Source organism: Hippocampus zosterae, chromosome 14, assembly GCF_025434085.1.
Source record: "Hippocampus zosterae strain Florida chromosome 14, ASM2543408v3, whole genome shotgun sequence".
Lineage (NCBI taxonomy): Eukaryota > Metazoa > Chordata > Actinopteri > Syngnathiformes > Syngnathidae > Hippocampus > Hippocampus zosterae.
In genome coordinates this window covers 20,624,127-20,873,472 of record NC_067464.1, presented here as the reverse complement: position 1 = coordinate 20,873,472, position 249,346 = coordinate 20,624,127, and the positions used below count along the sequence as shown (strand labels likewise).

At 44.6% G+C, this 249,346-nt stretch overlaps 6 protein-coding genes, 3 long non-coding RNA genes and 3 other non-coding genes across 15 annotated transcripts; 4 read left to right on the top strand and 8 right to left on the bottom strand.

Annotated features, from left to right (window-relative positions):
• Positions 1 to 6,726: 6,726 nt before the first annotated feature.
• gnmt (glycine N-methyltransferase) lies at positions 6,727 to 27,468 on the bottom strand. Its single transcript, XM_052085847.1, has 6 exons — positions 27,118 to 27,468; positions 24,032 to 24,159; positions 15,059 to 15,175; positions 12,296 to 12,438; positions 11,063 to 11,184; positions 6,727 to 7,967 (listed from the first exon to the last, which is right to left on the bottom strand). Exons 1-6 carry the CDS (start codon positions 27,324 to 27,326, stop codon positions 7,796 to 7,798), a joined length of 891 nt encoding a protein of 296 aa, XP_051941807.1. The 5' UTR covers positions 27,327 to 27,468; the 3' UTR covers positions 6,727 to 7,795.
• LOC127614582 (uncharacterized) lies at positions 13,489 to 14,331 on the bottom strand. The gene is made up of 2 exons (XR_007966626.1): positions 14,168 to 14,331; positions 13,489 to 14,137 (listed from the first exon to the last, which is right to left on the bottom strand). It is a non-coding gene; the product is annotated as an uncharacterized LOC127614582 (long non-coding RNA).
• A 3,274-nt stretch (positions 27,469 to 30,742) lies between the features above and the next one.
• Positions 30,743 to 34,008, bottom strand: LOC127614541 (uncharacterized). The gene is made up of 2 exons (XR_007966582.1): positions 32,885 to 34,008; positions 30,743 to 30,840 (listed from the first exon to the last, which is right to left on the bottom strand). It is a non-coding gene; the product is annotated as an uncharacterized LOC127614541 (long non-coding RNA).
• A 2,614-nt stretch (positions 34,009 to 36,622) lies between these two features.
• Positions 36,623 to 38,559, bottom strand: LOC127614468 (complement component C1q receptor-like). The gene has a single exon (XM_052085799.1). The coding sequence runs from the start codon at positions 38,051 to 38,053 to the stop codon at positions 36,743 to 36,745; it is 1,311 nt and encodes a 436-aa protein (XP_051941759.1). The 5' UTR covers positions 38,054 to 38,559; the 3' UTR covers positions 36,623 to 36,742.
• Positions 38,496 to 40,821, bottom strand: LOC127614440 (complement component C1q receptor-like). Its single transcript, XM_052085760.1, has one exon. It carries the CDS (start codon positions 40,556 to 40,558, stop codon positions 38,882 to 38,884), a length of 1,677 nt encoding a protein of 558 aa, XP_051941720.1. The 5' UTR covers positions 40,559 to 40,821; the 3' UTR covers positions 38,496 to 38,881.
• A 22,155-nt stretch (positions 40,822 to 62,976) lies between these two features.
• Positions 62,977 to 64,892, bottom strand: LOC127614542 (uncharacterized). Its single transcript, XR_007966583.1, has 2 exons — positions 64,038 to 64,892; positions 62,977 to 63,812 (listed from the first exon to the last, which is right to left on the bottom strand). It is a non-coding gene; the product is annotated as an uncharacterized LOC127614542 (long non-coding RNA).
• Positions 64,893 to 76,001: 11,109 nt separating this feature from the next.
• Positions 76,002 to 94,865, top strand: zgc:136872 (uncharacterized protein LOC678524 homolog). Of its 4 annotated transcripts, none has more exons than XM_052085737.1 (22): positions 76,002 to 76,136; positions 79,217 to 79,471; positions 79,946 to 80,015; positions 80,110 to 80,228; positions 80,729 to 80,862; positions 80,948 to 81,122; positions 82,001 to 82,075; positions 82,230 to 82,315; positions 83,132 to 83,206; positions 83,273 to 83,429; positions 85,352 to 85,525; positions 89,395 to 89,406; positions 89,491 to 89,699; positions 89,782 to 89,827; positions 89,900 to 89,950; positions 91,619 to 91,676; positions 91,777 to 91,838; positions 92,921 to 92,989; positions 93,104 to 93,182; positions 93,317 to 93,433; positions 94,647 to 94,699; positions 94,769 to 94,865. In XM_052085737.1, the coding sequence occupies exons 2-22, from the start codon at positions 79,235 to 79,237 to the stop codon at positions 94,793 to 94,795; spliced, it is 2,085 nt and encodes a 694-aa protein (XP_051941697.1). In that variant the 5' UTR covers positions 76,002 to 76,136; positions 79,217 to 79,234; the 3' UTR covers positions 94,796 to 94,865. The 4 variants fall into 4 exon arrangements, with proteins under 4 accessions (XP_051941697.1, XP_051941698.1, XP_051941696.1 ...); XM_052085738.1 differs by having other exon boundaries at positions 83,273 to 83,433; positions 85,359 to 85,525; XM_052085736.1 differs by lacking the exon at positions 89,395 to 89,406 and having other exon boundaries at positions 76,003 to 76,136; positions 85,352 to 85,537.
• Positions 94,866 to 95,521: 656 nt separating this feature from the next.
• On the bottom strand, positions 95,522 to 139,955 carry tpo (thyroid peroxidase). Its single transcript, XM_052085748.1, has 10 exons — positions 139,828 to 139,955; positions 138,554 to 138,683; positions 133,514 to 133,702; positions 116,014 to 116,499; positions 110,689 to 110,947; positions 103,279 to 103,449; positions 100,509 to 100,746; positions 97,505 to 97,713; positions 96,650 to 96,823; positions 95,522 to 96,359 (listed from the first exon to the last, which is right to left on the bottom strand). The coding sequence occupies exons 1-10, from the start codon at positions 139,839 to 139,841 to the stop codon at positions 96,349 to 96,351; spliced, it is 1,881 nt and encodes a 626-aa protein (XP_051941708.1). The 5' UTR covers positions 139,842 to 139,955; the 3' UTR covers positions 95,522 to 96,348.
• Positions 125,374 to 125,446, top strand: trnav-uac (transfer RNA valine (anticodon UAC)). The gene has a single exon. It is a non-coding gene; the product is annotated as a tRNA-Val (tRNA).
• Positions 128,339 to 128,411, top strand: trnav-uac (transfer RNA valine (anticodon UAC)). Its single transcript has one exon. It is a non-coding gene; the product is annotated as a tRNA-Val (tRNA).
• Positions 130,150 to 130,222, top strand: trnav-uac (transfer RNA valine (anticodon UAC)). Its single transcript has one exon. It is a non-coding gene; the product is annotated as a tRNA-Val (tRNA).
• A 12,049-nt stretch (positions 139,956 to 152,004) lies between the features above and the next one.
• sntg2 (syntrophin, gamma 2) lies at positions 152,005 to 230,561 on the bottom strand. Its single transcript, XM_052085882.1, has 17 exons — positions 230,302 to 230,561; positions 221,472 to 221,609; positions 221,302 to 221,358; positions 221,130 to 221,187; positions 220,220 to 220,263; positions 214,105 to 214,146; positions 205,614 to 205,701; positions 201,865 to 201,944; positions 200,430 to 200,554; positions 198,172 to 198,301; positions 177,419 to 177,457; positions 175,724 to 175,828; positions 173,044 to 173,115; positions 170,510 to 170,719; positions 154,623 to 154,715; positions 152,630 to 152,740; positions 152,005 to 152,453 (listed from the first exon to the last, which is right to left on the bottom strand). The coding sequence occupies exons 1-17, from the start codon at positions 230,371 to 230,373 to the stop codon at positions 152,334 to 152,336; spliced, it is 1,584 nt and encodes a 527-aa protein (XP_051941842.1). The 5' UTR covers positions 230,374 to 230,561; the 3' UTR covers positions 152,005 to 152,333.
• Between the last annotated feature and the right edge of the window lie 18,785 nt (positions 230,562 to 249,346).

Here is a 249,346-nt window from a genome sequence, read left to right as displayed (position 1 = left end):
AAAATAAGGAAGTGGATCCCCGAAATAGCAGACACAAAAAGAGATTTTGTCAGATAACAAAAGGAGTCTTTAATAACGAACACAAAATACCTGACAGGGAGGATAACAAAAAACGCTGGTCAAAATAAGGACCAGGAATCGAATAAAGCGAACAACAGAAAACGCTTGCTGAAAACAAATGGCAAGGAAGGTCTGATTAGTCAATATAAAAATGTCATACGCAAGAGGAACAATGGCGCGTAATAACAGCCACAAGGTTAAGAGGCAACGAATAATCTGAATAGGAATTTGAGCGAGAGAGTATTGGCGCGGCGTGGAATTCTCCGGCAGTGAGTAGACTGTCAGAGCGTCCCAATAAAGGCATAGTAATCACTCATAAATGAGTAACAGGTGTGCAGGCGGTGGAGAGAAAGCCCGCCCCCTCCTGGCAAAGGAGGTCCACTTTGCTTACCAGAGGTCCAACAGTGGCAGGTGTGAAAGAAAAAGCTCCACACTGATATGCCACCTCACACATTTATACCCTTTGACCTCTGTTTTTTTGTGAACAATGTCAACCCTGCACTGTGTGCGATGTATCTGCGCTGGAGGCAGGTTGGACCTCATGTTAGTAATTTCCCAGGCCGGTGCATGCCTTCGCCGCTGTGGGAGTGATCACAGCCGACTTTGATCATGGCCAGTCAAAGTCGCCATTCTCATTCCTTTGAAAGGTAGCACACAGGCAGTCTAGCCTCCTAAGACCTGAACTCTTGCAAGGGATGCATTTTTGTCCACACATGTGGACGCCAGGTTGTAGGAGGCGAGACATGGCAGAGCACAGAAGCAATTTTGGACATGGGTTAAGTGAGCACTGGGGATCCAAAACATCTGTGCCATACAGTGGGCACTTGGAGACCACTTAACACACCTGATAATTTCTGTGCCCCTGTCACAGCTGTCATAGCCAATGGGATGATATTAAAAATGTAATAATGATAATAAAAATAGTGTCAATTGAATTGATTCCCGCTGCTGTCTTCTGCTCTACCGCTCCTGGATTGATGTAAGCAATGTTTGGCCGTTGTAGGTCTGAAGAGTTTTTCGCCTCGGCCGTGCAGCTCTCTAAAAGCTCTGCCAACTCTCTCAGCACCCAATTGTGCCTCCAATGGAAATGCCAGCGCGTCAGGGCAACATTACGACTTGAAAGGATGTGCTGGAGAGCTGTGTTGTCTTTGATGCACAGAGCGCACTTGCCCTACCTTCCGAACCATTGGGTGAGGTTCCAAGGACATAGAACGGTGTTGGACGCTGCCCTCAGGAGGAAACTGAGCCGTGAGTTCGGCAGATGTTGGTCCATGTTAAGACTATTGGTGGTATCCATCCAGCGAGTCCGAGCTCCCTGTTTCCCCTGGGACATGGATTTGATGAGGCAGTGGTCCTGCATCACTTGCGAGATCTCTTCCACGACTATGGTTTTCCTCTGCTACCTTGTGGCTTTGGACCACAACTGGAGTGGTTGGCCCCAGCCTAACTCTGCCCGGCTGACTTGGACTCTTTCCAGGGTCTCCTTGTGTGCAGCCTTCGAGATAGCTTGGTCCACTTCCTCCTGGGCCTTCCTCTTCCGCAGACCATCACCGCTGCACTCTTCACTGCTTCATCTCTGGACTGCCTCTGCTCCATTACTAGGCGAGTCTTCTCCTTCTGTATCTTGTGCTGTTGATCTTGGCGACAGATGAGGTAGATGGCTATGTAGCCTCTGTACCATCATCATGGTATATTGCAAGCCTGTCCTCTGTACATGCCCATTACATGTCCCTGCTTGTTTCCCGCGGGCACACAAATGGGTTGAGGAAAGAAAGAAGTATTTCCACTTCTTCCAGGGAAATGTTGCCGAGCCACCGTTTTTTTCTCCTGCTGCCCGTCCTCTCTTTTAAGTGTCTTTCAGACCCTTCCACCTTTTTCGGCATATGTCATGACCGTTGCTACACCGATAACAATCATTTACTTTGAACACATACATGGACTTGAATAAAATGTCGACGACGTAATATTCACCTCTTTTGTTTGAAATTAACCAAATAAGATCTGTTTGGTTATGTTGTTCTACTTCTTCCTTTCATAACTTTGCTGCTGTGAATCTGGAATTTCTCCATTGCGAGACTAATAAAGGTTTTCTTAATCTTAATCTTAATCTTAATAATAGTGTGTATAATAATAATGTTATTTATAAGCGCCTTTCAAGACACCCAAGGACACTTTACAATAACAAAAAACACAAAACAATATGGTTAAACATTAGGCGGCTCGGTCGTCGAGTGGGTAGCGTGTCGACTTCTCAGGGCAGAGGTCATTCCAGCTCCGGCTTCCCTGTGTGGAGTTTGCATGTTCTCCTTGGGCCCGCATGGGTTTTCTCCGGTTTCCTCCCACATTCCAAAAAAAATGTATGAACACTCCAAATTGTCACTGTGCCTTCCCAGCAGCATGCTTGTACCACCACTGGGAGGCTCATTGGGAGGAATGTCGGCGCGACTTGACTGTCGTCGCTGGACAGCCCCGGGGCGCTTGTGTTTTTTATGCCTGGAATGGCCAGCATTTTTCACAGCACCGATTTTTTAGCGGACATGTCTGCGCTGTTGAACAGTCTGCACTGGTGTGGTTAGATGGATGGCTTGTGGCGATGACGAGAGAAGAGTGTCGGCGTGGATGCGCGGTTGGAACTGAGAGTCGCCGCTTTGAATTGAAATGGATTTCCATGGGACAGGAGAAGTGAACCACTCTCTTTTTTTCAATGAGTTTGTTTACTTTCAAACTCAGCTTATAGCAGATGTGTGCACATTTTGAACATGACGTCTCCGATCCACTGGTGAAAGGACACTTTGATTCTCTCCTCTTTCATCTAGAACTGCTTCAAAGCACAAAGCCTATGCGGGGAAAATGGTTTAGATTGCATGAGTATCTGTGTTTTATGTTATGTGTTGTGTTATTTTGTTATTGTAAGTTAACTGTTTTGTAAAGCGCTTTGTTACAGCTGTTGTGAAAGTGCCATGTAAATAAAGCTGTATTGTATTGTATCAATTAAGTACACATTCATAGAAGTACCGGTGACACAAAACTAAAAGGATTAACACCTTTATTGCAGCATGCATTCGAATGGGATGCTGATAACAACAGAACTTCACCATGCAATTTAGAATCGGACCCGGAAGAAACGTACATTTTTCAAATCTTTGATTTGTCCTGCCTGTATTGTTCTGATTGTGTCTGTGCTTTATCTTAGGTTGCAGAAGATTGACCTGTTTCATGAAGCCCTTTTTGTGGATTGTGTGGTAAGCATTGGGCTTCCGGTCAGCCTCTTTGTGTCACAAACTTACGTGGTGATGATATGCTACATGAGATACAGTTGTGTTCATTTTACTATTAAAAATGAAAAAAAAAAAATCCCCACTTTTCTCGCACTTTTCTTTTGCCTTATCAGTCAGCGGAAGAAATAGCAACCCATCATATCATGTACACGTGGTTGCACTCGGAAATTTCTCCTGAGCCAGATCAACTGCACAAGTCCTTACATACAGTATGTCAATGTTTTCAAGACACTCAATACTGTATATACTTTTCAAATATTGTCTGAGGTTCCAAGATGACAGCAACTTTGAGGAAATATCTTATGCACACCCCATTTTCCAGTCTGTGTTTTAAAAGCACTTCAGAATAAATGTTCACTGTTTTTTCACCAATCTCTTTCAATTGCGCTCACCCTGTTTTTGTTTGATTTGGCCAATGATGTGCTGTGAAAGCGACCTTGGCCGTTAAAACCACTGTTTACTTCTTTGATTCTCAAGCAACGAAAAGTAGCCACATCTGGTAAAAATTTGTCCAATCTGTTTTGTGTATTAACTCACTTGTGTGGCTGTCTAGTACTAAAGTCTGACAGGATACCTCAGGGGCATGCGTGTCGCTAACCTCTCTTCTGCCCCCGCACCCAGCAATTTATTTATTTCAGTTTAAAACAATTAGGCATTAATACAGTGAAACTAGAAAAATCTGTCATTGTCTCATCGCATTATCCATCCATTTTCCGAACCGCTTGATCCTCACTAGGGTCGCGGGGGGTGCTGGAGCCTATCCCAGCCGTCTCCGGGCAGTAGGCGGGGGACACCCTGAATCAGTTGCCAGCCAATCACCGCATACGTATTTTGTGACTTATGACAATATTGAAGTACGTTTACAATTTCATATGGACCATGGATGAAATAGTGCGATCGTGATTTCGCAAGTGTCATGCAAACTCACTGTCAGCGGTCATTCATTCTGAATGGAGAGCTCACTCTCATTCAATGAGCTGCCTTTCCGAGTCAACGGTTTGTCGTCATCACTCTGAAGCTCTCCCGCGGCCACCCTAGGTCACGATCCCCAATAAATTTACAGTGAGGACCGCTTTACCCACATGGCCGGCTTTTTAGAACCACCCTGAGAGGGTCCTGAAAAGCGGTTCCACTGGAACCACTTGGCCCCGAAAAAGTTTAATGGAAAAGTGAACATCCAGGGTAGGCCTGAGCAAGGTGGTCTCGGTGTGGAGCTGAGCTCATGGAAAAGTGCCTTTTGAGCATTCCTGGAAAATGTCGTCTGGCTAATCAGAGTGCACCAAAAACGAATCGGCCATGCGACTGGTTACAAAGTGCGTTAGGAAACTAACTAACTCTCCGAACACACCCACTTCAGAGTAGTTCATGGGCATCAGGGGGAATTTCCGAACACGCCTAGGTTAGTTAATTAGCTGGCACTCCATCTCAGTAATGAATCGCTTTGTAATTAGAACACACACACACGCACATACAGAAATATCCAAGTCTACAATGGAGGGCGATTAGAAAAATGACCCCACAGTCCAATTCCTAACCAGCAACCACAACTCCGAAGTAACTTTGCGCAACAATTCCCCAATTGGGGAAAACATGAAGGTAGTGCGGGCATACTGTACTATTTGCGTATTTCTGTCACTTAGCAGTACACACGGATAGAGATATAACAACGTAAATACTCTACTTTCGGTCAAATTCATAGCTATACTGAATACACGTCTCTACCTCGCACCACTTGTGTGTATTATATATTTATTTTAAAAACACGAGAGAACCTCTCAAGTAAGTGAGGTTGTGAAAATCGATTTTCTTCTCAGCCCCCGCTTATTCCCGCGAGAGACAAAATCCTGCAGCCGTGAGACTTCGGGGAAGATACACAGAGCTGGGAATGTCTCCTTGCCATAGGAGGTGTTTAATTTTGAGGCTGAAACCCCACACATGGGAATTAGTTGCTGCAGACTCTCCAAAATATAATTCTAAAAGTAGGTGCAGACTTTTAAATATAATTTTGGGATTAAAAATCTGTTGTCTGTCTCTTATCTGAATGTTTACATCATCTTAAACAAAGTTGTTACTGGTGTAACCTGTTTTTTGACTATTTTGTGTGGATTTTTACAGTGCGGGTCAAAATGACCCACAACATAATCAATGTGATTTTTTTTCAACATAATATGAGGGTTAAATACATTCAGCCTATATTTGGGTCTTGGACAAAAAAGTACCGACTAAATTTGCCAGCTCTAACTTTAGTCTTGCCTGCAAAATCCAAAAAGTGTACTTTTACAAAGACAATAAAGATCAGTTGAATCCAAATTTCGAAACATGCCGTGATTACTTTGACTAGTTGGTTTGAACAAATTTGCCGCGGAGTGCTTATTATGCTATACCGCCCTCTTGTGCCCAATCTGTATTGTGCATCGTTTCTTCTTTCCTCCAGTGAACTACAGAGGATGTCCCAGAGAATAACCAATACAGTATTCTAAAAATATAAATAACACTATAAATGCATTGATAATTTTGTGAGAACTTGGACAGGGCTGTATAAGCACCACTTCACTCTTGACATGTCTCCTGACATGACGAATGTCCAGTCTGGTTCTCCATGTAGACCATAGGTATCAAACTCAAGTCCTGGAGGGCCGCTGTCCTGCATGTTTTCCAAATCTCCCTGTTGCAACACACCTGATTCACATGAACGGGTTCAATGTCAGGCCTCTGCAGAACTTGCTGATGATCTGATCATTTGAATCAGGTGTGTTGCAACAGGGAGACTTGGAAAACATGCAGGACAGCGACCCTCCAGGACCTGAGTTTGACACCTATGATGTAGACCAGGGGTGTCCAAAGTCGGTCCTCAAGGGCCGCTGTCCTGCCTGTTTTCCAGCACTCCCAGGAGCAACACACCTGATTCAAATAATCAGGATCATTCTAATGCTGCTTCACAGCTGGCTGATGAGCTGATCATCTGAATCAAGTGTGTTGCAGCTGAGAGAGCTGGAAAACAGGCAGGACGTTGGCCCTCCAGGCCCGGAGCTGGACATGCCTGATGTAGACTCTACACTCAACATTGTAGAGTGGAACAAAGGAGATGTACAGCAGCAGTCATATACTGTAATTGGGGACTATTTTAATTTTCATTCGTGTTTTGATTTTTGATCATTGTACTTTTACTTCATAACACCTTCATATGACATCATTGCTCATAAACCCCAATACACAGCCGCTAACTTCGTGAAATATTCCAATAAATATGCCTTTCTATAACTATAACATAACCTCAAACATAACTGAACAGATGGGCTCGCATAGTCAGCAGAACATACAAATGTGAAGCGGCTCTTCTACAACTTGAAAGGCAAATTAAAAAAAAAAGCACGCATACACACTGGCACAAAATGAAATATTTAATGTATTTTTATGCAACATCTAACAACTGAAAATCTTTTCAGAACCACCAACATAAGACTGTTGTGAAATGTTCTGTCGAAACGTCCCACACATTTCAACACGGACACGGATTTGCCCTGACGCCGTGAGACAAACGACTGGGGGCCAGTAGCCATGATGAGATTTTCTAGCTGTACTCTCTCATGCATTTTATTTTGCACGTTTAGGATCAACATAAGCCAAATAATTTCTCAACACGCGTTAATTTCTGTGGAAGGTGTAAATCAAAGACTGAGGAAAGTAAAAGACAAAATGAGAAAAAATCTTTGGTTGAAAGCAGGTTTGAAGACAATCGTGTGTTCAAACGTTACAGCACGTCCAAGTAATATGGAATTAAACAGCGGAGGACGCTATTTTCTGGTTCACTCATAAACTGATTCAAAAAGGAACCGTTCTATTGTCAGAAGCCAAAAGACAGTGAGAGCGGTTAACCAGTCACCACGTTTGATCATTTGGCCTTCAAGTGGCTTTGAGCTCAAAAGATCTTGCCGAATGGAAGTGCGCATGAGGTCAGGTTGGTTCTCAAAAACATTCCTGCTGGTCTGATGTCAACAACTGTGCCGGATTTCCAACTCAAAATGCAAATTGAAAAAGAGGAACAGAATACACAATTTGACCTTGCAACCAAGTTGAACTGATTAAGATAAGATACATTGCTTACCTAAAAGACAGAAAATTGTATACATGAAAGCTTTTTTTCCCTGACAAAAAAAGGGGAATGCATGAAATTAACGGTGTTTTAAGATCCAGCTGGTAAACAAAAAAGAATTACTTGTACAAAAAATAAAGAAAAAAATAGCAGACAGCTAAATTCGTCTTTTTTTGTGTGGCTAAATGGACACTAGGCAACCTTGTTAATTGAAAGCTACTCATTCGGAAATTTAATCAGAAACCTGTACTCACCAGATCAAATGTGTGAGATTAAGAATTTCAGATGAAATGGACCAGAAATTTGGGAGAATCACTGTAGTCGAACCGAAAACAAATTCCCATACTAGTCTTCTCTGCGTGGCTTATGCAGTCTTTTGGCAAACGTGGATGAAGTAGCACGGCGCATGAGTTTGACCAGGGACGTATGCCATGAAATCTCCATAGAGCTTGTGCTCCACTTTGCCGTTGAAGGCTTCGCGCAGCAATCCTTTAAAGTTCTCCAGGCGGTGAGGGTAGTAGGAGAGACGGAATTTACTGCAAACACACATTGAGCACACATTTGAAGATGGCTCTGTCAGCTTAATTACCAGGCCTTTATCAAACACTGTGACACAGGATGGGCACATATCTGTATGTACAAATGGTACACGCTCAGGGAGAGTTAAATCAAACAAAGCGTTGCTTCATACAGTTGTTTGGTCCCCCCAAATTACCAGAAGCAGTCCATTTATTTTCCGAAACTCACACTCCCACTTCCCAGTTCTCTTACTCCAAATTTATTTTGTACTTGCAGTGCTCTCCCAAACCTTCATGGCGAAAAACATCTGAGCTACCGAAACAGCAAAACCCTCTTATAAGTAGGACAATCTTCAACACACCATGCAGGCAATCTGTTATCTAGTGCTTGCTATTCAGGATCTTAGTAAATCCCGCACATCTCTTGCTTGGCTCTCGACGAAGGCGGACGCTTTTGCTTTCTGCTCCTGTCCCTCTCACCCCCACCCCCACCCTTCCCTGCTCGCCACTCAGTCCATGTGCTGTCTTTGTCTGACTTTTGCTAGCCTCCTGTCGTATTTTCATCCTAAAAACAAACATGGAATTGGTTGGCTGGTCTCTCGATGCCATTGACAACATTTTCTCGATGAGAAGAGCAGGCAGTGGGGGAGCCTACTTGCCCCTCGGGGACTTTTGCTGGTGGGTACACCCTAGATCCTTGGAGGAAGTGGAGAATGGTGTGCCTGTCAACACTGTCCCTTGAGGATGTGGATGACATCTACATTATCGGCCTCCCGATAACGGGTATGCTGCTGTTTGGCGTTAGCAGTTTCCCGATCTATCGAAAAATTCAACCGACGGGAGCGGCTCTATTGGAAGTGAAGAGGCTGCCGCTCTAAGGATGGCATAGTGCGGATGTCCAACACTCAGACTCAGACTGTGCTCAACCACAAACTGTTGCGGTTTTGGAGCGTCTTTTCAAGATGGTCAAGAACTTGGAGAAACTGGAATCCGTGCTCAAATATTGACTGAAATCACGGATTTGGCTGATCAACGCCACTAAAGAGACAGAAGCCACGGACTCAAGGCTGTCTTAAATTCTTGGGCAGCCTGCTACCAAAACAATATCTGCTATCTCGACCTTCCCCTGATGAAAGTATGCATGGAAGCAAGTCCCCCAACATCACCCCCTCCTTCATACATTCCCTTGTTTCCCCGTCTTCATTGTTTATGTCTTGTGACCTGTTGTAACTGTCATATGCTTGTGCAGGAGTTTTTTGCCTAACTCAAATTATCCTCAAAATGAGGGTATTTCGAGCGTGTTTTATTTTTTCTCCCCCTCTCCCTCCCTTGTCGTTTCTTTCTGACTTCCGGGTTGAGAGAACGCTGGCGCGTTTTGGCTGCCGCTGCTCAACCCGTATTTTTTGTTATTGTAAAGTGTCCTTGGGTGTCTTGAAAGGTGCTAATAGATAAAATGTATTATTATTATTATTATTATTATTATTATTATTATGTGTAAAGCTATTATGGTGCACATGTATACGTGCCAAATTAGTGAGAGGGGTTTCACTGTAATTAACATGTACTGATGTACTGTGTCCCGCTCTGGCCTTCCTGTGTGGAGTTTGCATGTTCTCCCCGTGCTTGCGTGGGTTTTTTCCGGGTACTCCGGTTTCCTCCCACATTCCAAAAACATGCACGCCAGGATGATTGAATGCTCTAATTTGTCCCTAGGAGTGAGTGTGATCGCAGATGGTTGTTCGTCTCTGTGTGACCTGCGATTGGCTGGCAATCGGTTCAGGGTGTCCTCCACCGACTGCCCAAAGACAGCTGGGATCGGCTCCGGCACACCCCGCAACCCTTGTGAGGATAAAGCGGATTGGAAAATGGATGGATGGATGATGTACTGTGGTTAAGCCACGGCAGAGAATTTGATGCTCTGGGGTCAGTTGGTCCTACACTCACAGTCTCACAAAAGCAGTACACAAAAGCCAAGCAGAGAGTATTTTTCATGCAGAAACACATTCAAGAGAGGTATGGGAAGTGTAATCACTCCTGTCGAATGGTCAAATTGAGGCGAGATCAGGAGGGTTTTTGCTCAGGTAATTTGTTTTATGATTGCACTAGTGAAGGAGCTGATATATAGTTACATAAATTGACAGAAAAACAAAGCTATGCCATCCAAGGAGATGGTGAGGTGGATCACCTTTGAACAAATATGTTCTCAATTGTCTGTTTTTCATTCCAAAAAAAAAATAATGAGTTGTGCTCTTTTGTGGATTTTAGAAACTGGTAAACATCGTTTGTGTTGTAACCAAGTGGTCTAATTTCTCCAAAAAGCAACTGTTCCGCACTATGTTTGAGTGAACAAAATATAACCAAATATTTTTTCAAGAGAATTGATGACAAGCAGAGTTACGAGTGTAGGCGAAACCATGCAGATAATTACGCAAGTTTGAATTCATTCGTGGTGACGTGAGGCCATTGATCAGGTCTGAAAGTAGTCAGGAAAGGCCATCGCTGGGTCGGACGAGGAGGCAGTGGACGACATGGGGCGGATGACAAGATTTTTCAACGAGTAGGCTGTATGTGGCTGGAATCCATTCAACTCCCATTTTAACTGTGCATGCACTGCACTTTTGTCATTATTTAATTGAATACAAACAGACTTCCTATATGTTGGAGTAAAATGTGATTTCAAGAAAGTAAAATTGATACGAATACGTCAGAGAAAAAGTGATTGCTTGAGCCAGGAGGGGGTGCAGCATATGTATATTTATGAATTGTGCAAACAAGGTCTCATATTTAGCCCAAGCAATGGCTGGACACGAGGCCCTCAATTTATGTCAAAGTTCTGTTCCTTTGATGGCAACGTAACCAAGAGTTGTAAATAAGTATGTCGGACCGAACCTTAGTCGATCACGAACCAACGGAAATGCAGTGGTGTCGTAAAGTAAACATAAATTTACACCAACCAAATGAAAAACAAATATGTGTTTGGTAAAGTAGCGTCCTTTCTTGTGCCGTATGATAATGAATTCTTAAGTGGCTGGGAAAACCAGTTCACTGGGTTATATTGTGACCAGTGAGTGAGTTACAGAACCTCTGGCTGTTTTCAAGCCAATGACACCTACCTGACCTCAGGCAGGCTCTGAGGAGTGGCCTGAGGAACTTGGATGGTGTAGTCCAGGGTGATCATATGCGGCTTATTGTTTACCCACAGCACAGAAGTGGAAATGTCCTGAGTTAGATCGCTCTGCAAAACACGAAACAAACAATTCCACAATGACTAGAGTACAACATAACTCAGGATTAACGCCAAGGCAAAGCAGCTTGATTTGCATGCACTCGTGATCCAAACCGCTTATCCTCATGAGGGTTGCAGACATGCTGGAGCCTATCCCAGCTGTCTTTGGACAGTTTTAATATGCCACGTTTCATCCACAATGTAACTCAATGTGCTTCACATAAATAAATAAAAATATAACACCGAAAAACATTTCACCTTTTTAAAACCTGGATCTAATAGTATTTGCACTGGGGAGGGATATCTGCAGGCAGATTATTCCCAGCAATCAGCTGGCAACCAGTTCATGGTGTCCCCCGCCTATTTGCCCAAAGACAGCTGGGATAGGCTCCAGCACGCTCAGGGCAACCTTGTGGGAGTCCAACATTCACACCGGTTGTGCGAGACAGATCCCGTAGGCGCACGGGTACCCCATACTCCCAGGGCCTGCCACAGGAGCCCCAGACAGCTTGCAGCTAGGGAGAAATGTCAGTCGAACTGAGGAGGTCTTCAAAATATTGTCCGCACTGACTCACAACGTCCCGAGTCACAGTCAGAAGCACCTCAACTAGACGATACACAGTTGTTGAGATGTTGACGCAGGATGGTGGACCAGAATTTCCACGCACATGTCCAGATGTCATTCTCCATGGCCTCAGCAAATTTCTCCCATGAGTAAGTTTTGTGTTTGACAATATTATTGCTTTATTACAGTCTCACGTACCAAAATCTACTTAAGTGCAATTGGTGGAGAACGTGACCTTTGCCAACAGCTTCTCAAAATATCCACACTGCCTCTCTTTTATTCTCAACTGTTTGCTCATATATATTGTGACCATACATATATGTACTGTATACAGGTGTATATGTATGCACACAGAACAGTATGTGGAACCTCAAAAACCAAAATAGGTTGACAATTTTTCCAGGGCAGTGGGTTGATAGATTGTGAGTCACCAAGTGCAAATGTTTCGCGGAACTCCATTTTAGTCCCGTTTGGCCACAGCGCTCACTGTGCAACATGCGTCAGAGGTTCATTGTATTCTGTAACGAATATAACCAACTGTGTTCCCCTTCATACCTTGTAGTAAACATTTTTTCCTTGCGGTGCCCGCCCAGTCTCTAGGATGTAGTCATAGTTGCGGTGGTCGATGATGAGGATTCCACCTGGTTTGACCATGCTTGCGATATTCTGGAGAGCCAACTTTTGGTCACTCTGGTCCCCTATGAGCGACACAACGCAATGTCATGACTGAAAAATCAAGAAGGAAAAAACCAACGCTGGCATTCTCCATGTGTGTAGGCAAAGGCCACAGTATTAGGTTAGATTTGTGCCACAATCACAAGTCTGTGAGAGGAAGTCTGGAACACAACGTGCTGAGTGCACAAGGTGAACCTTGTCTGCATAACCAGCGAAGATGAGCCCAAAAAGTGAAGAAGTGCGCTCACGCAATGCAGGCACCCATGAGTGTGTCGCATACATACTGTACGCTAAAGTGAAAGACATTTATTGAATAGACCAGGTGTTGGCAACCCAGAACGTTGAAAGAGCCATATTGGACCAAACAAACAAATATGTCTGGAACCGCAAAGTATTGAAAGCCTGATAGAAGCCTTACAATGAAGGCAACACATGCTGTACGTATCGATATGGGCTATATTAGCCTACTATCAAAATGACAAAGTTGGCTACTAATAGACAATGAGCCTTCATGATTAAATGTGTTTTTCCCCTGCAGTGCATCCTGTAGAGCAGGGGTGCCCAACCTCTTTTGACTGAAAATCTACTTTTCGATCAACCAACCTCCCCCGATCGACCTGTTACCGCACCCGCGCGCGTGTACGCACGCACTTACATACGCATGCCATCATGAGAAACGGCCCCTAAGATGATCGAGGCATGGTATGCAATTTCGCAGCGCGTGAACTATCGTAGCTCATGTGTACTGTTTTAACATGCTTCTCTCGGCCCTCACATTCCCATTCTTTGCCAGTAGCCTCTGTGAATTGTACATGAAATACAGCTTTTTTTTTTTTACAACAGCAACCTGCCTGACATCCCGTCCTGCTAAGAGAAACGTGTCACAGGCTATGATGCAAATCAACGTTTTCAGAAATATTGAAATGTAGTGTTCATTCAACACATTTTTACAGCATTGCAAAATGTTAAGAATGTAGAATTTATATTTCTCTCCCCCATCATTTTCCATTTTCAAACATTTTTGAAATGCCACTAGGGCGACGCTAAAGAGTCGCAGGTTGCTGACCCCAATATAAGGGGTGTTCACACGGCAAGATTTGGTCCGGTGCTACGCCGGGGCTGCCCCAGTAGAGCGTTCACAAGTGCAAATTAGCTCCGGCGTAGCACCGGAAAACCGCTTACACCGGACCAAATTTGATCCACCTCAGGGAGGTGGTTTAAAAATTTGCTCCGGAGCAAATGCTCGTTTGCGAAGCAGCACCGATGTAAATTTGCATGTGTGAACGCAACTGGGTTAAATTTGCTCCAGAGCAAATGCTTGAGAAGAGTATGTACGGCGAAAATGCGTTGCTTTTGTGTTCTGTCGGACTTCCGTCATGTGTTTGTTTAATAACGACACAAGACTTGGCTGGTAACAGCTTTCCTTTTGTAGGAGACTCGACTGTCTCTGAGTTGTTTTTTCCTTTGTTGTTTGTTCACAACCCCCCGCCCCCCATATAATTTATTTTGCGATTTCCTCTCTTGATTTTCTGTTTGGCGCATTACGTGTTTGCTTTTCTGAGTGTCATTGAAGTCATCGTTGATTTACGTTTTCGGGGGCGGTCACTCTCGAGCAGAAGGCACGGAGACCGAGAAGGAGAAGGACGTCCCTGTCCAGTAGTCGCTTGAGTTGTGTTTACAGTACGTTTTAAAAAGAACCAACACGACAGCTCATTTGTTCTGCTCACTTTCGTTTTGCTGCGCTGCAGAAACTGCCGTGTGAACGCAAGTGGGGCTGCACCGACGCTGTGTCGGTGCTGACATGCTCAGCGACTTTGTCCGTGTGAACGCTCCACACAATTTGCTGAGGTGAGAAATATATCGCAACAAAATAAATCGGTGCAGCGCAGGAGCAAATGTGTGCCGTGTGAACACCCCTATAGACTAACAGGATCAACCAACTTTGGATGGATACATGGTGTAGAAGCGAAGGAAATGCTAGCGCCGGCCTTGCATTTCACAGCCACGCAGAACAAATGTCCTTTGGCAATGAACCAACTAAAAAGTAGTCCGAAGACGGTTGGTCAACTGCGCACTCGAAGAGAGTAGCTGACTATATTGACATTTTATGAACAACGAACGTTGAAGGTTAATGCCAGTGAATCAACGACACAGCTTTGAGGTCTTGCGTCTTCCACAAATAAGCATCGAGGGTGCATTGCTGAAGGAGCATGGACGTTAACGACATGGCACATTACAATCTACACAAAAATAGTGTACATTCATACCAGATATTTTGAATGGTGCTTTTCCTCTCGATAATGGTTTTATTAATTTTATCTTTAATTCGTTTTGTTTTTCTTATGAAATGAGTTGAAAAAAACAGAATAATTTTCAACAGACAACTTTTTCATAGTTGTGTCAACCTCAAATTCAATAATCATCGATATGGACTGATATGAAATACTCATATTGCGATACACTTCAGCCATATTGTCCAGCCCTATAAAATAGAATACGTTATTCTGATTAAAATAATATAAGTCCAATTACATTCAATTATGTGTCAACAAGTGAGGATAAGTCAAGAAGATTAGAAGCTTTGTTTTCAACCAAAAGTGCGACTGAAAAAATAAACACCACAAACTGGACCACATACAGTACCTTTAAAATCTGGTAAGTGAGCGAATGAGTTGCCAAGGCAAATAACCGCGTCAAAGCCGTCTCCTCCTGGTTTCTGGATGTCTTCTGGGAGCGTAAGCCAGTTGGCTTCTTCAATCACTGCAAAATACCCACACCCCCAAAAACAGACATTATAGAAAAACAATGGTTTACCCGTACATACATTAGATACACAATATAATACAATCAAATCTATGCAAACACAGTACATATATCAATGATGTGTTCCTCAAGCCGGTCCTTGGCTCGAGGACCGAAGGTCGGTCCTTGGCCTTAGCCTCGGAGTCAAGTCCTTGGAGTCAAGTCATTGGTCCGTGGCCTCGGAGACTCTGGGTCACCGGTTCTCGGACACAACGAAGGATTTGAGCATGTAATCCCTTGTCCACAGGTATAACAGCGTATAACAGCGGGTCCAAGGACCGCGAAAATCACGAAGGAACCAAATAAATTCCATCCAGGGAAACACATATTGATTGATTGATTGATTGATTAATCTGGCGCTTTAAGAGGGTGCGGGTCTGCCACTGACAGGTGACAGTTAGCGCAACGTATAAAGAGCGGCATCACAGTGAGTTTCAATCATGGTTTGTTCCGTTCGCGAGCGGCAGTTTAAATAGCGTGTAAAGTCTTTCTGTAACAGTGGCGTCTTTTATGTAGTTTGCTCGATTCCAGTTATGTTTGCTGAATGCTTTCTCATGTTTGGAATAATGAATATTGATAATACATAGTTTAAAATCAAAGTTGATTTAATTATTTTTTGTTATTATTGTGAAGTTGAAGGTATTAAATTAGTTAATGTAGTATTAGTGGGAGTGGTAATAATAGTAGTACTCAGAGAATGTTTAGAGATCAGCCATCTCGTTACCTCTGCGTCCCGCGTCCTAGATGCATAATTAACCCACGGGACGCACAGTTCCAAACAATGTGCGTTTTTGGGACCCAAGGAAATTTCTCAGTCAAAACAAACAAACAAAAAAAAAAACTACGGCGAGCCTGAGGATTTCACAGTAACAATTAGTGATGGATCCAGCGACACCGATGCGTTGATGCATGCGCCGGGCTCACGGAGCAAACCACGTGTCGGTGCATGTGCCGCTTCATTACGTCACGTGATTGACACATGAACTGCACCGGCGCAGTTTAGACTGCATCGGCTGCGTTGACACAGTCCAGGCTGCTAATTGACACATCGGCTGCGTTGACACAGTCCAGGCTTCTTGTTGACACATCGGCTGCGTTGACACAGTCCAGGCTGCTAATTGACACGTGAACTGCACCAGTGCAGTTTAGACTGCATCTGCTGCTTGGCACAGTCCAAGCTGCGGCACTTAGTCCAGGGGGCGTCGACTTAGTGCAGGGGGTGTTGACGCAGCAAAAGCCCACACAGTGTATCCTAAGGAAGTGCGTCTGGCGACACGTTGCCAATTGCCGAAACAAGCTAGACCCCACCCTCGCTCGAATAAAAAAAAACGTTTGGGCAATACGGAAAACACACTGATTATCAGAAAAAAATGTGTCCGTCTGACTTCTAGCGTCATGCCGGCTGTCATATAATAGGCTATTATTATATGAGAAGTGTTTTATGGACGTTTGTCTCAGTGGCGGCTCGGGGGGGATAACGGGGGCCAGTGCCCCTGTAGCACTGATTCTGGCCCCCCCCTGACGCCCCCCCCTCCGAGCATAGATTACGCAGTCGCGCCGAGTCGCCGACGCGAACGGTGGAACCAAAGTGCGTGGCTTAACATTCTCATCGGACCCTTTAGTGCGCTGCACCCTTAAAAATGAGCGGGAAAATGAGAAGCAGTCTGCAGAGAAGCAAATTACCACGACACGAGTGCTGTTTTCGACACACCATTTATATTTTCCACATAAACTCACAAAACGAAAGCTCCCAACAGTAGCATTAGTTATTCTAATTCCTCTTCATTTAAACATTTAACTTTAAAAATGTGTTTCAGTCTGTTTCTCATCATGGCGTGTGTGTGTATGTGTGTGTGTGTGTGTGTGTGTGTGTGTGTGTGTGTGTGTGTGTGTGTGTGTGTGTGTGTGTGTGTGTGTGTGTGTGTGTGTGTGTGTGTGTGTGTGTGTGTGTGCGCGTGCGCCGGTAAGGGTAGATCCCGGGAGGTTAGTTGATCGAAAAGTAGATCTTCGATCCAAAAAGTTTGGGCACCCCTGTTGTAGATACAGTTAAAGCTATCCCTGAGGTAGAGCAGTTCTTCTATTTACTAGAAAAACTGTATGTGTTCACATCTGGATCAACTGTCCATCCTAAATGGCTTGCCATACAAAGAGATATGTATGAAGGTGCACCAAGAGAGCTCCAGCGTTTAAGTGGCACTCGTTGGGCATGTCGATTTATAGCTCTACATAACATCATGGATCGACTGCCTGCCCTGAAGCGACTCCTGCAAGAGATTGCCGCAGAACGTCATGGTGAAAGATCTGTTGAGGCTCGAGGTCTGCTAGCACAGATAAATTTTGAATTCACAGTGCATCTTGTTGTGCTTCGTAAAGTGTTTGGAGAAACAAAACTTCTCTCTGATATGCTGCAGTCTTCAACACTTGGCATTTCAAAAGCTGTAGATTAAGTTGAAGCATTAGTTAAGACATTGAGTGATTTCAGGCAAGAGTGTTTTTTTTGATGATGTGTGGGATGAAGTGTTGAATGTTTTTGGGCAGTGTGATCCAACACCACCAGCTGAAAAACGACCAAAAACACTCAGCTCAAAACTCAGCCAGCACTGTGTACTTACCACTCTTGGGAAGAGAGAGCCAGAAAGAGATAAGGACTGGTTTCGTATAAACCTTTTCTACCCAGTCATTGATCTTATGCTTAGTGAGGTTGAAAGATGATTTTCAAGTAAAAACTTCAAAATCATGAACAGCATTCCAGCTCTAAATCCCCAAAAAGATACGTTCCTCAAAGAGAAGGATCTGTTTTCATTTGCAGAACTGTATGATTCAAATATTGAGGACCTGGGGCATGAACTACATCAGTTCAAAAGAATCTTGGAAAGAAAAAACCAGGCTGGGATGCAGAGACTCTCGAGTACAGTGCAGCTCGTACAGTTCATTGAACCATACAAAGGCGGTTTTTTTTTTAGCTCTACAGACTCTCTAAAATCGCTGTTGCAATCTCAGTGAGCACTGCTGCTTGCGAACAGAGTTTTTCAACATTAAAGCTGGTGAAAACATACCTCAGGTCCACCATGAATGAGGATAGACTAACTCATCTTGGGATACTGAGCATTGAGTCTGGAAGGGCAAAAGCACTAAATCTTGACTCATTAGTTGATCGTTTTGCCAAAAATCATAAAAATCGCAGAATACGGTTACTGTAAGGGTAGGGCAGCTTAAGAATTGATTATTATACTGTTTTTCCATTTCTCATCACTGTAATGTTATGACTGCAATGTTTTCAAAGTTTGATTGCATAAAAACTCAAATAAGTCTTTTTTTCCCTGGATTGAATGTGCCCCCTTATCAAAACCCCTGGCCCCCTCAGTGGAACTGATCTAGAACCGCCCCTGTTTGTACTGTACGTCATACTCCAGTTGATTGAGAGGTCCCGCCTCTAAGGGGGAGTTCCAGAAAGTGACTGCGAGTGAGCACACCACATGTTTGATGACTCTGCCACGTTGCTATTAAAAGTCAAATAAAACGTAAACCTTGTCTGCTGACCATCATTACACCGGCTAGGCTAGCTTAGCTGTTGTCGTAGTTCAAAGCTTAATATGTGACGTGGGTTGGGTCGGCGCCGCAAGTACGTGCTCGCGCGCACAGCTGAGAACAGCAGACTATCGACTGCTGAGACGCGCTTCACTCGAGTGACGTTGCTACAGTACGTGCATATTATGGAGCAGCTTCCGGACAAATACAAATTGTCCGCCGCGTAGAGCCATTTTGATCTCCTTTTGGAGAATAAGGTATTCATTAAAATCTCCTTGTCTCACCAAGTGCCTCTCGGATTTTTGACATGTCTTATTCCATTGTGTGTGTGTCTTCTCCACAACAGAGGAAATAGCATGCATTAAATGCAATAGACTGGATTTTAAAACACTGGAGCATCTTATTTTTCTAAATCAGAAATTGTGAAGACAAAGCCCACAAGCATCCTCATACACATGAATTTCACATTATTGAAACACATTGAATGATACAATATTGCATGGATGTGAATGATATCGTCAAGGGTCAATGTCATCTTTATTGTCAAATATGCTTTATGTATGACATGCAGCATAGATGAAATTTTTTCCTCTCAATCCTCAGTGCATACATGCATGTAAACATGCTGTGCATTAAACACACGCAGCTAAGAAAGGATAGCAGCTACACTATATAAAAAAAGACACGTAATCTGAACAGTATAGACAATATAAACAGCATAAACAACAACATAAACAATGGCGCTTGTGGCTACACTGAGCTTTTAACTCATTCAGTACCAGTCATTGGGTAGAGTGAGGTAGTGCATTGTATATACGTCATCATCAAATCAGTTTGTTCAGTCTGTCAAGTGGGTTGGCTCCAGGGATTTTGAAGGTCAAGCAGGTGGCAGTGGTCAGCGACACAGTATCGGTACAGTATCAACACAGTGTGTCATTGTGTCGACACGCCTCATGAGGCTTCATGAACCCATCACTTGTAACAATCGTTACCGGTCGTGTGTCATTTCCGTGGCGTCATTTTAACGGTACCAAAAAATAGTTTAACTATAAAAGTCACCGCACACGAGTTGACTGTGTGATCAACGCAATTTCACTGCGCCTGTATGTGTGTTAGTGATGTGGTGTGGTGTGTGAGTGTGTGGTGTGTTACTTTTGTTTTGTTTTGTTTTCAGTGTTGGGGGGGAACGCAACAGATGACGTTATGTGCGCATGCGGGTTGCTATTTTAGTCCGCAAACTGAGGAATCACGCGGATGAAAGTTTGAGATGGCGGCGAAAAAAACTCACTACGGTCTACTAATTACGATATTTAAGAAATGAAAATGCTAGTCAGATTTTTCATATGAATCGTCCGAAGGGCGTATCACTAAACTCACCTGTGACGTATGCACAGAACGCGAGAGCGAGATACGACGCGAGGCACGATTACGAGGCAAGTTGGTCATTAGATTTATAGGCTAATCGCTGTGAAAAATATTATGAAACAGTATTGGTTATTCTATAATTTACTGGTTGTAGCATGGTAACTTTATGAATAAAACATTTGTCACAAGGTGTAGTAATGCTAATGTTAACTGTTAATGTTAACTGTAGAACTAATGATGACGTGTGTTAAATTCTTTTGTCAAATTGATCGTAGATTACACATGCATCGTCTTGGGAAGAAGATGTCAAGCCACATCAATACTTACCTGTATTAATGATTACCAGTCAATTAATCTTTGCAGTGTGAGATTGGAAAAAATACTCTGATGATGCCACATGAGTATACCAGTTTTTGATCCATTTATTTTTTGGAATAAACCTGGAGTACACAGCTACTGATGTAATGTTCATTGTTAATGCATAGTTTTCAAACATTGACCCTTGAAACATACTTTTGAGTTTCGGAATTCTTGATTATCAATATCAGTCAAAATAGAAAAATGGGTTCCCATGATGAACGTTTATGGAACCCAACATTTGTTATCGTGGTTTCCCATTGGGTAATCCGATGGAACCGAAAAACGGTTACCATAAATTTCAGAAATCCTCAGGCCTGCTCCTGAATTATTTAAGTTTTTGCAGCATTTGTTTATCATTGTATGTACACTATATGTTGTTGTTGTTATTATCATATGCAATTGAATAAGTAGACCCTTTCAGAATTCGAAATTTGGGACTCTCTCAATGCATAGTGTGACTCATACTTTTCTGATCAGCGAGTCCCTGGGACTCGCTGCTGGTAAACTGTAAAATTATCACTGAGAGATTACCGCTTTTTCTGCAGTCAGTGATTAACTTTTATGCAAAGTCATTCCTCAACTAGTGTTCCGTGCCATGTCATGCCTGTTGAGTGTTGATTTACTTCATATTAAGAAACTACTGCGCTAAAACACTAATTCATAAATGTATACCATATGATTTCTTTTTCAGTATAAATAACACTGACTGTTCTACTCTTTGAATAAAAACACTTCATTCAAGCGTTAGGGAGTGCAAAGGGTTAAGATGGAGGGGTGTTGCAAATCATGAGGACCTGCCAAGTGGTATGACAGCATTGTTTTATACATGTCCTCGGCTAGACCTCAGCTTCAAAATCAGTCCCCGGAGGCAAGTCCTTGGTCCTTGGCCTCTGAAAATGTCTCAAGTCCTTGGCCTTGGCCTCTGAGTCAAGTCCTTGGCCTCGGGTTGCCGGTCCTTGGACACAACACTGACATATATACATACATGTATATTGTGCAGTGCCGTGAAAAAGTATTTGCCCCTTTCCTGAGTCCTGTGTTCTTTGCATATTTATCACACAAAGTTTTCAGTTTATCAAAACAATTTTAATATCACAGAGAGAACCCAAGAAAATATAAAATGGTTTCTAAATGATAAATTCCTTTACCAAGGGGGGGAAATATTCAAACCTATCGGGCTCTATGTGAAAAGTAAAAAAGAAAAATTAAGGTTTTAGAGTGGCCAAGTCAGTCGCTAATGGTTTAGTGGTACGCTTGCGGGCAGTATGGGATCGGTTCCTACTCATTGTCAGTGTTCATGTGGGTGTGAATGCTCGTTTGTCTCTAACGATGCCCTGTGACTGACTGGCGAACAGTTCCGGGTGTAGTCAGCTAAGATAGGCTCCAGCAACTCCCCGCAACCCTCTTCAGGATAAGCGGTGTTCAAAATGGATGGATGGATGGATGGCCAAGTCCAGATTTGAATCAAATTGAGATGCTGTGGTGTGACCTTAAACGGGCAGTTCTGCTAGAAGACCCTCCAATTTGGCGGTGTTGAAGCAATTCTACAAAGAAAGGTTGGCCAAAATTCCTCCAGAGCGATGAGAAAGACTCATCACCAATTATCGCTTGATTTCAGTTATTTCCTGCCAAATGTGGCACAACCCATTATTAGGTTCAGGGTGTAATTACTTTCTTCACATAGGGTGTTTACACGTCTGCTATAGGCTGGCAACCAGTTCAGGTTGAACCCCCGGCCTACTGCCCGAAAACAGCTGGAATAGGTTACAGCATGCCCAGCGACACCTGTGAGGATACGCGGTTCAGAAATATGGATGAATGGATGGATATCTTAACGTAGCTTTGTGCCTTCATAAATTAAATTGGCATTCAGAAACTAAATTTTCTATTTCATTGCATTCTCTCTATGTGATATTCAAATTGAAACCTTTGTGTGTCATAAATATACCGTATTTTCACGACTATAAGGCGCCATTAAAAGTCTTAAATTTTCTCCAAAATGGACAGGACGCCTTATGGTGCGGAGCGTCCTTTATATGCGCCGAGTTCCAAAATCAGACTGCCAGCCGACACGCTGTTTATATAGAGAAAAGGCGGAAGTGACTGTGGCCAGGCATGCGGGAAAGAAGTCGGCCAATCAGGGAAGGGTGGGCGTGTATATATACATATATACAGAAGGAGAGAGAGAGAGAGAGGGAGAGAGAGGACAGGCAAGCTAGTCCGCCAATGGTGAAGGGTGGGCGTGTAAGAAGCTAAAGGGACGCCTTAAGCCAGTACCAACACTTGTATAGAGTGTGGAAATGTGCATTGTTGCAAAACAACTCCGGTTTTGGTTTCTAAGAACCCCTGAAAATAAATTCGACAAAAAGACACGCCTACGAAGCCCAGTTCAAACTTAAAGCCACCGGTTATGCTTTTGGCATGCGTGCCCATCTCACAGCAGCGGTGAAAAAACAAGTCAAGCAAATGAACTCTGAGCTTGCCGTTATTCCCGGAGGCTTGACGAAAGAACTCCAACCGCTGGACACTGGCATCAACCGGGCGTTCAAAGTAAAGTTGCGAACGGCATGGGAACAATGGATGATCGGTGGCAAACACAACTTTACAAAGAGTGCGAGGCAGCGCTTGGCGAGTTACGCCACAATATGCAACAACGAGAGGGAGCGCTGCGTTTTTGATGGATTACGGTACTTGCACAATTGTTCAATTCTTTCTACACACACACGCGCTGCCACCATGTTTCGCTCTGTTCTTTACTTTCAAATGTGGGAAAGCTTCACACGAGAGAAATGTTGACTTTGCTGTTGCTACTCCTTTCCGCTCGTCAATGCGTAGCAACTCACACTAGCATGTGATGCATTCAATGACAACTGAGATGTGCAGTCCTCTGCTTCTGATACAGAGGATGAGGACTTTGATGGATTTCTGGGTGATGATTGATTGAAAAACGTGAGAACATTGTACGATGGCTAAATAAAATACACCCGAACTCAGTTCTGCTTTCGTTGCCTTTTTAAAAACGTGTTTTTAGCTTATCTGTATGTCTTGGCATGCTACCGTATGCTTCAAGCTAACGTGTTAGAGTGGCGCATGCATGCCGTATGTTTAAGCCTGCGTATGTTTTACCACTGTAAAACTGCGGCCATTGGTACGGTGCGTCGAATAGTCGTGAAAATACGGTACAAAGAACCCAGAGATCAGGAAGCAGGCAAAAACTTTTTCAGGGCGCCATACATACAGTACTTTCATAAATACACACCTTTATTGTACAAACATTAGCGTTTGATCCTTCAACTGTCAGCATAAAGATTTGATTTGTTGGTAGTCTAATAAATTTGCTAAGCAGTGAATGAAGCACCATATGAAGTATTTGTTTCAGGTTGTTGGTGTCACGCTAGAACACAATTAAATACTGTATTCAACAAAATACATGTACATTATTGGATGTATGAGGACAGAGGACACTGCACAAAATACGCCGACGTGTAAAATGGTGACGAAAAAGACATGAACTTTTTGTTGTTTCCAAACGGAAGTTCGATGGTAGCAAAAATATCGTACCCCATTGGTCAAACGCTGCTTCTTTTCTTCTCTCCCATCTCGCCTTCAGTGCATACTTGAGCATTTTGTCGCTAGCATCCACACTCACCACATTGAAGCCCTCCTCCACCAACATAATGGAGTCCACCCTGCAAAATACAAAGCACATGTTCTGTAAACAACCTCTGTGATGGTTCCACGAACAGAATCCAGGAATCAACTATTTTATGTGATGATGAATGTGTTGATTTAAATATAATGCTGACGGGTGTTTTCGTGAAATGTTTGGTTCATTCTGGTCTGCGTGGGTCGGCAAGGCAGCAATGTCACGAGAACAGCCGTGAACCGCTTTGCGTGTTCATACCTGTCTGGTGGCGTAGAAGGAAATGTGGTTTGTTTTGTCAACAGGTTTGGTGAGTGCTAAACTTGGCTCATGAAAAACTTCTGATGCGCAGTTTCTCAACTCAACTCAACTGTACTTATAGAGTTTTTTATACTTTAAAAAAACAAATGCTGTACGCAAAGTGTTACACATGGAGCAAAAAACATATACAGAACAATAAAACAAGACACGAGAAGGCACAAAAACACTCAAACTAAAACTTAAGTCTAATGATGAGTCAAAAGTCAAAGAATAGAAGTTAGTTTTGAGACACCTTTTAAAGATGGGCAGCGGGGGGGGGCTTGTCGAATGTTCAAAGGGCGGTCATTCCAAAGAGAGGGACCAGCAACTGAAAAGGCTCAATCCCCTCTGAGCTTCCGTTTAGTTCTGGGTACCTCTAAGAAGGTCTGGTTTGATGAAAATGCAAGCAAACGCAAACATATGGACTGACAAAACAATGGACTTTCTGTTTTATTCTATTCACTCTGAATTCTCTCAATCTAATAAAAGTCAAGCCTCAAGATGGACATATATATATCCATACACATACATTATATATTTTATATACGTTTTCTTTCTTTTAAAAGATAATTTAGATTTCTCTTGTCAGAGACATATTCATTTAACAATATGTTATTTTGTATTTGTAGTTGACATGGTTTTCCAATTAAGGTTGAGATTTTTCAATTTAACCTGGAATATCTCGAGACAACCTGCACCTGACCTCAAAGCCTTTGCTGTCCATGTTGAACAAAAACAAGACAGATTGGGTAATATGCAGTGGACAACGACCTGGAAAAGTACTGCACTGCAATGATTAACAGCAACTAAGTATGACAAGGGGAATGTACTGAGAAAATCATTCCAGCAGACAAACAAATTATAAAATCCAATCCATGTTAACAGTGGTTCACTGGAAATAATATTGATCTGGGGGTGGCAAGCCTGGCTGGCAACCAGTTCACGGGTGTACCCCGCCTACTTGCCAGGAGACAGCTGGGATAGGCTCCAACGTGGCCGCAACCTTTGTGAGGATAAGCGGATTAGAAAATGGATGAATGAATGGATGGGGGGTGGGGGTGGAGAAACATTCATCTACTTTCTACAAGATAGTGCAAGTCCTCACTAGGTTGAGCTGGAGTTGATCCCAGCTGACTTTGTGTAAGAAGCGGAGTGCACCCTGGACTGGTATATGTACCTACATCTATACCCACCCATGTAACTCTGCAGATGAGTCATAGAGTGAGATGGGACAGAAAACATTCTGGGCTCCTTTAGGGGACTAAATATAGTAAAGCCAGTTCGAACACCATTCCACTCTGATCATGTTTACATCAGGATGTAACACACATGTCTGGTAAATGAGGATCATACTGAGTTCACCGTAAATATGAGAACAACTTTTGCGAGAAAGCAAATTTAACCATGTTTAATTTTGCAATGTTTTAATTTTGTAAAGACCTGCCGTGCCGACAGTGACATTCTGTCTGGTAAAAATCGTCAAAATAGTCAAACAGAAAGTAATAATGACTGTGTGACGTGTCCGTGACCGCATTGACGTTGCTCAGAAAATAAATCTATCGTAAAGAACATTATCATACACAATAAAACAATACAGGATGTTTGATATAAGGCTATATTTCAGCCCAATGTGCCCCCCGGTGCTGATGCTGACTTCGGGCCCGATTCCACCAGGGAAGCTTCATTCGACTCTGCCGGGGCTGTAAATATGCTCCAAATCTATCCAGTGTCTGTGTTTCATCTGAAGAAAGCCTTGACAGAATGTGAAAACGTGATGGGAGGCCATGGGATGAGTGATAGGAGACCTTTGGTTCCCCAAGAGCCATATCCTGCCTGTTTTAGATCTCTTGCTCTTCCAACAAACCTGATTGAAGTGACCGGTCCGTCATGGATACTGAGATAGACCATGAGAAAACTTCAACAAGACTTGAATATGGAAGGGGGCCAAAAATCGTACAACACACAACGTTTTGTGCAAATGGGGCTCCCATGGTCATGGAAAAATAGCCTAATGCAGTTGGTTTAAATTTGTATGGCTCAAACTGTGGCCTTGTCTCACCGCTGATACACTATCAAAATAGGTACACACACAACTGTGAACCAGTCAAAACTACGTGTAACCTATAGCTGTCACGGTCAGTTTATCAACCCACGAAAGTGCTTTCCTACACAAGTGTTGGTCCATTGTCACATAGAAGTGATTATACTGTATGCCACGTAGCTTAAGCCTCAAACTGCCACAGAGGCAGGAACTGAACGAACGAGTGGTGCAACTCTGCACATTCATTATTCTCCATCCTCAAATGTTGTCCTCACTTGACCGGTTCAATGGGTTGAAATGCACCCCCCCCCCCCCTCAACCCCCAAAACCCATTTTGGCAAGGTGTTTTTTTTTTCAATTACACATCTGAGTGATTGCTCAGGGAGGATGCATGTCTATTATGTATTTATATGGACAGGTTGAAAGATACTTGCACAGGAGCCTATCAAGTCGGGGTCCACTTTTTCTAAAACAAGCCAAACTTATATCCAGTCAAAACCGATGTATAACTGATATTGCAGACAATATAACCTCATATGTATTGGAAAGGTAAGCCGGCTTTGCTGACAGACAGAGGTCAAAATTGAATTGTCTTATACATGTTATTGATTCTGGTGCGTGTAGTAGCAGGCAGGTATTCCTGCCTGCTCGGTCTGACTTTACCCTGTTCCGCAGGCAACATCCAGCACTCTTCGGACACCATGTTTTTTCAACAGTGACACCACCCAGCTTTTGTACTCCTGCGTCCTGCTCTGCGTGTTTCCAATGTAGAGCTGCCAGACCTTTGCTGCTTTGCCGTCCGCGTACTGATCAGGAAGACCCTCAGCGGCCACGCCGAGTGAGCGGGTCCGAAACACACTGTCGACCGACATGCTGCCCTTTCTGCTTTGCGTCGGTGTTTTATCAGTTTAAGCACCGAGCGACTGGGTTGTCAACGTGGAGTCTAGACACATGCTAACCGATTTTGAGGTTGTTATTATTCATACGAGTAACATGGGGGCGAAAAACTTTAACCCAATGATACGCTGCTGGGAATCGACGCCTACTTTGTGATTGGCCAAAGATAGATGCGTCGGGTCCGTATTTACTTCCGGGGTATCCTCAAAACTCTTTAACCAGCGTTTAGTCGCACAGGAACATCGTGTGGGATTTTGGCTCGCACATGTTCGATAATAACATTTATTTAACGTAATTCTCCCCCCCGCCCCCATCTCATATTTGGGATTTCTGAAGCATCTCACACCCCAATATAATTTTAGACGCAAAGAATTTAAACTTTCCCGAGGAAATCTAGTTCCTTAAAACAAAGAATAGGTCAAACTATAGAACACCTGATTTCATCATGCACTGAGTCAAGTATAAAATAATAGTCAGATAAAATGTAAATGCTTGTTTTTAAATGCACGGTTTTCGTATAATTAAATATGCATTGAATTTTCATTACATTTTTATTTTTATTCCCCAGTGGTACGTTCTTCATGTTTCTTGTACATTGCAAATGTGAGATAAAGTTGGAGAAATGAACGTGATAGTTTTGGTCTGCTACCATTATTTGTTTTAATTGTTCATTTAAATCAAAACGGGTCCGCTGCAATTAACTTGACCCAGGGCAGTAAATTTCCGTTATGGTATTTCCTTTTTTATAGATTTTTTAAAAATCAATTCTTCTCAAAGGTGAACATTTACTGTGAGATGACAACGTTTAAATAAACTCATTCAGCCATGGTTGGTGCCAGGTGCCAGCCAGTTTTGCCTTGTGTCCGCTTTTTGCCCCGTTTTATCAACAATCCCCTTGAACTAATCTCACACCCCTAAGGGCCGTTCACACGGCACACATTTGCTCCGGCGCTGCAGCGATATATTTTGTTGCGATATATTTTGCACCGCAGCAAATTGTGTGGAGCGTTCACACGTACAAAGCCGCTGTGTCGGGGCTGCCCCGCTCAGTGTCGGGGCTGCCCCACTTGCGTTCACAAGGCAGTTTCTGCAGCAGAGCAAAACGACAGATAACAAACGAGCTGTCGTGTTGGTTCTTTTTAAAACGTACTGTATATACACAACTCAAGCGACTACTGGACCAGCACGTCCTTCTTCTCGGTCTCAGTTAGTGATGTGTCGTTCGCGAACGAGCCGGCTCCCAAGGCGGGCTCTTTGAAGTGAACGATGGGAGCCGGCTCCCACCTCATTGGGAGCCGGCTCCTCATTGGGAGCCGGTTGGGGAGGGTTACACGCACACACGCACACGCACACACACGCACACACACACGCACACGCGCGCACACACGCACGCACGCACGCGCGCTGCAGTTTAGAGAAGGGGGAGGGGTTAGAGAAGAGACACAGCAGCACACTGAGCAGCACGCGAACAAGACAGACGAGGAGACGAGAGAGCTCGTTAGTGAAAAAAAACAACACGATGGAAAGTGGAAAGGTGAGAAAATGGATAGGAAACGCAGTGAATTATGGACTCATTTCAATTTAATTGATAGTTCAAAGGCAGCGTGTAGACTGTGCAAGGTTAAAATATCCCATAGATCAGGTTCCACAAATAACCTGCACAGGCACATCAGAAATGTCCACCCATCAGTACAATTTGAAGAGAAAAGACAAGCAAGGGAACCAGCTATTAATGAAGGTGCTAGTGTGTCTGCAACTTTTGCTGCTGCTGCAATGTCACAACTGCCTCGATGTACAACCCAGAGCCGGCTTTCTAAAAGATGCCGGAATTCCCATCACTAGTCTCAGTGCCTTCTGCTCGAGAGTGACCGCCCAAGAAAACGTAAATGAACGATGACTTCAATGACACTCAGAAAAGCAAACACTAATGCACCAAACAGAAAATCAAGAGAGGAAATCACAAAATAAATTCTATGGGGGGTGGGGGGGGTGAACAAACAACAAAGGAACAAACAACTCCGAGACACTCCAGTCTCCTACAAAAGGAAAGATGTTACTAGCCACGTCTTGTGTCGTTATGAAACAAACACATTACAGAAGTCCGACAGAGCACGAAAGCAACGCATTCTCGACATACGTACTCTTCACAAGCATTTGCTCTGGAGCTAATTTAACCCAGTTGCGTTCACACGTGCAAATTTACACCGGTGCTGCTTCGCAAACGAGCATTTGCTCCGGAGCAAATTTGGTCCGGTATAAGCTCTTTTCCGGGGCTACGCTGGAGCTAATTTGCACGTGTGAACGCTCTACTGGGGCAGCCCCGGCGCAGCACCGGACCAAATCTTGCCGTGTGAACAGCCCTGTACTTTAGGAGTTGAGACCGGGGCTTGATGTCACACGGGTCGGTTGACAACTTGCAATTAGCTCCACTAGCGCAACTAAAAAGTGAAAAAAATACTATACTGGTCTTTTTCCTTTATGTCAGTGGTCCCTAACTTTTTTTGTGTCACGGACCAGTTGAGACAAGACATGCTGTTCGCCGACCGACAACCTTTTATTCCATAGTTTTTAAATTGCCAGTTTTAAAGCACTGGTACTGACACCTAAGATAATTATGGAGTAATTCAAAATATTTTATTAACATTAATTTCAAACTGTTCTTCAGTCTGACAAATGTAGAACAAAATAACACAGTGAACGACTAAGAAATTGACCAATTAGGAAGGAAAAACAACACTTATAATGTAAACAAATTATTTTTTAAGTTATGATGTGACATACGGCATTAGCATCATTGCTACTTGTCAGCGACTAAGTTGTTTACGTGAGCAGGTTATGCAATCCCTCCTCGCATTTTTCATGCTTTCCACTTGATCACTTGGATGGTACTTGTTCAAATTATTCAACAGGTTTTTTTGGTATTGCTTTGTTTTTGACGACATACATTATTTGTTGCAATATCTAGCGTGATATCTTATGACATAAAGTGATACAACTAACTTGATGATGGTGCACCATGTCACATGTTCACATGCTTCCAAGTCTGCACTGACACAAAATATGACATGAATGCAAAATACATACCTGAGACTTTGTCTTTCATCTGGTACACATTTTGTTTATATTTGATGTATTGATTCCAGGAAATAGCTCAAAGTGTGGAATGTGTACCATCAAGCCACGGTCTCCCCTATTTTGTACTATTTATGTACGATTTTGTGCATGTCACATCGTGTTGATAAACTCACCACAAAATAAGGTAATGCAACGATTGCTGAACAAAACATTAAATGTAGTACAAGTAAATAATTCATTGCAAATTTCACCATTGTGGGACAAATAACATCTTAATTCAATGACAGCTCAAACAATTGTTTTTGTATTTCCCCTGGGTTATGATTTCTCTTTATTTCTCAAAAATTCTTTCCACTGATCTATGGTCTTACTTTGTCACGTATGCTGGCAATGAAGTTGGTCATTGATTACAAACTGGGGTTTTGGTCTGCGTGGGTCAGCAAGGCAGCAATGTCACGAGAACAGCCGTGAACCGCTTTGACGTCTTCATACCTGTCTGGGGGGCGTAGAAGGAAATGTGGTTTGTTTTGTCAACAGGTTTGGTGAGTGCTAAACTTGGCTCATGAAATAATTCTGATGCGCAGTTTCTCAACTCAACTCAACTGTACTTATAGAGCACTTTAAAACAACCAACGCTGTACACTAAGTGTTACACATGGAAAAAAAATTATATACAGAACAGTAAAACAAGACGCGAGAAAGCACAAAAACACTCAAACTAAAACTTAAGTCTAATGATGAGTCAAAAGTCAAAGAATAGAAGTTAGTTTTGAGACACCTTTTAAAGATGGGCAGCGGGGGGGGGGCTTGTCGAATGTTCAAAGGGCGGTCATTCCAAAGAGAGGGACCAGCAACTGAAAAGGCTCAATACCCTCTGAGCTTCCGTTTAGTTCTGGGTACCTCCAAGAAGGTCTGGTTTGATGAAAATGCAAGCAAACGCAAACATATGGACTGACAAAACAATGGACTTTGTTTTATTCTATTCACTCTGAACTATCTCAGTCTAATAAAAGTCAAGCCTCAAGATGGACATATATATATCCATACACATACATTATATATTTTATATACGTTTTCTTTCTTTCAAAAGATAATTTAGATTTCTCTTGTCAGAGACGTATTCATTTAACAATATGTTATTTTGTATTTGTAGTTGACATGGTTTTCCAATTAAGGGTTGAGGTTTTTCAATTTAACCTGGAATATCTCGAGACAACCTGCACCTGACCTCAAAGCCTTTGCTGTCCATGTTGAACAACAACAAGACAGATTGGGTAATATGCAGTGGACAATGACCTGGAAAGGCACTGCACTGCAATGATTAACAGCAACTAAGTATGACAAGGGGAATGTACTGAGAAAATCATTCCAGCAGACAAACAAATTATAAAATCCAATCCATGTTAACACTGGTTCACTGGAAATAATATTCATCTGGGGGTGGCGAGCCTGGCTGGCAACCAGTTCACGGGTGTACCCCGCCTACTTGCCAGAAGACAGCTGGGATAGGCTCCAACGTGGCCGCAACCTTTGTGAGGATAAGCGGATTAGAAAATGGATGAATGAATGGATGGGGGGTGGAGAAACATTCATCTACTTTCTACAAGATAGTGCAAGTCCTCACTAGGTTGAGCTGGAGTTGATCCCAGCTGACTTTGTGTAAGAAGCGGAGTGCACCCTGGACTGCTATATGTACCTACATCTATACCTACCAATGTAACTCTGCAGATGAGTCATAGAGTGAGATGGGACAGAAAACATTCTGGGCTCCTTTAGGGGACTAAATATAGTAAAGCCAGTTCGAACACCATTCCACTCTGATCATGTTTACATCGGGATGTAACACACATGTCTGGTAAATGATGATCATACTAAGTTCACCGTAAATATGAGAACAACTTTTGCGAGAAAGCAAATTTAACCATGTTTAATTTTGCTTATGTAAAGACGTGCAGTGATACAACTAACTTGATGATGGTGCACCATGTCACATGTTCACACATCTGGATGCTTCTAAGTCTGCACTGAGACAACATATGACATGAATGCAAATACATACTTTGTCTTTCATCTGGTACACATTTTGTTTATATTTGATGTATTGATTCCAGGAAATAGCTCAAAGTGTGGAATGTGTACCATTAAGCCACAATCTCCCCTATTTTGTACTATTTATGTACGATTTTGTGCATGCCACACAGTGTTGATAAACTCACCACAAAATATGGTAATGCAATGATTGCTGAAGAAAACATTAAATATAGTACAAGTAAATAATTCATTGCAAATGTCCCCATTGTGGGACAAATAACATCTTAATTCAATGACAGCTCAAACAATTGTTTTTGTATTTCCCCTGGGTTATGATTTCTCTTTATTTCTCAACATTTCCTTCCACTGAGCTATGGTCTTACTTTGCCACGTATGCTGGCAGTGACGTTGGTCATTGATTACAAACTGGGGTTACTGTTTAAATATGGTCTTATCTGGTTTAGGTAACTGGAAAAAGGCAGTCTGGTAGTGTTCAAAGGTTCCTGTCCAATTTATTACGCAGAACAAATCACACACGCTTTCTGGGTCATCTCCATTTACCCCCGTTTTGTCTTTGTTCTTACTATGTAACCTAAATATTAATTTAAGCCTTTCACCATATTTATGGATTGTAGGCTGTATGCTTTACATTACTGGTGATTGGTGAGATGTGCTAAATTGCTAGATTTCTTTGGTCATCATTCCATAATGCTGGTAGAATACGAGTTAATAGTATTTTAAAAACAGAAGGAATTGTTTCATGAGAACTATACGACTGCATACACAATACATAGCATGTTCACATTTGTGATCTTGACACAAATGTGCAGGTAGAGGGACACTAATCTTTGTAACTTGTGAAACTTGTGAAAAACAACAGTTAGATTGCGCTCTACGATAAACAGTGACACCCAGTGGCGGTTGGCGGAGTTTTTTCCAAGGAGCTTTGTAGTGTACAGTACTGTATAGCTATAGCTAGCTTTCCATCCATTTTCTATACCACTTATCGTCATCTGGGAATGGATCCTATCCTAGGTGGGTATACCTTGGATTGGTCACCAGTCAATATAGATCGAGGCACACTGTTCTCGAGCAGTGTTTTTCAAACTTTTTTTAAGTCAAGGCACACTTCCTTTATTGAAAAAAATCTTGCGGCACACCACTAGCCGTAAATGTGAAAAACACCGCTTATTTAAATAATTAACGTGTTATATTGTTACTATAACCGTTTTTAACATCTAAGAATGGCGTTAAACAGCTTGAATTTGAATCAAATGAACACAAAGAAAAAAATATTTTATAATCTTTCATTTTTATTTTTCACCATCACCCTGCATTAATGCGTCACAAATTCGCTTGTCTGTCGGTTAAAGGCAAGTCAATTGGCTAGCTGTTGCTGCTCCCTAGCGGTATGAGATGGTACTACATGATTACTTTATGGGTGACAGACCGCACAGGCATACCAAATGGCTATTTTCCCGCGACACACCTGACAATGTCTAGTGTCACACTGGTGTGCCACGGCACAGGGTTTGAAAAACACTGTTCTAGAGCAGGGCGGCCCGGTAGTCCAGTGGTTAGCACAGTGCAGAGATACACGGTTCAATTCCAGCTCCGGCCTCCCTGTGTGGAGTTTGCATGTTCTCCCGGGCCTGTGTGTGTTTTCCCCGGGTGCTCCGGTTTCCTCCTACATTCCAAGGGGAGGCTGATTGGACGCTCTAAATTGTCCCCAGGTGTGAGTATGGGTGTGAATGGTTGTTCGTCTCTGTGTGCCCTGCGACTGGCTGGCAACAAATTCGGGGTTGCCACCGCCTACTGCCCGAAGACGGCTGGGATAGGCTCCAGCACCCCCCGGGACCCTAGTGAGGGTCAAGCGGTTTGGGAAATGAATAGTGCTTATCCCAGCTGACGGACTGCACCCTGATCTGGCTGAGAGCCAATTGTCGGGCACTGATAGACAAACATCCACCTTTGGACAATTTAGACTGCAGGGGTGGGCAATTCCAGTCCCGGAGAGCCGATATCCTCCATGTTTTCCATCCCTCCCTGTTCAATACACCTGATTCGAATGATCAGATCATCCGCAAGCTCTGCGGAAGCCTGATATTGAACCTGATCATTCGAATCAGGTGTGTTGCAACAGGGAGAGATGGAAAATGTGCAGGATTGCGTCCCTCTAGGACTGGAATTGCCCACTGCTGATTTAGAGTAGTCAATTGCTATTCACTGACTGAGCAAGTGTTGGGAATGGGGGAGGAAGCTGGAGAATACACACGGAAAGAACACTTCACACAAGAAGCTCACAGCCTGGTTTTGAACCCACAAACTCAGAAGTGTGAGGCGGATGTGCCATTATTATGATGACTATTTTTATTATTCGGGGTGGCATGGATCAGTGGTAGAATGGTTGTTTCCCAAACTAGAGGTTGGGATTTCAATCCCTGGCCATTGCAAACTTGTTTAAGTGTCCTTAAGCAAGATACTGGACCCCTAGTTTCTCCTGATGCTGCATCATCAGTAGGTATATGGGGAAACAGTGTAAAGTGCTGCGAGTACCAAAGCTAGAGAAGCGTTATCTATATATATATTGCGCATCGTCCCGCACGGGGTCTGTCCTTCCGTCTGTCCCTTTTCAAAACGTACCTACTTCACCGCGCCGCCACTGCGCCGCTCAGGCAGTGGCTCACTACAATCGCACGGGCATCTTAGCGAAAAAATGTTGTCTACCCACAAGCATTGCAATAAAATTGTTAGTTATTTAGTAGAGCTAAACATCTCTTTATTTTCGCGATAAGCAATGAAGATGAACAAAAAGTTGAACCAAGCAACAACACTTTTGTGGGCCGAAGGCCCACCTTACCAGCCTTCCGCAGGAACTAGCTGATGAGGCGCCCAGAGGGCGACGAACCACCACCTTAGCAGCCTTCCGCAGGAACTAGCTGATGAGCCGCCCGAAGGGCGGCGAACCAGCTAGTACTGTATAAGTGACATACCATATATAAGTGACAGACCATTTACCAATTATTAATGATGCAATTTTACAAGTACCAGTAGCACAAACTAGTAGCACTATGATGTTCATCATGTCTTCTAAGTTCTTCTCAAAGTAGCGTTAAAGCTTCTTTTTTTTCAAGAGAGAAATGTTGTCTTAAAATTGCGTTGGCGCAGAGCGCCGATGCGTATTTGGAACCGAGAGTCGCCGCTTGGAATTGAAATGGATTTCCATGGGACAGGAGAAGTGAACCAATCTCTTTTTTCGTCAATGGATGCTGCAGCTTCTTGGTGACTTTAAAACTTAGCTTGTAGCCGATGTGTGCACATTTTGAGCATGACGTCTCTAATCCACTGGTTAAAGGACACTTTGATTCTCTCCTCTTTCATCTCAAACTGCTTCAAACAACAAAGCGTGTGATGGAAAAGTGGTTATAACTGCATGACTGTCCGTGTTTTATGTTATGTGTTGTGTTTATTATTTTACTTTATGTTAACTGTTTTGTTAAGCGCTTTGTTACAGCTGCCGCTGTTGTGAAAGCGCTATATAAATCAGCATGTATTGTATTGTATTGTATTGTAATAGTAGTAACATAACTAGCTCCCTCAGGATGTAGCATGAAGCACGACACGGTGTCCATAAAAATACAGGGTTTATTTCCTGGCATCCTGGGGAAAAGAACTGCTCCCACGAACATGAAACATACAAATAGCATTCCAAAACAAAAAAATAAAAGACATAACCCACGAAGACAATTGATTAAATAAAGGCACACCACAAACCTCGTGGGCTCACATCCACAAAGGGCTAATCCTCAGAAACCCTGCCGGTGGCCCTTTTCTAACGTCCAGTTTACATCCAACTATGATCGCAACATCATCGTCGACTCACTTTAGCCCCGCGGAGTTTAGGAGCCGTCGTCTGAATGTGTATGGAGCGGCGGGTGCGCATGTTAACTCGTGTCGGGCGGAACCCTTTAACACTACAAAGAGTTCCGGCTTAAAACCACCGCTAGGTGACATCGGAACACCTACAGGGAACAGTTTACCGGGAATATCAAGACTGTAACAATAACTATAACGGCAGGGGTAAACATTTTTCAAAATTGCTGAAAGTTTAAAAAAAAATACAAAATTGTATGGTATTGGAGAAATGTAGTGCACTTAAAATGTGTAATTGTTACAATTTCATTTTACTTTAAGTGTACAGTTTGGTTTGCTAAATAATTTCATACTCCAGTCACGGAATAAATAAAAACTCACATGTCCCTCATCTATGTGTGTGTGAGTAAAATTAAGTAGTTTCTACTGGAGTAATTGGCATTTGATTGTGATTTTGCTCTCTGTCCTTCTGGCGCTTAATCACATAAAATCGTCCAACGCAAATAACCGCAAACACAGCCAAAGCGACTAAAATCCACAGCCAAATAAATGTGCCCGCGGAAAGAGAGGAACCTTTCATTGTGTCATTGTTTGGCTTTGCGTAACCTCTGACAGCGGGAGTGGTGATAACAAAATGTTCCTCGGCTGCTTTTACACATTTCACTTGATGTCTTAGTACATAGCCTGTTTTACAAGCACAGACAAAACTTCCAAATGTGTTTATACACTCTTGGTCACATTCGTTCATGAAGCACTCATTAATGTCTTCGCAGAATTTGTCATTGATGATGAAGCCATCAGGGCAGAAGCAAGCACTGTCAGTGTTTTGCTCACAGATGGCGGGGCATCTCTCCTGTGCACAATGGATTTTACACCGCCTGGGATCCGTGATGTCCGGTGCATATCCACGGAAACAAGAGCATTTGAAGCCATCTTTGACAGGAGTGCATTTTTGTTCACACGGACCATCTGAGCAGCCCTTTAGACTCGGAAAAAATGTTGCATCTGAAAACGTTTGCGTCTGGCAAGCATTTCTGTAGGAGGTTCTGCACAGGAATCCGTCGATTATATCGGAGCATGCCCGCTCTTTGAGCTTTTGCTCTTTTGAAAGTGAGACACAGCTAGGTGAACAGACACTTACTCCATCTTTCCAGGTGATGTGAGAGGGAACAAAGTTGCTGTGCCCTTTACCAGCGGTCCATTCATAGCCTCTCATATGAAGTGAGAGGTTGGTGCAGGCATCTGGCGGTAAATAAAGTCCAAGCCAGAAGTTTCCATTTAGTTCTTGTGTCACAATATCCAATAATCTCTTGTCTTCTGCTGACTGAAGTGTCATGAGCCCTCCTTTGCTGGCTTGACATCTTTCTTTGGCTGTTGTAAAATCCACTTTGTCTCGGTTGATAACCAAGCAGTTGCTCCCAATACAGAAAGGCCAACAAGTGCCAGCGTGCAGCATACAAAAGCTTCTGCTGATAGAGGACAGAGAAATAAGAGATAATGTCACAAGCACCTGGAGATTCAAGCAGGCCATGTCGCTGCGCTGTAGTTCATCTTCAAATGTTGGCTGGCTCACGGCAAACTCAGAGCTCTGCAGGCTACTGCGGAAGGAAAGCAAAGGCAGGAAGGAAATGAGATAAAGACTGTGTTTTTCCAATGTGAAGCACAGGGGCCATGACACATTTATGTTCAGAACCAAATAAACTGTTCTTGTCAAATCAGACATATCGTGCTACGAACACCCTCACTACTCCCTACTTCCAGAAATTGTAATATTAATATCAACTAAGTAATCATAAAGGTGTAGCCTTTACCAGCCTACTACCGCTTCTTTTCACATTCCAAAAATGTGCTTGCTTGTTTAAACACGCCAGAAGGGTTCTTTGTTTATGTGTGACCTGTGATTGGCTGGCAGCCAGTCCAGGATGTACCACTCCTCTTCCCAGACTAGTTAACTGGGATGGGCTCCAGAACAACCGTCACCCTACTGAGGACAAGTAGCATTGAAAATAGATGGATGTCTCTTGTTATTATCATAGGGCAGCTCATTAAATTATGGACGCCATAATATCGTGCAGTGTGTGTGAGTGTGTGTGCGTGTGTGTGTGTGTGTGTGTGTGTGTGTGTGTGTGAGACAACAACGAGAATAAAAAGTAAGACACAAGGGGTGTGATGGTGCCGTGTTTACAATTGAAAGAGAAGAATTACACAAACATAAATTACATAAATACATCTTCTTCCGAGCCGCTTGATCCTCACTAGGGTCGCGGGGGGTGCTGGAGCCTATCCCAGCTGTCTTCGGGCAGTAGGCGGGGGACACCCTGAATCGGTTGCCAGCCAATCACAGGGCACACAGAGACGAACAACCATCCACGCTCACACTCACACCTAGGGACAATTTAGAGTGTTCAATCAGCCTGCCACGCATGTTTTTGGAATGTGGGAGGAAACCGGAGCACTAGCCCAGTGGTTAGCACGTCGGCCTCACAGTACATAAATACATTTCAAGATATATTACACGGTCCACGCGAGGAAGACACTCCTCTCCATCAGGTCATAGGTCATCAGTCAAGATGGATTCATAGAGTTTTTCTAAACGTGGATCAAAGCCAGAGGAAACCCAACAATAACTGTCTGTTGTACTTTTTTTTGCTTCCTGTCTCGATCGACGACATCGCACAATGGCAATTGTTAATGTCACAGTGACGATGAGCAGCAAAGGAATCACTGAGCCGAGTACGCAGATGAGCACTCTGGAGTTGACCAGCATGGCAGTTGCAAACTGGGATGCGTTGCTTGGGGGCATGGACACCATGGCACCAGGCATATCCGTGGGAGTGGGCGCCCCCAAGGGGTCGTCTGTCGTCATGGATACAAACTCATCGAGGTTTACGTGTGTTTCCTGGCCCACTGATTCATTTAATGTCACTTTCGTCACATGCGGCGTGCAATTCCTTCCGGTGGCATCCAAACGAAAGCCGCCGGGGCATACGCAGACGAAACTTCCTTCAGTATTGACACATTTAAAGTGACAGCGCTCATTAGCGCATTCATCCATGTCCAAGCATGCATAGCCGTCCTCTGATAAAGTAAAGCCTTCTTTGCAGTAGCAAGAGAAAGATCCAGCAGTGTTGAAGCAGCCGTGCGCACATTGGGAGTGCACGCATTCGTCCAGATCATGACAGTTACCGTCGATCATTTCGAAGCCGTCCTGACATGCGCACGCGTAACTGCCTGGTGTGTTAATACACGCGTGTACGTTGCATAAATCTGACTGTTGGCACTCATCAATGTCAGAACAGTTGCGCTGGTTTGCTGCCAACGTGAACCCGATGGGACACGTACAACTTGGTCCCCACTTTTCCACGACGCACTCGTACTCACAGGTGTCCACGCTGCACGGGTCTTGTATCTTACATGAGAGTCCATTGTCCTCAAGAGCGTAACCTTGCTTACAGATGCATTTAACCCGATCGGAGTCCTGCTGGCACATGTGTTCACATCCACCGTTGTCGCGCGCACAGTTTCCTTGTTCTGTTTGGCAAAATGGACCCGGTAGAGTCCACTGATATTTGTCATCCCTTCGGATGCACACAGAAATGTACGGCCGCTTTTCACTGCATGTGACTTCGGCATACGTTCCAAGTGGCAAGGATTTCATCACGTTTCGGAATGGCTGCTCAGAGAAAGCAGGCGTGTAGGATATGTGCCCGGAGCCCAACAGTTGCAGAGCGTTGCACATTCCTTTAAAGTAAAACTTACACACAGAAAATGAAGGACCTTTGCAAGCTCCAGCAGTCCATTTCAGCTGATTGTCGTCGGGGGAATTATAATTAACCCACACACATCGCTCAGTGCAGGTGTCCACGGGCTCTTTTTTCCAGTTGGAGTAGTGGGAATCTTCCTCCCCAGACACCCACTTGAAGCCCCTGAGGGGCTTGTCAGCCAACACACAGTCCCCTTTGTGCAGCTTTAATCCAATCCAAAATTGTCTGCCCTTGTCCTTCTGGATCAGCGAGAGGAGAGAGTGCAGAATCTCCTCTTCTTCTTTGTCTCTCACTGTCATCAGGTACCCTCCATTGTGGAAGCAGCTCTGACTGGCCTTGTCAAAGCTCACCTTCTCCATATGGACAGTGAAGCAGGCATTGGACGTGCACATGGTTTCATGTTCAACGCCACTAAATCGTCCCAAATTGGTGATGAGAAGCAGGAGTAGAAAGATCAATGGCATAGTTGCGCTTCACAATAAGTTCACTGATAGCCTTTGAGAGTTTTCTCACGAAATGGGAGCAACATGTGGGTTGCCTGTTTGTGGCAAAGTGATGTGGCTCTGAAAGTAACAGTCATGCCGCTGTATCCTGTTTGGGACAACTAAAGGCGGAAAGAATGTTTTGCTAGCGTTAAGGGCTCTTTCTTTCTCCTTTGCTAAGCAGTTCCGTTTTGAGTTGGGAAAACAATGGTGTACTCCATTGTGTTTTGACTGGTTCTCCAGATGTCTCCGGCCCCTGTCGACTTGTTGCTTTTAAGCCGACTCCCTTAGCTGTAGTGAGTTACAATACACGAGGCACACAGGGGTCATATGACCTCAGAGATGCTGCGCCATGACCATTCGAAAGTGGGGAAGGGTGTAAGAGGAGGGGGTGGGGGGGGACTCTGACTATTGACATCCTTTCTCCACTCCACAAGCATGATGGGTATTTTCTCATGTTATATTTTGGTTTTCTTATTAAGGAAGCTCCGATCCACTGGATGGGTATCGAGTCCAATCCAGGACAAAATGATTGGATCTGTATCGGATTGTTTTTATGAGCACCGGTCGGATCCAATGTACAAGCCCAAACAATATCGTATCCTCACCTTTACTTTGCGCAATCTGCCATAGCACAGAAAAGCTGTTACCATGTGTTTTCATCACGGGAGCAGTTGTCCAGTGAACGTGGTATTTTTAGATATCAGGATCAAGCAACATCATTAGCTCCATCTACTATGAACAACTTTTAGAGTGGCTAAAAGTTCCATATAGTGTCGTATCAGCCGATCCTTGAGGCTACCATATTTGTATCGGTATCGGATATGAAAACGTGATATCGAGCGATCCCTACCTTTCTTATTTTGTTTGAATAATAATAATAATAATAATAATAATTAGCCAACAATTGCTTTACTCCCAATTTCTAAAGGTTTTAGTTCCCGATTGCAAAATGACAGTAACTTACTGCCTGCCAAATAATGAGCCAGAATTTGTTTGTACTGCTTTGCACCGTTGCGGTGTGCCTCACGTGATGTGAGTTCCCATGAAAAAATTAGAGTTTGTGTCCACCACTTCCATGTAACGGGTCCTTCTCATCATCACCTTTGGTCTACAAATACTCAGTAGAGATACCAGTCGAGGATAATTGTGACGAATTAACAAAATGTTCTCTTTCACTGAGTTTCTTGTTGACACTGTGCCTTGGTGGTCTGAATGCTGAATCAAGTTCCTGTGTTTGTTTAAACGCAGCGAACGCCCAACAACAATGGCAGGAATTCCAGTGAGACCACCAAAGCCGGCTCGGTGAAAAGAGAAACATTGTTCATGCATTGCCCTTTGTGGATATCCAGCATAATGTTCTGTCATCATTTTTTACAAGTTTCTTTTTCTTTATTGTGCACCTATTCACCCTAATCACAACATGAAGAACCCACATGACCAAAACGAAGTGCTGTCTCAAGGTTTCACTGAGAGAGAGACAGTGAATAAAATGTTGAAGGGGAGCCAGCCGGTTCCCAAGCCTGGAGGAGGTAAGATAAGATAAGATAACTTATCTTGACTTTGACTTTGAAGTCAAGATGGCGCCCGAGTAGGCAGCCTTCGGCAAGTGCTCTCATGAGCCTTGCTTTTTTTTTTTTGGTTTGTTTTGTCACTTTGTGTTTGTTGTTACGTCGTGTGGACCTGATGTGGACTTTTTTCAGCATTTTTTGGCCACGACATTCATCAAGGAGGAAAATCTTTGCTTGGTGGTTGCGCCATCTCGGCAGCATGGGTATACCAGCACTGATTTCTTGATTGGGAGGAATGTCGGCGCCATTTGACTGTCGTTGCTGGACAGTCCCAGGGCGCTTGTGCCTTGCGCCTGTTATGGGCAGCATTTTTCACAGCACCACTTTGTTCAGCGGAGAGATCGGTGCTGTTGAACGGTCTGCAGCTGGATGGATGTAAGGCTTGAAGAGCCGACGATGAGAAGAAAGGAGCGTAAGCGCGGAGCGCCGATGCGGATGTGGAACTGGGAGTCACAGCTTGGAATTGAAGTGGATTTCTTTTTCGTCAATGGACGCTACAGCTTCGTGTTTGCTTTCAGAACTTAGCTTATAGCAGATGTAACCCAGCCTTGATAAGACTGTTATTTTATTGTTAGTTCTGTAGGGTGATATTCGTTGTGATACTGCTGTTTCCGAGGGACAATGAACGCACCACAGCGCTTGGAGCGAGGACCCGTTAGCGAGAGAGACAGAACATTCTCGCACTTTCCCAGGCGGGTCGAAACGAAGAACGATAAATGAAAACTTGTCCTTGTTCCTCTACCTGTACAATATAGTAAAGTTAAATCCTGTGGCAATCTTTTTTTTCTTCCCAAGTCAAAAGAAAGGTTTAGAAGAGATAAAGTTCCTGGTGAGTGTTTTTTGTTGAATATGTCTGAGTAGCATTTCTACCATTCGATTGTAACATAGACAACCCCTCCGTGGGCCGTCACCTTACCGTGGTGCAGGGGTTTCCGTGTCCCAATGATCCTAGGAGCTAAGTTGTCTGGGGCTTTATGCCCCTGGCAGGGTCACCCATGGCAAACAGGTTCTCGGTGAGGGGCCAGACAAAGCACGGCTCATAGACCCTTATGGTGACCACAATATATGGACCAAGGTTTCCCTTGCCCGGACGTGGGTCACAGGGGCCCCACTCTGGAGCCAGGCCTGGAGGTGGGGCTCGTTGGCAAGCGCCTGGTGGCCGGGCCTACAAAAATGGGGCCCGGCCGGGCACAGCCCGAAGAGGCAATGTGGGTCCCCCTTCCCATGGGCTCACCACCCATGAGAGGGGCCAAAGGGGTCGGGTGCAATGTGAGCTGGGCGGCAGCCAAAGGCGGGGACCCTGGCGGTCCGATCCTCGGCTGCAGAAGCTAGCTCTTGGGACATGGAATGTCACCTCTCTGGCAGGGAAGGAGCCCGAGCTGGTGTGTGAGGCAGAGAATTTCCGACTGGATATAGTCGGACTTGCCTCCACACACAGCTTGGGTTCTGGTACCAGTTCTCTCGAGAGGGGTTGGACTCTCTTCCACTCTGGAGTTGCTCACGGTGAGAGGCGCAGAGCAGGTGTGGGCATACTCATTGCCCCCCGGCTCAGTGCCTGTACATTGGGGTTCACACCGGTAGACGAGAGGGTTGCCTCCCTCCGCCTTCGGGTAGGTGGACGGGTCCTGACTGTTGTTTGTGCATATGCACCAAACAGCAGCTCAGCATACCCACCCTTTTTGGAGTCCATGGAGGGTGTGCTGGAGAGTACTCCTGCTCGGGACTCCCTTGTTCTGTTGGGGGACTTCAATGCTCACGTGGGCAATGACAGTGAGACCTGGAGGGGCGTGATTGTGAGGAACAGCCCCCCTGATCAGAACTCGAGTGGTGTTTTGTTATTGGACTTCTGTGCTCGCCACGGATTGTCCATAACGAACACCTTGTTCAAACATAAGGGTGTCCATATGTGCACTTGGCACCAGGAGACCCTTGGCCGCAGTTCGATGATCGACTTTGTAGTTGTATCATCGGATTTGCAGCCGCATGTTCTGGACAGGGGCGGCCCGGTAGTCCAGTGGTTAGCACGTCGGCTTCACAGTGCAGAGGTACCGGGTTCGATTCCAGCTCCGGCCTCCCTGTGTGGAGTTTGCATGTTCTCCCCGGGCCTGCGTGGGTTTTCTCCGGGTGCTCCGGTTTCCTCCCACGTTCCAAAAACATGCGTGGCAGGCTGATTGAACACTCTAAATTGTCCCTAGGTGTGAGTGTGAGTGTGAGTGGTTGTTCGTTTCTGTGTGCCCTGCGATTGGCTGGCATCTGATTCAGGGTGTCCCCCGCCTACTGCCCGGAGACAGCTGGGATAGGCTCCAGCACCCCCCGCGACCCTAGTGAGGATCAAGCGGCTCGGAAGATGAATGAATGAATGAATGAATGAATGAATGAATGAATGAATGAATGAATGAATGAATGTTCTGGACACTTGGGTGAAGAGAGGGGCGGAGCTGTCAACTGATCACCACCTGGTGGTGAGTAGGCTCCAATGGTGGGGGTCCTGGCAGACCCAAACGTATAGTGAGGGTTTGTTGGGAGCGTCTGGCGGAATCCCCTGTCAGCAGGAGTTTCAACTCCCACCTTCGACAGAGCTTTTCCCATGTTCCGGGGGAGGCGGGGGACATTGAGCCCGAGTGGACCATGTTCCGTGCCTCTATTGTTGAGGCGGCCAATCTGAGTTGTGGCCGTAAGGTGGTTGGTGCCTGTCGTGGCGGCAACCCCCGTACTCGCTGGTGGACACCAGCAGTAAGGGATGCCGTCAAGCTGAAGGAGTCCTATCGAGCCTTTATGGCCTGTGGGACCCCAGAGGCAGCTGACGGGTATCGACTGGCCAAGCGGAACGCAGCTTCGGTGGTCGCCGAGGCAAAAACCCGAGCGTGGGAAGAGTTTGGTGAGGCCATGGAAGCCGACTTCCCGACGGCTTCGAGGAAATTCTGGTCCACCATACGACGTCTCAGGAGGGGGAAGCAGTGCACTACTAACACTGTGTACAGTGGGGATGGGACGCTGCTGACTTCGACTCGGGACGTTGTGAACCGGTGGGCAAAGTACTTCGAAGACCTCCTCAACTCCACCAACATGTCTTCCTTGGAGGAAGCAGAGCCCGGGGACTCTGAGGTGGGCTCTCCTATCTCTGTGGCTGAAGTCACCGATGTTAAAAAGCTCCTCGGTGGCAAGGCCCCAGGGGTGGATGAGATCCGCCCGAAGGCTCTGGATGTTGTGGGGCTGTCCTGGCTGACACGCCTCTGCAACATCGCGTGGTCAACAGGGAGAGTGCCTCTGGATTGGCAGACCGGGGTGGTAGTCCCTCTTTTTAAAAAGGGGGACCGGAGGGTGTGTTCCAACTATAGAGGGATCACACTCCTCAGCCTCCCTGGTAAGGTCTATTCAGGGGTGCTGGAGAGGAGGGTCCATCAGGAAGTCGAGCCTCAGATTGAGGAGGAGCAGTGTGGTTTTCGTCCCGGCCGTGGAACAGTGGACCAGCTCTACACCCTTAGCAGGGTCCTCGAGGGTATGTGGGAATTCGCCCAACCAGTCTACATGTGTTTTGTGGAATTGGAGAAGGCGTTTGACCGTGTCCCTCGGGGAGTTCTGTGGGAGGTGCTTCGAGGCTATGGGGTACCGAACCCCCTGATACGGGCTGTTCGGTCACTACACCACCGATGTCAGAGTTAGGTTCGCATTGCCGGCAGTAAGTCGGAATCGTTTCCAGTGGGGGTAAGACTCCGCCAAGGCTGCCCTTTGTCGCCGATTCTGTTCATAACCTTTATTGACAGAATTTCTAGGCGCAGCCGAAGCATTGAGGGGGTCCGTTTTGGGGGCCTCAGTATTGCGTCCCTGCTTTTTGCAGATGATGTGGTGCTGTTGGCTCCTTCAAACAGGGCTCTCCAACTCTCACTGGAGCGTTTCGCAGCCGAGTGTGAAGCGGTTGAGATGAAGATCAGCACCTCCAAATCTGAAACCATGGTCCTCAGTCGAAAAAGGTTGGAGTGCCCCCTCCGGGTAGGGGAGGAGATCTTGCCCCAAGTGGAGGAGTTCAAGTATCTTGGGGTCTTGTTCACGAGTGGGGGCAGAAGGGAGCGGGAGATCGACAGGCGGATTGGTGCAGCGTCTGCTGTGATGCGGACGTTATATCGGTCTGTCGTGGTGAAGAAGGAGCTGAGTCAAAGGGCAAAGCTCTCAATTTACCGGTCGATCTACGTTCCGACCCTCATCTATGGTCACGAGCTATGGGTCGTGACCGAAAGAACGAGATCCCGGTTACAAGCGGCCGAAATGAGTTTTCTCTGCCGGGTGTCCGGGCTTTCCCTTAGAGATAAGGTGAGAAGCTTGGTGATCCGGGAGGGGCTCAGAGTTGAGCCGCTTCTCCTCCATATCGAGAGGAGTCAGATGAGGTGGCTTTGGCATCTCATTCGGATGCCTCCTGAGCGCCTCCCCGATGAGGTGTTCCGGTCATGCCCCACCGGGAGGAGACCCCGAGGAAGACCCAGGACACGCTGGAGAGACTATGTCACCCAGCTTGCCTGGGAACGACTCGGGATCCCCCGGGGAGAGCTGGACGAAGTAGCTAGGGAGAGGGAAGTCTGGGCTTCCCTGCTAAAGCTGTTGCCCCCGCGACCCGGCCCCGGATAAGCGGTAGATGATGGATGGATGGATGGATTGTAACATAAAAAAACAGTCAGGAATGAAGTTGGTGAAAATGGAGATTGTTGTTCCGTTGATGTAAGATATAACTGTGCCGTTATAAAAGAAAGAAAAAGGGATAAACCATTGTACCGACACGTGTGCTCCATAGGAAGTATATTAGCATCAAGCTAAGCTAACGTGCTCACGGCGAATAGCGCTGTGGCCTTCTTTCGAGCCAATTTTTGAAAATCGTTATTTTCCATTGCCGATTATTGCCACGTTTAGTGAATGCCTTGCGCATTTTGTGCAGGCTGTTTGTTTTTTTTTGGACTCATAGACCATCAAAAGGTTGGACTACTAGTCTGGAGATTGGATGCCACGTGGGACGTTGGTGAAGGACATCTTGGACTTCAAAGCCACCCGCACCCTGGAGGGTGGTAGGACAGTTGAAAGGATTTCCCTCTTTTTTTGTTAAATCTGAGATCTCAGTCATTTTTTTTATGGGTCAGATCTGATTCCAAAACAACAACTGATAAGAACCGATAACAATTTAGCTTACTGTATGTTTTTTTCCTTGTTATTCTTTATGCAGTCTGTTGCAGTTTTCCATCTACTCCTATTGTAAATATTCACTCAATATTTTTTTTAATAAAAACCTCAGTCAGTTCAGGGTGTCCCCCGCCTACTGCCCGGAGACAGCTTGGATAGGCTCCAGCACCCCCCGCGACCCGAGTGAGGATCAAGCGGTTAGGAAGATGAATGAATGAATGAATGAACCTCAGTCAGTGTGTCTTCTTCCTGTTGGAGGTTTCTCCTTGACTCTAACTAGAGTCTGCTGTTGCCAATCTCACTGTGACCTTATGTAGTGCACCCTAACTCAAATAGATTTTATAAATTGACTGACAACTTAATAGAAGGGTGCCACTAGTAGCTGCACCTAGGGTGGCTACACAGACATGTGCACATTTTCAGCATGTCTCTGATCCACTGGTGAAAGGACACTTTGATCATCTCCTCTTTCATCTATAACTTCTTCAGACAACAAAGTGTATGCAGAAAAGTGGTGAAGATTGCACAACTGTCTGTGTCCTATGTGTTGTGTTATTTTTGTTAATTGACTTCAAAATGGTGCCGCGTGAGTGGCTGCCTTTCCAGCAGCTCCTATATTTTGTTGTTCTACTTCTTCCTTTCATACTTTGCTGCTGTGAATCGGGAATTTCTACATTGAGAGACTAATAAAGGTTTTCTTATAAGATAACCGTTATTTGTCCCACATTGGGGGTATCTCTCCTTCTTGCAGCACGAGTGTAACAGTCTATGGCTGAAGAAGCTATCCAGTGCTGTCAGGGCAGGCTGGAGGGAGTGGGAGAGACTGTCCATCATAGCTTTTAGCTTAGCTAGCATCCTCCTGTTGCCCACCTCCTCCAGAGTGTCCAGGGTGCAGCCCAGGACAGAACTGGCCCTCCTGACCAGTCGCTCCAGTTTCTTTTTGTCCCCAGCTGAGATGCTGCCTGACCAGCAGACAATGCCATAATGGAAGGCCGAAGCCACTACTGAGTTGTAGAAGGTCTTAAGGAGTGACCCTTGAACCCCAAAAGACCTCAGTTTCCTGAGTAGGAAGAGGCGGCTCTGTCCCTTCTTGATTAGGGCGTCCGTGTTAGTAGACCAGTCAAGTTTATTGTTGAGAAGAACACCCTGGTACGATATATACCCTCTTTATGTCTGTAGCTTGGATGCTGATTTGTGCAGTTGAGGACTGTTTCCTGCAGAAATCCACAACCAACTCCTTAGTTTTCCCGGGGTTGGTCTGGAGGTGATTCTGCTGGAACCAGTCCACGAAGTCCTTCGACAGTCCCTTGTACTTCCGATCGTCTCCCTCTGTAATGAGGCCTACAATCGCAGAATCGTCAGGGACCTTCTGAAGGTGGCAGGTTGGAGTGATGTATCTGAAGTCCGAGGTGTAGAGGGTGAAAAGAAATGGAGCCAGGACAGTCCCCTGCGGCGCCCCAATGCTACAGAGAATCCTGTCCGACCAAGATAAACCATCAAGGAGTGGAACTTGTTCGGCCTCACAGCTGTGTAAAAGAAACCACACCCTTCCAAGCATACATGAGTGCAGCGATATTGTTTTCTTTGGATTGAAGACTTCACCAACACTATCAGACTGAAATCAGATCACAACCTCTCAGGAGTGGAAATGGCTACCTTGAGACGAGCTTGCACAAATGAGCTCATGAAATCCTCTCACCACAAGAGTGCATTGTTTCTGACCAGACATCCTCTTTCTGTTGAATTAACCAAGAGTCTGACGTATGTGTGTGTGCTTCCCCCTCCCTTCCCTTTAGAACAGCGGTGTCAAACCCATTTTACATTGTGGGCCACATACGGCCTCAGTAGACGTCAAGTGGGCGGGACCATTAAAATTAAACCATACTCTGCTATAAATAACCAAAATAGTGTATTTCCTTTGTATTTGTCTAAAGAAGCAGAAGAACATTAGAAAAATATTGACATTTAATGAATCTATCTTTTACAAAACATTTCATGAAGGACCTTAGATTTCCTTTGACAAATGTGCAATTTACTTTAATCATTCACTGTTCTGCCCACAGTAAGTTTTGGGCCATTTCATTAATATTAATTGTGCTTACAATATTCATTTAGTTATTGCGGTGCATTGTGGGTAGCAGACGCCGTGTTTCATCAGACGAGTCGTTACAGAAAGCCTGACCGTGGTCGTTGGTACTGGTCCTCCTGAGTTATATTCTTATTTCGTTTCACCTTTGGAAGCAATGGCTGTAAGTCTGCTCATGTTTAGAATTATTTAGAAATGTGTTTCGGGGATCATTTTCCCTCAATTGTTGTCATTCAAACTCGCTTGCTCAAAGTACTGCTAACGACGTAGCGACGATGCTAAATCAGTGCTAACAAGCTAATTAGCGTGCGAAAGTACTCCGAAAACGCATTGTTTATCGTTGTTTGTCACACTTTGAGCTGCATTTATGTCCTTTGTTAAACACCTGACGATTTGTGTTGTATTTATGTACACAATATTAATGCATGTTTTAAATCTGTTCATTTCAGTTTCACTCTACATTTCATTGAGCCGTAGTTCGATGATCGACCTTGTGGTCATGTCATCGGATTTGCGGCCGCATGTTCTGGACACTCGGGTGAAGAGAGGGGCGGAGCTGTCAACTGATCACCACCTGGTGGTGAGTAGGCTCCGATGGTGGGGGAAGATGCCGGTCCGTCCTGGCAGACCCAAACGTATTGTGAGGGTTTGTTGGGAGCGTCTGGCAGAATCCCCTGTCAGAAGGAGCTTCAACTCCCACCTCCGACAGAGCTTTTCCCATGTTCCGGGGGGGGCGGGGGACATTGAGTCAGAGTGGACCATGTTCCGTGCCTCTATTGTTGAGGCGGCCAATCTGAGTTGTGGCCGTAAGGTGGTTGGTGCCTGTCGTGGCGCAATCCCCGTACTCGCTGGTGGACACCAGCAGTAAGGGATGCCGTCAAGCTGAAGAAGGAGTCCTATCGAACCTTTATGGCCTGTGGGACCCCAGAGGCAGCTGACGGGTATCGACTGGCCAAGCGGAACACTACTTTGGTGGTCGCCGAGGCAAAAACACGAGCATGGGAAGAGTTCGGTGAGGCCATGGAAGCCGACTTCCGGACGGCTTTGAGGAAATTCTGGTCCACCATCCGACGTCTCAGGAGGGGGAAGCAGTGCACCACTAACACTGTGTACAGTGGGGATTGGGCGCTGCTGACTTCGACTCGCGACGTTGTGAACCGGTGGGCAGAGTACTTCGAAGACCTCCTCAACTCCACCAACACGTCTTCCTTGGAGGAAGCAGAGCCCGGGGACTCTGAGGTGGGCTCTCCTATCTCTGTGGTTGAAGTCACCGATGTGGTTAAAAAGCTCCTCGGTGGCAAGGCCCCAGGGGTGGATGAAATCAGCCCGAAGGCTCTGGATGTTGTGGGGCTGTCCTGGTTGACACGCCTCTGCATGGTTGCGTGGTCAACGGGGAGAGTGCCTCTGGATTGGCAGACCGGGTTGGTAGTCCCTCTTTTTAAAAAGGGGGGACTGGAGGGTGTGTTCCAACTACAGAGGGATCACACTCCTCAGCCTCCCTGGTAAGGTCTATTCATGGGTGCTGGAGAGGAGGGTCCGTCAGGAAGTCGAGCCTCAGATTGAGGAGGAGCAGTGTGGTTTTCGTCCCGGCCGTGGAACAGTGGACCAGCTCGACACCCTTAGCAGGGTTCTCGAGGGTATGTGGGAATTCGCCCAACCAGTCTACATGTGTTTTGTGGACTTGGAGAAGGCGTTTGACCGTGTCCCTCGGGGAGTTCTGTGGGGGGTGCTTCGTGGGTATGGAGTACCGAACCCCCTGATACAGGCTGTTCGGTCACTATACCACCGATGTCAGAGTTTGGTTCGCATTGCCGGCAGTAAGTCTGAATCGTTTCCAGTGAGGGTAGGACTCCGCCAAGGCTGCCCTTTGTCACCGATTCTGTTCATAACCTTTATGGACAGAATCTCTAGGCGCAGCCGAAGCGTTGAGGGGTCCGTTTTGGGGGCCTCAGTATTGCATCCCTGCTTTTTGCAAATGATGTGGTGCTGTTGGCTCCTTCAAACAGGGCTCTCCAACTCTCACTGGAGCGTTTTGCAGCCGAGTGTGAAGAGGTTGGGATGAAAATCAGCACCTCCAAATCTGAAACCATGGTCCTCAGTCGGAAAAGGGTGGAGTGCCCCCTCCGGGTCGGGGAGGAGATCTTGCCCCAAGTGGAGGAGTTCAAGTATCTTGGGGTCTTGTTCACGAGTGGGGGTAGGAGGGAGCGGGAGATCGACAGGCGGATCGGTGCAGCGTCTGCTGTGATGCGGACGTTGTATCGGTCTGTCGTGGTGAAGAAGGAGCTGAGCCAAAGGGCGAAGCTCTCAATTTACCGGTCGATCTACGTTCCAACCCTCATCTATGGTCACGAGCTATGGGTCATGACCGAAAGAACGAGATCCCGGATACAAGCGGCCGAAATGAGTTTTCTCCGCAGGGTGTCCGGGCTCTCTCTTAGAGATAAGGTGAGAAGCTCGGTCATCCGGGAGGGGCTCATCCGGGAGGGGCTCCGAGTCGAGCCGCTTCTCCTCCACATCGAGAGGAGCCAGATGAGGTGGCTTGGGCATCTGATTCGGATGCCTCCTGAGCGCCTCCCTGGTGAGGTGTTCCGGGCATGTCCCACCGGGAGGAGACCCTGAGGAAGACCCAGGACACGCTGGAGAGACTATGTCACCCAGCTGGCCTGGGAACGCCTCGGGATCCCCCGGGGAGAGCTGGAAGAAGTAGCTAGGGATAGGGAAGTCTGGGCTTCCCTGCTAAAGCTGTTGCCCCCGCGACCCGGCCCCGGATAAGCGGTAGAAGATGGATGGATGGATGAATGGATGGATTTCATTGAGCTGTTGTCACAGTTGTTCACTGTACGCCGTCAAGAAGACCGTAATAAAGGAGCAAGACGCTCAATTTCCTGGCTCATGAATAAATGAGTTTGGCTTGCTGTTGACCTGCGTTAACATACCTGGAGTATCTAACACGTAGCGATAACAGTATATTCACATATATGCATTTCAACTGATCCCACTGATTGTACAAAGGCACGAAACTTGAACAATTAATTGAAAATTATAGTAATGGACTTTAAGATTAAAGGAGATTTATAAAGAAAGGAATTTTTTAACCATTTACACATGTGCATATAAAATCTAAATTTAATCCCTGCCTACATTTTACAAACCAAGGAGAGTGCTATTAAATATGTAAAGAATAAAGTATCTACATGTCCTTGATAGCTTCTGCTGTGTTGGGTCTGTCTCAGTGACAGACTGAGGCTGCTGTTGTCTTCTTCTCTTCTTTCAGTTTCCAGTCTTGGTGGGTCAGCTCTGTTGTTAGGACCCTGCCACTGAACGTACACTTTCGCAGGTTGTGTTGCGAACAGCCCGTTTATTCGTCTGGCCTCATTCTCTTTCGTGTACCGCTTTAAGCGGCTGGACAATGCTTGGAGCCTTTGACAGTTTCGAGTTCTTCAGGTAAGGTCATCTTGATGTACCTCTCGGGTATCGGTCTTTTCATCAAATCTCTCTGGGCCTCCGTCAATTGACTCACATCTTTCCGAGCCACCTTGATCTTAGCCTCCAACCGTCTTTTCCATGGTGGGTAACGTATCTCATGGCTTCCATGGTTGCTCTTATAGCCAAGCATCTCAAGGATCACTGACGCTGAAGCATATATCAGCTCATTAGTTTCCTTGATAGTTACGGTAGGGATCGCCCTCAGTGCTGCATTCACACTTTCCATTAGACTTTCAAGTGGTACTTCACATAGCCGTTGCTTTCAGGTCAGTTGCTGCCTCGCTCAGCATTTCATTCATTGGGCTGGCCTCCCAATCTCATCATCTGCATTCATTGGTGATTGCCTCCCAATCTCTAGTATGACCTCCTCCTCTGATCTGGCAGCCTGGGGCCCTTCACCATGGAACCTGCGTTGTACCTCATCAATCACAAGTTGTGACAGCAGTTGCCGTTTGTGGATGTTGGAAAACTGAGCTACTAGTTGTTTCGTGGTCAACCGTGACTGTGGGTTTCGAAGTAACCATTTAGCCCACATTCTCTACATGTAACCCCTCTGACTAGGGATGCTTGAGTTGTAGCTCATCATCTGCATTCATTGGGGATTGCCTCCCAATCTCTAGTATGACCTCCTCTGATCTGGCAGCCTGGGACCCTTCACCATGGAACCTGCGTTGTACCTCATCAATCTAAGTTGTGACAGCAGTTGGCGTTTGTGGATGTTGGAAAACTGAGCTACTAGTTGTTTCGTGGTCAACCGTGACTGTGGGTTTCGAAGTAACCATTTAGCCCACATTCTCTACATGTAACCCCTCTGACTAGGGATGCTTGAGTTGTAGCATTCCAACAGAGCCATGTAATCGCATCTTGCCCATCTCCGCTTTGTTTCAGTAGCCCATTTTATATATATATATCTATATCTATATATATATAGATATATATATATAAAATTTATATTTATATATTAAATATAATATATATATATTTTTTTTAAATATATTTTTTTAAGTCCGCAAACGGTCCGCAAGAAGCTGCAAAACAACAGCGAGTACTGTATACAGTACTGAACTCCATGTATATGATTTTTTTTTCATGAATATGTTTGAAAAAATGCACTGAAGCTGCGATAAACGAACCGCAAAATAGCGAGGGATGCTTGCTTCTCTTCGGCATACCCAGAAAGGTGATGTTTGTATAATCCAGGTAAGATACTTGACAATCTGTTTTCTGTTGTTGATGTTTGTTTTTTGAGGAGGGGGACTGGGGGCTCAATTGCAGATGCGTAGTATGCTCTACACTCAGGGTTGACTTCTGTTGATTATTCCTTTTTGATGTGATGAATCCAATCTTCAAACTTTTTTGCTTCTGACCGGGGATTTTGTCTCTAATCTTTATGGTGCTTTCCCATGAGCCCGGTTCCAAACTGGAAATTGGAATACGTTCAATTCAATGCTTAACGTGCATTTTCATCTAACGTTTCATGTGTTTCTGAAAATTTCTCTTCATCCATCCAAAGTGGGGTATCCAGATTTGATTTTGGCCAAGGAGTGCTTGGTAGGAGAATCTTCTCATTTATATTGCTCCTGTGCCTCACTGACTTTTTAATGACAAACATCACTTCTTTACCTTCAGGAAACTGTTGGTTTCTTGCATCGATCGGGGCTCTGACATTCCAGAATGATATCCTCAAAAAAGTAATTCCCCTTGACCAAACCTTCGATGAGGACTACTGTGGGTTGTTCCACTTCAGGGTGAATGCATATTGCTGTATACTTATTATGAATGTCACAGGTGGCGCGATGGTCAACTGGTTAGCCTGTCGACATTACAGTGCAGAGGTGTAGGGATCGATTCCAGCTCTGGCCTTCCTGTGTGGAGTCTGCATGTTCTCCCTGTGCCCACTTGGGTTTTCTCTGGGTACCCCAGTTTCCTCCCACATTCCAAATACGTGTGGCAGGTTAATGGACACTCTAAATTGTCCCGCGGTGTGTTTGGGAGTGTGAATGCATTTATGTGTGCCCTGCGATTCGCTTGGCAACCGGCTCAGGTTGTCCCCAGCCGACTGCTCAAACACAGGTGGGATAGGCTCCAGCACACCTGCGACTACCTTGTGAGGATAAGCGGATCAGAAAATGGATGTAAAATGAGTGAGCTTCAAGCTTTGGTGAAATGATTGTATATGACAAAAACAAATAGTTTCCCCATAAAGTTCACTCATCACGCTTGAAGAGCTGCAATTACTCCATAAAGTCACAGTAAAAGGTAAAAACTACCCCCTATTTGATATTGTTTTGTAATTGTTATCTACACTGACATCCATTGATAGTGAGCTAATTTTCTTTCATGTGCAATGAATTAAAAAAAACATTGAGCGTGTGGGCGGCACGGTGAGTGTTTAGCGCACCGACCTCAACAAAAGTACAGAGGTACCGGGTTCAATTCCTGCTTCGGCCTTCCTGTGTGGTTTCTCCCCGGGCCTGTGTGGGTTTACTCCCACGTTCCAAAAACATGCATGGCAGGCTGATTGAACATTCTAAATTGTCCCTCTGTGTAATTGTGAGCGTGGATAGTTGTTTGTCTCTGTGTGCCCTGCGAATGGCTGGCAACCGGTTCAGGGTGGATGAATGGATGGATGGATGAGCGTGTGATTAAATTGTAGTCTTTGAGCTTTAATTGAAGAAGGTTGGCAGAAAATTTGAATTTACCATCCATTTAGGATACACTTCCAATTGCAAATAACTGAAAATTCCATACAGTGTTTTACCTTAGATTTGACACGCAACAGTACTTTAAAAACAAGTTATATATTTTCTGTCTTCAAAACTCAGTTTTGGAGATTTGGAAAATGGGTGGATGTTGTCATCGATGACAAGCTACCAACCATTGATGGCAGACTAATCTTCGTTCATTCCAAAAACCAAAATGCGTTCTGGCCTGCTTTGTTGGAAAAAGCCTATACCAAGTACAAGACAATTTATTTGTTCCTTTGATAACAACATATCAGCATGAGTGTTATTCAAGTGCATCTGTTTAATATTTGACCCACTCTGTCAGGGTATGTGGTCCTTATGCAGACATGAGTGCTGGAACTCCTTCCGAAGCGATGACGGACTTCACAGGTGGAGTTCATATGAGTATCCAGTTGTCACAACCTCCGTCTAACCTGTGGGAGCTGATGTGCAGGCCTGGAAATGCCCAAACGCTTATGGGCTGTGGTACACAGCAAGGAGTAAGCATTAAACATTGTAGATATACAGTAGAGCAACACACTGTCCTATCAATATTGTCGTTGATTCTTATTAGTGATTTTGAGCAGGGAAGGGCAATTTAAATCGGTACTCCGAGGGGGCTCACATAGGATCACACATTACCTAGTTAGACGTATGACAAAGATGCCATTTTAAATATGGGTTAAATAGGTGCATATGAGCAAAATACAGTATGTGCTCTGAACAGATTCCATTTTACAAAATACAATTCTCAATGCAGGCGGCACAGTGGAGAACTGGTGAGCATACGACCTCACAGGGTGGAGGTGCAGGATTTGATTCCAGTTCGGGCCATCCTGTGTGGAGTTTGCAATGTTCTCCTCGTGTCTGCATGGGTTTTCTCCGGGTACTCCAGTTTCCGCCCACATTCCAAAAACATGCATGGCAGGCTGATTGAACACTCTAAATTGTCCCTAGGTGTGAGTGTGAGCGCGGATGGTTGTTCGTCTCCATGTGCCCTGCAATTGGCTGGGAACCAGTTCAGGGTGCCCCCCACCTACTGCCCGAAGAAAGCTGGAATAGGCCCCGCGGCCCTTGTGAGGATAAGCGGATTAGAAAATGGATGATGGATGGATGGATTTCTCAATGCAAATATAAAAGGTCCAGCCTCCAACGACAAAGGGTTTGAACATTCAAAAAATAACTACGACATATTGTGTGTGTTTTTTTTATGTGTGCAAATGGCTATGTGCATAAAAATTACCATTCAAAGATTGCACAAAGGTGCTGAACAGCAAAACCACATTGTGTCCATGTTTTCATTTATGAGGTGTACTCACGTTGTAGTATTGGGTAGTATAAGATCCAGTGCAAGCGCAAATCAGGAACGTGATTGCATGTGGTCGTATTTGGCCCGTGGGTTGCCAGTTGCTTCTCCCACAATAGTTATTTTGTTGCACAATAAACGCTTCCACAATTAGTCATTCATCAGTGATTTCCCTACCTTCTGTCTATTTCTCAGAATTCACCAGACAATTCTGTTTCCAAAAATTGATTGGTCCAAGGCCATGCCTACACAGTAACACTTGTCAAGCAGGTGACAGTCAAACGTTTTATGTCACAGTTTGTGTATTATTCATGAACAATTCCACTTTTTTTCCTGAACAGATGATGAGTTCTGGTAAAATTGTAAAGTTTGGACGACTATGGAACCCTTGGGGCAAGGTAGAATGGAATGGGGATTGGAGTGATCGGTAAGAAATATTGACTGCATGTTGAGGTCACGACTGCATACCATGCTTCATGTGAGGCGTAATATTGCCATTACCAAAAGGTGGACCACCATAAAAATAAATAAATAAATAAATAAATAGATAGACAGATAGATAAAAGTTAATATTGAGGAATCGCAAGATTTTAGTGACCCTACAGCCAAAAATTAAGATTTGGGAAGGTGGTGGTGGTGACGTAGTCAAATATTGCTCTTTTGTCTCCCGTCAAGTTCTAAACAAAGTACTCTTAGCTTTACATTGGAGAGGTCCATCAGTTCAGTTCATATGCATCAAGAGGTGGTGGCCCTTACACATCTGCCCCTCAATTTGCGCTGAAACTTTGAAGGTCAAATCAAAGTTGCAGAGGAAAGATGGTATGCAGCAGCCGTGCACCAACTCATGGACTTGAAAGGCATTCAAGAGGAAGCTGCCTCAATGTTTGAACTCGCAGAACTAAAGAATCGTTAATATGATATACATTTCCCAGGAGACAACAGGAAGGAGCGATGCCGCGAGCTTCATAAATGACCCGCTCCTTGCATTTCTCTCGTGCGCTTCTAACATACAAAATTACCCATGAATTTTACCTTCTGCACATAAACTCAATTTGAACTGCAGCCACTCATGAACCATGCCACCTTCTCCTAATCCCCTAATCTATCTTTGTTTGGTACAAATTACATAGAGCAGCGGTCCCCAACCTTTTTTGCCCCAGGGACCAGTTTAATGTTAGTCAATATTTGGTGTGATGGCGTTTAACCCTTGGGTCCTTCAAATGAAAAAAACCCTAAGTTACGCATTTTACAATTTTTGTAATGATGTATTTTGTGTTATACAAACATTCTTTTTTTTTTCAAACACTCAAAATGTTCAGAGTCATCTGTGCTATCCACACATATATAGTTTTTATTAGTTCTTTGGGATTTTTTATTCTTTATTTTTTGCAAAAGGAAAAGAAAAATTGTGTCTGGAGGTCCCAACTAAGCCCTACTAACAATCCCGACCGGACGTGTTCATGTAAAATGCATTGGTTTGAAGCCTCCTGCAAAAAGGCAAATTCATTTGCGATCCTCTGGCGCCACCTTAAAGTTGCACAATTCACCTCAACCCAACAATGTGGCATGCATACGTCTGTCCAAGCGAAAACAAAGCGATTGACGTAAAAATCGCGTGAAATGCATATTTACACATTAGGTTTACGATGCATTCAGAAATATGAATTATAATGAGTCTCTATGGTGCAAAATATGTAAATTGTGCAGATTACGGAATCAAAACCTTTTTTATTATTGCTGCAATGCCTGAGAATTATCAGCCGGTGACGTCATGCAATTTAGGCCATTTTAGAACCCCCCCATACGTTTCAGCTCTCTCTTGTTTTTCCGAATGCCTTTGCCTTTGATTCAAAGACATAATTTTACATTTATCGCAAGCGGTGGACTACGAGGGTAAAGGGTGTGATGGATAATTTTTCTAAACATCAAAATAAAGACGAATCATGACACGAGGAACGTCATATCTGGCCGCAACAGTCGCTCGTCGCTATGGTAACATTTAAACCTGCCTTCAAAATCAGATACAAAGTGCATGAAAAATATGAATCACTATCGCCGCATAGTATGCAGAGTGGGCTTGGTGCGTGGGAATCTCCCATAGAGATAAATCTGTATTTTATGTAGGGCTCCATATACTGTCTATTAAATGTAGATTTCTTTTTCTTGAAAGTCGTATGCTCCTCTTCTGTCTCCTGGCTGAGTCTTTTCCCCTTCCCAAAGAAATTTTCCAAAGACGTTTGCTTTTTATCATTTTGCCAACTCCTGGGTTTCATTTTAGCAGTAACCTATAATGTGACCGAGAAGAGTGACATACTGTATGCCCAAACCTTTTTGACCGAAGATCTACTTTCGATCAACCAACCTCCCGCGATAGACCCATTACCGCGCACACGCACGCACATACACACGTCATGATGAAAAACTACGGAGCCCCTAAGGGGACATGGAAGGAAAAAAAAAACTTTGTGAGATCTCGCAAAGTAATGCGAGATCTCGGAAAGTAATGCGAGATCTCGCAAAGAAAGATTGCGAGATCTTGCAATCTTTCTTTGTGAGATCTCGCAATCTTTTCATGTGCGTTGATCTACTTCCGGGTCAGCTTGGCGGATGTTGACTGTCGTGCGCGGCTAATTTAAGAGACTACACAACCTCGGAGGAGGAGAGAATCACGTGCGCGGCTCATTTGAGAGACAACACTACCTCGGGGGAGGTGAGAATCATGGAGGAGGACTTGGAACACTTGTTGCGATCAAGAAATGTCACTCAGGTGGACATTACGCACATGAAAAGAGACAAGGTGGGCATATAGCCATACACTAACATAATAAGTGTAACAAGAGCAAAATGGACACTGGCTCTGACACGGTCACTTTCCCTACTGTTAATTTTCTGTTTTGTAAATACGCTACTGTAGTGCAAACCGTTTGATTCTTTTGAGAAGTAAGAAACATTACATAAATTCTATTATTATTATTAATCGTAGTAGTAATTGGTCATGCAGACCTCCAAATACAGTGAGAACCTACCTTGGCGGGGAAAGTGAAGCTAGCATTTCTATCTACTCTACCTGTACTGTTGATGTTCTTAGTTCTTACAATAATGACTTTATGTAACACAATTTAAAAAATACATCAGTTAGTAAATGTGCTGCTGCTTCCTGATGTATTATTATTATTATATTATGTGATATTGAATACAAATTACAAATAGGGCGGCCCGGTAGTCCAGTGGTTAGCACGTCGGCTTCACAGTGCAGAGGTACCGGGTTCGATTCCAGCTCCGGCCTCCCTGTGTGGAGTTTGCATGTTCTCCCCGGGCCTGCGTGGGTTTTCTCCGGGTGCTCCGGTTTCCTCCAACATTCCAAAAACATGCGTGGCAGGCTGATTGAACACTCTAAATTGTCCCGAGTTGTGAGTGTGAGTGCGAATGGTTGTTCGTTTCTGTGTGCCCTGCGATTGGCTGGCATCTGATTCAGGGTGTCCCCCGCCTACTGCCCGGAGACAGCTGGGATAGGCTCCAGCACCCCCCGCGACCCTAGTGAGGATCAAGCGGCTCGGAAGATGAATGAATGAATGAATGAATGAATGTTCTGGACGCTTGGGTGAAGAGAGGGGCGGAGCTGTCAACTGATCACCACCTGGTGGTGAGTAGGCTCCAATGGTGGGGGTCCTGGCAGACCCAAACGTATAGTGAGGGTTTGTTGGGAGCGTCTGGCGGAATCCCCTGTCAGCAGGAGTTTCAACTCCCACCTTCGACAGAGCTTTTCCCATGTTCCGGGGGAGGCGGGGGACATTGAGCCCGAGTGGACCATGTTCCGTGCCTCTATTGTTGAGGCGGCCAATCTGAGTTGTGGCCGTAAGGTGGTTGGTGCCTGTCGTGGCGGCAACCCCCGTACTCGCTGGTGGACACCAGCAGTAAGGGATGCCGTCAAGCTGAAGGAGTCCTATCGAGCCTTTATGGCCTGTGGGACCCCAGAGGCAGCTGACGGTTATCGATTGGCCAAGCGGGCCACGGCTTCGGTGGTCGCCGAGGCAAAAACCCGAGCGTGGGAAGAGTTCGGTGAGGCCATGGAAGCCGACTTCCGGACGGCTTCGAGGAAATTCTGGTCCACCATCCGACGTCTCAGGAGGGGGAAGCAGTGCACCACTAACACTGTGTACAGTGGGGATGGGGCGCTGCTGACTTCGACTCGGGTCGTTGTGAACCGGTGGGCAGAGTACTTCGAAGACCTCCTCAACTCCACCAACACGCCTTCCTTGGAGGAAGCAGAGCCTTGGGACTCTGAGGTGGGCTCTCCTATCTCTGTGGTTGAAGTCACCGATGTGGTTAAAAAGCTCCTCGGTGGCAAGGCTCCAGGGGTGGATGAGATCCGCCCGGAGTTCCTCAAGGCTCTGGATGTTGTGGGGCTGTCCTGGTTGACACGCCTCTGCAACATCGCGTGGACAACAGGGAGAGTGCCTCTGGATTGGCAGACCGGGGTGGTAGTCCCTCTTTTTAAAAAGGGGGACCGGAGGGTGTGTTCCAACTACAGAGGGATCACACTCCTCAGCCTCCCTGGTAAGGTCTATTCAGGGGTGCTGGAGAGGAGGGTCCGTCAGGAAGTCGAGCCTCAGATTGAGGAGGAGCAGTGTGGTTTTCGTCCCGGCCGTGGAACAGTGGACCAGCTCTACACCCTTAGCAGGGTCCTCGAGGGTATGTGGGAATTCGCCCAACCAGTCTACATGTGTTTTGTGGACTTGGAGAAGGCGTTTGACCGTGTCCCTCGGGGAGTTCTGTGGGGGGTGCTTCGTGGGTATGGGGTACCGAACCCCCTGATACGGGCTGTTCGGTCACTATACCACCGATGTCAGAGTTTGGTTCGCATTGCCGGCAGTAAGTCGGAATCGTTTCCAGTGGAGGTAGGACTCCGCCAAGGCTCCCCTTTGTCGCCGATTCTGTTCATAACCTTTATGGACAGAATTTCTAGGCGCAGCCGAATCGTTGAGGGGGTCCGTTTTGGGGGCCTCAGTATTGCATCCCTGCTTTTTGCAGATGATGTGGTGCTGTTGGCTCCTTCAAACGGGGCTCTCCAACTCTCACTGGAGCGTTTCGCAGCCGAGTGTGAAGCGGTTGGGATGAAAATCAGCACCTCCAAATCTGAAACCATGGTCCTCAGTCGGAAAAGGGTGGAGTGCCCCCTCTGGGTCGGGGAGGAGATTTTACCCCAAGTGGAGGAGTTCAAGTATCTTGGGGTCTTGTTCACGAGTGGGGGTAGGAGGGAGCGGGAGATCGACAGGCGGATCGGTGCAGCGTCTGCTGTGATGCGGACGTTGTATCGGTCTGTCGTGGTGAAGAAGGAGCTGAGCCAAAAGGCGAAGCTCTCAATTTACCGGTCGATCTACGTCCCAACCCTCACCTATGGTCACGAGCTATGGGTCGTGACCGAAAGAATGAGATCTCGGATACAAGCGGTTGAAATGAGTTTTCTCCGCAGGGTGTCCGGGCTCTCCCTTAGATATAAGGTGAGAAGCTCAGTCATCCGGGAGGGGCTCAGAGTCGAGCCGCTTCTCCTCCACATCGAGAGGAGCCAGATGAGGTGGCTTGGGCATCTGATTCGGATGCCTCCTGAGCGCCTCCCCGGTGAGGTGTTCCGGTCATGTCCCACCGGGAGGAGACCCCGAGGAAGACCCAGGACACGCTGGAGAGACTATGTCACCCAGCTTGCCTGGGAACGACTCGGGATCCCCCGGGGAGAGCTGGAAGAAGTAGCTAGGGAGAGGGAAGTCTGGGCTTCCCTGCTAAAGCTGTTGCCCCCGCGACCCGGCCCCGGATAAGCGGTAGATGATGGATGGATGGATGGATGTTGAGATCGATGTTTGTAAGAATTTGTCAATGTGAATAAAATATGTTCCAAATCATTCTTAACAGTTTTTTTAAAGACAAGAAACCACCTGCTGACAAAAGTGAGGAGTGACAATTACGTAGTCATCATTTACAGGCAGGTGAAAATTCTATTGGGATGATGTACAATTATGCAGGAATACTCCTCAGCATTCACGTTGGTTAAGTATTTGTGGATAAAGTCAGCAACCAAGAAAGAATGTTTATTTACACCAATAATGCTTTGACAAACAAACATTTTATATTGTAGATCAAATTTGTTGTCCATATACAGGTAGAAAAACAACAGATAAATAATGCTTTTAATTATGATGGCTATATATTATTTGTCATCAAAGGTGTTTCAATTATCCTTTGAAGGTGAAGTGATGAAAGAAATGACAATGGTCAAATTCAGGCTTCAGTAAATGTTACTTCTCACACCAGTTGAGGAGCCGTAATATAGTTTGGTCCAAACACCAAGCAATACATAGATGGCTGTAATTTATAAAGTGTATGCAGAAAATTGGTGAAGATTGCACGGCTGTCTGTCCTATGTGTTGTGTTATTTTGACTTTAAAATGACGCCGCGAGAGTGGCTGCCTTTCCAGCAGCTCCTATATTTTGTATATTTTATATTCTTCCTTTTCATAAATTTGCTGCTATGAATTGGGAATTTCTCCATTGCGAGACTAATAAAGGTTTTCTTATCTTAAAGAGTAGCGGTGAGGGCCTCTCTGAGGTGTAAATACAAGTTTACAGCCTGAAATGGATCTTTTGGTGGCATTAGATCGGACTGGGCCATTAAAAAAACACACAATGCAAATACATCTGGATCAAAAGGCATGGTCAAACGAAAGACACACTGGCTTTTGCACAGTTGAACTTGTTCATTGTCAACTGGGGAGAGGAAGTCCCTTGTACCATAAAGTTCAGGTAACGTATACATCACGTTGGGCCGACCACTCGGGACATTCATGTTCTTTGAGGGCCCGATGAGATGGCTGTTCCAAACTAGGGCCGTGTCATCCAACTCATCCTGTTGAAAATAATATACATACAGATTAAATAAGAGTTGCACAGTCAGATCAGCTTTTATGAGCAAGAAATTTTAGCATGAAGCTGCTTTTTTGTCTCACTCCTCCTTCACCTTCACCACACAACATTATCTTCTCGGGTGTTCCTGTCCACTTTCCCATCAACTCACTCTCACATACAAAAATACATATTTAATTAATGAGTCTACCAGAATGTATGAACTCACCTGAATAAGTCTCATGCAACAAAATTGTAGGATGTTTTTGTCCAGAAATCCACCATCAAAGAAGCCATTGTCTCTGAGGTCTGTGAAGAGGGATAACCAGAACTCCATGCACTGGCTGCGAAGAAACCGCCACTAATATTCAATTCTTTGATTGGCGGTGCTGGCTCCATCCAAGTAACTGTCAAGAGTGCTGCCTGGCGGTATTGGCACCAGGAAACGCTGGAAGCCTTTAACGTGACCATTTTCAGTCCCAAGATCAGCTCAAACGATTTGAGGACAACCCCCCAAACGGTGCACAACGTCGATGTAGTAACCTCCAATCAACTTCAGGTCACTACTTGTTATGTAGGCATTGAGCCACATTATTTTCCTTGAAAAACCATCAATAGCCCCATTGATACAAATTCCAAATGGTTTCAGTTTGTCATAGGAGTCCGTGTGCCATATTAAATTTGGCCCTTTGGAGAAGTAGTTTCGCCGTCTCAGACGTCTTGCTTGCCTTAACGATACTCCTCTCGGATCCAACTCTTTCAGGAACAGATGAACGTCCTCTTTCCTGACAAGAAGTCCATATTCTCTGCACTTACTGTACATCCACCTGTAACCGTGTAGTTGTCCGGAATGCTGCAATTGGTTGCGAAAGAAGTCAACCAGGACTGCCAAGTCATTGAACGTTTTCCGACGAAAAAGTCCTCTTTGGTTCAGCACTCGCTTCAAATGTCTTTCACTTATTTGGAAACCGTACTTAACATCAAGAACAGATTTAATGTCTTTGTATTTCAAGCCAATTTCAAAGTAAAATTCTATTAAACTCACGAACGGTTGAACACGCTCCATAACTTGTCCGCGCTTACACGTACGATGACCTGGAAGCACGTACGATGACCCGGAAGCACGTCAACGACCATTAAAAATAAATAAATAAAGTTTTGCGTGATCTCGTAATGTTTCTTTGCGAGATCTCGCATTACTTTGCGAGATCTCACATTACTTTGCGAGATCTCGCAAAGTTTTTTTTTCCTTCCATGTCCCCTTAGGCGCTCCGTAAAAAACAGCCTCACAGGGGGGAGGGGGGGGGCATGCTAATTTTTTCTATACTTTTGAAGCCTGTTAACTATTGTAGCTCACGCATACCGTTTTCAAATGCTTTTCTCGGCCATCCATATTCCTATTCTTTGCCCGTGCCCTTGGTGAATTGTACATGAAACAAACTCTGAATGAGAATAATGATAACGATAAAAGATATACCGCAACAGCTCTGATCACTAGCTGCAATTGCAGACTGCTGAGCACTAACAACTTCCGGTGATGCAGGTCACGCGCCAAAATATGTTAAGATAACCTGCTTTATTTTATTTCATTTAAAATACTTTTTGTGATAGTAAGACTGATAGAATGATGAGGGTGCAGTGTACATTAACACAAAAAATATTTCTAACATGCACAAAGACACACAAATGGTTGTTGTTGTTGTTTTTTTTTTTCACTACACTCCTCGCGATCGATTTGGGACCAGTCCGCGAGCTACTGGTCGATCGCGATCCACGTAATGGCGACGCCTGCTGTAGACGGATGTAACAGAGACTTCAGTAATTTTTCAAAATAAAAAAAAAATGCAGATTCCGAAATGAATAAAACAGAAGCAATGTAAGTTATCACTTGTTCTTGTGCGGGTTTGAGGACCACTGACAGAGTACTGTATTTTCACGACGATAAGGCGCCATTAAAAGTCTTAAATGTTCTCCAAAATGGACAGGACGCCTTATGATGCGGAGCGTCTTGTGCATGCGCTGAGTTCCAAAATCTGACTGACAGCCGACACGCTGTTTATATAGAGAAAAGGCGGAAGTGACTGTGGACAGGCATGCGGCAAAGAAGTCGGCCAATCAGTGAAGGGTGGGCATGTATATATACATATATGGAGAGAGAGAGAGAGAAAAGGCAGACGTGAGTGAGGACAGGCATGCGGCGAAGAAGTCCGCCAATGAGTGAAGGGTGGGCGTGTAAGTGGACGCTAAAGGGACGTCCCAAGCATGTACCAACACCTGTATAGAGTGTGGCTATGTGCATTGTTGCAAAACAACTTCGGTTTTGGTTTCTAAGAACCCCCGAAAATAAATTCTACAAAGAGCTACGAAGCGATACGAAGCTCAGTTCAAACTTCAAGCCATCGGTTATGCTTTTGGCATGCGTGCCCATCTCAGAGCAGCGGTGAAAAACCAAGTCAAGCAAATGAACTCTGAGCTTGCCGTTATTCCCGGAGGCTTGAGTAAAGAACTCCAACCGCTGGACATCGGCATCAACCGGGCATTCAAAGTAAAGTTGCGGCATGGGAACAATGGATGATCGATGGCAAACACAACTTTACAAAGAGTGAGAGGCAGCGCTGGGCGAGTTACGCCACAATTTGTAAATGGATTGTGGCTGCTTGGACGAACGTTTCTGCTTGCACTGTTGTTCAAGTTTTTGGCAAAGCCGGCATCATTTCTGTGGAGCCACATGGCAATGAGAGTGACTGACAACGAGAGGGAACACAGCGTTTTTGATGGATTACCAGCACTTGCACAATTGTTCAATTCTGATAGAGAGGATGAGGACTTTGAGGGATTTCTGGGTGATGATCGATCGAAAAACGTGAGAGTATTGTACGATGGCTAAATAAAATACAACGGAACTCAGTTTTGCTTCCGTTGCCTTTTTAAAAACGTGTTTTTAGCTTGTATCTGTATGTCTTGGCATGCTACCGTATGCTTCAAGCTAATGCGTTTTTAGCGTGCGCCCATGCATGCCGTATGTTTAAGCTGGCGTATGTTTTACCACTTTAAAACTGCGGCCAATAATACAGTGCGTTTTGTCTATGTGTAAAATACAGAAATAGGACCCATTAATGAGACTGCGCCCAAGCATACGGTGCGCCGAATAGTCGTGAAAATACGGTACTCACAAAATTTGCTCAAAAATATGGCTTACAGATGAAACTTCAAAAACTTGCACAACTTGCTTTCCCTTTCCTAAATGTAAACAGCTACATTTCACAACAGGTGTTTGATCCATAAATTGACGAATGCATTTCCTGGTTCAATTAGAACTCCAATTTGAACAAGCGTCTTCATCATGCTGTTGACATTTGGAGATCAAGAAACCGAGATCACGGCAAACAATTGATCAGCAATATCTTGCCACTGCAAACAGAATGATCTCGGACAGAAGTGGCTCATAGAGTGGCGCAAATGGTCATCGGCGGGTTGCAAAAGAGATGAAGAGACTGGAAGAGTCAGAGAGAGGCATAGAAGTGGATGCAAACAAATGCTGCGATTCAGTGAGTTATACCGATTGTCAAATGACACTTTCGACACGTGACGATGGAGAGTTTTGGTAAGATCTGATCTCTTCCAATCCCGGTTTAGCCCAAAGGTAGTCATGTGGAGGACCATTTTGAATCTGAATAAGAGTAACGTTATATCAAGGCAAAAATCTTTTTTTTGTAGCATGAAGAAGTGGATGCTGAGCAGCTCCAGATACTTCTAAACGAGAACATCTTCAAAGGTTTGGTGTCTGGGGGAAAGCCTTTTCCAATGAGCTACACATGACGCTACAGTTTTGTTGTTTTTAATTCTTACAATATAGGGGATTTGAAATCTGGAGGTTTCAGCATTGATGCTTGTCGCAGTATGGTTGCACTGATGGATGTATCCTATTGGGATGGTCACTGTGTATGCTTGAGGTTATTTACACCTCTCTTGATCGTCCATCCATCCATCCATCTTCTACCGCTTAGCAGGGAAGCCGAGACTTCCCTCTCCCTAGCTACTTCTTCCAGCTCTCTCCGGGGGATACCGAGGCGTTCCCAGGCCAGCTGGGTGACATAGTCTCTCCAGCGTGTGCTGGGTCTTCCTAAAGGTCTCCTCCCGGTGAGACATGCCCGGAAGACCTCACCAGGGAGGCGTTCAGGAGGCATCCGAATCAGATGCCCAAGCCACCTCATCTGGCTCCTCTCGATGTGGAGGAGAAGCGGCCCGACTCTGAGCCCCTCCCGAATGACCGAGCTTCTCACCTTATCTCTAAGGGAGAGCCCGGACACCCTGCGGAGAAAACTCATTTCGGGATCTCGTTCTTTCGGTCACGACCCATAGCTCGTGACCATAGTTTAGGGTCGGAACGTAGATCGACCGGTAAGTTGAGAGCTTCGCCCTTTGGCTCAGCTCCTTCTGCACCACGACAGACCGATACAACGTCCGAATCACAGCAGACGCTGCATTGATCCGCCTGTCAATCTCTCGCTCCCTCCTGCCCTCACTCGTGAACAAGACCCCAAGATACTTAAACTCCTCCACTTGGGGCAAGATCTCCCCTCCGACGCGGAGGGGGCACTCCACCCTTTTCCGACTGAGGACCATGGTTTCAGATTTGGCGGTGCTGATTTTCATCCCAACCGCTTGACACTCGGCTGCGAAACGCTCCAGTGAGAGTTGGAGAGCCCTGTTTGAAGGAGCCAACAGCACCACATCATCTGCAAAAAGGAGGGATGCAATCCTGAGACCACCAAAACGGATCACCTCAACGCTTCGGCTGCCCCTAGAAATTCTGTCCATAAAGGTTATGAATAGAATCGGTAACAAAGGGCAGCCTTGGCGGAGTCCTACCCTCACTGGAAATGATTCCGACTTACTGCCGGCAATGCGAACCAAACTCTGACATCGGTGGTATAGTGACCGAACAGCCCGTATCAGGGGGTTCGGTACCCCATACCCAAGAAGCACCCCCCACAGAACTCCCCGAGGGACACGGTCAAACGCCTTCTCCAAGTCCACAAAACACATGTAGACTGGTCAGCGAATTCCCACATACCCTCGAGGACCCTGCTAAGGGTGTAGAGCTGGTCCACTGTTCCACGGCCGGGACAAAAACCACACTGCTCCTCCTCAATCTGAGGCTCAACTTCCTGACGGACCCTCCTCTCCAGCACCCCTGAATAGACCTTACCAGGGAGGCTGAGGAGTGTGATCCCTCTGTAGTTTGAACACATTCTCCGGTCCCCCTTTTTAAAAAGAGGAACTACCACCCTGGTCTGCCAATCCAGAGGCACTCTTCCCATTGACCACGCGATGTTGCAGAGGCGTGTCAACCAGGACAGCCCCACAACATCCAGAGCCTTGAGGAACTCCGGGCGGATCTCATCCACCCCTGGGGCCTTGCCACCGAGGAGCCTTTTAACCACATTGATGACTTCAATGATAGGAGAGCCCACCTCAGGGTCCCCAGACTCTGCTTCTCCCAAGGAAGACGTGTTGGTGGAGTTGAGGAGGTCTTCGAAATATTCTGCCCACCGGCTCACAACGTCCCGAGTCGAAGTCAGCAGCGCCCCATCCCCACTGTACACAGTGTTAGTGGTGTACTGCTTCCCCCTCCTGAGACGTCGGATGGTGGACAGGAATTTCCTCGAAGCAGTCCAGTGGCTGCCGCCCAGCTCACATTGCACCCGACCCCTTTGGCCCCTCCCATGGGTGGTGAGACCATGAGAAGGGGGACCCACGTTGCCTCTTCGGGCTGAGCCCGGCCGGGCCCCATGGGTGTAGGCCCGGCCACCAGGCGCTCGCCAACGAGCCCCACCTCCAGACCTGGCTCCAGATGGGGGCCCCGGTCACCCGCGTCCGGGCAAGGGAAACTGAGTGCCATTGATTTTATTTATCATAAGGGGTTTTATGAGTCGTGCTTTGTCTTGTCCCTCACCTATGACCTGTTTGCCATGGGTGACCCTGCCAGGGGCATAAAGCCCCAGACAATTTAGCTCATAGGATCATTGGGACACACAAACCCCTCCACCACAGTAAGGTGACGGCTCACGGAGGGGTCTTTTGATTGTACGGCCTTGATAAATTTGAATGACAGGTTAAAACAATCCTGGTTTAATTCCTTGATACGAAGACATAAAAAGACATCTATCACTGGAAGGCTGAACAGTCAGGCTGAACAGTCAGAAATTTGTGGAAGAAAGTGGTCACATACAAGGTAAACTGATCTTATTCATAAGATAACCTTTATTTGACCCACACTGGGAAAATTTGCAGCTGCTGGAGAGGCAGCCACTCAGGGGGCGCCATCTTTAAAAAAAAAAAAATGCTCCTTTCGTGCAGCCATGTAGTCTGGAAACAGACTACATGAGATGTGTCAGAAAAGCTCCAGGACTTGCAGGGCGGGCCCAGCCAATGTGCCATTTTTCAATGCATGTATCAAAGTTCCACATTTGCAATGAACTTACTAAAGGGTTTGAACCAAACAACAAAATAACCATATATTGTATTTTTTTCCCAGTGCAAAGGCTCTTGTATTGACAAAGAAATCTAGGATGGTAAAAGGTGCTGAACAAGAAGCCATCATTAAGAGAAAGAACTCATTTTTGTCAATGTCCCCCCCCCCCCACACACACACACACACAAGTTCAAGGGGGTCATCAAGGCATCCAGTTTTGAAGAAGTCATCAAAATGGTTGTGATGACAGAATTGCGGAGAATAATCCATCCAGGAGGGCATAAAGGCTTGGTCGGGAAGTCTGAACAAGTACAGTACATCAGTGTCCAAGTGGCGTTACTTTGACGGGGGCCAATTGTAGTTCATAGCTTGGATTTGAAATACTGTACACTCAATTTTTTTTTGCGATGACACTGCGCTAATCCTGGAACTTTTCTGACAAACGTTGTCGATGCTAGGATGATTTCTCTGATTCATAGTTTTTATTTTTACTTTTTTTTTTACCAGGACATTTTCTACCACACTGATGTTTCACAAACCGGAAAACTGTCGCTAAGTGAACTGAGGAATTCAATCAAGGCTTCAGGTAGTCCGCAAAACATTTTCCACATGCATCTATGGGATTTTTAACAAGCATTAGTCATGCACTTTAATAACCCCCAACAGAAATAAAACCTTCAGCTCTCAATTTAACACACCATAAAAGGACATTTCACCTAAAGGTTCACCCTGAACCTTATCTGAACTTGCATCTGTGGCAGTAAGGGTCACGGGCGCGCTGGAGCCTATCCCAGCAGTCTTCGGGCTGTAGGCGGGGTGTTTGTTTTTCATGGAGCTTAACAGATCATCAGCACATTCTGATTTAGAATCGGCTCATTTAAATCAGGCGTGTTGCAACAGGCAGCGATGGAAAACATGAAGGATAGCGGCCATCCATGAAGGGAATTGCCCACCCCTTTACGAAGACCTCAAATTTGATTAAGTTCTGGTCTGATATAGCAGTGATATACGGTGGTACCATTACATTTGAGGTTGCTCGCCCACAGGTAAGTACCAAATCTATAGTGTTACCATTTTTTTATTGGTCGCTTCGTCTGTTATCTGTGTGATACCAAAAAGAATAAGTCAAATTCATATTAAAGTCACTAAGTACGCAACAAATTCAGAAAATTCATCTAGAAAGCCAGTGTAAGATGTTGTGACATGTCCGGATATTATTTATTACACCATACTTTGTTTGTTTGTTTTGTTTTGTTTGTTTATTTCTAGCAAACTCTCTCCCACTCAACTGACTGGAAGCCTAATTCTTATTGTTTTTATTTTTATTTATAGTATTATTTTGCAATTGACCACGATTTCGTGGTGTTGTTTATATTGGTGGCGATACAAACCGGCTCCCATAACGAGTAAAGAACGGGTGTTGATCGCCGACACGTCACTACTCGCTGCCAGGGACAACATCCATCCATCCATCCATCATCTACCGCTTATCTGGGGCCGGGTCGCGGGGGCATCAGCTTTAGCAGGGAAGCCCAGACTTCCCTCTCCCTAGCTACTTCTTCCAGCTCTCCCCGGGAGATCCCGAGTCGTTCCCAGGCAAGCTGGGTGACATAGTCTCTCCAGCGTGTCCTGGGTCTTCCTTATTTGGAAGTTGTCCCTGGCCCCCTCCGTGAGTCGTCACCTTACCGTGGTGGAGGGGTTTTGTGTCCCAATGATCCTAGAAGCTAAGTTGTCTGGGGCTTTATGCCCCTGGCAGGGTCACCCATGGCAAACAGGTTCTAGGTGAGGGGCCAGACAAAGCACGGCTCAAAAGACCCCAATGATGATAAAAATAAATGCATCTAGGTTTCCCTTCCCCGGACGCGGGTCACCGGAGCCCCCCTCTGGAGCCAGGCCTGGAGGTGGGGCTCGTTGGCAGGCGCCTGGTGGCCGGGCTTACACCCATGGGGCCCGGCCGGGCACAGCCCGAAGAGGCAACGTGGGTCCCCCTTCCCATGGGCTCACCACCCATGAGAAGGGCCAAAGGGGTCGGGTGCAATGTGAGCTGGGCGGCAGCCAAAGGCTGCCGCCCCCGATCCTCGGCTGCAGAAGCTAGCTCTTGGGACATGGAATGTCACCTCTCTGGCAGGGAAGGAGCCCGAGCTGGTGTGTGAGGCAGAGAATTTCCGACTGGATATAGTCGGACTTGCCTCCACACACAGCCTGGGTTCTAGTACCAGTTCTCTCGAGAGGGGTTGGACTCTCTTCCACTCTGGAGTTGCTCACGGTGAGAGGCGCATAGCAGGTCTGGGCATACTCATTGCCTGTGCCTGTACATTGGGGTTCACACCGGTAGACGAGAGGGTTGCCTCCCTCCGCCTTCGGGTGGGTGGACGGGTCCTGACTGTTGTTTGTGCATATGCACCAAACAGCAGCTCAGCATACCCACCCTTTTTGGAGTCCTTGGACGGTGTGCTGGAGAGTACTCCTGCTGGGGACTCCATTGTTCTGCTGGGGGCCTTCAATGCTCACGTGGGCAATGACAGTGAGACCTGGAGGGGCGTGATTGGGAGGAGCGGCCCCCCCGATCAGAACCCGAGTGGTGTTTTGTTATTGGACTTCTGTGCTCGTCACGGATTGTCCATAACGAACACCTTGTTCAAACATAAGGGTGTCCATATGTGCACTTGGCACCAGGACACCCTAGGCCGCAGTTCGATGATCGACTTTGTAGTTGTATCATCGGATTTGCGGCCGCATGTTCTGGACACTCGGGTGAAGAGAGGGGCGGAGCTGTCAACTGATCACCACCTGGTGGTGAGTAGGCTCCGATGGTGGGGGAAGATGCCGGTCCGTCCTGGCAGACCCAAACGTATAGTGAGGGTTTGTTGGGAGCGTCTGGCGGAATCCCCTGTCAGAAGGAGTTTCAACTCCCACCTCCGACAGAGCTTTTCCCATGTTCCGGGGGAGGCGGGGGACATTGAGCCTGAGTGGACCATGTTCCGTGCCTCTATTGTTGAGGCGGCCAATCTGAGTTGTGGCCGTAAGGTGGTTGGTGCCTGTCGTGGCGGCAACCCCCGTACTCGCTGGTGGACACCAGCAGTAAGGGATGCCGTCAAGCTGAAGAAGGAGTCCTATCGAGCCTTTATGGCCTGTGGGACCCCAGAGACAGCTGACGGGTATCGACTGGCCAAGCGGACCGCGGCTTCGGTGGTCGCCGAGGCAAAAACCAGAGCGTGGGAAGAGTTCGGTGAGGCCATGGGAGCCGACTTCCGGACGGCTTCGAGGAAATTCTGGTCCACCATCCGACGTCTCAGGAGGGGGAAGCAGTGCACCACTAACACTGTGTACAGTGGGGATGGGGCGCTGCTGACTTCGACTCGGGACGTTGTGAACCGGTGGGCAGAGTACTTCGAAGACCTCCTCAACTCCACCAACACGCCTTCCTTGGAGGAAGCAGAGCCCGGGGACTCTGAGGTGGGCTCTCCTATCTCTGTGGTTGAAGTCACCGATGTGGTTAAAAAGCTCCTCGGTGGCAAGGCCCCAGGGGTGGATGAGATCCGCCCGGAGTTCCTCAAGGCTCTGGATGTTGTGGGGCTGTCCTGGTTGACACGCCTCTGCAACATCGCGTGGTCAACAGGGAGAGTGCCTCTGGATTGGCAGACCGGGGTGGTAGTCCCTCTTTTTAAAAAGGGGGACCGGAGGGTGTGTTCCAACTACAGAGGGATCACACTCCTCAGCCTCCCTGGTAAGGTCTATTCAGGGGTGCTGGAGAGGAGGGTCCGTCAGGAAGTTGAGCCTCAGATTGAGGAGGAGCAGTGTGGTTTTCGTCCCGGCCGTGGAACAGTGGACCAGCTCTACACCCTTAGCAGAGTCCTTGAGGGTATGTGGGAATTCGCCCAACCAGTCTACATGTGTTTTGTGGACTTGGAGAAGGCGTTTGACCGTGTCCCTCGGGGAGTTCTGTGGGGGGTGCTTCGTGGGTATGGGGTACCGAACCCCCTGATACGGGCTGTTCGGTCACTGTACCACCGATGTCAGAGTTTGGTTCGCATTGCCGGCAGTAAGTCGGAATCGTTTACAGTGGGGGTAGGACTCCGCCAAGGCTGCCCTTTGTCGCCGATTCTGTTCATAACCTTTATGGACAGAATTTCTAGGCGCAGCTGAAGCGTTGAGGGGGTCCGTTTTGGTGGCCTCAGTATTACATCCCTGCTTTTTGCAGATGATGTGGTGCTGTTGGCTCCTTCAAACGGGGCTCTCCAACTCTCACTGGAGCGTTTCGCAGCCGAGTGTGAAGCGGTTGGGATGAAAATCAGCACCTCCAAATCTGAAACCATGGTCCTCAGTCGGAAAAGGGTGGAGGGCCCCCTCTGGGTCGGGGAGGAGATCTTACCCCAAGTGGAGGAGTTCAAGTATCTTGGGGTCTTGTTCACGAGTGGGGGTAGGAGGGCTGCGGGAGATCGACAGGCGGATCGGTGCAGCGTCTGCTGTGATGCGGACGTTGTATCGGTCTGTCGTGGTGAAGAAGGAGCTGAGCCAAAGGGCGAAGCTCTCAATTTACCGGTCGATCTACGTCCCAACCCTCACCTATGGTCACGAGCTATGGGTCGTGACCGAAAGAACGAGATCCCGGATACAAGCGGCTGAAATGAGTTTTCTCCGCAGGGTGTCCGGGCTCTCCCTTAGAGATAAGGTGAGAAGCTCAGTCATCCGGGAGGGGCTCAGAGTCGAGCCGCTTCTCCTCCACATCGAGAGGAGCCAGATGAGGTGGCTTGGGCATCTGATTCGGATGCCTCCTGAGCGCCTCCCCGGTGAGGTGTTCCGGTCATGTCCCACCGGGACAACAGGGACAACTTCCAAATAAAAGAAGCTAGCTAAGACACTGATGTCCATGCATTCTTCAGTACATAAACGCACATTTAAAAAAGTGTTCCCTTGCAAAAAACACACAAACAAACAAAAACAACAACTTTGCGACGGAACGCATAACTTCGCAAGGGAATGCAAAGTTGCTTTATTTTTCTTCCATGTCACCTGAGGGGCTCTGTAAATAGTTGGCTATTGGGGCATGGGCCAGGAATTGATCTACAGCGCAGAATTTGACTACTTACATACCAGTAAAAACTGTTCAGTCATCCCTCGCTATTTCGCGGTTCGTTTATTGCGGCTTCAGTGCATCGCAGATTTTTTCAAACACATTCATCCAAAAAAAAAAAAATCATATACATGGAGTACAGTCCTGTATATTTTGCTGTATGTGACTCGCTGTTGTTTTGCTGACTTTCACAGCTTCTCGCAGACCGTTTGCACACTTAAAAAAAATTTGTTAATTGGTTGCTACGTCGCAGATTTTTGTTCATCGCGGGTGGTTTTGGTCCCTATTAACCGCGCTAAATTAGGGATTACTGTATAACCGTACAAGAATAGGTGAAATTAATTTCGTAATGAATGTCAATGTCAAATCAATAACTATGTTATGACAATTTGTTAGTAGAATACACTATAAAGTTAAAAATTGTAGTGGTGGTTTTTGTGTGTCATTCAAGTAAGCAACTATAACTAATTTATTTTGTACATGTTGGTATGGCTCTGTGTATTTAGAGCAAACTATTGCGAAACCTTGAACAAGCCGGGGCAGGTTGCATACAACATGCAACAACACCCTACCAAAATGAAAGCGGATTGTGTTTTGTTTACTTTTTTAATGGCGTCATAGGCGGTGCTTCAGAGATTATTAACATATTCATTGCTGTGGAGCCTCAGGGATATGCTGGTATTACATACCACAACAAATCTAGCCTTCTAATGCAATCTCATCCACCGGCACACAACACAACATAACACAACTCTACACACAACCTCTCTTCCCTGGTAAGTTATTCAAAGATTTTACTATGTGATATTTTAGCTACATTTGAACTTTAATTAAAAAAAAGCAAAATGTTTTTTATGAAGGTGGGCTTTCAGTCTTGTTTTTTAATTGAGATGTTGAGTAGCACTGTGTTGTGATTGCAGATATTGAATGTAATGCAAATATGTGATCTATAGGTGAGCTTGATCGGCAAGAGCATCCATGCCGCTTCGCAAATGAAACCACCTTATACTTGGATTTTTTTTTTGTTTCAGAACAACAAAATGGTTAGCAGCAAGGTGTGTTGTCATTAGTGACATATATGCATCCAAATGTCAAATTTGACATCAGCCATTGTTTTATTAACCTGACATAACCCTAACGCCTGCTTAATATTCTTGGAGCGGTAAAACTGGCTCAATCACTTTGTTAACTTGATTCATCTTGTCATATGAATGACAGCTTGATGTGCTTTCTTTAAGGGTGGAAATGACAAGCACAGTTGTGTCCAAAATTTCTGACAGTGATTCAGAATTCAAGTTTCATCAATCTTGATGGTTAAAATGTTAAAAGATTAATTTTTTAAATAAATGGTATTTCTGAGTTAAGTTCAGTTCTGAAGAAGTGTCGATGTAAATATTTTGACTTGACACACATTATAAGTAAAAACACGTTGGAATTATTGTTTTACAGAATATAATGGAAACTTGAACATAAAATGCAGCTAAAAACGCTGAGGCAGCAAAGTTAGTGAAACAAAAAATTGGAATCACCCAAAACGTTGGCCTTAAGTCGACAACATAACCAGGCAAGACCCAGGTTGCTAATGATGTGAATCACTCAAGGGCTGCTCCAATGTGATCTGTTTGGGTAGGTCGGGAAATTCATTATATTTCGATCTGATTGGGCAATGTGGCAAACTTTAATTTTGACCAATCATGGCACCGGATGAAGATGTCGTTACTGGCATGCGCCTTGTTTTGACCCGCTGAGCCCTGTTATCTCGATAATTGCCACAGACGGCAACATGGCGTTGACTTGTTGTTTTTGCATAAAATACAAGATGCAGAAAACGAATTAATTAATTTTGATGTTCATGCATTCATCCACTGGTATGGCCATTTTTGTTTTGTTTCCCCTGACTTTGGCGCTTCTTGTTTTTGTTACAACCACTTATCCCCCTCCCAGACCCGCTGTTACTTTGTGATTGGTATGCACAATCAGTGAGGTGGCTCAGCATGCGACGGATTTAGCAGCCTGTTATCTATCGTAGCTCACACATACCGTTTTAAAGTGCTTCCCTCGGCCCTCTTGATTCCCATTCTTTGCCCGTCCCCTCTGTGAATTGTACACGAAACAAACTGAATGAGAATAATGACAACATAAAAGACAAGACTGATCACAAGCTGCAATTGCAGACTGCTCAGCGCGAACAACTTTCGATGACGCAGGTCATCGCGCCACCGTAGGTTAAAGATTTACCTGCTTTATTTTATGTTTATGTTTATTTTATGTTTTAATACTTTTTGTGAAAAATGAGACTGATTAGATGATTAGGGTGCAGAGTACATTCACACAAAAAATATATTACTAACATGACAAATGGTTGTTTGTTTTTTTTCTCCTCTACACCCCTCCCGATCGTCTTGGGACCAGTCCGTGATCTACCGGTCGATCACGATCGACGTAATGATTTAATGTGTTCCATTAGCCTGTTTTTGGAAGGAATCCGGAGTACCTGGAGAAAACACATACATGCGGAGAACATGCAAACTCCATACAGGGAGCCGGGGTCAGAATATAACCCTGCACCTCTACTCTGACAGGCGAACGTACTAACCAGTTGACCACCTTGCCATCTTTCTCAAATATCGCAAGAATGAAGTCAGTTTACAGAGAAAGTTATCTACATCAGAAGAGCTTAGAGAATTGTTTTTTTCTATTGTTACTCAAGACACCAATTCAATTAAACTACTTGGGAAGAAATGTTATCATACATAACAAGACGTGTTTATGTGGAATCAAACAATTTTTTCCAACTGCGTAATCATTATCATTTATAATACAAGAATAATGTTGGACGGCCCAGTGGTTAGCGTGTCGACCTCACATTTCAGAGGTCTTTGTTTAGATCCCAGCTCCGGCCTTCCTGTGTGGAGTTTGCATGTTCTCCTGGGGCCTGCGTGGGTTTTCTCCGGGTACTCCGCAGAAAACCAACATGCATGGCAGGCTGATTGATCACTCAAAAATTGTCCCGATAGGTGCGAGTGTGAGCCTGCATGGTCGTTTGTCTCTGTGTGCTCGGCGATTGGCTGGCAACCAGTTCAGGGTGCTGCCCAAAGACAGATACTGCCCAAAGACAGCTGGAATAGGCTCCAGCATGCCCCACGGCGGCCCTTGTGAGTATAAGCGGATTAGAAAATGGATGATGGATGGATGCATTTCTCAATGCAAATATAAAAGGTGCAGCCTCCAACGACAAAGGGTTGGAACATTCATGGCTGGCAACTGATTCACCCCACCCCCCTCCAGCTGCCCGAAGACGGCTAGGATAGGCTCCAGACCAAACAGACCCACACCGTGACCCTTGTGAGGATAAAACAAATTAGAAAATGGATGGATAAAATAATGTCCTTTGCCGCTCTTATTTTCAAGTCCGTGGGAACCTGACAGTTTGACCGCAAACCGCTTCCTCATGCTGGTCAACTTGTGGTTTTGTTCGGCTTTTGTTTGTGAAAATGGTCGTTTGTCAGTGTGTGCTCTGATTGACTGACGTCTAACCAATGTTTCGCTGGAGTCAATTTGGATAGGATAAATATTGATTGATTGATGGTTGGATGAAGTTGAACTCTGACTTCCAAACTAAGCAATTTCTTGGTGTTCATATTCCATTTATAAGTCACCTTCAGTATAAATAAATACATAAGATTAATAAATGAATAAAGAACTGCAGTAGGGACTGACTTACTGCAAGCAGTATTAACTCAACTAATGTCCACCAAACTGTAATTATGTTTTAAACTGTCACCTTCATCCAACAGTAAGAACGGCAAAGGCGGCAAGTTTGGTGTAATCACTTCGAACTCCTCTTCTTCAACAGAGCTAAATCACTGGCGAAATGCCTCCTCCAGGCGTGTGTATGAGCATCCTGAATGCACGTCACAAAGGAGATGGTTATGGGACCGTTGACAATCCCGAGGTGTTCTTCAAACAAGAGTACGAAAGACTGAAAGAGTTTTGCATCAACCGGCAAGTTCGCTACATCGATGAAATGTTCCCCCCAGACATAAGATCCATTGGCAATGGCATACTGAAACCTGACGACCTGAAACAAGTGCAATGGCATAGACCAGGGGTAAGCTTTTTTTATTGCCAAACTCTTGGTGCACCCTCAAAATTTGAACACAATTTATTGCAGTTCGTTGCGGGTGTACAGGTAAAAAGTAACATTTTTGGCACTAGTAGCGTGCAATTGAACAAAGTAGTTATCCAATTAATTGCTGTGAATAATGAAATAAATAACAAGTGCTGTAATATTTTCAGGTTGAATTTTGGTCAAATTGTGAGTTATTTAACACCAAAATGAAATTGAGATTGTCCATCTTTAATCATTTGGTTTTAACTCAAGGACGTTTTTGTTTTTAACTGTTTGAATGGCTTTGAATGTGTCCTTTAATTTTGGGCTGTGCTTTTGCAATTGTCTTAAAACATAAAATCAAAGAGTAAATAGGACAGCTCTGTTGAAATCCATAGTCAGAACAATTCTTTACATTTATTTCTGGTCCAAAATTGGGTTGTGAACACAATCCGTCAAACATGTCTGTTTCAGAAATTGGTTCCCAATCCATCTTTTGTTGTCGATGGTATCTCAAGGTTTGACTTTGGTCAAGGCATGGTTGGTAAGAACATGACTTTATTCAATGCAGTTTCCAAATAACTTTCAGGAACTTGGTATACCTACATAACCAATTCACCTATAATGTGTTCTCTCAGGAAACTGCTGGTTTCTCGCATCTTTGGGTGCACTGACATTCCAGAAAGTTATTTTTCAGCATGTCGTGCCTTTTGAACAAAACTTTGTGAAGGACTACTGTGGACTGTTTCATTTTCGGGTAAATATACAGAGAAATGACATTTCCCTTCAGATGACGAAAAACATGTTTTTATTCCTATTCTATTCAGTTTTTGAAAAAAATATATAAACAGAATACAGAAGTCCCTCAGTTTACAACATAATTCTGTTCCTCTGACGGTGATGCAACACTAATTTGTTTGTACCTCGTCTCGCTCACTGATGGTAATACAGAAGTAAAGTCATAATTGGAATATGAATATTTACTGTAATTATGCCTTTGCTATAATCATGAATAATAGTACTAACTGTGTTTGCCATAAAAACAATCAGATGAAAAAAAATTAACAGCAGTTATTGAGTATGACTTCTTGTACTACATGACATGTCTTAACGTCGCTGTGCAAGAAAAAAATCACAGGTCCATTGCAACTCAGACCCCTGTAATGGAAAATACAATAAATTGTGATTTAAACATACGATTGCTGCACACTCAAACGAAGAAGTATTGCATTGTTGACTTAATCTCTCACGTTTCAGTTCTGGAGATTTGGCAGATGGGTAGATGTTGTCATTGATGACAAGCTCCCAACAATTAATGGCAACCTGCTTTTTGTGAGGTCCAAGGACCCAACAGAATTTTGGCCTGCTTTGTTGGAGAAAGCTTATGCTAAGTATGGACATATGTGTCTAAATCACATCTATAAAATCTGTTCAGTTTTGTAGTCTTTGCAAGTAATTTCAATGTACTTGTGTCAGAGTGTGTGGTTCCTATTCAGACATGAGTTCTGGAACACCCGATGAGGCGTTGGTGGACTTCACAGGTGGTGTTCACATTTGTATCAAGCTGTCAGATCCTCCGCAAGACCTTTGGGAGCTTATATGCAGAGCCGGAAAATCGCACTCACTGATGGGATGTGGCACTCCTCAAGGGGTAAGCATAAATCTACCACACAAGAAATCCATCCATTCGTTGCCTGAACTTGCTATGCTCACGAGGGTTGCCACGTGTTGGAGCCTATCCCAGCTGTCTTTGGGCAGTAGGTACCCTGAACTGGTTGCCAGCCAATCGCAGGGCACACATAGACGAACAATCATTTACACTTATCATCGCACCGAGGGACAAACTAGAGGGTTCAATTAACCAACCATCCAACTACAGGATATCACACTCCTCAATCTCCCTGTAAATTCTACTCAGGGGTGCGGGACTGCACGCTCCGTTGGGAAATCGAATCTGGCTGCCAATTCTGTAACTTTATGGTCCTGTCTTATGTTACAGGGCTGGGTGTGGCCTTGTGTCTTTCAGTATTTAAGCTCTGGTTGCTTGGTGACACGTCACCAGAACATCTTGATTCCTCCTATGCCCTTTGTCAGGTGCTTTACAACTGCTGTGTCCAACCCTGTTATTTGTTGTTCCTTTGTTCATGTCGTTCACTGCGTGTGGGCTTATTTTGGTTTGCACTTTTGTAGACCTTTACTTTGCGATGGCTAATGTATGAATTATTCTCTATCCTAAATCCAGGGAGATTGAAGAAATACTAATCTTTAAGCCTAGATTCTTTACTACCAGGGCATTTAGGGATCATAAATGTCAGTTTAATTCACGCTATGAGAATAAGCTCGCACATAAAAGAAAAGCTTTGGGTAAGATTAACTTATTGTTATAAGAGCCCATGAAGGCAAAGTCTGTGACGCCACATCTTGTCAAATACGAGGAAGTACCGGTATATAAAAAATTAAAATGCCGTTTTGCTATTCTGTAATGGTGGATTATGTGATGACTTAAAACATGCTTGCTCTGACTTGTAGGAGACACCGGCCAACACTGTTTTGCCAAATGGATTGGTCCAAGGTCACGCATACACAGTCACAGGGGTCAGAGAGGTAAACTCTTGTGACTTGTGTTTTGAGCATTAAAGTTGGAACAGAAAGTATAGAACCCGACCATCTGTGGTTAAGTTTGGTCTGAAAGTGTTTAGGGTTAGAAATGTCTGAGTGGACAACTAACGCAGTGTTCTCTGTTGACTTTACGGAACAGATAATGAGCCGGGGCCAAGCAGTATGTCTGGTGCGTTTGTTAAACCCCTGGGGCAGGGGGGAGTGGAATGGAGACTGGAGTGATCGGTAAGTCCCATCAGGACAAAGCAATCACTGTCATTCGTGATTTGACTTTGAAATTATTTGCTGATAAGAGAAAATAAAATCATGATTTTTTAAGCCATATAAAGGAGCGTAAATCCAGGCTGAAGTCTTAATTATGCCTGGAATATGCCATTAGGTGCCCTTTCATTTTTTTGTATTATCCTCATATACTAATGCGTAAAGGCCAAAATGATAAATTCCAGCCAAATTCAAAGCTGACATACAGCGTATAAAATTTGATTTTGTGAATGGTTTTTGGAAATGTAAACAATTAAAGACATCAATTAATCAATGAAAATGTTTTATTTTAAGGTTAAGTAACGTTAAAGTGTTAGACTATAGATAAATATTGAATCAGATGCGCCGCTAAAATTGTCATGATTGAATGTTTGTGAAAAGGCAAATTCAGCGAGGAATTGCGATTGCTGTCGTTCCTCCCAGACACAAAATAAAATCCCCGGAAAAGGAACATGATCAAGTAATGCTGGACATCTCAAATTTAGTTACACGATAAATTTTATATGCTGAAAGGAAAAGAACTGTGTACGAGTGCTTTACTTCACATTTAAGGATACTGTACCACTGCAATAACACAACGAAGGATGCCAAAAGAGTACTGGTATTTGGTATATTTCATATTATATACGAAACGACAAAATATAGTGTACACCAGAGTGCAGATCTTTATGGGTTGCACTCATCACATGATAATGTCTCTGGTATTTTGTAGATGTGTGCTGCATTTTACTTGTTGAAGAGTGAGCAGTTTTAAATGATGCCTCTTCTCCAAATTACCAGGTCACCTTTGTGGGAAACTGTGAGCCCACAAGATCGAGCTCTGTGTCTTTCTGTGGTTGACAATGGGGAGTTTTGGTAAGCGCCTCCAGATTCAAGTGGTAACACTCATCAGTGATTCTAACCAAACAATCATTCGCACAGGATGAGCCTGAGCGAATTTTGTAGATTTTATAGTGATCTTGACATCTGCTGTATGTGTCCCGACTTCATTGATGGAAACTCGTCCTGCCATTGGAACACGTCCTACTATGAGGGGAGATGGCTTGCTGGGAAAACAGCTGGAGGATGCTTGAATAATCTTGGTACTTTTGGAATATCTGGACTGACTTCAGTGCATAGCTACCAACTGACCTACAACTACCTACCTATATACAAACTTGATTCCAAACTCCATTATCAACATAAAAGAAGACACTACATACAAAATATTTAAAATGTAAACATATGCTCATATTCACCAAACAACAAAATAATCATTGACCTTAGAGGAGACTACTAAACCAATTCTTAGTAATTCAAGTATTACAGGTGGTCAGGCTGATAGAAAGGTCTGTGACATGCTTTGCTTTGAAGCCAAATTAGTTGTGAGTCGAGGAAATCATCTCCACAGCTCACAGCATTCTGGCAAGGGCGATTTTTTTGTCTATAGCAAGGGTAGGGAACTCCAGTTCCTCGAAAGCCATATCCTCCTGCCTGTTTTAGATCTATCCCTACTTCAACACATCTGATTCAAATAATCAGCCCATCAGCAAGCTCTGTATAAGCCTGAAACGATCAGGATCAATTGAATCAGGTGTGTTGGAGTAAGGAGGGATCTAAAACAGGCACGATATGGCTCTCGTGGAATCGGAGTTCCTACCCCTGGTCTATAGTCATTGGGAAAAGCCAACTTTATCTGATTTATCCTGTATCACTGGAACTAAAAAGACATATATTCATGAATTAAGAAGGCATTGAAGCAAATGGCAGCAACGGGACTCATCTCATTCTGGCATATTTCATCTGTTCAGTAGTGATGTGATCCAAACCCCTTGTTTTGTGAACTGACGGTTTAATCATAGTTTGCGTCACCTCATGTGAATAAAAATGCCTTAAAATCAATGCACTCAACCTTATCAGGCGCATAAACATCGCTTTTAACACAATTAAATTAGGTGATGTAGTGCCGTCACCACAGCTCAGAAATCATGAGATACCAAATACAGTGCAATGTGGGTATAATCCTACATTGTTAAGACCCTTCACCTCATTCCAAAAATCAGTTATATTGGTACTTATTACCTTCTCGATCAAGGAGTTGGAGCTCATAGCTTGTTGCTTTTTTACAAATCAGTCAGACAGCATACATATACATTGTGTTAAGATGTTTCTTAGGTTCAAACATAGGCCCTTGCCTCAGCCTACCAGCCAACACTCATCCATCTTCATCCATCAATCCATTTTCCCATCCACTTTATCCTCACAAGGGTCGCGAGGTGTGCTGGAGCCTATCCCAGCTGTCTTTGGACAGTAGGCGGGGAACAACCTGAACCGGTTGCCAGCCAATCGCAGGGCAAACACAAACGAAACACCATCCACGCTCACACTCACACCTAGGGACAATTTAGAGCATCCAATCAGCCTGCCATACATGTTTTTGGAATGTGGGAGGAAACCGGAGTACCGGGAGAGAACTCATGCAGCCCTGGGGAGAACATGCAAACTCCAACACTCATCTTTATAAAGATAATTTTGCTCCCTCGCCATATTTTATTCCAGGTTCAATTGCTTTCATACGAAACTCACAAAATCACTTTGTAGACAGAAAATGTCTTACCCATGCTTCCAGTCATTACAATTTACATCACTACACTGTAGTGACTGGTAAATTGTAATGACTACTCCAAATTGCATCACAGAGAAGAATCTTACTCAATACGTGATTTGAATCACGCATTTGAATCAGGAGGATATTGGTAGCAATATAGTCCTTTGTCTCAGTTGTTTTTGTTGCAGAACAGTTTCGCAATGAAATGTCTACTATTTTGGAAAACCTTTCATAATTTTTCAATAAATAGAAATTGTACTAACAAAAGACACATTGGTATGGGTGTCGATGCAGGTTGCAGCGCGATGAGTGTGAGTGTGTTTTTTAGTGTGCTCATGCAGTTTTGCTTATCACCCCCCCCCCAAACAAAAAAAAAACAGGCTATTGGAAAAATTGACAAATTGTTTGTTTACATTACAGAGAGCTTCTGGACTAATCCACAGTATCGAGTCCATATTGGCCAACTTCACAATGAATCTGCTTCCAAACGTGGGGAAAAAAACATGCTGGTGTCGCTCATGCAAAAGCCGGACAAAAGAAACAGAGCCCTGGTCAAGAACATTCACATTGGATTCGCAGTCTTTAAGGTCAATACAGTAGTAGCAAGTTTCATACTAATACTGCCATTATTCAAATACGGGAACCATACTGAAATAATGATGCTGAGCCAAAAGTCAAATGAACAAAACAGTTCCGAATACATCATTCAACAAATAAAATAGCTCAGCTTAATTGACTTATTGGTAAAAAGAATAGAAGAAATGTACACCGCATGATTAGCTGGGTTTAGGTGATTGAAATTGTGACACGATTATTTATAAGAACAAATTCAAAGTCAATAAAATCAACTGGAATTTAGTTTTAGGTTGGAGGTTCCACTGTATTTGTATTTACTGAGGTGGTGTCCGTCCCTTATTCAGCTCGGGTCCTCTACCAGAGGCCAGGAAGCTTGAGGGTTCTGCGCAGTATCCTTGCTGTTCCCAGCACTGCACATTTCCGGACTGAGATGTCCGATGTTGTTCCCGGGATCTGTTGAAACCACTCATCTAGTTTTGGGGTCACTGCCCCGAGTGCTCCGACCACCACAGGCACGACTGTCACCTTTACCTTCCAGGCTCTCTCCAGCTCCTCTCTGAGCCCTTGGTATTTCTCGAGTTTCTCATGTTCCTTCTTCCTGATGTTTCCATCACTTGGGACCGCTACATCCACTACAACGGCTTTCTTCTGCCCTTTATCTATGATCACGATATCTGGTTGGTTCGCCATTACCATCTTGTCAGTCTGGATCTGGAAGTCCCACAGGATCTTCGCTCTGTCATTCTCCACCACCTTCGGAGGTGTTTCCCATTTTGACCTTGGGGTTTCCAGTCCATACTCCGCACAGATATTTCGGTAGACTATGCCAGCCACCTGGTTATGGCGTTCCATGTAGGCTTTCCGTGCCAGCATCTTACACCCTGCAGTTATGTGTTGGATCGTCTCAGGTGCCTCTTTGCACAACCTACACCTTGGGTCTTGTCTGGTGTGGTATATCTGGGCCTCGATGGCTCTGGTGCTCAAGGCCTGCTCCTGAGCAGCCAGGATGAGTGCCTCTGTGCTGTCCTTCAGGCCAGCCCTCTCTAGCCACTGATAGGACTTCTTGAGATCAGCCACTTCAGTTATGGTCCGGTGGTACATCCCGTGTAGGGGCTTGTCCTCCCATGATGGTCCCTCTTCCAGCGCCTCATCTTCTGTTCCCCATTGTCTGAGACATTCTCTGAGTACGTCATCCGTTGGAGCCTTCTCCTTGATGTATTCATGGAGCTTGGATGTTTCATCCTGGACAGTGGCTCTCACACTCACTAGTCCCCGGCCTCCTTCCTTTCGGCTTGCGTACAGTCTCAGGGTGCTGGATTTGGGATGGAACCCTCGTGCATGGTTAGGAGCTTTCGGGTCTCAACGTCCGTGGTCTGAATCTCTTCCTTTGGCCACCTTATTATTCCTGCAGGGTATCTGATCACTGGCAGGGCATAGCTGTTTATTGCCCGGGTCTTATTCTTGCCATTGAGCTGGCTTCTTAGGACTTGCCTCACTCGCTGGAGGTATTTGGCCGTAGCCGCTTTCCTTGTTGCCAGTTCGAGGTTGCCATTGGCTTGTGGTATACCAAGGTACTTGTAGCTGTCCTCAATGTTTGCTATTGTTCCTTCAGGGAGTGAGACCCCTACAGTGCGGACTACCTTTCCTCTCTTAGTCACCATCCGACTACATTTCTCAAGCCCGAATGACATCCCGATGTCGCTGCTGTAGATCCTGGTTGTGTGGAGCATATAGCTTTATGTCATCCATGTAGAGGAGGTGACTGATTGTAGCTCCATTTCTGAGGCGGTATCCATGGCCTGTCTTGGTGATTACTTGGCTTAGGGGGTTCAGTCCTATGCAGAACAGCAGTGGGGAGAGTGCATCACCTTGGTATATGCCACATTTGATGGACACTTGGGTAAGTGGCTTGCCATTGGCTTCAAGTGTGGTTTTCCACATCCTCATCGAGTTCGCAACGAAGGCTCTTAGGGTCCTGTTCACCTTATACAACTCCAAGCATTCAGTGATCCATGTATGTGGCATCGAGCTTTCTTGTAATCAATCCAAGCTGTGCACAGGTTGGTACGTCGGGACCTGCAGTCTTGTGCGACTGTTTTGTCAACCAGGAGCTGATGTTTGGCTCCTCTGGTATCTCTACCAATGCCCTTCTGCGCTTCGTTCATGTATTGATCCATGTGTCCACTTATCTTAGCCGCAATGATGCCTGACATGCGCTTCCATGTTGTGGAGAGACAGGTTATTGGCCGATAGTTGGGTGGGACTGCACCCTTCGAGGGATCCTTCATGATCAGGATCGTACGCCCTTCGGTTAGCCATTCTGGATGAGTCCCATCTCTCAGCAGCTGGTTCATTTGTACTGCTAGGCGCTCATGGAGTGCTGTGAGTTTCTTTAGCCAGTAGGTGTGAACCATGTCCGGGCCTGGTGCTGTCCAGTTCTTCATATCTGAGACTCTTTCCTGTATGTCTGCCACTGTTATGGTAACTGGGTTCTGTTCAGGGAGGTTGCTGTGCTCCTCTCTCAGGGTCACCAGCCATTGTGCACTGCTGTGATGTGCAACCTCCTTCTCCCATATGCCTTTCCAGTACCTTTCAGTTTCCAGTCTTGGTGGGTCAGCTCTGTTGTTAGGACCCTGCCACTGAGCGTATACTTTCGCAGGTTGTGTTGCGAACAGCCTGTTTATTCGTCTGGCCTCATTCTCTTTCGTGTAACGCTTTAGGCGACTGGACAAGGCTTGGAGCCTTTGTTTGGCAGTTTCGAGTGCTTCAGGTATGGTCATCTGGATGTACCTCTCGGGTATCGGCCTTTTCATCACACCTCTCTGGGCCTCCGTCAATTGATTCACATCTTTCCGGGCCGCCTTGATCTTAGCCTCCAACCGTCTTTTCCATGGTGGGTAACGTATCTCATGGCTTCCATGGTTGCTCTTATAGCCCAGAGTCTCCAGGATCACTGATGCTGAAGCGTATATCAGCTCATTGGTTTCTGTGATCGTTACGGTAGGGATCGCCCTCAGTGCTGCATTCACACTTTCTATGAGACTTTCAGATGGTACTTCACATAGCCGTTGTAATCGGTTTCTAGGTTGCCCAGCTTTCATTCTCGCCATGATCTTAGCTTTCAGGTCAGTTGCTGCCTTGCTCAGCATTTCATTCATTGGGGCTGGCCACCCAATCTCATCATCTGCATTCATTGGGGCTTGCCTCCCAATCTCTTGTATGACCTCCTCTTCTGATCTGGCAGCCTGGGGCCCTTCACCATGGAACCTGCGTTGTACCTCATCAATCTCAAGTTGTGACAGCAGTTGCCGTTTGTGGATGTTGGAACACTGAGCTACTAGTTGTTTCGTGGTCAACCGTGACTGTGGGTTTCGAAGAAACCATTTAGCCCACATTCTCTGCATGTAACCCCTCTGACTAGGGTTGCTTGAATAGTAGCATTCCAACAGAGCCATGTTATCGCATCTCGCCCATCTCCGCTTTGTTCCAGTAGCCCATTTTTCATCAAGGTGCTCTGGTTCCCCAGCACCTGACGCAGACCTTGTTTGGCCGGGCGACGTCTGAGCCGGCATGTCATTCGTTTTATTGTCTCTCATCATTGTATGAGGTAGGCATTAGCGTGAAGGATCTTGCCCAAGGACCCACACTGGATGGTGTTATGTGCTCATTCTTTTGCCCCAAGCGGGATTCGAACCACCGTCTCCCGTATGCCAAACCGATGCCTTACCAACTGAGCTATCCAGCCGCTATAATAAGATATATATATATATATATATATATATATATATTAGTCATATATAAGTAATGATGAATAACTGTTTTTTTTTGTTTTTGTTTTTGTTTTTGTCCCCAACGTGAACCAATTTCCATCAAATTCTAGGTACCAGAAGAAGTGAGTATACTTCCGTCAGTATCATGTCATCTCATTTTATGACAGAGCTTTACTCGAAATGTCACGTGTGAAACCGAATTACAGTTGAAGGCGCAGAGTGGGAAGTTTCCAGCAGCTTTCTTCAGTCGAAACAAACCAGTGGTGCAGACTAAAAACTATGTCAACGCTCGGGAGGTGATGGAGCTCGTCATGTTGGAGCCCGGGGAATACCTGATTGTACCGTCAACTTTCAAGCACAACGAGACTGCTTCCTTCATACTGACCATCCTCTCCAAGGCAGAGGCCCATATCCAGTAAGTCTCTTTGTAGTGCCTCTGAAAATGTGTGCTTGCATTCCAGTCTACCCCTTTACCTTTGCAAAATATAACTCCACAGTGAAACTTCTGGTGGTCATACATACGGACCTAACGAAGGAGAAGAGGTTGTGATGCAAGCTTTTTATTTGATTGAATGTGAATGTGAATGTGTGGTTTTAACATTACCTGTTTTGTAGCCCGGGGATGCTGACGATAAGATGAAGTTCTTCTCGCAAATATTTAACAAGGTAATCATGCATTTGAGTCGCAACATACATTTTATTTTAACTGGCAAGAATCAGGTAAATATTGACGACAGATTATTGTCATTGCAACATATTTAATCAGCTAAAATCCGTGCACTTTTGAGGTGTGGCCTTTCTTTGCTTTGTAAGGTAAACTCACATTTCCTTGAAAGAGCGCGTTGGCACTGTTCTGCTGAATGAATCACTTGTTGGCATGAGGATTCAAACTGTTCTTTGCAGTTGGCAGACAACTGTGTTTCATGTCAACATCATTTCAACTTTGAATGTGATCATAACTTTTGGAACTGTATTTGTTCAGTGAGTGTCTATCATCAATAGAGAGCGCGAGCGTGACTCCCTCCTACCCGGAAGTCACATTGAAAAGGGCAAAAATGAAAGATTGGAATATATATCCGGAATCCATTTGCTTTCCCTCCTTCAGTCGGGCCACACACAGCCATGTGTGTGTTAAAGGGAACTATCAAAGATGATGTTCTGTTATAAGTTGTATCAGTGTATGCAATTGTCGACATGTTAGTTTAGTGTACGATGATATCTTGTCTAGCTGGAGCGGACTAAAAACATCCATCCATTTGGTGATCCGCTTTATCCTCACAAAGGTCAGAGGGCGTGCTGGAGCCTATCCCAGGTATCATCGGGTAGTAGGCGGGGTAGTTGTCAGCGAATTGCAAGACATACATAGACAACCAACCATCCATGCTCACACTCAGACCTAGGGACAATTTATAGTGTTTAATCGGCCTGCCATGCATGTTTTTGGGAGGAAACAAGAGTAACCGGAGAAAACCCCACAAAGGCACGGGGAGAACATGCAAACTCCACAGAGGAAGACCGGAGCCGGAATTGAACCCTGCAACTCTGCACTGTGAGGCCGACGTGCTTACCACTCGACCATAAAAACAAAGTTTAAAAAGAAAACACACTCACATTCCTTTGTATTTTTATCACACATCAGAAGCAGCAGGTTTCATTGTTTTCGTAAATCGATCCAAACCAGCAGCTTCTTGTATTTTCAACATGTTTTTGACAAATACACAGCAAGTAACCTGTCCAGGAAACTGTGGTTTACGTTCCCACTCACGTCAAATATGTTTGGGCCAACCCACAATGCAGAGCGGCGTACGAGCACTATTCAAGTCAGTGGAGTCAGTTCAACATATTTCCAGAGGAGAATATTTGGATAAGAACATTTCCAATGTCATTGTAATCAATTACCGTCATTAAAACTCGTCACAACTTTATTCATACAGTGCTGCAGAGCAAACGCAGTTGTCAGAAAGTGCTGCACATAAATGATAAATCAATAGTGAAAATAACAAATTTAAATGGTATCCTCAAAAGTAAAATAAACAATAGCACCCTGGACGTAAAGCATGATGGGTGCAGTTTTAGTCCCTCTCCTTGCATGTGGTGCAAAAGAACGCCTGATGACAAGAATAATGAGACAAAGACAACAGGATGAATGTTGTGTATGTTGTGTATTAACTATAATCTCTCTCTCTCTCTCTCTCTCTCTCTCTCTCTCTCTCTCTCTCTCTCTCTGCGCGCGTGTGTATGTATTATATATAATGATTTTTTTGCCGCTACTGGCAAGCATGTAGCTGATTTGTAATTTCAAAAAGTTCATCACATCATCTTATTTCATTTCAGTCTGATGAAATGGATGCCGAACTGCTTCAGAAGTTCCTCAATGATAAAATCTTGGAAGGTAAGGGTGGGACACTTTTTTTTCCCTCACAAAGGCTGTCAAGGGAATTCCCTTGTATGGTTCTGATATGGTGTTGGGATTCTTTTCCCATTTTTCCTAGGTGACTTGAAAACTGGGGGCTTCAGCATTGATGCATGCCGCAGCATGGTTGTTATGATGAGTGTATCCTTTTTTTTTGGCTATTTTCTAAGTCAGGCAGGTCAAGACAAACCCCCCCCCCCAAAAAAAAAAAACCCAAAACTGAATTCATCATTACTCATCACATCATGGGATACACCAGCCCAATAGTTACGTTTTTGGTTCTGAACTGGATCTACTGTGGATGAGGATAGAGGAATGTATTTATGCCACTCGTTGGAATTGTTCAATGAGGCCACTGACCAGTTTTAAAAGCCATCAATTCATCATTTTGCACGTCATGCATTCCAATCCACATTAATAACGGAGACTATGTTCAGGGTCACGGGTGAGTTGAAGCCCATCCCAGCTACCACAAAGCAGATGACACCCGGGACTGGCCACCAGTCAGTCCAAGATCTAGGAGTAGAACTGAACCTACGCTGCTTGCACAGAAGTCAGGCAACATCCCCAGGGGCCATAAAAACATGATAATCAGAGGAATATAATTATAAAATGCTGTCCTTGGGTCAAAACCGCACAGTTTTTTCACAAAGCTACATGATTGGCCAGTCCACATACATGGTGTTCAAATTCTCGACCAATCCAATGTGTTGAAAATAGCCTGCTCTCTTTGATGATGAAATTTTTATAGTCGAACAAACGTGCCAATTACTGTAAAGCGCTGATGTTCAAGCGACAGGGATTTCGCCCGACACCTGCCAAAATATGGTTTGCTTCAAATGACAGCGTGTGAGTGGCCTATCTTGGTTAGAGGTTTACCTTATTGTCATAAGGATCAGGATTTGAATACCTTTCTTTGTTGACTTTGCTCATTTGAACCCAGGTTCCAAAATTGTGCATTTCAGACGAACTCCAAAATAAACTGCCCATAGATGCAAAGGCCAACGTGAAGGTTTGCCTTTTCGTGCCCTGTTGACTGGTGATTGAGCAAAGATGTACCTTATCTCTTCCCCAAAGTGACCTGGGATAGGTTTGGGCATGTTGTGGCAGATTGCCAGTTCATTCCAGTCTTGGATGCCATCAGCAAATGCAGTAAAATCACAAGCCACAACCTGCACGGAAAATGTGTGAAACATCTTTCACCTTGACATGACTTTGCAAAGACAACTACCACCCGAAAACTGAATTCTGGGGAACTTTATAGTTTGTGGAAGAAGGTTGTTTCGTACAAGGTAAACGCATCTTTCTTTGCTCTCAGGAAAAAGTAAACAGACAAAGGATTTCAATATTTCTCTCAATATAATGTACAGTAGTTGTTGATCAGTTATGATTTATGATTTCTCCAGCAACTTTTCCATCGTATTGATGTGTCAGCAAATGGAACAATTTCCCTGAGTGAGATGAGGAATGCTGCCGATGCTTTAGGTACAGTCAGTATACCTTTTGATTTTGTTGATAAACCGTGTTTGGCGATTACCTTGCTTCCATCGGGTTCATGTACTGTCTTCCGTTTCTATCAAAAGACATTCAATGCCCCTTCTTTGTCGACCTGTTTTCAGGAATAAGGGTCAGCAATAACATGTTGAAAATCGTGACCTTACGCTATGGGTCTTCCTCTGGAGGTGTAACAATGGAGAACTTCATCACTCTCGCTCTTCGCCTCGTCTGTATGAAAAGTGGGTGGAGTCTGCTATTACTGTCATATGCTGTTTTTGTTCATTTTCCTAAGCAGTAGTTTGGGATGCCTTTGACGTGTTCGAATGTATTTGGCTTTGCCATGTTCTGTGTCAATCCATCAAAATGGTTTAAAAAATAATTTAATTAATCCTTTCAATCTCTGTTTCCTGCACAGTCAATGTTGCCTCCACGTCTATATTCCTGCAACTAAAAATCATATTCCGTATTTTCTGCATAATAAGGCACTTCGGATTATAAGCCGCACCTTCAAAGAATGTCCTATTTTGAACCTGTTTTCTTATATAGGATGCACTGCATTATAAGGCGCATAGAATAGAAGCTACAATAGTGGCTGCAGTTGCGCTGTGCTTCCACTAGATGAAGCTACAGCAAAGGGAAAACAATATACTGTAATATCATACAGCTTGGTTTATACAGAGCTGTAGCTGTAATAAAAAACTAGTCACAAATACGGTCATGAAACATATAAATGCAGATGGCATTACAAAACAATAAATTAAAGGCACAAGTTATGAAGACCATTGATTCAACAAAAAGGCACACAAACCTCTTGTGCTCACACCCACAACGGGCCAAATATACTTATTAGCCTTGCTTGTCTCCTTCCTTCGTTTTGCCAATAAGCAACTCTGCTTTTGGTATTATATTCGTTTCATAAGGGCTGCGCAGAGCTCACAAAGTAGTTCGAGTGTGTGTTGGTGAATGCACATGTCAGTTGGTGTCAAGCAGAATTCTTTTAGGTTAAATTGGTTCCTGCTTATCATCACCACTAAATGACATTGGAACATGAACAGGAAAACAGCTCAATGGGGAATATAGAGACTCTGTAACACCATATATACGGTGATTCGGATTATAGGGCGCACTGTCGGGTTTTGGGAAAATGAAATGCTTTTAGGTGCGCCTTATAGTGCGGAATATATAGTAGTTGGTTTTGCAATCATTTAAAGACAATGTGTTTGCATTTGAACCACTAGATAATTTTGGGAAAACTCATCCTCGCTGCCTTGTAGGACATCATTTATAAAAGAAAGTGGTATCATCCGCAAATGAGCACTAGACTCGCGCTGGACACGAAAATAGGGCCCATTGTGTATCAGATTCCCCGACATAGTATTCTAAGCTGTAATATGTTTTAATATGCTGTCATATGTTTGTTGAAATATTTTTTTTTTCCTTTTTCATTATTAGAAATCTTTCAACGTTTTTCTGATGGAATGACGCTGACACTTCCTGAATCTGAGGTATGAAAGACCACGTGTCATCCTGTGGGATGCCTTAACATAATTTAATTACATATTTCTGTTTTCCAGTGGATGCAAATTTCAATGTGCACCTGAAGTTCAAGATGAATGAGTTGAAAACCAAAACCAAGGCGCCTGCTGATTGTTAGCAAAACAAAAAAAAGAAGGGGAAGAATTTGTTCACAAAAAAAGGTATAAAAATGACCGTTCCATGCTTGCTTTCTGTATTTGATGGTGTCGGGTTAAAACCTCCAGTTATTGTTCACTATGTCTTTAATTATATCTGTACTCAAACGTCTGTATGACCATTTTCTCTGTAATTGCAACTTCTATATATAGTGCCTAACATAACAAAATCCACTGCATGTAAAATGTAAAACAAGTTCCATCAATCATGAGAATTTCTCAGCAAATACAAATCAACACAAATATTTTCCCAACGTGTTTGCTGTTGAGTTCATTATGGCATGCCGAAGTCACCATTATCCTTTTTGAAGTCCCAAACTGGGAGGCCCTTTGTATGAATCAGTACCCACAAAGCAAGTCTGTTGTCAAAAAGGCTTGATGACACCTGGTACGTTTGCCTGACTTTGGTGCAGGCAGTGTGAGTCCAATTCCCATGGACTGCAAATGTGATTCCGAATGATTGTCTCGATGTGCACCGTGATTGACTGGCAACCAGTTTAAGGTCCAGTTTTCCCACAAAGTCATTTGGGATAAGCTCCCGTTCCCAGCAACTGAACAAGATGATCACAACAGAAAGCGAATATAATATTGACTGTTGGCTATTAGACATTAACTTAGCTTGGAGAATGCTTTGTCTTTGCAATGAACAATAAAGAGAAAAATTTAAAAAAAAAAAAAAAAAAAAGGCTGTTGCAACAAAACGTTTTACATTTTTTAACACCACGCACGATAGAGTACATCCATTTTCTATGCAGCTTTTCCGCCTCATGGGTAAAATGAGCCCATCACAGTTGACTTTAGGCAAGATGTGAGTCAATCACAGGTCACAAACAGGTGTGAAACAAACTTTTCTCACTAACATTTACATCTCGGAGCAATTTAGAGTCTCCAATTAAACCACTGTTATTAAACTGAATAATGAATTACTGAATGAAAGTATCTGAATAAGTATTTTATTTAGTTTGACCTACTTGTAAGACACCTCAATTGGTACATTTGTGCACTGAGGGATTGTATCAGGGATATTGGTACCCTGTGAGAACAAAATATCAATTTGCAATAATAAGTTATGGTCCCTTACAAGATACATACACTTGTCAGACAAGTGTTTTGTCATGAAAAAAAAAGTTTCATCATTATCATTCGGCATGGAACCTGGATCTTAACTTTAATGAGAAACAAACATGAAGGCTGCAACTTCTTGCCAAACAAATGTGACATGCTTTGGACAACAGTGGAAGTTTTGGACAGATGACATTTACCGGTAGCTTTTTTTCCCCTAAACTTTCTAGGTGGCTAGTTAATCTGCAAACGAATCAAAACATTTCACTCCAAATTTTGTTTTCAACTGTCACTTGGTACACAATTCGAAAGGCATCGTTTTTTTTAAACCGGAGGAGGATTCCGGTGTTTCCTGTGGTGGGGATGGGGTGGAGAGGTCTGCTCCATTGTCTCGCCAACTTTCAAAAGATTCCTTGAGGAAATGAAAAGACATGGTTATGGCTATCCAAGTTAGTTATTGTAGTTATTTTGTATGCTGGGATAAGTCAATATGTTAATATGTTTGGCCATATAGTTTAGCACGGTTGACTTCTGTATTTATACCAGTTGATGGTAGTAAAACTCCAGTCAGAGTGGAGCATAAATTGTGTTTCCAAGGACAGAGATCTTGCATTGTCTGGGTTGAAAATAGCTTGCTGGGAAGCCATTCTAAATACAATCGTTGATATTCAGCACTTCCATTTGGCTAAATATTGCACATACCGTCACAATGTGGAAATTTGTTGTTCCATTGATTTCCTTCACAAGCAATCAAGGCATTTCCTGTTAGTTTAAAGCCATGGTAACAGGAATACAGGGCCACCAATTTGCCAGCTATCTTGAACAGTATGTAATCACCATTCTCAATCTGGCCAGGAGAGTCACATTGTTTTAAATCTGGGGGTGGATGATAAGTTCTCATGTTAGTAAACATTACATTGGCATTGCAAATTCAGCAGAATGGTTGATTGAATTTCAATCTGAATTTAACTAAAACATTTTTCTGCAGAGATTTTTAATAGGCCTGCTATGCTGATCACCTGGAAGCATTGTACTGTATTCAGTATTTGTGAAAGCTGTCCTGTAGAGCTGCAAGGCTGATGCTTTGTTGCTAAAAAGCTGACATTCTAAGACTGTCAGGTAGGTTTTTGAATGACAATGGCTAAAAATACGGACATAACTGTCGGCGTGATGGCAATATAGAAACCTAACTACAAAAAGCGCTTGGCAGATGATTACAATTTTACATCATATCCTGCATTCAGGTACTACTTGAAATAGTAATTCCTAAATGCTCACATCCAAAATGTTGATCTGTTCAGAAATAGGAAGATAGCCTCACTACTTAAAGTGCAGTAGCAGATCGTGCGCTGTTGACAGGTAATTATTCTAATGAGAAATGACAAAATGCTAACATTGCAATGCTACCATACAGCAAGGTATCAAATACTGTACACCATAAAAAGTGAGAAGGCAGATCACCAAGGTCTGAACATTTTGCACTGCAGTTAGGTGCTATTTGTCATTGAAATTGATACAATGCTAATATGCTAAGAGCACAGATGTTGCGCCACATACCTTCACTATTTTCCTCTCGCCACGCCTCCAAATTCATTGCTGGTAAATTGTTACATGAGACGTAACCCGAGGGGTACTTCCCAAATATGAAGGCATCTGGTGGGACCTCTGTGATGTCAGTATTTTCACATATGATCTTAGACAGTGAAACTTTTAGAAGTTCATCCCTCTGCTCTTGGCTGAACATACCGTCTGCCTCCCACCAAAACCTTGAAAAAAAAAACCTTGAAAATTCAGTAATTGAAGCAAAACTTCAAAACATACAAAACTCCCTCTCCCTACCCAGCGTTTTTCCTTTCTGAATTCTGATTGTAATTTCCCCATTGTGGGACAAATAAAGGATATCTTAAAACTTGCCCAGTGGAGTCATGGACTGGTGTGATCTTTGGAGTTAGCTGCTTCAAAGCACCCTGGTTGGGCCAGATAAGATTGTGTGGATCAGAGGTGTCAATCTCATTTTTTTCATGGGCCACATTATAATCGTATTCAATATACCGTTTCCCTTGTAGGGCCGTTATGACTGTGAAACCATATAAGGAAGTCAAGAATAATGGTTTATTCAACTATAGTTTAAGTTACTGTAATGAGGGTTTTGGTAACAAAAAAACTTACAATAGCTCTCTTATATATTACATAGGAAATTTTGGTTGAAATTTTTGCAAGCATAATTGAAGCCAATGTGTTTGATTTGCTTTTGCGGGCCACATCAAATAATCTGACGGGCCAGATCTGGCCCTGGGCCTTGAGCTTGAGACCTGTGGTGAAGATTATTTGACTGACATGGAACAAAAATCTTTAAATTATGAACATCCAATACAAATTAACTGCTGGGAACCATTTTGCAAATATCCCTGTACAAGCCACCAAAATCCAAACATCATGAACGGCAAATCACCAGGAAACTTCAACCATTATAAAATGTACTAATTAATGAGCCACCGTTTTTAAAACAACTCATGTTGAAAAGAACAGCAATATTTTGTCATATTATCTTCAAACGGAGTTTAAAAAACTGGTGTTAACATATATAGTCACTTTTTTTGCACTTTTATACTTGTGAATTAAATCTAAATATTAAATAAGTCCATCGACGCAGTAATCCATCTTCTTTTATCGGGTCGTGTCACAAGAGTAGCAGCTTTAGCAGAGATGTCCAAACATCCCTCTGTTAGAATCCATTGTTTGTCCATGGTGTCGCCCCTCCCTTTTGTTGTGTTTTGCTACCTTTTTCATTGTGAGCTGGGCGTCTCCCTAATCAGGCACTTGCAGCATAAAAGCCAGCCTGAAGAGCCACCCGTTGCCAGTTCATCCAGCGATCTTCCTGCCGTACACACTTCTGCCAAACCGCTACGCTCCAGCATTCCTGTACTCCTCGACTTGGTCGTACTAACTCCTTAGTTCCTGCCACCTCGACCAGTCCCACTTCCTGGCAATAAAACTGACTTCAGTGTGTCTGCCTGTGGGTCCTGAGCTCATCTCGAGCGAAGCCTAAAACCCACTCCAAAGGTGTTTCCAGGTCAGGCAGGAGACAAGGGTGCCCTTGGGTCATTCCTGGGGCCTCCTCCCCTTGGGACGTATTGGGAAGACCACGCTAGGGAGGCATACAGGAGACATCCTAACGCGATGCTTGACCTACCTCATCTGGCTCCTGTCAATACAGAGGAACAACAGCTCTAAACTGAGTACGTCTCTAATGACAGAGTTTCTCACCTTATCTTAAAGGGATAGTTCACACACCCTGGGAAGGAAACTCACTTTAGCTGCTTGTATCCACAATCTTGTTGTTTCGATCATGACTCACAGCCCATGACCACAGATGAGGGGAGAAATGTAGAATATCCGATAATTCGAGAGCTTGGCTCATCTGCTCTGGCCAATGCATGACATTGCACTGATCGGTTTCTGGCTCCTTTCGTCCCTGGCTTGTAAAGAAGACCTCATGATACTCTTCTTGAGCTCCCTCTGAAAGTGGGGGCAGGATCTCATTCCTGACTTGGAGAGGCCACTCCACTGTTTTCCAACTGAGTGCCAGATTTGGAGGTGCTGATCCTCATCCCAACCGTTTCACACTCTGATGCGAAACGCTGTGGCCACCAAAGCTGACACACTCAATACCTCGGCTGCACCTGGAAATTTTGTCCATAAAAGTTGTGAACAAAATTTGTGACCATGTTGGCATCCACTCTTCAGTGGACACAAATGCGACTTACCGCCGGCAATACGGGCCGCACTCTGAAACTGGGTGTAACAGCCTATATTAGGATGTCTGTTATCTCGTACTACGGAGCACCTTCCACAATATCACCCAGAGCAGAAGTCACCAACTACCGGCCCACGGACCATTTGGGACTGGGCCGAACAGAAACAGACAAAGAACTTTTTTTGTTTTTGCTGGGCATTAGTCAAACACACCACACATATCACCCAGCCCGTCAATTACCTTCCAAAGAGCAATGTAAATAGGGCTGGGTGATTACATAATTGAAATTTGTGATATTACATGACAAGTGACGAACTGTGCCCATATTTACGGCATCAGACCTGGCGGTCATTTGTGTGATTCTAGCTCACTGAGGTCCCTGTTCTAACAATGGCTTGCAAGTTGAAATAAACAATCCGCCAAATAATGAAAGAAGTGGTACAAAGGAAGTAATAGTAACAAAAATGGATCGTTTTGAAATCAGAAATCCAGGAAAATAGGTCTTTCAATTGTTCAATTTACTGCGAAAAGTTAATTGTGTATTAAATGAGACGTTAAAATCTTGGTATACAAGGATCATGGAGGTTGTCACATGGATCTGGCCCCCAGGCCTCGAGTTGAACAATGTGATTCAAGGTGAGAAATATTCTTGTAAATGTGCAGAAAAGTGGCTCGAAAATAGTTTTAAACATTGTAAGAAGCTACGTTTGACATGTTGCCGTTACTTTGAGCATGAGCCATTTTACAAACAAAAAAAGTGCATCAATCTAATCTTGACTTGTAAATTTCCAGTACAGACCTCACCTGTCACCGTCACGAAGTGCTTTCATCTGCTTTGCAATCAGGCATGAAAACACAGGACCGGTTCTTGAGCCTGACGAAAATGTCTCAACAAGTCCTCCGAGCCATATGTCAATGTTGTCAGGGTGTTTGTACAGTTGAAGTATCCTCTCTGCAACGCTGGCATCACTTACAACCCGTTTAAAATCTTCCAGTGTCCTGATGCGCTCCAGTCCACAAAAATTTCTCCAATCGTTGTATCCTGAAAATGTAATGGTCAATCAGCTTTCATTTGAAGATGTGAATGCTTTTCCACCTTCAGGGTACTAACATAGTCTCCTCATTCACTTACTCATGATACAGCATCAGAAGCAACCCGCGATTCAATAACTTGCTCAAAAATACTTCAACTAGTTCATGGGGGTTGGCTGACTGATAATTTAAACCTGTAACCTTCGGCGAGAGAAACCACTGTTATACCACCCAAGCCAAGTGACCAGCATCCCGGAGGAGATATGGATCGGAAGGTGTTTAAAACTGCAGTTTTGTGTTTACATTCAAGTCAACACGAGTGACATGCAAGATTGTCGTTTCAGTTTGATCAGTGAAGCTAAGGGGAATTTGGGTTGTTTGCAAATGACACAAATATTTTGATTTCTGGTGATTGCAGCAAATCTTGGAGAAAATTATCTCATGGAAAGTAAAAACATTAATATTGTAAAAATAAGTTAAAAATACATTTAAAAAAAATAATGGATTTGGGAATCTAAAATCAAGCAACTAAATAAACATACTAGGAGAGGGTCTATGTATGTCTATGATAGATAGCTATAGACATGTAGATATAGGTATATGACAGGTGAGTGCATCGGCCTGACAGTGCAGAGGTGCAATCATTCTGGCTCCAGCCTTCCTGTGTGGAATTTACATGTTCTCCCCTGTGCCTGCGTAGGTTATCCCTGGGTACTCTGGTTTCCTCCCGCATTCCAAAACCATGCATGTCTTAGCCCGGATATTTTTGTGGAAGTGTATACTACACCCTAAGCATCCAATCCAATTCACTTTTACAAGAAAACTATTTTAAAAATACAATCACAAAACAGGTCACCTTTAACCCACGGTGACGCATGATCTGCATCACCGAACCTTATTAGCGGTCAGCAGTCTGCAATTGCAGCTTGCAATCTGAGCTGTTGCCATTTATCTTTTTTCAACTATTATTTTTATTCCATGTTTGTATTAGCTGCAATCCACAGATGGCACTGGCAAACAATGGCACTCTGGAGCGCCAGGGGAATAAAACGGTACTCATACGTACGATAGTTTCTGTACTTAACATGCTGCAAAAGTGTGTCCCATGCCTCAGCGTCAGCTCTATACTAAGGCAGTGTGTGATTTCCTTTTCACAAACTCACAAACCATTGTATCTATTTTATTTTTGTGTTTCATTCATGTTAGGGGCCATTATGGCTGTTGCTCATCATGGCATACATGTGTGCATGGTTGCGTGTGTGTGTGTGTGCATGTGCATGTGCATGTGCACAGGTCAATCGTGGAAGGTTGGGTGTCTTGAAAAGTAGATTTTCGGTCAAAAAAGGTTGGGAACCCCTGGTCTACTGAGAGAAAGACCATGTTAAATTCATTCTTCATTCAAAGTCAAAGTCCAAAATATTGGTACGATCTTTACTTGAGACCAGGGGTAGGGAATGCCAGTTCCTCGAGAGCCATATCCTGCCTGTTTTAGATCTCTCTACTTCAACTCACTTAATTCAAATGATCAGCTCATCAGCAAGCTGTGTAGAAGCCTGAAACGATCATGAGCAATTGAAACCGTTTTTTGGAGGGGTGCAGCGGTTGGGGGAGGGACTGGGTCTGGATCTAATTTTCATTGACATGTCTCCATGTCCTCACATCGGTCAGATGTCGCAGGTCGCAACGTGTCCTCTTGCGTGGCATGGGGCCCTACGCACTGCTCATGATCTGCATAGAGGGAGGGGATGCTCTGCCTGCCATGACTATGCCATATTTTGTCTTCAGGCGCATCGCCGAGTCATTTTCACTGCATTAGGTCAACCTAAATAGCTCATCTTTGCAGTTTCAAAGAGATGGATCAAACAAATTGTCTGAACAACCGCAATCATGATGTGTGTATATCAGTAGGTTTATAGTCTTGTTAGTCATTGTGTTCAAACACAAAAACATAAGGAAATTCAATTCCTCAGAACATGTCAAATGGTGGGAGATTGCGAGGCTTTTGTGTGAAAGCACGTGAAGATGGTGAAATATGTCACTGATTGAGATGCCAAGCAGGATGTGGTGTTATTTGCTTGTATGTAAATGAGGTGACATGCAAATAATTGCCCACCTCTATGCAAATGAGCCAAATTGATAAACAAAGACTAAATCATTCACATCAGCAAGATTAGCCACACGCAGTTTGAGTGAAGCAGATAACGTCTTAAGAAAGCTGGTGTAAGATTGCCGCTTCTCTGTTCTGTCCTAATCATGGCAGCAGTAGCATGGAGGCTTTCTTGGAGTAACAACATCATTTGGCATTTGCTGAAATTGGGAGTATGGAGAAGTGCAGTGATATCTAGCAATATAAACATACACTACAACATCCATCCATCCATCCATTTTCCGAACCGATTGATTCTTAGGGTCGCAGGGGGTGCTGGAGCCTATCCCAGCCGTCTTCGGGCAGTAGGCGGGGGACACCCTGAATCAGTTGCCAGCCAATCGCAGGGCTACACTACAACATCGGAAGTTATTTATTGTCCAGTTTAAAACGAACCTGGGAGTCCATGATCTCGCCCTCTCTGCAGGTTCAATGAAGCCAGGTCCATATCTTGTGGAATAGATAAAACAATCAGCCTCTTTGTCAGTTCGTCTGTCAACAATTTGTTTGAATGAGGGACAGCTGCTTGCGTTCCAAGTGCACCTCTCAGGATTGGGTCAATCCCACCTTAAAAAAAAGGAGAAAAAAAAGAAACAACTTTTGCTTAATTTTCTTGTTTCAGCTTACATGAAAGTGTCTGGAAGGACCAAACACCAACCGTTTGTGACATCAGCAACAACCTCCGGAGGGCAGAGGGTGAGGGGATAAAAATCTCCTGTTTACAAAAGGCTTTATGAAGAATCTCTCCATCCATCCATTTATATACAGTACTTATACATACAACAGTGGCATGCCATCAGGGCCTTCAAAATTATGTTATTGCTGTTGCCAATACTGCAGTGGATCTTCGTGTATGTCAATGTTCAGTTCTGCCAAGTATTTCTGAACTTCATTTGTAGCATTCAGTGTCACAGATTTAGATGGGGTTTCTAAAATAACTTTTAAACTGGGGAATTGCTTCCTTATTTTGCTGGTTCCACTGTTCCAACTTCCAAATACTTGCAAATATAGCCATTGGAGTGACACCTACACAAGGCGTGCTGAGGGACTATCGCTGTCAATTCAAATGACAACACGATCTAATCGCCAAAACCTGACTGATTCAATTTCCTGAATCAGTTACGTGGTAGGGTGCTTCAGGAAGGTTCGAACTTCATTGCCTACTTCACCGATGCACGCTCCACATTTCGGATGCAATATGAATCAGAATCAGAATCAGAATCAGAATCATCTTTATTGGCCAAGTATGTAGAACACACAAGGAGTTTGTCTCCGGTATAACACGCTGCACTAGTATCATCGTAAACAACAAAATCATTGAACCATTTTAGAGTAACCAGTAGTTTTGTAGTACCATTTTGTGGTGCAAGAAGAGTGACTACGTCAGTGACTGTTTAAGGAGTTAATGGCTAGAGGGAAGAAGCTGTTTAAGTGTCTACTGGATTTGGTGCGCATGGATCTGTAGCGTCTGCCTGAGGGGAGTGGCTGAAAAAGGTGGTGGGCAAGCAGCTGGATCTGTTGAGGTGCAATCGTTTGTGTAGAGAGAGAAGAGCAGTGGCGAGAGGACACATCCCTGTGGGGCTCCAGTGCTGGTGGTGCGTATTGATGATGTTGTTGCTCCCAGTCTCACCTGTTGTGTCCGTCCCGTCAGGAAGCTGAGGATCCACTGGCAGATCGTAGGGGACACACCGAGGTGGAGTAGTTTGGGGGTGAGGAGTTCCGGGATGATGGTGTTGAACGCAGAGCTGAAATCCACAAACAGAATCCTTGCATAGGTCCCTGTGCTGTCGAGGTGCTTGAGGATGTAGTGCAGACCTATGTTGACTGCGTCTTCCACAGACCTGTTTGCCCGGTAGGCAAACTGGAGAGGGTCCAGCAGGGGTCCAGTGACGTTCTTTAGGTGGTTCAGCACAAGGCGTTCAAAGGACTTCATGACCACAGACGTCAGGGCGACAGGCCTATAGTCGTTCAGATCCGATGTTGCCGATTTCTTGGGAACTGGGATGATGGTAGACTGTTTGAAGCAGGATGGGACATCACACAGCTCCAGGGATCTGTTGAAGATTTGTGTGAAGACCGGAGCCAGCTGGTCAGCGCAGACTTTCAGGCAGGAGGGGGACACTTTGTCGGGCCCCGGAGCTTTCTTGATCTTTTGCTGCTTGAAGAGCCGTCTCACGTCCTGTTCGTGGATCTGTAGTGGAGAAAAAGAGGGTAGGTAGAGTGGTTTCTGGTAGAGGTGGGTGTGTGTGGGAAATGGGGGTGACCTTTTCAAATCGGCAGAAAACATGTTTAGTTCATTAGCAAGACCCTTATTGTTCACTGTTTGGGGGGATGGCATTCTATAGTTACTAATTGCTTTCAGGCCATTCCATACAGATGCAGAGTCGTTAGCAGAGAACTAGTTTTTCAGCCTCTCTGCATAGCTTCTCTTTGCGATGTTAATTTCCTTTGTCAATTGGTTTCGGGCATGTTTGTACAGTGCCCGATCTCCACTTCTAAATGCGGCCTCTTTCTCTTTCCTGAGTTGCCTGAGTTTGGGAGTGAACCTGTGTATTCATCCAGTGTGCCCGTTGAAGTTTCAAAGACGCCCCAATCAGTGCAGTCTAAGCATTCTTGTGGAGCTAGCTTTGCTTCATTTGTCCATTTTTTCACAGTCTTAACAACCGGTTTAACACAGTTGAGTTTCCGTCTGTATGTAGGTATTAAGTGGATTAAATTGCGGTCAGAAAGACCCAATGCTGCACGGGCGACCGATCGGTATGCATTTTTGATTGTTGTATAGCAGTGGTCTAGAATGTTGCCTTCTCTGGTGAAACAGTCGATGTGCTGCTTATATCTGGGAAGTTCACGGTTAAGATGTGCTCTATTAAAATCGCCCAAAATGATCAGGGGTGACTCTGGGTATTTTAGTTCGAGTTTGTTTACTTGTTCGGCTAGCGTTTGTATCACCGTGTTTGCGTTAGCTTGTGGCGCAATGTAAACACCGACTAGTAAAAAGGAGGTGAACTCACGTGGCGAGTAGAATGGCTTGCAGATTAAAGACAGCGACTCCAGGTCCGGGCTGCAGTGTGCGTCGAGCTTCGTGACATCAGTGCACCATTCTTCGTTGATATAGAAGCAAATCCCACCACCTTTCGATTTCCCTGATAGCTCCGTGTCGCGGTCGGCTCGGGGAAGGCGGAAGCTGGGTAGATGTAGTGCGGAATCTGGGTGGCGGTCACTGAGCCAGGTTTCAGTGAGCGCAGCAGAACGTACAAAGTTTTTGTTGGTCTTTGTGAGGAGAAGAAGTTCATCCATCTTGTTTGGCAGAGATCGTAGATTAGCAAAATGGATAGATGGGAGCGGGGTTCGAAATCCGCGCTGCCGGAGCTTGACGAGTACGCCGGCTCGCTTCCCCCTCCTCCAGCGGCGTTTCCATGCTCTGTACAGCGCAGTCGCTCCGCTCGCGATTAGCTTCGAAAAACCTTGTGGATTTTCGTGTGCTGGTGAAAAAAGACCGAGCGTAGACTCCCCAATGCGCAGCAACTTTTCCCTCGTGTAAGTAAGCCGCTCAGGGTCGCCAAAAACAAACGAAAATGACAAAAACAGGGATAATACTAGGGAGCGTCTGACCGAGGCTGCCATACCTGTCGGCGCCTGATGACGTATAATTGTGTGTCAATGATTACTTGACACACAATTCGAAGTCCGTGTTCATTTCCGCTTTCAAGAGTGACTGTAATTTGAGTAATTCTGAAAGTTTTAAAAGAGAAAAAGTAACACAGTAATCATGTGACCGAGAAGCACGCCTTGACCTGCGTCAAGAGTGACATACTGTGTACTAGTGATGGGTCCAGCGACACCGATGCATTGACACGTGCGCCGGGCTCACAGAGCAAACCACGTGTTGATGCATGTGCTGCTTCATTACGTCACGTGATTGACACGTGAACTGCATCGGCTGCGTTGACACAGTCCAGGCTTCTAATTGACACACCGGCTGCGTTGACACAGTCCAGGCTGCTAATTGACACGTGAACTGCACCGGTGCAGTTTAGACTGCATCGGCTGCTTGGCACAGTCCAGGATGCGCCACTTAGTCCAGGGGGCGTCGACTCAGTGCAGAGGGCGTTGACGCAGCAAAAGCCCGCCCGCACAGTGTTTTTAAGGAAGTGCGTTTGGCGACACAATGCCACCTGCCGAAACAAGGCAGACCTCACTCACGCTCGCTTGTCGAAGTTCGTGTCAGTGCAGACTTCGTGTTCGTGCCTTGCCTTCCTTGCCGATTATGGAGCAGAGACGCAAATCATCCGCCGTGTGGGACCATTTTGATGTCCCGGAGAATAAGGTATTATTTATTTATTTATTCAAATCGCCTTCTGTCGGCGAGAGGCACTCGCCGAGTACCTCTCAGATTATTGACATGTGTTGTACCATTCTAATCCGAATACATTTCAAGGTAACTCTTAATTACTACTTATTCACATTTCATTACAGGTGAAATGTCGAATTTGCCAAGTCGAATTGTCATACACCAACAGAAGCACCTCCACCATGCTGAGGCATTATCGGGCCAAGCATGAGAATGAAGTTCGCGATACACCCAGGTATACAAACGTTCACTCATCTTTTCACGGTTGCTATGTTGATGATTAATTGACAATCAGTAATTATTATTGGTTGACTCTCCACTCCATGTTTGACAATCAAGGTTCCAGGAAGCAGCTGTACTGGAAGGACCAACACACTTCTTTCCCAAACCTCTCCCACCTCGCAAAGGAGTTCCTTTGTACGCCAGCCTCATCCGTCCCTTGTGAGCGTGTGTTCTCCACAGCAGGAGAAATTGCTTGTAAAAGACGCAACAGGCTGAAGTTTTAAAACATTGGAGCATCTTAATTTTCTCAATAAAAAATTGTGAAGTCAAAGCCCACAAGCATCCTCATTCAAATGATCTTCACATTATTTGAACACATTGAATGTTGCAAAATGAATGCATGGATGTGAATAATATTGTATACACTTCATCATCAAATCGATGAATGACTTTATGAAAATGTCTTGGAACAGTTGTAGATGCAAAACCATGCTGACAGCTACATAATAGATAATAAAAGAAAAATATCCCAAACCATAGGGATCCTCCCAAAAACTAAGGATGTGCTGAATCCTTGTACACATACTTTTATTACTTCCATATTTGACCTATTGTGTGGAAATATGGGGAAATGCCAGTAAAACACTCCGTTTTAAAACTACAATACAAAGCAATCAGAACAATCACTGGCTCCAAATAGACAGAACCCACAAATCCACTGTTTATCAAATTAAACAATGAAATCTCATGACCTGGTTTACTTCAATTAATGTACGAAGCACACAACAACCTCCTTTGCCAAAACATCCAGAAGCTTTTTAAAATTCGAGAAAGTTGTCATAATTTAAGGGGTACTAACCTATACAAAAAAATCCAAAACACAAACAAACATCACGCAAAGGAGTGTATCTGCAATAGGTGTAAATCTGTGGAATGATTCTGAAACGGACCAGTAAAATGAGTAACTCTCTTGCTGAGATTAAAAATTAATTCGAGAGTAGTACAAGACAACTACACAAATCAGAATTAAGCTGATAAATTCGATACACTCATGAAATATAGCAATACATCAGAAATACATTGATGAGATTTAATATATTAATGAAACTTAGCATCCATTATGAATATGAGAAAATCGACATATACATGTGCTCCAATGAGTATGTACTGTATATACAAACCTAAAGTTGTAAAAATGTATAAGTACAGCATACATAAGGGTAAAAGCATTTGTTGATATGGAGACTTTCTTTCCTATTTTGAAAAATGATCAATTCATATATAAGAAGGGGTAGGACTCGGGGAAGGTTTTTTACTTCTTTCTACTCCTTTGAACACATATTTGTGATGATGACTATTTTCTTTTCCTTTTTTTATATCTTACCTTCACTTTTTGCCAATTTATTACCGAATTGTATGTTTATATGTTCAATATACAAATAAATGTATCAGTCAATTCAGTCTGTTAAGTGGGTTGGCTGCAGGGATCTTGAAGGTCCAGCAGGTGGCAGTGGTCAGTGACACAGTATCAACACAGTGTGTCGACCCGCCTCATGAGGCCTCATGGACCCATCACTATCGCATGCACCTGAGAATCCGGTATTTTTCTCAAAATAAAACATATTTGAGATTCCGAAATAAATAAACGGAAGTAATATGTTCTTTATTCTTTCTGTGCGATACCGTGGCCTGTGGCTTGGGGACCACTATGTTGGATGACGAGTTCCTAAAAATGGTCATCACACGAGTGTTCTGCAATTTACATTCCATTTTGACAGTCAATGTCAATCAAGATCATAACTTCCACACCATGGGAAGAAAAAGACATGGCAGAGATGTCATTGTTTATCATACCATCTACATTAACGGTTTGATTAAATGAAAAGCACACATATACTAATCTTGCCCAACATATTCATCATACAAGCAGGAACAAACTAAATCAAAATCAAAGTTTAGAATTGTAAAAAAAAAATAAGGTGCCTATATCATGCAAAATCTGATTTTGGAGCATTTATCAGTGTTGAAATGCTAATTCCTTACAAAATAAATAAGTAAATAAATAAATAAAATAAAATACCCCATTTCTCCATTCACCCATTTAAACATTCCTCCTCATTCCTGTCTTTAAACATAATCTACGTCCAATCCAATAAAACGATTGGGTCCTCGATCTTATAAGATTGTAGGAGCCACCTCCATACTGCCCCTGCAGACTAAACACGCATCTGCTTTCTCAAGCAACAACCGGGACAAGTGTATCCGGAAAGGGGCGCTACGAGCGGCCTCCCCAGCAGAGGCGCCGGCCGACCCGGCGACTTTATTGTTAGTATTTACTGTTTTGTGGGTGGTGCATGCTCAGATACATATGGATTCATATGTACGCAGTGGCTGGCTTTTGAAACATCATGAAAATGGTGCGGCAGCCACACGCGGAAGTATGGGATTTTAGTGAGCCAGGCGTCTCACATTCATTGTTAAAATAGCCAACAAAACAACTCATATTTTCAGAAAAAATCAGATCACCATTGTGCCACAGATTGTGCCACAAACACGTGCCTATAGTTAACTGTGGAAATCTTAAAATAGCATAGTACAGACCCTTTACGAGATTTTTGGTCATTGCTTTTTTGAGATACGATTTGACTGAATGAACCATTGATCGTAGGATACAAAATGGCGTCCGACGTTGGCGACAATTCATCACTGCTGTTTACTTGGGCTTGGGAATCACTGCATGAGAGTAGACTAGGGGAGCAAAAGCAACATAAAAAAAAAGTAGCAGTATCTAGTAAATTAAGATCAGCAACATTTTAGTTTTTACGAAGACTTGTTCCTGCTTGATTATGTGTGTGGTGGGCATTGTTGTGGATAGGTTTGAATTATTTCCATGAAACCCTGACTGTGGCTTTTTTAACGCACTCATGCCTGCCCAATCTTAGCTAACCCAGCCTAGGGAGTTTTGTCACCCTCGCCACACAACGGAAATGTTTTTCTGTTGTGCCCGTGGTTGTGATAATATTGTTTATTTTAAAAACAACAGCTATTGTGCTCGGAAAAAAATACATTACTTTGGATGTTCTGCCAAATTTTCTGCATTACCATTCATCAAAATGTTAAAAAGTGGTCCATTAAGGGAATGACTATTACGGTGGAGATAATGCTGAAGATTTCAGCCGAGTAAAGAAATGACAAGCAACACATGTCTAGCCAGTTTCATGAATAACTCTTACCTTCTTCGATGATTCGCCATGGAGTGAAGAAGGTTTCATGCAGCTTTAAACTGGGGAAACTTTCATGTTCCTGGTAGCTTGCATTGAGTCTCCTGACGACTGGGGAGATCGTTGCATGACCAAACCGGAATGCCGCCGTGGCAAAAACATTCGAGGCAGATGGGTCCACAGTTGGATCATATCCTTCATATGGTCCAATGTAATTGTCAAAAAACTCTTTCCCAATTATTTTTGGAACATAATCTCTCATGGTTATAATCTAAGAAAAAGCAGAAAACACTGTAATTCAGTTGTAAAAGCAAAACTAAAGCCCAATGAGAGCGTGCTGCTTTTAAATTATTACCGGGATACACAGCAACAGTAGCCAGGACAAAGACAAACAAGCATGTTCCCACCAACTTGTTACCATTTTTACATTTGTCTACAGCGGGACTCTAACCAGGACCCTCCAGTTCAAAATGCCTAAATCCTTACAAATGCCAATACAGCTCATTCTGCTCCAACATTGGAAGTTTGAAAGAAAAAGTACCATTGTTCAATGAGGATAAAATAATGATTGAACATAAAGATGATTACGAAGGAATGTTTTAGGAATCTACTTTTTGATCAACAGACCTCCCGCGATCGACCCGTGACTGCACGCACACATACGCACGCACTTACACACGAATGCCATAATGAGCAACATCCGTAACGTCTCCGAAGATGATCGAGGTGTGGGACGCACGTTTGCAGTGTGTTAACTGTTGTAGCTCACGTGTCCCGTTTAAAATGCTTCTCTCAGCCATCGACTTTCACATTCTTTACCAGGACCATTGGTGAATTGTACATGAGATGTTTTTTTTTTCACAACAGCCACCTTGCCTGGCATCCCGTCCTGCTAATAGAAACGTGCATCGCAGGCTATGACGCAAATCCTCGTTGACAGAAATGTTGACATTTAATATTTACTCTCCACATTTTTAAAGCAACGTTAAGAATGTTTGTATCATATTTGTCCTCCAACAGAAACCATATTAATATATATATATATATATATATATATATATATACTAGCTGGTTCGCCGCCCGTAAGGTGGTGGTTCATCAGCTAGTTCCTGCGGAAGGCTGGTAAGATTTTTTCGCTAAGATGCCCGCGCGATCGTAGTGAGCCACTGCCTGAGCGGCGCAGTGGCGGCGCAGTGGCGGCGCAGTGGCGGCGCAGTGGCGGCGCAGTGGCGGCGCGCAGTGGCGGCGCGCAGCGGCGCGGTGAAGTAGGTACGTTTTGAAAAGGGACAGACGGAAGGACAGACCGCGTGCGGGACGACGCGCAATATATATATAGATGGCGGCCCGGTAGTCCAGTGGTTAGCACGTCGGCTTCACAGTGCAGAGGTACCGGGTTCGATTCCAGCTCCGGCCTCCCTGTGTGGAGTTTGCATGTTCTCCCCGGGCCTGCGTGGGTTTTCTCCGGGTGCTCCGGTTTCCTCCCACATTCCAAAAACATGCGTGGCAGGCTGATTGAACACTCTACATTGTCCCTAGGTGTGAGTGTGAGCATGGTTGTTTGTTTGTCTCTGTGTGCCCTGCGATTGGCTGGCAACCGATTCAGGGTGTCCCCTGCCTACTGCCCGGAGACAGCTGGGATAGGCTCCAGCACCCCCCGCGACCCTAGTGAGGATCAAGCGGCTTGGAAGATGAATGAATGAATGAATATATATATATTTCCTCCCCCATTTTTTCCATTTTCAAAATTTTGAAAAAGCTCCAGGGAGACACGAAGGCGTCGCGAAAGAGTCACTGGAGGCGCGGATTGCCGACCCCCGCTCCAGTGCTTGTCATTTTGCGTCCCGACACGACAGACTTAACCCAGTTAGGGACAATTAAAGGATGGACAAAAACCCACTTCCGTCCGTGCTTTGTCCGTCCTTTGTCCTTCATCCTCCGCCCCTAAAATGGGCATCAGTCTGGGACAGATGGACAAATCATTCCATCCGAGGGATGGAATTGTGGTGGTGGTGGACCATAAAAAGCAGCCAGGAGGGAGGAGCAGGTTGTACTTGAAGAATTGTATTGATAAAAACATCCATCCATCCATCCATCTTCTACCGCTTATCCGGGGCTGGGTCGCGGCGGCAACAGTTTTAGCAGGGAAGCCCAGACTTCCCTCTCCCTAGCTACTTCTTCCAGCTCTCCTCGGGGGATCCCGAGGCGTTCCCAGCCAGCTGGGTGACATAGTCTCTCCAGCGTGTCCTGGGTCTTCCTCTGGGTCTCCTCCCGGTGGGACATGCCCGGAACACCTCACTAGGGAGGCGTTCAGGAGGCGTCCGAATCAGATGCCCAAGCCACATCATCTGGCTCCTCTCGATGTGGAGGAGAAGCGGCTCGACTCGGAGCCCCTCCCGGATGACCGAGCTTCTCACCTTATCTCTAAAGGAGAGCCCGGACACCCTGCGGAGAAAACTCATTTCGGCCGCTTGTATCCGGGATCTCGTTCTGTCGGTCACGACCCATAGCTCGTGACCATAGATGAGGGTTGGAACGTAGATCGACCGGTAAATTGAGAGCTTCGCCCTTTGGCTCAGCTCCTTCTTCACCACGACAGACCGATACAGCGTCCGCATCACAGCAGACGCTGCACTGAACCGCCTGTCGATCTCTCGCTCCCTCCTGCCCTCACTCGTGAACAAGACCCCAAGATACTTAAACTCCTCCACTTGGGGTAAGATCTCCCCCCCGACCCGGAGGGGGCACTCCACCCTTTTCCGACTGAGGACCATGGTTTCAGATTTGGAGGTGCTGATTTTCATCCCAACCGCTTCACACTCGGCTGCGAAACGCTCCAGTGAGAGTTGGAGAGCCCTGTTTGAAGGAGCCAACAGCACCACATAATCTGCAAAAAGCAGGGATGCAATACTGAGGCCACCAAAACGGACCTCCTCAACGCTTCGGCTGCACCTAGAAATTCTGTCCATAAAGGTTATGAACAGAATCGGCGACAAAGGGCAGCCTTGGCGGAGTCCGACCCTCACTGGAAACGATTCCGACTTACTGCCGGCAATGCGAACCAAACTCTGACATCGGTGGTATAGTGACTGAACAGCCCGTATCAGGTGGTTCGGTACTCCATACCCACGAAGCACCCCCCGCAGAACTCCCCGAGGGACACGGTCAAACGCCTTCTCCAAGTCCACAAAACACATGTAGACTGGTTGGGCGAATTCCCACATACCCTCGAGAACACTGCTAAGGGTGTAGAGCTGGTCCACTGTTCCACGGCCGGGACGAAAACCACACTGCTCCTCTTCAATCTGAGGCTCGACTTCCTGACGGACCCTCCTCTCCCGCACCCCAGAATACACCTTACCAGGGAAGCTGAGGAGTGTGATCCCTCTGTAGTTGGAACACACCCTCCGGTCCCCCTTTTTAAAAAGAGGGACTACCACCCCGGTCTGCCAATCTAGAGGCACTCTCCCCGTTGACCATGCGATGTTGCAGAGGCGTGTCAACCAGGACAGCCCCACAACATCCAGAGCCTTGAGGAACTCCGGGCGGATCTCATCCACCCCTGGAGCCTTGCCACCGAGGAGCTTTTTAACCACATCGGTGACTTCAACCACAGAGATAGGAGAGCCCACCTCAGAGTCCCCCAGGCTCTGCTTCCTCCAAGGAAGGCGTGTTGGTGGAGTTGAGGAGGTCTTCGAAGTACTCTGCCCACCGGTTCACAACGTCCCGAGTCGAAGTCAGCAGCGCCCCATCCCCACTGTACACAGTGTTAGTGGTGCACTGCTTCCCCCTCCTGAGACATCGGATAGTGGACCAGAATTTCCTCGAAGCCGTCCGGAAGTCGGCTTCCATGGCCTCACCGAACTCTTCCCATGTTCGGGTTTTTGCCTCGGCGACCACCAAAGCTGCGTTCCGCTTGGCCAGTCGATACCTGTCAGCTGCCTCTGGGGTCCCACAGGCCATAAAGGCTCGAAAGGACTCCTTCTTCATCTTGACGGCATCCCTTACTGCTGGTGTCCACCAGCGAGTACGAGGTTGATAAAAACACTGAAAATGAAATCCAAAACAAAGCCCTGATAACAAAACTAAGCCAAAGTATCAAAGAAAAAGCATGACTGAAGCTCAAAACTAATAGTAACAAAAACATGACCCGAAACATCATTACAGAGCAAACATGACAGGAACCAACAAACAATTATCCGACACCGAGTGGAGCCCTTTTAAAGCAATAATTAGATAACGACCAAGAGGTGTGCAAATGCAGGGAGAGCCCTACAGTGCCACCTGTTGGTCACAAACAGAATCATGACAGGAATGCCGATGTCTGGTCAGCAGTCTGTCAACAAATGTTTGCTGGTGTAATGGTTGTAGCAGAGCATTTCTGTCCCAAACAGTAATGTATGTTATCATCTGTCCAGGAATATTTTTCAGAAAATACCCAATGTGGATTTTCTGTTTAATCCGATTTTATAATGTCCTTGTTCATATTACAAATACAACTTCTAATGTGAACGCAATGCACCCGTGTTGTGACGCACCTGCGCACAAAGCACAACGTTGAGTGATGTGCAGCAGAAAAACAACATCACGTGGCAGTATTTAAAAAGCTAATTTAGTCAGTCCCGTATGTAGGGGCTTGTCTCTCTCCCTGATCTATGACATAGGTGTCAAACTCAGGTCCTGGAGGGCCGCTGTCCTGCATGTTTTCCAAGTCTACCTGCTGCAACACACCTGATTCAAATGAACAGGTTCAATGTCAGGCTTCTGCAGAGCTTGCTGATGATCTGATCATTTGGTTCAGGTGTGTTGCAACAGGGAGACTTGAAAAACATGCAGGACAGCGGCCCACCGGGACCTGAGTTTGACACCTATGATCTAAGAGGGGAGACCTCAGATTACAAATGTGAGGAAGTAAGAAATTCAACCTGCACAAGCTGTAACTATATATGGTGACATTTTTGTCTCTGACATCAACCAATTTGAAATGTACTAAAGTAATGTAAATACAACCTCCAAAAATGTAATTTGAACCATCGTTAAAAAATTGGTATTAGAGACCACCCTCAACAAGCAGAATTGCTTGCTAATCAAGTGTCTCTTTTCCCATAACAGTAGTTACGTTTTCTTACACTTATGTGAGAAATGTGAAACCTAAGGTGGCTCTGTGCATCTTCATTTTGACATTATGGACTACCACATTTAGCATTTTCAATTTGAACAAACTGGAAGATAAAAACCATCCCACTACATGGAATAAAAAACAGTGACAAAATGACGCCATGCCGAGCCATTTGATTCACCACAACAAAATTGGACCATATGTTAAGTAAGATACTGTACCTGGTGCAGAGCCCCAATAATCTTGCGTGTTTCTTCATATATGGTCTCCGCATTCCAGTGACCATTGAGGTGTTTAAGTGTCTCGGCTATTTGATTGTGTTGCCTCAGCCACAGCAGATGCAAACTGGTCAGAGGCAGACCCTCATTGACCCGACTGTCTCCAGCGCGGAAACATGCCACATTTTCCTCACCATGCAGACAGACTGATTGGAGAGATTCTTCGAAAGGTAAATAGGGTCTTCCTTTGGGGTCCATAATATGTTCATTAACAGTGAGTTTCCCATTCAAGCCGCAGAGGTCTCGCAGTAAGTTGTTGACTTTTGGCCCGGAGCCATACACGACTGATCCATCAATGAAAGATGTGATGGCATTCATCTGTTGTTGCTGCACGGCTTGTAAGATGTCACGCCCAAAGCCATTGAAACAAGCTGGTAAAGAGCGATTGAAAGGCAGGCAGCTTTGTGCACTTGGGAGGTTGTCAAGTGCCTGCAGAAGAGAAATGAAATGATAGTATGTTCTTGTTAGGTGTTGGGGTGGTTAGCAGTTTTCAGTTACAGCAGGAATGATTTTGGTACCAAAGCTGGATTTGGATTTGTCATTGTGCTTGTATGGGATTTGTCACGAGTACTTCGAGTTCCTCCCACAATTCCAAATATTGCACAGTGGATTTAGATGCCTCTAATCAATAAATAAATTGGAGCAACTTAAATTGGAGCAACTTTAAAACATGAATTGTTAACATTTATGGAAACAATGTTAGCACAACAAAGCAACCAAGTTGTTTGATCCAAAACAAATTGCTGAGTTGGTTTTACTTGTTTCTTTAACTTTGGCTGGTCAGTCCAAGGGACAACTGTTGTGTATAAACTCATATTTATTTGTCAAATGCAGGAAAGCATTCACAACAGCAAAAGTGGTATATAAAAAATATTAAGTTGAATTGCCAAACTTCCCAAATTCCAAGTTTGTTGTCATGAAACGTGTTGTGTTGTGAAATGTTGGGAGAGATTTTCAAACTCAATTTTAAACTTTAAACTTTTCGGCAGGTTCCTTGTCTGAACTGGCTGCCTCCCCATGACGAATCACGGAGTGTATCCCACTTCTTTTCCGAAACTTTTCCAACCATCCGCTGCTTGCTTTAAAATCAAACTCGTCAGGAGCAATGCCAGGATCCTTTTTTATCAAACCTCCATACAATTTTCTTGCTTTGCCACAAATCGCATCTTGGCTAAGACTCCCCTGCTATCTGTTTCTTATTTATGAAAATAAGCAAAAGTTTCTCCAGTTCCTCGAATATTTGTGGCCTTTGTTTGCTAAACACATGAGATCCTTGAGCCAACACAGACACATGTACACCTGATTCATATTTCGCTATCAAATCTTTCCTAAATTCAATAGTTTTGTGCACTATTTTCCTATTTTTTTCACCATCTTAACGACTTCCACTTGATTTCTTTGGTGACATGATTAGGGGCTGATATACAATGCAGAAATAACAGTCCAATTTGTGTGTTTCAACAAACACGGTGCTTTAAAAAAAATCTTTATTGGACACATCTGCTCACATTGGATGATCTTTTTTAAAAAAATAATCTTTATTGAACACATCCGCTCACATTGGACACTCTTTTTTTAAAATCTTCATTGAACATGTCTGTTCACAATAGAATGCTACACGAGGAAGCGTCATTTCCTCATGTAAGGAAGGCGAGAGGAGTCGAGTGGCGCATTCAAGTGCGCTCAGTTTGGTCGAGAACCGATTTGGTCAAGAACAGAGACGTTCAAAAACCGAGGTTTGACTGTATATGTTCATCTTCCGTACCGCTTGATCCTCACTAGGGTCGCGGGGGGTGCTGGAGCCCATCCCAGCCGTCTCCGGGCAGTAGGCGGGGGACACCCTGAATCGGTTGCCAGCCAATCGCAGGGCACACATAGATGAACAACCATCCACGCACACACTCACACCTAGGGACAATTTAGAGTGTTCAATCAGCCTGCCATGCATATTTTTGGAATGTGGGAGGAAACCGGAGCACCCGGAGAAAACCCACGCAGGCCCGGGGAGGACATGCAAACTCCACACAGGGAGGCCGGAGCTGGAATCGAACCCGGTACCTCTGCACTGTGAAGTCGACGTGCTAACCACTGGGCTACCGGGCCGCCCACTGTATATGTTAACTAATTAAACGATTACTAGTACTACCACTTCTACGCTACTTATTCTGTTGGGTCATGGGGAGATGGATGCTATTCGAACTGACTGAGGTTGAGAGGCAGGCTACATCCTGGACCGGATACAGGAAAAGTGGTTAGGATTGCATATGTCAGTGTCTAATTTTTTGTGTTGTGTTCTATTATATTGTTATTTTATGTGAACCCATTCAGCCCCGCTGAACAAAACGGGGCTGTGCAATAATGCTGTCCATTACAGGTGCATAAAAAAAAAAAACAAGGGCCCCGGGGCTGTCCAGCGGTGACAGTCAAACAGTTCCAACATCCCTTCTAATCAAAATCAGTGCTCTTACACACGTGATGCAGAGAAGACCACTCCTTCAATGAATATTGTGGCCAAAATGCTGAAAAAAATCAACATTGCATCCACACGAAGGACAACAAACACCATATGACAAAAAAAGACAAAAACAACAAAAAACAAAGCTATTGAGGAACTGTTGCTGTCAGTTGCCAACTACAGCGCTATCTTGGATGTATAATGAAGAGTATCTGCGTCAGACCGAGTTAGATTCCCCCATGGCGAGTTGTTTTTTGTCAATTTTAAGTTTTTCAAAGCATATCAAAAAGGAAAGAAAGATTGTTTCCACACAGTTTCGAACTGTGAGACAAATGTGTTAACCACTATATCAGGGGTGGGCAACCCATGGCTCGTGAGCCACATGCGACTCTTTGACTGGTTCAATGCGGCTCCCGGACTTTCACATGACAAGCGTCAAAAACGCCTCAGCGGTGGCGCTGCCATTCAAACAACAGCGCTATGTCCAGCAGAACTTATGTCAGCCTATCATCAATGTCGTGACTTGATTGACATACAGGGCAACCAGTCAAATGACAACTGAATCACAGCTCATTCACAAACAACGGCGCTAAGTGCTCGGTGCTAAGGACTCGGCGCTAAACTAGTGAGCGAATTATCTCTGACTTTAAGGCAGGGGTGCCCAATACATCGATAGCAATTGACCGGGAGCCAGCAGACTGGTCCCAAGTCGACTGCGAGGCGTGGGAGGAGGAAATGGGGGGGGGGGGGGGGGGGGGGAAGATTTGTATGTTTGCGTGTTTGTGTGTTTTGGTTTCGTTCATGTTCGGGCCTTGGCGTGAATGCGTGCATATGTGCCTGAGTGCGTTGTTGGGCGCGTGTATCTGCCTGCACGTGCGGGATCGGGTCGATTGTGGGAGGTTGGTCGCTTCAAAAGTCGATCTTCGTGCAAAAAAGTTTGATCTATGTGGCAAGCTTACCTGAGTAGTAAGTACCCGCTGCAGCTCGCATTCAGACAGTGTCTGCTCTGAGTGGCAACAACGGAATGTAAGCCAGATTTGAAGAGGATTGTTCAAGAGACGGAATGCCAGAAGTCCCTTCACTGTGAGGCAGTACACACAATATTGATTTTTGAAAATGGCCTGTGGGCTTAGAACTTTAGGAGTCAATTTCTGTCAATATCATGTTGGTGTGTGACATTGGCTGTGCAGACGTAGGTGTGCGTGTGTGTGTGTGTTTGTGTGTGTGTGTGCGTGCGTGTGTGTGTGTGTGTGTGTGTGTGTGTGTGTGTGTGTGTGTGTGTGTGTGTGCGTGTGTGCGCATGCGCGCACGTTCTTTATCTTTATCTCTGACTGGTTGGCCACCCCTGCCTACGGTTGACTCTGGACTCTTTCGCATTAGGTCTGTCAAGCCATATAACGGATAGCATTGTGGGTTTTTTTGCGGGTTCGGCTTGGAAAAAAATCGTATTCCTCGTTAGTATAGTGGCCAGTCTCTCCGCTTGTCATGCGGAAGACCGGAGTTTGATTCCCTGACGGGGAGTTGCATGTAGTGAATTTTATTATTTTGGTAAGGCAGTTTTTCATTGCAAAGCATAAAGGTAGGAGTGATTGTTCCCAGCCAGTTTTGGGAGAACCACAACACCATGGAAACAGATGCCACTGTTGTCTTTCCGATCAGGGCTTTCAAGCCGCCTAACTGACAGCTTTGCTGTGCTTTGGCGGGTAGCGCTTGCTTCGGTTAGCTGTTCCTCGTGAGTTTTGTGATCAGTATCTTCGTCCATCACGCATAAGGATGGAGTTCGATTCCTTGTCAGGGGCTTTTATTTTGTGAATGAAATTATTTTTAGGATGCAATTTTTCTTGATCAATCAAAAAGTTAGGAGAGATTGTTTCCACCTAGTTTTGCACTGGAGACCTTTCCTGTGTAAGACAAATGTGATAACCACCACACCATGGAATCAGGTGATGCTTTAGTACAGGCGTGGCCAACCAGTCGGAGACGAAGAGCCATTTTTTTTTACTGTAGTACTGCAAAGAGCCACATCGTGCACGAGCGCGCGTGCGCGCACACACACACACGCACACACACACGCACACACGCACACACGCATGCACGCGCAAGTAAGCACGCACACGAGCGCAAACGCAGGCACGCATTGACGCCGAGATGAGCGAGAGCCGGAACTTCACTTAATACGAATGAAATCGAAACAGTTGTCATCTAATTGGTTGCCCTGTTTGTCAATCATTAGCACTAAGCACCGTTGTTTGCGCATGAGCGGTGATTCAGTTGTCATCTGATTGGTAGCCCTGTATGTCAATCAAGTAACGGGATTGATGATAGGCTGACGTAGTTAGTTCTGTGTATTTAGCGCCGTTGTTTGAATGGCAGCGCCACTGCTGAGGCGTTATCGATCTTTTCATGTGAAAGTCCGGGAGCCGCATTGAACCAGGCAGAGAACCGCGGGTTGGCCACCACTGTTTTAGTCTTTCCCATCAGGGCTGCCAAGATGCCAAACGATGCTTTGACAGCAAGGGCTTACTTCGGTTGGACGTTCCTCGTGAGTTTTGTGTTCAGTATCTTCGCCGATCACACATTGGGGTGCATTTCCCTGACAGGGGGTTTTATTTTGTGAATTTAATTATTTGAGGGCTAAATTTTTTTCACCAATCAAAAAGGAAGGTAAAAATGTTTCCAGCTCTCTCCAATCAGTCTGTCTGCATGGTAAGACGAATGTGATAACCACCACACCATGGAAACCGATGACGCTGTAGTCTTTCCTCCCATAAGGCCTGTCAAGCCGCCTAACTGCTCGCTTTGGCGGGAAGGGCATGCTTCGGTTGGGCGTTCCTCGTGAGTTTCGTGTTCGCCTATCACGCGGAAGATTGGGGGTTGATTCCCTGACAGTTTTTTTTTAAATTGGTGAATTTAAGTATTTTCTGGGCGGCCCGGTCGGCTTCACAGTGCAGAGGTTCGATTCCAGCTCCGGCCTCCCTGTGTGGAGTTTGCATGTTCTCCTGGGGCCTGTGTAGGTTTTCTCCAGGTACTCCGATTTCCTACCACATTCCAAAAACAGCCTGATTGAACACTCTAAATTGTCCCTAGGTGTAAGTGTGAGCGTGGTTGGTTGTTCGACACTGTGTGCCCTGCGATTGGCTGGCAACCGATTCAGGGTGTCCCCCGCCTACTGCCCAGAGACAGCTGGGATAGGCTCCAGCACCCCCCACGACCCTTGTGAGGATCAAGCGGTTCGGAAGATGAATGAATAATTATTTTCTTCATGCAATTTTTCTTCACCAATCAAAAAGGAAGGACGTTTCAAACTGGTTACCTTTCATGTATTTGACAAATGTGATAACCACTACACTATGCAAACAGATGACTCTCTCGTCTTTCCCATCAGGGCTGTGAAGCCTCCGAACTGATCGCTTTACGGTGCTATGGCGGGTTAGGCTTGCCAAGGTTGGGCGTTCCATGTTGCGAGAGTGGAGAGGATCTTAAGCTATCAAGTGCAAGATTGGGGTTTGATTCCCTGACCATTATTTTGTAAATGTAATTATTTTAGTGATGCAATTTTTCTTCATCAATCAAAAAGGAAGGAAATTTGATTACCACCCAGTTTCGAATTGGGGACCTTTCGAGTGTTTGACTCATGTGATAACCACTCCACTTTGTAAACAGGTGACTCCTTACTCTTTTGCATCAGGTCAAGCCACCTAACTGATAGGATTTGGCGGATAGGGCTTGGAAAGAAATGCATTTTCCTCGTTAATATAGGGGACAGTAACTCCGCCTGTCACGGGGAGTTGTATTTCGTGAATTTTATTATTTTGGTGAGGCAGTTTTATTTGTAAGTCATAAAGGTAGGAGCGATTGTTTCCATCCAGTTCGAACTGGGGAGCTTTCACGTGTAAGACGAATGGGATGCCCACTACACCATGGAAACAGATGAGGCCATAGTCTCATATGTGTCCAACGCCGAGTTCTTTCCCTTCAGGGCTATCAAGATGCCTTACTAAGAGCATTGCCTATGACGCGGAAGACCAGTTTTTCATTGTAAATCAAAAAGGGGTCACCCAATTTCGTAATGGGCACCTTTTGTGCGTGAGCTGAACGTTACCACCACAACGCTATGGAGATAGATGACACCATGGTTCTTCATATCAGGGATACTGCACTTGATAGCATTGGCTGTGCTTTTGGCGGCTATTGTGGACAGCATCTCAGTATGTCAGCCTCTCATGTGGAAGACTGGGCTTTGATTCCCAGACAGGGAGTTGATATTTGGAAATATCATTGTTTTTGTGTTGCAGTTTTTCATAATAAATCACAAAGGGAGGAAAGATTACTTTCACCCAGTGTCAAACTGAGGGCCATTCGCGTGTCATGAATGTGTCAACCACTACACTACGGAAACATTAGATCACATTAGGGCTGAAAAGAGTCTTAACTGAGAGCAATTATGGCGCTTTAGTGGGTAGGGCTTTTTCAGGGTAGGCATTCCTCGATAATATAGTGGACAGTATCTCAGACAGTATTATTCTTGGTCACGTCTGTTTCCTGACACAATCATCCATTTTGAATGCATGACGCTTATGTATGGGCACACCTTAAGTTCAAAGGAGCCAATCAGCGCATCGTTATCGCCGACATGCCCTGCTCAGCCATGAGCATGAGCCAGTTCGTCAAACATTATACACACACAGCCGCGCTGCTGCGTTCTCTGCAATACATCTGTTCGTTCACGCAAATAATAAAACGGATAATTTTAACAAGCGATCGCGGTAACGCGCAGATTATAGTCCAAAAATATAAAATGTATAACGTAAAAATCATTTTATAATTTATTATTTTATACATTTTTGCCAAGGGTCCGGACAGAGGAGGTCGGCGGTCCGGACAGAAGTGGTCGGCGGTCCGGACGTGGATGGCAGTCCGCCAGTTGAGGAAGACGGGTTTAGGATATCCAAATAATTGCATTTGATGCAATTCAATTTCAACCTTCAAACAACTTTGTCGATTAAGTTACATGTTAACTTTAGAGCCCCTCTGTGATATAACCTCAATACCTCTCTCTCCTCCTTTGAAATTAAAAGCCCATGAATAATTTCTGATGGTATCTCATTTCATAAAAAAAGAATTGCCTCCCAGAGTTGCTGTCAGACTAGCAAGACAATTTTTGGAGTTCAAAATTTTCATTCCTCTCGCAAGGCGTTAGATCCATTCCCACCTTTCATCAGGAGAATATCCTTTAGGCCAGTGGTCCCCAAACCCCTTACATTACTTCCGTTTTATTTCTTTCAGAATCCCAAACATATTTTATTTGGAAGAAAAATGTACCCGATTATCTGATTAATCCGTCTACACTTTTGATGCAGGTCAAGGCGTGTTTTCGGTCACGTGACAGGTTACCGCCAAAATGAAACCCAGAAAAATGAGAAAAAAAACGTTTTTGGGAAGGGAAAAAGGCCCAGCCAGAAGGGAAGCCTAAGCCTTTCAATAAAAAGAAGGCTACATTTAGTAGACATTATCAGGAGCCCTACTTAAAATACGGATTCATCTCAACGGGAGATACCCAAGCACCAAGCCCACTCTGCATGACATGCGGCGATGGTGAGTCGTATTTGTCATGCAATGTGTATCTTATTTTGAAGGCACATTTAAACGTCACAGTAGCTATCAGAGAGTATTGCAGTCAGGCAGGACGTTCCTTGTGTTTATGATTAGGTTACGGCAGGGGTGCCCAAACCTTTTGGACCGAAGATCTTACGGCACGCTCGAACACGCACGCACACACACAAACACGCACACACACACACACACACACACACACACACACACACACACACACACACACACACACACACACACACACACACCATGATGAGAAACAGCCCGAAACTGAGGCATGCGATGCACTTTTGCAGCCTGTTAACTATCTGATCACAAGCTTCAATTGCAGACTGTTGAGCGCTCACAACTTCTGGTGATGTAATCACGCGCCATCGTAAATTCAAGATTTACCTGCTTTATTTTATTTTTTAAATATTTGTTTTGTGAAAATGAGAATGACAGGATGATTAGGGTGCAGTGGCCATTAACACAAAAAAATACATTACTAACATGTACAAAGACACACAAATGGTTGTTTGTTTTTCTTCCTCGACACTCCTCGGATCTACTTGGGACCCAGGATCGACGTAATGGGCAACCCTGGGTTATGTGTATCTGTCACACCTGAAAGGAGGTCTACCTGCCAAAACAGTGGTGTCATCTGCTTCCATAGTGTAGTGGTTATCATGTTCGTCTTACACACCAAAGGTCCCCAGTTTGGGACTGGTTGGAAACAATCACAACGCCTTTTTTATTTGCTCTGGAAAACTGGATGACCAAACGGATAAAAATCACAACTACACATCATGGAATAAAAGCCCAGTATTCCGCGTGAGAGGCGGAGATACTGTCCACTAATGAGGAAGACATGCTTAAAAGGAGCTGTGCCCTCCAAGTCCCTGCTATCAGTTACCTGGGGTTTCGGCCCTGAAATGAAAGACCGTCTTGTCACTTGTTTCCATAGTGTAGTGGTTATCACGTTCGTCTTACACACGAAAGGTCCCCAAACTGGGTGGGAACAATCCTTCCCCCTTTTTAATTTACTCTGAAAAACTGCATCAGCAAAATGATGAAAATTACAACGACTGCCCGTCAGGGAATCGAGCCCCATTCTCGCTCGTGACAGGCGGAGATACTGTCCACTATCCTAACGAGGAACACAGGCTTAAAAGGAGCTGTGCCCTCCAAAACACCATCCCTGCTATCAGTTAGCTAGGTTGACAGACCTGATATAAAAAAGTATGATGTCACCTGTTTCCATAGTGTAGTGGTAATCAAGTTCGTCTTACACTCGATAGGTCCCCAGTTCGAAACTGGGTGGAAACAGTCCTGACTGCTTCTTGATTTACTATGAAAAACTGGATGACCAAAATGATAAATGTCATTAAAAGGAGATCTTCCATCCAAAACACCTTCCCTGCTATCAGTTACCTGGGTTGTCAGCCCTGAGATGAACGACTGTTATCAACTGTTTCTATAGTGTAGTAGTTATCACGTTCGTCTCACACACGAAAGGTCCCCAGTTTGAAACTGGGTGGAGACAGTCCTGACTGCTTTTTGATTTGCTATGAAAAACTGGATCACCAAAATGGTAAAATGATAATACTGCGTCACCAAAATGATTTAAATTACAACAACTCCCCGTCAGGGAATCAAACCCCGGTCTTACGCATCACAGGCGGAAATACTGTCCACGATACTGACGAGGAAGACAGGCTTAAGAGGACCTGTGCCCTCCAAGTTCCTGCTATCAATTAACCGGGTTGAGATGCCTGATATGAAAGACTGTCTTGTCACCTGTTTCCATAGTGTAGTGGTAATCACGTTCGTCTTAAACACGAAACGTCCCCAGCTCGAAACTGTGTGGAAACAATCCTTCCCCACTTTTTAATTCACTCGGAAATACTGCGTCACCAAAATGATTTCAATTACAACGACTCCCCGTGAGGGAATAGGAGCCCCAGTCATGCGCGTGACAGGCGGAGATACTGTTCACGGTCCGAACAAGGAACACAGGCTTAAAAGTAGCTGTGCCCTCCAAAACCCCGTCCCTTCTATCAGTTAGCTAGGTTGACAGCCCTGATATAAAAAACTGGGATATCACCTTTTTCCATCGTGTTGTGGTTATCACATTGGTCTAACACAAGAAAGTTCGCCAGTTTGAAACTGGTTGGAAACAATCCTGATTCCTTTGTAAATTACTCTGAAAAAAATGCATCACCAAAATAAATAACATTACAATAAATCCCCGTCAGGGAATCAAACCCCGATCTTCCGCATGATAGGCGGAGATATTATCAACTATACTAACGAGGAACACAAGTTTCAAAGGAAAATTATGACCCCCCCCCCCCCCCCCGTCAGGGAATCTTACCTCAATCTCCCGCGTGACAGGCGGACAAACTGTCCACTATACGAACAACGTATACAAGGTTCAAAGGAGTTGTGCCCTGCCAAATGCCGTCCCCGCTGTCAGTTATGTGGGTTGACAGCCCTGATATGAAAATCGGTGGTGCCATATGTTTCCATAGTGTAGTGGTTATCATGTTCGTCTAACACACGAAAAGTCCCCAAATTGATACTGGATGGAAACAAGCCCTGCTCCTTTTTAATCATACTCTGAAAAACTGCATCGCCAAAATGATGAAATTTACGACTCCCCATCACGGAATCTTACCCCAGTCTTCCGCGTGACAGGCGGACAAACTGTCCACTATACGAACAAGGAATACAGGTTTTAAAGGAGCTGTGCCCTGCAAAATATCACATCCCTGATATGAAAGACTGTCCTGTGACCTGTTTCCATAGCGTAGTGGTTATCACATCCGTCTAACACATGAAAGGTCCCCAGCTCGAAACTGGGTGGAAACAATCCCTACTCCTTTTGAATTTGTTCTGAAAAACTGCGTCACCAAAATGCTGAAAATTACAACAACTCCCCGTCAGGGAATGGAACCCCAGTCTTGCGCGTGACAGGCGGAGATACTGTCCACTATCCTACCAAGGAACACAGGCTTAAATGAGCTGTGCCCTCCAAAATACCCTCCCAGCTATCAGTTAGCTAGGTTGACAGCCCTGATATAAAAAACTGTGATGTCACCTGTTTCCATTGTGTCGTGGTTATCACATTTGTCTAAAACACAAAAGGTCGCCAGTTCGAACCTGGGTGGAAACAGTCCTGACTCATTTTGATTTGCTGTGAAAAACTGGATCACCAAAATGATAAATGTCATTAAAAGGAGATCTCCCCTCCAAAACACCGTCCCTGCTATCAGTTACCTGGGTTGTAAGACCTGAGATTAAAGACTATATTATCAACTGTTTCCATAGTGTAGTGGTTATCACGTTCGTCTCACACACGAAAGGTCCCCATTTCGAGACTGTGTGGAAACGGTCCTGAGTCCTTTTGATTTGCTGTGAAAAACTGGATTACCAAAATGATAAATGTCACAACGACTCCCCGTCAGGGAATCGAGCCCCAGTCTTGCGCCTGACAGCCGGAGATACTGTCTATTATCATAGCAAGGAAATCATGCTTAAAAGGAGCTGTGCCCTCCAAAACACTGTCCCTGCTATCAGTTAGCTAGGTTGACAGCCCTGATACAGAAAACTGTGATGTCATCTCTTTCCATTGTGTCGTGGTTATCACATTCGTCTAACACACGAAAGGTCGCCAGTTCGGACCTGGGTGGAAACAGTCATGACTCCTTTTTGATTTGTTCTGTAAAACGACATCACCAAAATGATTAGAATTACAATAACTCCCCGTCAGGGAATCGAATCTCGGTCTTCCGCGTGACAGGAGATACTGTCCACAATACTGACGAGGAACACAGGCTTAAGAGCAGCTGTGCCATCCGCTATCAGTTACCTGAGTTGACATCCCTGAAATGAAAGACTGTCTTGTCACTTGTTTCCATAGTGTAGTGGTTATCACGTTCTTCTTACACAAAAAAGGTCCCCAGTTCGAAACTGGGTGAAAACAATCCTTCCCCCTTTTTTAATTTACTCTGAAAAACTGCATCAACAAAATGATGAAAATTACAACGACTTCCCGTCAGGGAATCATACCCCGGTCTTGCGCGTGACAGGTGGAGATACTGTCCACTATACTAACGAGAAACACAGGCTTAAAAGGAGCAGTGCCCTCCAAAACGCTGTCCCTGCTATCAGTTAGCTAGGTTGACAGCTCTGATATAAAAAAGTGTGATGTCACCTGTTTCCATAGTGTAGTGGTAATCATGTTCGTCTTACACATGAAAGGTCCCCAGTTCGAAACTGGGTGGAAACAGTCCTGACTGCTTTTTGATTTGCTGTGAAAAACTGGATCACCGAAATGATAAATGTCGTAACGACTCATCGTCAGGGAATCTAGCCCCAGTCTTGCGCGTAACAGGCGGAGATACTGTCCACTATCCTAACGAAGAAAACAGGCTTAAAAGTAGCTGTGCCCTCCAAAACCCTGTCCCTGCTATCAGTTAGGGAGGTTGACAGCCCTGACATATAAAAAACTGGGATGTCACCTGTTTCCATCGTGTCGTGGTTATCGCATTCGTCTAACACAAGAAGGTTCGCCAGTTTGAAACTGGGTGGAAACAATCCTGACTCCTTTGTGATTTGCTCTGAAAAACTGCATCACCAAAATAGATTACATTACAATAACTCCACGTCAGGGAATCGAATCCCGGTCTCCCGCGTGACAGGCAGAGATACTATCCACTATACTAACGGGGAACATGGGCGTCAAAGGAAAATTATAAAAATTACGACCCCCGTCAGAGAATCTCACCCCAATCTTCGCGTGACAGGCGGACAAACTGTCCACTATACGAACAAGGAATACAACGTTCAAAGGAGCTGTGCCCTGCAAAATGCCGTCCCCGCTGTCAGTTATGTGTGTTGACAGCCCTGATATGAAACTCGGTGGTGACATATGTTTCCATAGTGTAGTGGTTATCATGTTCGTCGAACACACGAAAAGTCCCTTGTTTGAAGCTGGGTGGAAACAAGCCCTGCTCCTTTTGAATCTTACTCTGAAAAACTGCATCGCCAAAATGATGAGATTTACGACTCCCCATTAGGGAATCTTACCCCAGTCTTCCGCGTGACAGGCGGACAAACTGTCCACTATACGAACAAGGAATACAGGATTTAAAGGAGCTGTGCCCAGCAAAATGCCACATCCCTGATATGAAAGACTGTCCTGTCACCTGTTTCCATATTATAGTGGTTATCACATTCGTCTAACACACCAAAAGTCCCCAGCTCGAAACTGGGTGGAAACAATCCCTGCTCCTTTTCAATTTGCTCTAAAATACTGGATCACCAAAATGATAAATATCATTAAAAGTAGAACTTTCCTCCAAAACGTCCCGGCTATCAGTTACCTGGGTTGTGAGACCTGAGATTAAAGCCGGTGCTTCAACTGTCTCCATAGTGTAGTGGTTATCACGTTCGTCTCACACATGAAAGGTCCCCAGTTTGAAACTGGGTGGAAACAGTCCTACCTGCTTTTTGATTTGCTGTGAAAAACTGGAACACCAAAATGATAAATGTCACAACGACCCCCTGTCAGGGAATCGAGCCCCAGTCTTGCGTGTGACAGGCGGAGATACTGTCCACTATCCTAACGAGGAACACAGGCTTAAACGGAGCTGTGCCCTCCAAACCACCGTCCCTGCTATCAGTTAACTAGGTTGACAGCCCTGATATAAAAAACTATGAGGTCACCTGTTTCCATAGTGTCGTGGTTATCAAATTTGTCTAACACACAAAAGGTCCCCAGTTCGAAACTGGGTGGAAACAGTCCTGGCTGCTTTTTGATTTGCTGTGAAAAACTGGATCACCGAAATGATAAATGTCACAACGACTCCTCGTCAGGGAATCGAGCCCCAGTCTTGCGCGTGGCAGGCGGAGATACTGTCCACTATCCTAATGAGGAACACAGGCTTAAAAAGAGCTGTACACTCCAGGTCCACAATAAGTTACCTGAGTTGACATTTGATATATGAAAGACCGACTTCGCACTTGTTTCCATAGTGTAGTGGTAATCACGTTCGTCTTACACGCGAAAGGTCCACAGTTCGAAACTGGGTGGAAACAATCCTTCCCCCCTTTTTAATTTACTCGGAAATACTGCGTCACCAAAATGATTTAAATTACAACGACTCCCCGTCAAGGAATGGAGCCCCAGTCTTGCGCGTGACAGGCGGAGATACTGTCCACGGTCCTAACGAGGAACACAGGCTTAAAAGGAGCTGTTCCTTCCAAAACCCCGTCCCTGCTATTAGTTAGCTAGGTTTCCAGCCCTGATATAAAAAACTGGGATGTCACCTGTTTCCATCGTGTCGTGGTTATCGCATTCGTCTAACACAAGAAGGTTCGCCAGTTTGAAACTGGGTGGAAACAATCCTGACTCCTTTGTAATTTGCTCTGAAAAACTGCATCACCAAAATAAATTACATTACAATACTTCCCCGTCAGGGAATTGAACTCCAGTCTTCCGCGCGACAGGCGGAGATACTATCCACTATACTAACGAGGAACACAGGCTTCAAAGGAAAATTATAAAAATTATGACCCCCCCGTCAGGGAATCTCACCCCAATCTTCCGCGTGACAGGCGGACAAACTGTCCACTATACGAACAAGGAATACAAGGTTCAAAAGAGCTGTGCCCTGCAAAATGCCATCCCCACTGTCAGTTATGTGGGTTGACAGCACTGATATGAAAATCAGTGGTGCCAAATGTTTCCATAGTGTAGTGGTTATCATGTTCGTCTAACACACGAAAAGTCCCCGGTTGGCTTTGCCTGCAATGAAGAACGCTTATGCTTTCAATAAAGATATATCCTTTATTATTTATTCACATCTATAATCATTATATATTCTTCATTATATGATCACTTTTGCTTGCTGTACTGTGTGAAAGGTTAGGGTCGCAACCACCTTTCCGAGGACGTGGTTGGGAAGAGATAACTGTTAAGACTAAACAGTGAGCAAGGGTGAACAGTGAATGGAGACATCAACACCAGCTGCAACGTGATGTTTATGTGACATTTGCACACATGTACGTAAATTGCACTCACATACACACACATAGTCAAACAAGTTCAGTGTGTGTTCAACAGCCCCCACCCTTTAGGTTGGACACACCTATGTAGTAGCTTTCCCAATAAATGAGGAGGTGAAGGGGGAGATCGTTACGGTTACGTGCCGAGAACTGAAACCGAACGCTTCTCCTCCTCGTTCCCTCCTAGTACCAGAATCGAGTCTCCTGTCTCCTCATTTTGGTTATTCCTGAGTGTCAAATTGGACCAACCTGACACTATCCTAACAAGGAACACAGGCTTAAAAGGAGCTGTGCCCTCCAAAACATCGTCCCTGCTATCAGTTAGCTAGGTTGACAGCCCCGATATAAAAACTATGAGGTCAACTGTTTCCATAATGTCGTGGCTATCAAATTCGTCTAACACATGAAAGGTCGCCAGTTCGAAACTCGGTGGAAACAATGCCTACTCCTTTTTGATTTGCTCTGAAATACTGCATCATCAAAATGATGAAAATTACGACTCCCCGTCAGGGAATCTTGCCCCAGTCTTCCGCGTGACAGGCGGGAAAACTGTCCACTATACGAACAAGGAATACAGGGTTCAAAGGAGCTGTGCCCTGCAAAATTCCATCCCCGCTGTCAGTTATGTGGTTTGACAGCCCTGATATGAAAACCTCTACTGCTATATGTTTCATATTGTAGTGGTTATCACATTCGTAAACACACGAACGGTCCCCAGTTCAAAACTGGGTGGAAACAATCCCTCCACCTTTTTTCATTTGTTCTAAAATACTGCCTCACCAAAATGACGAAAATTACAACGACTCCCCGTCAGGGAATCAAAGCACAGTCTTGCGCGTGACAGGTGGACATACTGTCCACTATCCAAACGAGGAATACAGGCTTAAAAGGAGCTGTGCCCTCCAAAACACCGTCCCTGCTATCAGTTACCTGGTTTGACATCTTTGATATGAAAGACTGTCTTGTCACCTGTTTCCATAGTGTAGTGGTTATCACATTCGTCTTACACACGAAAGGTCCCCAGTTTGAAACAATTCCTGCTCCTTTTTAATTTTCTCTGAAAAACTGCAAAACTCATCTCATCTTCCGTACCGCTTGATCCTCACTAGGGTCGCGGGGGGTGCTGGAGCCCATCCCAGCCGTCTCCGGGCAGTAGGCGGGGGACACCCTGAATCGGTTGCCAGCCAATTGCAGGGCACATATAGACGAACAACCATCCACGCTCACACCTAGGGACAATTTAGAGTGTTCAATCAGCCTGCCATGCAAATTAATGGAATGTGGGAGGAAACCGGAGCACCCGGAGAAAACCCACGCAGGCCCGGGGAGAACATGCAAACTCCACACAGGGAGGCCGGAGCTGGAATCGAACCCGGTACCACTGCACTGTGAAGCCGACGTGCTAACCACTGGACTACCGGGCCACCCAAACTGCAAAACTGCACCATCAAAATGATTAAAATCACAACTCCCGATCAGCGAATCGAACCTTGGTCTTCCGCGTGACAGGCGGCGATACTGTCACTATAAAAACGAAGAACACAGGCTTAAAAGGAGGCAAGGTACTGTCCACTTTACTCACAAAGAACACAGGCTTAAAAGGAGCTGGGTTGGCAGCCGTGAAATGAAAAACCATGGTGTCATCTGTTTCCATCATGTTGTGGCTATCACGTTTCCCTCCCACACAGTTTCGAACTGTCGAACTGTCCCCAGTTCGAAACTGTGTGGAAACAATCCCTGGTCCTATTTAATTTGCGCTGAAAAACTGGATTACCAAACTGATAAAAATCACAACAACTCCCCGTCAGTGAATCGATCCCCGGTTTTCTACGTGACAAGCGGACGTACTGTCTACTCTACTCAAGAGGAACACAGGCTTACCACTAGAAGTCCCAGGATTTTCTTACCCCTCCAAAATGGCCAGAGGACCAACAACAAAACCAACCACTCAACGATCCATTTTGTCAACATTGTTCTGTCAATGCAGCAAGGTGAGGCGCTTCCCCCACCTTGTTCAAATGGAATGTGGTGGTTTTCTTCACGTTAGCATGCGAACGGTCATTGCTGAGTTGTGTTGTTCACACCAGACTTTTCCTCATTTGCAGATCAATGGTGAAACGAATCCAGCCAGTTTGCTTCCCTTTGGGCATTCTATGTATGATAGCCAAATGGCTTGGCCCTGAAACGTTTCGTGTCCAAGGACCAACAGTATTTGCAAAACTGCCACAGATGAGCTCCACTTAGTCAATAATTACTTGGAAGGCAGTATAAGAAACGGTTTGGTAAAGGTGCGGCAGAATACTTGTTTTGGTTACAGTTTACCTGGATTGGAAAGCAGGGGTGTACATTTTTACAAGAGTTCAGGCAGTCATCTCCGGGTTTCCCGGGGCTTTGAGGGGTGAACGTTATGTCATGGTCAATGTATTGGCCCCACTCCACAAGCATGTGAGAGTAGGCATCGTCTTCACATTTGATAGAACTCCCCATGATCTTTATGCTGACTTCCTTTGGCTGTTGAAATCCAACATAAAATCATGTCAGTACTTTCAGTGATAACAGAGCTAAATAAATTATTTGCAGGCTAACAATACGCCAGGAATCAAAAGTGCTGATAACTCCCCTTTAAAAAATATCCGAAAGTGTTTTATTCTGACAATAAATAAATAAATAAAAACAACAACATTATGGCATTAAACATGATTTTGAGACAGACCCAAAGTTGAATTTAGAATAAAGTTCTGCAGCTTTATTTGTAATGGAAAAGCCAACCTTTTTTTGAAGTTGGCAAATTTACTGATACTGATAAGACAGGTAATCAAGTGAATATGACTTACTATTTAATTGTGGACCTTTCTTGCAATAACGTCTGTACATCAAACCTGTGACCCAATGACCCATTTCTTCTTTTTTTGTTCTTTTTATGTTTTTCCAGTCTTTCGGTGCCACCTCTTTCACTTCTTTTTTGTTTTAATTTCTTTCACTAGGTGAAACTTCTTTATGGGTCTTTATTTTCCTGCATGGCGAAGGATCTCCCAAACAGTTTGGTTTCACCTTTCTTTCATCGACAGACGAAAAAGTGTATCTCTTGATTTCGTAGTTCATTTTGATGATGCTATCAAAGGTGACAGCTTCATTCATTTATGAGTAGAGGTGAAAGAAGTCCTCGAGTAATTCAGTTTCGGGACGTTGTTTCAAAATAAAATGCTTGAGGCACTTTTCTCCGGCTCGGCTACCTGTTTGTTTAATGTACGCCGTCAGGAAAAATAAGTCGAACATAGTTTGAGCAATAGGTCAATTTACAAGTATTCTATTCATTTGAATTTAGTTTGTAACTTTGAAAAAATAGTCACTATGCCTGTAGTGTTCTTAAACATAGTAAATATGCATCTTGGACAAAATAGAACAAGACCCTCAATATTTTTGATGGCTGTGAAGTATATGTTATCATATCATATGACAATTCAATGCTGAAGACATAATAGGTATTCACAAATGGAACAAAAATCATTTCAAGATAAATGTGTCTTTTAATTCATCGGCCTGTTCAAACAATCGTGATCTGTCATGAAAAATCTGTTTTGAAATTGCTGCTGTAAAACCCCTTTTACATTTTAATGCTTCATTTAAAAAAACATATGTATATATATTAGAGCTGTCAAACGATTAAAATATTTAATCTAATTAAAAATGCAACTGTCATAATTAACTCAAATGAACGAAAAAATTAATCGTGATTAATCACACATTTTTTATTGTTTCTGAATTTCCTTTTACATTTTTTGTCCTATTTTTTCCCCATTTTAATGCTCTCATCAACATGGAATCATGAATCAGTTTTCTATGTGCCAAATGCAAATATTTACTGAAGTAACAATTTCGATTTTCAATTTTACATGAACATGTTTCACTTGGTGCAGTTATTCACACATAATCTTTACCACAATATTACTGTCCATCAATAACGGTGAAAAAATATATTGTCACACAATAGCTGCTTTACCCCTCCGTGAGCCGTCACCTTACTGTGGTGGAGGGGTTTGCGTGTCCCAATGATCCTAGGAGCTAAGTTGTCTGGGGCTTTATGCCCCTGGCAGGGTCACCCATGGCAAACAGGTTCTCGGTGAGGGGCCAGACAAAGCACGGCTCATAGACCCTTATGATGAATACAATAGATGGACCAAGGTTTCCCTTGCCCGGACGCGGGTCACCGGGGCCCCACTCTGGAGCCAGGCCTGGAGGTGGGGCTCGTTGGCAAGCGCCTGGTTGCCGGGCCTACACCCATGGGGCCCCGCCGGGCACAGCCCGAAGAGGCAACGTGGGTCCCCCTTCCCATGGGCTCACCACCCATGAGAGGGGCCAAAGGGGTCGGGTGCAATGTGAGCTGGGCGGCAGCCAAAGGCGGGGACCCTGGCGGTCCGATCCTCGGCTGCAGAAGCTAGCTCTTGGGACATGGAATGTCACCTTTCTGGCAGGGAAGGAGCCTGAGCTGGTGTTTGAGGCAGAGAATTTCCGACTGCATATAGTCGGACTTGCCTCCACACACAGCCTGGGTTCTGGTACCAGTTCTCTCGAGAGGGGTTGGACTCTCTTCCACTCTGGAGTTGCTCATGGTGAGAGGCGCAGAGCAGGTGTGGGCATACTCATTGCCCCCCGGCTCAGTGCCTGTACATTGGGGTTCACACCGGTAGACGAGAGGGTTGCCTCCCTCCGCCTTCAGGTGGGTGGACGGGTCCTGACTGTTGTTTGTGCATATGCACCAAACAGCAGCTCAGCATACCCACCCTTTTTGGAGTCCTTGGAGGGTGTGCTGGAGAGTACTCCTGCTGGGGACTCCCTTGTTCTGCTGGGGGACTTCAATGCTTACGTGGGCAATGACAGTGAGACCTGGAGGGGTGTGATTGGGAGGAACGCCCCCCCCGATCAGAACTCGAGTGGTGTTTTGTTATGAGTCCTCCTAGGACATCCTAGGTTCGCATTGCGGCCGAGGACACCCTAGGCCGCAGTTCGATGATCGACTTTGTAGTTGTATCATCAGATTTGCTGCCGCATGTTCTGGACACTCGGGTGAAGAGAGGGGCGAACCTGTCAACTGATCACCACCTGGGGGTGAGTAGGCTCCGATGGTGGGTGAAGATGCCGGCCCGTCCTGGCAGACCCAAACGTATTGTGAGGGTTTGTTGGTCTCAGGAGGGGGGAGCAGTGCACCACTAACACTGTTTACAGTGGGGATGGGGCGCTGCTGACTTCGACTCGGGACGTTGTGAACCGGTGGGCAGAGTACTTCGAAGACCTCCTCAACTCCACCAACACATCTTCCTTGGAGGAAGCAGAGCCCGGGGACTCTGAGGTGGGCTCTCCTATCTCTGTGGCTGAAGTCACCGATGTGGTTAAAAAGCTCCTCGGGGGCAAGGCCCCAGGGGTGGATGAGATCCGCCCGGAGTTCCTCAAGGCTCTGGATGTTGTGGGGCTGTCCTGGTTGACGCGCCTCTGCAACATCGCGTGGTCAATGGGAAGAGTGCCTCTGGATTGGCAGACCAGGGTGGTAGTCCCTCTTTTTAAAAAGGGGGACCGGAGTGTGTGTTCCAACTATAGAGGGATCACACTCCTCAGCCTCCCTGGTAAGGTCTATTCAGGGGTGCTGGAGAGGAGGGTCCGTCAGGAAGTCGAGCCTCAGATTGAGGAGGAGCAGTGTGGTTTTCGTCCCGGCCGTGGAACAGTGGACCAGCACTACACCCTTAGCAGGGTCCTCGAGGGTATGTGGGAATTCGCCCAACCAGTCTACATGTGTTTTGTGGACTTGGAGAAGGCGGTTGACCGTGTCCCTCGGGGAGTTCTGTGGGAGGTGCTTCGAGGGTATGGGGTACCGAACCCCCTGATACGGGCTGTTCGGTCACTATACCACCGATGTCAGAGTTTGGTTCGCATTGCCGGCAGTAAGTCGGAATCGTTTCCAGTGGGGGTCAGACTCCGCCAAGGCTGCCCTTTGTCGCCGATTCTGTTCATAACCTTTATTTCTTTATTCCTTTATTTTGAATTTCTAGGCGCAGCCGAAGCGTTGAGGGGGTCCGTTTTGGGGGCCTCAGTATTGCATCCCTGCTTTTTGCAGATGATGTGGTGCTGTTGGCTCCTTCAAACAGGGCTCTCCAACTCTCACTGGAGCGTTTCGCAGCCGAGTGTGAAGCGGTTGGGATGAAGATCAGCACCTCCAAATCTGAAACCATGGTCCTCAGTCGAAAAAGGGTGGAGTGCCCCCTCCGGGTAGGGGAGGAGATCTTGCCCCAAGTGGAGGAGTTCAAGTATCTTGGGGTCTTGTTCACGAGTGGGGGCAGAAGGGAGCGGGAGATCGACAGGCGGATTGGTGCGTCTGCTGTGATGCGGACGTTGTATCGGTCTGTCGTGGTAAGAAGGAGCTGAGCCAAAGGGCGAAGCTCTCAATTTACCGGTCGATCTACGTTCCAACCCCCATCTATGGTCACGAGCTATGGGTCGTGACCGAAAGAATGAGATCCCGGTTACAAGCGGCCGAAATGAGTTTTCTCCGCAGGGTGTCCGGGCTCTCCCTTAGAGATAAGGTTAGAAGCTCGGTCATCCGGGAGGGGCTCAGAGTCGAGCCGCTTCTCCTCCATATCCAGAGGAGAAACCATTCTGAAAGGGGGGGTTTCACTCCCCCTAACACAGCCAGGCTATGTTGTGTTGGTCCTTCTTGCGCGGAAGTCTCTCTACTGTTTTGTGTATGTAGACCTCATTTCGAATTACAACACTGGAGACGTTTTACTTTCACTACCACTGTAGTGCACTGTCACTGTCAGACGAACACAGAGAAGCTCCACCCGCTCTATTTATATGGACACAGAACACTGTAACCTTCCACACAAAATAGTTCCAAACAAGTAACAATCGCGTCAGTGGCATACATCGTATACCTGTATGATACAGAGAGAGAGAGAGAAGAACAGATAACTTTGGTCTTGTCAGTGGAGCAATATGGCAACTCTTTAAAAGTAAACTTTCCCATTCATAAACTCTTTCCGTTTTCGGTGTATCCGTTTTCGGTGTCTCGCGCTGCCGTGTCTGGCAAAACAGACATCGGCGTGGACTTCTGCAGCGCGCTTGTTGTTTTGTTTCTGGTGTTTTTATAGAGCAACGTAACATCCGCTTGTGACGTGTGCCGCGTTAATCTCGCGAAAAAAAATGTAATCCCGTTAAAATTAATTTAAATTAATGCCAATAAAAATGCGCTAATATATATATATATATATATATATATATATATATATATTATATATATATATATAGGTGGATAGACACACACACACACACACACACACACACACACACACATATAAAGTATTTGCGGATTACCTTGGGAAGCTCAAATCCATTATAGAGCCTTCCTGCATTCCAACCTTTGGGTTGTCGTACCCCATCTTCATATTGAGGTGGAAGCCACCTTTTTAAAGGGATGTTGGCTGCTCCCCAGAGATGATTCTTCCTGGCAAAAAAAACTAAAATGAAGACTGATATTTGATGAACAACATTGAAACCTCAGTAGTTAAATGCCGCTGAATTGAAATGCCTCTCAATTTAATGCGGCACCACCATCATGGATGGCATCATTTGGCACAGTGAAAAATCACACAAACGTTTGGTTTCACGAAAGATTAACTCTGGGTGTGGTTTGTTTTCTGTTCACCTTTTGGCGACTTTTTATGTCACGAGGACCAGAAGGACCAGACTCAACAAGTGGATCGAAATAAATGCTTACTGAGCCTGGTTGTTTGAGAGGGGCCAGTGCTGCAACTGCCTCCTTTTGTTTCTCCCTTATTTGAATGCCATGTGTGCCTTGTAGTCCTTTAATGTAAAATGGTGAACAAAGAACAGCACACATAAGTGTTGGTGGAATTGGCACTTGAGGTCACGTGTCATAATACACAAGCAATGACAAACAATCAAGATTTTTCATCATGTGGGAAGACATTTCATCTGTGCTCTATGATACACATACAGTACATTTGACAATAATAATAATTTAATCCAATCCAAGATGTGATTTTACATATATTATGCAATCAGACTTGTTTTGGCTTACTGTTGCACTGCCCGCACAGTGAGAGTGAGCACCATGGTCAACTTGTGGATCCGCATTGTATTTGGTGACATAGAGTGATATAGTCCAACACATTTTAGATGGACTCTCAATGTAGTTGTTTTTTTTCCGTCACTTTTTAAGATTTGTGTGCGCGGTCTGGTAGTCGACTCATTTGCGTTGGCTTCAAAATGCAGGGGTGCAGGGTTCCATCCTGCCTTCCTGTGTGGAGTTTGCATGTTCTCCTTGTACCTGCGTGGGTTTTCTACGGGTACTCTGGTTTCCTCCCACATTCCAAAAACATGTATTGCAGTTTAATGGAACACTAAATTTTCCAGAGGTGTGAACGTGAGAGCCGATGGTTGTTGGTCTATGTGTGACCTGCGATTGGCTGGCAACCAGTTCGGGGTGTCTCCCGCCTACTGCCTGAAGACAGTTGGGCTAGGCTCCAGAATGCCCCGTGTGCTTGTGAGGATAAACGGATCAGAAAATGGATGGATGGATGAAGATTTGTGTGCATCAATGCATTGACGTCACTTAACGACAGTACCTGTTGTTGCACATGCCGTTTATGGAACGATACTTGCTATGGTAACTATACTGGCAAGTTGCTGGATCCGATGGAGGTGGACATCCTGATAGCTCTGCGACCAGCTCCACATGCTCCCACGAAAGCAAAGCTTTGAAAATAAAAGAGCATTTCATCAGCGCATCGGAAAGAAAAGTAACGCTTGACTGAGAGGAAGTTAAAAGATTAATCGTATTCCCTCACGTGTTTTGTTTTTTTACAATTAAAATATGATCCTACCTTTTGCTGTGATCTCTCTTTTGTACCGCTGCTTCAGTTTTTTGTGAAGGCCTTGCAGAGTTAATTGGAAAACCTCAGCAGCATGTCCTATCTCGAGGGTCTCTGTCTCAGTTTGTCGACGAAATGAAAAGCCATGCACGGAGGACACGCGTGAACTTCGTCTATGCACACAAATGACAAGAAAAGCAAAGTTCTACAGAATGTGGCTCCTTTTGGGGAGGCATTTTTCCACCGAAACGGTGACAGACAATAGGATTCACTTTGCTTGTTGATTACCTTTGTATGGTTTGAAAGGATTTTTCATCAAGCATTTGAAGACTTTCTTCATATGATGACATAATCAATTTTTGAATGGATGTAGCTGTAAGGTAGATGACAACACATGATTTGATTTGAAGGAGTGCATAGTCTCTGTCAGCGAAATCTTTGCACAGCGAAAGCTGATTCAGCTCAATTTATGAACAAGAGAACAGCATCTGACCGATAAAATGTAAAAGTAGAATTTATCTAACAAAGCAACTAAATATATACTTCTATTTATTAATTTGTTGATTACAATTACTTGTATTGGGTTCGTCATACAGCAAAAGAGAAAATGGAAGCAAAAAGCATTCAATGCGAAGGTGTCTGTCAGGAGGTGTAAAACATCGTTTAATTCAAATGTGTCTGCATCCCCCCAACCCCTCAAAAAATATTGTTACAAAGCAAAGCCTCCAGGGTAGGAGTTCTTAACCTCGTTGGAGGTGCTGAATCTAACCAGTTCATATGCACATTCACCGAACTCTTCATTAGTGAAAAATATTTACAAATTCAAAACATTAAAAAATGCATTTCTTAAAAACTGAAAAAAGTAAACAGATTTACTATATATATTAAGTACAAAGTATAAGTTTTTAATTGTGCACAATATGAACCAGCCAGAAGGCCAAGCGGGCGTGTCATAACTAATTGACATGTTGAGTCGTGTGTTTCTTAACCTCCATGGCAGAGGCTCTGTCGAACCCCCGAGACTGATTCACCGAACCCCTCGGATTCCATCGAACCCAGGTTAGGAACCACTAAACCAGGAACTACTTAACATCACAAACGCAGTATTTATCAGGGGTGTGTACTTTTTCTCAATTTGCGTCCATTCCTAAAAACAAAAAAATAGTGTTGCTGACAGATAAATACAAGAAATCAACCTAAAATGTGCAGTCACTAATATTTTACTGTCTCAAAGAGTCACCAGCATTTCCCCTATAGGTTTTATTTCCCAATTAATTCGAATGAATAAAGGATACTGAAATGGGTGGTGTGTGTGTGTGAGTGTGCGTACTTACCGTTGAGGAAGTTGACCTCATCTGTTGACATAATTGTGGAAAAAATGCAGAAGACGACCATGCCAAAATACGACATTGCATAACAAGCCATTCTGTATAGGCTTAAGTCAACAGTAAAACCTTTTGCACTTTTTACCTGTACGCTTCAGCTTGGCATGTGTTCTTCATGAGCAGCCTATACATGTGCCTGAATCAGTGGCCAACGCTTAAATAAACCATTCCACACTCGAGTGACTCTGAGATTCAATCTTGTCTTTGGTTGGCGCGGTGGGCGTTGTCACAAAACAAAAAAGAAAAAAAAAGTTTGGGTTTTTCCCCCCTGATATTGTAGATTTGTTAGCTTCTGGAAGTCAGCAACAACAACAGAGACCAAACACATGAATGTCATTGATTGATGATCACTGAACAAGAAATGGGAAGCCAGTTTAAGCCAGTTATATCACTATGCTCTCTTTAATCTGACAAAATGCAAATACATCAAAATGGGTCAGATATGTTGTGAGAGCATCTAATCAGGGAAGCACTTTGTCCAAGTAATTTATGCACTGCATCGCATTTCAAACATACATCAAATGGACTGCTTCGGTTTACTTTGGTTATTCAATTATTTAAAAGAGGACATTTTGTCATGTTCCGTATTCGGCAGCAGGTGGCACGCGTTCACTTCTGCTGGCTACACACCTGCTGCCTATTTTCCAGTGATTACACCTGCTATATCTAGGCGCTCCGGCGTTTGACCCATTGCCGGAGTATTACATGCTGTGCCACCGCTGTTGCCCATATTACAGAAATTATTGTTTGATACCATTCGCGGTTAGTTACATTTTCGTCCCAAGGGAATCTTTATATTATTGTGCGTGAACTAGTATTTGTGTCTGTCAACATACGTTCCTTGCCGTTTTTTGCAAGCGTTTTCTATTATCGCATTTCCTTATTTCCTGGTGCTCGTTTTTACCAGCGCTTTCTGTTGTCGCGTTCCTTATTTCCTGGTGCTCGTTTTGACCAGCGTTTTCTGTTATTTATTAGGCGGGATTTTTGTTTATAATAAATATTATTGTTTTGACAGAGTCCTTGTCGGTGTCTGCTATTTTCGGGGATCCGCGTACTTTCGTTTTCTCTGTTACGTGCGAAGCAGTTCCCTTTCCCTGCTTCGTGCGTAAAGTGACGCATTTCTGCATTGTTTTCATCACTGATTATAAAAATAATTTGTTACTCAAGAGTTCAGGGAAATACTGTCACTTGTTTTTCTGAGGCATTATATAATCAGTCCGTTATGTTTTACAAGGATTTTAATGTGCCCTTCTGTAAATTGGTTGTTCATCAATGCATCCATTTTATCCTCACAAGGGTACTGGAGCCTATCCCAGCCGTCTTCGGGCACTAGGCGGGGGACACCCTGAATTGGTTACCAGCCAATCGCAGGGCACATAGACCAACAACCATTCACAATCACAATCACACTTAGGTACAATTTAGAGTGTTCAATTAACCGACCATAAATGTGTTTTGGAATGTGGGAGGAAACCGGAGTACCCGGAGAAAACCCACACAGGCCTGGGGAGAACATGCAAACTCTACACAGGGAGGCCGGAGCCGGGATCTAACCCACGACCTCTGCACTGTGAGGTCAACGCGCTAACCACTGGACTGCCGGGCCGCCCGGACATTTTTGTCCACAGGGTAAATCTGTCTAAACTCTTACTCCAAGGAACCCCGACACACCCCGCCCCTACCACAAACTCGCACACCCCATTGTACAATACGGTTTTATGGTGCAATACTTTTGACGTGCAATGCTGTTTTCACTGTGCAATACTGTCTTTACTGTGTCCTTACTGTGCAATACTGCTCGATGTGCAATACTGTTTTGTTGCTGGAACCTGTGGACCTGAAGAGGCTTGTCTTATGACAATATGCTAGGCTTTCTCCGGTTAAATTGCAGACATCCATGCTCAGACGTGAGCACATGTATGGTTTAAGTGACGTGCTGCTTTCAAATGTTCAGTGAGTTGTGTACATGGCTTTCTATGCGCATAAACACAAGCCCTTGAAGTGGCCTTGGATACATCTTATCACACTCCACTGGAGACAACTGTGAGCGTCATAGCCTGCTGAATCTTGAGCATTGTACTTGAAATTCAACTTTGATCCCACGCTGATGCAACTTCGTGAAGCCATTTGTGTCTGCAGCGAGCTGTTTATTCAGCGGGATGGTAAAATGAAATGAATGAAAACTTTTTCTTCTTGAGGTGAAACCCCACCAGAGGGAACAAAAAGTTATTTGCACTCCTATCCATAGAAGTGGAACATTGAGATACGACATTTTAATGTTTTAGTTTGACGCGCCAGAAAAAAAAAAAGAATTGGCATCCAAAAATGAATGAGGCAAAAGATTAACATTTCAATGACACCCAATATATACACCGTATTTTCACGACCATTCGGCGCACCGTGTTTTTGGGCGCAGCCAGTCATGGTAAATCATACGCCAGCTTAAACATACGGCTAAACACGTTTTTAAAAAGGCACCGGAAGCAAAACTGAGTTCAGTTGTACTTTATTTAGCCATTTTACAATGTACTCACGCAACTGGTACCTGCTAGGGGCGTGCCTTTAGCGTCCTCTTACACAACCACTCTTCCCTCATTGGCGACTGGTACCTGCGAGGGGCGTGCCTTTAGCGTCCTCTTACACGCTCACCCTTCACTCATTGGCGACTGGTACCTGCTAGGAGCGTGCCTTTAGTGTCCTCTTACACACCCACCCTTCACTCATTGGCGGACTTCCGCATGCCTGTCGTCACTCACTCCGCCTTTGCTCTATATAAACAGCGTGTCGGCCAGAGGTGCTCTCAGTCAGGCTTTGGAACTCAGCGCATACACTAGACGCTCCGCATTATTGTCACGTTGTACCCGAAGCGACAAAATAAACGCTTCGAGTACAACAAAATAACTGAAGTTGATCCCCGAAAAAGCAGACACAGAAAGATGTTTGTCAGAAAACAAAGGAGTTTTAATACCAACACAAAATACCCGTCTGGGTGAATAACAAAAGGCGCTGGTCAAAATAAGGACCAGGAATACAAATAAGGAGACAACAGAAAACGCTTGCGGAAAAAAAGCAAGGAGAGTCTGATTGGAGAATGCTTATAGTATCCCACGAAAGAGAAATAACGACGCGCAATAACAGCCACAAGGCTAAGAGGCAACGAATAATTACAATAGGAATGGGCGAGAGAATTTGGCACGGCGTGGAATACTGCGACAGTGAGTCGACTGCCAGAGCCCCCAAATAAAGCATGAGAAATTAGTCACCAATGGGTGACAGGTGTGCAGGCGGCAGGCAAGAAGCCTGCCCCCTGCTGGCAAACATGGGACGTTATATTATAAGGCGTCCTGTCCATTTTGGAGAAATGGACAGGACTTAATGGCGCCTTATAGTCGTGAAAATACGGTAATAATACATTTTATTTATAAGCGCCTTTCAAAACACTCAAGGACACCGTGCAATCAAACACTGCAATAAAACCACAGATAAAATTATAAATAATAATAAAAAAAGAGATGAGTTTAAAATGAGATTGCAATTTTAAATGGGTGGGTTTTGAGAAGAGTTTTGAATGTGGGAAGAGAGTCAATCTTACGGATGTCGGATGGGAGTGAGTTCCAGAGTTTGGGGGCAGAGCGGCTAAAAGCTCTGCACCCCATCGTGCTGAGACGGGCAGAGGGAACACAGAGGTGGGGGGAGGCTGAGGACCCGAGGGAACGAGAGGGAACGGAAATGTGAAGGTCAGATAGATAGGGGGGGTCAAGGTTATGGATGGGTTTAAATGTAAAGAGAAGTATTTTGAAGTTGATCCTCAGTTCGACAGGGAGCCAGTGGAACTGTTGGAGGATGGGGGTGATGTGATGAAAGGAGGGGGTTGTTGTGATGATAGGAGCTGAAGAATTCTGGACCAGTTGAAGTTTATGAAAGAATTTGTGATGGACACCAAAAAGAAGCGAATTGCAATAGTCAATAAAGGAGGTGATGATATTGATGAGATACAATGTCATTTGTTATGGACAGCTACTTATTGTAACAATTCTACCTATTGGATCAGATTTAAAGTCAATTTGACCTAATATTTCACTGTCAATCATTTGTTTGGAACAGCTGAATCAAGCCTGTGAGCCATTCATCCACTTTTGTATTCTCTTGTGTATGAGTATCAAGAGAAGATGTATGAACCCACTTCAGAAGAACAAGCCAAGCAAAATCAAGCCATGACATGACCACTTCTATCTTTGTAGATTATTAGTCATTTATCTCACGATCCACAAAGGTTGTAATTTCTTGTTTGTTGAACAAGTGTGTCACAGCTATGCTCATACGGCGGGTTTGGGATCATGAGCAGATATTTTCTTCAGCCAAATTTTTTCCATTCTAACTCTGAAAAGATCAATCCATTTTCCAGTCCGCTTTGTCCTCACAAGGGTTGCGGCGGATGCTGAAGCCTATCCCAGCCGTCTTCGGGAAGTAACCCCGAACCGGTCGCCAGCCAAACGCAGGGCACGCAGAGACCAACAATCAACAACCATCTGCACTCACACTCACACCCAGGGACAACTTTGAGTGTTCAATCGGCCTGCCATGCATGTTTATGGAATGTGGGAGGAAACCGGAGTACCTGGAGAAAACCCAAGCAGGCACGGGGAAAACATGCAAACTCCACGCAGGGAGCCGGAGCTGGAATCAAACCTTGTACCTCTGCATTGTGAGGTCGACTCGCTCACCTCTCGAACACTGGGCCGCCCAAAATAACAATAGTATATTCTTTTTCTGCTTGGCTCTCGACGAAGGCGAACACTTTTTGCTCAGCTCCTGCCCTCCCCTACCCTCTCCTTGCTCGCCACTTAGTCTTGTCTTTGTCTAACTTTTCCTAGCCTCCTACTGTATTTTCATCCGAAGAACTAACCATGGAATTAGTTGGCTGGTCTCTCGATGCAATCGACAAAATTTTTTCGACGAAGAGAGCAGACAGCGGGGAGCCTGCTTGCCCCCCGGGGACATTTGCTGCCGGATACGGCCTTGATCCATGGAGAAAGTGGAGAATGGCGTGCCCGTCAATACTGTCCGTTGAGGATGTGGAAGACATCTACGTTATAGGCCTTTTGATAACCGGTATGCTGCTGTTTGGTGTTGGCAGCTTTCTGTTCTATCGCAAAATTCAACCGACGGGAGCGGTTTTATTGGAAGGGAAGAAGCTGCCGGTCATTCTGGATGGTTTGGCGAGAGTGTCCAACACTCAGACTCAACCGGTGACTGAGCCCAACCGCAATATGATGCGGTTTTGGAGTGGCTCCGTACGATCGAGAACAACATGGAGTTGGAATCCGCGCTGCGGAAAGAGATTGCGGATTTGGCTGATCTGCGCCATTGGAGAGATACAGGCCACGGACTCAAGGCTGTCTGAAATTGTTGGCGGCCGTCCCTCCAAAACGTCCAAAAAATTGTTAATGTCATGAGCAACAACCTCCACGGGGCAGGAGTGAATTCATCAACATACTATTACAGGTCGCACTCTTGAACATGCAAGCCACTCGGTCGCAACAAGAATTAGAAGGGCAGGCTAGAATGTGCTAGTAACATTATTTACTAAAATAACAATTTCGATTTTCAATTTTACATGAACCAATTCAGAAATTCTGAAATTATAAAAAATGTGTGAGTAAAAAATTTTTTTTGTTCATTTGAGTTAATTATGACAGTTGTATTTTTAATTGGATTAAATATTTTAATAGTTTGACAGCTCATATAGATATATACATAGACAATAAAGTGTACACAATAAATATGTATATAAGCGGCGGGAGTTGGTGGTTCGAATCCCGCTTGGGGCAAAAAAAAAAAGAGCACATAACACCATCCAGTGTGGGTCCTTGGGCAAGATCCTTCACGCTCTGTTGGAATGCTACTACTCAAGCAACCCTAGTCAAAGGTGTTACATGCAGAGAATGTGGGCTAAATGGTTACTTCGAAACCCACAGTCACGGTTGACCATGAAACAACTAGTAGCTCAACGTTCCAACATCCACAAACGGCAACTGCTGTCACAACTTGAGATTGATGAGGTACAACGCATGTTCCGTGGTGAAGGGCCCAAGGCTGCCAGATCTGAGGAGGAGGTCATACCAGAGATTGGGAGGCAAGCCCCAATGAATACAGATGATGAGATTGGGAAGCCAACCTCAATGAATGAAATACTGAGCAAGGCAGCAACTGACCTGAAAGCTAAGATCATTGCGAGAATGAAAGCTGGGCAACCTAGATACTGATTAAAACGGTTATGTGAAGTACCACCTGAAAGTGTGAATGCAGCACTGAGGGCGATCCCTACCGTAACGATCACGGAAACCAATGAGCTGATATACGCTTCAGCATCACTGATCCTTGAGATGCTTGGCTATAAGAGCAACCATGGAAGCCATGAGATACGTTACCCACCATGGAAAAGACGGTTGGAGGCTAAGATCAAAGCGGGTCGGAAAGATGTGAGTCAATTGATGGAGGCCCAGAGAGGTGTGATGAAAAGGCCGATACCCGAAAGGTATATCCAGATGACCATACCTGAAGCACTTGAAACTGCCAAACAAAGGCTCCAAGCCTTGTCCAGCCGCCTAAAGCGTTACACGACAGAGAATGAGGCCAGACGAATGAACAGGCTGTTCGCAACACAACATGCGAAAGTGTACGCTCAGTGGCAGGGTCCTAACAACAGAGCTAACCCACCAAGACTGGAAACTGAAAGATTCTGGAAAGGCATATGGGAGAAGGAGGTTGCACATAACAGCAGTGCACAATGGCTGGTGGCCCTGAGAGAGGAGCACAGCAACCTCCCTGAACAGAACCCAGGTACCCTAACAGTGGCAGACATACAGGAAAGAGTCTCAGATATGAAGAACTGGACAGCACCAGGCCCGGACATGGTCCACGCCTACTGGCTAAAGAAACTCACAGCACTCCATGAGCGCCTGGCAGCACAAATGAACCAGCTGCTGAGGGATGTGACTCACCCAGGATGGCTAACCGAAGGGCGAATGATCCTGATCATGAAGGATCCCTCAAAGGGTGCAGTCCCATCCAACTATCGGCCAACAACCTGTCTCTCCACAACATGGAAGCTCATGTCAGGCATCACTGCGGCTAAGATAAGTGGACACATGGATCAATACATGAGCGAAGCACAGAAGGACACTGGTAGAGATACCAGAGGAGCCAAACATCAGCTCCTGGTTGACAGAACAGTCACACAAGACTGCAGGTCCCGACGTACCAACCTGTGCACAGCCTGGATTGATTACAAGAAAGCCTATGCCTCGATGCCACATAAATGGATCACTGAATGCTTGGAGTTGTATAAGGTGAACAGGAGCCTAAGAGCCTTCGTTGCGAACTCGATGAGGATGTGGAAAACCACACTTGAAGCCAATGGCAAGCCACTTACCCAAGTGTCCATCAAATGTGGCATATACCAAGGTGATGCACTCTCCCCACTGCTGTTCTGCATAGGACTGAACCCCCTAAGCCAAGTAATCACCGAGACAGGCTATGGATATCGCCTCAGAAATGGAGCTACGATCAGTCACCTCCTCTACATGGATGACATAAAGCTGTATGCTAAGAGCGAAAGGGACATAGACTCCCTGATCCACACAACCAGGATCTACAGCAGCGACATCGGGATGTCATTCGGGCTTGAGAAATGTAGTCGGATGGTGACTAAGAGAGGAAAGGTAGTCCGCACTAAAGGGGTCTCACTCCCTGAAGGAACAATAGTAGACATTGAGGACAGCTACAAATACCTCGGTATACCACAAGCCAATGGCAACCTCGAACTTGCAACAAGGAAAGCGGCTACGGCCAAATACCTCCAGCGAGTGAGGCAAGTCCTAAGAAGCCAGCTCAATGGCAAGAATAAAACCCGGGCAATAAACAGCTATGCCCTGCCAGTGATCAGATACTCTGCAGGAATAATAAGGTGGCCAAAGGAAGAGATTCAGACCACAGACGTTAAGACCCGAAAGCTCCTAACCATGCATGGAGGGTTCCATCCCAAATCCAGCACGCTGAGACTGTACGCAAGCCGAAAGGAAGGAGTGTGAAAGCCACTAGTGAGGCTTTCACACTCTAGTGAGTGTGAAAGCCACTGTCCAGGATGAAACATCCAAGCTCCATGAATACATCAAGGAGAAGGCTCCAACAGATGACGTACTCAGAGAATGTCTCAGACAATGGAGAACAGAAGATGAGGCGCTGAAAGAGGGACCATCATGGGAGGACAAGCCCCTACACGGGATGTACCACCGGACCATAACTGAAGTGGCCGATCTCAAGAAGTCCTATCAGTGGCTAGAGAGGGCTGGCCTGAGGGACAGCACAGAGGCACTAATCCTGGCTGCTCAGGAGCAGGCCCTGAGCACTAGAGCCATTGAGGCCCAGATATACCACACCAGACAAGACCCAAGGTGTAGATTTTGCAAAGAGGCACCTGAGACGATCAAACACATAACTGCAGGGTGTAAGATGCTGGCATGGAAAGCATACATGGAACGCCATTACCAGGTGGCTGGCATAGTCTACCGAAACCCCAAGGTCAAAATGGGAAACACCTCCGAAGGTGGTGGAGAATAACAGAGCAAAGATCCTGTGAGACTTCCAGATCCAGACTGACAAGATGGTAATAGCGAACCAACCAGATATTGTGATCATAGATAAAGGGCAGAGGAAAGTCGTTGTAGTGGATGTAGCGGTCTCAAGTGATGGAAACATCAGAAAGAAGGAACACGAGAAACTCGAGAAATACCAAGGGCTCAGAGAGGAGCTGGAGAGAGCCTGGAAGGTAAAGGTGACAGTCGTGCCTGTGGTGGTCGGAGCACTCGGGGCAGTGACCCCCAAACTAGATGAGTGGTTGCAACAGATCCCGGGAACAACACCAGACTTCTCAGTCCAGAAATGTGCAGTGCTGGGAACAGCAAGGATACTGCGCAGAACCCTCAAGCTTCCTGGCCTCTGGTCGAGGACCCGAGCTGAATGAAGGACGGACACCCCCCGAGGGGGGGGGGGGGGTGAGACGAGGATTTTTTTTAAAATATACTGTATATATATATTTTTTTCCACATTGCAATTACTTGTTTACAGGAAGTTGAACTGTACCAAGCATAGCAATGGTGTTTAGCATGAACCAAACTATTTAGTCTGCCGGCCACCACTTGATTGCCAAGTTCAAACATTTATTTTCTGTCAGGGGAATTTTGTGGAAGGACTTGAGTGACACGTACCTCAAAGAAAAAAGAAAGGTTGAGCAGGCAAAAAAGAGGAGCTCGGCTGAAGTCCCGGGAAAAACGTGGAAGTACTCGCCGGTGCTCTCTTTTCTCAACCCGCTGAAATGCTGCAGTTGTCAATCTAGCAATATCATGCCCCTCCCCTTCGCCTGTGCGGCTGGGGCTGTTCAACTCCCTCATTCAAAAGTTAGTAAAGCGAGGTGGAACACTCACCCCGCATTTGGTCTGAGCGTAGCATAATGCAACATATATTGATGATTTGCCTGGCAACAGGAGAGTACCGGCACCTTTTTTTCGCACTTAAAACACTGAGGGCACCAAAAAATGCCACCAACTTCTCTGGACGTGAGCTCATCTGAGATGAGCTGGCACAAAGCAGAAAATTTGTGCTTTGGTCTGTAGAGTTTCACCTTTCATATACATTTTTTGTTGGGAAATCATGGACTTGGTGTCCTTTGGCCCAAAGCGAAAAAAAAACCCATCTGAATTGTTATCAGTGCAAAGTTAAAAGAACAGCATCTGTGATAGTATGGCGGCCCATGGCAAGGGTAACTTGCACATCTGTGAAAGCACCATCAATGCTGAAAGGTACACACAGGTTTTGGAACAACATATGCTGCCATCCAAGCTATGCCGTTTGTAGGGACATCCTTGCTGATTTCAGAAAAAAACAATTGCAAAGCCACAGTCCACACGTTACAAAATCATGGCTTTGTAAATCAAGAGTGTGAGTACTAGACTGCTGTGCCAGCAGTCCAGACCTGTCTCCCATGGAGAATGTGTCATGTATTATGAGATGTAAAATATGACAACAGAGACCCCAGACTGTTGAGCAACTGAAGTTGAACATCAAACAGGAATAAGCAAGAATCCCACCTCCTAAGCAGTTGCCCAACAATTTTGTTTCAAAGAAATGTGACGTAACATAAACTGAATCTTTCCCCTGTACCAGGTTTTTGAGAAAATGTTACAGGTATCAAATTCAGATTAAGTCAGTATTTGAAGAAGAAAAAAAGAAGTTCACTTTGAACATTAAATATCTTTGTTGTGTTGAATATGCAGTCGTTTGAAAAAGATTTGCAAATCAGTGTATACATTTTTACATACGTTTTACACAAGGTCCCAACTTCGTCGGAATTGGCGTTTGTACATCTTGCTCCACTAATGCTTGATTTTCTCCAAAGGGATTAAAAAAGTATCACTCATCAATCAATTGATCAATCATTCACTCAATCAAACTTAACCATTCACATTTCAGCTGTGGGCGAGCAGGGTCAACTGTAATGGGTTTATTCGATTCCAAAAAAAAAAAGAAGCAAACATACAAATGGAACTTCGACGAAGCCAACAAAAAACAGTTTCTCACTAGAGATTTTCATTTTGTCCATTTGTCGCCAATTTCATTTTTATTTTATTTTTTTCTTGTGTCAATGTGTTGATGTACGACACATGACAATGAACCAAGCATCATGGGTGCAGCTCCAGTCAGATTTGTGTATGTTATACATATGAAAGATATGAAGAGACAGAAGCACATATTGTGAACAAAACATTTTGAAAACTGCATTTTCTTCTCCCCTGACATTGTGCAAAACATGTCCTTTTAGATGTGCATGTAATTTCCACCCAAGCTTTGATTGCATGGAAAGAGAGCATCCACTTTGGCAGCAATAAAAGAGTGAATACAGTGGAGGACCGCCGTTAGATTAGCAAACTCTAGTTCCTGGAAAAAGGTCAAGGACAGAGACACAGATTAGTTTGTAAATAAATAACATCGGAGGTCCAGCTGCACCTTTCTAACACTTTTGTTTTAGATGATTCCAAGTTGCAAAATATTACTGCTCAAATGTTATCATTCCACGCATGCGTTTTTTTTCTGCATGAAAACCATGTTCATACCTTCGTGTCTATTTGATTGCTTTCAGCATTCTTGAAAAGAAGTTTTACCCTGTTTTTCCCATCGTCAGAGGAGCCTTTAAGCTGAGAGAATTTATATCGCCATAGTAGCATCTAGAAGAGAACAACAGGATTAATAAAACACAGTAGGTGGCTGTGTTAGTCAATTTGATCATGTTAAAATAGGGATTCCCAAACCGTGTCGCTCAAGATCCAAATTAGAAATTTGGCAAACTATAAATCATTGCCATATAATCAACAAAAGCATTCTGCACAATTTATTCACAATAATGTGACATATATTGATTTATTACAAATCAAAGGGGCCTTTTGTTAGTATGTGTATGGCTTCTTGACAACAAACTTCCATTTTCATTTGGCTGGTCTCAAGCAGTGGTGCCCAAGCCCCGGGCCGCAGACCGGCACTCGTCTGTGGAATAAATAACTTACCATACTTCTGTTTTATTCATTTCGGAATCTGAAAGATGTGTTATTTTGAAAAACACAGGATTCTGTTATAGCCGTCTCCAGTGTGTCACTCTTGACGTAGGTCAAGGTGCGCTTCTCCAGCACGTGATAGGTTACCGCTAAAATGAAACCCAGGAGCTTGCAAACTGAGCACAAAAACAAAAGTCTTTGGGAAGGGGAGAAGGCCCAGCCAGGAGACAGAAGAGAAGCCTAAATCTTTCAAGAAAAAGAAGGCTACATTTAACAGACAGTATTAGGAGTCCTACCTAAAATACGGATTTATCTCAACTGGAGATTCCAAACTCACTCTGCATAATATGCTGCGATGGTGAGTCATATTTTTCATGCACTATGAATTTGCGGCGTATCTTATTTTGAAGGCACGTTTAAATAATCAGAGAGTGTTGCGGCCAGATAGGACATTCCTTGTGTCATGATTTGGGTTTATTATTATGTTTCGAAAACATCAAAGTTTTCACGCTGGTCACATCATGTTATTTTGCTGTATTTGTTGTATTCACACCTTAAAGGTTGGCAAAAAAGGTTGGGGACCGCTGGTCTAAAAGATGCCCACAGAGTCACGGCACAGACACCACATTATGCAACAGTGACTTTGAACCTGATAAAAATGTAATCCAACATGGCCAATCGCATGACAAAACATTTCACATTTCAGGAAACACAGCGGAACCTCCAAATTTGAACACCAAGTCAACCAATATTCAATAATATGGGACAGATGCCGCCAAAGTCTTCCAAAAACTCAATGAGGTCCAGTCATGTGTGTCATCATGTGTGACCTCAAGCTAGATGTTAGCAAATCTTTTCACTCATCACGAGACTCCAGTTACGCTGGCGTTCAAGGATGGGCAGGCTTTCTTTTCCTTTGTTGTTTTTTGCTGTACAGATTCCAAAGGAGGAACAGCTTCAACAAGAAGTGTTGAGAAGAATGTGCCAAAGTTCTGAAGTAAATAGACTCGCATTCGAAGCCGTAAGACGCCAGGATGTCCCAGTGCAATGACTGAGTGTTTAATTTCCGTGCGAGTCAGGAAAACTCCGGCAATGGGCCAGGATGGGTGAACAGAAGGAGCAGTGACTGAAGATGTGGCGACTGAAGAGAGGGAAAGTCCAGGCACTGGAATCGACTACTAGCATTAGATGCTAGCATGGAATGGATTTAATAACAAGGAATGTCAGGTGACTCTATACCCTTTGTACACTATTTCCATTTGCTAAAGGAGTGTTTTATGATTTTGCGGACAATTTGTGACCATATTTTTGCACCTGTATGGTTGTTAAATCACATTTCAATCATTGCCTGTACAGTTATTAAATGTTTAATGGCAACAATTAGCCCCTGAAATCGATAGCATCTTGTTCCATCATTTGCAATAGGGATATTTCTTTTGGAATCTGAACATATCACGTCCCAGGGTGGATTGTGATGGAACTTCAAGGTTCCACTGTATTCACCACATGTGATGAGCACTTACAGTACCAGCATATCATCAAATCAATCATAACTTACATTTGAGGATCCGTCCAAACATACAAAGCCTGAATCAAAATCTATGGTGAAGCACAGTGTATTCCCATGGATGCTGCACATGTAGCTTTTCGTCTGATGGGGAAAGAATACTTTTATTAACACGTTGATGTTTGCAAATCATACTAAAGAAATAGAGATGGACAGTATTTGCGTGACATACCGATACTCAAGTTTTCCAAAAGATGTTGTTAGAAGAATCTATGAGCAAAATTGTATCATGTTTAAAGTTTCGGTTAATTTGGGCATGTCTGGACATGCTCAGCGCAGAGGTGTCGGCCGTTTTGACGGACGGCCTTTTTCTTGAGTAATCACGTCAAAGCAAGGGGGGCGAAGGCTAAATTCAATCACAGAGTGGGAATAAACAAATTGGGAACAAAGAGTTGTTGAATACCAAAAGACAGTTTGGGAACAGCTGTCGCGCCCAGGTGGACATTAGTCATCAGCCAAGTCTGTGACTTGTGTATTCGGGTAGATCAGATCACTACCGGGGGGCGCGGTATGCTAATCTCTGGGGCAAAGTCTTTCTTGTATTTTGCAATAAAAGTTCGAACCGGCGGAGAGGGAGCCGAGTGTGATCGCGGAGCAACAACCGTCGTTCGCTCTCAGAGGTCCGCTCCCGCCGATATTGAAGACAATTTTCCTGTGTGCCGAGTCGTTCCTTTAACTTTGTCCGAGAAAATCTCTGACAGAAACTTGGCGTTGTCGGCAGGATGATGTGCTTGTTCGAACGGATTTGAGCTTTTTTGTTGGACTCTCCGATTTCCTCCGGTGTACGATCCGTGGCTGATCGCGCGTTTTGCGCCTCCGAAGCCAACCAAACCTCGTGGAGACTTTTCCAGGAGGAGCCAGCCCCGCACCGGACACCGCGAGGAGCGAGCAAGCGCCATCATCCAACGAACCTGGGTTCAACTCGGCATCGGGACAATTGTCTGGAAAAATAAGGTCAGTCGGCGTGGTGGAGAAGCCGTTGCGTAGTCGGTTATCTCCACTGAATGACGGAATTAGACGAGTTAATGCCGAAAAGGAGTAGGCTAGCTCGAGTACCGTTTCGTGGTTAGCGGTACGGGGGAAATTAGATTCCCGGGACACAGAGCCCAAGCGCATCTGTGAGAGCATTGGCTCATTTAGATACCGTTTCTCGCTAAGCGTAAACGGTGAGGAAGCTTTGTCTTCCTGCGGAGGTTGACCACCTCGGCGTGTGTTTGCATCTAACGTTGTATGCGTATATTGCGCGTATCGGTTTTGTGTTAGTGCGTGAGTGTGATTGGTGATCACGCTATTGTGGTAACGTAATCCCTATAAACTCCGGCGCGGGCCGTTTTTGTTTTCGGGTAACGACCCAGATCTAGATCGCGATTTTTTCGGGTTGTAAAATACCTGTAAACGCTTCCAGCTGTTGCTAGGCAACATGGCGACGCGGAAGTCCTCGTGTTGTTGGCGATTGAGCCGAACACAGCAGACAACGGCACGTCACGATGTAGAAGCGATCATTGAAAACACGCGATTAGCTGAAATTGACTACAGAGGGTCAACGCGATTCGTGAAAAAGTGGAAAAAGAAATACGGATTCTCGGGAGACGTTAATGATTGCGATGAATTGGAAACGGTGTTGGGCAAATTATCGCTGAAAGACAAAGAGAAGCGGAAAAATAATGAACACGGAAAACAATGGTATAAGTGTAAAATACTAATTGAAAGGGCCAGACGAATACGGGCGAAAAATGCGAAAGACAGGCGTGATAGGCTGGATGAGGATTTAATTGTAGCGGCTGCTGCCACGCGACCCTCAGCCGCTCCAGCGTCCGCCGTTTCGGGAGAGCTGTACCCGGCCCTCCCCCCGCAGCCGCAAACTATGAGAGAAAATAATCCGGTACCCCCATCGTCCTGGGGAACGAACCAAACTCTCTTAATACCTCCCGATCAAACTACTATACATGATTGGAGTAAAGATAATCCTGTACAAGCTTACCCCATGGTTGAGATGCCGGGGGCCGGGGGGGAGGGATCGATACACCTCTACCGGCCATGGACGCCGGCCGAATTTCGAGACATCGCCGCGTCCCTTTCAAAACCAAAAGACGACCCGGACGAGTTCGTAAGAGAACTATCCGATTTAATCCACAGCCACAGGCTTAACGCGAGTGAACTTTTGAAATTGCTCTCATTAACTACCAGTTCTAATTTTGGCGCAGTTGTGGGCAACTTTAATGGTAAAAAAGCTGCGGGAGGTTATCTGTGTTATGATGAACTCACACGGGTAGGGGGGCCCCTTGACCAAATTATGGAACGTTGCGCCAAGGCATACCAGCGGACGCAAAACCCAAAAGAAATTGCCACATGCATTCAAAAGGCTGACGAAACTACGGACGATTTTTTCCATCGTCTGCGAACAGTGTTCAAAATACACGGCGGTATCCCTGAGACACAGTCAGACTTGTTCAATTCACATTTAAAACAGCATTTGCTAAACCAAGCACATCCTGATGTTGCCCAATATGTTAAAAGACATAATTTGAATTGGCCAACATGTCCGATCGATGAGGTTTTGAATTACGCACGGAATTACGAACGGCTCGAGAATAAGAAAGGGAAGAATGAGAGTCACGTGACCAATATTTATTACGCCGCAAAAAACCCAAACGCACACAGGAAAACCCTGGGTCCTCCTTATATAGGTAATAAACAAATACGGTCGTTTGCTCCCTTCAAATTAGCCCCTAGGGACCAAAAACGTTTTGTCGAAGGCAGATGTTTTCTTTGTGGGCGAAAGGGTCACATGGTGAAAGAATGTAGACAGCAGCGGAAGGACAGGCGTATGCGGGAGCGTGATAGTAGCACGGGGACCTCCTCATCAGATGAGGAGGATTTACAGACAATACGGAATAAAAAAGAGGAGGTAGCTATGACAGCGATAAAGGCCTCTGCGCCTTTGTTTGAATCGCCCGCCTCAAGTGAGGACGAGGGTGACATCTTAGCCGGTAGCAACCATGTTTTCGACACAGAGAACTACCTGCTGAGATGTCAAACCTCGTCCATAACTAAACCGGAACTGACGTTGTTGGTCGAAGGAATCCCGACAGTCTTCCTTGTTGACACGGGTGCCGATATCACTGTTCTCGGTCGTTGGGATCGCGATACTGTGAAGCCAAGCGATGGCAAAATTTACATGAAAGGAGCACATGGCTCCGTGCAGCCCCTGACGTTATCGCAAACAGTAACCATTACTTCCCCCACAGACCCAAATCGGAAGGCACTCGTCGAAGCCGCGCTAAATTCTCGCTGTCCACATAATTTATTGGGACGGGATGCTCAAACGCAACTCGAGATTTACACCATCGTAAATCACAAGGGCCAGGTTGAAGCCCGCATGGGGAATAGTCAAGATGATGCTCGCTATTTTTGGACACTCGATTTACCGAACGATGACGTAACTAGGAGTTCTGAATGTCTAGTTCGATTGGCAGGTACCAAATTAAAGCCAGGAGGTAACGTGCAAACGGCGAACAACCTGCACGTGACTATAAGACGTAAGCAGACACCAGGACCAGACCCTGACTACACTAAAGTTTTTCTGGGCCTGCAACCCCAGGGTATTGTTGTTGAGCACGTGTATTGGAAAGATCAGTGGTGTTTCGCCACAGCGCGGGTAGGAAGGGCGGTCAAGCCCCTCCTCTCAAAAGGGGAACACATTTTCATACCGCTCGGCAAACCAGAGCAATGTGAGTGGAAAAACATTCATAACCTTGCGAGCTTTGTTCCAAACCACCTGTGGAGCCCCTCCCCCGCGAATCCGGGGTGCGAGGAAACACAGGATGGCTGGGTGCGTCAATACATCAATTGGGAAGTGATGACTACTCCGACCGTTCATTTCAGCTGACAAATTGCAGTAACACGTGACGTACTAGCAATAGAGGCACAGGACACAACACAGGATGATTTGAAATTAAGACAAATTTTTGCACCTCCCACAGAAAGAAAATATTGGACAAATAAGGGAGCGTCGAGTGTGCCGCGAGGTTGACACATGGCTTGAGACATGTGTCAACAGGGGGGATGATAGCGATGATAGCACAGGTGCACCAATATTATCACACACATAGGATTATGCAGTTTTCAACCCAAAAAAAATTTTTTGTATACATTGTGTAATCTGCTTGAACAAAACATAAGGAAAACGATACTGTCTTGTCATTGTTTATGTGTTTTCAAAATGGGTTGAACTGTCTTCAAGCGCTTGCGATGATTCGGGAACCGTCGTGAAAGCATTGGGCGAATTGTTGGACACTGATTTGAAGCAACACTGTGTAACACCTGCAATCGACTGGATTTGTGGAGTGCACTAACGGAACTGTCAAAACCAGGCTCATTGAGACAATGAGAGAAACTAAAACACAATTTGATCAGAAAGAGATGCATAGGCACAATGACTTGCCAGGGTGTTCTGCTCCACAGACTCGCCAGGTCCAAATTGGAGACTGGTCTTCTTCAAGGTGCTGAAAAGACTTCTCTGGGACAGTGAACGCTGGAATGGCCCCTCTCAAGTGATTGCAGCAACAAAAACTGCGGTCAAGATCGAAGGACGCCACGTCTGGATCCACCAGTCGCGGGGCAAGCTCCTTCGGTTTGAGGTTGAGGGGCCTAGCGACGCCAGTCTCAAGAAGGAGAATCAGGACCTAAATCCAAGTGCGCTGATCTTGCGTGCCGCCGAAAGACCACAGTGGGAGAGAGGGTTTTCCGTGGTAAACACACCCCTCTCAAGGAAGAGCACAGAAAGGGCAGTCAAGCGTTGCCTATGCATCATCAGCATCATCGGCACCGGCGTCATCCTCATGGGCCTAAGAGAAGTCACGGTGGGCATACAGGCCCACGAAAGGAGTGACTTGTCTCATGGGATTCGATGTCGGGAGGCAGGAGACAATTGTTGGTTTATTTTTCTCTTCCTGTTTTCCTGTCGCTTGTTCGATCCAGCTGGTCAGAGGTTGTGCTGCCAAATTCACGGATGCTATCAAAGTGAAGTGGCGGCTCAGCTGACTGTGGCCATGTCGGAGTACCAACAGGTGCACACGGAGTCTGACGAAGACTATTTTAACACTGACTTTGGTGATTGATTTACTGTAACCTTATGTAAGCCCGTATGATGACTTCACAGAAAGGCATTGCAGATGTGAATGTTTGATGTCTTGGGTTGGCTTACCTTGTATATAGTAGTTAGTATAGGTTTTACTTTTCATTTAATGTGTGTTTAGATTGGATTTTGATTTCATTGAAGGTGTAGCCATTGCCCGGGAAGGGTTTTCTGTCCTGATCTTCTTGTTACACCACCTTCCCCGCAGGACAGTTTTTCCTCCCACCCGTGCAATTGCATATCATGTCACCTGGGCGTTTGACAAAACTTTAATTATGATACAGAGGTGGGAATGTTAGAAGAATCTATGAGCAAAATTGTATCATGTTTAAAGTTTCGGTTAATTTGGGCATGTCTGGACATGCTCAGCGCAGAGGTGTCGGCCGTTTTGACGGACGGCCTTTTTCTTGAGTAATCACGTCAAAGCAAGGGGGGCGAAGGCTAAATTCAATCACAGAGTGGGAATAAACAAATTGGGAACAAAGAGTTGTTGAATACCAAAAGACAGTTTGGGAACAGCTGTCGCGCCCAGGTGGACATTAGTCATCAGCCAAGTCTGTGACTTGTGTATTCGGGTAGATCAGATCACTACCGGGGGGCGCGGTATGCTAATCTCTGGGGCAAAGTCTTTCTTGTATTTTGCAATAAAAGTTCGAACCGGCGGAGAGGGAGCCGAGTGTGATCGCGGAGCAACAACCGTCGTTCGCTCTCAGAGGTCCGCTCCCGCCGATATTGAAGACAATTTTCCTGTGTGCCGAGTCGTTTCTTTAACTTTGTCCGAGAAAATCTCTGACAGATGTTTTTGAGATAAGAACTGTTGCACTGCCAATTGTTTGTTATGGCTTGCAAGTAAAATTTTAAGATTCAAGCGGTTTAGGCAAACATTTCGATATTTATTTATTTCATTATTAAAAAATTAAAGGGGGGCACAAAGAAGTAAAATAAACTACAACTAAAGTTGATACATAGACAGATAGATATTGGGTTAGCAAAACTGAGAATATCAAAGCTGGATAAAACAGTTGCTGCCTTGCTCAGTATTTCATTCATTGAGGTTGGCTTCCCAATCTCATCATCTGTATTCATTGGGGCTTGCCTCCCAATCTCTGGTATGACCTCCTCCTCAGATCTGGCAGCCTTGGGCCCTTCACCACGGAACATGCGTTGTACCTCATCAATCTCAAGTTGTGACAGCAGTTGCCGTTTGTGGATGTTGGAACGTTGAGCTACTAGTTGTTTCATGGTCAACCGTGACTGTGGGTTTCGAAGTAACCATTTAGCCCACATTCTCTGCATGTAACACCTTTGACTAGGGTTGCTTGAGTAGTAGCATTCCAACAGAGCGTGAAGGATCTTGCCCAAGGACCCACACTGGATGGTATTATGTGCTCTTTTTTTTTTTTTTGCCCCAACCGGAATTCGATCCACCAACTCCCGCCGCTTATATACATATTTATTGTATACACTTTATTGTCTATGTATATATCTATATGAGCTGTCAAACTATTAAAATATTTAATCCAATTAAAAATACAACTCTCATAATTAACTCAAATGAACAAAAAAATTAATTGTGATTACTCACACATTTTTTATAATTTCTGAATTTCTGAATTGGTTCATGTAAAATTGAAAATCGAAATTGTTATTTCAGTAAATATTTGCATTTTGCACATAAAAAACTGATTCATGATTCCATGTTGATGAGAGCGTTAAAATGGGGAAAAATAAGACAAAAAATATAAAAGGAAATTGAGAAACGATAAAAAATGTGAGTTTTTTGTGAATTTGAGTTAATGACAGTTGCATTTTTAATTTAGATTAAATATTTTAATTGTTTAACAGCTCTAATATATACTGTATATATATATTTCAGTTTCCAGTCTTGGTGGGTCAGCTCTGTTGTTAGGACCCTGCCACTGCGCGTACACTTTCGCAGGTTGTGTTGCGAACAGCCTGTTTATTCGTCTGGCCTCATTCTCTTTTGTGTACCGCTTTAGGCGGCTGGACAAGGTTTGGAGCCTTTGTTTGGCAGTTTCGAGTGCTTCTTGTATGGTCATATATATACACACACATATATATATAGAGAGAGAGAGAGAGAGAGAGAGAGAGAGAGAGAGAGAGAGAGAGAGAGAGAGAGAGAGAGAGAGAGAGAGAGAGAGAGAGAGAGAGAGAGAGAGAGAGAGAGAGAGAGAGAGAGAGAGAGAGAGAGAGAGAGAGAGAGAGAGAGAGAGAGAGAGAGAGAGAGAGAGAGAGAGAGAGAGAGAGAGAGAGAGAGAGAGAGAGAGAGAGAGAGAGAGAGAGAGAGAGAGGGCGAGAGAGAGAGCGAGAGAGAGAGCGAGAGAGAGAGAGAGAGAGAGAGAGAGAGAGAGAGAGGGAGAGATAGAGAGAGAGAGGGAGAGAGAGAGAGAGAGAGAGACAGACAGAGACAGAGACAGAGACATTGACTCCTGTGGAACTTTATGATTCAGGAAGCCATTTTATATGTGTGTATTTTGTCTAATTTTTGGAGACGTTTTGGCATTGCATGAGCCCAAATCATTTCAGTTTCCTATGTTGTGATTTCATTTAGATTTTGTCCATCCCTGCTCCCCTCTTGTACCCTCCAATCCTATCTCTCCATCTGTTTGTGTCTTGTTTTGGGCTGCTTTGTTGTTTCCCCAGTCTGTCTGTGTTTTGGTTGTTTTGGTCTGTGAGCACTGCCGTGCCATGGGTGTGCTGTGTCCAATGTCACGTCACATCATTTCCTTGTCTTTGTCACTTTGAATATCAGTTGTTTATGGAGTCATGATTACATTTTTTTACACAGTTACCTTTGTTGTGCCAAAGTATTTATTTATTGTTTGTGTGTGATTTCTCTGAGTTTCTACATTCTTTGCCCAATTCCATGCTTTTTGCCTGCACTCCACCATAACAAACATGACAGTTAGATGACATATAAACATTAGACTGTTCTTCACACACTTTTCTGGACTACCCAGAACATACACATTTCCAGCTCATGTCACATATCCTCACCTGTGGTATTTCTGAATACTTGTATGATTTGGCACATATCGCAGCCTCAGTCCCACTTATAAGAGAGCTTTCCGCTGCAAAAGGGATAAGAAAAGCATGGCAGCCTCTTGGTTCATGCTGTCACACCAAGTTAGACTCACGGTGAGCGTGAGCACTTCACTAATTGGAAAGGATTCTTCAGTGGGAATTAACAACATGAAACATTTCTGACTGAAAATCTCCTGAGCAAAGGCTGACGTAAGTACACGCAGGAGAGGACCATGCTATAAAACATTTTTTTGTGTGTCCGTCGCAAGTAATTTGGGATGGATTATAAAATGCTAAATACTGTTGTAGGCTTTTAAGAATAAATTATGAGGCTGAAATGAACTGTCCGAATGTGTCATGCAGTCAGCTTGTTTATTTTGTAGACAATGACAGTCAACAATAACAATAACAGATAAAGGAATATCATTTCTGTGCCTGTGCTGAAACTTGCTTTGATCATTTAAATTATAATAGACATATTTTTCAAACTTTGAAGTGGTCATGCCTCACAGAAATTATTGTGATATTTTTAGAGGTCCAACTTTATTGTTGTCAGAATCGTCTTCAGCTGACCAAAGGGGGAAAGTGGGAAAACGGAATAAACCTTGAGAAACATGCGAAGGTCCATCGATATCTGAGCCAAAATTCAAACCAAGAATCAGACGGCTGTAAGCCAACGTCAAAATGCTGCTGTCAACAATGATTCGGCAGAATATGCACCTGTGGGAACATTTTTCAAGAGCAGTTCATTGGATGAAAACGTTCTTGTTTGTTTCTTCATTTTTCGAAAAATCCTAAACACTTTCTTTTTTTATGTTCTCGGGCTGTCATAAATTAATGTCTTAGGGATTGATTATCCTAATAATAAATGTCTGACAGGAATATGTTACACACAACTTGATATCTGCTTCGCCATGAAGACGTGCTATGGAGCAAGCTACGCTAAGCTAACTTCGCTTGAGAAACCTGACCTGGCACGAGACAAGTTCAACCATGCACAACGATTTAGAGCAAGATCATGACTTGCTCACCATAAATTAGAAATCGCACAATCTGAGACGGGGTTTTAGCCTGGATTCCATTCCCTAAATAAGTAAAAAAAGACAAAACATCATACTTTTCACCGATCATGTTGCTACAACTGCGGTCAGGCCAGCCTCCGCTCGTAAAATTGAAGTCAAGCCAACCGCCACAGCAATTGTTCATACTCTGCATTACGGTAATTTGTTATTTGTGAGCAGCATTGGCCACTTTTAAAATGAAAGCTACCCAACAATTGCATGCACATCAGTGGTTTGGATTTAAAATATTGTTATAAAATATTTTTAGTTGGGACTCAGTGACATCCCATACAATAGTAGATATAGCTGTTGCTCAACATGATCAATGGATGATTTAAGGACTTTCAAGCCAACAATTGGCTGTCATATAATTCGTCATGTTTAAGTCTTTGTTTCCCAGATGTTCTCACATTTTGTTCCGTTTTTCTCTTGCTTTGTTTTTCTCTGCCTTGTTTCATGTAAATAGTAGTTTTTGGTTTGTAAAGTTATTCACGCTTTGTATCATACATGTTTTGGTCCTTGTGTCCTTTTGAGACAAGCTGTTGAGACAAGCTGTTTCCGTTTATATTTTACTTATATTATATTTTCATACATTATATTATATTTTTAGCATGACTTAGATTTGTTCTTGGTTTTACTGTTTGGTGCTTTCTACCGCCTTTATTACCGATTTGTCTTACTGTTTATTGTGCATGTTAAATTGCTCCATGTACAGCACTTTGTATGCAGCGATGACTGTTTGAAAGTGCGCTATAAATACTGTTGACTTGACTTGACTTGGCTTATGCAAGTTCCATCCATCCATCATCTACCGCTTATCCGGGGCCAGGTCGCGGGGGCAACAGCTTTAGCAGGGAAGTCCAGACTTCCCTCTCCCTAGCTACTTCTTCCAGCTCTCCCCGGGGGATCCCGAGACGTTCCCAGGCCAGCTGGGTGACATAGTCTCTCCAGCGTGTCCTGGGTCTTCCTCGAGGTCTCCTCCCGGTGGGACATGCCCGGAACACCTCACCAGGGAGGCGCTCAGGAGGCATCCGAATCAGATGCCCAAGCCACCTCATCTGGCTCCTCTCGATGTGGAGGAGAAGCGGCTCAACTCTGAGCCGCTCCCGGATGACCGAGCTTCTCACCTTATCTCTAAGGTGAAAACTCATTTCGGCCGCTTGTATCCGGGATCTCGTTCTTTCGGTCATGACCCATAGCTCGTGACCATAGATGAGGGTTGGGACGTAGATCGACCGGTAAATTGAGAGCTTCGCCCTTTGGCTCAGCTCCTTCTTCACCACAACAGACCGATACAATGTCCGCATCACAGCAGACGCTGCACCGATCCGCCTGTCGATCTCCCGCTCCCTCCTGCCCCCACTCGTGAACAAGACCCCAAGATACTTAAACTCCTCCACTTGGGGCAAGATCTCCTCCCTGACCCGGAGGGGGCTCTCCACCCTTTTCCGACTGAGGACCATGGTTTCAGATTTGGAGGTGCTGATTTTCATCCCAAGCGCTTCACACTCGGCTGCGAAACGCTCCAGTGAGAGTTGGAGAGCACCGTCTGAGGGAGCCAACCACCACATCATCTGCAAAAAGCAGGGATGCAATACTGAGGCCCCCAAGTCGGACCCCCTCAATGCTTCGGCTGCGCCTAGAAATTCTGTCCATAAAAGTTATGAACAGAATCGGCGACAAAGGGCAGCCTTGGCCGAGTTCTACCCCCACTGGAAACGATTCCGACTTACTGCCGGCAATGCGAACCAAACTCTGACATCGGTGGTATAGTGACCGAACAGCCCGTATCAGGGGGTTCGGTACCCCATACCCACGAAGCACCCCCCACAGAACTCCCCGAGGGACACGGTCAAACGCCTTCTCCAAGTCCACAAAACACATGTAGACTGGTTGGGCGAATTCCCACATACCCTCAAGGACTCTGCTAAGGGCGTAGAGCTGGTCCACTGTTCCACGGCCGGGACGAAAACCACACTGCTCCTCCTCAATCTTAGGCTCGACTTCCCGACGGACCCTCCTCTCCAGCACCCCTGAATAGACCTTACCAGGGAGGCTGAGGAGTGTGATCCCTCTGTAGTTAGAACACACCCTCCGGTGCCCCTTTTTAAAAAGAGGGACTACCACCCCGGTCTGCCAATCCAGAGGCACTCTCCCGGTTGACCACGCGATGTTGCAGAGGCGTGTCAACCAGGAACAGCCCCACAACATCCAGAGCCTTGAGGAACTCCGGGCGGATCTCATCCACCCCTGGGGCCTTGCGACCGAGGAGCTTGTTAACCACATTGGTGACTTCAACCACAGAGATAGGAGAGCCCACCTCAGAGTCCCCAGGCTCTGCTTCCTCTAAGTAAGGCGTGTTGGTGGAGTTGAGGAGGTCTTCGAATTACTCTGCCCACCGGTTCACAACGTCCCGAGTCGAAGTCAGCAGCGCCCCATCCCCACTGTACACAGTGTTAGTGGTGCACTGCTTCCCCCTCCTGAGACGTCGGATGGTGGACCAGAATTTCCTCGAAGCCATCCGGAAGTCGGCTTCCATGGCCTCACCGAACTCTTCCCACGCTCTGGTTTTTGCCTCGGAGACCACCGAAGCTGCGTTCCGCTTGGCCAGTCGATACCTGTCAGCTGCCTCTGGGGTCCCACACGCCACGACAGGCACCAACCACCTTACGGCCACAACTCAGATTGGCCGCCTCAACAATGGAGGCACGGAACATGGTCCACTCGGGCTCAATGTCCCCCGCCTCCCCCGGAACATGGGAAAAGCTCTGTCGAAGGTGGGAGTTTAAGCTCCTTCTGACAGGGGATTCCGCCAGACGATCCCAACAAACCCTCACAATACGTTTGGGTCTGCCAGGACGGACCGGCATCTTCCCCCACCATCAGAGCCTACTCACCACCAGGCGGTGATCAGTTGACAGCTCCGTCCCTCTCTTCACCCGAGTGTCCAGAACATGCGGCCGCAAATCCGATGATACAACTACAAAGTACAGGCACTGAGCCCTGGGGCAATGAGTATGCCCACACCTGCTCTGCGCCTTTCACCGTGAGCAACTCCAGAGTGGAAGAGAGTCCAACCCCTCTCGAGAGAACTGGTACCAGAACCCAGGCTGTGTGTGGAGGCAAGTCCGACTATATCCAGTCGGAATTTCTCTGCCTCACACACCAGCTCAGGCTCCTTCCCTGCCAGAGAGGTGACATTCCATGTCCCAAGAGCTAGCTTCTGCAGCCGAGGATCGGACCGCCAGGGTCCCCGCCTTTGGCTGCCGCCCAGCTCACATTGCACCCGACCCCTTTGGCCCCTCTCATGGGTGGTGAGCCCATGGGAAGGGGGACCCACGTTGCCTCTTCGGGCTGTGCCCAGCCGGGCCCCATGGGTGTAGGCCCGGCCACCAGGCGCTTGTCAACGAGCCCCACCTCCAGGCCTGACTCCAGAGGGGGGGGCCCCGGTGACCCGCGTCCGGGCAAGGAAACTTAGATCCATTTATTTTAATCTTCATCAGGGGTCTATGAGCCGTGCTTTGTCTGGCCCCTCACCTAGAACCTGTTTGCCATGGGTGACCCTGACAGGGGCATAAAGCCCTAGACAACTTAGCTCCTAGGATCATTGGGACACACAAACCCCTCCACCACGGTAAGGTGACGACTCACGGAGGGGTTATGATGATGATGATATGCAAGTTCTTCTCGTTTTATTCTGGTTTGTCAATCGGTGTCATTACCTGTACGAATCCGCCTGAGTTGCACCACCCTAACTCTGAGATTCTGTTTTAGAAGTGGATGCTTCGGATTTAGTCGTGGGGGCTATGTTGTCCCGGTACTCCCAACTTGGCCAGAGACTTCACCCCTGGGCCTCTTCTCTTGTCGACTCATTCAGGCTGAGACCGACTACGATGTTGGGAGTAGGGAGTTACTTGCAATAGTTCTCGCATTACAGAAATTGAGTCATTGGATCGATGGCACATAGGAACCCTTCACAGCAGTCTTCCTCAACTGGCGGACCGCGATCCACAACCGGACCGCCGACCTCCTCTGTCCGGACCCTCGGCATATTGTATAAAATAAAAAATTATAAAGTGATTTTTACGTTATACGTTTTATATTTTTGGACTATGATCTGCGCATTACCGCGATCGCTTATTAAAATTATCCGTTGTATTATTTGCGTGCACGAACAGATGTATTGCAGTGCGACTGTGTGTATATAATGTTTGACGAACTGGAGACCCTGGCTGCGCAGCGCATGTCGGCGATAACGATGCGCTGATTGGCTCCTCTGAACTTAAGGTGTGCCCATACATAAGCGTCAGCACGCGTCTATCCCAATACACACGCATTCAAAATGGATCATTGTGTCAGGAAACAGACGCATGCGCGACCCCACAGTGTGCTCACAGCTTCAGCCCAGGAGAGCCGCACACAGATAATTAGACAAAACGAATCGCGGGAGGTTTCGATTGTGTGCAGTTCTTCTCCCGTCTACCCGTGGATCTTTGCAGCTGTTTAACAGCAGAACACCGCAGCATGGTAAATGAACATCACAATGGTGTCCTCAAATAATATTTGCATGTCTCAGACATTGCATTCACCTATAGTGGAAGAACAGCACTGCACATTCCTGTGCGCCCTTGTGTCAGTATTTAAAATGGTTCTTAACTCCTCTTCTGATATATTTTTTAACTGATTTCAGGGGGGGAGGTGAAAAGGGAAATTGTATAAATGAAAATGATATTTTTGTTTTCATGTTTAGTATTTATTTTGGTAAAATTAGTATTTTGTTTTGTTTTTGTTAAATTAAGGGGGGAAAAAGACAACTACTGTTAAAGTAACAAAGTTAAAGTAAATATGTCTTATTTCCCTAAAAGGGTTATTTCTATTATTAAGCAGGCACAACTTAACAAAATAAAAGAGTTCCTGTGGCTCAACACAATACCTCTCATTATTTGCTGGCAAAGTGAATCATTGTTATTTTCATGCACCCCATTATTGGTTGGTTGTGAGGAGTGTTGATTTGTATAAGCTTGGCTTTACCATACTAAATGGGCATATAGCCCTGCTCCCCATGGCCGCCGTGCATGGGATCGGACCTTGATCTTATTAAAAAAAAAAGTGGACCTACAGCATTTCTAGTTGCTTTACAATGTACATTGATCATAAGAACGCAGCATACATTTGCTGTGCTAAGAGACATAACCTGATACACTTCTCCATTAACTTACCGCAAAGGTTCCAAGAATACCAAACCTAAAGCCTCATATAGAATTTACGACGCTAATGAGAAGGCCATTCTGGACAACTTCCTGCCAGACCACAAAGAAATGCTGCCAACTTTTGATTGGCCATACGAATAGCCTGAAAATGCGCATTTTTAAAATAGCCATTCTAGCCTTGTACAACAACAGGATATTCTGAATGAGTCCGCAACCCTTGGGCCGCGAACCGGGACCGGTACATGAGTCATTTGGTACCGGGCTGCACAGAAAGAATAAATAACTTCCATTACTTCCATTTTGTTCATTTGAAATCTGAAAGTTTTTTTATTTTGAAAAATTACCAGATTATCTGTTTCATCCGTCATTATGTCACTCTTGACGCAGGTCAAGGTGCGCTTCTCGATCACGTGATTGGTTACTGCTAAAATGAAACCGAGTAGCGAGCAAAATGAGTAAAAAACAAACGTCTCTGAAAAGTGTGTTTGGGAGAGGAAAAGGCTCAGCCATGAGACAGAAGAAGAGGCTATGACTTTCAAGAAAAAGAATGCTCCATTTAAAAGACAGTATCAGAAGTCCTACTTGAAATATGGTTTTATCTCAACGGGAGATTTCTGCGCACCAAGTCCACTCTGCATAATATGCAGCGATGGCGAGTCGTATTTGTCATGCACTTTGTATTTGTGGTGTATCTTATTTTGAAGGCACGTTTAAATGTTACCATAGCAACCAGAGAGCGTTGCGGCCAGATTGGACGTTCCTCATGTCATGATTCATTTTTATGGTGATGTTTAGAAAATACCACAGTTTTCATGTAGGTCGTATCATATTATTTTGTTGTATTTATCCAGCCTTAAAGGCCGGTCCCTGAAAATATTGTCTGACATTAAACCGGTCCGTGGGCAAAAAAGGTTGGGGGCCGCTGAGATAAAAGACATCAGATTTTTCTCTGCCACTAGAGGGGGTCTGTGGTTGTGGATTTTATGAGTTATTTATGTTCACATATGTTTGAACGTGTACTAACTCTAACCTAAGTAACTGAAAGACTCATGCCGCCCCTTCCTGCCCTCATAATTCCATACTAGGTGCTGCTGTAGCACAAACACGAGATGAGGAATTGTAGTGAAACAGAATGGTTACTTGTGAATGTTCTCATGCTCTTAAACTGACATAAATTAATCAATAGGCCAAAAGTAGGCTCGACAGATTTCTGACAGGGCTATAACACGCCCGAGCATCGGTGTAGCACCAGGCATGTTTAAAAAATATGTCCTTTAATTATTCTGCTCCAATATCATTATATCAGAGGCATAAAAACACATCAACAATACTGTTGTCTATCGTGATAGTTATTGAGAATATATATCATCCTAAAAAAAATGAGTATAAGCGCCCTGGATTGACAGAATTCATTAAAATACTTACTCGTACCCGCTGCACTTCCATGAAGACAGCTCTTTGGAAGGACTTCTCCCAGACAGCCAGGTCAGAGGCCAGCTCTGCTCTGAAGGTGTGGCTCTGCCCATGGCCGATGAGAATGCTGAAGCACAGAGACTCATTGTCCTGCTGCTCAAGTGAATGCTCAAGACCCAAGTAGAGTCTTGCCTGTAGCCAGCAATCCTCTGTCATCCACAGCTGGAAAGACAAACATCAAACTTTTGGCTGAGTGTATTATTTGAACCACTGCTCAGAACACAATGGAGGCTTGTAAGTTGAACAGTATGCTGATTTACCATCATTTTTCTTTTAGAAAACTAGGTCATCTAAAGTCAAACAAATCGAGACCACCAACAGCCAGTGTGTACTGCATTGCAAGAAAATTTAGTTCAGTGATTATCTAAAACACGGGTGTCAAACTCAAGGCCCGCCACATCATTTTATGTGGCCTGCAAAATCAAATCAAACATGTCAACTTCTATGATGCTTGCTAAAATCTGCACTGAGATTTCAACTTCTCATATGGAATAAATAAGCGAGATATTGTACGCATTTTCTTGTTAACACTAATCTTATTACACTAATTCAGTGGTTCTTAACCTAAGTTCGATCGAACCCTTGGGGTTCGGTGAATCAGTCTCAGGGGTTCGATAGAGCCTCTGCCATGGAGGATAAAACACACCGACTCAACGTGTCGATTACACGCCCGCTCAACTACCACTGGCTGGTTAATTTTGTGCACAATTAAAAACATGTATACTTTATACATAAACTAATTCTGTTTACTTTTTTTCTGATTTTCATAAATTAGTTTTATTATGTCTTGAATTAGTAAAAAAATCATAAATGATTTTTTCAGTAATGAAGGGTTCAGTGAATGTGCACATGAACTGGTTGGGTTTGGTACCTCCAACAAGGTTAAGAACCTACACTACACTACACTAATTTAACAAGCGTTCAATGAACCATTATTCTTGACTTCTCTATATGTTTTCACAGTCATAATGGCCTTCCAGTCATAATGGCCCTCCAAGGCCACTACGTTGTGGCCTGTGAGTTTGACAACCCTGATCTAAAACATTAATTCCACAAGTTTGTTTTTCATTTCTTTGGTTTTATGGTGTCTTTTTATCCCCCCCCCCTCCCCCATCCCAATCGTTTTGAAGAAATTGATACAAAATGGAATGTAGCTGTATGTTGAAAAATTAAATTACTTTGGTCTAAAGGTATTGTAGAATTATTTTGTCATATTACAATGAAACTCCACTAGAACGAAAAATACCCCATAATGTGAAAAAAATCTTCATGCATGAACACCATTCCCATTCTCCTGCCCACAATACGACGGTAAAGAAACTGTTGTGTATATGAAATCATTTTATCCACTCCTGCCTCGCAAAGACATTCACTACAACAAAGTCTAATCCAACAGCGACCTCTACTGCTTTGTTCGGAAACGGCAACAGCAACCACCACACTGGTTTACATAGTGAACGATGTTTATTTCGGTCACAGCTGCGAGTTTCCTGAATGCAACATACTCATAGCTGCTCTGACATTGGCTTACCGAGCATCATCTTGGCCTCCGATTGTCCAAAAGGGAGCTCGCTGTCTATGAGTGTAGATACTGTAGCTAGATCCGTGGAAGATAGAGTGGAATGTGTCCGATTAGCTGCTCAGAGTAAATTGCTTATGGCTCGACGGACATTCAAATAAACGAACATTTCCTCGAATGCTTTACTTGTTATCATGCTAAAAACATTACGCTAACTAGAGAGCTAAGAAGGCGAGTTCCATTGCGCTAACTATGGCCATCGAGGACTACGAAGCGTCCCGTGGTTGGCTTAAAAGTTCATTGCATGACATCAGAGTAGCAACGCTGTCTTGGGTGGCGATCGAGGGGGGGTCGAGTTAGAGACGGTGATGGTGGAAAGAAAAGCCCCCGGATCCAGGAAGTATTATTGTTAGATTCAGACGCTGCATGAACGTTGCATTGATAAAATGGCTACAAAACGGACCTTTTGATGTCAAGCAGCTAAGACAAGAAGAGCTCTGATGCTGGAAGAGAGGGTAAAAGTGATCAAAATGACGGAGGAAGCAAAATAAAAGACATTATCCAAGAAATTGATGTAAGTGAAAGTGAATGCTGATTGTAAATTTTGAAATTTCTTTCCCTTTTTTTCTTTCTACACTGACAATATGAAGTGTCAAATAAGTGTGTGCTCATACTTATGCACTATTGGAATAAAAATAGAGTACACATACGTTTGTGTGTATGTGTGTGTTTGTGTGTGCTTACATTTGAGATCAAATTTGCTACAGTGAAAACCCCCCTGTTGTGAAAAATGCCTTGCTGCAAACATGATTTCGTTGTAGAGGAGTTTCACTGTAGTATTGTAAGTCTGGAGAATTAAAACACCTCTGTTGCCTTCAAAACACACAAAAAAAACAAAAAACATGGGCAATCAAGACAATTTCGTTTAATGCCCCGACCAGATTTTCAACAAAAACACCAGGCATACCTTGTGAACCTTGAAAAGCACCTCATAGAGGTTATATATTGTTTCTGCTTGACCCCATTCAGCAGTGCTGAGCTGAGAAAAAAAATACGACTGCGTGAGAAGATAAGAACATATGAACAGAAGTGTTTTTTAGCGTGTTCTATTTCTTAAATAAAGTCATCAATATCAATTACGGTAAAATCGGAACATACTAATATAGGTTTTGATTTGTATGGGTTGACATTATTTATGGTTAAAAAAAACAACAGAAAAACTGTATGAAAGAAGACTAAATTATCTATCAATTATTACTTTTTTTCAACTTTAAAGTGACTAATCACATTATAATATAATAAGAATCCAAACCTTTTCAACTTGAAATGAACTTTTAACTATCCATTGACATGGTCGTGACTTAACCCTCGCAGTGAAAAAGAAGGTCATCCGCTTTCAAGCCGAGCTCTTTCGAATACACTGATATACTTAATAATGCTCGTGATTTTATTTAACCTTTGCACATGGGTAAATGTTTCTTGTAACGGAAATGTTTCTGGCAGGCCATTAATACTGAAGAGAGCAAGAGATTACATCCTATCTTTACAATAACTGGCTGCCAGTCAGGAATGATTCCATCTGTTTATCTATTATTTATGCAGCTTATCCTGATCAGGGTCCTTTTGGTTTTTTTAAAATCAATTTTCAACACTGTTTTTCCTGAACAGGGTCGTGCAAGAGTGCTGGAGCCCATCCCAGCAGACATCGGGTGTGAGGCAGACCACACCCTGAATAGGTCGCCAGTCAGTCGCATGGCACATGTCGAGACAAACAACGAATCATACCCACATCCACACCGTCACTGAAAGGGAACCCACACACAAGTCTGGCAAATGTACCACTACACCATCAGTGACTAATTTTTATTATATTGTATGTTATAAAATAGTTAAATATTTAGGTACATATTGTGAAACATATCCTGTAGTTTTATTGCAAAATATGAAGAATGATGACTGATAATGATGAACTACTGATGCTTTTATAGACAAAATATGACCAACAAATTAATCCGACGGCCCTATATTTGTGTGTAGTGCAAGGCACAGTCTAACTATGCGCATGAGGGGATTTTTCTTTTTTTTAGTATTTTACGAGGCTGGCACAGGTCGGAACAGTCGTTTGCGCTATTGTGGGCGTGAACAGAGCTCACTTACTTACTGGCCAAAGAAAGTAGCTCCACTCATTCCCTTTAAATTCAAAGCAGGATTGGCGTGCACAGTCTTTAACATTGCGGAAGCAGAAATAGACCTGTTGGACATCATAGTGTGCAAAGTATTTTCATAATTAACGGCAAGCTGACCTCCACTTGTTGATTATGTAAAATTGGGCAATCACAGCCTTCCATACCGATCGTTTGAAACCGGGTGTGACCCTGTTCCCGCGGATGTTTTAATAAATATAAGAAGAGCTGATGAAAACCGTAATGCGCTCAATGAATTGATTTTTAAAGTATTCAGAGACTTGGATGCAAGCCCTTGTCATATTTATGAATGAAATACAATCACATCAGCAGAGCTCCAAATATGTCTGCCTGAGCCTTGATGAAATTACATTCCACCCTCTGCGCCACAACTTAGACCCGCTTCGAGCTTGTCGAAAGTCTAGTTGACTTTCTGTCTCCAAATTGTCAGTTGTGCCGGGGACATGTATTCGAAAACTGCCTCAGTCAGCGCTATCGTCCAAGTTCCCAATAACGGTAAACTATACTTGCCCAGCCACCAAAATTGGTGCCATGAAAGTAAAGTGAAGAATCAATAATTTGTAGAATACTTGTGGCTGAAGGCGGCCTGGATATCTCGTCAGCAACTCAATTCAACTGTATTTATAGAGCACTGTAAAACAGCCATTGCTGCATACAAAGTGCTGTAAATGGAGCAACTAACACATACAACAGTAAAGCAACAAATCAATAACAAAAGACGGTAGAAAGCACCAAACAGCAAAACCAAGGTCAATTCTGAGTCATGCTGAGTCAAATGCCAAGAATACAAGTGAGTTTTTTGAGGTGGGTTTTAAAGATGGGCAGTGAGGGGGCTTGCCGAATGTTCAGTGGGAGGTCATTTCAGAGAGAGGGACCAGCAACAGAAAATGCTTGCTCCCCTCTGAGCCTCTGTTTAGTTCTTGGTACTTCTAATCACGTCTGGTCCCCAGACCTGAACTAGTTTGAGCATACATGCATTTTGGGTCCAGCCAATATTGTACACACATTCCCACCAGTCAAGCAATACAGTGGGGTCACTCACAGATGATGAAGCAGCAATAGAACATCATCACACTTCTTTCGTTAATTTTTTCTGTTTTTAAAGCCATATTCCCACCAAGTGACACAGTTCAATTTGGATTCAGCACAGTTAACATCGACCCGGATTGTTTTTCTGCCGTAGGGAATCAGGCATACGATACGGTACTATTGCAACTACTACCCAAGCAAGTGGGTCATGAAAAGTGTCAGGGGACAACGTTGGGACTTTTTGTGATATTATTGGAGAAGTTTTGAAAATGGAAGTGAAAAACAAATGCATATTTATGAATACACAACCATGCACTTCAGTTCTATTCATAGTTAATTAAGGGTTTATTGAAAAAAAAAAATATATATATATATATATATATATATATATATATTTATATATATATAGATTACCGGTGGACTTTTGAAGATATGAAAATACTGTCCTCTCAGTGCCAGGAACTTGAACGTTGCAGCCTTGCGCTCTGCTCTTTCACAAGCCCAGCCCATGTGAACAATCTGTAGATGAAGAGGATAACAACAGTGCACTTATTTACTCAAACTCAGATATTTGAGACGAGGCCTTTATTTATACATTTGATTTTGTAAAGGATATACAGCTGTTGATTGGTTGATGGACAATTATTAATTCTATGTTACATATACTGAATGGAATGTGTAACTGACTCAACATTTTCTATTTTAGTGTTCATTTTTCTTGGTTACTGCCAATAATCTAGCAGTGTTTGTGGTACAGATCCTAAATTAATGAAACTTTAACAATTGCTAAACCTGACCAGTTTTGGTTGCTACACGCTTTATTTATTTATAAGTGAGTTGTTTCTTTTCAACTGATTGTCATAAAGCGTTGTTGAACTCTGCCTTTGTGTGCTTCTTGGGGAATTAAAAAAAAATGGGCAAAAACAAAAACTGTGAAAGGATCAAAAGCTATTTACTTTTGTTGTTACACGCAAGCTTGCTGCTGTGATGTGACATTTTGAGGATCCCATCTACACACCTGCTGTTGAAACAAAAAGTAGATTGTATTTTCCGCACTATGAGGCGCACTTAAAAGCATTCAATTTTCCCAAAAGCCGAAAGCACGCTTTATAACCAGTGCGCCTTATATATGGTGTCATAATCTCTTTATATTCCCCATTGAGTTGTTTTCCTGTTTGTGTTCCTTTGCCATCTAGTGGTGATTATTAGCAGTAACCAATTGTTACCTAAAAGGGTTCTGCCCGACACTAATTGGCATGTGCAGTCACCAACACACATTGAAACAGACAACTACTTTGTGAGCTCTGCGCAGCCATAATGTAATGAAGACAATACTAAAAGCAGAGTTTAACTATTGATTAAATGAAAGAAGAAGGAGACAAGCAAGACTTCTAAGGATATTTAGGCCCTTGTGGATGTGAGCCCATGAGGTGTGTGTGCCTTTTTGTTGAATCTATTGTCTTCACAACTTTTGGATTTCATTTATTGTTTGTAATACCATTTATGTGTACATGTTTCATGTCCATGTTTGTGTCCAGTTTTAATGGCTATGTTATAGCTGCAGGGAGTGTGAAGGCTCTTGATAAACAAAGCTGCACAGTATTGTATCGTATTAACTTTAGCATAGTTCCATCTAGTAGATACATAGTGAAACCGCAGCCACTATTGTAGTTTCTATTCTATGCGCCTCATAATGAAGTGCACCCTAATTATGAAAACAGTTTTAAAAAAGCCCATTCATTGAAATTGCGCCTTACAATCCGAAGCGCCTGATAGGCCAGGAAATACGGTAAATCACGATGCATGGAACCAAACATAACACAATACACGATGGTGTAAATAGCAAAGATAATAAAGTGTCGCTAAATGTATTTTGGATGCTCATTTACAGTAAAAAAAAAGGCTACTTTTTTATTAGCACAGCAAGTTTTAGTCAGATTTTCAATTTTGACTCATAGAAGGTTGAACAATATGAACTTTACCCAGCATTGTAATATATAGCTACAACTAGTAGTGTTCTCAAAGAGAGAGCAAGCTTGTGCCTGTTCATCATCCAATGTGAGTCAAACAATTGTGCTGTCCATTTGTGGTCGGGCTGTGATTGCATACCTGATCATCTGAAGAGCTATATTTGTTTGCCAGCTTAATCTGTGAAAAAAATAGAACGATCATTTGTAACACACAGAGAGACTTTTGAAATGTGCATTAAGCTACAATGAGCATTACACATTGAACTTCAACATATTCTGTTTAAATCTGTGAGTGGAGCTCACATGGTACATAACAGATGGGCAACCTGCAATAAACCATTAATGAATGCTGTCAGCTCTTCCTGGTGATATATAATGCCCTCCTCTTGGCTTTTCTGCTTATGTTTGAATAATGTCTATTTCCCAGATTGTAGCCTCTTAAAGGTTAGAAGAAACGCCTCAACAGGAAAATATTGTCTCTTGTTACAAAAGAAATTTAAAGATACGAAAGATAAAAATACAGCATGAGCTGCTACTCCAGCTCCATTACCTGAACGCAACATAGAGCTCCTCTGCCATTGGCTATTATCCGAGCATCATCCTGACATCACATTGCCTAGGAGGGACCTCTCCCAAATGTGTCTATCTGTGTCGATAGATGTGTCTATGCAGCGTCCTTGCCATTCGCCCCTCGGGCCATGAGGCATTCCTTTTACTTAAATGTGAATCACACAGAAAAAGTGTTCACCAGTCGGGCGATTGCTCACTATGCTGATGTTTGCTTTCAACATTTTCAAAAAGCAGTTCAACATTGTTAAAAGCAGACAAAAGCAAACGTCCTTGGATGAGTTTTTGACAAAACGCTAGGCAAAAACCGCTTCTGAGAGAGAACATGAACTAAAGAGGGCAAACAATGAGGATGCAGTTCAAAGTAAATTTAATATCATTTTTATTCTTTACTCTATTCTTTGTTTTTTACATTTTTCACAACTAATAATAATAATAATAATACATTTTATTTATAAGCGCCTTTCAAAACACTCAAGGACTGTCACGTTGAGCCCGAGGCGATGAGGAATCGCCTCGTGCACAACAGAAAAAAAGAGGTGGATCCCCGGAGAAGCAGACAACGAAAAGATCTTGTGAGAACCAAGGGGTTTTTAATAAAGAACAAAAGGAGCCCGAACAGGGAAAACGGTAACAGAAAACGCTGGTCAAATAAGGACCAGGAAAAAATAAGGAAGACAACTGAAAACGCTCGCGAAACGATAAAGGGCGAGGAACAACCGAGATAACAATCTGATCACTATAAGAAGTACGCGAATGATTGAGGCCGTAAGGCAATAGGGCAGCGAGAAATAGTCGAACGACGAGAATAGCAAATCGAGAGCAATGGCACGGTAAGGAATTCTCCGGCAGTGAGATGACTGCCGGAGTCGCCTAATAAAGGCACGTAATCAGCCCGAAATAACGGGCAGGTGTGCCGAACAGGCGGTGGGAGAACCCGCCACCTGCTGGCGAGCACGCGACGTGACAGTTGCCCCCCCCTCAATGGACGCCTCCCGGCGGACTACCCGGTTTGGACGGATGAGCAGTGTGGAAGTCGCGCAGAAGGGACGGGTCAAGGATCCAGGAGCGAGGCACCCATTGCCGCTCCTCCGGCCCGTAGCCCTCCCAATCGACCAGGTACTGGAAGCCCTTGCCCCTGCGCCGAGAGTCCAGGATGGCACGGACCGTGTACACCGGGTCCCCGTCGACCACCCGCGGGGGCGGCGGCGGAGCGGGAGGGGGCGCCAAGGCGCTGGAAGACACAGGCTTGAGCAGGGAGACGTGGAACACGGGGTGGACCTTCATGGAGGCCGGCAGCCGGAGCCTGACCGCGACGGGGCTGATGACGGCCTCGACCTCGAACGGGCCAGCGAACCGGGGCCCCAGTTTGGCAGACGAGCCGGCCAGGCGAAGATCCCTCGCAGCCAGCCACACCTTTTCTCCCACCGCATATGAGGGCGCCGGGCGCCGACGACGATCAGCGATCCGCCGGTTCCGGGACGCAGTGCGGGACAACGCAGCCCGGGCCTCCCTCCACACGTGATGGGCCCGCTTAAGGTGGTGCTGCACGGAGGGGACCTCCACCTGCCCCTCCTGGGACGGGAACAGCGGTGGCTGGTAACCGTAGGCCGTCATGAACGGCGATCTGCCTGTAGCGGAGGAAACGAGAGTGTTGTGGGCATATTCCACCCAGGGCAGGTGGTCAGCCCAGGATGCCGGACGGTGGAGACAAACACAGCGGAGGGCTGCCCCCAGATCCTGGTTGGCGCGCTCAGCCTGTCCATTGGACTGAGGGTGGTACCCCGAGGTCAGGCTGGCCGTAGCTCCGAGGGACCGGCAGAACCGCTTCCAGACGCGGGACACAAACTGGGGCCCCCGATCTGACACGATGTCCGCCGGAATGCCGTGGAGACGGAAGACGTGCTGGATGAGGAGGTTGGCGGTCTCCAGCGCCGACGGCAACCTGGACAAGGGCACAAAGTGAGCGGCCTTGGAGAAGCGGTCCACGATCGTGAGCACGACCGTCCGGCCCCGGGAAGGCGGCAGGCCCGTGACGAAGTCCACAGCGATGTGAGACCACGGGCGAGGAGGAATGGGCAGCGGCTGGAGCAGTCCCGCCGGAGGCTGATGCGACGACTTGCCGCAGGCGCAGGAGGTGCAGGCCTTGACGAACTCCGTCGTGTCGCGGCGGAGCTCCGGCCACCAGAAACGCTGGGCGACAAGCTGCACAGTCCGGTTCACCCCGGGATGACACGCCACCTTGGATGCGTGTCCCCACTGCAGGACCTCCGAACGGAGGGCAGGAGGCACGAACAGCTTCCCTGCTGGGCACCCTGCCGGCACCTGCACCCCCACCAGGGCGGACAGGATCCGCTGCTCAATCTCCCACTGGACGGCCCCCACTATGCACTGGGTCGGGAGGATGGTCTCCGGGGAACGGTCCCTCCCCGCAGGTTCGTGGAGCCGGGAAAGGGCGTCAGGCTTAGTGTTCTTGGAACCGGGGGAGTAGGTGAGAACGAAGTCGAACCTGGTGAGGAAGAGGGCCCACCGGGCCTGACGGGCGTTAAGTCTCTTCGCGGAGCGGAGATAGGCGAGGTTCTTATGGTCCGTGTATACGGTAAACGGTTCCTTAGCCCCCTCGAGCCAGTGCCGCCACTCCTGTAATGCGGTGACCACAGCCAACAGTTCCCGGTTGCCCACGTCGTAGTTCGACTCGGCGGCACTGAGTCGACGGGAGAAGAAGGCGCAGGGGTGCAGCTTCTGGTCGACTGGGGAGCGTTGGGACAGCACCGCACCCACCCCTGAATCCGAGGCGTCCACCTCTACGACGAAAGGGCGGTCAGGGTCAGGATGTTGCAGAACCGGGGGACTAGTGAACGCCGCCTTAAGACGAGCGAACGCCGCATCCGCGGCAGGGTCCCACTTAAAAGGGATCTTGGTTGAAGTAAGGCGGGTTAGTGGAAGCGCCATCTGGCTGTAACCACGGATGAAACGCCTATAGAAGTTGGCGAACCCCAAGAAGCGCTGCAGTTCCTTACGGTTGGACGGGACCGGCCATTCAGTGACCGCACGCGTCTTAATGGGGTCCGCCCGTAGCTTGCCCTGTTCTATAATGAACCCCAGGAAGGAGATGACGGGAACATGGAACTCACACTTTTCTGCCTTGACGAAGAGCCGGTTCTCGAGCAAACGTTGTAGCACCAGCCGAACATGTTGCCGGTGCTCATGCAGAGAACGAGAAAAAATTAAAATGTCGTCAAGATAAACGAAACAGAAGATGTCGATCATGTCCCGGAGCACGTCGTTAATGAGGTTCTGGAAGACGGCAGGCGCGTTTGTGAGGCCAAAAGGCATGACGAGGTATTCGAAATGGCCCAGGGGGGTCTTAAACGCGGTTTTCCACTCGTCGCCCTCTCGGATGCGAACCAGGTGGTAAGCGCTGCGTAAGTCTAATTTTGTGAATATTGTGGCTGATTGTAATGGAGCGAAGGCGGAGTCCAACAAGGGTAGCGGGTATCTATTTTTAATTGTAATTTCATTTAATCCACGATAGTCCACGCAGGGCCGTAGGGATTTATCCTTCTTCCCCACGAAGAAAAAACCCGCCCCTAACGGTGAGCGCGAAGGTCTGATGAGACCTGCAGCGAGCGAGCTGTTTATATACTCCGTTAACGCCTCACGCTCGGGATGGGATACCTGATACAGACGCGAGGTTGGCAACGGAGCGCCCGCCTGCAGGTCTATCGCGCAATCGTAGGGGCGGTGTGGGGGCAAGGAGCGCGCGCGATCCTCGCTAAAGACCTCCCTAAGGTCCCGATAGCACTCCGGCACTCCGTCAAGGCAGATCTCCTCGGGGGGCGTGACGCGTTCGTGCCTCCCGACGGCTGACTGCAGGCAGTGCTGGTAACAATAAGGGCTCCAGCTATCGATAGCGGGGCGCGCCCATGAGATCACCGGGTTATGCGTCTGAAGCCAGGGTAAACCGAGGATGATCGGGGCGTTCCGGGACCGCATAACATAAAAACGGCGATGCTCAATATGATTACCGGATAACGAAAGCTTTAACGGCTCCGTTCGATGCGTTACCACCGCCAGGAGGCGCCCATCTAGATCACGCACCCGCTTCGCCACAACCAACTCCTCTAAAAAGCACCCCAGTTCGGACGCGAGATCAGTGTCCATTAAACAGTCATCTGCTCCCGAATCCACCAGGGCCCGAACCCGTCTTGACCGGGAACCGCCGAATACCTCCGCCTCGAGCTCGAGTCTATTGGGGTGTCCTGGTCGCTTGTCTACTCGCCGAGACTCGGGGGGCGACGCGCGGGGCCGTGACTTACAGTACTCGGGAGGAGCGTGGAAAAACGATCCCGGATGGCTGGTTGCGGCGCGGGGGGATGGTTGGGCGCCGTTTGTTGTAGCATGGTCGCGATGACGGCGCCTTCCTTCCTCCGCACCACCGTCCTTGCCGCCCAGCTGCATCGGCTCGTCCCGGGAGTGATCACCGAACCCACGATGTTCCTCACGGTACGTGGTGCGGCGGGACGGATACCGATCACCCCCACGCTCCCGGCCTCGCTCCCTCAGGCGATTGTCCATAAGGAGGGCGAGGTCGATCAGCTCCTCCAACTCGGTGCTGTGGTCGCGGGTCGCCAGCTCGTCCTTTAGTAATGAGTTCAGGCCACGGCGAAACAGTCCACACAGGGCCCGATCGTCGTACCCGCTCTGCGCGGCCAGGATCCGGAACTCGATGGAGTAGTCAGCGACCGAACGCCTTCCCTGCTGCAGGGCGAGCAGCCGCCCCTCCGCCTCTCTGCCCCGCACGGGATGGTGGAACACCCGACGGAAGGCTGCCACGAAATCAGGATAGGAGGTGCGGAGATTCGGCTTAGCGTCGCTGGTCGCGATTGCCCACGATGCCGCCGGACCTGTCAAGAGACTCATGATATAAGCCACCTTGGCGGCGTCAGTGGCATAGGAGGACGGCTGTTGGTCAAAAACGAGCGAGCAGTTGTGTAAAAAGTGTCCACACTGCCCGTGCTCACCCCCGTAACGAGGGGGATGTGGAAGCGAGGGCTCCCTCGACATAGTAGGGTACGAGGAGGGAGCCTCCGGGATGGTAGGACGAAGCCCGGAAGGTGGTCTTCGTTCCTCCACCCGAATAAGGCGAGGTTCGAGATCATCGAACCAATGAGCCAGCATGGAGACCGCGCCGTTGAGTTCCGTAAGGGCTTGGCTGTGCTGACTCATTTGCCGCTCTTGTCGAGCAAGAGCGGACAAGATCTTTTCGGCGTCTGCGGGATCCATGGTGGCCGGAGAATTCTGTCACGTTGAGACCGAGGCGATGAGGAATCGCCTCGTGCACAACAGAAAAAAAGAGGTGGATCCCCGGAGAAGCAGACAACGAAAAGATCTTGTGAGAACCAAGGGGTTTTTAATAAAGAACAAAAGGAGCCCGAACAGGGAAAACGGTAACAGAAAACGCTGGTCAAATAAGGACCAGGAAAAAATAAGGAAGACAACTGAAAACGCTCGCGAAACGATAAAGGGCGAGGAACAACCGAGATAACAATCTGATCACTATAAGAAGTACGCGAATGATTGAGGCCGTAAGGCAATAGGGCAGCGAGAAATAGTCGAACGACGAGAATAGCAAATCGAGAGCAATGGCACGGTAAGGAATTCTCCGGCAGTGAGATGACTGCCGGAGTCGCCTAATAAAGGCACGTAATCAGCCCGAAATAACGGGCAGGTGTGCCGAACAGGCGGTGGGAGAACCCGCCACCTGCTGGCGAGCACGCGACGTGACAAGGACACCTTACAAACAAAACAAGAACAATAAAAACACAGAATCATAAAATCATAAATAATAAAAGAAGAGATTAAGTAACTAAGTATGCAATTTTAAATAGGTGGGTTTTTAGATGGGATTTGAATGTGGGAAGAGAATCAATATTTCGGATGTTGGGTGGGAGTGAGTCCCAGAGTTTGGAGGCAGAGCGGCTAAAAGCTCTGCACCCCGTCGTGCTGAGACGGGCAGAGGGTACACAGAGGTCGAGGGAGGATGAGGACCTGAGGAAACGAGAGGGAACGGTAATTTGAAAAAGGTCAGACAGATAGGGGGTGGGGGAGCAAGGTTATGGATGGCTTTAAATGTATAGAGGACTATTTTGAAGTTGATTCTCATTTTGACAGGGAGCCAGTGGAGCTGTCAGAGGATGGGGGTGATGTGATGAAAGGAGGGGGTTCTCGTGATGATCCGGGCTGACGAATTCTGGACCAGTTGAAGTTTATGGAGTAATTTGTGATGGACACTGATAAGAAGTGGATTGCAATAATCAATACGGGATGTGACGAGACTGTGGACAAGGATAGCAGTGGTGTGAGGGGTGAAAGAGGGACGGAGACAATTCATATTATGTAGGTGGGGATATGCGGACCGGGTTATGTTATTTTTGTGGAAATGGAAAGACAGTGAGGTATCGAGGATGCATTTTGATGCTTTAGAAAACATTTTTGTCAGAATGTTGGGGGGCTCGGAACGGATTAGGGCACTTACATGGAAAACACGTCTCTACTTGCAAAATTTTCTAGTGAATAAATTTCTTCCAGAACATATTCATTTCGTAAGTCGAGGTACCACTGTATACGTTTTATTCATAATAAATGGTGCAGATGGAGCCAAATTAATCCCTATTGTTTGAAATACTTCATGGTGGAAATGCATCAAAACCAACTTCTACTCACACCACTAAATACATCCTTTCACTTATTTTTTTTTTTCAAGGCTGAGACAGACTTTTCACTTCAACCGTGAGCCAACATTTTAATTCACAAGTAATCTCACAAGTGTTGGCTTTTGAATTTTTAGACCGACTAAAGTCTAGTTGCTCGCACAGTGGGTCTTTCACAAATTGAGAAACAGCACTTATTGAGACAGCAATAAGCTGTCAAGCAAATAAGACAGCTCCTTTGTTTTTTGGATCATTTATTGTCTAATGGGCAAAAGATGCGCTTTATGGGGCAATGTCACTTGATGCATAGCTGATGACCCAATGCACATTCTAAATTTTGAAAAGATGCAATATCGACTGCAGTATTGGTGTGGATCCTGTATGTCTGGATCTTAATTGTCTGATACTACTACTAGCACTTTCGCAGCCTGTCATATACATTATTCTGTTATTCCTATGTGGCAGAGTCATCTGATCCTGAAAGAGACTCAACATGTGATTGTTTCAAGATCTTTACAGACTCTCCCAGTTGCAGTTTACAGTAAACGTAACATCCATCCATCCATCCATTTTCTGATCTGCTTTATCCTCACAAGGGTCACAGAGCCTATCCCAGCCATCTTCAGGTAGAAGGCAATCGCAGGGCACATGCATCCACGCTCACACTCACACCAAGGGACAATTTAGAGTTTTCCATTAACCTGCCATGAATGTTTTTGGAATGTGGGAGGAAACCGGAAACCGGAGTACCCACAGAAAACCCACACAGGCCCGGGGGGAACATGCAAACTCCACACAGGGAGCCGGAATCGAACCCTGCACCTCTGCACTGTGAGGTCGACGCGCTAACCACTGAACCACGGGGCCACGACACCGAACATAAGAGAATTGCAAGTTTGATATTCAAGCAAATATGAAGTCTAAGCTTAATGAAAACATAACATGAGATGTTATAGATGGGCCAACAGACAGCATCGATGTTGCTCTATCCACCTTTTTCCTGAGGACTCCCATGAGGAAACAGTTATGTGCACCACTTCCTGTAAGACACAGGAAGTAGCACTTTGCATTTGTGACAGCATTTTTTGTTTCACAGAGCAATTTATTTGAACCCTTTTCTAAGCGACCACGACTTGGGAACGTGTTGTGCTATTGGTGGTTGCACTAACCAGGAGAAGCTGTTGAATCTATGACTACAAGAGCAATGTTTTGAAATGACACCCCGGATGAGGAGAAATTATGTTGTGACATTCACGACAGTATCCAGCACTTGCCTGTGATGAGGATTGCAGAATAATTACTTTAGGAGTCATACCGGTAATTTGAAAACAAAAAACACCTCGATGTTGTCCACGTGCTCCTTTTCATTTTGTGGACAACACCTCTGAATATATTAGAAGGATCACTGCAATGCTTTGGATTTTATGGACAGCAAGCATTTTTGTCAGTAAACTCTACTGTGGGCGCCTTTGGCAAGGAAATTGGGGTGATCGTTCGAATATACTGCAGTAGGCAGTTGAAGTTGACATAAGTATAGATGTTCACAAATTTAGAGATATTTCGCAATTTTATGACATTGAGCAATGTGAAGCTTGTTTACATTATGTGGTTCCATAGAACACAGTCAACTTGATTCCTGGCCAATTGTAGTGGCTTCACTCATTGTCTTTAAATTCTGCGCAGGTGACGTCCGCCGTCTTCTGAGCAGAAGCTGGAGTCAATGCAGGAGATCAGATCTCCATTCTGTCCATGCACAGAATCTGCCTGGTTGTGATTCGATCAAACCCAGCAAAATTGTCTTACACCACCTGTGCTACAACTTCGACCTGCTTTTAGTTGGTCTAAGGCAGGGGGCGGGAAACCTATGGCTCGAGAGCCAGGTGTGGCTCTTTTGATGATTGCATCTGGCTCGCAGATAAAACAAAATATTCTCGCTTGTTAAATTCATCCATCGATTTTTCACTGCTCATGTCCAGTTCAGGGCTGCAGTTGGCTGCAGGAGCAATTTTCATTGGCTGATATGTTGGTCGTTGCTGGTGAAACAGGTAAACGCCCCCTTTTGAATCAGCCCCCTCATTAGCTCAAAGCGAATAACTTCGACGAATAAGATGGCGAAAAGAAAAAAGATGACGAGTATGGTACACTTCAGGATGAATGGACCAAAGGATTCGCCTTCATGGAGAGAACAGGTTCTGCGGTGTGTCTAATTTGCAATGATAAAATACCATAGATGAAACAGTCGAATGTAAAGCGGTACTTTGGCACGCACCTTGCTACGTTCACATCAAAATACCCTGCGGGACACAGCAGAAGAGAAGTGTGCAAACTACTGAGCAGGCTGTAAGCTAGCCAGCAGCAACTCTGCGTATGGACCCGGCAAGCTGACTATAATTCCGCTAGTTTTGCTGGATCTTTAGCAATCGTGAGGAACGGAAAACCATTCACATTAATGGCGAGTATTATCACAAAATTATTTAAAAGTGACAAAAAGAATGCATTCAGAGGCTTACTATACTGACATTTTGCTGAATTCACTTTTAAAATACTATACAGTTTTTATACATTATTTCTTGATAGATAGATAGATAGATAGATAGATAGATAGATAGATAGATAGATAGATAGATAGATAGATAGATAGATAGTGAAGTGTAATTTGGAATTCCCCCTCCACGGGACATGTTTTTGAACAGCTGGTCCTCATAACCTTTGGTGCCCTCGGCCCCACCACTTCTGGGACCCCCTCCAGGGGTCATGTTTTTGAACAGCTGGTCCTCATAACCTTTGGTCTCCTCCGGCCACACCGGGTCAGATGACATGTTACTTTCTTTGTTTCGGGATTTGCATGAGAGGCGTCCCTCCCCGCATCTCATTATCATATTGTCTCTATATAATCTCATGAATGTGTTTCTTCGGGGCGGCCTGATAAAATCGGAGACTCACAGGAGCCCGAATCGATTCCACTCTGACATCGGTAGAATAAAATCTTTTCCCAATCAGCCGTGGTCCCTGAAGTGCTCATTCGTCGGGAAACAGCCACCGATCACCGAGTGTTTTCTGAAGACCAGCGAAGCAGCAAACACCATATACCACATTTTATAGATAGATAGATAGATAGATAGATAGATAGATAGATAGATAGATAGATAGATAGATAGATAGATAGATAGATAGATAGATAGATAGATAGATAGATAGATAGATAGATAGATAGATAGATAGATAGATAGATAGATAGATAGATAGATAGATAGATAGATCTGAAATACATTTCCAAATATTTTGCTTTCATGGCTCTCTTAGTCAAAAAGGTTCCCGACCCCTGGTCTACTTTCTGTCTGACCTAATTGTCAGCTTCACTGGGGCACTGTAATAGAAAACACCCTTGGTCTGCCACAATTCCCAAACCTAGTAAACTAGACCTGCAATGGAGCAAAAATGAACATGCAACAGTTTTTATACAGAGTGCACGTGTGCCTGTGTCTGAATATAGACTCCTCAGTGTCACAGCTTCAATTATCCTCGCTTACTCTTTCGATAAACCCAGTGAACATTATGGATTAAAACTCTCAGTACCTTAAGACCTCAAGTGCTAAGCCTACAGCCCGACGCTCATCCTATGTTTTTCCTTTGCTATGACTGGCTATATAATAAGCCGCTCTCGCACAACTCTAATTGCCCCACGGGAATAAATCAAGTTTTCTGAATCTGAATCTCTTTCAGGATGCAACAAATTAATAAATTGAAATAAATAGCTCAGTCAAGATTGTCCTGTTGTTTATTTTTGAGTAAATTCCAAGAAGTGGCCTTCTTCATCTTTACACATCTCTGATAAGCAAAGAACATAAAAATGCTCACAGCTTGTGCAGTTTCAAACAGAAGCAGCACACTGTGAGGCGTTTGGGATGCACTGTACACAACCACCACAACTACTGAATCTTAAGCAGCCAAATACGGCCCGTTGGTCTTTTTAATCCGGCCCGCCGAAGGTTGGTACACAATTAAGGTTTGACGACAATGACTGCATTCATTTCATTTGGACTGTAATGACAGGCATTTCAACGCCAGGTGGCATAGTTACTTGAAGTTGCAGAGCATTGGGAGGAAGGGGGAGACGATACGGGAGCCCGCAGTAGCGCCAAGTCAAGCAAATCCCGTTCGGTACGACGGAATAATGTACTCTTAAAGTATGAAAAACTTGCCAAAAAATGCAAAATACTGCTTTTTAAAATAAAGAAATCATATTAATATTATGTCGAATTTAGTTCACCCTTTTGATCCAGCCCTCCATAATATTTTCTGGTTCTCATGTGGCCCTATGCAAAAAATAATTGCCCACCCCTGCTCTTAAGCCTTTCCAAAAGAACATTAGCACACAACAGCAGCAGACATGTCCATCAGAAGTCATCAACAGAAGTAACGCACGAGCCACTGGAGGGAGACTACCGGCTGCTTCAAGATCGAACAAAAAGGTCACTAACACAAAAGATTAGCTCCTTCAACGCCTTCTCACAATTATATCTTGATTAGCCGTTTAGCAATCACATACCCCTGTCACAAGTAGGTATTAATAGATTGCACGTGTCATAAAAAGGCAGCTGCACAATCAGCATGTGAGCACATATGCCGGCGTCCTTACACATCAATGCATCACGCCGGTGTGACAATCAAAGTCAAATAAGAGGAAATCAGCGAGGAGCGCACATGTTGAATGACTACATAGCAGCCATTAATTAAGTACAAGAGTGTCAATTATGTCAGCAAAGGGGCTGAGTTGCCACTGTAACTCAAAGAGTGCTTATCAGTGTCATTAAGGAGTACCACTGTTCCAACCAGGTTTCCACAGTAAATAATGTTGCATTGCTGTCATCTTGAGTGGATTCAGACATACTGTAGGCCAGGGGTGCCCAAACTTTTTTGACTGAAGATCTACTTTTCGATTAACCAGAGACTGATAGAATGATTAGGGTGCAGTGTGCATTAACACAAACCATATATTGGGATAGCGCCCAAAATTTTTTTTTTTGGACTTCCGGGGTGAGAGGACGCTGGCGTGCATGTCGCCGCTTCTCATTCCAAAACGTTTCCAATCTTTACAAAGCACAGATTTTTCTTCTGATTTTTCCTTGCCCTTCTGTTTTTGGACTGTTTGGACTGTGATTGATGTAGCAAATCATAGCTTCACCTGGTCAACCAAACCCAAATCGTAACTTAGTCCATGGGCTAACGCCGCTAGCTTAAACTTACCGGCTGTCACCGCACCGGCATTTCTCCCTCGTCATGGCGCGGCACAACTTCGCCGCCTTTGGGTTATTTCTGATACTCCTGACGTTCTGCCATCATTCAGCGACAGGACTACTCCATTATTCTGTCGCGGATCTTCTCCGGATCCGGAGGATTGCACCGGAGCCTCCACCGCCGGAACTGCACCATCATCCTGACATCGCTCGCCTGCCTCGACGTCGCTACATTCACCGCGGGTCGCGTAGACATGTTGACTACAAAAATGCTGGCTCAATCAACTCGACCTGGTCCACTTCTCGACGTCCTCCCAGGAACCGCGGCCTCAACACCACCGACTATGCAGTAGCCCGCCTGGCTAGGTCGGCTAATGGCACTGCCGCCGTCAAACACGACACCTCCGTTGTCAACTTTGGACTGCTGAACATCCGCTCACTTACGAACAAGGGACACCTCATTCAAGATGTACTCGCCGAACGCAAACTTGACTTCCTCGTTTTAACAGAAACCTGGCAACAAACAAACGAGTTCGCTGCTCTGAATGACTCCACTCCTCCCGGCTTTGTTTACATCTGCCGCCCCCGCGGCAACGGCCGTGGAGGAGGGCTCGCGGTAATCCACCGCGAGAAGTGGAAAGTCTTACCAGTCTCCGTTCCTGCATCAAGCTCTTTTGAATGCATGGTGTTTAAACTCCCTGGACCCACGCCAACCATCATTGCCACAGTTTACCGCCCCCCAAAGCCGCATAGTGATTTCATCAATGAATTTTCCAGTTTAATCACACACTTATCTACTCTCTCGCCAAATTTAATTTTGCTCGGAGATTTCAATATTCACATGGACAACCCTGACCTGCCACTCACAAGAGACTTCACATCCTACCTGGAGAGTCTCGTGATACACTGTCTCACTGACTTCCCCACCCACATCAAAGGCCACACATTGGACTTGGTTTGCTGCTCCGGCCTCTCCCCCTCCAAGCCCACTGCTGATGTTTTTCCTGAAACCGATCATTTTCTCCTCACTTTTAACACCGTACTCCGTCTCTCTAGGATCAAAACCTCCTGCCTCATTTCTTTTCGTAATATCAAAAATATCAACACTGACACCTTCTGCTCCATGATCGACCATTCCCCGCCTCCAGACGCCCTTTCAAACCCGGATGACCTCACCGCCCACTACAACTCCTGCCTCACAAATACTCAATTCTAAATTCTCTCGCCCCCCTGAAGACCAGGACTGCTTCATTCTCTACATCTGCCCCCTGGTTTACACCCGCTCTTCGATCATTGAAATCAAAAAACCGCCAACTTGAGCGACTCTATAAGAAAACTGGTCTCACCATCCATAAGGACATGTACACTACCCATATCACTAAATACAAGGACCAAATTGCACAAACCAAATCCAGCTACTACTCTGGCCTAATCCTCTCCAACGAAGGAAATTCAAGATCTCTCTTCTCCGTCATGAACAAAATCCTCCGGCCACCAAACTCTCTCCCCCGCCACCTGTACTCCACAGCAACCTGCAACTCCATAATGGAACACTTCAACCACAAAATCCTCAAGATCCATCACCAACTCCATCACAACCTGCCTGCCCCCCCCCATCTGAAACGTCTTCTCCTTGTCATTTTTTCTCCAGTTTTGTTCTACCAACGACGGCTGAATTATCCGACCTCATACTCAAATCCAAGCCCACCACTTGCCAGCTTGATCCCCTCCCTTCATCCCTTGTTAAATCCTGCCTTCCTTCTGTGCTTCCTCACATATCTGCTATTATCCACTCCTCAATCTCTTCTGGTATTGTCCCATCACTCCTCAAAACCGCTGCTATTACCCCCACACTGAAAAAACATGGCTCTGACCCCAACAACTTTGATAACCTCCGGCCCATCTCCAACCTTCCATTTATCTCAAAAATCCTTGAAAAAACTGTTGCTGCTCAACTCCACTCCCACCTGTCCCTTCACTCTCTCTATGAACCCTTTCAGTCCGGTTTCCGCCACAGCACAGAGACTGCCCTAATCCGTATTGTAAATGATCTCCTCATAGCATCTGACTCCGGTTTAGTCTCCATCCTCATCCTCTTAGACTTGAGCGCTGCCTTTGACACAATCTCTCACCCTATCCTCCTCAATAGAATCTCCTCCATTGGTCTCTCCCACACTCCCCTCAGTTGGTTCCACTCCTACCTCACTGGCCGCACACAGTTTGTCCAGCTCAAATCATTCACCTCAAAGGACTCCCCAGTCACCACAGGTGTACCACAGGGATCTGTCCTAGGTCCACTTCTCTTCATCATCTACCTCCTGCCTCTTGGCCATATCCTCCGCAAATTTAACATCCACTTTCACTGCTTTGCTGATGACACGCAGCTCTACCTCTCCTGCAAGCCAAACTCAATACTCCCACCCCCCTCCCTCACCTCTTGCCTCTCCGAACTCAAAACATGGTTCACAACAAACTTTCTTAAATTAAATGCTAATAAAACTGAAGTCCTCCTTCTTGGCACCAAATCCACTTTATCCAAAGTAAACAGTTTTTCCTTCAACATTGACAGTTCCCTCGTGTCCCCCTCCCCCCAGGTTAAGAGTCTGGGTGTCATCCTGGATAGTATGCTCACCTTCCATTCACATATCAACACCATCACCCGCACTGCTTATTTCCACCTCCGCAATATTACCAGACTTCGCCCTTCCCTCACCCCCCGCACCACTGCTATCCTTGTCCACAGTCTTGTCACATCCCGCCTTGATTACTGCAACGCTCTCCTCTTCGGTCTACCTCAAAAGTCCCTTCATAAAATGCAGCTGGTTCAGAACGCCTCTGCTCGTATCATCACAAAAACATCTTCCCACCAGCACATCACCCCCGTACTCCAACAGCTCCACTGGCTCCCTGTTCAACATCGAATCAACTACAAACTGCTTCTATATACATATATGGCCATCCACAACCTGGCCCCTCCTTACCTATCTGACCTTCTCCAGGTGCATATCCCCTCTCGCTCCCTCAGATCCTCGTCCTCCCTCCGCCTGTCAGTGCCCCTGCCCGACTGATCACCATGGGAGCCAGAGCCTTCAGTCACGCTGCTCCAAAGCTCTGGAATAACCTACTTCCGGACCTCCAAAACTGCACACCTCTTTCCACTTTCAAGTCCCGACTAAAAACACACCTGTTCAGGATTGCCTACAACACATAGCTCTTCCATTTCCTATGTTTTTATGATTTTATGTCCTGTTTTTATATAACATCTCGTTTACAAATTTTTACATTGTATTTTCTTATTGTTTGTACAGTGTCCTTGGGTGGCATGAAAGGCACTTTTAAATAAAATGCATCATTATTATTATTATTATTATATTATTAACATGTAGAGATACACCTTTTTTTTTTTCCTCTACCCCCCTCGGATTGATTTGGGATCAGTCCCTGATCTACTGGTCGATCGCGAACGACATAATGGCACCCCTGCAGTGTAGGCCATGTGGGTGGAAACAGTTTGGGGCAGTTGGAAATTCACATTCAGACATAGTCGTATTAAATTATTTATTCAGTCAGCATACAGGAATAGTTTTTCGTGTCGTTTAATTCTTATTTCTATTTCCAAACTGCCTTTCATTTCCAAAATTCTTGAAAAAGTGGTGCACATGCAGTTGAATTTTTTTCTTGGATGAACATAACATCTTGGAGGTCTTCCAGTCAGGTTTCAAGACGATGCATAGCACGGAGTCAGCCCTGTTACGCGTTTCTAATGACATCCTCCTGGCAAATGACTCTGGAGACCACGTGTGTCTGGTTTTATTGGACTTAACTGCAGCATTTGATACAGTGGATCACAGTATTCTGCTGACTCGTTTGCAGCACTTGGTGGGCATTGGCAGCAGTGCTCTTGAGTGGCTTTGGTCCTATCTAGCTGACAGGACCTTTTGTGTCAGCCTTGGCTGCTCTGAGTCACGCACTGCTCCCCTGTCATGTGGTGTTCCACAGGGCTCAATTCTGGGGCCTCTGCTGTTCTCGCTGTATCTGCTCCCATTGGGTTCCATCTTAAGGAAACATGGTATCCCCTTCCACTGCTATGCAGATGACTGCCAGATCTATGTCCCACTGAGCAAGAAAGACGCCTTCTCATTGAGGCCACTCCTATCCTGTCTGGAAGAAATCAAAACCTGGATGGCACAACATTTCTTGAAATTCAATGAAAAGAAGACAGAGGGGATATTGTTCGGTCCCAGTGGCCCTTGTACATTCCATCCTGTAGACTTGGGCCCCTCTCCCTATCTTAAGTCAACAGTCTCAAACTTGGGCCTTAAACTGGACAGTGATTTCAAATCGGCAAATTGGTGCCGTTGTTAAATCCAGCTTCTTTCACCTTAGACAGCTGGCCAAAATAAAACCTCTGCTCTCACATGAACACTTTGAGACAGCAATTCATGCCTTTGTCACATCCCGGCTCAATTACTGCAATGCCCTTTACTTTGGAGTCAGCCAGTCCTCTATTAAGCGCCTTCAGCTGGTCCAGAATGCCGCTGCTCACCTCTTGACTGGTACTCGTAATAGGGAGCACATAACTCCTACTCTGGCATCCCTTCACTGGCTCCCCATACATTTTAGAGTTATTTTCAAGATCCTCTTATTTGTTTCCAAATCTCTGAATAATATCGCGCCACCTTACCTCTCTGAGCTCATCCGCCCCTACACACCTGCCCGGTGCCTCAGGTCTGCGGACCAGACATTATTAGAAGTACCAAGAACTAAACTGAGCCTCAGAGGGGATCGAGCCTTTTCTGTTGCTGGTCCTTCTCTCTGGAATGACCTCCCACTGAACATTCGGCAAGCCTCCTCGCTGCCCATCTTCAAAACCCTCCTCAAAACTCACTTGTATTCTTTGGCATTCGACTCAGCATGACTTAGATTTGTTCTTGGTTTTACTGTTTGGTGCTATCTACCATCTTTATTACCGATTGTTTCTACTGTTACTGATACTGTTTATTGTGCATGTTATATTGTTCCATGTACAGCGCTCTATAAATACAGTTGACTTGACTTGACTTATTTAGTGTCATGCACAATGAAAGGTGCCCAGCCCACATTAGGTGTGTTCACATGGCAACATTTGCTCCAGTGCTGCGCCGGGCTACGCCAGTAGAACGTTCACACATGCAAAGTTACAGTTTTCTGTGTAGCCCCCGAAAACAGCTTACTCCGGAGCAAATTTAACCCACCCACCTCAGGGAAGTGGTTTAAACATTTGCTCTGGAGCAAATGATCGTTTGCGGGGCAGCACCAATGTAAAATGGTACGTGTGAACGGTACAGGGTTAAAAATTTGCTCCAGAGCAAATGCTCGTTTTTGGGGGGAGTAGCCTCGCTACGCATGAAAAGAGTTGATTACATACGACTAGAATGCTTTCGTGCTCTGTCTCTGAATTGTTTGTGTAGTTTGTTCCTCTGTTGTGTGTTCACAACCCCCCCCCATAGAATTTATTTTGTGATTTTGTGATTGCCTCTCTTGATTTTTGTCTTTAATGTTTGGCGCATTATACGTATGTTTGCTTTTCTGAGTATCATTGAAGTCATCGTTGATTTACGTTTTCAGGGGCGGTTATTGAACACCTCTCGAGCAGAAGGCACAGAGACCGAGAAGGAGAAAGACATAACTGTTGTTGCTTGAGTTAAAAAATTGATAAAGTGTACTGTATGTTTTTAAAAGAACCAACACGACACACATGCCGTGTGAACGCAAGTGGGGCTGCATCGGGCTACACCGGCGTGTGAACGCTGCACAAAATGTGCTCCGGTGTAAGATATATTACAACAAAATACATCGGTGCAGCACAGGAGCAAATGTGCGCCGTGTGGACACCCCTATAGTCACATCTGTCTTGATTGTGTTGCAGCTCCGGCTGGAGTAAAGGGCATGTCCCTCCACCTGTGCCTTGTTATCCCAGCAAGCCTGGCTGGGTATTTAAGGACTCTGACTTCTGCGTCTCCATGTTGGATTATTCACCTTGCTCGCTGCTACGCTTCAAGCGTTGTTTTTTTAGACCTTACGATACATTCATAGTCGCTCTCGCTTGTTCGTTAGATTCTCATTTGTAAGTATTTTGTCATTTTCGTAAGTAAGTGTTCATGTCACAAAGAATGAACAATCAATATTTTTTGGAAGAATTTGTTTTCTGCAACTAGCAGTACAGTGATCCCTCACTGATCGCAGTTAATGGGGACTCACACGAAAAGTGAGCAAAAAAAAAAAAAAGATTGCAAGAGTTGGGTCTACTTGGATAATTCATCACATCGGTTTCGAAAGCAATCGTGTGCCAGTGGCTGTTTCATGATGACCTTTCAACTTTGTATGAAATTAAATTAGACAATGTGAGTAGGAAACGTCCAATCATTCATTCATTTTCCGAACCACTCTATCCTCAACTAGGGTCGCGGGTGGTGCTGGAGCCTATCTCAGTTGTCTTCGGGCAGTAGGCGAGGGACACCCTGAATCGGTTGCCAGCCAATCGCAGGCACATAGAAACGAACGGTCGAACAACCATTCGCGGCCACACTCACACCTAGGGACAATTTGGAGTGTCCAATCAGCCTGCAATGCATGTTTTTGGAATGTGGGAGGAAACCGGAGGACCCGGGGAAAACCCACGCAAGCACGGGGAGAACATGCAAACTCCCGGTATCTCTGCCTTGTGAAGTCAACGTGTTAAATACTCGAGTACCGGGCCGCCGAGTAGGAAACATCCTGTGAAAATTATTTTTACTTTTACTCTTCATGCAGATTTTGGTTTTAAGGTTTTTTTTGTTTTTTTTTTAACTTCAGAAAATATATGAATGATTTTAGGCCCTGTGATTCGCTGGCAACCAGTTCAGGTTGTACCCTGTCTGAAGAAAGCTGGGATACGCTGCAGCACGCCGGCGATCCTCATGAAGATAAGTGCATTAGAAAATGAATGGATGGTTGACTTTAGTAATTTTATATTTTACAAAGCCATTGACTCAATTGTGTCAAAAGAGCTCAAGTAGAGAAAGTAACGACTTTTCCCATCTCTGCATTTTACGGCTCAACAAATGTGCATGAACACGTGCACCTGCACACATACAAAACACACACACACACACGCACGCGCGCACGGGCACACACACACACACACACACACACACACACGAGCTTCAAGGCCCCAATAGATTTATAAAATGTCACGTCACATCTGACAATTTAGCAACGCGTAACAGTGGCGCAATGAAACTGTGTAACTCCGCCCTCTTACTGAATATTCATCAACTATCTACGGTTAAAGTGCACATGTGTGAGGGAGAGCGAGAGACAAATCCAAAGGTTTTTGTACTTCACAAATTACGGTAACCTGGTGACAAATGTTTAAAAAAATGAGGGCTGGTCATGAATATATTATGAATAAAGAAGAAGAAGTCACTTTCAGCTTTTCCTTGTCCGGGATTGTCACAACGACTCGCACGCAGGGTACGTGTTGATATTGAGTGGTAGAAAAGAAGAAATGTGCCACATATTCTGGCTTCAACAAAGTCGTCCTCATACTACTCCACACAAATAAGACAGTGTACTTGTACGTTTAGTTCGTGGCTTAGTCGAGAAGTGGGAGAGATTGAATGGATCAAACCAATTTGGGGGTAAAAGGGTAACTTTATTTTTGTTGATAAAATATTATATTCTACCAAGTACTATATTGTTTTAACACGTTTCCATTTTATTATAAAAGGGACTACAATAAATAAAGTCTCAAGATCTCATATATCTACCTGTATATTGTGAGTGCTTGGATTTGGTTCTGGGCGTGCTTCACGCACCCCCCAAAAATAGGCTGGATCTACCTTGGTATTTTTTTGATGCAAACTCCAGTTGAAGACAATTTTCCCTGATGTTGTCATACAGCATCATTAATATTCACGGGGGTAAATGAGGAAATCACTATATTATATTTTGATGCAGTAGTATATTATTTTTAAAATGTCTCTGAACAAATAAAAGCCATAACAAATTACCCCCCCACCCCCCTATAAACTGAAATTAAGTGCTTGTAGGTAAATGACCACGATCACTGTTTAAGAAAATGTGAATGAAGACTAACGGTACATAACCACGTGACTCACTTTGATATATTTTAGGTGCAGTAAATACTGTACTGTACAGCAAAGACAGTACTGTATACTTGTATTTAATAATTGGCCCTGCAACAGATTAGGATTGTTCACTCCATTTTTGAGTCCCATTCAAGCTGTACATCACATTTAAATTTTTATCTTGACAGAGCAAGTTAAATGTATTACAGGCACTTTTCAGTGAAACTATGAAATACGGATCCTTTAATGTATGAAAATACTTACATTCTCTAGGGTCAAGTCACTGATCTTTGTCGATATTGCTTGGAGCCAGTCTGCAGTTTCTGCTGCAGTGCAAAATTGGAAAACATTGGCCCTGGCTCCATTCAAGGCAAAGACTTCAAAACAGTTCGACCTGAAGAAAAACAGAGGTCAGAGCAAAAGAGGAGCGCTGAAAATGCCTGAGAGCATTTCAGCTCGAGTGACGCACACTAGGTTGTTACTTCTGCCATGTTACCCGAGAAGCAGGATCAATGAAGAATGACTCTCTAATTACAACATCCTGCGTTGACTACTCGTACCTCATATCTAGCAATTTTTCACGAGTCTCATTACAAGGAGAAGAATTTGTTGAACCCACTGCATAGAAATTTACAATGAGATGTTCTCCTGCGTTTGTTAGAATTCGAATGGGGACGTGATCCATCAATCTTCTTTTGGTAGCCTGTACAATGCTCGCCCCTTCTTTTGCCCGCTGCTCTCATGGCACTATATGTGATGGTGAGCCCCGGGACGGCCCTGACTGTTAACTCATTCAATCCCAGCCATTTTCACTGGAGCAACCCCCTCAATCCCAGCATTTTGCTGGATTTTGACTGATCTTGCAAGGCTCACAGAATATTTGGTTCTAATGCTAAATAAACATGGCCTACCAAAATAAAGTTTGGACTCTCATCTTTCAGCAGAAATTTTTTATTTCTATCTTTTTCCATTCTTCAGCAATCGGCATTACAAAATGGCTAAGTTTCATGGAAATGGCGATTCCTGGGCAAAAAAACTGAGAAAAAGAACTTTGTGTAAAAGCATACATTTCAATCATGTGAGTCACCACTGCCACCTACTGGTCGCTTTTTTACATGATTTACAATGAAAACGGCGTATTCCCATTCACAGATTGCATCAGACCCTCCTCCTCTCTATGAAGCAAAAAAAAAGACTTACAAGTATGTCCTTGGTAGGCGGGGCCTAATTTTAAAAAGACGTACGTCTTGTGGAATGAAAGAGTTAATATACTTTGAAGGTGTTTTTAATTTTATTTTTTTTAACGAGATTTCCTTTTAGCATTCTATCACACAAAAACATTCCCCTAAAAGGCAAATCATCCAGTGTTGTCGAAACAGAACAGAACAATTTGGTAACAGTCCAGAATAGTAGCAGGTACAGTCTGAACTCAAAAACGATTATTTTTGAGGAAAATGGGCTGTCCTGTCTATTCAAAAATGTGCCTGCAGCGTTGTGACCACATTCATGTCTTTTGAAACAGACAAGAATACATGCTTGCTTAGTATTAAAAACATATATACTGTACGCTAATATGAGCTGGTGATTTACATTTGAGTTGACCCATAATTATTTACCTATAGTCATAAAGTGCCTCTTTTGTGGCAATAGTCCTATATTTTGTTGCTTAACTCACCCAATTACTGCATGACCTCCCTGAAGTAAAGTGCTCTGCTGGCTGATACTGTTCAGTTCTACACGTCACGCAACCTCCTTTGCACAGTACAGTCGAACAGTGTTAAGTGTTGCACTGAGGCGACCGTTCATATAATTGAACCAAGTTAAACACACTTTCAATTGGAACTATGTGAATGTCTGTGTGGCACATTTACACACGTCTTTGTTGGTCTCAGTTACAGATCAGTTTGTGTCGGATGAGGCACCAAAACTGGAATTTTAATATCTGAACAATTTTGGGAGAATCTGAATTTTAGTCCCATTTTCAATCTCTTCATTTAATGCCTCTGAACATCAGGTTTAATGCTATTTAATCCTTTTGCGAAATCCATTTAATGACTTTTAATGTGTTTTAATGACGCACAGAAAGCCCGTGAAATCAAAATGAAAGTAAATTAGCGCTAAGTGGGTGAGAGAAAGTCATTTTAGTGAAAGCAAAAAAAAATGTAATAATAATAATAATAATGCTATACAGTATTTTACTTTTACTTAATATCAGATGAAAATAATTAAAAAAATATTGCATACAAGTCTTGCATGTTTTTTTTCGAGTTGGCATATGTACTACAGGACATTGAGATGTTAAAATAAAGTTCATACAATGTGCATAAAGGGAAAGGCATCGAAATCAAATGCATGTTCTCGGTCACACCTCCGAAACCAGTGTCTCAGCTCAAGTGACATTTTAAGCCGTTTATGTCTGTGCATAGATATGAGCATTAACAAAAGTGCTTGCTAAGGTAACAGCAGCACTCGCTGAACCATACCCGTCAAAGGTGAATTAAATCATGCTGGATTACCCTTACCTTAATTCATCTGGGCCAGCTTTGTATCTGGAGACTCTGGCCATCAACAGGGGCAGGGAAATGGCATCCAGCCAGCGCTTCTCATACTTTGGTTCATTAGCTGAGGGTGAAGGTGGCGATAAAGCCTGGAAGAAATACATAAACAAGGAGTTTCTTTAAGATCACAATTGTGAATACTATGAGATGGGGACAGCACTTTATAAAGCTTGTGATTTTTAAACCCGGAATTTCTAACAAAATGGTTTAAAAAGACTCCATTTTGAATTTGTGTTAAGGATAGATCATTCATTCATTCATACACAACAACATCAAATCTTTCGTTTGAATCCCTTTCTGATGAAAACAGTGGCATTTTTACAAAAGGAAACAAATCCACAGCTGCCATTTTGGAGGCCGTGGCATTATTTTGTTCTGATGCTCATTGAGTGGGAGGAAACCGGAATACCTGGAGAAAACCCACACAAGCCCGGCTGAGAACATGCAAACTCTTTCTTAGGACTACAAACAAAGAAAGACAAAGAAGACAAGTGAAAATGATTATACTCAAACTCATTAAAATGTATTCTATGTCACATTTGGAATGGGTTTTTTTGGTTGTATTTTTCATTTGAGTTGCTCTACAATGCACTTGCCACAGTAGGCACTAAATTGTTTGCCTTCCGTGACATCATAGCTGCGGAAATACCCAAAGACGAGAGTGTGCGAGATTCAAACTGCAGACGACACATTCTGAATTGTATTTAGTGTTTTAACCGTTATCGACCAATGACCTCATCACTTTTTAATGATAGTTAGGCATTGTAAAAGAGTTCTCAAGCTCTCAAGAAAAACCTTTCAATGTCGGGTCTCTTACCTTTAATACATATATACGATGTTTCTCTTCTCCGAATATTCTTTCATTTCGAATCACAACCAATCACTGAACCACTGCAATTTTTTGGGACATCTTTGATTTCATGGTTTTCTGGGATAAGCAACAACAATATATACTGTATCATAATCTAGAAAGTGTCTTGCCTTTACCTAGACAGATTCAACTGACAAGGATTAGGATTTAGCGTCATTCGAATGCTAGCTCTAATTCAGGCGCTAACATTTATTAGTGTTCAGAAATGTGTGTGTGTGACACTGCGTGTGCATGTGTGTCTGCGTGTGTGTGTGGTACTCGTGTGAATTATTTTTGCTTTGTCACACAACAGAAGCAATATCGATCGCAACACATTGTTTTTAAACCACTACAATACAAACTAGCTTTGACGGTGTTTACCACTAGCAAGCAAAGGAAGGTTCGAAAAGGGTCTTTAACAAAGTGTGGCAACATGATAACATAATAACCTACTAACCTGCCTGTCTGTCAATAAATTGGAAAGTGTGGAAACATTTGGATACGAGAAATATAAAGCAGGAGAAAGTACATGTGACAGACGTGTCTTACTGTGCTGCCGTTTAAATATGAGCTGCAGTCGTAGAGGGAAGAGGATTCACCGCTGTGATCACCAGATGGCCCAGGAGAACCTGTGAAGAGGAAACACAATTCTCACAATGTTCCTGAAGTCAAATGTTCACTTCAACATCGTCACCTTGCATCACGAGGGCATTTCAGTGTAATATCATTTATGCTACGATCATTCTGCCATTTTCTGCAATGATCAACCCACAAATGGCCTGCAACAAGTGAAAGGTCCCTTGTTCATTTGTTGACTTCATTTGTGTTATATTGGTTATAGTTACACGAGCTACATATAACCTCTGCAAAGCAGTTTAACCCTTTCAACCACCCTGTAACCTAATAACATGATAAGCTGTCCACTGTAGTAACCGCTGTCCCGGAAAAGGTTGAGATAGAACTCAAGTCCACCCATCCATCCATCCATTCTCCGAACCGCTTGATCCTCACTAGGGTCGCGGGTGTTGCTGGAGCCTATCCCAGCCGTCTTCGGGCAGTAGGCGGGGGACACCCTGAATCAGTTGCCAGCCAATCGCAGGGCACACAGAGACGAACAACCATCCACGCTCACACTCACACCTAGGGACAATTTAGAGCGTCCAATCAGCCTGCCATGCATGTTTTTGGAATGTGGGAGGAAACCGGAGCACCCGGAGAAAACCCACGCAGGCCCGGGGAGAACATGCAAACTCCACACAGGGAGGCCGGAGCTGGAATTGAACCCGGTACCTCTGTACCGTGAGGTGGACGTGCTAACCACTGGACTACTGGGCCGCCAGAACTCAAGTCAAATCAACTTAATTTAATTAGCACTTTGAAAACAACCACAACAAAGACAATTAAAACCATAAATGAATAACGGTATGAAAACGGTAAACACAATAAAAACACCCAAACAAGGCGGAGTCTCATGCTGAATTATAATGATGTGCAGTGAAGGTGCTTGCCTAACGTTTAATGCAGTGGTGTCAAACTCATTCTTGTCGTGGGTCACTTTGCAGTTACGTCTTCCCTCGGAGGGCAGACAGTGAAACCAAATAAATGTTTAATCATCACATTGTATTATTACTTGTACACAAAAAACAATTATGGCTCACTAGTTTCGAAATCAGTGTAGCATTTGTTCAATTATTGCTCGGGTGAGTGTAAACAGGGTAACAGAATTATTGCAAAATGTCACCGTTATTTATTATGTATGACAATTTGAGATGTTGATACAGATTTAAGCAAGGATCCTGGAAGTTGACACAGAAGATTAGCTTTTGCAGGCCACATAAAATGACGTGGCGGGTCGGATCTGGCCCCCAGGCCTTGACTTTGATACTTGTGGTTAAATAGTTCATTCCAATAGGAGGGATCAGTTCGATCCACTCTAAGGCTTCGCTTAGTTTTCTGTACCGCCAGTCGCGTCTGGGTGCTGATTTGAGGCACTGGGCAGGTGCGTAGAGGTGGAGGACCTCAGAGAGGTAAGACGGGGCCAGACCATTTTAAGATTTGAAGACAAAATATTCTTAAACTCTAACTAGCGTGAGCTAGCAGTGTGTGTCCCCACTTGCTGTATGTGCAGGTTCTTGCTGCATCCGGGGCTCTATGTCAGTGGCTTGTGGCCACTGTCTTTGGCCTGGTCCTCACGCAGACAGCTCCTTGATAACCATCACCTGGATGCTCTGTGCCGAGCCTCAGTGTTCTTTGGTCATTACGGTATTACTTCTAAAGAATACAGTGGTACTTACGAACGTCTCTTCATACAAAATTTTCAAGTTACGAAATGTCTCAACAGGAAAATATTGCCTCTGGTTCCGAAAGAAATTTCAAGATACGAAAGGTAAAAATACAGTATGGGCTGCTACTCGCAGCTCTGAGTTTCCTGAACGCAACATACTTATAGCGACTCTGCCATTGTCTATTACCTAGCATCTTCCTGGCATCCCATTGGCTAAGAGGGGCCTCTACCGTATGTGTCTATGTGTGTAGATAGATAGTTAGGTGTCGATGCAGCGTCCTCGTCATTCGCCCCTCAGCCCATGAGGCGTTCCAATAGTTTTACGTAAATGTAAATCAGCAACAAAAAGTATTCACCAGTCGGGCGATGCTGATGTTTGCCTTGGACATTTTCGAAGGTTTGTTAAAAGCCGACAAAAGCAAATGTCCTTGGAGCAGAATGCTGGACAAAAATCACAAAAATATGGACTAAAGAGTGCAAAAAATGATGATGACACAGTTAAGTTAAATGACCATCATTCTTATTCTTTACTCTATTCTTTGTTTTTTACATTGCACAATTCTCATTTATTGAGCAACAATCAAATTGTAACATGTATTTGTTACATATTTTGATGCATGTTTATGCTATGGGAAACATTTATGTCGGCATTTTAGGGGGCTTGGAACGAATTAGGGCATTTATATGGAAAACACATCTCAACTTACAAAGGTTTCTAGTTCAGAAATTTCTTCTAGAACCAATTAATTTCGCAAGTAGAGGTACCACTGTCCGTTTGTGTGTGTGTGTGTGTGTGTGTGTGTGTGTGTGTGTGTGTGTGTGTGTGTGTGTGTGTGTGTGTGTGTGTGTGTGTGTGTGTGTGTGTGTGTGGGTGGGTGGGTGCTTGTTTGTGTCGCTGCGGCACCAACGGGAGGTTTGACATTCCAGGACGACAGTTGAAATGAAAACAATTCAACAGAGGGTATCTTATTTATTTTTGAGAGATACTTTTCTCCTCCTGAGACTTTGGGTATTTGTTGTTTTTGGGACCAAAATAAGAAGAAAATGTAAAGCGGCCACATCAGCTCGGAGTCGCAGCCAATGCGTGAGCTGTCAAGTTTGTTTCCGTCTCACCCTTGCTAATGAGAAAGAGCCCAAAAAATGAAATCTCACAACCGCAGAAATTGAGTTTATCGTGTCAGAGGTGGAGGCAGGAATAATAACACTTTTTGAAAGCTTCATATAAAAACCGACAGACATTGTCAATTCAGTGTCACTTGAAGTGGCAGGTCCCGAAAAAGTGGAGAAAAAAAGATGGAAAGAAAAGATGGAAAACTGGAGGAGGATAAGGACCATATGATCTCACTCCAGAGGATGAGTGATTGTCAGCTGTAATAGGAAATGCTGACATTTCTGGAGGATGTCAACAGAATGAAGATGTAAGTGATGACCTTCATCCTTCATTTAAAGGGGACTTAGCATGCAAAATTTACTTTTTGGAGCTTTGATCCATGTTGAAATATATCCCCAAATTGGTCTTTTCCTCCATTCACCCATCTCGGGGCATTCCTGTTCATTCATGCTCTCTAATCAAAGCACCCCTCCCAATTCAATAAAACTGGGTCCTCACTTTTCAATGTCACAAAGGGAATATGTATTTCGCCTAATTGATAGCATTGTATTTGTATATAAATATGAAGCTCTCTATCTCTCCATCCATCCATCCATTCTCCGATCCGCTTTGTCCTCACAAGGGTTGCGGGGGGTGCTGGAGCCTATCCCAGCCGTTTTCGGGCAGGAGAATGTGGGAGGAAACCAGAGTACCCAGAGAAAACCAACGCAGGCCCGGGGAGAATATGCAGACTCCACACAGGAAGGCAGGAGCCAGGATCAAACCCACGTCCTCTGCACTGTGAGGTCAACGTGCTAATCAATCAACCACCATGCCGCCATATCTACAGTGTCTTGAACAACATTCTAAATGTTGTTATTGTAATCTTTAAAGAAAAAAAAACATAAAATGCAGGAGTCTTACCTAGAGGCAGTTTGAGAAAGGATGGAACTTCTCGCAGATATCGCACAGTGATCATGACTTCATCACCGGCGGTGCGCAAGAGGTGAACCTGACGGACAAAGAAAGTAACGATGGAAGGTTAGCAGTGAATAAGCAACTTAAAATCAGCCAACAAAAGAAATAAGCTGGAAAAGATTTAATGACGAACTTTTCTTTTAGATGTGTAGTTCGTAGCAAACAAAACAAAGACAAACCAAGATTTAAAATGTGTAATCATTAGAAGTGTAACAAGCCATCTATATAATCAATGTATCTGTGTCTACTGTGTAATCAGGATACAGTACATCGGCCGTAGCTGAACTCCTGATGGAGGCCACACATTGTCACATCCATCCATTTTCTGAACCGCTTTATCCTCACAAAGGTTACGGTGAGTGCTGAAGCCATTCCCAGCTGTCTTCGGGCACGAGGTGAGAGACACCCTGAACCAGTTGCCAGCCAATCGCAGGGCACACAGAGACTAATAACCATCCGCGCTCACACTCACACCTAGGGACAATTTGGAGTGTTCAATCAGCCTATCATGCATGTTTTTACAATGTGGGAGGAAACCGGAGTACCCAGAGAAACCCCACTCGGGCACGGGGAGAACATGCAAACTCCACACAGGAAGGCCAGAGCTGGAATTGTACCCGATGTCTCTGCATTATGAGGTGGACATGCGAACCACTGGACCACCGGGCCGCCCTTGACACAACGTAAGTTATAAATTATTGAGCGATTTAATTGAAAATAAGTAACGAAATCATTTTACACTCATAATTCCTCTGTCCCTTTTGTTTTTTTAATTTAAATGTGAATGTTATTTTTCACTCAAACGGGTCATCTCCAGTCACCGCTGGGGATTTATGTCACACTTGCAAAACAGATCATCATCGACCACGGAGGTGAGGAAAAATATATTTATAAGTCAAAGTGATACGTTCATTTTGGATTTTGAAAAACAGGAACTCGTCTTGACAAGATGGTTGCCATGTATAGCTTTTATAAATGCAGAGTGAAATGTAATGAGATCTACGGCCCTTTTAAGCCATTCAGAAACCCCTCACATGGTTCGAACCCTTTTAAACACTTGTTACACTTAATAAATTGATAAAAAGAACAGAGATCTTAAAAAAACATTAAATGAATAATTACAAACAGTATGTTCAAGAAATATGAATTCAGATTCAGAAAACTTTATTTATCCCCATGGGGTCATTTAGACTTAACAGGCACGCTCTGCACATGAAACATGAAAAACAATGACGAACATGGGATACAGTGCAAAGAGCCTGTCGGTACTCGCCGTAAGTACAGAGCCCTGAGATCTTAGTTGAGAGAGTAAAACACTAGGGAAGGAGAGGGGAAAAAAATATGCTCGAACTATCCTCTACTGAGGATAATTTAAGTCTAGGAAAAAAAGACCCAGCTCGTAAAAAGCATGACAGTTACAACAAGTCACAAGACATAACATGTAATGTGGGGGCGGATGGAAGGGGAGGGGGGGGGGGGGCGCGACGCGGCCCGACCGGCGAGCTGCCAGTCCATTCCAGCACTCAGCAGATCAGTTCACGTCGCGGGGAAAGACCAGGAACAATGAAGGCGGTGATGACAAGGGTGTGTATGAGCGTGTGATTATCTGGATGTGTGTGCGTGTCAGGCCGCAGCTGCTACGTCAAGGTCTTATCATGGTGCGTTCTTCCAGGGGAAAGGTCGAGATAGCAATTCCAGACAGCCTTGAGTCCATGGTCTGTGTCTCTTCAATGGCGCCGATCAGCCAAATCAGAAATTTTTTTTTCTGAGCGCAGATCCTAATTTCTCTAGGTTGTTCTCTATCTTGCAATGACGCTCCAAAACCACATCCATTTTGAGGGTGAGCTCAGTCACCGCTTGAGTCTTAGTGTTGGACATCCAAAAAGACCGGCAGCTTTTTCACTTCCAATAAAGCTGCTCTCGTCGGTTGAATTTTTCGATAGATCAGGAAACTGCTAACACCAAACAGCAGCATACCTGCTAGCAGAAGGCCAATAATGTAGATGTCTTCCACATCCTCAACGAACATTATTGACAGGCACACCATTCTCCACTTCCTCCAGGGATCTATGGTGTACCCGGCAGCAAATGTCCCGAGGGGCAAGTAGGCTCTCCACTGCCTGCTCTTCTCGTCGAGAAAATTTTGTCAATGGCATCGAGAGACCAGTCAAACAATTCCATGGTTTGTTTTGAGGGTGAAAATATGGCAGGAGGCTAGGAAAGTCAGACCAAGACAGCACATAGAATGAGTGGCGAGCGGGGGTTACAGGAGCAGAGCAAAAAATTGTCCGTCTTCGTCGAGAGCCAAGCAGAAAATGAAGTATGAAGTATCTTAATTTTTTTTCATCGCTCCACCATTGTCATTTTTGTTCTTGTGAATGACAAATACTCAATTGTAACTGGGGAACTAAAAAGTTATCAGAATCAGATTTAATGGCCAAGTATGTAAAACACACAAATTACTTTCCCGTTTACAACCTGTACAGAGGAACGTAAACAAAACAATGACGAATAGAGGGAGACAGAACGGGAAGCCTGGCGGGTCCCCTGTAAACACCCAGATTGGATAACGATAGCGGAGAGGAGGAAAAAAAATCCAGCAGCCTCTAAGTGAGTGGTTCTTACCTTGGGTTCGATTGAACCCAAGAGGTTCGGTGAATCTGTGTCAGGGGTTCGACAAAGCCACTGCCATGGAGGTTAAAATTAAGACACACACGACTCAAGATGCCAATTAGGTATGACACGCTCACTTGGCCATTGCCGGCTGCAGATGATCACATTACATTGTTTGTTCAAACAGTGCTGCAGGAAATTTAGTTCACTCAGTCGTCAACGTGTGACTGTCGTGATAGTAAGTCGTAAAATTGAAAAAACTGAAAATTATGTCTTGAAATGTTCTTGACTTTTTTCCGTTTTTAATAATTGTGTTTTTTAATGTCTTGAATTGGTAAAAAGTCATATTTTTATTTTATTTTTAAATTAAGGGTTCAGTGAACGTGCATATGAACTGGTTGGGTTCGGTACCTCGAAAAAGGTTAAGAACCACTGCTCTAAGCATTCTCCTTAAAAGTATGGATGTTTTAAATGTTGCATACATTTAAAAGACATTTACAACAAATCTGTCGACTTAACATGTAGTGTCTATGTAACCATCTATTTGTATTTTATTTTATTTTTTGTTGTTTATGTTCATTTTTTTTTGTAATTTAACTCTGTCTCGAAAAGAGGTACATAAAATAAGACTTGTCTTCTTTTTGCCCCGTTTCGTTCTATTAGTTTGTTCTTTTTCATGATGCGGTGACTGAAAACATTTCTAGATTGTACACTACCAACCAGTCGATTGAAACTTAAAATGTAAAAATGTTTGCGAGCTCACACAGCACTTGCTGTGTCCCATTCACTTGAAGGAAAACCACAGCCGAGGCTCCCTCAGCAGTCACCTGGCCCGAAGGCCATGGCATCGCCTTGGTGGCAGTGAAGATGGTTTACTGTTGGAGGGGTGATGAATGACTCGGACGCTGGAGAGTGGTGAGAGTGACGATGATTAAGTTGTACTTTTACATTGGATACCGTACAAATTGGAGAGTTCTCGCAAGCTTTCACAGCACTTTCAACATCCCTGATTAGATAGTTTGTATTTTTGTTCAATACATTTTGGTCAGTCCACCATCAGCCTCCCTGATTTTTGAGATCCTCCAACTACCACAATGCAAAACGTGACAGATCCAAACCCCACAAAATGATATGGAATTACAATTCAAACTGAGATTCAATCCTGACGCTTCAGGGTAATAAAAAACAAAGGCAGTTTAGGTCCAGTTTTTATTTTGGTCCTTGAAAATGTCTTCATATGAAATTGACCAGGAGTACTAAAATAATTGGGGTGCTGCTTTTATTGAAAAATATGTTTGCAGGTATATGTGCAATGTGCATTGTTGTAAATAATTTTGTGAATGATTTTCTCTTTGAAGCATTAATATTAAATATATATAAAACACTAGTAGGTGTGAAAACAAAATATGACCAACTTTATTAATCCATAATGATATGCGTCAGAGCTTTTGAGCTCAGTACCTCACCATCAGAAGTCATAACAGTTCAGAAAGGAGCAAAACATGAGTAAGTCATAAAGGAGTAACAATGAGTAAGCAGTGGGATTGAAATGATTTATTCTTTTAATATGCAACAAGGGTTATATTTGTAGAATACAAAAAAATGGTTTTCAGTACCGGTTTGGAGAAGCAGGATGTTATCGGCTGTCATATGGGTGGAAACAAAACAGTAATAATGTCGCCCCAGTTTTGTCAATAAGATGGATTGGATGGAAGGTATGAATACATGAATGAGGGTTTCAGAAAGGAAAGGACAAATGAAGAAATGTTTTTCAGATTAACAAAAAAAATGTTTTGGGAACCTGTTTGTCAAAAGACCGTCTGGTGCCTGACGTGTGTTTTCCGTATTGCCCAAACATATATTTTTATTCGAGCGAGGGTGGGGTCTAGCTTGTTTCGGCAATCGGCATCGTGTCGCCATACGCACTTCCTTAGGATACACTGCGGGCTTTTGCTGCGTCAACGCCCCCTGCACTGAGTCGACGCCCCCTGGACTAAGTGCCGCAGCTTGGACTGTGCCAAGCAGCCGATGTAGTCTAAACTGCACCGGTGCAGTTCACGTGTCAATTAGCAGCCTGGACTGTGCCAACGCAGCCGATGTGTCAATTAGCAGCATGGACTGTGTCAACGCAGCCGATGCAGTTTAAACTGCGCCGGTGTAGTTCAAGTGTCAATCACGTGATGTAATGAAGCGGCACATGCACCGACACGTGGTTTGCTCTGTGAGCCTGGCACATGCATCATCGCATCGGTGTCACTGGACCCATCACTACTGGATACTATTGCTGTTCTTTACATTCATCGACGATCCATTGTTAAGATTATCGTATTTACCTCATTGATTCCCTTGCCGTTGTTTGCAAGCGTTTTTCGTTGTCTCTTTATATTAATTCCTGTTTTTTGTTAGTAACCAGCGCTTTCTGTTTTTCAATTAGACGGTGTAATTTTGGTTTGTAATATTTTGTGAGACTGTTCTTTTTTAGTGTCTGCTATTTCGGGGATCCACTCATTCGCATTTGCTCTATTACAGGGGTGTCCAAACTTTTTGCCAAGGGGGCCAGATTTTATGTGGTAAAATGTCGGGGGGCCGACCTTGGCTGACATTCTTTACATTGAACAACAATATTGTTCAACAAATTTTAGTAAGCCCGTCTGTTTCACATTTCCATTTTTATTTTAATTTCAACAATCTTAAGAATTTCTTTTGGTTCATTTGAAACAGGTATATCACATGCAACTGCTTATTCACTTGACTTTTTCTTAAACAGAAGTCTCCTGAGTGCAAATTGATTGATTTGAAACATAAAATGTATCACCATGACTTTTCAATAGTCACAAAACCTTTGACTCGAACAACAGGGAAATGAACAAGCAATACACATATCCACAACTGCAAGGATCGTTTGAAATATGACATATCAGTCAATATAAACACGGAGTGATGTCTTGTTAACTCGTGAGTGATGCCCTCTAGTGTCTAAATGCTATTACTCATTTAGTGAATGCTATTACTCATTTAGCCACTAGAGGGAAACAGTACTCTATGAAACATCACTCACCAGTCTACGAGACCTCAGTCAATGCAACACATGTTCCATTGCGCCCAACCTGCGGGCCAGACGGCACTGATTTTATGACAGGGGCCGAAGGCCGGATGAAATTCGACCGCGGGCCGGATTTGGCCCCCGGGCCGGACTTTGGACATAGCTGCTCTATTACGTACAAAGCAGTTCCTTTTCCTGCTTCGTGCGAAACGTGATAAACATACAGTGAAAGCCAATATTATATTTTAATTTTTAAACTTGAAGTAGGTAAAAACTCTTAATATGTGATTGCACAGTAATATTCACTTCTTTGAGGCTGAGGCTGATACTCGGTGATGTCTTATCTTTTCTGCAAGTTCATCAATATTTGGGGTCAGGCTCTGAGCTGAGCAAATCCTCAACATTGAGTGAAGGTGTTCAGCAGTAAGTCGACTTCTGTGTGATGTTTTGTTCAGCTTCATCAAAGAAAGTAGTTGTTCACACAGGTATGTGCTGCCAAACTTTCGACAACGTTTGATCAGCCTGGATGCGCAGCTGGGCTACTGTGTCGGGGAGGAAACGGGCAAACTGCGCAGCACCCACTGCCGTATCTTTTTCATGCATAGGATGTAACGCCAAAAATTTCTCTGTCACGCTTAGACGTACAAAATTGACAACTGGGCAACGTCAGAAACTTCAGCGTTCTCATCCACAGGTAAGGAATATGCAATGACATATTTTCCGTTATTTACAAGCTGCTCTTTTAGATTAATGGACAACTGCTCTACTCGATCGGCAATTATGTTTCTGCTCATGCTCACGTTTAAAAAGAGTTGCTTTTTGAGGGGGCAAACTTCGTCACAAACTTTAAGTATACAGTTTTTCATGAAATTCCCATAGCCCCTCCATGTCCATATTCTTGTTTTTGTTTGCGTGTTTCGTTTCATGATGTCGTTTCAGATTACGCTATTTCAATACCGCCACACTTTCTCCGCATATAAGACACACAGGTTTTCCAGCTACCTCCATGAACATGTACTCCGACTATTTTTGCCATTTTTTATGGGAATCAGAAAGCTAACGTCACTGTTAGGCGAACGACTGCTGCACTAATAACTGCTTGGCGCATCACCGTTGCATTGTGGGGAATGTAGTGTTGGTGTGTGTAAAACATCTGCAGGCTCCTGGCTTGCTGCGGTCCGCGGGACGGTTTTAATAATAAATCATTATCATCCCAGGGGCCATGTGACTTACATGATGCTTGCTTAAATCAGTACTGCAATCTCAAATTGTCATAAGTAATACACTAGTACCTCTACTCACGAATGTCTCGTCATACGAAATACAGTATGGGCTGCTATGTGCAGCTACGAGTTTCCTGAATGCAACATACGTATAGCTGCTCTGCCGTTGGCCATTACCTAGCATCTTCCTGGCATCCCCTTGACTATGAGTCCGTGTGTGTATATAAATAAATATGTCCCTATGCAGCGTCCTCGTCATTCGCCCCTCAGGCCATGAGGTGTTCCGATAGTTTTAGTACATGTGAATCACTTAGAAAAAGTGTTCACCAAGGCGTGCGATCGCTCAAAATGCTGATGTTTGCCTTGGACATTTTCAAAGGATTGTTAAAAGCTGACAAAAGCAAATGTCCTTGGAGCAGTTCGTGACAAAATGCCAGGCAAAAAACACTTCTGAGAGAGAACATGAACTAAAGAGGGCAAAAAACGATGAGGATGCAATTAAAGTTAAAGTTCTTTTTTTGTTTTGTTTTTTAACAATATGCACAACTCTCAGTTATTGTGCAATCATCTAATTCGTAACATGTATTTGTTACATATTTTGATGAATTTTAACCCTTAGATGCATAAGTGGGTCAAAAATTACTTGATGAGGTTTATGTCTGAATTTTGGGGAGCTTGGAACGGATTAGGGCTTTTACATGGAAAACGCAACTCTACTTATAAAATGTTCTAGTTTAGCAATTTCTTCAGTAGAGGTACCACTGTAAATAACTGGGAATATTTGCAAATTGAGCCATCATTTTTTTGTGTACAAGTAAGAATACGATGTGATAATTAAACATATATTCGCTTTAACTGTCTTCATGGCCCTTTGAGGGAAGATGTAACTCCAAAGTGGCTCGCGACAAGGAGATTGACACCCCTGGTGTAAAGAATGCCGGGGTTGGGATTTGGGTCCTGAATTTTTTGTGTCAATATTCTATTATTATAATATCACCGCATTATCACCTAGCCCTAATTTCTTGATCTACCTCTAATGCACAATTAAATATGACAATATTTCAGATAGCAAGAAGTGACGGAGATTGGTTCTCAAAAAAAAAAAAACGTTTTGGATATTTCTTGCTGGTGGATGTAAAGTTACAAAATGTCATTTTGAATAGGTAATTATGTGAGGTCCAACTGAATGTTTCTTGATCCTGTCGACATCTGTCAGTGCCTAGAATATATTAACCTGTGATTAAAAATTGCATGTTGATCGAACAAGAAATTGCCTCGTGTAAGAGCTGTGGTAAAAGGGAGGGAAATTATTTTTGTTTTGCCAAGCCCTCAAAAATGCAGAACCCTGAACCTCTGTCGTACCCAATCTACATCTATGGAGTTTTTCAGTTTATCACAATAAACAGCAAAAGGAAACGAGGAGTCGAATTATTGTTGTGCATCTCAGGTTTTACGATCACTCTTGTCTCGTGGGAAGCACAGCAGATGAGTGCAACAACAGTGCAACAGGTTACATTTTCATTTTATTTAAAAAAAATTATAAAGTACATATACTCACAACTTGCTCATGAGTGCAACGCTCCACGTTAATCCCATTGACCTAAAGAAACCAAGAGAGTAGATAGTTCAGTGTTTCTATTTCTTAGTATGTAAATTAATACAATCGTTTCACATTTTGGTCCTCCACAATGGAAGCAACGAGAGCTGCAAGCAACTAGAAAGGCCCCTCACAGTGCTGGCCAAGAATGCGGTAATTGCTCTTTGGGACACTGGCACATAAGAACTGGAATTTTTTGAAACTGAAGAAGACCATATAAAAAACTACCGGTAGTTTGATAAAATAAGAGCTCTATAAAAGGTCTAAAATGAGGCAAATTGTCAAACAAAGCTAAAAATTGTGTATTTCCTGTTCAGTTTCAAGTTGGGTTTTTCGAGGTCAGGGGTGCCCAACCAGTCGATGGCGGTCTACTGATCCCAGTCCACTGACAGTGCACGTTATGAGGAGCATGTTAAGAGCACCTCGTCAGAGTTTGAGAGGCGTTTTACTGACTTTGCATCCATCGAGCCTGTAGAAAACATCTGAGTAAAATCGTGATGCTATTTTGGAAGGAGACACTTTTTTTAATGGTGGAGGACAATAAGCACCTGTTTGTTTCCAGGTGTTATTCTTTCATCGTGAAGTATTTTATTTTGCATTGTATTTATTCTATAATTTGGTTGTAAAAATAACACCGCACTGGGAAGGAAAAACAATGACTACATCCCAATTTACTTCCGTACAATGGAAAGGCTGGAGAGAGGTTGTGTAAAAAAAAAAAGACAAAAAAAGACAAAAATCACCAAAAAAAAAACTGTTGAGAAGCCATTATGTCTGAAAACAAATTAATATAGTCTCTGTTTTGTTGTATTGACACTTTCACTGCCCTTTGACTGCTGAAACTGAAGAAAAATATACAACCTGCCACATCATAAGATACTACCATTTGAGAAAAATTTACACTGAACAAATGTATTGGATATAATGTATATAATTGGAGAGCAGCAGTAAGGGATGCTGTCAAGCGGGAACAAAATATGTTCTCTCAGGCCTTTTTGGCCTGTGGGGCTAAATGTAACTGATCGGTACCGGCCCTCTATACAGAACGCACCTTTGGCGGTTGCTGAGGCAAAAACTTGGGCGAGGATTCACAGATAACAGATGAAATGATTTTAGTAATTTCGCTAAGACCATTAAAAGAACTGTGAGCTTCTCGATACTGTAGTTTTTTATTTTATTTCAGCCCTGCGCCACTTGAGTATTGGGGCTCAGTACCCATCCCTAGTTCATAGTCTTTCAGTTTTTTACGTTTTGTACATTGTTCATAAAGGCTTAACAAGCGTTACATTTTGGAGCTTTAGTGCTAAGGCCCATTGCACACTGCACAATGATTCCCAATGCGGATTGGACCAGAACATCGCAAAAATAACAGTTGCCACTCACCCCATTCCTACAGAAAAAAAAATCCCATCCCCGAAAACAATTCCCACTCGCATCCAGCTTATGTTCAGAATGACTGCCACTCCCATTTTGGAGGTCATCTACATAAAAAGTTCTGTCTATCTGTCCAAGGTTTTATTTTTGTTTTTCCTGGATAATCTTACTGTTGTCTGCTCCCATGAACCTTTTATCCCGTACTGTCTCAATCCCGTGACTAAAGGTTAAATTGACTCCCCTTCTGTGGGAATCCCATGGGATTTCTGTGACACGTAGGATTCCCCCAAAAATGTCAACCTCTCCTGCCCATATAATATATTTCATTGTACCACTAACTCAATCCACACAAAGATAGTAGCTTTCAAGCAAGATCCACGCTGCTACAGAACTGGGTCATGGGCAAATATCATGATGAAAGTGTGCATATGTTGAAAGGTGAGACAGACTCGCTCCCATTCAATTGAATGGATGGACAAATTGTGGACTGCTCACACATTTTGACCACATACTTTGCTGTAATACTAATTGGTATGTGTGAAATTATAAATGTAGTATATTTTTGTAAAACACAATGTATGTGGACCGTATATTCTGTATTCTATGGCTTCACGGCACACGGCTGTGTCTTGCTTGTTCTACCTCTGCAAGATGATTGTCATTGCCCGGTTTTAGCTTTCAATCAATGACAAACTTCAAAAAAGATACATGGTTGTTGGTCTTGAATTTTCCATGCAACACAAAGATGGTAAATTCACATGACTGATGACACCTTAATTTCAATATTAGTATCTTGAATGTTCATATCTAGATGACGATATGATAATGATATATTGCTCAGCCCAACTCTGTTTCAGTCTGTCATGGTGAATTTATTGGTCGATCTACGCTCACCTGTGGCCACAGGCAAAAACAAGATCCCGGAGACAAGCGGCTTAAATAGGGTGAGGTCTTTGACCTCAGGAGAGGCTCAGAGTCGAGCCACTGCTCCTTAGTACTGAGTGGAGTCATATGAGGTGGCTCGAGCATCTGGTTAGAATATCCTCCCTGGTGAGGTAATTCTGGCACATCCCACCGGAAGGAGGCGCCGGGGATGACCCAGGGTACGCTGAGAGACTGTGTCACCTGACTGACTGAACACCGAGGGATTTCCCCAGAAGAGCTGGACAAAGTGGCTGAGGAAAGAGATTTCCGGGCTCTCCTGCGAAAGTGCTGCCACTGTAACCTGCCCCCGGATAAGATGAAGAAAACTGATGGATTGATGCAGACAATAATAAGCTCTTGAAAGGCAGATGTGACATGCATTTTTTTCCTTTTTTAATGAACAGCAGTTATGTTTTTGTGACTGATTCTGATTGTTTTTTATTTGTATATTTAATGGGCTATTTAAATTTGACAGTTAGGAATAGCGTCCCTGGAGATGGAGTAGCAGAAAACTCTTCCCTTATGAACTCTATCTTGTTTCCAAATTGCTTTCTCAGACTTTCCAAGTCTCCCTGTTGCAACACACCTGATTCAAATGAACAGGTTCAATGTCAGGCTTCCGCAGAGCGTGCGGATGATCTGATCATTTGAACCAGGTGTGTTGCAACAGGGAGACTTGGAAAACATGCAGGACAATGCCCCTCCAGGACCTGAGTTTGACACCTATGACCTATATAGTTTGAGAAATGTTAGCGAAGCAACTAACGACAATCAGAGTAGTTACTTCAAGCCAATTTACTTAAAAGGAATTCACACTATTATGCCGATATGGGAAAATGGTAGTGGCCATAACTTCAGGAAATTCCATCCATTTTCTATTCGGCTTATCCTCACAAGGGTCATGGGGCGTGCTGGAGCCTCTATTAGCTGTCTTTGGGCAGTAGGTGGGGGACACCCGGAACAGGTTGCCAACCATTCGGAGGGCACACGAAGACCAACAACCATCCACGCTCACAATCACACCTCGGGACCATTTAGAGTGTTCCATCAACCTGCCAGGCATGTTTTTTTGGAATGTGGGCGGAAACCGGAGTACCCAGAGAAAACCCATGGAGAAGATGCAAACTCCACACTAGGGACAATTTAGAGTGTTCCATCAACCTGCCGTGCATGTTTTTTCAAATGTGGGAGGAAACCGGAGAACCCAGAGAAAACCCACAGTGACCCGGGGATACAAACTCCACACAGGAAGAGCTGGAATCAAACCCTGTGAGACCAGCATGCTAACTCGTCGGCCACCGTGCCGCCACCTTCAGCAAATTATTTTGGGAAAATGAGATCTAGCTTTGAGTGTTAAACTGTTGATGCATCGAGGTCTATTTGAAATATACTCTTTGTCATTTGTCTAAGTGCACCGCGTGTTTTTGGGTGCACATTCTGGAGGGTGTAAATCAAACGGATGAATTTTGAATGCACTTCATGATTTATCACATGTGACACAACATGCAATGGCTGATTTTGCACCTCAGCATTCAGACGAAATGATGCAAATGCCACCGCTGTGCATGAACCATGAAAAGAATGCACGGGCAAAACGATGATGAAATGGGGAGAATGAGTCTTTTCCACTCATTTAAACATTAAACAACGCCGCAAACCAAATTTATTGTGACATATCATCAATTCAGCAATGCAATTGTAGAGCTTCTGAACGATCTAAGGGTTACCTTGGAGCCAGCCAAAAGGAATCATTCCATACAAACTATGACTAATCTCCTCTTAATCGTATTTCCTTGAATCTGGGTCATTTCATTGTGACAAGTGTCTGGCGCTGGCCCCAGAGCAGTTTTTCATGTGTCTGTCACAAGTTTCAAACACAATGTTATGCAAAATGACACTCTGGAAAAGCGAGGTGAATTAAACCAAATATGTTGTTTTACAGTGTAGCACCATTCAATGGTCAAAAGTTCAAGGATGCTAATTTAGAACTACAGGGGTATATTTCCATTAATAGTTTTACGGCTTGAAATGGGGATTTTAGTATGTTGTCAAATTATTTTTTTATTATGAATTAACTTGAAAGCGAACCTGGGAGTAACAATCCTGTCTTTTTTTTAATAGGATCTGTAAAAAATGAAAAGGGGCGAAAATATTGGCACTTAATTGGCAGTAACATCAGCAGTTAGTCTCAAGAGAAAGAATGTAAGAACATCAGAATTCTACACAAGTATTAACAAGCACAGTTAATTTGGGACACTTTGAATTATTAACTACGCAGTATGTGTCAGAGGGGTATTTGGGGGTGAAACTGTTGCATTCTTATTCTGATTACACCATTTTTTAATACAATGTAGTTTTATCATCTGCTTCTGAATAGGATGATGCAGCGGTAGAAGAACCAGAACCAGATCCAGATCTGGCTGCATGGCTTATTTCATTCTTCCAAGAGGACCGAGTGGTACAGCTTCTTGCCTGAAACCTGCTTGACAGCTGCAGTTATCTAATATTCTTCTTGAGCCCATAACTGTTTTAATGACCATTTTATTTGGATTCTAGAGATTTCAAGACCCAAAGACAAGGGTCCTGTTCAGCCATGTCTGACAAAATTCCCCATAAGCATGGAACAAGCAAAGGTCATTCAAACAACTCCTGCTGCAGAAACAATTCTTGGCTTGAACACTACGTCCTTTATAACTGTGATGACTGCATCGCCTGGAGACATTCTTCCCTGCCTAATGTACCAGATTCTGACTTCACCTCACAGTCAGGCTTTTCCCACTGGAAAAAGGTATTGTGCAGGGAGTCCGGGCTAAGGGCCAACTCCAAGTCCATTCAGTCATTCATTTTCCGATCCGCTTCATGCACACAAGGATTGCGGGGGGCGCAGGAGCCTATCCCACCTGTCTTCGGGCAGTACGCAGGGGACACCGTGAACCACTTGCCAGCCAATCGCACAGAGACGAACAACCATTCGCACTCACAATCACACCGAGGGTCAATTTAGAGTGTTCCATAAACATGCCATGCATGTGGGAGCAAACCGGAGCACCCGGAGAAAACCCATGCAGGCAAGGAAAGAACATGCAAACTCCACACGGGGAGGTCGGAGCCGAAATCGAACCCTGCACCTTGGCACTGTGAGGTCGACGTGCTAAACACTGGATCACCGGGCCGCCCTGCAGATGTACACCTTGCCATAATTTGAGAGAGAGTCTTCCAGCAGTTACGAGATATTTGCAGGATCTTGCATTTGAAAGACCTGGTGAACGATCAGTGGAGGCAAGGGGGTCTTGCGTCTTAGATGTGCAGTACGTGAGGCGTATGACTACCTTTTGTAAGGTGCTTGTTGATGTCAAATGTCTTTTTGACATGCACCAGTCCACCTCTCTTGATCTTGCAAAGACGTGTGTGTGTGTGTGTGTGTGTGTGTGCGTTAGGAAGGGATGCAGTGATGTTTATGTGTCCTCATGTGTATGATGTGGCCCTTTGCAGTAACCGTAAAAAAATTGACTCTTAGACTCTGACTGGTTGGCCACCCCTGTTCAACACTCATGTTGATTGTTCAGTCTTTCAGTTTTTACGTTTTGTACATTGTTCAGAAACAGCTAATTATGTGCACCAAAATCCTCTGTGCTTAATATGCACTTCAGTACATTTTAGCATTTTGCAACTCCGATTGAAATTATTTTTTTAATGAAATAGATTATTCTGCATATCCTGTGGACCCTCGGAAATAGCCTATCGCTATGACCCCTTAATCGAAGCAGGTCACACTCACCTCTAACAAAGCATCACCAACGAACAGCTTTCCTGTCTGATTGGCTGCGGTGATCAATGGACAAGCATTAGAGGTTCATGAAAACATTAGAAAATAGCTGTGGAAATAACAATCAGTCTCTTGATACGACTCATCTTGGGTAGCACCAAACAGTTCAATTCTAACTGGTTAGGAAACATGAAGCACAGACTCTGGAAATAGGCCGCAAGTATTTTTAAGAGGCAAGGGGTGACAAGGAAACGTTTTTTTAAATGACTTATAAAACTGTGAAAATGCAATAACATTTGTGGACACGTAACCTTGGGCAAAATAATGAACAAACTGCATCATTATGAGTTGTGCCTTCAGTTGCTGATAATCAAACACTTTGCATGGAAATTCTAAACCTGTACAAACTGTTTCATCAGAGACGCGTGTCGGATCTCAGGTGGCCTCTTGAGTTGAATAAGGAAAATCCAAAACAACAATGGAATGGATGTGACATAGTCAAAAAGTCTGGTGGGCATATTTTGGCCCTGAATCAGCATACTTGCATGTCTGGTGGACTAAATATTTTAACACAAAGTAAAAGTTCTGTCTCTCCTGTGGATTTTTTAACAAATCCAAAAAGTAAACAGCAGCATTATATGTGTAAGTGTGCTTTTGTATAGTGGCACCTCTAAGGTCAAACTCTTCCAGCATACTGACTGACTTCTGATTTGTTGTTCCTATAATTTATAAAAGTATATTTTTCTACAGGCTTATATTTCTTTTATTTTCATGTAGACTGCCAAGACTCATCTTTGCAATATATTTGAAAAATAAATTGTGCCTCCAAGGTCTTCCAAAGTCAAAAATATTTCTCTAGTTGTGAACATTTCTTGTCACTTTGAACAAAGACTTTTTTCTAGCTGTGAACTTTCATTCTTACCAACTTGATCTTCAAAAATCTTGGAAATCACCACAGGCACATTATTCTCGACACCCCCCTGAAAAGCAGGAGAGAGACAGATGAAATCATCGACCTCAGACAATCACCTTTGCTTGACAAATACTTTTCATTTCGACTTCAATGGTTTTATAATCAAAATGGATCCGCTTACTTTGATGCTCAAGCCCAGACCGCCTGTATCATGTCTTCGGAGTACTACAGTTCTGTGCTTTAGAAAGTGTGATTTTTTTTTTTGGGGGGGGGGGCGAAAGGACACTATGAATGTGACAAGTAGTCTGGAGTTATGTAGCATGAATCATAACACATCTATGGGGCACTTACATTGACTTGCGATTGGCTTCCTCTTGTGCAAACCACATCCAGCTTTTGTATAGTTAACGCCTCTGTGGTCAGTTTCAGGCAGACGTCATAGGAATTGTTGGTCTCCTCATTGTATAGCAAAGCAATTCCAGACTTCAACTGTTGGAAATGAGAAGTGCATTGACATTTTGTAGAGCAATTATGAGCGCAATCAACGTGTAGTCCAGTGATAATTTTACAGGTTGAGCCCTGCGAGTCCCAGGCACTATGAGTCCCATTATGCCTTTAGAGAGTCCCAAATTTCGAATTCTGAAATGGTCTACTTATTCAATTGCATATGATAATAACAAACAACAACAATATCCATTGATAATAGGATTATTTCTTATCAACAAATGCTGCAAACATTTTAATAATACAGGCATACAAGATTTGCTAAGAAATAGGTTCTTATTTCATCCCATGGTTCAGTTTTTGATTTCATAAATTCTCCTCTCTCAAAGTCAACTTATAATCGCAAAAAACAATCCAACTTTAGCTGCTTCCTCTGTGATATCTCCGCAAAAAATTATTACAACACTTAAAATAAATTTTCACAACACTTCTTCGCAACACTTGTTTTATTACACATTTTGGCAATCGTCCCACGAGGTGAAGGCCGATCTCGCCAATTTAGTCTCGCGAGAACGGAAATTACTTCACGCGAGATCAAAACAACAATGGTGGCGATTAACAAAGCTGCCATCATTGCTGGAAAAAAAGATTTACTCTAGTTTTTTTTTTTGTTTTGACTGAGAAATGTCCTTGCGTCTCAAAAACGCACATTATTTGGAACTGTGCGTCCCGCAGGAAAATTATGCATAAAGGATGTGGGGCGCAGAGGCAACGAGTGGCTGGTAGTCCTATACTCGCAATGAGTCAGTGGTTGTTTTTGTAAATTGTGGACAAAGCGCCCTCCAGGCCAAAGACGGAAAGAACCATCTAAACTGTTATGGGTGCAAACTTCAAAAGCCAGCATCTGTGACGGTATAGGGCTGTGTTAGTGCTCATGGCATGGGTAACTTACACATCTGTAAAGGCATCATGAATGCTGAAAGGTAAAGTCAGGCTTTAAAGAAAGCAAGCCAATCCCAAACCACATTCTGCATGAGTTACAACAGCACGGCTTCGTAGTAAAAGAGTTGATGGACTAGACTGGCCTGCCTGCAGTCAAGACCTATCCCCCACTGGAAATGTGTGGCACATTATGAAGTGTAAAATATGCCAACAGAGACCCCAGACCATTGACCAGCTGAAGCTGTACATCAAGCAAGAATAGGAAATAATTCCGCCGACAAAGCTTCAACAACTGCAACTGGTAACCCATGTTTGTGTCCCATATGGCTAAGTGAACATGAGTTAAAACTGGTCATCCATTTCTGGGTACCATCCATCCATTCATCAATTTTCCGATCCGCTTGATCCTCACAAGGGTTATGGGGGGTGCTGGAGCCTATCCCCGCCGTCTTCGGACAGTAGGTGGGGGACACCCTCCGGAGTACCCGGGGTACCCGGAGCAAATGCACGCAGGCCCGGGGAGAACATGCAAACTCCAAACAAGAAGGCCGGAGTCGGGATCAAACACATAACCTCTGCACTGCAAGGTCGTCGCGCTAACCACTGGACTTCCGGGCCATCCCATTTCTGGGTACCATAAGGTTTATATAAGGACTAAATGAGAATGGAGCTGGTCACCATGTCTGGATCCTGTATGGGTTATATGTGTGCTAGGTGTGGATGATTGATGCTGATAACCCATGTCTAGGTCTCATATGGCCTAAGCGGGCATGGGTTTGAAAACTTGTTTTGGATCCTTTGCCCAGTTCTTTTATCTTTAATGCCCGCTAATGCTAATAGCAACCACCAGAAAACTGGCTTAGTAGCAATGGAACGAGTTACACAAAGATGTGTGACATGGGTCACACATCAGCGAAGATGGCATAAATTAGAACTAATCACCAATGTCTAGCTGGTTCTTGTATGGCTTTTGTGTGTGTTAAGTGGGCGTTGATGAGAACTGGCCACTTAAGTCTTGTGGGCTATCCTTGGGCACGGCCTATGTCTGGATTGGGCCTCTACTGTATTCAGGCAAAGAGGGAATAGATTGGTGAAGCCAACACAACCTGGAGCTGAACACGCTTAAGACTGTCAAGATGATCGTCGACTGCAGGAAACATCTTTTGCCACAGCTGCTCGTCAAACTATCAAACTGCCCTGTGTCAACTTGCAAGACCTTCAAGTTCCTGGGAATCACAGTCTCCAAGCCCAACATTAACGCCATCCTGAAAAAGGCCCAACATAGGATATACTTCTTGAGGCTGCTGAGGAAGCATGGCCTGCCACAGGAGGTGCTAAGACAGTTCTACACAGCAGTCATTGAATCAGTCCTGTGGTTTTCTATCACAAGTTAGTTTGGGGCCGCCAAAAAAAAGGACAAAATCCCACTGCAATGGACAAATTAAAATAATTACCACTGCGTAATGTCAGAGATTTTTGCTCGGACAGTTGACAAAGGCTTGAACACAGGATCAAATTGTCTTTCACTGCCGGCAGGAGGTGCAGTTCTCCATGAAGCCACTCAGTGTGCACTTCTTACTGTCACCCGACCTCTGCAGCCTCTGCTGGCCTTATTATTGATTGTGTATGCAAATTACAAGTAATACATCAGAAATACACTCCCATCTTCATTTAAATACCACACCCCTGGATCGCCCCTCAGTTGACCCCCAAAGACAAAACATTCCCTCGGTACCAGCACCAACATCCATAAACTAACAGAAACGTAGACATTTTATTGAGCGGTCTTTCCATGAACTGATACGTCTGTAACTTGGCTCGTGACCCTTTCTCATGATGGAGCGTACAAGTACTGCGACAGAGTACTCCCTTCCGTCCAAAGTTAAATCTTTCTTTCCAAGTTGTCAGTTAACTGATTCACCCTGTGTGTCTACTAATGAGAGTTAAATCTTACTTTCTGGGATGTGGTCAGATACCATGCAATCGTGGGTCCCTTCACCTCAAATTGACCCCTGATTCTCTGTGCTTCCATTGTGTTCAAGATGTTCTGAACACAATCATTTCGAGGTCAATCAAGCATGTAATAAAATGAAACTTTAAAACATGACAACGTTGTATTTGTCTACTCTAACATACACCTTGCAGACTTCCACACCGCAAGAACCAAGACAAGGGCACGGGAAATTCTACTGAACCCCTTAAACCTTGCCACCACCTTTTCCAGCTACTCTCTTCAGGCAAGCACAACCAAACCATGTGCATCAAAACCAGCAGACATTCGAAGAGCTTCTTCCCAGTCGCCATGAACTCCCTGAACAGTAATTCATCGTGGCTCTTTGCATTTTTGCACACACCTGTGGAACAGTATTACCACAAGGATCATTGTAGCTCCAGCTCTCTACATACTTGAACAATTGTCATTGATCAATATTCTACAGCACCAGGCACTTTAAAGTGCTCAAGACTTCACCACACTGATCACTTTTTCTCTGCTCGATGACTTTGCACATTGTCGCACGGCTGTCATTGGGTGGTGCTGCACAGTGGTACCCTTACATTACGAAAAGTCTTTTGATACCTACACATCATGTCTTTGTTTTTTCGTAGTTACTTGTTATTGCAATACTAGCGTAACCTATTCTACCAGAGATAAATTCCTTGTGTGTAGGCATTATTTTGTCCAGGACAAAGCAGATGTGAACCAAAACCAAACCATGTGCTAAATGTTACATTTGCCACAAATATGGCTTTGGCAGAGATACGTAGAGTAGATAATGGTCAGTCTGAAGTGGACAACACATACTACATGACCTCTGCATATACAATATATATATATATATATATATATATATATATATATATATATATATATATATATATATATATATATATATATATATATATATATATATACTAGCTGGTTCGCCGCCATCCGGGCGGCTCATCAGCTAGTTCCTGCGGAAGGCTGGTAAGGTGGTGGTTCGCCGCCCTCCGGGCGGCTCATCAGCTAGTTCCTGCGGAAGGCTGGTAAGGTGGGCCTTCGGCCCACAAAACTGTTGTTGCTTGGTTCAACTTTTTGTTCATCTTCATTGCTTATCGCGAAAATAAAGAGATGTTTAGCTCTACTAAATAACTAACAATTTCATTGCAATGCTTGTGGGTAGACAACATTTTTTCGCTAAGATGCCCGCGCGATCGTAGTGAGCCACTGCCTGAGCGGCGCAGTGGCGGCGCGCAGTGGCGGCGCGCAGTGGCGGCGCGCAGTGGCGGCGCGCAGCGGCGCGGTGAAGTAGGTACGTTTTGAAAAGGGACGTGCAATATATAGATAGATAGATAGATAGATAGATAGATAGATAGATAGATAGATAGATAGATAGATAGATAGATAGATAGATAGATAGATAGATAGATAGATAGATAGATAGATAGATAGATAGATAGATAGATAGATAGATAGATATTAGAATAAGCAGCTCGGATAATGGATGGATGGAAAACCAGTGTCATTTTGATCCAGTTTTCATCCCTCAAGGGTCCTGTCAGCAGTTGACATGCTGACATTTTTTGAATAAATTAAAACAGTATTAAATCAAAATACTGTACAAAGATATAGAATATTTTGCCCATGAAGACACAAATATATTTACAGCATTCAAACATGTTTCAGGTACAGTATATGGAATTCCTGTACCGGGGTCATTGAATCACATTGGTTTCATGGAGAGCCCATCACTGCTGAAAGCAGCAATTTGCAAGACTGACTCTTAAGTTTAGGAATAATAAAGGATATTTGTGTTCTTTCCAATTATTCATATTGGTCCAGGAAAATACACAGGATTATTTTTGTTTGGATTATAAAAGCATCACTGTTCACGCTCGCACGGAGATATAATAATCCTTCTGCAGTCCCTGCCAAAACACAACCTCAGGCGTGTTTGGTAATTCAAAATGACATGGAAGTCACTTCTTATTTATTTTGAAAGGGATAAGCTTGGGTGTGATTGCCTGATAATTGTATTGCATTGGTCCATAGTTAATCCCATTTGTAATGATGTTAGTTTGGGGTGCCCTTGGTATCTTGTTCACTACCGAAAACAGTCAGGTGTTAAAAAGTGACTGTGGTTGGTAGAGATGAAAAAAATGAAACAGGATTGTTGTGACTAAAATGAGCATTGTTAGCATTTTCATCACAATAGTGTTTGCCTTGCAAATGATTCACACACACACACACACACCCACACACACACACACACACACACACACACACACACACAGACACACACACACATTTATATATATTTAAAAAAATAAATAGTCTCCCCCCTCGGGTGGTGTCCGTCCCCCATTCAGCTCGGGTCCTCTACCAGAGGCCAGGAAGCTTGAGGGTTCTGCACAGTATCCTTGCTGTTCCCAGCTGTGCACATTTCTGGACTGAGATGTCCGATGTTGTTCCCGGGATCTGTTGCAACCACTCATCTAGTTTGGGGGTCACTGCCCCAAGTGCTCCGACCACCACAGGCACGACAGTCACCTTTACCTTCCAGGCTCTCTCCTGCTCCTCTTTGAGCCCTTGGTATTTCTTGAGTTTCTCGTGTTCCTTCTTTCCATCACTTGGGACCGCGACATCCAGCACTCCTCTGCCCTTTACCTATGATCACGATATCTGGTTGGTTCGCCATTACCATTGTGTCAGTCTGGATCTGGATCTTCGCTCTGTCATTCTCCACCACCTTCGGAGGTGTTTCCCATTTTGACCTTGGGGTTTCCAGTCCATACTCCGCACAGATGTTTCCGTAGACTATGCCAGCCACCTGGTTATGGCGTTCCATGTAGGCTTTCCCTGCCAGCATCTTACACCCTGCTGTTATGTGTTGGATCGTTTCAGGTGCCTCTTTGCACAACCTACACCTTGGGTCTTGTCTTGTCTGGTGTGGTATATCTGGGCCTCAATGGCTCTGGTGGTCAGGGCCTGCTCTTGAGCAGCCAGGATGAGTGCCTCTGTGCTGTCCTTCAGGCCAGCCCTCTCTAGCCACTGATAGGACTTCTTGAGATCTGCCACTTCAGTTATGGTCCGGTGGTACATCCCGTGTAGGAGCTTGTCCTCCCATGATGGTCCCTCTTCCAGCGCCTCATCCCCTGCTCCCCATTGTCTGAGACATTCTCTGAGTACGTCATCCGTTGGAGCCTGCTCCTTGATGTATTCATGGAGCTTGGATGTTTCATCCTGGACAGTGGCTCTCACACTCACTAGTCCCCGGTCTCCTTCCTTTCGGCTTTCTAACAGTCTCAGGGTGCTGGATTTGGGATGGAACCCTCCATGCATGGTTAGGAGCTTTCGGGTCTTAACGTCCGTGGTCTGAATCTCTTCCTTTGGCCACCTTATTATTCCTGCAGGGTATCTGATCACTGGCAGGGCGTAGCTGTTTATTGCCCGAGTTTTATTCTTGCCATTGAGCTGGCTTCTTAGGACTTGCCTTCAATGTTTTTGTTATGTATGTATAGGCGGCCCGGTGGGAATCTGGTTAACACATCGGCCTCACAGTGCAGAGGTCCAGGGTTCGATTCTGGGTCTGGCCTCCCTGTGTGTCGTTTGCATGTTTTCCCGGGGCCTGCGTTCTCCGGTTTTCTCCCACATTCCAAAAAACACGTATGGCAGGCTGACTGAACACTCAAAATTGTCCCTGGGTGTGGTTGTGAGCGCATATGGTTGTTCGTCTCTGTGTGCCTTGCGATAGGCTAGCAACCGGTTCAGGGTGTCCCCAGCCTACTGCCGGAAGACAGCTGGTATGGGCCCCAGCACCGCTACACTTGTGAGGATAAGGGAATCGGAAAATGAATGACTGAATTCAAAACATTACATATTATAGCCTACATATAGGCTACTCTAGCAACTTACTCCATTGGTGGGCTTCTGTATGAATAGTGTGCAAAAACCCACTCAGTTCATGCGTGCGCCGGCTATCCATGACTGACATGGTAAAAGGTCAATGTAGCGTCTGACTGACTTCATTAATTTGATATGTGTGGCTTCATCCGTAGTAATTAATGATCGTATCTTACAAGCATGTGTAAGAGCTGAGAGAAAGTCATCTCTATATCTATCCAGTAGATGTCACTTTGCCGACAACATTTTTGTCCAACCGGTACATTCATGTGACGTTACGTGTGTCATCTACTGTTGTATTATAGACACTGTATTGGACAACAAGGAAGACAGAAAGAACAACAATGCCATAATGCATAGCAAATATTTGCAAGGGGTCGACCAGAAACAGCAAACAAGGTGCACTAATATTCTACCATTTTTACAAAAAGTGTATGAGGCAAGATTTGTCGAGCACCTGTGAGTGCATGATAAGGCAGGCACCCATGTGTGTGGTGAACATCTCCGGGACAAGGAGTAGTTTACAGTTGGAGATGAAACACATAACGTACCTGACATTAAAAACAGAGGCCATGCCGAATATTTTTTAAATAAGCAAGAAGTGGGAGATGAGCTTCTGCTTTCTCGCAAACCTTGGCCACGGGGCAAGCGTCAATGTTGTGGTTGTCATGTTCATTGTGCCAGTGGAGTCCACCCTCGTAAATGAAGTTGTTGAGGCACCGGACCAAAGCAAAACTCTGATCTTCATGCACCTAGGGTAGGATAACGTAATAATGACAGCATTGTCCATGCGTGTGAAGTGAGCCAACCGACATGGCAGACGTATTGCTGTCTGCTCCACTTTCTGGTCCCGCTCATTTTCCAAAGTGTATTTTGTGCCATGACCACAATCTCACTGGGTAGACTTATTTCATAGAATTGACTGGAAACGACATGACTTCATTCTTTCAGGATTAACGTTACTGAACAGATGTATTCTATTCGGTGAAATTGTGTTTGTCTATCATTGTACAGTCTGTCGGTCAAAGTTGACACACATGGGACAGTTATCTAGTGACGTGTTTAATGAGTATGTTGGCCAGCTCTATATATATATCCTGTATATGTGTATATATACAGTATACACACACACACACACACACACACACACACACACACAAATGGACATTTTAAAGTTATTAAATGTCCATGAAAAATGATGAAGTTAAATTAATTATAGACATGATATTTACATTTGGGCGGCCCGGTAGTCCAGTGGTTAGCACGTCGGCTTCACAGTGCAGAGGTACCGGGTTCGATTCCAGCTCCGGCCTCCCTGTGTGGAGTTTGCATGTTCTCCCCCGGCCTGCGTGGGTTTTCTCCGGGTGCTCCGGTTTCCTCCCACATTCCAAAAACATGCGTGGCAGGCTGATTGAACACTCTAAATTGTCCCTAGTTGTGCGTGTGAGTGCGAATGGTTGTTTGTTTCTGTGTGCCCTGCGATTGGCTGGCAACCGATTCAGGGTGTCCCCCGCCTACTGCCCGGAGACGGCTGGGATGGGCTCCAGCACCCCCCGCGACCCTAGTGAGGATCAAGCGGTACGGAAGATGAATGAATGAATATTTACATTTAATTGCTGCAAATGTGTGAAGTATTCCTTTAATTTGAAATATTTCTGAATATTCAAAAGGAGCAAAACTAAGATTAGCTTCCACATTATGTTTGGATCAAGGCCAGTGAACCTACGAACAATTTGTGTTTTCAAAATTGTGCGTTTTAGCTTATTATGTCAAATAATCACATTAGGTTTAATGCCAACAGCCCAGCACCCCCCCCCCCCCCCCCCCCCCCCGCCCCCGATGTGTCTCGGGATTCGGGTGGAAGATAAAATGGAGTTCATACAACACCCCATGAAATGTGGCTTGACTTACCGAAGTGCAGGGAAGGGAAAGGCTGGCAGGTCGCTCGATAGGCTGAGGCTGCTGCTTCCCGGGCACGTTCATCTCCCAGAGGCGCTTGTCCTGCTCACTTCAGCGGACTTTATCAAGTCACGTCTGCCGCGGCCGACCGGCAGCATCAATGAGCGGCGCCCTCTTCCACCACATTGTCCCAAACTCCTAAAAATCACATCCAAGCTCCACCGTGATCCTCCGTTCGTCACTGTTGGATTCAGTGGCCGCTGCTCGCTGACTGCCGGGCAACGAGTGACTGTCCGCTTTCTTTCTCTGCACGTTGCGTCACATTAACTCGTTCATTGACACCGAGAACTGTACGTTTCTTTAGTGTCAAATTTAAATGTACCCTTTTTGTTTTGTTTTTAATTTATGAACGAACTCATCCCCATCCCGTTGACATATTCTCAATGATGACGTTTGAGACCGTATACCACAGTTTACTTCAAACATTTTCACCAAGGAGTGTAGTCGGTGTTTTGAGTGCTCATAAAATAAAAACGAGCCGTATTTTCTTTTTCCTAAAACGTATATTTCATATTATTGTAAACCTCTTTTACATTATACACAATTTGAACATGAACACTGTGCATAAAAAGGCAGAGGGGACACACTTCAAGAAGGATTCAATTTAAATGTATTGCAGATGAATATGAAGTTAAAATTGTATGTCGAACTATCTATCGATCGAGATCAGGGGTGCCCATTAGGTAGATCCTGATCTACCGGTAGATCTAAGAGAGGTCCCAAGTAGATCCGAGGAGTGTCGAGGAGAAAAAAAACAAACAACCATTTGTGTGTCTTTGACCATGTTAGTAATATATTTTTTGTGTTAATATACACTACACCCTAATCATCTTATCAGTTTCATTTTCACTATTGTTTTTTTTAAAATAAAATTCCAAAAATATGCATGGCAGGCTGATTGAACACTCTAAATTGTCCCGAGGTGTGAGTGTGAGCGTGGATGGTTGTTCGTCTCTGTGTGCCCTGCGATTGGCTGGCAACCGATTCCGGGTGTCCCCCGCCTACTGCCCGGAGACAGCTGGGATAGGCTCCAGCACCCCCCGCGACCCTAGTGAGGATCAAGCGGCTCGGAAGATGAATGAATGAATGAAAGGTAAATCTTAAATTTACGGTGGTGCGTGATTACGTCACCGGAAGTTGTTAGCGCTTGTCACGTTGAGCCCGAGGCGATGAGAAATCGCCTCGTGCACAACAGAAAAAACGAGGTGGATCCCAGGAAAAAGCAGACACGAAAAGATCTTGTAAGAAACAAAAAGGGTTTTAATAATGAACAGAAAGAGCCCGACAGGGAAAACGGTAACAGAAAACGCTGGTCAAATAAGGACCAGGAAATACCGACAAAGACAACCGAAAACGCTCGCGAAAAAACAAAGAGCGAGGAAGTACAGAGATCGGAAAACTAGAGCAATAACAATTTGGTCGCAACGCGAATAAACGATGGTAGTGGCCGTAAGGCAAAAAGGGCAGCGAGTATTATCGAACGACGAAATAGCGAGAGAGAGCGATGGCACGGTAAGGAATTCTCCGGCAGTGAGAGGACTGCCGGAGTCACTTAATAAAGGAGGGTAATCAGTCCGAAATTACGAACAGGTGTGCAGAACAGGCGGAGGAAAAAACCCGCCACCTGCTGGCGGGCACGCGACGTGACAGCGCTCAGCAGTTTGCAATTGCAGCTTGTGATCAGAGCTGTTGCGCTCTATCTTTTATCGTCCTGATTCTCATTCAGAGTTTGCTTCGTGTACAATTCACCGAGGGCACGAGCAAAGAATAGGAATCTTGGAGGGCCCAGGAAAGCACTTTAAAACGGTATGTGTGAGCTACGATACTTAACAGGGTGCAAAAGTGCGTCACATGCCTCATCATGGCGTGCGCGCGTGCGTGCTAGTGATGGGAATTCCGGCTCCTTTTAGAGAGACCCAACCCCTCCCCCCTGATCTTTGGCACAGACGAAGTGCAATTTGTCAACTCCATCATCTACCTGGGCTCCACTATTACCAGCAGCGGCGATCTCAAGCCAGAGATTGACCGCAGACGCGCCCTCGCGGCCGCGGCAATGCAGTCACTGTGGCGGCCCCTCTGGCGCCACCACTCAGTGTCCCAAAAGACCCAGATGCGCATTTATAACGCAGCAGTTCTTCCCATCCTCCTGTATGGTGCAGAATCCTGGCCATTAAACAAGACCCAGGCCAAGAGGATCGACGGCTTTGACAGCAGGTCACTAAGAACCATCTTGAACATCAGCTGGCACCTCCATGTTTCCAACTCAGACCTCCGAAAACATACCCTTCAGCCCCCTGCATCCCAACTGGCCGCTCAGAGGCGCATCCGTTGGCTTGGTCATCTCCTCCGATTACCCCCGGAACACCCAACCCGTGCCATCCTCTCATTTGATCCAGCGACAGCCGGCTGGAAAAGGCCACGCGGCAGACCCCACACCAGATGGCTTGATGTCATCAGAGAGGATCTCAAACACCAGGGCCTTACCCTGGAGGATGCAGCGGACCTGGCCCATGACCGTGCTCATTGGCGGACCCTGGTGAAGCCGATCGGTTCTACGCACTGCGACGACCCAACCGAATGAGACTGGGCCCCCGCGTCGCAAGAGCATTATTATTATTATTAATATTATTAATATTATTTAGGGCGGCCCGGTAGTCCAGTGGTTAGCACGTCGGCTTCACAGTGCAGAGGTACCGGGTTCGATGCCAGCTCCGGCCTCCCTGTGTGGAGTTTGCATGTTCTCCCCGGGCCTGCGTGGGTTTTCTCCGGGTGCTCCGGTTTCCTCCCACATTCCAAAAACATGCATGGCAGGCTGATTGAACACTCTAAATTGTCCCTAGGTGTGGGTGTGAGCGTGGATGGTTGTTCGTCTATGTGTGCCCTGCGATTGGCTGGCAACCGATTCAGGGTGTCCCCCGCCTACTGCCCGGAGACGGCTGGGATGGGCTCCAGCACCCCCCGCGACCCTAGTGAGGATCAAGCGGTACGGAAGATGAATGAATGAATGAATGAATGAATGAATGAATATTATTTAGAGAGCCTCTTTTGGATCGGCTCCCTAAAAAGAGCACCTGCTCTTTCGGCTCCCTAATGGCTCCTCAGTTTTCTTGTTGCTTAAATTAATTTAATACCAAAAAATTAAATTAATTTAATACCAAAAAATAACGTAATATTATGTGTAAAATGAAGTACTAATGCAAAAAATAGACATTATATCAAATATTATTTATATGGCGTTATTTATATTCTTCTGAACATACTCAACATGGAGTGCTACAAAAATAAAAACAAAGTACAAAGACCCATCTCAAAACAAGGTCGTTAAAAAGTTCCAATCCCTGAATGTGTATATTTATAAGCTTTTAACTATTTACAATAAAACAACATAAGTAAGCTTTGAATACAACACAACAAATTATAAATTGAAATTTGTAAAACAAAAAGAAAAAAAGCAGCATCCAGGTAAAGGTTTTAGCTTGTCTAGCTTGTCAGCGAAGATTGGCATGAAGAAAAACCAAGTGCCTCAGCTTTGATCCTCTTTCTCCTCTCTGTTAATATTTGCCCTGTTTTGGAGAAGATTCTCTCTGAGGGCACAGATGTTGCGACAACACACAGCCAACACAAAATGGATGAAAATGCCTTGCAATCATTTTACCCAGTTCCTCATCAATTGTGTTCTGTTTTGCTGGTTTTATAGCTTTTTGCATAAAGTGGCTCATAGAGCTCTGGGTTGTACATCTAGGCAGTTGTGACATTGCAGCAGCAGCAACAGTTGCAGACACACTAGCACCTTCATTAATAGGTTGTTCCCTTGCTTGTCTTTTCTCTTCAAATTGTACTGATGGGTGGATATTTCTGATGTGTCTGTGCAGGTTATTTTTGGAGCCTGATCTATGGGATATTTTAACCTTGCACAGTCTTCACGCTGCCTTTGAACTATCAATTAAATTGCAATGAGTCCATATTTCACTGCGTTTCCTATCCATTTTCTCACCTTTCCACTTTCCACCGTGTTGTTTTTTTTCACTAACTAGCTCTCTCGTCTCCTCGTCTGTCTTGTTCGCGTGCTGCTCAGTGTGCTGCTGTGTGTCTCTTCTCTAACCCCTCCCCCTTCTCTAAACTGCAGCGCGCGCGTGTGTGTGTGTGTATGTGTGTGTGTGTGTGTGTGTGTGTGCGTGTGTGCGTGTGTGTGTGCGTGTGTGCGTGTGTGTGTGTGTGTGTGTGTGCGTGTGTGCGTGTGTGTGTGCGTGTGTGCGTGTGTGTGTGTGTGTGTGTGTGTGTGTGTGCGTGCGATAGTGTGTGTGCGTGTGTGTGTGTGTGTAAAACCCTCCCCTTCCGGCTCCTAATGAGGAGCCAGTCTCCATCGTTCACTTCAAAGAGCCGGCTCTGGGAGCCGGCTCGTTCGCGAACGACACATCACTAGTGTGTGCTTGTGAGCGCGTCCCGGTAAGGGTAGATCCCGGGATGTTGGTTGTTCGAAAAGTAGATCTTTGGTTCAACACGTTTGAGCACCCCTGATCTAGATAGATCAATCGATCGATAGATAGATATAGGCTTGTTTTGCTCCAACCAACTTTTGGGGGCTTATGTACAGTACCTCTGAGTCTTGTTGTCACCCCTTGAGAAGCCCCGCACTCATCCGTGTTGATTAACCAAAAAGTTTAACATAATACAATTGATTATGAAATGAAAATTCTCGTTTCATTTTCCTTTCATTTTCATTCTCAGGTATTGTCTTCATTTTAACTCAAATTCAACAGAAAAATATATATGTTGCCTTGAAAATGAATCATGAAAATCGAAATAAATAGGAATCAAATTTAAGGGAAAAAACCCGACCTGTTATGTATTACTCTTGTAACATTTACCATAAAAAATGGCACTCCTATGAATAAGTCCCCTTAAAACAGGCATTTTAACTTTAATTCTCCAGAACAAAACACTGAACAACAATTCTGTTCAGACCAGGGATAGAAGTTTTACTTTCTTGCTTATCCGTCATCTGAGCTTTATTGAGACACTTGAGTTTAACGCACGGATGTTGTGATTTTGGAGGGGCTGTGCCACAGGTTCTTGATCTGGGAAATTATTAACTCCTCAAAATGTCACAATTATATCACATATTTGCATCCCAAATACATCTGGACCATCAATATATATGTTTTAAGATCTATTGAAAATGAATGGTTCAGGCAGGTATTGCACAAGCTGAGTTGTGCCGCATGCCAAAAAAAAAAAAAATATTCGCCGTACATTTTTCATCTTGGGCTGTTTTTCGACATCTCATACATTAGGACCCCATGAGACTTTATCATATATAAATTACGCGTAAGCAATTCTTTCTACTCAACATTTGGCCATTAAAAAACACTCTGCAGAAAGTGTGCCACTCAAACTACATAAACTAGTGGGGAGGGAAATACTTGCTGCTGCATGTAATACTGTAATTAGCAATGAGATCCAGGGTGTCACACCCATTTTTATCGCGGGCCACATTTTAGTTACGGTGTTCCTTGGAGGGCCGTTATGACTGAAATCATATAAAGAGGTTAAGAATAACTGTTTATTCAACTATTGTTTAAGTTACTAAAATGAGAGGTTTGGTTACGAGAGAACGCTGACAATATCTCTCTTTTTTATTCATCCATCCATCCATCCATTTTCCGATCCGCTTTATCCTCACAAGGGTTGCGGGGACAATTAGAGCATAGAGGTCAAACTCCTGGAGGGTCACTGTCCTGCATGTTTTCCAAGTCTCCCTGTTGCAACACAGCTGATTCAAATGATCAGATCATCAGCAAGCTCTGCGGAACCCTGACATTGAACCTGTTCATTTGTTCATTTGAATCAGGTGTTTTGCAACAGGAAGACTTGGAAAACATGCAGGAGAACGACCCTCCAGGCCCTGAGTTTGATACCTATGATTTAGGGTGTTTAATCAGCCTGCTGTGCATGTTTTTGGAACATGGGAGGAAACCGGAGTACCCGGAGAAAACCCACGCAGGCCCAGGGAGAACATGCAAACTCCACACAGGGAAGCCATAGCTGGTATTGAACCAACGCCCTCTGTACTGTGAGGTTGACGAGCTAACCACTGGACCACCGGGCCGCCCGCAGTGAAAGCAGATGAGTAAAATTCGGAAAAAGCAGTGTGCTAAAGAAAACTCAAACACTTTTATTGTTTCTTTGTATATGCCCTTCATTGAACCAAAACATTTTCCTTTTCTCAACAGTTTGGCACATTTTTCGGATGAATAAACTCACAGAAAGGATGATTATAGAATCTGGGTTTGACCCGAGCCAGCAATCTTTCAGAGAGGCGTTGGAGAGATGCGCAAATCTTCACCCTCCAACTCGTCTGATGGATGCAAGTTGTAGTTAGAATGCATCACAATCACATTGGCTTTGAGCACAACATGATGCTGCCTCCAACTCTAAAGTAATAATGATAAATAGACTCTCCAATTCGCGAGAGACGGCACTTGAAATGATTAGGGGCTTATGTTGTTTTTTTTTTTGTTTTTTTTAACGTTCAAGTAGAGAGCTTGGTATTAGTCTGGAATGCTTCCAACAATCAAAAGCTACTGTGCAGTGTGACATGAGTGTGAAAGCTTTTAAATGAGGGTTTCAGGCTTCCATGTGTCAGGTTGCGCTACTGCAGACAGTTGTCCTTTAGGACAGTGGTGCCCATCTCCCGGTCTGTGGGTCATTTGGCCACACAGGAAGAACAAAGAACTTGCATAACTTACGTTTTATTTATTTTGGAATCTCAAATTTGTATTATTTTGAGAAAATACCGAAATCTCTGTTCCAACCTTCCACAGTATGTCACTTTGACATAGGTGAAGGCACGCCTCTCGATCACGTGATAGGTTACTGCTAATAAGGAACCCAGGATTTAGCAAAACGAGTAAAAAACAAACGTCTTTGGAATGTTTCTTTGGAAAGGGGAAAAGGCCCAGCGAGGAGACAAAAGAGGAGCCAACGACTTCCAAGAAAAAGAAGGCTCCATTTAATTGACAGTGCCAGGTGTTCTACTTAAAATACGGATTTACTTCAACGGGAGATTCCCACACACCAAGCCCACTCTGCATAATATGCTGTGAAAGTGAGTAGTATTTTTCATGCGCTTTGTATTTGCGGTGTATCTTATTTTGAAGGCACGTTTAAATGTTACCATCGTGACCAGATAGGACGTTCCTCATGTCATGATTCGTCTTTATTTTTATGTTTTGAAAATATAACATTTATTTTGTTGTATTTATCCATCACACCTGAAAGGCCGGTCTGGTCCCTGCAAATATTGTCTGACATTAAACAGGTCCATGGGGCAAAAAAGGTTGGGGACCGCTGCTGTAGGATCCATCATACTGCGTTTGCAAGTCTATCACCACAATAAAGACAAGAAGGAGATTCGCCACAGCAATCTCATGAGCTAAAAGTTAGCATTGCGTAGCAAGTGATGTGCTGTGTCACATTTGGACGACACTACACACTGTTTATTTTATCATATGCGGGATCTCTCGCATTTTGAAAATAAATTCATGTGTCCCTTGCTTAATACAATCAAATGGACGCAAGATGATTTGTTCAACAGACAAGTGAGATTAAAGGAGCATAAAAAGGTGCATGTCTGATGTCAATAGAAGTGTTCTTCATGTATGCAGAACAGTAATGCTGCCCGCTGCAGTTCACGTGTCAATTAACAGCCTGGACTGTGTCAACGCAGCCGATGTGTCAATTAGCAGCCTGGACTGTGTCAACACAGTCGATGTGTCAATTAGCAGCCTGGACTGTGTCAACGCAGCCGGTGTGTCAATTAGAAGCCTGGACTGTGTCAACGCAGTTCACGTGTCAATCACGTGACGTAATGAGGCAGCACATGCATCGACACGTGGTTTGCTCTGTGAGCCTGGCGCATGTGTCAATGCATCGGTGTCGCTGGACCCATCACTAGTGCTTTGTGAGAAATGAGCGCAGGACCCACACGCAGACACAATGAACTCAGAAGGATTTATTAGCCAGGAGTGGGATAGGTCGAGGCAGGAATCGAATGTTAGTCAAAGCGACCAATTAAGGGAATGCAGGACGTAGGAGCGTAATGACTTGGCAGAAGCGAGTGCAGCAGGAAAGATCACTGACAAACTGGCAAAGGGTAGCTGTGCCCGATGAGCTGAAGACTCACAGGCGTGCAAGGGAGGCATGTGCATCAATTAGCGAGGCGCCCAGCCCACACTGAAAAAGGTAACAAAACAAAAGGGAGGGCGACACCATGGACAAACAATGCCTTCTAACAAACTATTACTAAAGCTTGATGATCATCTACAAGCCACAGTTGAAAGTTTCAACAATATTTTTCAGACTGTTGGGTTCCGTCTATGCACGAGCATTCCAGAGAAAATAATGATCGAACTTCTTGTGGCCCTCCCAGAGGGAAACGTCTACCGCCTTTCTCATTTATTTGTCTCACTGGAATCTTGAATTTTTTTCACTTTGACTGTAGTGAACAAATGAGAATAAAAACAGAGCTAGCGAATCTTTTGTCCAAAGTGTATTGACTTAAAATAATTAAACTGGAGCGCTTACCCCTCATGATTTCTTTCAGACAAGTGAGGAGAATAGAGAGCATTCCATGCGCTTCAATTAGAACGGGGATGAGACAAGCAAAGCTGATTTCTCAGGAGCTTATGAGGTTTGACAAAATGCAAATTTATGTTGGTGTTCGAGTGAGTTCACTTATTGGTGAAATAGGCTTGAAAAGAAGGAATCTTCTTCGGAAAATTCCACACCCCCAGGGAAACCTCTGTAGGCCTGCAAAAATTGCTTGGGCATGGAGAATGTTGCTGAAAAGTGGTTCAGCTTGTAGCTATCCAATAGTTTGAAAACTCAGAGAGATTCCCCAGTGATCAAAAGGTCTTTAACTTTCTGATATTCTCATTGTCGGGGACATTTCATTTTTGAATTTTCCTTATCGAGAATGTTCTGCGATTCTTGTTTTAAAATATCTGAAGCATAATTTAGAACGTAAAAATCATTCATTCATTCATTCATCTTCCGAGCCGCTTGATCCTCACTAGGGTCGTGGGGGGTGCTGGAGCCTATCCCAGCTGTCTTCGGGCAGTAGGCGGGGGACACCCTGAATCGGTTGCCAGCCAATCGCAGGGCACACAGAAACGAACAACCATTCACACTCACACTCACACCTAGGGACGATTTAGAGTGTTCAATCAGCCTGCCACGCATGTTTTTGGAATGTGGGAGGAAACCGGAGCACCCGGAGAAAACCCACCCAGGCCCGGGGAGAACATGCAAACTCCACACAGGGAGGCCGGAGCTGGAATCGAACCCGGTACCTCTGCACTGTGAAGCCGACGTGCCCACTTGGATAAAATTCATTTCGCTATGATAGAAATACCATCAGTCAACAAATTCAATTTGATGCTTGTGGATGTATCCCGATGGCAAAGAGATTTGAAAGAAATCGTCACTTTGTGTAAACAGAATGTCTTAGGTCTTTGAGTTCATCTTACCAAAATAGAAAGGAAAAAAAGTGTTGACTTTATATTTTTCCATAGAATAGTTATTGGGAGAAATGTTTTTCTGCTTGTTGACTATTGTCGTTGTGCCCTTGAATATCTCACCACTAGTGATGGGACGAGCGACACTGGTACGTTAGCACAGTGCCGAGAGCTCAAGAGTGAAACCCCGTATTGGTGCGTGTATTGCTTTTAGAAAGAATCACGTGACCAATCCAGGAACTGAATCGTTTGAATGTGCTGCGCCAAAGTGTGTTCATAAGGACAGAAACTGTATCAACATGTCGTGGGTTTGTTGGCTGGAGTTTTGCGAAATTATGGATCGTTCTAAGAGGTTTTCCCCAGTGTGGAGTACTTTTGATCTTGGTCAATCTTTTTCTCCTTTGAGAATTGTTTACTGTTATATACATTTTTTACGGTGGCGTATTGCACCCACTTTATCAGTTTATCAAGTGAATGACTTGTTATACATATGATAGTCACTTAAAGAGCCTTACAGTTGCTTTATTCATTTTATCTTATAATTGCGAGATCTTCAATAATTGAAGTTCAACGCTGCCTGTCAAAAGCAAACACACCCAGAAACCAAGACCCTTTACAATATTGGAAATGGAACCAGAAAACATATCCACATCTGCATCAACTTTCATTTAAAACTCTCTGCTCACTATCGTCATTTGAACCGTGTGAAAGAGTATTTTCTGAGGCTGGAGAGCTGGTGTCGAAGAGGAGAAATTGCCTTGGAGCAGAGACACTCCAAAACATGTGTTCCTCAATAAAAATTCATAAACTAATCACTTTTGTCTTTTATTTCACATGATTTAACCAACATTTCTACATAAGTTAAAATCTGAATTTTAACTCAAATTGGCTATTTTTATATACTAACTCAATTTTGCATTTAAACAAACAAGGAATTTCTTTACCTGCAATGATTTTATAACTACTGCAGGGGTCACTATTGGGTGACCAACACAGTGTCAATACAGTGCTGACACAGTTTGTGAAGTGGGTCAATACACTCCTTGAGGTATCATCGTCCCAACACTACTCACCACAACTAGCTCAAAAGCTTTATCTCGGCTCTTCAAATTGACTTTTCTGCTTGCATGTGCGTGATTTCAGTCTCTGTCGTGATATAAAACTGTCAAAGTGCAATTCCCCCTTGAGTGCTATATTGTCTACGTTGTACAAGTATACTGTATTATAATTGTAAAGCTCCTGGACTGTAATGTCTTCCATTAGAATTCAAAAATGAAATTAAAGAAGGGCGGCCCGGTGCAATAGTGGTTAGCGTGCCGGCCTCACAGTGCAGAGGTGCCGAGTTTGATAGCCTTCTTGTGTGGAGATTGCATATTCTCCCTGTGCCTGCGTGGCTTTTCTTCAGGTACTCCGGTTTCCTCCCCACATTTCAAAATCCTGCATGGCAGGTTAACGGAACACTCGAAATTGTCCCAAGGTGTGAGTGTGAGCGCGGAGGGTTGTCAGTTGACGTGTGCCCTTTGATTGGCTGGCAAGCAGTTCAGGGTGAATCCCGCCTACTGCCAGAAGACAGCTGGGATGGATTCCAGCATGCCCCGCGACCCACGTGAGGATAAGCGGATTAAAAATTGGATGCATGGAAATTAAAGAAGAAACGCATGCAGTGTAATGTATGCCTGTTTTGTTTTCAACCTCAGGTGGAGTGAAGGGCGTTTCCCTCCAGCAGGCACACCTGTTCTCGCATTGACCAATGATGCCAGCCATGTATTTGAGGACTGCCAAATTGCTAAGTCTCTTGTCGGATTATTGACCTTTCTCGCTGTTGTGCTGCAAGTGTTGTATTCTAGACCTATCTATCTTTCGTTTTTTTGTTTTATACATTGTTTTTTTCCCCCTGACTCCTTGTCACCAGCGATTTTAGTTTGTGTTTTGTCGATGCGCTTTTCTGTAATAAAGATTTTTGTTATCGCACTTTATCTCAGCCTGCATTTCTGAAAAACATTATTTGGTTCGGTTCACAACTTGACATGCAAGAATGCGGACGAGGGTGAGAAAAATGCAAATGATCAGTGCTGCAGAATATGATGAAATTGAGTACATTGGCTGATGATCGAGACAGAGGACAACCGCATTACGTAAATGACGGAACGGTAAGCGTATGAAGGGAAATGTGGAAGGCCTGAGATTGAGGCTGAATCAAAGCACAGTTTAGAGCTTTCATTACTGAAAAGGTATAAATCAATGGCACTCTGATTGCACTTTGGGAAGGTGTCACAGATGATTTGGATTTCCCCCCGCCCCCAAAAAATAATTTGTATATTTGGATACAAGAATTGCACAAGGGTTTGGGAGGTTTATTCATACAGGTATGGCCCCTAATTTGATTTGTGGCTTTGGATAGATTTTTTTCAAGGAACTCATTTTCCTGGGAGACGCATCACTTTGGCTCGACAATTGAACGAGAAACACTGCAGGTTGTTGTTTTAGAGAAAAAGAAATTCCTTCTGGACATGCATCACTAATTGGATAAACTTTCTTCATTTCATGTTTACTATCCAACAGTCGAAAGTCAAATTATGTTGCGTTATTAGCTGCAATTGCAAAAAAATCTTCAAGATATCGCTAATCTATTTTCCAATTAAGACTCTGAGCCATGTTATTATAAAACCACACAACCACAGAGTGATCTAATTCTAAATAATTACAATGGCCAGCATGGCTAAAGTTAAGTGAAAAGGAGAAACGAAAGCGGTGTCCATTTTTCTAAGACAGTATTGATAGGAAGCTGTGACCTGTATTTTCATCATTTTCAAACTGGATCACAACAGGGAATATGTAGCATCTGAATACATGTAAAATTGCATTTGTAATGTTAAATACATGTCAAAACTGTCACTGGTCAGTCTAAGGCTAATTTTGCCTTTCCCATATAATCACATTCCGTTTTGTCCTGTGCGTGGGTGTTCAGTTGCACTGCATCAGACTAAGAATTGTTTCTAATGGTTTGACATTATTGAATTATTATTTGACATATATAAAACCATTAGAAAATGTGGAAATGCAGAGATTTCAATTCATTGGATGTTGAATGCCACAAAATGATATCACCCAGCTAAAATGCTGAAGAAGGACTTAAATGTTGGTAAATTCCAATGCAGCACACATCTCAATTCACACAAATGGGCCACTGACTGGCTGAAACAATCGGCGAGATTGCTTGAGAGACAAGAACAGGCACCAAGGAGTGCCAATTTACCGACATTATGCTTACTTATGGCGCGATCGTGGTTTTGGTTCTGGCTTTGGCCTTCTTGTCATCACTTCTGCTTGGCTGTGGTTGAAGGCGGATACTTTTTGCTCTGCTCCTGCTCTGCTTCCCTTATTTACCAGCTTGGTGACTTTGGTTTTTGGATTGGATTGGATACAATTTATTTGTCAAATGTGCTGTATACAGATCAGATGAAGTTTCTTCCATCTCAAGACAACATAAAACAAGAGGAGCCGCTGTCCATGTGCTGTCTTCTGTCTCAACTTATTCTAGCCTCCTGCTGTATTTTTCTTCCAAAAAACAAACCATGGAATGAATCAGCTGGACTCTCAGCAATATGGATAACATTTTTTTCAACGAAAAGAGCAAGCAGTGGGGAGCCGTGTTGCTGCTGGTAAAGCCAGCAGCAACACCGCCTTAGGTCCTTGGAAAATGTGGAGAATGGTGTGACTGTCAATATGCTCCGTAAAGGATACACTGTATATCCATCCATTTTCTGATCCGCTTTATCCTGACAATAGTGTGGGATGTGCATCTGTTCTGCATAGGACTGAACCCCCTAAGCCAAGTAATCACCAAGACAGGCTATGGATACCGCCTCAGAAATGGAGCTACAATCAGTCACCTCCTCTACATGGATGACATAAAGCTGTATGCTAAGAGCGAAAGGGACATAGATTCCCTGATCCACACAACCAGGATCTACAGCAGCGACATCGGGATGTCATTCGGGCTTGAGAAATGTAGTCGGATGGTGACTCAGAGAGGAAAGGTAGTCCGCACTGAAGGGGTCTAACTCCCTGAAGGAACAATAGCAGACATTGAGGACAGCTACAAGTACCTTGGTATACCACAAGCCAAAGGCAACCTCGAACTGGCAACAAGGAAAGCGGCAACGGCCAAATATCTCCAGCGAGTGAGGCAAGTCCTAAGAAGCCAGCTCAATGGCAAGAATAAGACCCGGGCAATAAACAGCTATGCCCTGCCAGTGATCAGATACCCTGCAGGAATAATAAGGTGGCCAAAGGAAGAGATTCAGACCACGGACGTTAAGACCCGAAAGCTCCTAACCATGCATGGAGGGTTCCATCCCAAATCCAGCACCCTGAGACTGTACGCAAGCCGAAAGGAAGGAGGCCGGGGACTAGTGAGTGTGAGAGCCACTGTCCGGGATGAAACATCCAAGCTCCATGAATACATCAAGGAGAAGGCTCCAACGGATGACGTACTCAGAGAATGTCTCAGACAATGGGGAACAGAAGATGAGGCGCTGGAAGAGGGACCATCATGGGAGGACAAGCCCCTACACGGGATGTACCACCGGACCATAACTGAAGTGGCTGATCTCAAAAAGTCCTATCAGTGGCTCGAGAGGGCTGGCCTGAAGGACAGCACAGAGGCACTCATCCTGGCTGCTCAAGAGCAGGCCCTGAGCACCAGAGTTATTGAGGCCCAGTTATACCACACCAGATAAGACACAAGGTGTAGGTTGTGCAAAGAGGAATATGAGACAATAACTGCAGGGTGTAAGATGCTGGCAGGGAAAGCCTACATGGAACGCCATAACCAGGTGGCTGGCATAGTCTACGGAAACATCTGTGCGGAGTATGGACTGGAAACCCCAAGGTCAAAATGGGAAACACCTCCGAAGGTGGTGGAGAATGACAGAGCGAAGATCCTGTGGGACTTCCAGATCCAGACTGACAAGATGGTATTGGCGAACCAACCAGATATTGTGATCATAGATAAAGGGCAGAGGAAAGCCGTTGTAGTGGATGTAGCGGTCCCAAGTGATGGAAACATCAGGAAAAAGGAACATGAGAAACTCGAGAAATACCAAGGGCTCAGAGAGGAGCTGGAGAGAGCCTGGAAGGTAAAGGTGACAGTCGTGCCTGTGGTGGTCGGAGCACTCGGGGCAGTGACCCCCAAACTAGATGAGTGGTTGCAACAGATCACGGGAACAACATCGAACATCTCAGTCCAGAAATGTGCAGTGCTGGGAACAGCAAGGATACTGCGCAGAACCCTCAAGCTTCCTGGCCTCTGGTAGAGGACCCGAGCTGAATGAGGGATGGACACCACCCGATGGGTGAGATGAGGATTAAAAATATATATATATATATATATATATATATATATATATATATAAATGGGCAGCCCGGTAGTCCAGCCTGGCAACCGATTCAGGGTGTCCCCCGCCTACTACCCGGGGACAGCTGGGATACGCTCCAGCACCCCCCGCGACCCTAGTGAGCGGCTCGGAAGATGGATGGATGGATGGATGGATGGATGGATATATATACAGTATATAAACACACACAACCACACAAAACACTTAAATAATTGGGTATACCCCTGCTAAAGAATATACCACAAAAGGTGAAGAATCCCGACCGTCAAAAAACAAATTTTTTCCCGTGTACCTTCCCTGAACCCAAAACAAGACTGTCAAGCCAAAAGGCATCTCATGCAAATAGTCAAAGAAAAAGCTCTCATCTCGTTTACATAAATCTGAATAATTGTGGGTCACTGAACAGGGAGAATGATGCAGACATACTAAAGTTCATTTTTACCCTCAGGATACATTTAGCTCAAGCAGAACTCTGGGGGAATTTATCAGAAAAAACAATTCAAAGAACACGAGCCAGAGTCAAGCACAAAAACTGCCTCATCTTGACTATTGTGCCAGTGCAAGGCTCTTGGTTTTGTTTGTTTGGGGGGGGTTTTTGCCTCTTTGGGAAATTGGCAGACCGCTCTATGCCATATTCTGACCCACCAAGGCATTTCCTTTTGACATGCCCCCGGTGCACCTGACAATGTGCTATTGGAACCACGTCTAAGTATTGGCGAATTTGGTAGGTAGGCGAGAGTGATTTTGGTGAATTTGATAGGGGAACAGGCAGAGAGATTCTGCGCTCATTGGACGTGTAGTGGATCTCTTCATATTTCATTCATAAATAAATGTCTGTTCTTTTCATGTGAACTTACTGAGACAATAAAAGCCCAAGACATAACAGTAGAGGCACCAAGTTGTGCATTGTAAAATACAGCCAGAGTTTTCTGTATGTGTAAAAAGTAAGATTACAGATGTCGGCAAGTGGTCTTCAACAACCTTGCTTTTTGTTGTTGTTGTTTTTGTGTTTTATTTTGTCATATGGTCATATGGTGTTTGTTGTTACGTCCAATGGACCTGATGTGGACTGTTTTCAGCGTTTTTTAATTTTTTTACCACATTCGTCACAGGAGAAGAATCTGTGCATGGTGGTTGCACCTTCTTGGCAGCACGCGCATACCAGCACTGACTTGGATTGGGAGAATGTCAGCGCTACTTGACTGTCGTCGCTGGACAGCCCCGGGGGCACTTGTGTTTTTCGCGCCTGTAATGGGCAGCATTTTTCACATCCCTGTTTTGTTCAGCAGAAATGTCGGTGCTGTCTGTGGCTGGATGGATGGATGGCTTGCGGAGCTGACGATGAGAAGAAATGAGCGCATGTGGTACTGGGAGTCGTTGCTTGGAATTGAATGTGAGCCAATCTCTTTTTACGTCAGTGGACGCGATAGCTTCTTGTTTGCTTTCAAACCTAGCTTGTAGCAGACGTGTGCACATTTTCAGCATGATGTCTCTGATCCATTGGTAAAAGGACACTTTGAATCTATCCTCTTCCATCTCGAACTGCTTCAAACAACCAAGTGTATGCAGAAAAGTGGTTACGATTGCATGTCTGTCTGTGTCTTATGTCTTGTGTTGTATCATTTATGAAAATGTGGTATATGGTTTTTGCTGCTTCGCTGGTCTTCAAAAAACACTCGGTGATCGGTGGCTGTTTCCCGACGAATGAGCACTTCAGGGACCACGGCTGATTGGGAAAAGATTTTATTCTACCAATGTCAGAGTGAAGTCTTTCCAAAAAGTTGAGTGGCCCAAGGCATGGATGTAAAAAAGCCCCCCTCCCCTGTCAGGCCCGTATCTTTTATACCTGGCAAGGGGCTGATGTCATGGCTTTGTGCACCAGCTGCAGTTTTCAATCTACTAGTTTACTTCAGTCCTAAAAAAGGAGATCTTGACCAGTGCTCTTGGTGATGGACGACAACAGCCACTTTACCCTATTATAGGATTGCACACACTGCTGAAACTGGATTCTCCCTGACCAGCAAATATAGAATAGAATCGTGTTACTGACGCCAAGTGGACATTCTAAGGCCACCTACAGGAATAGAGAGGGAATTCCAAATTACACTTCATTCCCCCCTTCCGGGACAAAGTAGTAGTCCTGGAAACGGTCTAACAAAAGATAACATCGGTAAAGGTCCAAACATCTTTCCCCAATCAAATTTTATATATGCTCACGTCTACAATTTGGCCCAAAATCTGCAGCCTAAATCACGCTCAAGGCATGCTACTTAAGGTTATTTTAACTAGGAAAGCTCAAACTATTTAGTTAGCCAATTGCTCCCTGACAACAATCTGAGGCCTCTCAGGAACCACAAGCAAAGAAAATTGAAGTCCGCATAATTCAAACGACGATATCACCCCCCTTAGGTAATACCCTTACAACAGTGACAAATTGCGAAGTAATGCATTTGGTGTGGCCCGTTAGAAGCCCCAAAAAGCTGCCGGCCCCTCCTCAAGAAAAAACCTCGCCAGTCTAATGACAAAGAAAAAGAGGAAGGCCCTTTCTACCATCCCCAGTGGTTCCCTTCACCTGGTGTCAACCAGGTGTAAGGAGCCCTGGCACATTACAATCCACAAAACAGTATGAGCTCACCAAACAGTGTGAAAATGGAATGACATGTCCCCCTATCACCAAACAGTGAAATTGTACCGTCACATGATCAGCCGGCCAGCAGGTAACAAAATGAGGTAAAAATATTGGAATAAACAATGAGGTATATAGTAATGAGGTATCAAAACATGCTATCAAAACAAGCCCCCGAAATGTCGCCCCCCTTCTTCATGTGTAAGTGCGTGCCGAGGCAGAGTCCATTCCCCGAATCTTCAGCGATAGAACGTGCTGGGTATCACTGCCCAGGGCCTGCTGTCCATACAAAGTCCTTATGTCCAGGTCACTGTCCATAGAGTCCCTTGCACGGCCCCGGCCAGCATCCAGAGGTTCTGGAACGAATAAGAACTCCTGCCAGTATCGCGTGATGACAATGGCACTCAACGCAAAACACATGCAACTTTGACACAATAACGATGGTAAACTGGTCGCGGGCCGGGCAACAACATACGGTGGAAATATTCCTATGTATCTTGGTTAAATGTTTGACATAGGCTTTCATTTCGTCCTCCAAAATTGACAGGCTTGGGCCTTTCCCACTGGTACGCAAACACGACGAAGGCATGCGTCTACCGGTTACCAATTCATGTGGGGTCAAATGCAAATCGCGTAGTTCACTCGACCGGCAAACCATCAGTGCCAGTGGTAAGGCAGCTATCCAATTCAAGCCTGTATGTTGACAAATTTTGGAAATTCGATTTTTTATGACGCCGTTCATTTTTTCACAAATGGCTTGGCTTTGTGGATGATACACTGCTCCGAGCCGCTGTTTAATTCCCAATTTTTGCATTATGATTTTGACCGTTTTATCCACAAACTCTCTCCCGTTATCTGAAGAAATCCTATCCGGCAGACCCCATCTGCTGATAACTTCGCGGCACAGAAACTTGGCCACAGACTGAGCATCTTTCCGTTTAGTTGGACAGGCCTTCGGCCATCTTGAAAACCGGTCTACGACCACCAACATATATCTTTTCCCTTCGACAGGTTGTATCATGTCGACAAAATCCACCACTAGTTCTCTCATGGGGCCATTAGGAGTCGGGATATAACCCGTGGTGGACTTAACGGTGGACCTCATGGTGAAAGCGCAAGTGGTAGCGCCTCATCCCAATCCGATTTCTCTCAGGTCATCACCATCTGAGTTTTTGATATAAGCCTCTGATACGTTGGTTCGAGCTTACCTTGAATTGCAGATGAAAAAACCCATGCCTCCCGAATTGGAGTCTTCAATTTAGTTGCCGACAGGACTGGACGTCCATCAATTTCATCCCGATACAAACCAGTCTCATCCCTGGCCACCCGGTTAGTTCTTCTCCTCCGGTATACCCTTTCTTGGTCTGAAATAAGGTTGTTAGTTTGGAAAACATACAACTTCCCATTTTTGATTCCACTTCCATCACTAAAGATCAAGTCATCTTCTGCAGTCT

Excerpts from the sequence above, each read along its gene's own strand:
- sntg2 (XM_052085882.1), bottom strand. The coding sequence starts at position 230,373 with ATGAACGTGCCCGGGAAGCAGCAGCCTCAGCCTATCGAGCGACCTGCC. Across the intron at positions 175,829-177,418 it reads ATAGCTCTTCAGATGATCAG|ATTGTTCACATGGGCTGGGC; the intron begins GTATGCAATCAC and ends CTTCATCTACAG. Across the intron at positions 154,716-170,509 it reads TGGAAGTGCAGCGGGTACGA|ACGAAAAGCTACATGTGCAG; the intron begins GTAAGTATTTTA and ends TTTCCCCATCAG.
- LOC127614468 (XM_052085799.1), bottom strand. The coding sequence starts at position 38,053 with ATGTCTGATTTGACAAGAACAGTTTATTTGGTTCTGAACATAAATGTG.
- zgc:136872 (XM_052085737.1), top strand. The coding sequence starts at position 79,235 with ATGCCTCCTCCAGGCGTGTGTATGAGCATCCTGAATGCACGTCACAAA. Across the intron at positions 80,229-80,728 it reads GTGGACTGTTTCATTTTCGG|TTCTGGAGATTTGGCAGATG; the intron begins GTAAATATACAG and ends CTCACGTTTCAG. Across the intron at positions 80,863-80,947 it reads TTGGAGAAAGCTTATGCTAA|AGTGTGTGGTTCCTATTCAG; the intron begins GTATGGACATAT and ends TACTTGTGTCAG.
- LOC127614440 (XM_052085760.1), bottom strand. The coding sequence starts at position 40,558 with ATGCCATTGATCTTTCTACTCCTGCTTCTCATCACCAATTTGGGACGA.
- gnmt (XM_052085847.1), bottom strand. The coding sequence starts at position 27,326 with ATGTCGGTCGACAGTGTGTTTCGGACCCGCTCACTCGGCGTGGCCGCT. Across the intron at positions 15,176-24,031 it reads AGCAGCGTTTGACCAATGGG|TGATTGAAGAAGCCAACTGG; the intron begins GTACGATATTTT and ends GGTATTTTGCAG. Across the intron at positions 7,968-11,062 it reads CAGAGCCTGCCTGAGGTCAG|TAAATTCCGTCTCTCCTACT; the intron begins GTAGGTGTCATT and ends GTGTGTTTGCAG.
- tpo (XM_052085748.1), bottom strand. Across the intron at positions 133,703-138,553 it reads ATGGATTTGAGCTTCCCAAG|CCAAAGGAAGTCAGCATAAA; the intron begins GTAATCCGCAAA and ends GGATTTCAACAG. Across the intron at positions 100,747-103,278 it reads GCGAGATCATGGACTCCCAG|GATACAACGATTGGAGAAAT; the intron begins GTTCGTTTTAAA and ends TTACATTTTCAG.